This window comes from Mesoplodon mirus (genome assembly GCF_964341445.2).
Source record: "Mesoplodon mirus genome assembly, chromosome: 9".
NCBI lineage: Eukaryota > Metazoa > Chordata > Mammalia > Artiodactyla > Ziphiidae > Mesoplodon > Mesoplodon mirus.
In genome coordinates this window covers 39,064,164-39,352,521 of record NC_138985.1, presented here as the reverse complement: position 1 = coordinate 39,352,521, position 288,358 = coordinate 39,064,164, and the positions used below count along the sequence as shown (strand labels likewise).

At 40.1% G+C, this 288,358-nt stretch overlaps 3 protein-coding genes across 9 annotated transcripts; 2 read left to right on the top strand and 1 right to left on the bottom strand.

Moving 5' to 3' along the window:
• The first annotated feature begins 616 nt into the window (after positions 1-616).
• Positions 617-108,774, top strand: ABCB1 (ATP binding cassette subfamily B member 1). Of its 2 annotated transcripts, XM_082632743.1 has the most exons (28): positions 617-781; positions 1,344-1,417; positions 6,636-6,696; positions 18,101-18,272; positions 32,239-32,290; positions 34,928-35,119; positions 35,541-35,712; positions 46,226-46,350; positions 60,852-61,023; positions 62,302-62,415; positions 62,550-62,660; positions 62,841-62,966; positions 63,073-63,276; positions 63,964-64,134; positions 66,636-66,797; positions 67,634-67,810; positions 68,326-68,472; positions 70,987-71,094; positions 74,773-74,850; positions 77,933-78,016; positions 84,437-84,640; positions 90,383-90,483; positions 91,969-92,109; positions 94,802-94,958; positions 95,449-95,646; positions 103,362-103,568; positions 107,224-107,370; positions 108,161-108,774. In XM_082632743.1, the coding sequence occupies exons 2-28, from the start codon at positions 1,350-1,352 to the stop codon at positions 108,362-108,364; spliced, it is 3,855 nt and encodes a 1,284-aa protein (XP_082488869.1). In that variant the 5' UTR covers positions 617-781; positions 1,344-1,349; the 3' UTR covers positions 108,365-108,774. The 2 variants fall into 2 exon arrangements, with proteins under 2 accessions (XP_082488869.1, XP_082488870.1); XM_082632744.1 differs by lacking the exons at positions 617-781; positions 1,344-1,417; positions 6,636-6,696; positions 18,101-18,272 and adding an exon at positions 9,006-9,024.
• Positions 108,775-135,829: 27,055 nt separating this feature from the next.
• On the top strand, positions 135,830-214,300 carry ABCB4 (ATP binding cassette subfamily B member 4). Its single transcript, XM_082632742.1, has 28 exons — positions 135,830-135,896; positions 137,286-137,374; positions 141,602-141,656; positions 145,386-145,536; positions 151,240-151,297; positions 153,049-153,240; positions 154,593-154,764; positions 156,405-156,529; positions 159,083-159,254; positions 161,809-161,922; positions 162,981-163,091; positions 163,314-163,439; positions 165,863-166,066; positions 166,415-166,585; positions 176,166-176,327; positions 179,067-179,228; positions 181,627-181,773; positions 184,144-184,248; positions 186,471-186,548; positions 187,876-187,959; positions 188,979-189,182; positions 193,994-194,094; positions 195,581-195,721; positions 198,313-198,469; positions 200,232-200,429; positions 201,896-202,102; positions 204,878-205,024; positions 213,135-214,300. Exons 1-28 carry the CDS (start codon positions 135,852-135,854, stop codon positions 213,336-213,338), a joined length of 3,882 nt encoding a protein of 1,293 aa, XP_082488868.1. The 5' UTR covers positions 135,830-135,851; the 3' UTR covers positions 213,339-214,300.
• A 1,532-nt stretch (positions 214,301-215,832) lies between these two features.
• On the bottom strand, positions 215,833-286,065 carry CROT (carnitine O-octanoyltransferase). Of its 6 annotated transcripts, none has more exons than XM_082632751.1 (19): positions 285,558-286,030; positions 285,344-285,407; positions 285,003-285,092; positions 282,309-282,444; positions 278,659-278,783; positions 277,028-277,209; positions 276,732-276,856; positions 268,606-268,714; positions 250,128-250,221; positions 249,364-249,489; positions 247,642-247,743; positions 242,167-242,250; positions 241,644-241,751; positions 241,287-241,417; positions 233,842-233,965; positions 232,263-232,341; positions 232,081-232,174; positions 231,840-231,959; positions 215,833-218,507 (listed from the first exon to the last, which is right to left on the bottom strand). In XM_082632751.1, exons 4-19 carry the CDS (start codon positions 282,421-282,423, stop codon positions 218,387-218,389), a joined length of 1,839 nt encoding a protein of 612 aa, XP_082488877.1. In that variant the 5' UTR covers positions 282,424-282,444; positions 285,003-285,092; positions 285,344-285,407; positions 285,558-286,030; the 3' UTR covers positions 215,833-218,386. The 6 variants fall into 6 exon arrangements, 5 of the variants coding, with proteins under 5 accessions (XP_082488877.1, XP_082488876.1, XP_082488875.1 ...); XM_082632750.1 differs by having other exon boundaries at positions 285,362-285,407; XM_082632749.1 differs by having other exon boundaries at positions 285,344-286,030.
• Between the last annotated feature and the right edge of the window lie 2,293 nt (positions 286,066-288,358).

The window sequence follows — 288,358 nt, the reverse complement described above, 5'->3', positions numbered from 1 at the left end:
CCTGGAGGGGTGGGATGGGGAGGGTGGGAGGGAGGGAGATGCATGAGGGAAGGGATGTGGGAACAGATGTATATGTATGACTGATTCACTTTGTTATAAAGCAGAAACTAATAAAAAAAATAAAAAAAATAAAAAATAATCTTCCTACTTCTATTTCTCTTCAAATAAAACATGAACAGATACACCTTAGACACTGTCTAACATACTGAAGAAAGACCTGCAGAAAAATTTCACCCGGCCTTTTTAAAGGTGCTGCTTGGAAGGGAATTTTAACTCGTTCTAACTACAGAATGGGCAGTAGTATCTACTCGAGCCACAAGGAGTGGATCGTATATTCACATTTATATCTATCTATCTCCACATACTTTGGTGGATATGGAGACTTGTTTGGAATTGTACAGACAGGACCCTATAAATGTGCAAGTCCTTGATGAGTCAGCTGATAAGCGTTCCTCTACTCGTCCTTTTGCTGAGGGGCAACAGAAGCGAGCATATTCCTCCAGCAATTCCAACCTGTTTCGTAACTTGTCGAGCAATCTGCGTTCAATCGAGCGGTCCCGAGCGGCCCGGCTGATTGGCTGGGGAGCGGAGCACCAGGGTGTGGTCTGCGCGCTCCCTCCTCGCTCCCTTCGCCACGGGAAGCCCGGGTGCATTCGAGTAGCGGCTCCTCTAGGCTCGGCGGTGGAGGCCGCTGCTCGCATCCGCCGTGACTTTCCGCTGGAGCCTGAATCTCTTCTTCCAAGATTCACGTCTTAGTGGACGTGCCAAAAGAAAGCCCGAGGTAGGGAAGCGCGAGGCTGGGGACTAGAGGGAGACGGTTCGCGGGAAGGCTGCGCTCTCCAATTTCTTGAGCTTGGTCCCTGTGAGAAGAGGGCTTCGGAGGAGAGGGAGGGGGAGATTCTACTTGGCAAGTCCAAGGGGACCAAGTGAGGTGAGACTTACTCTCAGTCGGGGAGCTCCTGGGGCACCCCAGCCCCTAGTTTTCGGTGCTAGCCACGCGTCCTGGAGTGTGCTGCCCTGAGCCCGCAGAGACAGCGCGGTGTCGGAAGCCGGGCTCTGAGCCCGCGGGCTGGTGGACGGCGAGGCGAACCACCGGGAGGCAGAGCCGCAGTGGAGGCGGGCGAAGTCCGGGCCGCGCCGCACCCCTGCAACTCTGCTCGCCTGCGGAGGCTGGATGCTGGGCGCGGAGGCAAGTTTCTGCGGGGACCATCGCACCTGCGAGCGGCTGGAGCATCAGGGCGAGCGCTCCACCCTTCCGCTCCTCGCGCGGGACTCAAGTTCAGCCTCACCTCTGCCTTCTGCGGATCTTGGCGTTTGGCTAATCCGCTGTGGTTTCTCCTCAGGTCGCGATGGATCTTGAAGACGGCCGCAGTGGAAGAGCAGTGGGGGAGAGCTTCTTGAAAAGGGACAAGAAAAGGTAGTCTGTTTCATTTTCAAACTTTACATGGCTTGAGAGATTTGGGAAATTTGTTTCTAGCCTCCAGCTCTGAAATAAATGATCAGCTGCTGCTGCTGCTGATGTTTAACTTAAATGCAAGCAGCTGCAGAAGTTCGCTGGCTGAGTTGAGCACAGCGTTTGCATGGTGAGCTTCTACCTCAGCTTTCTGGTCCCATACAGGCCAGTGCTCATTTTCTTTTCGGTGTTTTGTAACCTGCTTTATAAGTGATGTTGGTCGCCGACGACCCTGAACCATGTGCTGCTTGTGTTCTGCTTTGTGGTCCTTTGTTCCTTCTGGTAAAACAGTCACATAAACATTGCATGTTTGTGGCGTGGCAGATAGGACAGAAGGCCACAACTGCATTTAAGCATTTTTTAAATTTTAAGGCGATGAATAGCTGACCCTTGTAGAAGAAATTGTGAGAGGAGTGTACTACCAAAGAAGTTACTAGAATGGTGTGAAATTACCCTGATTATATATAGACTTGGTACTGTAACCACATAGGGAAAATAACTATCTTAAGTGAATTTTGATCACAGTGCAGTGTCTGTACATGAAATTTAAAATTTTGCTCAATAAGCTTTTTGTTAGTAATAAATTGTAAAATAAAACAATTTAGTAAATATATGAATATTATTAGAAACCAAGCTTTTCAGTGTAAGAGAAAAGAAATACAAATGTGGTCATTAAATAAGCTTTTAAAAAACAATGTTAAATTTGAATTAGAAACGTCAGTGTGATTTCATGATTTTTTTAAATAGTTCAGTTTCTGTCCACTGAAAGGGATAGTGGCAAATTGCACACAGTGTCAGATCTTGGTTTCTCAGTATCGTTCATTACAAAAAGAATCTGCGCCCCATAGAGAAAAGGCTAATACCAATTGAGCCTGAGCCTGGAGTAGCTTTGTGGTACCTGAAAACAGTTAGTAGAGTTCAGGGCAGTTGTCAAAAAGGACACAGGAGCTGGCTTGAAGGGGCTTCCACTGGCCGAATCTGGGACAGTTTGAGCGACAAAAAGAATAATGACTGTACTCGATTGTGAAATACTGAATAAATGAATTTTTAATAAAATTCTGAGAGGAGGAGGAAAACTAAGGGTGAGACAAGTAGAGAGAGAGAGAGAGAAAAAAAAACTTCTTTACAGAAAAATGCCAGCTATCATGTTGAAACCTGCATTGTTATAATTGAATCGGGCAAGGATTGTTAATAGATCCTAAAGCACTCAGAGAAAGGCTGAATCTAAGAATTAGCCACAATTCTTAATTGGAAAAAGGAAAGTGTGGTTTTCCAGTGGAGAGATTTTGCGGTTAGGAACCTTAACCAAGTGATCAGACCTGGCCTGGCTCATGGTGGAATAGACTTCAGTGACACGGCACCACCACGAAGTATGTTTGCAAATCATTCAGTGAATCCAATCAAGCTTCCAGACTAATGCTGTCCAATAGTAATATAATGTGAACCACATTTGTAATTATTAAGTTTCTAATAGCAACATTTAAAAAGTAAAAAGAAACAGGTGAAATTAACTTTGAAAATATATTTTAGGGATCCAAGTATATACAAAATATTATCATTTATACATGTAATCAGAATTATTAACAAGAGAGTTTACATTCTCTTTTTCATACTAAGTCCTCAAATCTGGGTATTTCATACTTACTGCACGTCTCAATTTGGACTAAGTTTGAAACAGACATATCCAAGATGTGGGACATTTTATAAGACATCTGTTTTTGTTCCTATAAAAAGTGAGTGTTTGGCGGGGGTAGGTGGGGAGGAGGACTTCTAGATTTAAAAGAGAGACTAAAGAGACAAAACCACCAAATGTGATGTGTGAGCCTTTATTATATCAGTTCCAAAAAAGGAAAAACCTATAGAAAACATTCTTGGAAATTTTGAACGTGGATTGGGTATTAGATGATATCAAATTGCTGTTAATTTTATTATATGTGATAATGGTAGGAAAACATGTGAAGTGCCATGATGTTTGCAGCTTACTTTCAAATAGTTCAGCAAAATTTTAACAGTTATAATATATATTTTGTTATGCAGATAAAGAAAATATGGTCAAAATGTTCACAGTTGTTGAATCTAGGTGAATTTTTTATGGGTAGTCTTATTACTGTTTTGATTTTTTTTGTTTATTTGAAAATTTGCGTAATAAAAAATTCCCAAATAAACAAAAAGAAAATAGATTACAAAGAGTGGAAGGTAGATATTTCCTGTTTTGTTTTTGACTTTTAAACTTAGTACCTTAAACAACTATGTATTTTTGACACAAACACTTAGGGATATTGGAGTAAGAAGTATTAAGGATATGTGGAAGGAAATGATAAAGACATTGGACAGGTTGGTGGTTTCCAGAGGTGGAGGAAAGGGGGGCAAAATGGGTGAAGGGAGTCAAAAGGTACAAATTTCCAGTTATAAAATAAGTCATGGGGACATAATGTATAGCATGGCAACTATAGTTAATAATACTATATTGCATATTTGAAAGTTGCTAAGAGAGAAAATCTTAAAAGTTCTCATCACAGGGAAAAATATTCTATGACTGTATGATGACAGATGTTAACTAGACTTATTGTGATCATTTCACAATATATGCAAATATCAAATCATTCTGTTGTACGCCTGAAACTAATACAATGTTGTATGTCAGTTATACCTCCATTTTTGAAAAAGATGTTCAATAAATATTTGTGGGACATTTACTTATATTTATTCTTCAAAAAGTAAAACAGAGGGCTTTCCCTGGTGGCTCAGTGGTTGAGAGTTCGCCTGCCGATGCAGGGGACACGGGTTCGTGCCCCGGTCCAGGAAAATCCCACATGCCGCGGAGCGGCTGGGCCCGTGAGCCATGGCCACTGAGCCTGCGGGCCCGGAGCCTGTGCTCCGCAACGGGAGAGGCCACAACAGTGAGAGGCCCGCGTACTGCAAAAAAAATAAAATAAATAAAATAAAAAATAAAATAAAATAGAGTCCATATTTTGAAAAACAGAAAAAAGATTCGTTTGAGCCTGCGCATACCTTCATTTTATTGTTGATTCTTATCATGGTCTATAGACTTTTTTTTTTTTCAAACTAGAAATTGTTTTGTTTTGGTTAAGTAGCTCTTATTAAATTGTGCTCACCATTACTGATTTTAATCTGTTCTTAATAAAACTATATATTTTTATATATATAGTTTATTGAGTTTTGAGCAGTTTTATTGAGATATAATTGACCTACAACACCATGTAAGTTTAATGTGTACAGCATATGGTTTGGCTTATAAATATTGTGAAATATTACCACAACAAAGTTAGCTAACCTCCATCATCTCATATAGATAAAAGAAAAAGAAAAATTTTTTCTTATTGTGATGAGAACGTTTAGGATCTACTCTCTTAACTTTTACATATATGTATATATATATATATATCATAAAGCAGTGTGAACTGTAATCATCTTCTTGTACATTACATCTACAGCACTTTTTTATTTTATAACTGGAAGTTTGTATCTTTGGACCAGCTGCCTCTCATCCCCCCTCCCCCCGCTCTAATAACCACAAATCTTATTTCTTTGAGTTTTTTTAAAACTATATTTGAAATTATAAAGAAGCACGTGGCTTTGCTAATAGGTATAATGCTTGGGTAGTAGTACCATTTGGCATATTTGTATTTGTTAAGATCCTTTATTAAAATGAGGCTTGATAAGCGACTTTTGCCATTTGTCAGCACTGTGTTTGAGCGGATGGGGATAAATGAGTCTTCTAGGAGCGGTGAGAGTCAGTTTATATGTGCATTTCCTTGCAATGCAGCGTCTTAGAATTCTGAGGTTGCACCAGATAGCCTGGTGTTTGGGAGTTAGACTTTGCTGTTTCAATCTTGGCTTTGTTCTAGCTGTGTGACCTTGGACAAATTAGTTAACTCTTCTCACCTGCAGTTCTCTTGTCTTTAAAGGAAGGACAAAAATGTGCCTGCCTCACAGAGATTAAGATTAAATGAGGTCCTGTATGGGAAGTGTTTACTTAGCCAGTGTCTGGAACATTATAAATTCTTCAGAGTAGCTGCAGTTTTAGAGAACGAAAAAATAAATAAAAAGCTTAGAGCTAAAACTCAATTATGTATGGCTATTTTTTTCCCTCTCATCCTGATTCCAGGGATACTGAAACCACGCCTTTACTGGGAATAGGGTGGAACCAAATCTGAAGAGTTATGTTTGTGTATTTTGTGTGTTTTTATGTCTGTCGAACATTACTCCAAAGCCAAATATGGGGTAGACGCTGGATTTTTTTTTTCTTTAGAAGTTGCTTCAACTCTTTGACTTTGCTTAGCGTAAAGAACAAAGACAAAGATGAATTTACTTTTTGAACTTGAAAAGCTGTGTAAAAATAATGTAATTCTTCCCTGAAATAGTCTTTCTTTTATAAATATGAAAATGTAGATGCTGAGGCTAGTTTTGGTTGGTTTGCTTTCAGATGCTAGGTGGCAGTTACATAGAATAGAAAACTAGTTACAGAGTTTTGAATCTGCGCTCAAAATACTTGACCTGCCTATCTCTGCCTGAGGACCGCTTTTTTGCAGTTTACAAACCATCTTTTTTGATGGTAGTTTTTCTAGGTTGCATTTATTGCCTTAATGGTCCATTTAGGGCTCCAGACATCTTTTCAGAATTAGATTTACTCAAGGAAAGTGATTTAATTCCCTTTCTCAGGGTAATTTATGCTCTGCATCTGTTTGCCACTCCTCTCCACTAGGTAAAGGGAATGATTAAGGATAATATTTAGGTAGGTAGACTAGCTATCTGCTGCTAGAATTACGAAGGTGATAATTAAGGGGATTAAGTCTGGAGAGCACGAATGATTTTCTAATTAGAAAAACAGGAAGCTCTCTTTTTTTAGTATTATTTATTCTAATTGCAAAAGTCTTGTGTCTCTGTGTATTCACCATAGAAAATTAGGAAATAGCAAAGGCACAAGGAAGAAAATATTTTGGTAGAAATCTCAACACCCAGTGATAACCACCTGTATAGATTTCCAAGGTATACGTAAACATACTTAAACTTCATAAATGGGATCATATTATAACCTGTTCTTTTAATAACATTGTAGACATGTTTCTTTGTCCTATTTGTTATTAAGTATAAGCTCTATGTTAATTGGGTAATTAAAGATTTATATAGTTTTTAAAGTTTTATGTAATTCTATTGCTAGGTTTTTCAGTAAAAAAGATGAGAAGAAAGAAAAGAAACCAACTGTCAGTACTTTTGCAGTGGTGAGTTTGAATGTATTCACTATTCAAAGTGCTTTGGAAATTTGACTTCTCCTGATCTAGAAAAGAGGTATTTCATCTGGTATAATACTTTCTTGGAGAGAAATTTGTTTGTATTTGTTAATGGAGAGGTAAAATGAATTCGTTTAATTTAGTTTGTTTTCAGGGGAATGCCAGTCATAACTTGCTGTGTACAATAAGCCTCCAGACTCACCCTTCCTAGCCTGGATCTCAGTATTCTCCTAGTTAGTTACGTCGCCAGTGATATGTTACCTGTGCAAGCACTTCTCCCAGTGATGGTCTCAGCCATCTAGATAGAGGACACCAGCCACGTGGAGTGTGGATCAAATTAAAAACGGGGTGCCCTGTCGACAAGGGCTCTAATCCTGGCAGGTTGGAGGTCAAAGTCCCAGACACTCATATAATAGAAGTTAGCAATGGATTATTTATTCCTATGACTTAGTACATGTCATTATTCTTCTGTGCTGAATAACTGAAAATCTGGAATTTGAAAACCTTAATATAATTAATTCTTTATCTTATTTTCTGGTTTCACGGAATATAATTAATTCTTTATCTTATTTTCTGGTTTCACTGGTAGCTGCTTAGAAGCTTTTCTTTAATCAGATTTGGATTAAGACTGGCTGGTTGATGGTCTCTCTCTACCTGGATTCTTTTTTTTTTTTTTTTCCTGACAATACAGATTTAGGTGAACTGTGCAAGTAGAACCTGGAAGACTGCTGAACCAATTAAGTCTTGTAGCGCACACTTTATAATTCAGGCCTAACACACCAGACAGTTCTAAAATGTGTGTGTGTGTGGTGTTGGGGGGGGTAGTCCATCTTATAAAATGAATATTAGTAAATTGAACAAAAAAATGCTTATAGGCAGGAAAAAAGTGTTGCCTTTTACACTGAGCACTCTGGTTATCTTATAAGAACTTCATCTTCCTGCACTGCAATTGCTCTTGCTAAAGTTCCACCTTTGACTCTGTTTCCACTCTCTTTGGAATTTTGGGGAAATGAGGCTATGCACTTGGGTCAGTCTCAGAAAGACTACTTGAATAATCAAGTGACAGTTTTTATTTGTTTTAGATTTCATTCTTATATTCTTGTACTAAAAGAAGCTTTGATGTTAACATAGGGTTTATTGCCAAGACGTAATTTCCGTTCTATCACTTGGAGACCAAAATATTTCTGTCTTTTGTAATTTTGTTTTATAAGTAACTTAAATTTAAAAACTTAGTCTTATGTTTTGGAAAATTTAACAGACCTAATATATAGAAGTAATACTATCAATACAATTGAGCCCACAAAAGAATAAACATGTGGAGTTTGAAGGCTAATAATTATGACATAAATACAGCTCTTTAGGCCATGTGTTGCACTAAGTACTTCCTATATGAACGCATTTAATCTTTACAACTCCCTTGAAGATAGATACTATTATTATTCTAATTTTTACAGATAAAGAAAGTGAGGTGAGACTTACTAACTTGCCCAAGAATCCTAAGCAGGGCCAAGATTCAGACCTAGGAAATTCATGTTGTAAATCACAGCGCTCAGGATGGCATAGAAGGAATATATTCTAAGTCTTTTGCGGAAAAGCTGTACTATTTAAGTGGCTTTTTCTCATGCCTTTTTCTTGAAGAGCTGACATAGTTAACTGTGAACTTGAGTATAAAACCCATATAGACAGGGACGTATTAAGAACATTTAACAGTAAAATGCTGATGCTATTGACATTGCTGATTAATAAAAATTTCCAGCTAAGACAAAAACTGATATGTGTTGGGGGTTTCCAAGAACCCCAGGTTTGATGATTCACTTGGAGGACTCACAGGACTCAGCATGTTGCCATACTCGTGGCTAAGATTTACAGCAAAGTCAGCAATGGGCAAAGGAAAGAGGGACAGGTCCAAGAGAAGCCCCCAGTGTCTTGTCCCAGTGGAGTCAACTTTATTCCCCCAGCAATGAGTTGTGACAACACGTGTGTAATGCCGTCTGTCAGGGAAACTCATTAGAGACTCGGTGCCCAAGGGTTTTTGACTGGGGGCTGATCGTGTAGCGCAGCGTGTACCAAAATTCCAGACTCACAGAAGGAAGGCAGACCTTCAGCATAAAGCACATTGTTTGTACAAATAGTTTGGCCACTTTTATCAGTTAGGGTGATGGTTACTCTCCCCAACATCCAAATTCTAGCTGCCAGCCAAGGGCTAACCTTGAATGCAGTCTCAGGCTTGCAACGTTCACTGTTTTCTGTACACCATCCCTGTTAACTTTTTTCTAGTAGAAGACTTTTTGGCAGTCTTGAGAAAATGATGAAAAAGAGGTAAGGAATACATTCAGATTTTTCTACTGGCCTTTATTTTATTTCTGTCAGGCTTTGTTTCAACATTTACAGAAACACAAAAGTAGGATAAAATCTAAAGCAAGTGAGGAAACGGGACAACTGGAAATTAGGGCGGGAACAATACAAGTTGGGCTACACTTCTTACACAGAGTGCTCCTTAAAGATTAAACACTCTTGCTGCAGATTCAACTCTGATCTTTCTACTTTATGTATCTTATTGAAACATTAATTTTTTTTTCTAAATAGAGAATAAGTGGCAATGTTAAGTGCTTCCTCTGTGCCAGGCATCTGTTAAGCACCCATGTGTATTATTTAACTTCATCCTCACAGTGACCCTGTGATGTAGGAACTTGTGTTATTCTTATGGTCCAGATGATGAAACAGACTTGAGAGGTTTAAGCGATGTATTCAGTCACACAGTCACATAGCTAGTAAGGGGAAAGGCCCAGAATTTTGCCAAGATCTGCTACGCTACGTCCAGAGCTTTTAACAACTTTAATTATTTATGATAGTATATGGTTGGTTAAAATTTTATTTGCCTGGAATTGAAGGGTTCTTTGTTGATGCTGTTATCTTCTGGCCACTTGGTCATTCTTCATTGGAGACTTTACCATCTTGTTCAGTGTCTCCCTCTCCACCCCTGATACTCCTACTATCTTGGGTGACTTCTATGGTGTTATAAGGGTAACCACTCTTTGACCTTCACAACGGCAGTCATTTTTCCCTCCCCTTTATTCTAGCCACCCACTCACATCCTGGATTTTGCTGTTACTTGAAACTGTTCTACCTCCAAAGTACCATTTTGAAGCAGCCAGATTGAATTAGCCAGCCATCTCCTCTCTCTTCAGTCTGCTCACTGTTTTCCTTGGATCTTGAGTCCCCTGACCCATCAGTTTCCCAGTCAGCCCCTTCCTGTTTCCATTCCCTTTCTTATCAGTTTAGAGCAATGGTCATCACTTTAGTGGTACTCTTGCCCGAACTATAAACTTCCTTTCACCTGTCACTTGTCATGCCCAGCCCAGGCAAAATCAGCCATCTGCTTTCTTGGTGCCTGAACCCCGACATCTGATTGGTGCTGGAGAAAAATCTCACAATAGGCTCTATCCCACACAGAAATCCTATTCCTCCTCTTCTCGCTGAGTATATTAAAACTCTACTCAGATTTCCCACTTCTCCCCACCTAACCCCAACTCTTGGTGGATGACCTCTTTTTTTATTTCACAAACCAAATGGAAGCCACCTGACAAGTTCCTCAGCTCTTCTCTCCCAGTCTAACAAACATACCTGTACCTGGATCAGTTGCTTCCTCCTTCCCTCCTATTATAACAGGAAGCATTTAGTTCTTAAATCTAATCACCCACTTGTACACTGTATTTTGACTCCTATATCCTCTGCCTTCTCAAGGACCTTAGGTTATTATTATCCTTTCTCTTCTGTATCCTCAATCCCTCCCTCAACTGGGTCTTTCCAATTGGTATTTTCATGTCACCTGTCTTTAATGTCACTGATGCCCTCCTTAAAGCCATCTCCTCTAGCTTGCTTCACAAATAGGAGCTGCCTTTGCTCTCTGTTTCACCTCCAAATTACTTCTTAACATTATACTTTGGCTTCTATCTCCAACACTCACCAAATTCAGTGGACAGTCTATCCTGACCTTTAAGTAGCACCTGACACTGTGTACCGTATTCATTCCTCTTGCTTGCATCTGTGATGCCACAGTCTGCTCATTTTCCTCCCAGTTCTTTGGGTCTTTTCTTGTGTCATCTTTGCCTGTGAATTTAGAGTTCTCAACCCCTAATCCCAGGGGCCAGTGATAGTGTTGGCAGTTCTCTAGTTTCACATGACCATTTCCAAATTGTTTTCATGCAAAACTCCATCCCTGTTTGAGTTTGGTTCTGGACAATTATAATATCTTCTATCCATTTTCAGTGATACCCTCTACTAATTTCTAGTTCCTTTTGCTCCTCCATTGAGGACCTTGGCGTTTGATTGCTTCTACTTCGTTCACCTATGCTCTCATCATTCTTCTATTTTGGTAACCTTATTAATGTCTCCTAAGCTCCACATTCTTTGACTTCTTCAGTTCCAACAACCTTCATCCCTTCTTTAGTAGATTACACTGTGGACAAAGACCTTTGGTTTATCATCTGGGTGGACTCTCACCTCTAATGCTGTAAACTCAAATGGATGTCTTCCACCCCTGCTTATGATCCTTCTTGCTTGGCTATTGTTCCTTAGTATCCATTTTTTGACATTGTGTATTCATTTTCTACTCCTGTCGGAACAAAATACCACTAACTTAGTGGCTTAAAACAACACAAATGTATTGCCTTATAGTTCTGGGGCCCAGAGTCTCACTGGGCTAAAGTCAAGGTGCCAGCAGGGCTGGATTCTTCTGGAGGCTCTAAGAGAGAATCTGTTTCCTTCCGTGCTCAGCTTCTACAGGCTTCCTGCCTTCTTGGACTCATGGCCCCTTCCTTACTTCACTCCACCCTCTTGCTTAGCATTTCTCCTACTACTGACTGATCCCCCTGGCTCCCTCTGATAAGGACCCTTATGATGACATTGGGCCCACTTGGGTAATCCAGGATGCTTTGCTCATCTCAATATCCTTCATGTCTGCAGAGTCATTTTTGCCATGTGAGGACACATATTCACAGGTCGTTGGGATTAGGACGTGCACATGCTTGGAAGCCGGAGCATTTTTCTGCCCTCCTACACCTGGTCAAGACTTCACTCTCCCAACCACTCTCTTCCCTCCTAGTCCCCCCTCGTCCATGTTTGCGCTTCTAAAACTTATTCTACCCACAATAGCCACGTCAGATCACCTCCGTTCCATCCTTCAAACCCTTGAATGCCTTTCCTTTACACTTAGATGGGAAGTTGACAGTAAAACCAAAATTCCTCCTCTGGCTGTAAAATACCCTCCATAATCTGACCTCTGTGTCATCTCTGATTTCACGGCAGGCAGATCTCCTTCACCCTCTTCTTGCCACTGTGGTAATTATGTTTGATCCTTGAAACACACTGAGCTTGTATTCACCCCAGGACCTTTGCATTTGTTCTTTCTGCCTGGAACCTCTGTCCCCAGATTATCACATGACTTTTTCCTTCCTGTCACTGAGGACTCAGCTCAGATGTTGCCTTTTCATAGAGACTTTCCCCGCCCAGCCAGTCTGAGCCCGCTGGCGCTTCCTGTCACTGTGGCGCATCGCCCTGTGTGATATGTCTTCTGAGTACTTAACCACTGTCTGATTTCTTGTTTATGTTTGTCTTCTTTGTGAATCGAAGCTCCATGAGGGCAGGTGGTTTTGTGTGATTCCTTCCTTGCTGTGCTCCAAGTGCCTAGAACAGTGCCTGGAACTTTAATAGGTACTTAGATATTGAATGAATGTTGAATGCGTCTACTCCCTCTTGTACTATTTGCATACTAGTAAAATGTAATGTAAGTTTTATGAGGACAGGTAACTTGTCTTACTCAAGCTACCTGTCCTCATAAAGCTTGTCTTACTTGTTGCCAGTACCTAGAACCAAGCTTGATCCCTATTTGGTGCTTAATAAACATCTTTTTTTTTTTTTTGCGGTACGCGGGCCTCTCACCGTTGTGGCCTCTCCTGTTGTGGAGCACAGGCTCTGGATGCACAGGCTCAGCGGCCATGGCTCACGGGCCCAGCCGCTCCGCAGCATATGGGATCCTCCTGGACCGGGGCACGAACCCGTGTCCCCTGCATCGGCAGGCGGACTCTGAACCACTGCGCCACCAGGGAAGCCCAATAAATACCTTTTGAATGTTGAATGAATGAATGAATGAATGAATGAATGAATGAATTCGCTGACTTCTGCCTCCACCCAGGCACCATAGTGAGATCATGTATGCCCTCTTGCCTGCTGAAGATTACCTAAACCACTCCCCTGCCGGCACCTTCTACTTCTTTGCCTTGGGAAGTTCAACCCTTGGCTTTCAGTGTTGAGGATCCTTCCTCCTGTGTGGTTCTGATTCACCCCCTCTCTTCCCTGTCAACATCTGACCAAACATTTTCCATTTCCTTGTACTTAAAGGGCTGTGATTATAATGAAACTCCTGTTCTACATTTCACCTGATGTGTTACAACATTTTTTTTTGTCTACCTGCTCCCTCACTGTAAGCTCCTGAAAAGTTTTATTAACTTTTATGTTTCTAAAACCGATAATAGTACCTGCTTGTGTTGTATGTTATTATATCCAATGCCTAATAAGGTTTCTTTTATTAAGTATCGTTTTTAGCCTCATTACAGCTATGTGAAGCTTTCTGTGTATATGAGTATTTTCCTCATTTTATAAACATAGAAACTGAAGCTCAAGGTTATTAAGAGATTTTTTTCCCCCAAAGTCTCCTTCCTAGTATATAACAGAGGTGGGACATTGCAATGAGGCTTTTGTCCTTCTCAGCATTATGTTACCACTTTCCTCAAAGCTTCTTGCCACTTTCCCTCCAGAAATCAATCTTGCCTCACCTCACAAATAAATATGAGCTTTGAACTGTCTCAACTTCGTCCTCATTCTCAGACACTTGTTTGTATCTGTGCTCACTTTTAGCTCATTTCTTCTAGCCTGAGATGAAGAGACATACCTTTGCCTGTTGGAGAACCATCCTGCCCTTACAAACTTGTATTTTGATTTTTCAAACGTATAGAAAGGTGCAGTAGTAAAATCCATACTCATATAACCATTATCTATAACTAATAATGGTTAACATTTTGCCACACATTTCACCTGGAATTAGAGATTTCATGATGTTTTGTACGTAACGACCTCTGTTTATATCTCTTAAAAATTTTCCTACCAAACAGTTTCCTCTAAAACATAATACAATGATCATATTTAACAAAATGAACAGTAATTCCATAATACTATCTAATAGTCAGTTATATTCACATTTTTCCAGTTAGCTCCCCCAAATGTCTCTTACAGCTGATTTGTTCAAAACAGGATCCAGTCAGGGATGATATTTGAATACTGTGTCTCCTGAGTCTAGGTAGAACACTTTTCTCCTTTTAGGTGGGGGGGGGGGCTGCACTGCACTGCTTGTGGAATTTTAGTTCCCTGACCAGGGATCTAATCTGGGCCCTTGGCATTGAGAGCATGGAGTCCTAACCACTGGACTGCCAGGGAATTCCAAAGTTTTCTTCTCTTTTTAAATGACATTGACCTGTGAAACGATGGTACCGATAGTCCTATAGAATGCTTCACTTTCTGGACGGTTTTTATTACTTCCTTACGGTGTCATTTAACTTGTTATTCCATGCCTTGCATTTCTTATATGCTAAAAGTTAAGTCTAAAGGTTTTAATACACTCATGTTAAATATTTTTGGTAAGAAATTGTATAGGGGATGCTGTGTACTTCATGTCTCATCACACCTGGAAACATCAAGTGTCAGGGTATTCTACTTTTCTACGATACCAAGTTTGATCACTTGGTGAAGGTGATGACAGCTTGGATCCCTCGACTGTAGAAGGATCTCTACCCCTTTGCAGCTATGTGGGGTCTTGGGGCCTCAGGGGATATCTTGTTTCTGCTAATAATTATCGTGCCCATTGATGGTCCCTCACCCCAGGTGCTCGAAATAACTATTTCTCTTATTTTCTAGGACGTTAGTCCATCTCAGTTTCCTTCCTGTGTTTTCACCAATGGTCTCTTTGACTGATTTGCCTATAAATGTGTATATGATTTCATGAAATAGTTCTCCCTTGACATTATATCCCCCTCTAGTAACCATTCTCTCTCTTGCTTTTGTCCCAAGATCATGAAAAGGACAGTCACCATGCTATCTACTTTACTTCGTCTCCAAATTGTTCTTAGTCCCACTCATTAGTTCTTGCTAAATGATCTTGTCCACGCCCATGACTTCTGCTACATACGCTAGTGTCACAAAAGTACTCCTCAAACTGAATTTTCTCCACGTATTCCCTGGATGGGCATGAAACGGGACCAAATGAGATTTCTCTGCCCCTTCTCTGTCCCCTTCCCCCCATATCTTTGCCTATTCTGGTTGGCCCTGTCTCAGTGAAGGGTACTTCTTGGTCAGTTAGCTTTTTTTTTTTTTTTTTTTTTTGCGGTACACGGGCCTCTCACTGTTGTGGCCTCTCCCGTTGCGGAGCACAGGCTCCGGACGCGCAGGCTCAGTGGCCATGGCTCACGGGCCCAGCCGCTCCGCGGCATGTGGGATCTTCCCGGACCGGGGCACGAACCCGTGTCCCCTGCATCGGCAGGCGGACCCCCAACCACTGCGCCACCAGGGAAGCCCCTCAGTTAGCTTTTTCCTGCTGCTTCTACACCTCAAACCTGAAGCTTGGGAGACCCCAGTCTTCTCTGGGCGCACTGTGATCGTTCTTGCCTCAACTTACTGTCCTTTCTGGTTGGAATGCCTTCCTCCTTGCTTTTAAGCCCTTGCTGAACTGTTAAAGCTGGGAGGAAGCATCACCTCTGAAGCTTTTCCACAAAGGAGGCAATGACCCATTCGCTCCATCTTGTATCTGCTCTACTCTGTATAGCATGCTGTCAAGTCATGCAGAATATATATTGAATATACTTTTTTTTGCTTTGCCTTCATCCTTTAAACACCCTGGAAGCAGGAGTTGTAACTTTGGTATTTATTTCTGGCTCTTTTCAGTCATTGAGTAGGCATTTAGTAAATATTTATATTCATGGCCTGCTTGCTTTTATTATAATAGCCAGTGTTAGTTTTCGAGGTAAAATGTCCTGTGGGGTTGGTGATGAGGGAAATCCTTGTGTATCAACCATCTTCTCAGGCTTCCCTGGTGGCGCAGTGGTTGAGAGTCCACCTGCCGATGCAGGGGACACGGGTTCGTGCCCCGGTCCGGGAAGATCCCACATGCCACGGAGCAGCTGGGCCCGTGAGCCATGGCCGCTGAGCCTGCACATCCGGAGCCTGTGCTCCGCAACGGGAGAGGCCACAACAGTGAGAGGCCTGCGTACCAGGAAAAAAAAAAAAAAAAAAAAAAAAATCACCCATCTTCTCTTCCTCTACTGAGAAATTAGATACTTTGTCCATTTTATAGTCTCTGATAGAAGATACTAGATACTAAATGGTTTCTGCTCATCTCTAACTCCTTTTTTTTTTTCCTTAGGTGGATGAATGCTTAGTTAAGACAAAGTAAATAGTGGCAAAATTTAGCCTGTGTTTCAATGAAATACGAAAAAAAGGCAAAACGTATTCTCCCTTAAAGGTTTTAATTTGTAAATAGGATGTTTTTAGATTATGGAAAATAACGTCATTAATTTAAGCTCATTTGATTACAAATCCTTCTTTCCTTCCTTCCTTCCTCCTCCACCCCTTCCTCCCTTCCTTCCCTCCCTTCTTTCTTTCAATTTGCCTGCAATTAAAGAGATTATGCACATCTGTACTGGTCTCTGGGAAGCATGCATCTAACTCATTCCTTTCCTTTTCCTTCTTACTATGGAGACCTAATTACATTAACATCATTTCACATTTTGTGCTAATGCTGTTAGGCAGCAGATCTTTGACCCAAGCCACTTTTTAAAAGCCACAACACATGTTTCCTCAATGGTGATTTTTCTGGGTTGAAAAATCTTGAGCTGAAAAGTTGCTTCCATTTTTGGAAATCAGAGTCACAAATACTGTCTTTCTGTTATTGTGCCATTATAGATTTTTGTAATTTCCCAGAATGTCCTATGCTTCTCATCAAACCTGCATATGTAAGAGAAGAAGGCAGATGAAATCTGGCATGTTCAAGGTGGTATGGCTGTAAATTGGTGCAGCCACTATGGAAAACAGTATGGAGGTTCCTCAAAAAACTAAAAATAGAACTACTATATGATTCAGTAATTCCACTATTGGGTATAGATCCAAAGAAATGAAAAACACTAATTTGAAAAGATATATACATCCCAGTATTCTTAATAACATTATTTACAATTGCCAAGATATTGAAGCAAACTAAGTGTCCGTCAACAGATGGCTGGATAAAGATGTGGTACACACACACACACACACACACACACACACACACAGTGGAATACTACTCAGTCATAAAAAAGAACGAAGTTCTGCCATTTGCAACAACATGGATGGATCTAGAGTGTATTATGCTTAGTGAAATAAGTCAGACCTGAGAAAGACAGATACTGGATGTTATCACTTAAATGTGGACTCTAAAAAATACAACAAATAAATATAACAAACCAGAAACAGACTCACAGATATAGAGATCAAACTGGTGTTATCAGTGGGGAGGGGGAAGGTAGGAGGGATGAGATAGGGGTAGGGATTAAAGAGGTACAAAGTACTGTGTATAAAATAAATAAGCCACAAGGATATATTGTACAACACAGGGAATATAGCCAATATTTTATAATAAGTTTAAATAGAGTATAATCCATAAAATTGTCGAATCACTGTTGTACACCTGAAACTAATATATCGTAAATCAACTAAACTTCAATTTGAAAAAAGAAGACAGAGTGAGTCCAATAAAAAGAAGCAGGTCAGAACTCAAAAAAAGAAAATAATGCCTATTTCTTTTCTTTTCTTTTCTTTAATTACCTCAATACATTTATTTTTTTTATTTGTTTATCTATTTATTTATTTATTTTTGGCTGCATTGGGTTTTCATTGCTGTGCGTGGGGTTTTCTCTAGTTGCGGCGAGCGGGGGCCACTCTTTGTTGCGGTGCACAGGCTTCTCATTGCAGTGGCTTCTCTTGTTGCAGAGCATGGGCTCTAGGCGTGTGGGCTTCAGTAGTTGTGGCACTCAGGCTCAGTAGTTGGTGGCTCACAGGCTTAGTCGCTCCGTGGCATGTGGGATCTTCCCGGACCAGGGCTTGAACCCGTGTCCCCTGCATTGGCAGGCGGATTCTTAACCACTGGCCCACCAGGGAAGTCCCAAATGCCTATTTCTAATTAGGTTATCAGACCAAGGTGGTCACAGTAGTAGTCTGAGAACTGTTTAGATTTCAGATATATTTGGAAAATAGAGCTAACCATCCGTGAAATTGTGCTAATTGTTCCTCTTCTCTGTATTTTCTCATTTTTTAGTTTCGCTATTCGAATTGGCTTGATAAGTTGTATATGGTGTTGGGGATTATGGCCGCCATCATCCACGGAGCCGGACTCCCCCTCATGATGCTGGTTTTTGGAGACATGACGGATAGCTTTGCAAATGCAGGAAATATAGGAAACCTAACTACTTCAGAAATAACTAATGGAAGTAAGTATTGTTTGCTGTACTGATTTTGTTGGAATCTTTGCAGAAAAATCATTCGCTCAGAATGAAGTTTGTGGAGCCCTTACTAAATATGCACTAGTGTGTTTAGTGCTGTGGAGGGGTCTGAGCTATAGTTCATATTTTTAATGAATCCCAGAAGATAATATTCACAAGCATTAGAGTATACAGTGGAAGTGCTGGTAGAGATATATAGAAAAATAGAGAGCTCTGTGAAGTCAGAAATATCCCAGGCAGTTTCAGGAAGAGGTATAGGAGCCTAATCTGGACTTTGAATGATAACTAGGAATCAGTTGTGAGATTCTCTGACATATTAGATGTGGGTATAAAAGACAGGAGTTTAAGATGATTCAATAGTTTTTAGCTGGAGAAACTGGATAAACTGGATGCAGTTACCATCAGTTGAGATGAGAAAGATGGAGGGAAGAGTATTTTGGCAGTAAACACCAGAAATTTAATTTTGGACATTGCCACAGGTTAGGCTCTTTGTTTTTTTAAAAACCATTTATTTATTTATTTGGTTGCACCAGGTCTTAGTTGTAGCTTGCGGACTCCTTAGTTGTGGCTTACCAGCTCCTTAGTTGTGGCATGTGAACTCTTAGTTGCGGCACGCATGTGGGATCTAGTTCCCTGACCAGGGATCGAACCCAGGCCCCCTGCCTTGGGAGCTCAGAGTCTTATCCACTGCGCCACTGGGGAAGTTCCATGTTAGACTCCTTGGAAACATGTGAAAACAGAGAAATGGGGACAAGAGAAGTTGTGTGTGTGTGTGTGTGTGTGTGTGTGTGTGTGTGTGTGTGTTTTAGGATGAGAGAAATAACAGCTTGTTTATATGCTAATGGAAATGATCCAAAAGAGAGGAGAAAGTGATGCTCTGCAAGAAAGGAAAGAAATTTGTTTGAGTGATATCCTTGAGAAAGGATGGACTCTTATACTCAAGATGGAATACTTGCTTGAGGTAGGAGCACAAATAGTTCACCCACAATAACGGGTGGGGAGAGAGAGTATTTGAGTGTCAGTGCCCAGAGGTGGGTAGACGAGGACTTGAGAATTTGTGGAACTTTTCTTCCGGTAACTTCAATTTTTTCAGTCAAATAAAAAGTAAGACATTTGGCTGAAAAATAAAGGAGATCGAAAACAAGTTTATGGGAATTGCCTGGCCGTCCAGTGGTTAGGACTCTGGGTTCTCACTGCTGAGGGCCTGGGTTTGATTCCTGGCTGGGGAACTAAAATTCCATAAGCCTTGTGGCGTGGCCAAAAGAAAAAATTGAAACAAGTTTCTTAGGAGAGTGAGAAAGTGAATGGACTAGGGTGTCACGCACACACACTTTCATCACACTCTGGAACTTGACTGAGGAGGGACTGGTTGATAGCTGTGAGCTCCCAAGTCACCTTTGGTTAAGCATACCCGAAGACTTACAGCCTGCTGTGCAGTCAAGGAGTAGAAACATTGATAAGGCCTGTTTGAGAACACACCGGAGAATAAAGTGATGTAGCTTTTGCAGGATCTTTAAGTCTCTGATGAATACTATGAATTCTTTCCCCCAGAATATATGCATGCCAATACATATGCATGCCAATTGGGGGTATTTATGGATCCTCTGATACCTGTCTGTGGATCCGGGGAACTCTTTTTTGTGATTCTGAAGAGCGCATTGTTTACCCTGAGGAGGGACTGCTTCAGTTCTGTGAAGACAGGTCATGAATTGGGCCAGAAAATTTTATAGTATGTTTGAGCTCTGTAAAATTCTTATGCATTTATTATGCCCCTTCGTGGCATTCAAAGGGACCTGGCAAAAGATGTTGTACCACGTTTGGACTGGCATCTTTCTTTCATACCATTCATCAAAAGGAAGCACTTGGTGCTCTCTGAGTTCATTGGTTCCCGGGCTTGCTATAATTTAGCACTACTCTTTGGAGTTGGTTCTCTCACTACTTTTCAGGGCTCTGTGGCTGCTCAGCTGACTTTATATGTACATCTTTGCCCATTCTGATCCCACTTTTTATGAAATCCAGACACACATTGATCTAACTGTGGGAGGTGTTCTACTTATCATGCTGTGCACCTGCATGCATTCCATGGAGGGCCAGCTGCTGAACTCAGCTGTGTTTATCAGGAAATATTGGGCTGTTAACACAACTGTTGAAAATTGGCCCAGTCTGGGAAGAGTAGACTATTACATGGCTGCCTGAAGCTAGCAGAGCAGAACTTGGATGGGCCACACTAAACTCACTTGTGCTATGGGGATTGGTCTTCTTCAAATTTTATTTTTATTTTCTAATTTTTAATTAAAAAAAATTTTTTTTTTTTTTTGCGGTACACGGGCCTCTCACTGTTGTGGCCTGTCCCATTGCGGAGCACAGGCTCCGGATGCGCAGGCTCAGCGGCCGTGGCTCACGGGCCCAGCTGCTCCACGGCATGTGGGATCTTCCCGGACCGGGGCACGAACCCGTGTCCCCTGCATCGGCAGGCAGACTCTCAACCACTGCGCCACCAGGGAAGCCCCTAAAATTTTTTTTATACAATGTTTCATGGTTACTTTCCATTTCCAGTTATTACAAAATACTGGCTGTATTCTCCATGTTGTACAATACATCCCTGACCCTGTCTTACACCCAGTAGTTTGTATCTCCCACTCCTCCACCCCTATATTGCTCCCACACACACTGGTAATTGCTAGTTAGTTCTCTGTATCTGTGAGTCTGCTTCTCTTTTATTATATTTACTAGTTTGTTGTGTTTTTTATTTATTTATTTATTTTATTTATTTTTGGCTGTGTTGGGTCTTCGTTGCTGCACGCAGGCTTTCTCTAGTTGTGGTGAGCGGGGGCTACTCTTCGTTGCGGTGTGCAGGCTTCTCGTTGTGGTGGCTTTTCTTGTTGTGGAGCACGGGCTCTAGGCGCTCGGACTTCACTAGTTGCAGCATGTGGGCTCAGTAGTTGCGGCTCGCGGGCTCTAGCGTGCAGGCTCAGTAGTCGTGGCGCACGGGCTTAGTCGCTCCGTGGCATGTGGGATCTTCCCGGACTAGGGCTCGAGCCTGTGTCTCCTGCATTGGCAGGCGGATTCTTAACCACTGCGCCACCAGGGAAGCCCTATTGTGTTTTTTAGGTTCCACACATAAGTGATAATATCATACAACATTTGTCTTTCTTTGTCTGACATTTCACTTAGCGTTATGCCCTCAAAGTCCATGCATGTTGCTGCCAGTGCCAAAGTTTTGTTCTTTTCTGTGGCTGAGTAGTATTCTATTGTATATATGTACCACATCTTCTTTATTTATCTGTCCGTGGGCACTTAGGTTGCTTCCATATCTTGGCAATTGCAAATAATGCTGCTGTGAACATTGGGGTGCATGTTTGACTAGTCATTTTTTTTATAAAAACCAAGTGCATTAACATATACACACATTATATCTCCATCACCCAGATGTTAATTGGTCTTTACTCTCATAAGAAAATAATTGATCTCTTTAAGTAGAAGTACCGACGATTACTATGTCTTGGTGTTTGTTACCTGGTCCACCTTTAGACATGTGAGATGGGCAGTAACCTGTCTTAGTTACCCAACAGCATACGTAAGTTCTCAGAATGGTCCAGCTGTGGAGACTAGCTCCTCCTAGGCCTCTGCGTTAGCTCGTAAGCTGGTGGTTTGGACTGCATCTTCATAGATGTCCGGATCATAGGGTTTCCAACCGGGGGAGTAGTTGACGTTGCATTCCTTGCCAAGCCTTCCCATTCAGCTTCCTCTTCCAATCTTGGGAAAATTTAGAGAACTATTTGGAAATTTTGTCTCTGTCTGTGTCACCTTCTTGAGAGGTACTGTATTCAGTGGTTAAAGTGCAGGCTCTGGAGTTGGACTGCCTGGGACTGAAACCCCACCTTTGCCCCACTTTTTTTTTTTTTTTTTTTTTTTTTTTAGTGGTACGCGGGCCTCTCACTGTTGTGGCCTCTCCCATTGCGGAGCACAGGCTCCGGATGCGCAGGCTCAGCAGCCATGGCTCACGGGCCTAGCCGCTCCGCGGCATGTGGGATCCTCCCGGACCGGGGCACGAACCCGTGTCCCCGGCATCAGCAGGCGGACTCTCAACCACCGCACGACCAGGGAAGCCCGCCCCACTTTTTAGTTAGGTTTGGGGAATTTTTTCATACTTTAATTTCTCAACTTCAAAAAAAGGTTGCATAACAATAGAACCTACTTCGTAGAATGGTTGTGAAAATTCAATGGATTCCTCATTTAAGTCTCATGGAAGAGGATTTAGTCGTAAACGAGTACTCAATAAATGTTAATTATTGTTATTATTATCAACAGGAAACTCATACTTCCATGTTCCTCACAAAAGAGCCCTCATAACCTGCAGTGATGATATGGTTCCTTATCTCATTTCCTCTTTATAGAGCTCTGTGATACGACCTCAGTTTTCATATTTGTTGAAAGGCATACTGCAAATCACTCAGTACCTGTTACAGATGTGAATAATGATCCCTTTCAGCAGCATTTCCTTAGTAACTGGACTGCTAGGCAGGCCTATCAGGGAAGGCAAGGTCCTCAAACTATGGCCCGTGGGCCATATCTGGCCTCTTGCCTCTTTTTATGCCACTTGTGGGCTTAGAATGATTTTTACGTTTTTAAATCACTGGGAAAAATTAAAAGAAGTATATTTTTGTGACACATAAAAATGATATGAAGTTGAAATTTCAGTATCTGTACATAAAGTTTTAATGGAACACAGCCATGCCCATTCATTTGAGTATTATCTGTGGCTACTTTCACAACACAGTGGTCCAGTAGAGTTGTTGTGACAGAGACCATATAGTCCACAAAGCCTAAAATATTATGTGATCCTTTACAGGAAAGGGTTGCCAATCTCTGAGGCAGGGTGTTGAGTAGGGGGTTATTATCTTCGATCAGTCCACCAGTGAATATGTATTAAAGCATTCTGTGAGCCAGCCATAGTATGTGTCCTAAGTATTCATTCCCAACCCCCAAGAAACTTAGCATAATGGGCGGAATGGACAAGGGAGCCAACAAATGCAGTTGGATATGATTAGTGCTATGATACAGAGATACACAAACTACTTGGGAAGGAGAGGATGGGTGTCTGGCTCCATCTAGGAATCATGGCAGGCTTCCAAGAGGAGGTGATAACCAAGTTTGGTCAGATGGTACCTCTCTCATGCACAAAATAGACGGTTCTATGTGACAAGTGAAACCATTTAAAAACAAATATTAATTTAAAAAATACAGTTAATCCCCTTCTCTCACCACCATTCCTGATTGCCACTCCTCTGTATATCCTTCTGTGTCTTTTCAAGGCTCCATGCTCTCTTTGTTGTAATTTTTACTCTAGAACACTCAGTATCTTGTCATAAATGTGTTTCTTTGTAGATTCAGACTTCCAAACGTCCTGAAAGCTGCCTAGATGAGGGGAGTGGATAGCAAAGGTTTTGATGCTGGTCCTGGAGCTGAGGGCCAATGAGCTCTCTGTTGCTTCTGGTGGGAGGGCCAGCCTACTGGGGCCTCAGATACTCTCAGACCTTTCTTCTTGCCCTTCCCTGGGTAGAACCTCATGACCTCTCTGTTGGGGGTAGGCTAGGTACCAGAGCCTCCTTGTTGGACAGGAGGTATTCCTTGCTTCAGGAGACTTAGATTTGCTAAGGCTCCTGAAAGCCTCAGAGTTTTACACTAAACATAGGATTTAACTAGACAGTTTGAAAAACTTTTTGAGCAAGCAGATCCTTTTTTTTTTTTTTTTTTTTTTTTTTTGCGGTACACAGGCCTCTCACTGTTGTGGCCTCTCCCGCTGTGGAGCACAGGCTCTGGACACGCAGACCCAGAGGCCATGGCTCACGGGCCTAGCCGCTCTGCGGCATGTGGGATCCTCCTGGACCAGGGCACGAACCCGTGTGCCCTGCATTGGCAGGCGGACTCTCAACCACTGCGCCACCAGGGAAGCCCCAAGCAGATCCTTTTATGCTGCTGTAATAGCCCCCTCAAAGGCTTTCTCTTCTCCCAGTGCCTTTCTCTGATTATCAGACAGCGGCCTTCATTCTGTTCTTTTTGTTGTGGATCTGATTTCCTGACATCCTACTCCCTTATATCTCTATCTTGTTAGGTTTTGCCTTTGCCTTAAAATCTCTGATGACTTGGGCCTCACAAAGTCATCTGTGTGAATAGAACTTAACCACTGCTGAAATTCTGTAGTGTTCTGTGAATTCTCATCTTCCTCTTGTGACTATTCACTGCCTGCACATGAGCCTGGATAAAGGTGCTTGTGATTTTAGACACGTTGTGTTAAAGGTGACAAGTTGGGTACAAGTGTAAATGATATCCAGGCAGTTTAAGAAATGAGACTGAATCTTGGCATAAAGAATTGGACTAGAGATTTGACAACATTTGAGCTGAAGGAATGATACATCTCCTGGGATAGGATATGGAGAAAAGTAAAAGGAATGGGGAGTTCTAAGCCTTGAGGAAGACTCAATTTTTAGCAGTAACTAAAGCCAACTTTTATTGAGCATTTAATACGTGCTGGCACTGTTCTTAGTGCTTTACATATATTAACTCCTTTATTTCTTTCATGGACATGAGGTTGATACTATTATTATCTATACGTTACAGATGAGGAAACCAGGGCCCAGAGGGTTGAGTATATTTAAGTTGCCTGAGGTCACAGAGTTAGTAATTAGTCAGTATTTGAACCCATGCAGACCAGTCCCAAGTCCATGCACTGAAGGAGACAGAGGGACACCCAGAAAGGAAGACAGTGAGGATTATGTGTTAATCGAGAAATGGAAGTACGTGGGGGAGATCTGCCATGTCTCACTGTGGGTAACACCCACAAATACTCTTCACATAAACTCTTCATTATTTATCGTCTCTAATGGTTCAGTTGATGGTACGTCCACATGAATGGCTTCTCTCTTTCTCCATAACTATATCGTGGTTGGTTCTGTTTAATCTCGTACTAGATTGTGGGCTGAGGAATGGAGCAAATGAGATACTCAAATTCTAGTACAAGTTAATAATTCAGAGAAAAAGGGGAAATGTGGAAATATATTTATATTTATATTATATTTATAACTTATATTTATCATTTACCATTTCTACTCTCACTTCTCTGAAACTCATATGAGGAACATGGAAACTGTTTGTAAAATGTCAGTTCTCAAAAATAATATCTATATTTTGCTGCTTAAACTATGAGCATATAAATCATATGCAGATCTTGAATGTGTGTTTCAAGACTTTGGTGTTGTAAACAGAAAACATTGCCATCTGTGTCCTCAAGGCTAGCATTATGAGTGTTCTCCAGACTAGAATGTTAGTTAATACTTCAGTTCTAAGTACTTCATAAAAATTTCTGTGGTGGATGTTTTCTTTTCATTTGCTCAAGGCTTTCCTCTGCTGCTAACCATTTCATGGGAAAAATTCTGAGAGATAAATTTCTGGAAAATTGAGTACTAAATAATGACAGAATATTTAGAAGTATATTGTTTAGTGTGGCAGTTTATTTATTTATTTCATTATTTTAAAATTTATTTATTTATTTATTTGGCTGCACCAGGTCTTAGTTGTGGCACGTGGGATCTTTGTTGCTGCGTGCAGGATCTTTAGTTGCCACCCATGGGATCTTTAGTTGTGGTGTGCAGGATCTTTTAGTTGTGACATGCAAGCTCTTAGTTGCGGCATGCATGTGGAATCTAGTTCCCTGACCAGGGATTGAACCCAGGCCCCCTGCATTAGTCCTTCCCATCAGGGAAGTCCCAGTGTGGTAGTTTATTTTATTTATTTATTTATTTTTGCTGTACTCGGGCCTCTCACTGCTGGGAGTGGCGTCTCCCATTGCGGAGCACAGGCTCTGGACCCGCAGGCTCAGAGGCCATGGCTCACAGGCCCAGCTGCTCCGCGACATGTGGGATCCTCCCGGACCGGGGCACGAACCTGTGTCCCCTGCATCGGCAGGCGGACTCTCAACCACTGCGCCACCAGGGAAGCCCGGTAGTTTATTTTTAAGTTTGAGTTAAAACTTAAAATATGACTAGTTTTTCTGGAATAGTAGTAGTAGTGTAGTATGGTCCGATTCTTTTGGTTTTTTGGTTACTATTGGGGAAATGTTTCTTCGAGCCAAAAGTAGATAAGTTAGAATGTAATCTCTACAATATATTATAAAAGTCAGCAAAAAAAATGAAGATAGACAACACCTGACCCATTATAGGTGCTTAAGAAGTGAGATGAATAAATGAAAGATGGAATCACAGAATTTTGTAGGTGAAAAAGAGCCTGGAAAATTATCTGGCCCAAACCCATAATTTGACAGATGTGGAAACCAATGCTCAGGAAGTTGAGACAAAGTGACCAGAATGAGATTGCTTGTTAGTGGACAGAGCTGAGTTCCTGGGTCAGGAATCCTGCCTTTTATTCTGGTATTTTTCCCACTCTACTTGTGGTTTCGAATTCTGCCTAAAATTGAAGCAAACGCTAGTACTTTTCACTTGGTCTTTTCTCTCCCTAAGGTGCCATCCTGTAGACTTACGTATTGGTATATCAGGCAGGTCAGCCCCAAGGCACAGCTCTTCAGGCCAGTATGAAAGCAGCACACGTGAGGTGACTCTGGCTCCCAGAGTCACCTCTATCACGTGCAGTCAGCTCAGCCACAGTGAGTGTCAGGCAAGTGCCAGAGGGATTGATCTAGGCAAAAGGTCCAAATTCCTCTTGCTTGTGTTTTTTTTTTTTTTTTAAATTGGGGTCTAATTGCTTTACAATGTTGTGTTCGTTTCTGCTGCACAATGCAGTGAATCAGCTCTACGTATACATATAGCCCCTCCCTCTTGGACCTCCCTCCCCCCCTCCCCACCATCCCACCCACCTAGGTCGTCACGGAACGGAGCTGAGTTTCCTGTGCTTTATATCATGTTCCTGCTAGTTATCTGTTTTACATATGGTAGTGTATATATGTCATTCCTAATCCTCTTGCTTGTGTTTGATGGAGTTTCCTGCACAAGACTGGGAAAACTGGAATCCTAGCATTCTTGAGCTAGAACGGACCTTGCAGACCATTGAAAGCAGTGGTTTACTAACCTCTTTAATGAGGGAGTCCCTGGGTGTAAATTACATCTGTCATGGATGCTTGCCAGGTAAAACAGCAAGTTTGCGGCATGCGGGATCTTTTAGCTGCAGCATGCAGACTTCTTAGTTGCGGCATGTGAACTCTTAGTTGCGGCATGCATGAGGGATCTAGTTCCCCTTCCAGGGATTGAACCTGGGCCCCTTGCATTGGGAGCGTGGAGCCTTACCCACTGGACCACCAGGGAAGCCCCTTACTTGGTTTTAGAAAAGGCTTTCCTTACCCTAGGTAGTAAGGTAGTGGTCTGCTGTATCTCTGTTTAATTCCACAACATGTCAGACGCATATACAAAATAAGACAATGGCTGGTTGGAATATTTTCATAAATGGTTTGCGTGTGTGGTAGCTCTGTGAAACCTTTGTATGTCTTTGGGACAAGCTTGCGTACAGCAGATAGAGCAGGGTGTGCACCGAGGGTACAAAGATAAATGTACCCTCCTGTTCTCTAGGAGCTCACACCAATGGGAATGGAAGGAGGAGATGGATATAAACCATGGTATGTCTATTCTAGTGTTGATTTAGTAAATTGAATCGTGTGTCAGTTACTCTGGAATCCTGTCTGTCACCCTATTTGGGGATAAGCCACTTGGAAGGAGGTCATATTGAGCTCATTCATGGAGGAAAGGTCTTTTCCAGGAGCAAGGTCGTGGTAAAAGCGTAGATAGAGGAGAACGAATAAAGGCTTGGAGGAGGAAAGCTGTCATCACTTCTCTACTGCATCTCGTCTTAGTATGTGGAAAGTAGTTTTTAGTCTCAAAGGGCGGAGCTTAGTCTCATGAAATTTAAGCAAAATATTTTGTCGTGCCCAGTTTCCTCTCTAGTCCCCAAGGGCAAAGGCTTCAGGAACACAACAGTCAAGCAGAGACTTGGGCACTATTTTCTTTTATGCTGCAGCTTCCCCGACCCCGAGATGGTGACTGCGCAGTGCCCTGGCTACTGGGATGAGGAGAAAGGTGTGGGGTTAAAAATCATCTGGAAAGTCATTGTGTGACTTATCGTGGTAAGATTGCAAAGGGACCAATAGGACATGTGATGGATCTTGGACTTTATCCTTCATGCAGTGGACTGTCATTGAAGGTTATTAACTGAAGCAACATAATTATATTCTTGTTCCCAAAGATAAAATCTGATGGCAATGTAAAGATCTGATTGGAGTAGAAAGACCAGTTAGGAGGCTCTTGGTAGAGCAGAGGTAACAGATGACGGAGACCTGAACCAGAGCACTAGCCACGAGGACGCAGAGCATTTTAGTGGCTTTAGGACAGATGCAGGAGTCACTGAAGCTGCAGAATTGGTCGAGGTCATCCTGGGAGTGAGCATAAAATTCTGGGAAACACCAGCGTGGAGAGAGGAGGGAGAGCATGAGGAACCGGTGAATGAGACCAAGAGAGAGGGATCAGAGTGGCGGGAGAACCAGAAGAATGAGGTTCTGGAAGCCAGAAGAGGAGAAAGTGGTCAAGAGTCTAACCAAGTATTTTATTAAAATAAAAGCTACACTGAAATGTTTGCCTTTTCTTGTTGGAGTGGGGATAAATTAGGAGGTTGGGATTAACATACACGCACTACTATATATAAAATAGATAACCAACAAGGACCTACTGTATAGCACAGGGAACTCTACTCAATATTCTGTAATAACCTATATGGGAAAAGAATCTAAAAAAAGTACATACATACACACACACACACACACACATATATATATATATATATGAATCACTGTGCTGTATACCTGAAACTAATACAACATTGTAAATCAACTATACTTCAATTAAAAAAAAAGATTTGGTTTTAGGATAAAAAAAATGTGGCTTTTCTCTACTGATTATTTGGCTGATGTTGTTATACAGCCCAGAAAGTTTCTGGATTTTCTCACTGAAAAATAATAATAATTTTTGGATACTTTTCCAGTATTCTTCTTTATAACGGTTGGTCTGGGCAGTAGCCCTTTGAGATCCATACAGGTAAAAAGTTATTGGACTATATGATCTCTAAAGTCATTTCAGCCTGAAAGTTTTGGTTTTCTGAAAAAAAATGCCTCAGGATAAGAATTTTATGAGAGACTCATAGAGGAAAGAAAAATCTCTGGGCCAGAGAGCTCTTAATTAATAAAAGTTGATAGGAGGAAAAGAAAAGTTGATTGGAGGGAGTCTAAAGAACATATCTTTATTTCATGCTTTGGTGAGTAGAGATCATCTCTGTCAGAGGACTTGAATGCTCCATTTTTTATTTTACTGGTGCTCTTTGACACCACCGAAGCACAAATAAAAGGTACTTTGTGCAAGAGTTAGTTTCTGATGACTGAAATTATATATATATATATACACACACACTGAGAGAGATAATATTGTACACATAAACATAAAGGACTCAGTTTTGACCTTGAACATAATTTTTACTTTCTGAGCTGAATAAATGATGGTAGACCTGGAAGCCACCATTGCCAAAGAATGTTTGTTCAAATTCTCTTGGTCCCTTATCTCTAGAATTGAGAAAACTGGTAGTAGCAATGAGTAGAAAACAGATATTTAGTTAGACTTGAAAATTTGTCTTGATTTGGTTGTGATACACTATTGACATTTCCTGCCTAGATCATCTGCAGTGAGAGATCTTCTGAGACTTATTTGGAGAAAAATCCTCACCCAGCTATCAATATTTAATATCCTGTTTTATCTTTGAAAATATGGAGCAGAAGCAATCTCATAACTGATTAGAAATTTATCTGTACACTTACTCCAGTTGACATAAGGTGGAAGCTGTCGAGTTTCTCTGCTGCATGTTTTGCTACATCTCTCCATCTCTGTATGGCTTCCTACTTTCTCTCTTACTCCTAAATGTAGCCTTCCGTGGGGTGCTGTGCTTCGTTGTCATTTCCTCCCTACCTGCCATCCTGTCCTCACAGGTGAGAAGAGATGGCTTTTTTCTTTCTTGAATTTAGCTCTGACCTCTAATATGTGAGACTCCTACATCTTAAGACGTAACTCTGTCTAGAACTGGAAGGCCACAGTTTGAATACTTACTGGACATCTTCAGTAGAATTGTCCCAGGTACCACAGAATAAAGATCTTCAGAACTGAACTAATCATCTGCTCACATCTGCCCAGATCTCATCTTTTTGCTGACTTCTTATTTCCCACCACGACATCACCCTTGTCCCGATGCTTAAACTTGAGGTCTTGGTCGTTTTTTATTGTTACTCTTGCTACTTCCGTTCCATCGGTTGCTAGAGCCTGTAACTTCTCACTCTCTAAATCTTATGGGCACTTTCCTTCTTTCCTATTCTCATTTCCACCTTCTTTCCTTACATAATTGCAGTAGCTCCATCTGTCAGTCTCCCCCGTTCCAGTTAAACCACACATTTCTGGTAGCTAAGTCATCCTAGACCAAACCTCTACTCTTGTCCTTTTCTGCTCAAAACCAGGGAATGCCTACTAGTTTTTATACACCGTACCTGTGGAGCCTAGATTATCTTTCAACCATATATCCACCTCCTTCCATCCACACAACACACCCACACCCCCGCCAAAGCAGCTTATTCATTCTTTGAACATGCACTGAACTTTTGTCTGTGTTGTTCCCTTTGCTGGAAAAACTTTTCTTCCTCTTTCCCGCACCTGTCAAAATCACACTCATCTGACCCAGGCTCTCTCACGTTATACTGTAGCTTTTGAAATAACTACAAGATTTACAGTGCGCCTCCCTATTGATCCAGCCATCTTGATTATGACAACTTATCCTGCAAAAATATTCACTGTATTTAATATATATATACAGGTTTAATGCAGCATTGCTTGTAAAAGTAAGATATTGGAAGCAGCTGAAATAGATGCAACTTAGAAAAAATAAAGATACACATATATACACACATACTGACATGGAAAATCGGCCAGAATAATGAAGAGTGGCTAGTGTGTGTGTGTGTGTGTGTGTGTATTTAGGCGGGGGTGTTAAAGTTTTAATGTACCTTGTCCCAAAATGTTAACATTTGCTAATACTGCATGACGAGCTGACTGGTATTTATGACGTTTTTCTTTGTATTTTATATATATATATATATATATATATATATATATATATATATACACACATATTTTAGCAATTCTTTTATTTATATTTATTTAGTTGCGGGTCCCTGGCTCCTTAGTTGTGGCTCACCGGCTCCTTAGTTGTGGCAGGTGGGCTCCTTAGTTGAGGCTCGTGGGCTCCTTAGTTGTGGTTCACCAACTCCTTAGTTGTGGCCAGTGGGCTCCTTAGTTGCGGCTCACTGGCTCCTTAGTTGTGGCATGTGAACTCTTAGTTGTGGCATGAATGTGGGATCTAGTTCCCTGACCAGGGATTGAACCTGGGCCCCCTGCGTTGGGAGCTCAGAGTCTTAACTGCTGCACCACCGGAGAAGTCCCTGTATTTTATATTTTTAAAATAAAAATAAAAACTGGAGAAATTCAGTGTTCTATTTGAAATACTAAGTGCTTTAGTGTCAAGTCTGCACTGATATTTATCAGGACAAAGCGCCTAGAAAAGATTTTTCTCTATGTCATCTTGCAGTGATATTTCATAAAATATTTTAATCCAGGGACACTAGTATTTCTGCTGACAGACTCCTTAATCAGTGTGGCTTTCTTCTTGCAAATAGCTTCATTGAATTGTGTGTGTGTGTGGTTGCACACAGCTGGTAGTAAAAGATTTGAATGGATGCCGTGGTGCTTACACATAATTGAAATTAAATCAGCTTGACCTATTTTTGTGTAAACTGTTAAGTGACACAAGTTTGATTCATTTTTAATGGAAAACAAAGAGACATAACGGTATATGCTTTGTGGTGATCTAGGTTTTATGGACAGTACGTATTTCGGCAAAAAGCTGGAGGAGGAAATGACCACGTAAGTAGATGTTTTCCTTACTATTGCTAAGCATTTCAGTCTCAATCCAGTTGTAGCAATGTTTAAAATTTTGCATTATTATAATAAAGATTCAAAGTTTTGAGGAGAGCAACATCATTGTTTCTAGGAGGATACAATGTAAGATTTTTTTTTAAAGAAAATAATTTGCTGCATAAGATGTGCTAAAGTTAAGGTTAAGCCTGGATTAGACTGATGTAAGCATTGGTACATATAGAATATCATCTATAGGGAAATTAGAGGAGTTCAAAGTGGCCTTATTTAAAATGCAGTTAAATTAGGAATTATTATTTGCAATGGCTTTGTAATTATTAGTTTGATTCCTGGATATTTTTAGTCATGATATCATGAGATCAGTCGACAGGATTTTTTTTTTTTAACACAGCGTCTAATTCTAAACTATGAAACAAGACGTCCCAGAATAAATATAGTCCTTTTAACCTTAACTCACCTTGGGGAAGCTTTCATTAATGATTTACTTATCTTGAAGTTTGCTCTCAGAACAGCTTATAAAACATGTCCAAAGGTATTAGTTAGTGATTCAGAAGATAATGATTCCACATTATCTTATAAATCGTTCCATAGATTTGAGGGAAATGGAGATATTTGACCATATTTTGAAAGATGAGGATTACCTCCAAATATTCCTATAGAGAGGCATTTTTAAAATATTGATGAAAAACAGAATGTCTTGTAATCGTCTTATAAATGCTTAAACACAGGTGTGTTTTGAGTAAACATAGACTGACGTACAGTGCATTAATTCATTCTCAAAGCATGCATTCTACTTCTTAAATGAGGTTTCTTTTTAACTATCTCTTGCTATATCATTAACACTTGGATCATAATTAAATATTGTTATCTATTAACTAAAATTTAGTATTCTAAGTACATCTTCCCTGATAAATACATTGTAAATTACCAGGTATAGCTTGGGGAAGATATGTTTACACCAAGTTGCAAACATTGACATCAGCAACTATATGGTTATCACACTGCCATTTTTTAAAATTTTTATTTTATTTATTTATTGTTTTTACGTCTTTATTGGAGTATAATTGCTTTACAATGGTGTGTTAGTTTCTGCTTTATAACAAAGTGAATCAGTTATACATATACATCTGTTCCCATATCTCTTCCCTCTTGCCTCTCCCTCCCTCCCACCCTCCCTATCCCACGCCTCTAGGTGGTCACAAAGCACCGAGCTGATCTCCCTGTGCTATGCGGCTGCTTCCCACTAGTTATCTATTTTATGTTTGGTAGTGTATATATGTCCATGCCACTCTCTCACTTTGTCACAGCTTAGCCTTCCCCCTCCCCATATCCTCAAGTCCATTCTCTAGTAGGTCTGTGTCTTTATTCCCGTCTTACCCCTAGGTTCTCCATGACCTTTTTTTTTTTCCTTAGATTCCATATATATGTGTTAGCATAAGGTATTTGTTTTTCTCTTTCTGACTTACTTCACTCTGTATGACAGACTCTAGGTCTATCCACCTCACTACAAATAACTCAATTTCGTTTCTTTTTCACAATGCCATTTTTATAGCTTCTGCATGGTTTATAGAAGCATTTTTCTTTGAGGGTGGCAAGTAGTGAACTTTTAAAAATAGGAATTTTGGAATCCTGTATTTCATTTTAGCATGTTTGTCTTTACCTAAAATGTAAGTGCTTAGTGAAGCACATGAGTTGCTTGCTTTTTTCAGCATGAAGACTCAGATGAGGAGACACAAATTTAGCATTTCTAGTTGGTCAAGGGTCTGGGTTTAGAAGATGCTCATGTTCTTTATTTTTAGAATTTAAACTGGAAGGACTGCTACTTGATTCATTAAGCATTTCAGGATAATTTATGATGGCCAGTTGGGCAGATGATATAAAAATACTTTTCATTTTCAATTGTCCCGTGGCATCTAAGCTCTGCCAGATGAATAACCCAAAAGATCACAGGACCATTTCCATCTCTTGGTTCCACTTTCTGGCAAAATCTGTCACTTGTTTCCATTCTCCAATGTGCAGAAACCACCCCAAGTGCTCATCAGCTGATACGGAAGTAATCCAAGTACGCAGGATGGCAGTGGTAGATTACCTGATGCTGTGATGCTTGAAGGCACCACACAAGTCTTTTACAATAGCCGGCATTCTCTGGTTGCTAACTGTGTGCTGGGCATGGGCCCAAGTGTATTCATACGTTACTGTGTAACAGTTTTTTTTTTTTTTAATGGCCGTGCCTTGCGGCATGCGAGATCTTAGTTCCCCAACCAGGGATCGAACCTGCGCCCCCTGCAGTGGAAGCGTGGAGTCTTAACCGCTGGACCGCCAGGGAAGTCCCACTGGGTTAAAGTTCTTCTCTCCATTTTACCAATCAGAAAACTGAGGCTTAGAAAGGTTAACCAAGGCTACACAGCAGTTAAGTGAAGAGTGGGGCTTTGAGCCAAAACAGAAACCACACCCTTAAGCACGACACTGTAACAGGGCAGCCATAGTTGGATGCCGACCATCAGTTCTGCTCGTGAAGGAGGTCAAGATAGCCAGATAACCAAAAAAGGCAGGATGAGTGGTCTGTTGTGGAAAGGTGCATTGATGAGAAAGCAGAGCATGTGCAGTTTTCTTGTCGTTTTTCAGGTACGCCTATTATTACAGTGGAATCGGGGCTGGCGTGCTTGTCGCCGCTTACATCCAGGTTTCATTCTGGTGCCTGGCAGCTGGAAGACAAGTATACAAAATTAGAAAACAGTTTTTTCATGCTATCATGCGGCAGGAGGTGGGCTGGTTTGACGTGCATGACGTTGGAGAACTTAACACCCGGCTCTCAGAGTAAGTACCTGGGTTTATGTCGAACTCCGATGTGTTTCTGACTCTTAAAAAATGAAAGAGAAGTCATCAGATCTGTTAGGAGACGTTAGTGCATCACTCAGAAGTAATTATGAAACGAAATTCCTTCTGAGCCGCAATCGTGTCTCACGCATCTTTTCATTCCCAGAACCCTGGCAGGGTATGAGGAGACCTGCATGACTAGCAATGAATGAGGTGTTGGACTTGCCAGACTCAAGAAACTCCTCTGGGAGTGTGCATTAGAGCAGCAACGTGATGCTTGCTGGGGACGTTACTGTGCAAGATCCTAGATGTAAACTAATTTACCCCACACTGAGACAAACAAAAAACCCAGCTAGATGCAGGAGAAAAGTTCTGTGTTCACAGTTCTGATGTTTATTTCTAACACCGTCTCTTCTTTTAGTGACGTCTCCAAAATTAATGACGGAATTGGTGACAAAATTGGAATATTCTTTCAGTCAGTGGCAACATTCTTCACCGGTTTTATAGTAGGATTTACACAAGGTTGGAAGTTAACCCTTGTGATTTTAGCCCTCAGTCCTGTTCTTGGTCTGTCAGCTGCTATCTGGGCAAAGGTAGGTGAAGCCTGTGAATCCAGATTTTAAACTGTCTCCACTCCTGAAACACCCCCATAACTCCACACAGCGGAAGGCTGTTTTTCTCACTTGATGACCCTGACTCTATATTTGATACTTGGTTTCGAACCTTCTCTTCACGATCAATGGGAATAAGCAGGTGCAATCTCACTGAGTCTTATACCTAGCAGGACTCTGTGCTGTCCTTGCCCAGCAGTTATTTGGGGAAGGGATGAGAAAGAAAGAAGTAGCTGTCCCATCTCATCCTCTGCCTTCATGTAAAAGACATGCTCAGCTTTTGGCAAGCTGTGTTCCCTGGTAGGCAGTTCCATATTCATAAGTAGAGATTCAGGAAGAGCTTCAAGTTCAGTGAACAGCACATAGGTCCCATTCAATAACCATTATTGATTTGAATGTTTTTGTAGATTTAATTTAACTTGGAAATTGATTGAACAGTTTTGTCAGCATTATAAATGACTGTGTTTATACATACTTAAATCCCTTGGTGTGAAAACAATTTTTTAAAAAGAGGTATCTTCTAGTCCCATATGCGTGTAAATCCAAAGTCTACAGTTCTTTCTCCCAGTCACAAAGGCAAAGCAGTACAAACGGCCCTCCCCACCTCCACACACAGGCCTTTCTCTTTCAAGACTGTGTGTGGTGTTCATTTTAAACTGATTTCACGTAAGAGTGGGTGGCAGTGGAGAGATTGGACCAGTACATAATTTCTTAGAGAAAAAGAAAAATTAGAGAAAGCATTACACATTCATGTGGCAAAAGGTCATAAAATAACGGAGGGCCAACCAAAGCCAAGCCTAACACAAAATAAATCAGGCTGTAAGTATTAAGAAATTAAAAAAACTTAACCCTGTAGGGTGGATATTGTTTTGTTATTATAAACAATAACTGCCATTTTTTTAGTATCTACTGTGTCAGGCAAATACATATTTTTCTTTTTTAAAAAACGTATTGAAGTACAGTTAATTTCTGCTGTACAGAAAAGTGATTCACTTATACATATATATACATTCTTTTTCATATTTTCCATTATGGTTTATCACAAGATATTGAATATAATTTCCTGTGTTATACAATAGGACCTTATTATCCAGATCCCACTTTTTAGGTTAAAAAATCCCAGGGAATTTCAGAGAATAAAATAACAACATATTTTAATCTCCCCCAGAATTAGCAGATATTATGCCTTTTGCAGTATTTAACTGTAATATTTTCTATATATGAAGAAGGAGGTTGTAGAATATTACAGAATATTTTTCCCCTCTATCATATTATCTTCTTCCTCAAAGCCATGAAATACATATTTTTCTGAAGTATAGATATTATCTCATTTAATGGAGGAAGAAATTGAAGTTCTTAGAACTCTGTTATTTGTTACTGAGACTAACACAGTGTTTAAGTGGTGTTCTTGGTGGCTAAATTGTATCTCTGCATTAGTCTGTTGAAATATTTGGCAAAAGCTTTTGTGTTAATTGATTTTCCTGTTTACTAGGATATTAAACAAGTCAGGTGGCAGATGCTTCATATCAGTATTTGTTGAAAAACTGTTTTAAAATATATTCATGTTTGTTCTAGTTAAGTTATGGGAAAAAGCAGTAAGTTAATCTCTTAATAAGTAATTGTGCATTGCTTCAGATACTATTTATTTAATAAATGGAGCCCTAGGCTTATTGCTGGAGACCTAAGTTCACTCTGCCGTAAGCTTTTGGTATGGTTTCAAACACATTTCTTAAATTATCTGGTTGTCAATCATATTAAAAAAGAAATGTGGCCCAGTTTAGGAAGCTCCTGTGAACCTGAGGCTCTCTTCTCTAACCCAGAGGCACCAGTGCAAGAATGTAGAACAGGAAGGGACTTAGTCCCAGCAAGCTTCCTACTCCAGGAAGCCTCTTTTGATCTCTGCATGCAACTCTCTAACCCCACCCAGAGACACTGGGTCAGCTAGAGGGCACAGGGAGGGGAAGCTACCATATCCTGCCCCAACAAGAGATACCTGGTGGTCTGACCTTAAGAAATCACTTCCACTCCCTCAGGTAGCAGAAGCAGGGGCCCCAGCAACTCTATATAAACCATGCTGGCAAAAAATAATACCAGAAAGACTCTGAATGTAAAACTGCTCCTGGAACCACAGCTCACAAAAGTAGGTCAAGAATTGCATGCTAAACCCAAACACGGTAACTGCTTGCTAAAATAAAAGATTTATATAGGACTCAGAGTCTCCTAACATAATAGACAAAATGTCCAGGATATAATAAAAAATCACTTTTGTCATACCAAGAAAGAAAATCACAGCTTGAATGAGAAAAAAACAGTTAACTGACCACTCTTGAGATAATTCATGTGTTAGAATTGTTTGGCATGGATTTTGGAGCAGTCATCATAAAAATGCTTCACTAATCAATTACAAATTCTCCTGAAACAAAAGAAAATAGAAAACACCAGCAACAAAAAAGAAGTTATGAAAAAAGGACAGAATGAAATTAGAGAATGGAAAGATATAGCAGCAGAAATAAAAGTCATGATGGATGGGCTTAATCTTGTTGAGTGGAGATGACAAGAGAGAATCAGTATACCTGGAGGTAGAACAATAGAATTCATACACACCCCCACCCCAAACAGAGAAAATGAAAAGAGACTCAGGCACCTGTTGGACAATAACAAAAGATAGAATATTTGTTACCTTCAGAGTCCCAAAAGAAAGAAAAGTAAGGCTGATGGAGTATTGGAAGAAATAATTGCTGAAAAATTCCAAGATTTGTAAAAGACAAACCTTCAGGTCCGGGACTTCCCTGGTAGTGCAGTGGTTAAGAATCTTCCTGCCAATGCAGGGGACGTGGGTTCGATCCCTGGTCGGGGAAGATCCCATGTGCTGCGGAGCAACTAAGCTCACGTGCCAAAACTACTGAGCCTGCGCTCTAGAGCCCGCGAGCCACAACTACTGAAGCCCGCACACCTAGAGCCCGTGCTCCACAGCAAGAGAAGCCACTGCAATGAGAAGCCTGCGCACTGAAACGAAGAGTAGCCCCTGCTCAACACAACTAGAGAAAACCTGCATGCAGCAACAAAGACCCAATGCAGCCAAAAAAAAAAAAAAAAAAATCTTGAGATCCAAGAAGCTAAACTAACCTCAAACAGGATAAACTCAAAGAAATCCATGATTAAACAAATCATAATTAAATTACTGAAAACTAAAGACAAAGAAAAAAATTAAAAGCAGCTAAAGAGCAACAACACATTACCTACTAGGGAACACCAATTTGAATGACATTATATTTCTCATCTGAAACTACAAAAGACCAGAAGGATGTGGCAAAATATTTTTCAAGTGCTTAAAGAAAAGAACTGTCAACTGAATACTTGGTAAAAGTATTTTTCAGGAATGGTGGGGAAATAAAAACATTCTCAGATCATGGAAAACTATAGAAGAACCTTCCATTAGCATACCTACTATTAAAGACTGGCTAAGTGAAGTTCTTCAAACAGAAGGGAAGTGATATAAGAAATATTGGAGCATCAGGAAGGGAAAAGGAAGAACAGAAAGAGCAGAAATTTGGGCTTTTCTTTCTCCAGAAGATTTCTAAATCATATTTGATGATTGAACCAAAAATTATAAGTGGTAAAATGTTGATTTTTCTAAGTCACATGAATATTATAACATCCAGAACAACTATTACAAAACCTAAGCAAAAAGATATATTCAAAACCACTATAAATAAGTCAAGATGGAATCCTAAAACTTGATCAAGTAACTCTCAGGAAGGCAAGAAAAGAGAAGCAGAGGAATGAGAAACAGAGGAAATATATAGAAAACAGATACTAAAATGGTAGACTTAACTGCTCACATATTAATTACCTTAAATGTAAATAGTTAAAATATACAAATCAAAAAAGAAATTGGCAGAGTTGATTTAAAAAACATGACCTACCAAGTATCTGCTGCTTACAAGAAACTTCAAATTCAACAACATAGGTAGAGGGAAGTAACAGGATGGAAAAAGATAGACATGCAAACATTACTTTTTTAAGGGAATGGCTGTATTAGTATCTGATAATATAAACTTCAGAACAAAGAAAATTACTACAAAGAAGAGGAGCATTACATAATGATAATAGGGATCATTCCACCAGGAAGACATAATTATCCAAAATATGTATGCACCAAATAACAAAGCCTCAAATTAAATGAAGTAAAAACTGAGAACATTGAAGGGAGAAATAGAAAAATCACAATTATTTTATTATCCTTGCTCAGCATTGATGGAATTACTAGACAAAAAATCAGACTATAGAATATCTGACCAACACAGTCATCCAATAGGATCTAATTGGTGTTCATAAAACATTGTACCCAACAACAGTAGGATACACATTAAACATTCACCAATATATATCATATCCTGGCCCATAAAACAAACCTCAACAAATTTAAAAGAATTGAAACCATCAAAGTGTTTTCTATGACTACAGTGGTATCCCACTAGAAACAAATAACAACACTGAGAAAGTCTCTAAATATTTGGTAATTAAACAATACATGTTAAAATAATCCTTGGGTTGTAAAAGAAGTTTCAAAGAAAAAAATAAATATAACTGAATGAAAACAAAACCATAAAATACCAAAATATTTGGGTGCAGCTAAAGAAGTGTTGAGAGAAATTTATAGCGTTAAATATCTACATTAGGGCCTCCCTGGTGGCGCAGTGGTTGAGAGTCCGCCTGCCGATGCAGGGGATACGGGTTCGTGCCCCGGTCTGGGAGGATCCCATATGCCGCGGAGCGGCTGGGCCCGTGAGCCATGGCCGCTGGGCCTGCGCATCCGGAGCCTGTGCTCCGCAACGGGGGAGGCCACAACAGTGAGAGGCCCGCATACCGCAAAAAAAAAAAAAAAAAGAAAAAAGAAAAAAATATCTACATTAGAAATGAGCAAAGATCTAAAATCAATAATGTAAGTTCCTACCTCAAGAAACTAGAAAAAAGAAGAGCAAAATAAAACCAAAGCAAGCAGAATAAGGAAACAATAAAGGTAAGAGCAGAAATCAGTGAACTTGAAAATAGGAAAGTAATAGAGAAAATCAAGGAAACAGTTCGTTCTTCAAAAAAAAGTCAATAAAATTAGCAAGACTGACAGAAAGAAGACACAAATCACAATATCAAGATTGAAATACAGAATATTACTACAAATCCCACAGACATTAAAAAGATAAATGAAATATTACAAAAAACTTTATACTCATAAATTTGAAAACTTAGAGATGAACTCCTTGATAACCACAAACTACCAAAATTCAACTAAGATGAAATAGACAATCTGCATAGCCCTATAATCATTAAAGAAATTTATTTTGTAACTTCAGAGCTCCTGAGAAAGAATTCTCCAGGCACGGATGATTTTACTGGAAAAATTTACCAGACATTTGAAGAAGAACTGATACCAATTTTATACAGTCTCCCCCAGAAGAAAGAAGACTTTTTCTTCTTTCCCCCCAAAGCAGGAATGCTTCCCAGCTCATTTTATGAAACCAGTATTAACCTGATACCAAAACCAGACAAAGTCAATACAAAAAAAAAAAAAAAAAAAAAAAGGTAGATCAGTATCTTTCATGGACTAAGAATAAAAATTCTTCAGTAACATATTAGCAAACTAGATTTGGCAATGTATAGAAAGAATAATGTACTATGACCAGGTGGAATTTGTTTCAGCTATGCAAGGCTGCTTCAACATTTGAAAATCAATCCATGTTATCTACCATATCAATAAGCTAAAGAAGAAAACCTGTGTGATCATATCAGTTGACAGAGAAAAAACATTTGACAATATCTAACACACATTGATTATGAAAAAAAACCTCTCAGGAAGTGAAGAATAGAAAGATATTACCTCAACTTGATGAAGATCATCTGTAAAAACTCTACAGCTAATAATCATGCTTAAAGTGAAAGATTGATGTTTTCCCCTTAAGACTAGAAATAAGGAAGACCATGCTCACCACTGTTTCAACAAAGTACTAGAACTTCTAGCCACTGCAACAAGGCAAGAAAAAGAAATAAAAGACATATAGATGAGAAAGGAAGAAATAAAACTATAGATAATGTAAGCTTCTAAGTTGAAAATCTCAAGGAATCTACAAACAATTTCCTAGGACTAACAACTGAGTTTGGAAAGGTCAGAGGATACCAGATCAATTGCATTTCTACATACTAACAATGAACATGCATAAACCAATATTTAAGTGTTAAATTAAAATTAATACCATTTAGAGTAACTCCAAGTAAAATGAAATGCTTAAGTGTACATTTCACAAAACATATATAGGATCTGTATGCTGAAGATTATTAAACGTGATGAAAGAAATCAAGGCTAAATAAATGGAGAGACATAGTGTGTTCATGGATTAGACGACTGAACACAGTAAAATGTTGATTTCTTTTTTCAAACTGATCTGTAGGTTTAAGGCATTTCCTATTAAAAATTCCAGAAAGGTTTTTTTGTGGACATAGATAAGCAAGTTTATTTTAAAATTTATATGGAAAGATATAGGCTCTAGAATAGCTAAAACAATTTTGACAAAGAAGAATAAAGTGAGAGGAATTTGTCTACCTGATACTAAAACTTACTATATAGCTATAATATATTGGTGGAGGGATAGACACATAGATCAATGAAACAATAGAGAACCCAGAAATACACTTACACAAATATGCCCAGCTGATGTTTGATGAAGGTACGAAAGCAATTCAATGGCAGAAGAATGGTCTTTTCAGCAAATAGTGCTGGAACAATTGGACATCCAGAGGTTAAAGAGAAAAGACCAAAACTTCATCCAAAACTTCACACTCTACACAAAAATTAACTAAAAATGGATTGTGGATTTATACGTAAAATGTAAAGTTATAAAACTTTTAGAAAGAAAATAGGAGAAAATCTTTGGGATCTAGGCCTAGGCAAAGAGTTCTTAGATTTGATACTAAAAGCTTGATCCTTAAAAAGAAATTATAAATTAGACTTTATCAAAATTTATAACTTTTGCTCTCTGAAAGCCATGTAAAGGGGATGAAAAGACAAGCTACACACTGGGAAAAAAATAATATGAAAATCATATATCTGACAAAGGACTAGTATCGACTATAATGTAAATATAAAGAATGCTCAAAATTCGATAGTTAAAAAAAAAAACAAAACCCAAATAAACCAATTAGAGAATGGGCAAAGGACATGAACAGACATTTCATCAGAGAGGATATACACATGGCAGTTAAGCACATGGAAGATTGTTTAGCATCATTAGCCACCAGTGAAAAGCAAATTAAACTGCAATGAGGTATCATTATACATCTACCAAAATGGCTAAACTAAAAAATAGTGAAACACCAAATGCTGCTGAGATGCGGTGAAACAGGATCACTCATAGATTGTTGGTGGGAATGAAAAATGGTACAGCAACCTGAAAAATAGTTTGCAGTTTCTTATAAAACTGAACATGCAATTACCATACAATCCAGCAAATTGTAATGGGCATTTATCTAAGAGTGAAGAAAATCATGTTCATGTAAAAATCTATAGTCAAATGTTCATAGCAGCTTTATTAGTAATAGCCCCAAACTGAAACAACCCCAGATATTCTTCAACAGGTTAATGGTTAAACAACTGTTGTGCATCCATACTATGGGTACTATCCAGTGATAAAAAGGAAAGAAGTATTGACATACACACACCAACCTGGATGAGTCTCCAGAGATTTATACTTGGTGAAAAAAGCCAATCCCAAAAGGTCAAATACCTTATGACTCCATTTATATAATATTCTTGAAATGATGAAATTGTAGATAGAGCAAATTAGCGGTTTTCAGGGCTTAGGGATGGTGGGGAGGGGAGAAGTGAGGAGTAGGGAAGGAAGTGGCTGTGACTACAAAAAGTAGCACTGAGGGATCCTTGTGATGGAATTGTTCTGTATCATGACTGTAGTCATACGAATCTACATAGGTGATAACATTGCTTGGAACTAAACACACACACACACACACGAGTGCATGTAAAACTAGTAAATCTGAATAACATTGATGGATTAATGTTAAATGTTAAATTTCTGGCTGTGATATTGTTCTGAAGTTTTGAAGGTGTTATTATTTGGGGAACACTAGATGAAGGGGATATGTGCTCTGACTATATTGTTTCTTATGACTGCTTTTATGTCTACAATTATCTCAAAATAACAAGTTTAAAAAAATAAAGCATGTATAAATTATCTCAAACAAAATAAAACAAAAACCTACATTGAGAATTGGAAAAAAGGGACAAAGGTGAAGGTCAAAACATCTGTGGTGGTCAAAACTATTGCTTCTGGGCTTCCCTGGTGGCTCAGTTGTTGAGAGTCCGCCTGCCAATGCAGGGGACACGGGTTCGTGCCCCGGTCTGGGAAGATCCCACATGCCGTGGAGCGGCTTGGCCCGTGAGCCATGGCCGCTGAGCCTGTGCGTCCGGAGCCTGTGCTGCACAACAGAAGAGGCCACAATTGTGAGAGGCCCGTGTACCGGAAAAAAAAAAAAAAATTGCTTCTGACTATATTAGTTTGAACAATATAAAGTGGCCTATATTAGATTTTAACTTACAGGAATAACAATTTCATGCATCTCGCACTAATACAATTAGGCCTTGTTAAGAAATTTACAGCCTTTGGAATAAGGGATGAGTTAGTGATATTTTATATAGTTTATGTGGGTAATTGTGAAGTATCACCATTCTATTATTTTATATTAGAGGAACAGCAAGTTGGCTTTCCATATCCCTCAGAATATTTTGGAGGTTATTTTCTTTCAACAGGCATGATATCTTAAAAAACAAAGAACAAAACAAAGCGCTTAATGAAGATTCTACCATAGTCTTGCCTAATCATATGCTTATAGTTATGGAAGGTTGTAGAGAAGCCAGGTATATTGAATCAATTGGAATGGTACTTGATAATTTAACAATAAATTAAAATAGCATGTTTTGAAGCTCCTAATTCAAAAATGTTTCTAGTAATCTTCCTGTTTTCAGCTGCTTCTGGTGTGGTTGATAGTTGTGGGGTGAGGTTTCAAAAGGAGCAGAGAAAAGTAGCCAAAGCATATTGTGTGCACCTCTTGCATTAGGCAGACCTATTTGTTCAGGAATGACAATGACCTCCCTGACTCAGCCCCAGCGCTGTGAGTGATTCTGGCAAGTGTGCTGGGGAGCCCTAGGCAGGTCACTTTGAGAGGTCAGGAAGGTCTAGTGCATCAGTGGGTTGTTGTTTTGGGTACCAAAGAAGAAGGTACATACAGCACAACATCCGCACATAGAATCTAGTTAATAAATGTTCATTTCCCTTCACCCACCCAGTCCTGCATCTATCATAGCTCCTTTTACTTTCACACACAGCAAAGGAAGAGATACACTATTAAAATCAAAATAACTTTGAGCTTTTTATGACATGAAGGAATAGACTGTTATTACGTACCCATACGAGTCCACAAATGCTGTAAATTACTTATGGAAAGAGTGTAATACTGTTTACTCAGAATTTTATTTGAATTGCTTGTGTGTAATATCTAGTTAGATGGTTGATTAGTCAGGTATTCCAGGTTAAAATATTAACCTTAGTCCTTTGCCCATGCCAGTTAATCCAGTTTTTATCACAGGGCCCTCTGGGATCCCAGAGGGGTTCACATGTCAATGGCTGATTTTAGAGAGATTCACTCCAGTGGCTGTTAATTCATGCTTTGAAGCCTTGAATACTGGATATTTCGCATACTAGGAAATTACTTGACCTCTTCATCCCTCCATTTCCTCATGTATAGAGTGGGGAAAATAATACCTACTTCACTGCACAAATGAGAAGAATCAGTGAGATCCTGTGTATATAAAGGACCCAGTACTGTTCCTTCTACAGAACAGATGCTCAGGGACCAAACAGAAGGATCGAAGCATATCCATAAAACAGAGACCTCCCTGGTGGCTTAATGCATTGCTCAGAAACATCAGCAAAGAGAACTCTGCTTCCCCGGCATGTCACTACTCAGTACTTGGTCCCCTGCGTTCTTCTGGCCTCCTATCTTGATATTTCTGAGCTAGAGTACAATTAGCAATTGCTGTGTTGAGTACACACCCTATTTCCTTGATGTACTGCCCCTTTTGCTATATTGGTTTATGTTAATAGTATATGTTATGTTTATGTTAATAGTATACACCTCCTTCTGAGATTTAAAGTCCCAGATTTATTTATTTATATGAGGATCCATGGGGTATACTGAGAAAATAAGAATTTTAACTTAATTTGTTTTATACCATCTCAGTCCAGAAAGAATTTGAAGTGGCTTCTAATATGTATACTAAAAAGTAGGACATGATGACCAAAGATGAGTAAAAGGTTTATATACAGTAACATACAAGGAGCATTTGTGTATATATTTATTTTTTCTTTACAAAAGATACAACTAACTTGTTAAATTTTAAATTATCTGCAATTGTGTTTTTAAACAGATACTATCTTCATTTACTGATAAAGAACTCTTGGCGTATGCAAAAGCTGGAGCGGTAGCTGAAGAGGTGTTAGCTGCAATTAGAACTGTGATTGCATTTGGAGGACAAAAGAAAGAACTTGAAAGGTGTGAGTCTCTTTTTTTAAGTTGGTAGAGATGTTAAATTCTGTCATCTTATATGCCCTTCCGGTTGACGGTGATGACTATAAGAGTACTCTCTGATATATATGTTTCCTTAAGTAGCTTCATGGATATGTTACAGCATAGTTAATATTCTGGAAAAGTTGTAATTCTAATTGTACTCTTCTTATATCTGCTTATTCAAAGCATTTTCTAGAGTCATCTAGGTCATTAGTGACATAAAATAATTCCTTGAGGCTGAAACATAGTAATTCTTGATTCTCTAAGAATGAATGAGTTTTTGTGTTAGATCTATGGGGTCATTGAGTCAGAATAATGGTTACCTCTGGGGGAGATGAGGAGTTGGTGATAAGAAAGGGACACAGGGCTGGGGGCATCTGTGGGTCTGATGGTTTGCTCAGTTGTGCACAATGACCTCAATTGTGCTTATGTGGGTGTTCACTGTATATTCTTTAAACTGTACATATGTGTTTGGAGTACACTTTGTTCATATGATATATTTCATACCCCAAAAGATATCCTCTGAGAATAATTTGTGATGGCTATGTACCTACCATAGTTCAAAGGAAAGTAATATCTGTGCTCTATCTCAATTTTTGCTAAGGTTTTTGCTTTTGCCTTAAAATATGTCTGACTAATAAAATGTGAAGTCTTGCTTAATTACCTAGCAAACATCCAATCAAATGAAGCCCCTCTTCTCTTGGTGGTGGAGGCGACAGGTACAAACAACCACAAATGAACAAAATATCTGACATACCAGTTGGGGTAGATAACTATTTGGGGAAATAAAATACTCTATGAGAGTCATAGGGGGTCTTTACTATTTAGAGAGATTATTCAGCAAAGTCCTTTCTGAATAGTTAATGTTTGAATAGACACGGAATGAAGGTTTTTTTGTTTTTTTTAATAAATTTATTTATTTGATTTTTATTTAGTTTTGGCTGCTTTGGGTGTTTGTTGCTTCGCGCAGGCTTTCTCTAGTTGCAGCGAGCAGGGGCTACTCTTCCTTGCAGTCCGCGGGCTTTTCACTGCGGTGGCTTCTCTTGTCGCAGAGCATGGGCTGTAGGCGCGCAGGCTTCAGTAGTTGTGGCTCGCGGGCTCTAGAGCGCAGGCTCAGTAGTTGTGTCGTACAGGCTTAGTTGTTCCACAGCATGTGGGATCTTCCTGGACCAGGTCTCAAACCCATGTGCCCTGCATTGGCAGGTGGATTCTTTTTTTTTTTTTTTCCGGTACGCGGGCCTCTCACTGTTGTGGCCTCTCCCATTGCGGAGCACAGGCTCCGGACGCGCAGGCTCAGCGGCCATGGCTCACGGGCCCAGCCGCTCCGTGGCATGTGGGATCCTCCCAGACCGGGGCACGAACCCGTGTCCCCTGCATCGGCAGGCAGACTCTCAACCACTGCGCCACCAGGGAAGCCCGGCAGGTGGATTCTTAACCACTGCACCACAAGGGAAGCCCCAAAATGAGGTTTTAAACTTGGGATTTGTTTCCAGTTTTCCTCGGTGGAAAGGTGGACCAGAAAAAGAATGCATCCACCAGCACAGGGAGACAAACAAAGCCTATCTGCTTCTGCTTAGTTTTTGAGCTGGAGGAAAGCATGTCTCTATAGAAATCAAAGTCTCAGGCCTCACCTTCAGGTGCTGCTGGAGTCTGAATTTATAATACTCTGTGGACTAGGGAGCTATCTCTTCCTAAAACTGAGGATTTCGCATTAAAAATGAACCCAAGTCCAGTGCTACCACTAGGGTGTTTGGTAGAAGAAATTTTTAAATTGCTGAAAATTAATGAACCAAACAGCCAAATTAAGGACTTAGAAAAAGAACAACAGAGAAAAGGAAGTACAAGAAGGAAATAATGAAGATAAGAGCATATAAATAATTTAATAGAAAAAAGGATAAAAAAACAGAGTTGACAAAAATCCATAAACTAATTCTTTGAAAACACAGTTAAACAATGAAGTAGGTACTTTGCAAGTTTTTTTAAATTAATTAATTAATTTTATTTATTTATTTTTGGCTGTGTTGGGTCTTCGTTGCTGCGTGTGGGCTTTCTCTAGTTGCAGTGAATGGAGGCTACTCTTCATTGCGGTGCAAGGGTTTCTCATTGCGATGGCTTCTCTTGTTGTGGAACACAGGCTCTAAGCACGTGGGCTTCAGTAGTTGTGGCACGCAGGCTCAGTAGTTGTGGCTCGTGGGCTTTAGAATGCTGGCTCAGTAGTTGTGGCACATGGACTTAGTTGCTCTGCAGCATTTGGGATCTTCCCAGACCAGGGCTTGAACCCGTGTCCCCTGCATTGGCAGGCAGATTCTTAACCACTGTGCCACCAGGGAAGCCCTTTGCAAGTTTAATGAGGAACAAAATAAGAATGAATAAGGAAAGAATTGCTACAGATTTTTAAAAATCTATTTTAAAAATTACTTTTATACCAATAAGTTGTAAAATCCTGATGAAATAGACAATATCCCAGAAAAATATAGGTTAAAATTCTCTTAAGAAGAAAACTTGAGTAGAACTATAATCAATAAAGGAATTGAATCCAGTTTAAAATCTCCATCCCTTGCCTTTACATATACATACACACCAAGTAGAAACCACCAGGTCCAGATAATTTTACAGACAAGATTTTAACAAAACTTCAAGCAAGAGATAACCCCATCTTACACAGATTGTTTGTGAGAATGGAAAATATATATAGAAAGTTGTGGGTTCATTTTAGGAGGCTAGTATAACTTTGACACCATACCAGACAGCAGGTATATGAGAAAGGAAAATTGTAAGATAGTTTCACCTAAAACATAGATGCAGAAAATCTAGATAAATTATTAGCTAAATGAATCAATGTGATCAAATATCATCAGATTTTTTTAAAATCCTGAACCTGGTGGCTTGATCCCATAAATGCAAAGATGATTTAACCTTAGGAAATCTATTAATATAATTAACCATACTAGCAGATTGAAAGAAACATTTTGTTTTGATGGATGAGGAAAAAGCATTAATTGCATATGATTCTTGACAAAAATTTTCTTAATCTGATAAACCAGATACCCACAGGAAACTTTGTATTAAATGGTAAAATGTTAAAAGCATTCCTTTAAAATAATGAATGAAACAAGTATGTCCGCTAGCATCATTTCTATTCAGGGTTGTACTGGTATTACATAATAAAATGAAGGAAAAAATAAGAGTAAGAATAATAAATAAAAATAAAATGAAAAGATCTAAGGGTTGGAAAACAAAAAGCAAAACTGTCATTATGTACAGGTGATATGATTGTCTACATAGGAATTCCAGTAACAGTATAGTAAGGTCTGCAGACCAATAATGTATGGTAAGGTCTCCGGGTACCTGATGACAATTCAGAAAAAAAAATGGCATTCCTGTGAACAGTTAGAGAATATGTAGTATTTCATCAATTCTAAGACGCACATTTTTCTCTCACAATTCATCATCTCTGAAATTCAGATAAATCACACAGTCAGAGCCATCTTACAGTTGCTATGGGACTGGCTTGAGAACTCAAGTTCCGCGGGTAGGATTTGTGTTTGCTTCTGCCATTCACTGGGGGCACTATTAACCTGAAACCACTTTGGGGTCCCAGCTGTATATGGAGTACCCTATTAAACCCCCTTTTTTTTTTTATTTACTTCTCAATGTGTGAGATTTCCTTTTTTTTTTAAACATCTTTATAGGAGTATAATTGCTTTACAATGCTGTGTTAGTTTCTGCTGTATAACAAAGTGAATCTGCTATATGCATATGTATATCCCCATACCACCTCCCTCTTGCATCTCCCTCCCACCCTCCTTATCCCACCCCTCCAGGTAGTCACAAAGCACTGAGCTGATCTCCCTGTGTCGTGTAGCTGCTTCCCACTAGCTATCTGTTTTACATCTGGTAGTGTATATCTGTCAGTGCTACTCTCTCACGTCGTTCCAGCTTACTCTTCCCCCTTCCCGTGTCCTCAAGTCCATTCTCTACGTCTGTGTCTTTATTCCGGTCCTGCCCCTAGATTCATCAGAACCAATTTTTTTCCTTTAGATTCCATATATATGTGTTAGCCTACAGTATTTGTTTTTCTCTTTCTGACTTACTTCACTCTGTATGACAGACTCTAGGTCCATCCACCTCACTACAAATGACTCAATTTCGATTCTTATTATTGCTAAGTAATATTCCATTGTATATATGTGCCACATCTTCTTTATCCATTCATCTGTCAGTGGACACTTAGGCTGCTTCCCTGTCCTGGCTATTGTAAATAGAGCTGCAGTGAACATTGTGGTGCATGACTCTTTTTGAATTATGGTTTTCTCAGGGTACATGCCCAGTAGTGGGATTGCTGGGTCCTATGGTAGTTCTCTTTTTAGTTTTTAAAGGAACCTCCATACTGTTCTCCATAGTAGCTGTATCAATTTACATGCCCACCAACAGTGCAAGAGTGTTCCCTTTTCTCCACACCCTCTCCAGCATTTATTGTTTCTAGGTTTTTTTGACAATGGCCATTCTGACCGGTGTGAGGTGATACCTCATTTTAGTTTTGATTTGCTTTTCTCTAATGATTAGTGATGTTGAGCATCCTTTCATGTGTTTGTTTGCTATCTGTATATCTTCTGTGGAGAAATGTCTATTTAGGTCTTCTGCCCATTTTTGGATTGGGTTTGTTTTTTTGATATTGAGCTGCATGAGCTGCTTGTATATTTTGGAGATTAATCCTTTGTCCATTGCTTCGTTTGCAAATATTTTTTCCCATTCTGAGGGTTGTCTTTTGGTCTTGTTTATGGTTTCCTTTGCTGTGCAAAAGCTTTGAAGTTTCATTAGGTCCCATTTGTTTATTTTTGTTTTTATTTCCATTACTCCAGGAGGTGGATCAAGAAAGATCTTGCTGTGATTTATGTCATAGAGTGTTCTGCCTATGTTTTCCTCTAAGAGTTTTATAGTGTCTGGCCTTGCATTTAGTTCTTTAATCCATTTTGAGTTTATTTTTGTGTATGGTGTTAGGGAGTGTTCTAATTTCATTCTTTTACATGTAGCTGTCCAGTTTTCCCAGCACCACTCATTGAAGAAGATGTCTTTTCTCCATTGTATATTCTTGCCTCCTTTATCAAAGATAAGGTGACTATATGTGCATGGGTTTATGTCTGGGCTTTCTATTCTGTTCAGTTGATCTATATTTCTGTTTTTGTGCCGGTACCATACTGTCTTGATTACTGTAGCTTTGTAGTATAGTCTGAAGTCAGGGAGCCTGATTCCTCCAGCTCCGTTTTTCTTTCTCAAATTGTTTTGGCTATTCCGTCTTTTGTGTTTCCATACAAGTTGTGCAATTTTTTGTTCTAGTTCTGTGAAAAATGCCATTGGTAGTTTGATAGGGATTGCATTGAATCTGTAGATTGCTTTGGGTAGTAGAGTCATTTTCACAATGTTGATTCTTCCAAGCCAAGAACATAGTATATCTCTCCATCTATTTGTATCATCTTTAATTTCTTTCATCAGTGTCTTACAGTTTTCTACATACAGGTCTTTTGTCTCCTTAGGTAGGTTTATTCCTAGGTATTTTTTTCTTTTTGTTGCAATGGTAAATGCGAGTGTTTTCTTAATTTCTCTTTCAGATTTTTCATCATTAGTGTATAGGAATGCAGGACATTTCTGTGCATTAATTTTGTATCCTGCTACTCTACCAAATTCATTGATTAGCTCTTGTAGTTTTCTGGTAACATCTTTAGGATTCTCTATGTATAGTATCATGTCTTCTGCAAACAGTGACAGTTTTACTTCTCTTCCAATTTGTATTCCTTTTATTTCTTTTTCTTCTCTGATTGCCATGGCTAGGACTTCCAAAACAATGTTGAGTAATAGTGGTGAGAGTGGGCAGCCTTGTCTTGTTCCTGATCTTAGAGGAAATGGTTTCAGTTTTTCACCATTGAGAATGATGTTGGCTGTGCATTTTTCATATATGGCCTTTATTATGTTGAGGTAAGTTCCCTCTATGCCTACTTTCTGGAGGGTTTGTATCATAAATGGGTGTTGAATTTTGTCAGATCTTTTTCTGCATCTATTGAGATGATCATGTGGTTTTTATCCTTCAATTTGTTAATATGGTGTATCACATTGATTGATTTGCATATATTGAAGAATCCTTGCATTCTTGGGATAAACCCCACTTCATCATGGTGTATGATCCTTTTAATGTGCTGTTGGATTCTGTTTGCTAGTATTTTGTTGAGGATTTTTGCATCTGTGTTCAGCAGTGATATTGGCCTGTAGTTTTCTTTTTTGTGACATCTTTGTCTGGTTTTGGTATCAGGGTGATGGTGGTCTCGTAGAATGAGTTTGGGAGTGTTTCTCCGTCTGCTATATTTTGGAAGAGTTTGAGAAAGATAGGTGTTAGCTCTTCTCTAAATGTTTGATAGAATTCACCTGTGAAGCCATTTGGTCTTGGGCTTTTGTTTGTTGCAAGATTTTTAATCACTGTTTCAATTTCAGTGCTAGTGATTGTTCTGTTTATATTTTCTATTTCTTCCTGGTTCAGTCTCAGAAGGTTGTGCTTTGCTAAGAATTTGTTCATTTCTTCCAGGTTGTCCATTTTATTGGCATGTAATTGCTTGTAGTAATCTTCCAGTATCCTTTGATTTCTGCAGTGTCAGTTGTTACTTTTCCTTTTTCATTTCTAATTCTATAGACTTGAGTCTTCTCCTTTTTTTCTTTATGAGTCTGGCTAATGGTTTGTCAATTTTGTTTATCTTCTCCAAGAACCAGTTTTTAGTTTTATTGATCTTTGCTATTGTTTCATTCATTTTTATTACATTTATTTCTGCTCTGATCTTTATGATTTCTTTCCTTCTGCTAACTTTGGGGTTTTTTGTTCTTCTTTCTCTAATTGATTTAGGTGTAAGGTTAGGTTGTTTATTTGAGATTTTTCTTGTTTCTTGAGGTAGGATTGTATTGCTATAAACTTCCCTCTTAGAACTGCTTTTGCTGCCATCTCATAGATTTTGGGTCATCGTGTTTTCATTGTCATTTGTGTCTAGGTATTTTTTAATTTCCTCTTTCATTTCTTCAGTGATCTCTTGGTTATTTAGTAGCGTATTGTTTAGCCTCATGTGTTTGTATTTTTTACAGTTTTTTCCCGTAATTGATACCTAGTCTCATAGAGTTGTGGTCGGAAAAGATACTTGGTATGATTTCAATTTTCTTAATTTACCAAGGCTTGATTTGTGACCCAAGATATGGTCTAACCTGGAGAATGTTCCATGAGCACTGGAAGAAAGTGTATTCTGTTGTTTTTGGTTGGAATGTCCTGTATATATCAATTAAGTCCATCTTGTTTAATGTATCAGTTAAAGTTTGTGTTTCCTTATATATTTTCATTTTGGTTGATCTGTCCATTGGTGAAAGTGGGGTGTTAAAGTCCCCTACTATGATTGTGTTACTGTCGATTTCCCCTTTTATGGCTGTTAGCATTTGCCTATGTATTGAGGTGCTCCTATGTTGGGTGCATAAATATTTACAATTGTTATATCATCTTCTTGGATCGATCCCTTGATCATTATGTAGTGTCCTTCTTTGTCTCTTGTGGTAGTCTTTATTTTAAAGTCTATTTTGTCTGATACAAGAATTGCTACTCCAGCTTTCTTTTGATTTCCATTCGCATGGAATATTTTTTTCCATCCCCTCACTTTCAGTCTGTATGTGTCCCTAGGTCTGAAGTGGGTCTCTTGTAGACAGGTTATATATGGGTCTTGTTTTTGTATCCATTCAGCCAGTTTATGTGTTTTTTGGTTGGAGCATTAATCCATTTACATTTAAGGTAGTTATCGATATGTATATTTCTATCACCATTTTCTTAATTGTTTTGGGTGTGTTATTGTAGGTCTTTTCCTTCTCTTGTGTTTCCTGCCTAGAGAAGTTCCTTTAGCATTTGTTGTAATGCTGGCTTGGTGGTGCTGAATTCTCTTAGCTTTTGCTTGACTGTAAAGCTTTTCATTTCTCTGTCAATCTGAATGATATCCTTGCTGGTATAGTAATCTTGGTTGTAGCTTTTTCCCTTTCATCACTTTAAATATGTCCTGCCACTCCCTTCTGGCTTGCAGAATTTCTGCTGAAAGATCAGCTCTTAACCTTATGGGGATTCCCTTGTATGTTATTTGTTGCTTTTCTCTTGCTGCTTTTAATATTTTTTCTTTGTAGTTAATTTTTGATGGTTTGATTAATTTGGGTCTCGGCATGTATCGATTTGGGTTTATCCTGTATGGGACTCTGCACTTCCTGGACTTGATTGACTGTTTCCTTTCCCATGTTAGGGAAGTTTTTGACTATAATTTCTTCAAATAGTTTCTCAGACCCTTTCTTTTTCTCTTCTTCTTCTGGGACCCTGATAACTCAAATGTTGGTACATTTAATGTGGTCCCAGAGGTCTCTGAGGCTGTCCTCATCTTTTCATTCTTTTTTTCTTTATTCTGCTCCCTGGCAGTTATTTCCACCATTTTATCTTCCAGGTCATTTATCCATTCTTCTGCCTCAGTTATTCTGTTATTGATTACTTGTAGAGTATTTTTCATTTCAGTAATTGTGTTGTTCATCACTGTTTGTTTGCTCTTTAGTTCTTCTAGATCCTTGTTCAGTGTTTCTTGTATTTTCTCCATTCTGTTTTCAAGATTTTGGATCAGCTTTACTATCATAACTCTGAATTCTTTTTCAGGTAGGTTGCCTATTTTGTCTTCATTTATTTGGTCTTGTAGATTTTTACCTTGCTCCTTCGTCTGTAACATATTTTTTTGTCGTTTAATTTTTTTTTTTTTTTTGATGGGTGGTGCTGTATTTCCTGTCTTACTGGGTGTTTGGCCTGTGTCGTCCAGCACTGGAGTTTGCAGGCAGTTGGATAGAGCTGGGTCTTGGTGCTGAGATGAGGACCTCCGGGAGGCCTCACTCTGATATTCCCTGGGTTCTGAGGTTCTCTGTTAGTCCAGCGCTTTGGAGTTGGAGCTCCCATCGCAGGAGCTTGGGCCCAATCTCCTGCCCGGGAACCAAGATTCTGCAAGCTCATGGCACAGTAAGAAAAAAAAAAAAAAGCCTTGGCTATGGGAGCGGAGTTTAGGTGGGGTAGAACTTAGGCAGGGGTGGGGTTTAGGGTGGGGCGGGACCTAAGCGGGTGGGGTGTGACATTTGAGCATTTGATAGGCCCTAGGTGGGGCTGTGTTCAAGCTTGGGGCGGGGCCTCTGCTTAGGACCTGGTGGAATGGGAGAGGCATCACCCAAGGAGGGCTTCTGGAGTGTTGAGTTCTGGAGTTTGGAGGTAAGGCCCTGGTGAGGGTGTGTGGGTGGGGTTTAGGCTGAGGTCATCCAAGTGTAGAGGTATGGCCCTGGGTGGGGGTGTAGGGGCGGGGCTTGGGCTCTGTGTGGCAGGAGGGAGGCTCCGAGGGCAGAGTATTAGGCCCAGGAGCTCAACAGGCTTCCCGTTGCCTAAGTGGACAGAGAAAGCGCTGGCCCCGTTACCTGACGTTACTTCGTGGCCCTCCCCCACTGTCTTGCCCTGTATCTCCCCCATTGCTGCTGGACCCCTAATGGTGGGTGGGTCCCGCTGGGTGTAGGAACTCCTCCCTTCCCCCAGCCGCCCCTCAGGGGTGCTGGTCCCAGGGGTCCAGCCTTTATTTTTGCTCCCCCTTTCCTCCTTCCCACTCCCTCAGGACCTGCGCAGCTGGAGGGGGCCTAGGTGTGCAGAGGATCAGGCTCGGGACCTCAGCAGGTTCCTGGGGGTTCAAGTGGCAGGGGAAACCTGGCTGCTCTCCGTTTTGATTCTCTGCCCTCCCAGTGGTCCCCCAATTTCCCCCTTCGGGCGTTGGATCCCTTCTGCTCCCCCAGCTGCCCCTCAGGGGTGCTGGTCCTGTCCTGCCTCCACTTCTCCTCCCCCCTCACTCTCCCCACGCCCCACATCTTACCTGGTCACCGGGGGTTCCTCCCATCCCCTTAGGTGTCCACGGTCCCCCGGGGTGCCTGGTAGGTGCCCTAGTTGTGAGGAGACGCGAATTCTGCGTCCTTTTAGTACGCTATCTTGACTCCACCTCCTATACTCCTTTCTTAATGCTACATAAAATAACAAAATTATAATACTTTTTATTTTTTATTTTTATTTTTTTGTCTGCATTGGGTCTTCATTGCTTTGCACCGGCTTTCTCTAGTTGTGGCGAGCGGGGGTTACTCTTTGTTGCAGTGTGCGGGCTTCTCATTATGATAGCTTCTCATTGTGGAGCACGGGCTCTAGGCATGCAGGCTTCAGTAGTTGCAGAACATGGACTCAATAGTTGTAGCATGTGGGCTCTAGGGTGCGCAGGCTTCAGTAGTTGTGGCTTTCAGGATTCAGTAGTTGTGGCTCTTCAGTCTAGTTGCTCCACAGCATGTGGGATCTTCCAGGACCAGGGATCGAACCCACGTCCCCTGCATTGGCAGGTGGATTCTTAACTACTGCGCCAGCAGGGAAGTCCCTATAATACTTTTTAAATTAATGGCATCCAAAATTTGAAGAACATAAGTTGAGAAGATATTATTACTAGCGATGAAAAACGATAATGATGTATGTGATGTAACCTGGGTAAGGAGGGAAAGGACATAATAGGAGTCAAGTCCAATATTCAGAACTTAGATAAATCTGATCACTTTAGTTCACTGAAATTTTAAAGGAATTGAGGTTTTTTAAATGGAGTGCTTTAAGTAATTAGGTACAAATTTTTTTTGTTGTTTTAGAGAATATTTTGATCAACTTTTTATTATAAGAATAAGCAAAGGGGCTTACACAGGTATATTCAAGGATTCATTTTAGGTGTAGAATCATTTCTTCAGAAGATATTAGTTACTGGAACGTATCTTTGGAAGGTCATTCTCCTCTAGAGAACTGGAAGTTAGTTTTGCCTGAAGATCAGGAGTAGACTCAAGACTACAACCTGATGGCCTAAGGTTCTTTCCAGCTTGGCCATTTCTTGAAAGTTCAATTCATTCAGCAAATTTATCCAGCATCTAACACACCCCATGCACTGTGCTAGGCTCTGGGGATATTTGCCTTCGTGTGATCCCCAGTCAGAACAGTAAGGTGAAGAAAAGGGAAGGAAGGGAGGCAGGAAAGTAGTAAGGAAGATAAGAAAGAAATCATCAAAGACATGAATTAAATCATGAATTTTTTTAAATGTGCTATGAAACAATCCAAGAGTGTGCCCATGAGGGTAAGGAGGGCAAAGGTACTTGAACGGTGGTGGTCAAGGAAGGCATGATGGATGTTTGAGGTGGTTTCATGGAGGCTGGGACTTGAGGGATGAGGAAAATCCTGCTCTAGTAGGGGTAGGGATAGAGAAGTCTTCAAGATTTCCTGAGGTGGCAAAGATTTTGGTATATTCTAGAAAATATCCTAAGGCTTGTGTGACTGGAGTTCAGTTGAGTGAGAGGAGATTGAGATGAAGAAAGGCTGTTGAGGGTGGGTGGGGGCCGGAACAAGGGGACTTGCAGACCCTGGTGAGGAGTTAGGATGTAACTCTAAGGGCACAGGGAAGCCGTTGAGGGTTTTAAACAAGGGAGTGACCATCTACATTACGTTTTAAAACCATGTCTCTGCCTGTAATTGGTCTGGTGAATGTATGAGAGCCATCAAAGATTAGCTCGGAAGACTGTTGAAGTAGTCCAGTAGAAGGGTGATAAGTACCTAGATTGAGGATTTAATTTGGAAGTAGAATTGTTAAAATTATCCTTAGACCAAATAGAATTCTTCAGTTTTCTTCCTAGTTCTTGCTCTTCCCTTCTCTGCTTCTACATAGATAAGTAATTAAGGTCTTAGTCTGATTTTCTCTTGAAATTAGCAGGTATAGTAGGATCTCTCAAAGTCTCTCACAATTTAGAGTGAATTTAATTCAGTAGTATACAATAGTTTTATTCTCCTTCATTTAAATATATTTTTCTCTCATGTGTGTCTTGCATATGTTGACCTGTTAGTATTGATTTCTCTTTGCTTAGCAAAAATTGTTCCTTGCTCTCATAAGGGGCTATTTGCATCACTGATATATATTTTCATATTATTTAAAAATATTTTTTTCTAAATGTCATTGTTTTTTTTTTTTTTTTTTTTTTTTTGCTGTACGCGGGCCTCTCACTGCTGTGGCCTCTCCCGTTGCGGAGCACAGGCTCCGGACACACAGGCTCCGCGGCCATGGCTCGCGGGCCCAGCCGCTCCGCGGCATGTGGGATCTTCCGGGATCGGGGCACGAACCCGTGTCCCCTGCATCGGCAGGCGGACTCTCAACCACTGCGCCACCAGGGAAGCCCAATGTCATTGTTTTATTATGTAACTTTGCCCCTTTTAGGAAATCCTGCATTATCATTTTCATACTAAAGCTTATAATGAATTAATGATTTTAATATCTGGTGTTATATGTGTATCAAAGCCTATGTAAAAGTAGTATTGTTTGTTTTTCCTTCTTCCTTACCCTCTCCTTTTCTTCCTTTATCTTTTCTGGCATCTAAATGATTTTCTTCCTTGTTCCTTCTGCCTGTGCAAAAGTTTCCTCTGGCTGCTTGGGACACAACATATCAGTGAAATGATTTCTACATTAATCTTGGTAAGCAAGAACTGAAATGAAGGAAATAACGGTGTGACTCATAGCATTAAAGTTACTTAAATGTCATCATGTATAATTTATGCCTAGTAATACTTTCACATCAAATCACCTCATAAAGTGGGAGGGATATATATCAACCATCGAAATACATTTCTCAAAAATAATTTTTTGGTCAGAGATTATAACTGGCAAGTTTGGGATTTACATTTTTGGAGGGAGAAACTCTAAATATATTACCATTTTATCACCATGAAGTTCTGTTTCAATTTGCTCTTTAGGCAGTAGTTCTGTAATTTTCATTTGGCCATGCTTTGGTAACTGGTTATTGGTGAAGTAGTTTTTAAAAGGCATGAAGGCAAGAAAGAATGCATGCTCATATCTGAGCAAGGCTTGACCTCTGCTTCTACATTCTAACGAATGGGACAAATGCTCCAAAAAATAAATATAATACTGCATAATATTTACATAGTCATGTGTTTATGGATCAAAGACCTCAAAATATACCTTCTGTATGGAAATAAATTCTTTCATGTCAACAATTGTGAGCTCCTCTTCCTGCAAGGAGTTGTGATTAAGAGGATAAGGACAGATTTAAGGCTCAATTATAATCTATCCTATTTCTCTAATAATTTTACCATGATTCTATATTTGCAAAGATCCTTCTTTTTCTTTAAATTAGGGCCCCATTCACTTATCTCCACATCTCTCTTCTTAAGGAAAACAGTCTGCCGTGTTCCTTTCAAATGAAGGTAAAGTTACAGAGGCCATCTCCTTTACTTACCTTGAATATCAGAAATTAACCAGTTTCCCAGGGCTTAAAAAGTACTTGAATTGCCATTTGGGAGTGTTAGTGATTAGAAAGAGAGAGAAATAACTGTCAATGGTCTCTAACATTGCTTTGGTTTTTGTTTGCTTCCTTGCTTTTGCCCTCTTTTGTGTATTTCCCTGTATATGCTGTAAGAATTATTAACAGGTGTTCTCCAAGTTTGGCTAATGTAGTGCAGAGTTTTGTGCTGTGAACAGATTACAGGGTTATAGTACTGAGATCTTGATTTGCTCCGTCCTTGAGGCAGCCAGAAGGCCTTGGGTGGCCCAAGCCACCAGGGAGAGCCCCTCCCTCCAGCAGTGAGTAGCCATGACAGGACCAACGTCGGAAGCATTGACAGAGGGGGTGGGTAGTAGGCAACGTAGAGAAAGGCTGAGGAGGGGGACACTGATACATAGTGATGGATTATTATATACTTTAAGCCAAATAATTTTTTCAGGTCAGTGATTTTTAAAATAAACATCTGTGGAAGTGAGATAAACTAGACAGTTTATTTACATGTAAAAAGTCTTAGATGGCAATTCAGAGCTCTTAAAATGCTCTCACACATGTATTTTCTCATTTGGTTCTTCCAACAGGCCCAGGGAGAAGCAGGGTGGGGAGCAGACTTGATATTCAGAGGTTTAAAGGACTCACCTATATTGAGCACTTTCTAGCATTATATCTTCATTTCATTAGTACATTTAAAACACATGCAGATTTTAAAGGGAAAACACAAGTGTTTTCATAGCTTCTGTTTTGTCTTATGTATGGAACGATGCAAGTTCTGGAAGTTCGTTAAGTATTACTTCATTTATTTCACTATTGCTAAAGTCAGAGAAGGTGCTTTTTAGAGCATCCCTCGACAAATTACTTAATTTCCATAAGGCCTCACTTTCGTCTTCTGCAAGAAGGGATTAACATAATACTAACATCATAGGATCAGTGTGTGGACAAAAGGAGAAAATACACGTGAAACACCTCCCCCAGGCCGTGGCACATCCTGTGTACGCAATAACCATCATGCTGTATTGACCCGTTTCATAAGATTTACAGGTATGTGTGCTAATTTTTCTTACTTCTCCCAGGTACAACAAAAATTTGGAAGAAGCTAAAAGAATTGGAATAAAGAAAGCTATTACAGCCAACATTTCTATGGGTGCTGCTTTCCTGTTGATCTATGCATCATATGCTCTAGCATTCTGGTATGGGACCTCCTTAGTCCTCTCAGGAGAATATTCTATTGGACAAGTGCTCACTGTAAGTGATGTTATATTAAGAGATGACTCACTATTAAAATGCCAGTGAAATTTAGTAGTGTTGGTTTGAATGTTGGAGAATATATTTTCGAAGAATTGTTAAATGCAAAGAATAGCGAGCAAGAGCCTGGGATTTGATATCAGGCCATCTTGGTTCAAATTCCGGCTCTGGGGCTTCCCTGGTGGCGCAGTGGTTGAGAGTCCGCCTGCCGACACAGGGGACGCGGGTTTGTGCCCCGGTCCAGGAGGATCCCACATGCCGCGGAGCGGCTAGGCCCATGAGCTGTGGCCGCTGAGCCTGCGTGTCCGGAGTCTGTGCTCTGCAACAGGAGAGGCCACAGCAGTGAGAGGCCCGCGTACCGCAAAAAAAAAAAAAAAAAAAAAAAATCCGTCTCTGCCACTTATTAGCTGTATGATTCGGTTCAGCCACCTAGACTTTTCAAGACTCTATTACCTCTTCTGCAAAATGGAAATGACAGGAATAAGGTGCCATAATTTTTAGTGTTGTTGTAATGGACTAACCGAGAACATGAGTATAGAATCACTTAGCAAAATTCCTTCTATGTAAGTTGTTGGGTAATATAACTACTGTGTGATTTAGAAAGAAATGAATAGTGACATTAGTTCCCTTTAATCCCTGAAGAAAAACAGTATCAAGTCTACCAATAAGAAACTGATTTGGGCAAAATGAAAAAAAAAAAACAAAAACAGAAAATAAACGGTTCATCAGACCTCAAAGAGAATACAGTCTGGTAGAGGGCAGAAAGGCTCCATCTGATAAGGAATGTGTGCTTTATACTTCACAAAATATTTTCATATGTACTGTTTCACTTGATGCAAGAACACTAAGGTTGCCTGGTAGGGAAAATAGATAGAATCTTGCCTGTTTTTGCAAATAAAGAAATTGAAGCCCAGAGATCTAGGAGAATCACCTGAAGACATAAAGCCAGTCAGTGCTCAATCCAGGATTCAGACTTTGGGCTTCTGACTCCCATAATAGGGTTTGTTTCCACTGTACCCTACTGATGACCTAAACTAAAATTCTTGGCCATTGAAGACATAAAATATTCTAGTCATATAGAATTTATTGTTTCACTGAGCCGGTAAGACTAATTCAGCATTCTAAACTGTAAAGTACTTCAACTTTAAAAATCCTTTTAACAGCCAGTATTGATATGTTGCCTTTGCCACTTAAAAATTTAATTAGCGATGTTAGAAGAAGTATGAAAAAATGTACTAAACACTAAGTAACTTGATGTTTTTCCTTCACATTCCTCAGGTCTTCTTTTCTGTATTAATTGGGGCTTTTAGTATTGGACAGGCATCTCCAAGCATTGAGGCATTTGCAAATGCAAGAGGAGCAGCTTATGAAATCTTTAAGATCATTGATAACGTAAGTCTGGGCTGGCCATTTATCTGTCTGTCTAAAAAAGTCGATTTTCTTTATCACTTTATTCAACTCTCCACAGATGTCACTAAAAGTAGTTATTGTAACCTACTCATCTTCTGAAATTTTATTCTGTTTAGAAACCAAGCATCGACAGCTATTCGAAGAACGGGCACAAACCTGATAATATTAAGGGAAATCTGGAATTCAGAAATGTTCACTTCAATTACCCATCTCGAAACGAAGTTAAGGTACAGTGATAAATGATTAATCAGTGATTCAACAGTGTATTGGATGAAGAGTTTCTGATACTTCCCTTTAGAGATTGTTTAAAAAATGTATATTTAAACCTAGTTTTGAATTGAACTATCAGTTCATAGTCTCAAAATCTGTGTATTGCCTTTAAGTTTATTTCTCATTCATCATGATAGATCTTGAAGGGCCTCAACTTGAAGGTAGAGAGCGGGCAGACGGTGGCACTGGTTGGAAACAGCGGCTGTGGGAAAAGCACGACGGTCCAGCTGATACAGAGGCTCTATGACCCCACGGAGGGCGTGGTGAGATGACTCTTGCTGAACTAGATGCTGCGGCACTGAGTTACCTTTGCAGATTATACGTCACAAGTCTGCAGTGTGTGAATATCACACCTACTTTTTATTTCAGATCAGTATTGACGGACAGGACATCAGGACCATCAATGTAAGGTATCTGCGGGAAATTATCGGTGTGGTGAGTCAGGAACCTGTGTTGTTTGCTACCACGATAGCTGAGAACATTCGCTACGGCCGTGAAAATGTAACCATGGATGAAATTGAGAAAGCTGTGAAGGAAGCCAGCGCCTATGACTTCATCATGAAACTGCCTAATGTAAGTCCTTCTCGATCTTTGTCATGCTAGAGGGTTATAAAATGCTGGCCTGATGCATAGGAAGTTAGGAAATGACTATAAACTGGAGGAACGTCCTAAGAAGGGAAATCAAGATGACTTCAGATTTTAAAGCTCTAGCAGCATCAACTAGTAGTAGACATACATATCTTTTTAAATTAGGATTGGTTATTACTAAGTTTAAGGAACTGGACCATACTGCCTGTGAGGCTTGGGTTGTTTATGGGATTGCTTGGCATCTTTTTTTTTTTTAATTTATTTATTTATTTATTTATTTTTTGGCTGCGTTGGGTCTTTGTTGCTGTGCGCGGGCTTTCTCTAGTTGCGGCGAGTGGGGGCTACTCTTTGTTGCAGTGTGCGGGCTTCTCATCACGGTGGTTTCTCTTTGTTGTGGAGCACAGGCTCTTGGCACGTGGGCTGCAGTAGTTGTGGTATGTGGGCTCAGTAGTTGTGGCTCTAGAGTGCAAGCTCAGTAGTTGTGGCGCACAGACTTAGTTGCTCCGTGGCATGTGGCATCTTCCCGGACCAGGGCTCGACCCCGGGTCTCCTGCATTGGCAGGTGGATTCTTAACCATTGCGCCACCCGGGAAGTCCCAGCTTGCCATCTTATCATCTGAGCTGAGATAGCTTATTCTGTTGCTTAATCCTCCTGTGGTTTCTGTGTTGTAGAAATTTGACACCCTGGTTGGAGAGAGGGGGGCCCAGCTGAGTGGTGGACAGAAGCAGAGAATCGCCATCGCTCGGGCTCTGGTTCGCAACCCCAAGATCCTGCTGCTGGATGAGGCCACCTCAGCGCTGGACACTGAGAGCGAAGCGGTGGTTCAGGTGGCCCTGGATAAGGTGGGTGAACCTCATTTCAAACCTAGCTGATTTATAAGCACAATAACATTCCATTGTTAATTCTTCTTAATATTTTTTTAAAAATCTCTTCTAAAGTGATTCTTTAAGCTATTAAAACCATCAGGCCTGAGGGCTTCCCTGGTGGCGCAGTGGTTGAGAGCCCGCCTGCCGATGCAGTGGACATGGGCTCATGCCCTGGTCCGGGAGGATCCCACATGCCGCGGAGTGGCTGGGCCTGTGAGCCATGGCCGCTGAGCCTGTGCATCCGGAGCCTGTGCTCCGTGGCGGGAGAGGCCACAACAGTGAGAAGCCCATGTACCGCAAAAAAACAAAAACAAAAACAAAAAAACCATCAGGCCTCTTTGGGTCTGTTTGTTTAACTTCTCTTTATTTCTTTGGTATTTTTTTAGGTAGAGGTGAATAAGCTTTCATTGAAAGATACTTGCAATTTTTTTTTCTTTATTTTTGGCTGCATTGGGTCTTCATTGCTGTGCATGGGCTTTCTCTATTTGCAGCGAGCGGGGGCTACTCTTTGTTGTGGTGCGTAGGCTTCTCATTGCGGTAGCTTCTCCTGATGTAGAGCACGGGCTCTAGGAACGCGGGTTTCAGTAGTTGTGGCATGCGGGCTCCGTAGTTGTGGCACACAGGCTTAGTTACTCTGCGGCATGTGGGATCTTCCCGGACCAGGGCTCGAACCCGTGTCCCCTGTGTCGGCAGGTGGATTCTTATTGTGATCTTGAAAACTTATTAGCCTTAGCGATGACCCTGTTACTTAGGTTTTGTGAGTTTTTGCTGTTGTCAACAAGAGGAAAGTTTACAGTTTCCAAGATGTTAGATGCCTATTGAAGACTCTGTGGGAAATGAGAAACTTCTTATCTTCAGAAAAGTGCCAGAGAGCTGCCGATGTTGGAAACTTACCAGAGCCATGAAATGTCCTTGACCATCAACAGAGTTTGACCTTCCAGCAGTTCTAGAGTCTGTGTGACTCATTCACCAGTTTGGACTTGAGTGCTCGTGCTGTGCCAGGCACTGTGTGCTTGGTCTCTGGTGTGTGATGGTAACCAGGCCAACTCTGTGAGGACAAGGAATGGGGAAACCTTTTAACCCATAAGTGCTCCGAGTTGAAGTGTCCCAGTAGAATTCAAAGATGAACTCATATTTGCTCCAGTTCCTCTTCTCTGTAATAACAAAACAACGCCATTTCTCTAAACATCCTGTTAGAGTGCGTAATAGATTGTTGAGAGAAGAAAATGCAGGTCACTAAAACTTCTGTGAACCAAAATAGAAAGAGGTGGGATTGTGGCTGCATTTTCCCCCTTCACTTTTCTTATCTATAACTTCACATCTGTATTTTCTTCTAATTCTACCATGGTACTATATATAAAATTATAAATAAAATGAATTTAGAAAGGTTGCATTTAAAAATACCTTCTCTTTAGCACGCACATTTTGGGGGGGAACACCACATCCCCAGCTTTTGAAAACATCCATGGAGCTGATCCGTTGTCTTCTCTACTTTCTAGTTGCTTCCACCTAGAGAGTATTTTTCTGACATGTATTTTTTTTTCTTCTCAGAGTTTTTCACTTCTCTTTTTCATTCTGATCCTGATACCTTTTTTTGTTAGTTTGTTTTGAGAATTTTATTGCTAGTTCCTGGAGAGAAATATAGAGTAACAAACATTATAAGCACTGGGAGAGTTACAAAGGTTAAAGAAATCTCAGACGAGTTCTAGTTCTCTGGCTGTGTTCCATATGAAAATAAAAATGAGATTGGGCATTTAAAACATTTACATAGCTCTTCAATTTTTCCATAATGCTTCTCCCTAGGAATAAGCATCATTTATTAAGCATTACTGTGTACATCACAGTGCTTCCTGTGCATTATTGTATTTAGTTATCACAACTACTCTAAAAATTAGCACTATATTATTATCCCCATTTTATATATGAATAAGTTGAGCCTCACACAGGTTAAAAGATTTGTATAAAATACTGGAATTCATAAATGGCAGAACTAAGATTTGAGTTCAGGTCAATGTAATGCTGAAGTCTGCACTTTGTTGCTTCACATTTATTATTGTCTTGATCATACAAATGTCCTGTGAGATAGGACATGGTGATTCCCAGGACTGATGCTAGCTTGTATGCACCAGTGTAGCAACTGGCCTGTACCTGCTCTGATGGACCAATTCTTGGGCTGTAGGGTGTTTTACTTTGTATAAGCCCCTGATTATTACTATAAACAGGCTACGAGAGGTTGAGTAAAATACTTAGAGGCTTACATAATATTAATATGAGACTATCATATTTGTGTTTACAGTTATAATAGAACATCATTTTAAATCACTAACTGTACATTTATTGAAGGCAGAGACTATCTTATACAGCTTACACAGTTTTGCAATGTCCAAGGCATTGGTGGTCGGTAAATATAACTTGAATTAATGAATTTTTCCATATAGTTGTTCATGTATTCCAAAACCAAATTTTTCTCTCTTTAGGCCAGAGAAGGCCGGACCACCATTGTGGTCGCGCATCGTTTGTCCACAGTTCGTAATGCTGATGTCATTGCTGGTCTTGATAATGGAGTCACTGTGGAGAAAGGCAATCATGATGAACTCATGAAGGAGAAAGGCATTTACTTCAAACTTGTCACAATGCAGGTACAGTCTAACTCTAGCATTTTCCTAAAGCATAATATGTTAGGCATAAGCTGATTTTGCTGTGTTCAGTGCTATAAATAAATGTTACCGTTGATTATCTTGAGAAGAGGGAAAAAATACTTGGGTGGGAAGCGGGGGGATTCAGGATCCGACCAGTGATTTTTAGAGGTTTTTTCTTTCTCTTGAAAGGAGGGAAAATAAAGAAGGATAATTAGAGAAAAGTAAAGTTAAAAAAGGCTTAAAAGTGAGCTATCCACTCAAGTAGCCACTAGCCACATGTGGTTATTGAGCACTTCAGCGGTGGTTAATCTGAATTGAAGTGTTTGTAAGCTGAAAATGCATACCAGAGTCCAAAGACTTAGACTTAGTCCACCAAAAAAAAAAAAAAGGATATCTCAAAAAGTCTTTACACTGATTACATGTTGATCTAATACCTTGGATACATTAGGTTAGATAAAATATATAATTAAAATTGATTTTACCTCTCTTACTTTTTTTTAGCATGGCTACTGAAAAAAATTGTGGCTCATAATATGGTTTGCACCATATTTCTGTTGCACTGGTCCAAAGCGAACATGATTGAGCCAAAACCACCCACAAAAAGTATATTACTAGATACATAGAATGGATGCCATGTTGTTTCAGCATATTTTATGGGAATACTCATTTAGTGGTTTTAATTTTCAAATATAATCACACCAGAAAATAGCAGTTTAACTTTATCCTTTTCCTATAAAGACTTAAATTGCCATTTCCTTGACATTTGCTGTTAAGTGATTAGGTTTTGTTGTTTAACTGAGCCTAACCATCTTATGCATATTTCTTGTTTATTTTAGACAAAAGGAAATGAAATTGAATTAGAAAATGAAGCTGGTGGATCCGAAAGTGAAATTGATACCTTGGACATGTCCCCCAAAGATTTAGGATCCAGTCTAATAAGAAGAAAATCAACTCGCAAGAGTATCCATGGACCACAAAGCCAAAACAGAAAGCTTAGTACAGAAGAGACTTTGGTACGGAGGAGGCTGCGGATTTATGTCTTCACCAGTGGGCTAAGGCTGGGATACGAGTGGGAACAAGAAATGATTATCCAGAATCCTCCTGTCCTATCCCCTAGCCTGTTCCACAAATCCAAATCTCAACATTTTAGATTCAAGTTGGAATTTATAGGACAAGAATTTTAGAATTAGAATTTATAATGTAAAGATAGATTATAGTGGGTCTTCAAATACAAACATTTCTGTTCTTTCATCCTTACTTATAAATATACTTGTCACGTTCCAACTGTCAGGTCAGACTTAAATGTTTATGGAATCATCATTTATTTCTTAAGAAATAAAGGAACAATATAACAAAATCTGTCAGCACTTTTTTTTTAAGGTAAATAGCCATCAGTTGATAAGGAAGTAGGAATAAGATATATTCATTTAAAAATTTTTGTGCATATAGACGAACTGTACATCAGTTAAATCAGTTAAGTATCAGTTCTTTTCCTGACGAGTTTGTTGTATTATTTTGTGTTCTCCAGGATGAAAGTGTACCTCCAGTTTCTTTTTGGAGGATTCTGAAGCTGAATATAACTGAATGGCCTTATTTTGTGGTTGGTATATTTTGTGCCATTATAAATGGAGGTCTGCAACCAGCATTTTCAGTAATATTTTCAAGGATTATAGGGGTAAGTGTTTATGTCCATTTTGGAGATTTACTTGTGAGTCCTGACTAAAGAATGAACTGTTTGTGTTTGTAACTTTATATAGAAACCACAAAAGCATGCAGCTCACCTTCAAATGATACTAAGCAGCTTGTAGATGTAGGAATAGAAGTCTTGTCTGTGGTGGGAAAACTAATTTTTCAAAGCTTCCTTTGTTGTGGCATTTGGTTTCTATCCTGGGGCCCTGGGAATGAGATCCCTGAAAAATAGTCCATGAAACTGACTAGGTGACCGTCCCCTACCTGCCGTCATTGGACTCTGAGTCAACCTCAGGAACTGTCCTTTCACCAGGGTGCGAAGAGAGTCCCTTGTATGTTCATCACACTGGCTCAAGAGAGAGCTGCTCTCTGACTCATGTGCTTGTCAGGACGTGAGCAGGCTGAGCGCTTGGCCTCTGTGAGATGTCCATCCCACGTGTTAAGATGAAAACAAATGGGATGGCTTCCAAAAGATTGAGGCTGACAGATGCTGGTTGCACCTGCTTTTCATTTTGGCATTTTCAACAAAGAAGTCATAATCCAGGCAGGAGTGCCCTCTGTTAATGGCAGATGTTCAGACATTAAGCTGAGGACATCTTTGCCATAACTGCTAAAAACATTGTAGAGAAAGAGATGGATCACTACACAAAATACAGACCAGACGCTAACTTTTGATTATACTAAAAGATACATAAATATGCCGGTCCACCTATGCCTGGCTAACTTATTTCAGGTTGGCGTTCACATGTTTGATGTAGTCCTTCAAGGAATATCTTCAGTGTCTGCCTTGTGCCACATGTACTGTTCTAGGTGCTGAAAAAGTACCAGGAAAGAGAGGAAGTGTCTGATTCCATGGAGCATATGTTCTAGGCCAGGGGTTAGCAAACTTTGTCTATAAACGCTAAGAGAGTAGATATTTTAGGCTGTGCAGCCTGATGGTCTGTGTTGCAAATGCTCAACCTTGCCATTGTAGTGCACAGTAACCATTCAGAAGCAAAGGAACATGGTTGTGTTCCATTGCCACCATAGGTTGGTTGGGGCCAGTCCCTGTTCTAACATTTGTCTTGCAGGCACAGAGGTAGACAGTGACATCATCAGGGGAAAAAAAGGAATTGGATTAGTTAGGAATAGGTTTGGCTGTGTATAACAAAAACTTACAAATTTTATGTTTTCCTCATTCCTCGTGTAACAATAGACCTGGAAACAGGTGGTCCAAGGCAGACACATTAGCTCCAAGATATTGGGTAAGGAACAAGCTCTCTGCCTCATTGAAGGTTTGTAACACAGAATTTAGGATTGTGGGCTCTGAGTTAGGTTGCTTGGCCGTATAGCTTTGGGTCATCACTTGGTGGCTGTGTTACCTTGAACAAGTTAATTAACTTCTCTGTGCTTCAGTTTCCCTCTGTAAAATGGTGATGATAACAAACCTCAGGGGGTGGTTGTGAGGGTAAAGGATAGTATACATGAGTTTGTTTAGAATAACATCTGGCACAGAGTAAGAGCTCACTGATTGTTAGGTCTTTTTTTTTTTTTTTTTTTTTTTGCGGTATGCGGGCCTCTCACTGTTGTGGCCTCTTCCGTTGCGGAGCACAGGCTCCGGACACGCAGGCTCAGCGGCCATGGCTCATAGGCCTAGCCGCTCCGTGGCATGTGGGATCTTCCCGGACCGGGGCACGAACCCACGTCCCCTGCATCAGCAGGCAGACTCTCAACCACTGTGCCACCAGGGAAGCCCAGGTCTTATTTTTGTTGGAATGACTAATCAAGAAAAATTAATTTAACTTCTTCCAAAAAGCTTTTTTTTTTTTTCCTTTATAAGGGATAAAGTTGTCTGGGTTGGCTTAGGAATATGGCTCTCACAAGACTGATTTTGGCCCACTGTGAAGGGAGGTGACTTTCTTTCCCTGTGGTGTGGTTATTCTCTGTTCTTGAAGCCCAGGGCATCCTGTAAGCTCTTCTAACCCAGGTCTCCACTTGTGGTTCTAGGTCAGCTGGCTGCAGTTCCCCACTGGCTATCTAACTGGCTGTCCTACAGAGGCTGGCTCAAGGAACCTCCTTTCTTTGGAGAGGCCTGGGCTGAATGAATGAGCACCTTTCCTGGGTTCAGCGAAACCACATCAGCAGATGTGTCTCCAGACACCTTGGGACAGTTGGAAATGTCCAACTTGTAAAACAACAGATCGCCATGCAGTGTAGTTTCCCATCAAAGGAAGAAGAGAGTATTTGTTCCCAATTCTGCTGTGGTGGGTGTGGCGCTCCCTTGTGGCACTCTTACTCCAAGAAGGAGTATGAGCAGAAAAAGAGCTGGATAGATTGATGAATGACAGGCCCCCTCTTGGTCCCCAGGGAAGGCAGAATATGTCCCCCTTTAGGGAAGCCAGCCTGACCTCCACATACTAAGGCTCCTTTGACCCCGAATACTCTGCTAGATGCAAAATGGGTCAGACTTTGAATGATTTCTTCAGTGGTACTGAAAACCCTTTAAATATTTTCTTGACAGGTTTTTACCAGAGATGATGATCCTGAAACCAAACGACAGAATAGTAACTTGTTTTCACTCTTGTTTCTAATCCTTGGAATTATTTCTTTTATTACGTTTTTCCTTCAGGTAAGTGTCTACATTTTCACTTTGAGAAATGTACCATTGTTCAACTGGGGGAATTTATTAAACATCTGTGTAATAACTTGCTTTTTAGTAGAATTGCTCCTCTAGTTGCTGGGCTGTTAGCAGCCAGTTGCTTTGACATTTTTAAAACAAAGATGTTTTGCTTCCTCTGGCTCCCTTGCTTCCTTCCTTCCCACCTTCTCCTCCCCCAACTGGAAATGTTAATGAAGTCAGAGAGAGCAGAGAGTATTTGATCTAATCTGGTGATTAGAAATGAAAGCTGGTGTTGACTTTAAAAAATGCACAATGTGAGAGTTGCGAGTTAAGTTTTTCTGGCTACGTTGGGTCTTTGTTGCTGTGCATGGGCTTTCTCTAGTTGCGTGGGGGGGCTACTCTTCGCTGCGGTGCGCGGGCTTCTCATTGTGGTGGCTTCTCTTGTTGTGGAGCACGGGCTCCAGGCGCACAGGCTTCAGTAGTTGTGGCTCGTGGGCTCTAGAGTGCAGGCTCAGTAGTTGTGGTGCACAGGCTTAGTTGCTCTGTGGCATGTGGGATCTTCCCGGACCAGGGCTCGAACCCGTGTCCCCTGCATTGGCAGGCAGATTCTTAACCATTGCACCACCACAGAAGTCCCATGTGTTAAGTTTTATTCGGGGCAAAATGAGGACTGCAGCCCGGGAGACAGCATCTCAGAGAGCTCGGAGAAACTGCTCCTAAGAGGGAGGGGGAAGGTCAGTATATGTATGATTTTGGTGAAGGGGGAATACATTGCAATCAAGCACATATTTTTTGCAGGTTTCTGCTAGTCATGAGGAGCAGTTATCACCATGAAGGATTTTAGTGCTTTTCTAGATATGAGGAGATACAGGAATTGGGCTCATAAAATTGGCTCCTGAAAATATCTATCTGAAGACCTGTTCTGCCAGTTTTTCCCAGAGCACAGGGTGCCTCCTTTCTGCTCTCCACCCTGAGCTCCTTTCAGGGGGTGTTGAAAGTCAGGAGCTGCGGCAGCACATGATTTAATCCTTGTAGAGGTAGATGGCAAGTACCAATTTGTTGCTGACACTAGGCTCTAAAAAATGGGATTTAGGGGAGCCTTGGACATATGTTTGGATATAAGTACTGCCAGTCAGTTTAAATACTTAAAGAAATGTCTTCCAGTGTTCTAAAAGCAACAACAAAACCCAGAACCCCATAAGCCAACAAAACCCAGAACCCCATAAGCCAGTTACACTGATTTAAAAAATGTTTGAAGAGTTTATCATTTATCTTTTGCTAAAGGAGAAGGAACGCTTTTAATGATGGAAAAATGTCAGTCTTCAAACAAAAACTGTAGGAAACATTTGTAAAGAGTCAGATTTTACAAGTTGCAAATCATTTGGCTGAGATGAAATTGCAAGGGATTACGTGCTCTAAAAAGCTCAGCATAGTAAGACAGTGTGGGCTTTGGTGTTAGGCTTAGGGCCAAGTATGAGTTACTCCAGTTGCTAATTTTGTGTCCTTGGGCAAGTAAGTAACTTAAACTGTGTAAGCCTCAGTTTCCTCATCTGTAAAATGGGGATAATGGTAGCTGATGCTTGATAATTAAAAGAGATTATAAGACTAAGTTCCTAGGTCTGTGTGAGGCAGTTGTAAACACAATCACTTATTAAATGAATGAATGATTAGTCACATGTAATTTTTTAAGATAGAACTCTCAGTAGGTCTCTTTAGTTTACATGGTGTAAGCATGTATTCATATTTTGAACAGACAGAACCCTTTTCTGCACATGATAGGAGGTCCAAAGCTCTGGACTCTTTTGTTACTGAGTACTTCAAGTCTCTTTGGGGAATTTGATCATACTAGATTAAATGTGACACTCTAATTGTATGTGAGATTGCCTTACCAACTATTAATGCCATAGGAGTTGGGAGAAGGTAGAGATTGCTGAGGGTGCAGTTGGTTAAGAAATTTGGAGGGAGGTAGGCTTTGAGCTGGAGATTTGAATTGGTGAAGCAGAGGCAGTTAACGTGGTACCTTTGTAACATAATGATGCTCAGAGAAACTGGAGCCTGGTTTGCTTGGCAAACCAAGGTGAAAATAAAGGCTCTGAATCCCAGGACCTCAGAAGTGCAGAGGTGGCACAGTGCCTAATGGTGATGTTAGAATGCCAACTCCTCATTTAGAAATGCAAGGAAGGAGCTGACTGTGGGGTTAAACCCCAGGCTCTGGGTTCTCATTCTGGTTAAGATTTTTTTAGACGAAGATTCAGATTCCAAGTCTGCCACCTTAGAACTGTAGCCTCTGGCAAGTTACCAGCCTCTCCAAACCCCCATTTCTTCTGGAAAGTGGTGATTGTAGGTTTGTCCTGAGGACTTACAATGTTTGTGAAGTACTTAACAGTGAAAGTTCTCAACAAAATAACAACAGTAATATTCCTGTAGTGGGCGAGATAGTTCAGATTTCATTCAGTCTAATAGCAGAAACCTTCAGCTGGTCATTTCCAAGTAAAGTTAGTCATTTTGGTAACTTCAGGCGTCAACTCAGTTAATCCAGGGTTTCTCCCTCTCCCCCTCTCCCTGGATTGGTGTCTGTTTTCGCAGAAGGGTTAGGCAGCATTACAGCCCTGGGTAGAGGGTGGTGGTCTGTGCACCTCCCCTGCCTCCCTGCCTCATGTTGGTGACCCGAGGGGCTGGCGGCCTTCCGTTACATGGTCCAACCTGTCTTCCTTGGTCAGGACCACGGGGAAGAGTGCTCTTTGCATGTGTTTCTTCCCTCGCTCTCCATAATGTCCAACACACTAGGCTGTTATTAGGGCTTCTCCTCTTCTGATACACCATCCAGCCATTTCCACTCTGCTTTCTGCAGGCCATCGTGTGGCAAGCCTCATCCGTAAACTGCCACTCCCCAGCGCTCCAGATAGAAAGGGGAGCAGTGCTTCCTTCTGGTCCTGTATCCCCAAACTCACTGGGATGAGGGTCTGTCCTGGTTCCTCCGCAGACAGGGCCCAGCATGGTCGTACAATCACATCTTACTTTCTTCTTTCCCAAAACTCTCTTCTTTCCTCCCAGACACAGATTATATCCTTGGGGAAAGGGGAAGGCAGTGCAGAAAATTCTCTCTCAGTAAGCCTTCCTTTCCAGCTATTTCGCTCCTAGACTTTGGCTTTTTTTTTTTTTTTTTAACTTGGAAACTAAGAATTTGATATCTCTGTTGTCTGTGTCTTTTTTGGCTGAGGTGGCTGTCTATTCTTGTTTTCCCAGGTTGCACCTCGGGTCCTGGTGTAATTATGATACAGCCCCCCCTCTCACGCTCAAAAATGTTCTGGTTTGGATGATACGTAATATAAACCCCTGGTTTAGAGTGCCTTCTGCCTTGGGAACAACTCCCCAGCTTCCTGAGTGACAGACCCTGTTTCACGGGGAGAAATAAGCGGGAGGGGGAACGGGGGACAGAGAAACCAAGTCCTAATAAATCCGCGACGGGCCCACCTGAGTGTCGATTTCAACTCTCCCGGCTCTGCCAGCAGTGCGGCTACCCGCCATAGTACACTGTCCCCGAAAGAGAGCCAAGCCTTGAAATCGGGCTTTCTGACTTTGTCTGGTGTCCTGCTTTAGCAGTGACACCAAGTCCCCCTCCTGTTGTGTCATCAGCGGCTGTGTCTCTGACAAGTCTTTTCCCTTGGGGCATGTTACTCTTCACAGGGCTTCACGTTTGGCAAGGCCGGAGAGATCCTCACCAAGCGGCTCCGATACATGGTTTTCAGATCCATGCTGAGACAGGTATGTCTGTTGAGGGCTGTGCCTGGGATCTGCAAAACTCCCCGCTGTGCCCTGTGGGGGGGAAGCAGTGGGGCGCTGTCAGGTTACTCAGAGCTCCTGTATTGATCTTCCCTCTATCGCATATCAGAGATGCTGCTGAACCGCCCGCCAGGTCAGGCTCAGAGCCCTGCCCTGGGAGGTCCCCTCTGGGTGGGTGCAAGGATGGGGGTCCCTGCGAGACAAGTGGGAGTCTCCAGGGCAGATTCACCTCCATCCTCTGTCTCAGCAGCTGTAGGCAGAGTAGGTGGAAGCAATCTTCCATGCTTCTCATCCCTTTCCTCTCTTTCTTTCCTTCTTTCCCCTGGGAAACCCAGGATACTTGTGTTTCTTCCCACCAGGAAATGCCTTCTGTACCCTTTCTTTCCACAGATCAAAAGTCATCCCCATGGCCCATTCCCTGCTGCTCAGTTTCTTCTCTGGGGCTAGACTGATAGGTTAATTCCAGCTGCAGTGTTGCTAGCGGAGAATGATTTAATGGAATGTCTCTCACACTTAACACCTTCGGAACCCTAACAACAGACAGACGTGAATGTTTTTCTGCGGAAAGGGGGAAGGGGATTCTGGACATGCAGCCCAGAGCAGCCCAGTTCAAAGGGGAAAGTTTTTTTAACAATCATGCAAATTTTGTCTGTGACTTTATAACTTTCCTTTTTACCGCGGGCCTCTCACTGTTGTGGCCTCTCCCGTTACGGAGAACAGGCTCCGGACGCGCAGGCTCAGCGACCATGACTCACAGGCCCAGCCGCTCCGCGGCATGTGGGATCTTCCCGGACTGGGGCACGAGCCCGTGTCCCCTGCATTGGCAAGCGGACTCTCAACCACTGCGCCACCAGGGAAGCCCCATAACTTTCCATTTTAAACTCACTAATACTATGATGCTCCATCTGGGTGCCCCGGATATGCTGGGCGTCAAACCATATTTTTAAGTGACATTCGATTTAGACTCAAGGCTTTGGTCCAGGGCTAAATGCCCCATTGCCCCTCCAGCCCCCAGGCCAACTCCTAGGTGCATTATTCTTTGGAAGCTGAGCTGATGATTTGTGTAATGCCTTCTCCATAAATTATTAAGTCCAGCCATCATGCATTAAGTGCCTTCTGCTTACAAGGCATAATACTAGGTATTGTAAGGCCTTCACATCAGAATGGTCCCTAGTACACGGAAGTTACATTTCAGTGGGAGAGGCACTTAAGCACTGAACAATTTTTAAAAGCAAATGGATACATACTATAAGAAATTACAATGCTGTGGTTTTTTCCTTCAATAATTTTTGGGGAAAATGATAGATACTGCTTTAATTGCAAATCAACTGTCGAGGTAACTTCTTAGGACCATAGTTATTTTTGTAACAGACATAAACTGGTACTTCAAACTCACAGTCTTTCTAGTATTTTTGTATTGAAAAGTGTAAGTGGTTTTCCAAAGAAAATCTTATTTTATGTTGAATGCTAAATTTTAATCTAGATTTCTTTTGTTGATTTTTTTTAAACCCAATTGGTTTATTCTGCCCTGAACTACAGTTGTCTGTTTATTCGACTTCTCTGTGTGAATGTCTATTAAGCATTTCATACCTAATATTTCCAAAATTGAACTCTGACTCTCCCCTCCCCGCAGGGCTTGCTCCTTTCCTGGTCCTCCCCCATATCAGTAAATGGCACCTCCGTTCTACCGGTTGTACAGGCTAATGACCTTGGAGTCCTCCTCGACTCCTCTAGTTTGTTTAATATTACAACAGCCTCCTAACTGGTCCCGCTGCCTCCATCCTTATCCCAGTCCAGTGGGTTCATCGCCCAAGAGCCAGAATCATTCTTCTACGATAAAAAGGCAAATCACATTCCTCTGCCCCAGACCTGCTGAAAGCTACCCATATTGGTCAGGATTGGTCTGGACTTTTTTTTTTTTTTAATGTTTATTTATTTATTTGCTGTATCAGGTCTTAGTTGCAGTGTGCGGGCTCTAGAGTACCCAGGCCCATTAGTTGCGGCATGGGCTTAATTGTCCTGCAGCATGTGGGATCTCAGTTCCCTGACCAGGGATCGAACCGGCATCCCCTGCATTGCAAGACCGACTCTTAACCACTGGACCACCAGGGAAGTCCCTGGACTCTTTATTTTCTTTTTTTCTGTCCGCGCCACGCAGCTTATGGGATCTTAGTTCCCTGACCAGGGATTGAATCCGGGCCCTTAGCAGTGAATGTGCGGAGTCCTAACCACTGGACCGCCAGGGAAGTATCCAAATCTGGAATCTTTACAGTTACCTATAAGGTCACACACGATGTGGTCCCCACTGCCTCTCAGACCTCATCTCCTGTAGCTTCGCCCCCTCTCCCATACACAGTCTACTCTATACCCATTGGTTCATTGCATGCGGGTATGAGACGAGGAGTGGGAGAGCCCAGTGAGGATAGAAGTCTGTCCAGGGGAAGAGGCGGCTTTACACATTCCCACAGAGGTGCTTTTAAGACTGGTGGCAGCCCTTAAGCTTTCTTGCTTGTATGTGAACAGATCAAATATGCCTTTTCCTTGGAGCCTTTACACATGCTCTTTCTTCCTTGTCTCAGATATTCTCATTCTTCTCTTCATTCAATTCTCTGCTCAAACGTCACCTGAGAGAGGACTTCTCTCTCCCCTTCCCAATCTATAAAATAGTGCGTTCCCTCACTTTTTTTTCCTTCTTACCCCAGTCTATTTTTCTTCCTACCATTTATTATCACCTGGCATGGTATATATTTATCTGTGGTTTCCATCACTAGAATCTGGGCTTCATGAAATCAGCGACTTTGTCTTTTTTGTTCACTGTTGAATAGATCCAACACTTAGAAATTATGTTTGGAACAAAGTAGGCACTCAAAAGGTTTCTTTGACAAATTAAATGGTTTATTTATGACTTTGCACTTAAGTCCCTTTCTTGTCTATTCAGTATCAAATCCTGAATGCTTAATGTAGGAGGATAAGTGATAAATAAACCTGACCCTGTCACTGCTCTCCGAGCTGAGGGTTGCAAGCATCGGGCTTTAAGATAATGAAATCATTTTCTGTGTCACAGGATGTGAGCTGGTTTGACGACCCTAAAAACACCACGGGAGCCTTGACGACCAGGCTTGCCACTGACGCTGCTCAAGTTCAAGGGGTACTGACTGCCTCCTTTCTGCTGTGATTGTTCTAATGGGCCATTTTGAATTTCAGCGTGAAACTAATTTTCTCCCTACAGTTAATTCTCATCATCATTAAGAAAATGTTCAAACTTTAACCTATTCAATATATCATGCGCCTTATGGCAAAAAATGTTAACTATTTAAATATCATTTACTGTATAGTGTATAGATAACTTATAAGCTTTGTTTTGTTATTTGCCATCTTATTCGTGCTATTAACAAAATACATGTGGAAGGATAATTATTTAGAAAAGGAAGTATTTATCATTATATCATGAAGGTTCAGTCTGTGTTAATGCTTTGCTAATCCCCAGAAAATTATAATAGCTACTGAAAAAAAGATTGTGTGTAGTTGCTGTAAGAAAGTTAAGGGGCACTAAAGTTCAGAGGGGAGCAAAGAAAATCTTAAAAAGGTTGAAAGAGCAGATGAATGGATAAAGAAGATGTGGTGCATATATACAATGGAATATTACTCAGCCATAAAAAGGAACAAAATTAAGTTATTTGTAGTGAGGTAGCTGGACCTAGAATCTGCCATACAGATTGAAATAAGTGAGAAAGAGAAAAACAAATACCATATGCTAATGCATATATATGAAATGTTAATAAGCGGTACTGATGAACCTAGTGACAGGGCAGGCATAAAGATGCAGACGTAGAGAATGGACGTGAGGGCACGGGGAGGGGGAAGGGTAAGCTGGGACAAAGTGAGAGAGTAGCACTGATATATACACTACCAGATGTAAAATAGCTAGTGGGAAGCTGCTGCATAGCACAGGGAGATCAGCTCGGTGCTTTGTGACCACCTAGAATGATGGGATAGGGTGGGTGGGAGGGAGATGCAAGAGGGAGGAGATACGGGGATATATGTATATGTATAGCTGATTCACTTTGTTGTACAGCAGGAACTAACACAACATTGTAAAGCATTTATGCTCCAATAAAGATGTGGAAAAGAAAAGATTGAAAGAAATGAAAAGAGCATGAAAAAATGGAAACAAGGGTAGAAGGAACAACTCGCTCAGACTATAAAACTTAAATTCTGCTACTATGTGAATCTCTTTAAGAGATATAACTAGAAACTATTGAACCAGCAGATTTTGATTTGTGGATAAAGTGACAACTTCTCCTTTAACTACAACTGTTTATGACAAAAATCTACAGGATGATGTGGAATTGGAGAAAAAAAGCATGTGATCTCTGCCATGTCTTTCCCTCCCTTGAACCTTAGCAATCTTTAACTTTTGATCTTTCTGTAAGAGTACTATGATTACATTTCTTTTAACTAATATATGGGGCTTCTGTAAAAATAAATTAGGTTATGAATGTGGAAGCAGATACAGTTAAAAAATCTCAATGTAAACCTTGAGCATTGTTGTTTTAATGCTTAAAGCAAACAAATCAACAGAAATTGAGGTTTAGCTCAAGCTGTGCAGAATCTAACAGAACAGAACGTACACTGCCTGAAATAACTTGGAACTTCCTAAAAGAGACAACAGCCATGCCCTTCCTGAGCCCTTATGAGATGTCAGATTGTCATAAGAGCTGTGGAAGAAAATGGCAGCAGGATATGCTGGTAGGGGCTTGCTGGTTGTCAGGGAAGGAAGGCCACAGTCTTGATGTGGCAACGTATTCAAGAGGCATGAAGGAGGGAAAGATGCCGCCCTATAGATGTCTAGGGTGGCACATTCTGAACAGAAGGATCAGCAAGTGCAAAGGCCCTGAGGTTGGAGCATTTATTTCTACAACTGTTCCCAAAACAGCAAGGAGGATAATGTGGCTGGAATAAAATGAGTGAAAGGGAAAGTTATATAAGAGTTGAGATCAGCATCATATCTGAACTTATATGAGAAACCATTGTAGGGTTTTAAATATGGGAGGGACATGATCTGAAATTTTTAAAGGCTGCTGTGTGAACAGGCTGAAGGGGTCAGGGAGAGGCAGGGAGTCTATTGCAGTCATCCAGGGGGAGGGAAGATAGTGTTTTAGACTAGGAGAGTCATAGTGAAAGTGATAACAAGTAATCAGATTCTGGGTATAGTTTGAAGGTACAGCCAACGGAATTTGTTGGCCGGCTGAATGTGGTATGAGATATTAGAGAGAAGGGATTTAAGGATGACTCCAAAAATTTTGGACCTGCACAACTGAAGAAATGGAGTTGCTTTTTAATGAAACCGGGAAGCCTGTTGAAAGAGTTGTGTCTGGGACATGTTGAGTTTGAGATGCCCACAGTAGACATCCAAGTGAAGATGTCCAGACAGCAGATGGATTTGCAAGTCTGGAGGTTAGCAGAGAAGGCTGGTCTGGAAAAACACATTTGGAGATTTTTCAGGACATGGGTGGCTTTTAAAGCCATGAGGCAGGAGGAGATAGCCAAGGAAGCATGGGAGCATAGAGAAGATGGCAGGGTCTGGGCCCTGAGCTCGGGGCTATGAGATGACCCAGTGAAGAAGAGCAAGAATAAGTGGCCAGTGAGGGAGAAGAGCAGTGTCCAAGAACAACATGAAGAAAGCATTTTAAGGAGGGAGCAGTCTAGGATCTCAGATACTGCTGATAAGCCTGTAAGACGAGCAAACATTGTACAATGCTGTAGCCACCCAAAGGTGCTTATGGTTCGAACAAGAACTGTTTCAGGGGTGTGATGGGAGCAAAAGCCTGATGGGAATGGGTTTACGAGAAAGATGGAAAGAGGATTAGGACACAATTGGACAAATCATTACAGGATTTTCTGGTAAATGGGGCAGACAAATGGGTTGGTAGGTGGAGGAGGACGTAAAGTATTACTCTATTTTATTTTTTATTTAAATTAGCATGAGAATCAACAAGCTTGGGGTTAATCCATTCGGCTAGCTCCCTGGAAGAGCCTTTCCTGGGGATAGTGAGCACTGGGGACAAATTGTGTCCTGAAATTTCCTCAATCCTGAGTTCCCTAGCTAAACTTTGCTGCCATAACTTTAGTATCCCTTTCACATAGACCTTGTCGTGTGCGCTCATGTCCCACATCCCATTTAGCACAGGGGGACACGTCCTGGAGGAAACACACTAATTCAGCCCCTCGCAGCCAAACCCTGAGCAGATGCTGTCTGGACACTGCACTGGCAGTCAGGCCTTCATAATTCCTCTCAGTCATGTCTTTACTGTGTTTGTAGAATTAGTGCTCAGTCCTTCCCCTCTGCAGTGTTGTTTGTGACACCCTTGACCACATCCAGGAACTCCATTCTGCCTAATTGCCTATCAGGGTCAGGTGTCTGCTTCTTGCTTGTTTCCTCCAACTCCCACTTTCATGGCCCCAGTAGCACGGACGACACCTGCACACCTTGTATGAACCACTCTGAGTCAGAACTGTTCTCCAGAACGTAAAAGTGGCTAAAAAAGAGAGACCAGGGAAGAGGAGGCAGTCAGATTGGGGAGCATCATTGGAACCAGGAAAGCCCAATATAGCTGTTATCACAAATTGGCTGAGAGAGGACAGTTGAATCCCCTATATGGCACCAGCTGACCTGTTTATGATAGTGGATACATGTGTGTATGTATATACATTTATACATATATATCCACACATATATATACATACACACGTGTGTGTGTATCTATTTCATAGTAGGAAGTAGTGTAATTTTTATATATATAAATACCTAAGCCAAGCAGTCCTGTCAAAGATCATTGCCACGTAAAACAGGGTGAACTCAAGTCTGTGTGTATATAGTTAGTGATGATGTTTATCTAAGTTAAATTTTTTTCATATTTCACCATCAGTGAAACATTTTCTCCGATGTATTTTTGAGCAAGTAGTTTAATTCTGCTAACCATAAATCAGAAGAAAATATATTTCAATATTTTGCTTATGAAATTGTGGGCTTTTAAATTATTTAATTTTCATGTAAGGATTAGAATTCTGAGAAAAAAGCAAATGAGAGCCATATAGAAGTCAAAAGCAACTATGTATTAAAAAAAAATTTTTTTCCCCCTGGGAGAAAGTATTTGAGGGAAAGATGAAGTTAAATGTTCTTAATTTCAAAAGGAGTTTCAGGAAATAGGCTTTTTTTTTTTCCCAGTAAGCACACATACTTTAAAATTGGACTTCAAGCCATACGATGGTGCTTTGAGGAGGAAATGAATAGCCAGAGAGGGGGAAACAGGGAGAGAGGGGGAGAAAAATGAGTGGGAGAGGAAGTGTTACAAATATGTGATAGCACAGTGGGATAAAGACCCTGTGAGGAGAGTCTTAGTGGGTTTCAGGTATTGAAGCATTTTGTCTTACCTTGCTTCACTCTTGGACTCTGGTTTTGGAGTATTACTTACTCTCATTCTCACTTTCAAAATGATAATGACTTGGCTACTACTAATAATCCATGCTCTCCCGTGGAGCGTTCTAGAGACACCTTCTCTGTGTGAGGAATAGATGATGGGACAGTGAGTGTCAGTCTTTAAAGACTGGTAACCAGTGCAGTGTCCCTGGAAGCATTAAATCACATTAAGCCAAGGGGCTTACTTTCTCTCCAGCTTAAGGTTCTAGGTCTTTTAGATCATCTTTCATGTACACTAAAGAAGAATTTGTCATCTACGATACATTTTACTTATGTCTGTAGCCTTGGCTATCATCCACAGCTGAACATTTATATCTGTGAAACCTTAGGTATCGGGGTAATTCGTCTGCCGTGAACTTGGGGGATGTTCTGAATGCTTCTCTCAGTCAGGTGCTATGGGAAATGGATTCTGAGTAGGACTTGTACATACTGAGCACAGGAACAGTCTCGATATCCCTGTGCCACAGACTTAACTCCAGGTTGTAATCTTTGACTCTGAGATTGAAAATGTGCAAATAAAGAGAGCTGGCTTTGAAGGCCACTCTACTCTTTGACTTACACCAAGTTTGGCTAAGCATCCCTTTATCATAAGCTCAGTGACTGCATCAAACAAAAATAAATGCTCTCTTACTAATGCTGTTTCTTTCAGCCCTGGTGCAGTTCCCTGGTATGGAATTTAATGTGTAGAGTTACTGGTAGCTTATTTTAACAGCATTTACCCCTAATTACTGGTTTGGGGTTTATATCAACATAGGTGTTGAATGATTTCAGAGGGTCGATATTGAGACACGGGTCTTGTAAAGAATTCTGTCCCCAAAATTCAGAGCTGACAGAAGCTTTAGGTATTAATCAATGTACCTGCTCATTTTGGGGTTGGAAAGAATTTGTCCAAAGTCACAGAGGTGGCAGTGACCATTCTAGACTGTACTCCATCGTAATCTTTCCCTGAGACTGGCCCCCCTCAGGCAGAGGACATCTGGGGAGTGGAAGAAACATGGGCCATTTCCAAAAAAGCAGATCCGAGGGCCAGGGCGGGAATTTGGAAAGGCTTGAGGACATGGGGTGTTTCCAGGGTAAAGGAGAGAAGTATAGAGTAGTGGAGTGAATTGACTTTATGTTTTGACTTCTGGCTTTTGAGTTGGAAATAACTGCATGCTCCTGAAAATCATGCTTCAGGCTCCCTCTGGCATATAAGCTGAAGGTTCTGATGCCTGCTTAATATTCTAAATTTAAATTCCATAACTTTCAGCTCTGTGTATTTTTTCTAAACACTATAAGCATCTGAAATAGGCCAAGAGATGTTGGGTTGGCCAAAAAGTTCATTCAGTTAGTGAATACATTGTTCAGTAAAGTTCTTCGTGAAAATGAAAAATGTTTTTTATTTTTACTTAAAGCTGAACGAACTTTTTAGTCAACCCAGTGTTTGTATACCCTCAATGACAAATACTAGGCTTAAGTTATGGGTAGTTATGTATCTATCTAACACTGGGAATTTCCAACAGTCCCAGTTGAATATAATTGTCAGACTGTTTTATCCTGCTAATTTGCAGAGCTTGCATTAGGGATCACAGTGTCATTGTTTAATGAAAATTTTATTGGTATTAAAAAATCAGATGAGAGGGCTTCCCTGGTGGCGCAGTGGTTGAGAGTCCGCCTGCCGATGCAGAGAACGCGGGTTCGTGCCCCGGTCCGGGAGGATCCCACGTGCCGTGGAGCGGCTGGGCCCGGGAGCCATGGCCGCTGGGCCTGCGCATCCGGAGCCTGTGCTCCGCAACGGGAGAGGCCACAGCAGTGAGAGGCCCGCGTACCGAAAAAAAAAAAAAAAAAAAAAAATCAGATGAGGGAGATATATGTAATTGAACTCTGAATTATTGATCTACTTTAAGTATTTATTCTGAAGTTGTGGAGATCCTCATTTTAGAAACCAAATAGACTTACAAGTAAACCTTTACTTTTTATTTCATAACCGAGGAGATGAGATTTTCACGAAGCTGAATTATCATAATCCTTAAAAAAATATATAAGCATGGGTTTTAAAGATAATATGAAAGTGTCTCTCTGACAGTGTTTCGTTTGTTTGCTTCACAGGCTATAGGTTCCAGGCTTGCTGTAATTACCCAGAATATAGCAAATCTTGGGACAGGCATTATTATATCTTTAATCTATGGCTGGCAGTTAACACTTTTACTGTTAGCAATTGTACCCATTATTGCAGTAGCAGGAGTTATTGAAATGAAAATGCTGTCTGGACAAGCACTGAAAGATAAGAAAGAACTAGAAGATGCCGGGAAGGTGAGTCAGATGGAGTATAATCACTGACCTAAGTGGAGTAAACTATTCTAATTAGTGTCGTTCTGTTACAAGTACTTCCTGAGCTCTGAGAATGTTTTTATAACCATTCCTCAAAGCGGTCTTATTTGCCGCTTGTTCATCGGGTTGAAAACTGAAGAAAAGTAGCAAAACAAATGCTTAGACTCACAGACTGACAACTGACTTTGTCAGGCTTTTCTAGTTTCAGGCGCTTATCTTCACACTCCTCCCTCCCTCTTTCTATGGAGCAAGCAGAAATCCATTGCTTTATTGAGGAAAGGAGGCCCATTTAATTACATATGAGGGGGGAGATTAAAAAATGGAAAAGTCTTAAAGGTATTTATTCTACCTGGCTGAAAATATTATCATTCTTTCCCTTTCATACACCTCCTCCCTTCATGTTATTTCTGTTTACCCTTACCCTAATACTTTTTTTTTTGAGGGGCGGTGTTGCATACTTTTCTGTTGTTGTTGTTGATGTGCATTTTGCATCTCCCTTTATTTTTTAAAGAATTTTTACTTTACATTGGAGTATAGTTGATTAACAATGTTGTGTCAGTTTCAGGTGTACCACAAAGCGATTCAGTTATACATATATCTTTTCTTTCTCAGGTTCTTTTCCCGTTTAGGTTATTACAGAGTATTGAGCAGAGTTGTTGTTTTGAACAAATGCTTATATGGCAATTGCTTTACTTCTCAGGGTGACCCTGCGAGATAGGTTCTATTATAGCTCCTTTTTCAGGTGAGGCTGAGGCACAGGCAGGTAATGCCACCAATGCCTTAGAGCTCGTGAGTTTAAGTTTCAGAGCCAGGATTCAAATCCAGACCGTCGTGCTCCCAAGTTGTGCCTCTGTTACGAAATGAAGAGTTCTGCAGATGGCGGAACATAATCTGATATCATGTGATCTGTATCCTTGTAGAAATGAGTGGTCAGAGCACCCCCAAACCTGGGGCTACCATCTAGGATAGGGATACATCTATCAGTGGACCCTTCAAGGTTCCCAAGAGTCAGGGCAGGGACCCAGGCAGATCCAGTGGCCCAGATGTCTGAGGTACTTTGCCTCTGGACCAGGCAGCTCACGAATAGGAGGATGGAGGGGGTCCTGGAGGTTGGTTATTACCACTCACACTTTGTCCTCCACCTCCCTGCCATCTCCTCAGACTTTTTACCCTGTGTCTTTGGGATTCCTTCAGGAAACTCCTCTGGATCAGCTTTAGTGCTTCTCAGTGATTGCCAGTGAGGGAAAGACCTCACATGAAGTTTCCCTTCAGGCCATCAGAGTCCTGGTCCTTAGGTTCAGCAGGATGGTGCCGGCCCCCAGGTGTCTGGAGTCCATCCTGTGACTAGTCACTTCATTTAATCCTGTACTTTGTTCGTTTCTCCCCTATGGTGTTGACTCTTCATCTGATGAGAAGATGGAAAAAATGTCTATATAAAGAAAGTGCATTACTCTTTTATAGTGTCATTGTTTACTGAGATGTTCAAAATGTCCCAGAAAGGAGTCTTAGGTTGTTCGTAGGAAGAAGATGACCGATCGGAGTTAATTCACTGCAAACCACAGGTTGGCACCTTCGAAATGGTGCATCAGGTTGAAGACTCTGGGAGTTCTGTCAAGGGGACAGAGGGGACAGGGGAAGGAGTGCAGACGGAAATAGGTACATGTGAGTATGGCAGGTTTTCTGGGTAAAGGTTGGGGGTGAGGTACATGTTCTGCTCCATTGGTGGTTCATGAGAGAAGAAACAGCAGGTAGGGAAAGTGGTGGTTGCTGTACCAGCCGGTCCATGAAATAGTAAAAATCAACTCCCACCTGATCACCATTCTCAGGTTACCATTTATTGCCTGTTTATTGTATACCAGGCATCATGCTAAGAGCTCTACATGCATTACCTCATTTGACACTCTCAATAACCCTTTTGAATTATCCCTGTTAGGTAATAAAACCCAAGGTTCAGAGAAGTCACACAGCAGCAGCCTAATTGATCTGTCTGCTTTCTATATTCCTCTTACCAACGGCACACTCATCTCTTACAAACACAAACAAAATCATGCTAACTTTTAACTCCTCCAATGGCTTCTTTTTTTTCACACACAAACGCGCACACACACACACACACACACACACTGTATTTTATTTTTACAAGAGATAAATCAACTGGCACCAAGCATTGTAAATGGATGACCACAGCAAAAGCAACAACGATTGCAATTACCAAACACAAAACACACTCATACTATGTCATAATATTGACATTCAGTCCAGGAATCCTCCACGGTAACAGCTCCTTTACTGTGCAGTGAAAATAGATCTGTATATTTTTTGCCTCTGAGTCCTTGTGGGATTTTTTTTTTAAATTCAAACAGAAAGTCACAAAAATTATAATCATCCTCATCAGTTCACTCAGTCCCATGTAATTAATTTTTTTATCTTGATCTTTTGTTAGCACTTTTATGAATTCATCAGTTTTCCATTAGAGTTCTGAAAATGCTTATTCAGTTCAGCAGTATAGTCAGTTACCAGAAACCTGTGCTTGTCAGAGTCTTTTCCATGAATTCCTTGAAGATGAAACCCTTTTATAGGAACATTTTTGCAAAAGCATCAGAGTACACCCAGAACTGTCTGTAAATGACAAGACTTAAAAATGACCACGGTTAAAGATTTGATGAAAGTTCATAATAATGCAATTGAGAAGGAAATTTAGTTCTTTCTGAGATACACCTTTTAAAGTAATAACTAGATTATGACTTATAACATTATACCAGAACATATAAGATTTTTAGAAATTTCATGTAATGTCTGGAACATTTATAGTAACATATTTCCATACAAATAACCCAAAGAAAGTTTAGTATTAGTTTTTTTTTGTTGTTCTGTTTTGTTTGTTTTTTTATACTGCAGGTTCTTATTAGTCATCAGTTTTATCCTCCGGTGGCTTCTGATCACACTTGCAATAAAATCAGCCCTTTATCCTGGGCTATAAAACTCTGCATGAATCAGCCCCTGATGACTTCTCTGACCCTGTCTTGCACTAATGTTTCCCTCACCCAACCAGCTCTGGCCTCATGGGCCTTCTTTCAGTTCCTAGAACACTCCAAGCTGGTTCCCTCTGGTCTTCATATCTCAGAATTATTACTTTTCAGAGAGGTCTTTCTGGCACTTGAATTAATTCCTGATACTTCTCAGCGCTTTATTTCTTTCCTATTTCTTTATTGATTAATGGTCTGTCTTCCCTACTAAAATGGGGGCCAGGACCGTATCTGTTGGTTTGCCCTTAGGGACAGAGCAGGCCCAGAATTCCAGAGCCGGATTGTGTGATGTCAGAGCCAGCTGATAACCTCTACCTTGCCTGTGATCTGTGTTCCATCGATTTGTCACATTATTATTGACGAATGAACATTTTTATAGAATAGATGCTTTTTCTTTTTAGAAATAAAAGCTGTAATCAGTTTATTTGAGCGTAGGAAGAGAAGTGTGAGTTTTTTCTAGAAATATATATGTATTTTTTCCTTTCTTAAAAATTGTTTATTGCGTGATGGTTTCTGAGGAAAACTCAGTGCTATTTCCTGTTCTTGAATTACAAGTTCTCTCTCTTGATAGTGGTTACTGAATCTCTATTTAAAAGTCTTGGAGCAAATGAAGCTGCGAGAATGCAGAGTACTAATTAATCCTTTTCCTAATTGCTTCATCGTGCGGCAAGATAAGACAGTTGTTTACTGATTATATTGTTTTACTCACTTTTCAAGGTCTGTAACTCATAAACTCTCGCTTTTATTGGGCTGTTCACTCTAAAAAGCAATGACATTTACAAACCAATCACAAAACAGACCTGCCTTAGAATAATGTGCACAGAAAATATTTCTTAAAATCATTACATTGAAATTTATAGTAAAGTCTGTTTTTCAGCAGACATTGTTATAGTTTGTTGAATTTTCTTACTGATGCAAAAAACCTCTTTGTTTGAAGCCTTATAATTGAAAATATCTCTACCATGGGTCTGAACAAGGATTGTCTTTGGAGGTTTGACTGGAGGTGAATTTTTTCCTCTAACTTTTTGCTTTCTGCACTTTTAGCATTTTCCTAAAAAAGCATATACTATTTTTATAATATGTAAAGAATTTAATAAAATATTTTGACATAAATTGAATCTGGACATTTTCCTGTATTGTTAGTAGCTTATGGTAAACATAGTACAATCTTCTTGGCCTGCTGGGTCAGAGTATAATATTTTTTTTTTAAATATCTTTTTGTTTTGAAGATTATGGTATTAATTTTTTCTTCTAATATTTTTTGCATTAGTCTTTAAAACCAACAATGTCATATCAAATATCCACTATTATCTTTGAAGTTAGGTATTTGTGTAGGATTCAGTAAAGAATAAGTAAGATTTTGGGTTTGTGATTTTTTTATGCTGTAAATCACTCTCATGTAATTGAATGTGTCTGTATTAGAATCAGTTCCGACCAGTGTAGAGGCCAGAGAAAGGAAGAACATCTTAAACAATAAGGATAATTTCTCTTACTGATTTATAATTTAGACTTACAATTCCAAAAATTATTTCTCTTGGAATTAGAGTTAAAAGGGACTTCAGAGACCCTCTTGTCCATCCTCCTCATTTTACAGATGAGGAGAACGAGATAGAAGGGCATTTCAAGGTCTCATGGTGATGCAGGCTGAAGTCTCATTTTGTACACTGATGTTTTTCGTATTTTCCATAGCCCTTTTACCCAGACTCCAAAAGGTGGTAAAGGATGTATTTGTGCTAGTCAAATAGCCTTGTTGGAAGTTAAATTCAATTAAAATATAGATAGAAACTTTCTGGAAAACCAATTGATAATATGTGCTGTGCTTCTTAAAAAGTAATTTATTCCCTTTGACCTAGTAATTTAACTTTTAAGAACTTCTCCTAAGAAAATAATTCAATATGGACAAACGTTTATGTATGAGGATGTTTATAACAGCATTATTTTTAATAAGAATTGAAAGCTTTGTTTAGCAATAAAGGACTGCTTAGCTGCCTGGGATAGTAAGTGGCCCTTTAAACATCCAGTTGTTAATGTATATTTAATGACCTTTGAAAAGTCTCTTTATTTGTTAAGGTAAAAAATAAGGCTATGAAGCCAAACATAGAACTTGAGCCCAATGTTGTTAAACAGGTATAGTTTAGAAAATAACAACATGTAAGCTATTATGTAAAATGCACCAGTATGTAACTTTTCATTACCTTCTCTGTCTTTTCAATATTTTCCAAATATTCTTTAGTTGTCTCAAATAACAGTTATACAGAGAAAAATATAAACATCACATTTTATAGGTATTTTAATAATATTATAATTTAATGGCATTATAATAACTTTTATATATATAATAATTATAAACTTAAAATGTGACCATCCTAGAAGAAAGGGCACTGCAATGGAGATAAAATACTGAGTTCTTAGGTTAATTTTGCTACTTTAAAGCCATGTGGCTTTAGGTAAGGGCCTTCATCTGTTGAAGCTTGAATTAGCCCATCTTCCTTCCAGACCTAAATCTCGATTTGATAAGTCACTTGGTATCCTTTTCTATAGCAAGGACGCTCAGGAGTCATAATAAATATTATTTAATATGTAATATGTAAATAATACTTATTAATAAAATTAATTTTATGAATCTCTTATATGGAATTCAAACCAATTGCCACTGTTGGCCTTGGTGCCTTTAGTAACGGGGCATTCTCTGTTACAGATTGCCACGGAAGCAATAGAAAACTTCCGAACTGTTGTTTCTTTGACTCGGGAGGAGAAGTTTGAATATATGTATGCCCTGAGTTTGCAGGTACCATACAGGTAATAACCACTGAAGAGTGGGAGGGGAGTATGGGGAGTTTTTCAATCACCAGATTTGTTTTCAGGAAGATTGCTTTGGCCAGAAGGTAGGGAACAAGTGGAGAGACTTGTAGAAGTGAACCAATTGGGAAGCAATTATAATTAATCCAAGAGAGGAATCACAAGACCTGACCTAAGGCAGGGACATCTCTGAGGCAGAGCCTGTAAGAGCAGATAACTGAGGGGAGGGGAGGGAGAGAGGATGTTGAGAATGACTCCGATGCTACATTTGCATGATGACGCTATTACATGTTCCCACTGGGAATGAGTTTTTTGTGGAACATGAAATTTGAGGTATCCGTGGAACCTGAGGGGGTGGTCTTCCTGGGTACACCCTTCCTTCTTCTCTTTACCCTTCTCTCATGCAGACCTTCTGTTCTTCCTTTAATGAACTCACAGTGAGGGCTCTAAAAAGTGATGTGAACATAAGCAAGCCCATCCTCTCTGAGTCTCCTTTCTTCTTTTTTGTTTTTTGTGGTACGCGGGCCTCTCACTGTTGTGGCCTCTCCCGTTGCGGAGCACAGGCTCCGGACGCGCAGGCTCAGCAGCCATGGCTCATGGGCCCAGCCGCTCCGCGGCATGTGGGATCCTCCCGGACTGGGGCACAAACCCGTGTCCCCTGAATCTGCAGGCAGACTCTCAACCACTGCACCACCAGGGAAGCCCTCCTCTCTTCTTTTATCAGTGGGTTTTCAAAGTTTTTAAAATGAGAGTAGAGTCTTTTTTTATGAAAAAAAAAATCACTTGAAATCCCAGTATATGAAACAGATAAAAGCAGAAGTTGATCTGATTGAAGCAGGAGTAGGCGACCCAGTCACTGGCCAACTCACCAGCCTCTCGCACCTCTACATCGCCCAGTTCCACGTGGATCAAAAAATCCACGTGTTAACTCCTTTGCAGAGCCTTCTCTAACTCCCTTAGAGGGTTAGTGCTTCTCCTTTCTTCCTTTAACACATGATTCATAAGGTACTTCCATTGCATAAATAACAATCCAACTTGACTCCTGGGTCCCCAAGGGCAAGAACATTCCTGGTTCCTTTGTGTTGGCCCTTCATGGTCCCTTCAGCTTGTGGTGTTGGGTCAACGTGTGTTGAACAAATGTTTACTATAGAGTACGTACGTATTATATGTCCAAGGGTGGGGGAAAGGGAAGGAATTTATTAATCCCTAACAAACTCTTCTTGTTGTCTTTGGCTTATTTTAACTTGACCTCAGTGCTTTGAGGTGTGGTTAATTCTCCATTAAAGACGAAGACACTGAGGTTCAGAGACTAGGCATTTTCCTAAATTCTCACAAGTGGTGATGTGAGGACCAAACTTAGTGTTTTGGAGACGACACCCATTTTTGTCTGCTACACCTCCATACCCCACTGCTAACCCATGAAAGGTTATGTTTTAAGGACTGAGAATTGAAAGTCAAGTAAGTTTCAGAATATCTTCTTTTCAGAAACTCTTTGAGGAAAGCACACATCTTTGGAATCACATTTTCCATCACCCAGGCAATGATGTATTTTTCTTATGCTGGCTGTTTCCGTTTTGGCGCCTACTTGGTGGGACATGGCATCATAGACTTTCAGGATATTCTCTTGTAAGTATGGGGGTCGTCTTTACAGTTAACTCTAGAAATCAAACCAAGGTGCACGTTTCATGCCTGGATAGAAAACCTTACTGTGAAGCTTCATGAAGAGATTTTGGTCATTCAGAAGATGGCATTTTGCCTCTGAGTCTCCGTGTATTATCCTGGAAGCATCTCATTTCATTTGGGGAAGCTGTGTCTACCCTCCTCCCCGATGCTGACTCACACATTTGAACTTCTTGAATCCATGGCTAGCTGGAGTGGCGATTCACTGAGGGGTTTCCAGAAGGCCTGGGTGTTTGGGAAGAAGCCTAACCCAGGGCCAAGTACCTGGTTCCTTTTAAAGGATTCTGAACAGGGCGGCCAAAGAATGGGTGTGGAGCACTGAGTTCTGAGAGCCCCGGAAGATTGCAGGATAAATTTGCTTTCTTTCATAAGAGAAAAGCAGTTAGAAGGTAAGAGGTGGAGAAATGCAGAAGTGACAAAGGAAAGCTCGATTGGAGTATCTGCTCCATCACTGTGAATGCAGAAAACTGTACCTCAGTTAGGAGAAGACAGACCTGGACTTAACTTATATTTCTAAAATACTAAAATATGCAGTTTGGTAGTGAAAAATACATGTAATTTTTCTGAGTGTCTAGTTTTGGTGATGGCTGAACTGCCCTTTGATACCATACCATGATTAGTGGTGATACAGTTTTACATTTAAAGCAGCATCATCGAAGCCTGGGAATATGTGTTAGTATAATATTTCCATCCTATTTAGACATTGACTTGTGCATGCATTACAGTTTTCTCAGAATGACTCCAACAGAAGATTTAAAGTTTCCACTCAACATCTTTCTGATCATTGATATGCAGGTGCTATTTATAACTATAACCAAAAGATCAAAGCCAGGCATCATTGGCATTGGTGCTTTGATTAGATAATTATCTGATATATTGCTTTACTCTGAGGTTAAGGTATTCAATTGATGGAAATTGCTGACTCTTGGACTTTCAGATTCGGAAAATCCATCTTCCAAGTAAGGGATAGGGGAGACCTGGCTGAGGAGCAGTCCTTTTTAAACAGATTCCACAGGTCTAAATGATAACAAGCCCAAGATGAACCATCTGTGTGATTTATTTAGAGCTATTAAAAGGAAAAAAGAAAAAAACACTGTGTGCTACGTTAACTCAGGAATAGAGTCCAAAGGAATGGACCTGATGGACTCATGGCATTATTCTGGGAGATTCCTAATATTATGTCAGTTCCTGGTACACTGTTTAAAAAGGCTTCCCCCCCCCCCCCCGATACGCGGGCCTCTCACTGTTGTGGCCGCTCCCGTTGCGGAGCACAGGCTCCGGACGTGCAGGCTCAGCGGCCATGGCTCACGGGCCTAGCCGCTCCGCGGCATGTGGGGTCTTCCCGGACTGGGGCACGAACCTGTGTCCCCTGCATCGGCAGGCGGACTCTCAACCACTGTGCCACCAGGGAAGCCCTAAAAAGGCATTTTGATAAACGTGTCCAGAGAAAGGCAGCTGAAATGTTGAAAGTGACGGGAGTTACCAAAGGTGCAAAGGGTTTTGAAAATAATATTCCAGTACTTTGAAGGGAAGTATTATGCAAAAGTATGTACATTTTTCTTGGTTTGAAAAGGAAATTTTTAACAATAGACTTCCTCAATCAAACTTCCTCTGTCCTAAAACCAAGGATGGAAGCTAGCTTAGGGGATGTGCCCTGGCACAAGCGTTGAGAGCTGGACTTGACATTCTGTGAAGTCCTTCCCAACTTTAAGCTGCTATGACTCCCATGTCGTAGATTAAGAATGCCGATGCAGGGAATCCCCTGGCGGCCCAGTGGTTAGGACCTGGCGCTTTCAGGGTGGTGGCCTGGGTTCGATCCCTGGTGGGGGAACTAAGATCCTGCAAGCCGTGTGGCATGGCCAAAAAAAAAAAAAAAAAAAAAAGAATGTCGATGCATCTTGAGAGCAGCATGATATCTGGCTCCTTAAGGAACTCTCTGTGGTACAGTTCACAGGTTTTCTAAGAATCTGATGTAATCCAGCAAAACGCCTATATCCGTTATTGATTGCCACAAATAACGCTGCATGACAACCACCCACTACCCCCCCCCCAGTGACACACGATAATAAACATTTATTTTTGCCCTTAAGTTTGGGGGTTAGCTGGGCAGTTCTGCTGATCTGGGCATAGTGGATCTCAGCTGGGCTCGCTCTTGTGTGCAATGAGTAACAGGCTGGTTGGCTGGGGCCCACGGCACTCTTCTGTCTGTGCCTTGTCCTCCAGCAGCTGGGTGGGCTTGTGGTAGTGGCGGGGAGAGAGAGAAGCATGCAAGGCCCCCTGAGTCATAGGCTTGGACCTGGCAACAGTCACTTCCGCCACATCCTGTTGGCTAAAGCAAATTCCAAGGCCAGCCCAGATTCAAAGCTTAGGAAAACAAATTCTACTTCTTCAATGGAGGAGCTGCAAAGTCACTTACAAGAAGGTGAGGACACAGAGAGAGATGAAACATGGGGTCATTTTACAATCAGTCAGTTACACGGATATAAACTTATAAGGAAACGTGTTTGTTTTTTTTTTTTTGAAACTTTTTGACTAACGTGTTGTGACTGTTTGAGACAGTGCTCTCTGGGTGTAGGAGTGTCACCTTTCTAGCAATGCAGTCCTAACTCTTTGCACGTTTTGTCTTTGTCGTTGGCAGAGTGTTCTCAGCCATTGTCTTCGGCGCGATGGCTGTGGGACAGGTCAGTTCATTTGCTCCTGACTATGCCAAGGCCAAAATGTCAGCAGCCCACGTCATCATGATCATTGAAAAAACCCCTGTGATCGACAGCTACAGCACGGAAGGCCTAAAGCCGGTCAGTTTGATGTTTCAATTATATGATCTGCTCCTAACTGATGAATTTTAGTATTCTAAGTGGAAGTTTAATAAAATCTGTGTTTTTTTTAATTTGGTGGTAATAAAATGAAAGTTTCTCTGTCATTTTAGTTCATTTTAGTAAATGCTGATAATACACGTTAACGCCTAGTACTTCTGTAGAACAAAGCCACACATGTAGAAATACTGCCCATTTTATACACAAATCCTGCTAATCAGGTTTTATTATATGTAGGTTACCCTATTCTTGGGGAACAGATTTGAGTTTTCACATTTGTATTGTGTTAACGAGACATGCTATGAAAACACTGGCCCTTTTCGATCTTATGTATTACATTTTAGCAGTGACAAATGAAGCCTGCCTGTAGTACAAGTTCACTACCTTCTGATACCTGGCGGTAGAGAGGGTTGGCTATTGTGAATTTTCAGGATTGCAGCCATCAAATTTACTGTTACTGTTCTGATTTTAGAATACAGTGGAAGGAAATGTGACATTTAATGAAGTCGTGTTCAACTATCCCACTCGACCAGACATCCCAGTGCTTCAGGGGCTGAGCCTCGAGGTGAAGAAGGGCCAGACGCTGGCCCTGGTGGGCAGCAGCGGCTGTGGGAAAAGCACGGTGGTCCAGCTCCTGGAGCGGTTCTACGACCCCTTGGCTGGAACAGTGGTGAGCACACTTTTTTTCTTCTTTTTAAAAACATGTTATTGGAGTAGAGTTGATGTACAGTGTTGTAAATCATTCCGCAAAGTGATTGAGTTATACACATACATATATTCATTCATTTACAGATGCTTTACCTGTATAGGTTATTACAGAATACTGAGTAGAGTTCCCTATACTATAGGGAACATATAGGTCCTCGTTGGTGATCTATTTTATATATAGTAGTGTGTGTATGTTAATCCCAAGCTCATAATTTATTCCTCCCTGCCATGTTTCCCTTTTCGTAACCCTAAGTTTGCTTTCTATGTCTGTGAGTCTATTTCTGTTTTGTAAATAAGTTCATTTGTATTATTTTTTGAGATTGCACGTATAAGTGATATTATATGATATTTGTCTTTCTCTGTCTGACTTACTTCACTTAGTGTCATAATCTCTAGGTCCTTCTGAGCACACTTTCTTATTCAGCTCATTTCAGTTTTTCATCTTCTAAATGCCTAGATGTATTTTTTTTCAGATTTTTTTTTTTTTTTGATGTGGACTGTTTTCAAAGTCTTTATTGAATTTGTTACAATATTACCTCTGTTCCATGCTTTGGCCTTTCGGCCGTGAGGCATGTGGGATCCCAGCTCCCCGACCAGGGATCGAAGCCACACTGGAAGGCAAGGTGTCAACCACTGGACTGCCAGGGAAACCCCTGCCTAGATGTATTTAATTCTCAACTATAAGCCATGGCTTTACAAACTTTTAAACAATGGTCCCACTTAAAGTCTGACATCCTAGATATAGTCTCCAAGCTGTGTCCACTGCCCCAGCCAACTTCTCCAGCCTTTCCCTCAACCCTGCCACTCTATCTTCCTCTGCAAGCAGCCTTTTTACCAGCCATCCCCCTTCCCCTGGCTAGGTCTCAGTTTACATGAGCAGATGCAGGAAAAAAAGCCAGAAAGACAGAGGAGGGGTGCTGAGAGAGACTAGTAAGATGGAAGCCAGGGATGGGAAGGGTTTTCAACAAGGAGAAGGTAGTCGGCGCTGACAAATGCCATGGAGAGATCGGGTAAGACGGAGACTGAAAACACATGGGAGGATTTGGCAATTAATGGGCTGCTTCTGACATTTCACAGTCTTCTCAATGAAGTGATGGTGGTAGGAAACTGTTGAGCATGGCTGAGGTGTGGTTAGGGGGGAAATGGAGACTGGGCCAACGGTAGACTAGCTAGATCAAAGGAGAAGGAAAGGAAAATAAAAATGGGGAGGCAGAGCCCAGGGAAGATGTCTAGCCTGGGGAATCTTGAACATTTTTATGGCTGAGGATGAGGTAAAACCATTGATGGAGAGAGGGAATTCAAACACCTTCTAAGGAAAAAAAAAAAAGTGAGATCAACAAATTTGGGAAACAGATAAAGAACATAGAGAGATTCTCTTCTGTTTCCTGAACTAAAAGAGTAAGTGAAGGGTCAAATTTATTCATGCAACTTTCAATAAACTGTCAGTGAGTTCCTGTCAGGGACTGTCTTAGGTACTGGGAATGAGATAGGAGTCTTGAAGGGAGTAGTGACATTTTATTACTATTATTACTTTTTGGCCGTGCTGCACAGCTTGTGGGATCTTAGTTCCCCAACCAGGGATTGAACCCGGGCCATGGCAGTGAAAGCGCGAAGTCCTAACCACTGGACCTCCAGGGAACTCTCGGGAGTAGTGGATTTTTAAATGACTATAATGGGGACTAGGAAAAGAATCAAACTAGGAAGGAATGAAATTTAGAGGAAAACATTTTCATTATGTAGGCACTGAGTTACTGGTCAAACTCAGAGGTGCTATTCAAAATATTCAACAATTGGAATGGGCCTGGGCACTGCCCATCCACGATGGACACCTACTTTGTATAGTCAGACCGATGCCTGCCAGCTCTATGTGGGCCCTACTTGCGTTAATGATTGATGTGAAAATAGAGTTTTCATCCTGTAGGCCAGGGCCCTTTTCACTTCCCCACGGTAATCACAGTTACCATAAATATTTCTTATTGTATTCACAGACAGTGATGCCTTTACTCAGTCGATTCTTTGACAGTTGTGGAAACTTTGTTCTTCCTTAAGCTTTTTTCCTTATTTGTACTACCTTGTTTTATATCTTCTGTGAATTCTGACTTTATGCTTCAATTTTGTGGTTAAAGTTTGGACAGAGAACTCTCAGTGAAAACCTTGCTGACACATGAAGCAATCAGAGGAGGAAATTTTAGCTCTCAGACACTGATCATGGTCCTTAAGAGACATTTCTTAAACAGTGTGTTAAATGTTGAGCTCTAATGAGTTATAGGGGATGGTGTCTGTCCTCAAGGATTTCAACTGAAAAGATGGGACGTATCCTTCCATGAGTTCTATTAAAGAAGAAGATAGGCCTAGAGCTAGTTCTTAAGGGATAACTAGAGCTGGTAGCATAAAGCTGTAAGGGTGAGCAGTCAAGACATCTTTCGATGAAAGAGAGAACGTGAGCTGTGGCTGATGATTGATTTGTTCCCAATGCAGCATACAGGCCAGTTTGGCTGAAATAGCAGATTTAATTAGAGTAATGGTTCTCAAACTTTTTTGATTATAACCCACTTAGGAAAGACCAAAAGAATTCTCCCCCCTCACCCTTACTACATTCACAGTCACTGTAGTGGGAAAAAACACTTGGTGTTAATACTGTTGGAGTTGAAAACAACAATGGTAAACATACGTGCAGTAATTAGACAAGAAGGAAGTAAAGAAATTAATGATTATTCTCCATGTTCATAAGTACAAGGGGAGCAAAATTTAAAACATGGACCGTATCAGTTATGGTTCAGTGTAGGAAACAGAAACTGCTCTAGGTATTTCAAGCAGATACATATTCAATAAGGGGAATTTGGTGCTTACAGAATCACTGGAAGGGCTGGAAGATGGAAGTAAAAGTAACAGTCAGCACTCCCAACATTCAAATCACAGCATCTCAGCTGGGGTCCTGTGGCCAGGAGGTTGTAGGAAATTATGCCGGTGTCACAGCTGCTCCAAACCTGAAGACACAAGACCAGAGTCTGGGTGTTGTAAAAACGTCTGCCGAAACACAGGTGTTGGTTTACCATGGCCTCTGTCTCCCAGATTTTGCACACTGCATCTCACTGGTAGAACCTCAGTTACTTCTAGAACAAGAAGCGAGCCTGGGAAACAGTTTTTAGTCCTCCACTCCCTTGATAAGTGGAAGGACAGACGCGGGAGAATATGGAAATGAATGCTGAGTGTATAGGACAGTAACCATCTCAAGACAACACTGATCATGCCCTGAAAACAAAGTGTCCTCCTCCACTGCAGGGAATACGAAGATCTGCTCCTGTGCATTTACACCAGAGCTTCGAAATACCGCCAAGTGCTCCACAGCAGCCAGACTTCTTAGTGGAAGTGCCCTCAATAAACATTAGTAAATGTGCCAAGTTTTGTTTATGAATATCAATTAGTGACCCTGAATAACTCAGTTAATAGGTTATTAGTGATTAGTTCTTTCATTTTTTTTTTTTTTTTCGCCACACCTCATGGCATGCAGGATCTTAGTTCCCCCACCAGGGATTGAACCCACACCCCTTGCAGTGGAAGCTTGGAGTCTTTTTTTTAAATATTTATTTATTTGGTTGGTTGCACCAGGTCTTAGTTGTGGCAGGTGGGCTCCTTAATTGCAGCTTGCCAGCTCCTTAGTTGCAGCGTGCAGTCTTCTTAGTTGTGACATGTGGGCTCCTGAGTTGCGGCAGGCCGACTCCTTAGTTGTGGCATGCATGTGGGATTTAGTTCCCTGACCAGGGATCGAACCCAGGCCCCCTGAATTGGGAGCTTGGAGTCTTATCCACTGTGCCACCAGGGAAGTCCCTAAGTGCATGGAGTCTTAACTGCTGGACCGCCAGGGAAGTCCTGTGATTAGTTCTTGTTGCCATAAAAAATGAGTCTATGCATTTGAGCATCATTTGATCATAATGATCATTTGAAGCAAGGACTTGACCCTGAGGAGGTCGGGAAATCCTTATGCCCATCAACGAGCCTTGAATCACACTCTGAGAAACATTGACCTGAGCAGAGGTTCTCAAGCTGGCGTGGATCATAATGGCCTAGAGAGCTAATAGAGAACACAGCCATCCCGGCTCATTTACGAAGGTCAGGGCCTAGCCTTTTCATTTTTATGATTTTTCCCAGGTGATTCTGATGCCAACCAGAGAGGAGAACCTCTGAACTGATAACTTTAAAAGGTTTAGATCAAATTGTGGCGAGTCTTGCAAAACCAAGCTATGGAATTGTTCAGAGAGTGGAGTTTCCAAGTTTGGTGGGGCCTGAAAGTTGTACAATTTCAGGGACTCTACTTGAAAGAATACAAAGTTATGAACACACAATTAGATACGAAAGTGAATATTTCCTTCAAATGAGAAAAATTCACAACAAAATATTGAAACCTTAAAGATTCTGGTCCCTCTCCTTTTTAGGCAGGTTATCCTAAATGCTTACCCAGAAGACCTGGGCTCTCTCCCATCCAGAACACCATTCAGCTCCCAGCATTTGCCTGCAAATGGGCGTCCTTGAATCTTAAGTTCATTAGCTTCACTGAGACTCACTCTGGTTTGAGTCTTCGCCTGACCTTTCCTTTCTTCCCTTGCCAGCCCATGCTATGCGCTGCCACCAGAGTCCTCTCTCCCCCTTAGGACACAGTTATCAGCCTGTTGTCTGGGTATTACCCAGTGGGTGCCTGGGCTAAGATGGAGACATTGCACTTTTGAGGGAAGACAAAGTATTTTTCAATTCTGAGACACTGTGTTGCTAAAATCCAACCTGTAATGTGTAGGTCCGATCCGAGCTCCCTCAATCACTGAGTGTGACCTTGCACAAGTGACTTAACTCTGCTCATGTCCTCATCGGTAAAATGGGGATTAAAACCACATTAACCTCGCGAGCGTTGTCGTGAATATTAATCGAGAGAGGGCATGAGGTGTACTTACAACAGGACCTATAATATAGTCAATGCTCAATATTTTATCTATGATTACCATTTCAGAGTAAATACATACAGCAGGATAATACATATTTAACATTTGATTGTGCTACTGAAATCAGGTAGTAGATTTAAGTTTAGAATAGAGATAGCTCGTCATTTTAATTTAGACTTTCATTGTTTTTGTTTATTTGTTTGTTTTTTGGCCTTTCATTGTTATTGTCAATGTGTTACTTTAAGTATTTAGGCCAGTATCCTTTTTTTTCTTTTTTTTTTTTTTTTCCGCGTGCCACACAGCATGTGGGATCTTAGTTCCCGAACCAGGGATCAAACCTACAGCCCCTGCATTGTAAGTACAGAGTCTTAACCACTGGACCGCCAGGGGAGTCCCAGGACCAGTATCTTTTGAGCAGTGTTCACTGACTCCCTGGACTTCCTTGGTCTTCCCTCAGCCGGCCACCCATGCCTCAGCCAAAGAAGCTCTGCATTGATCTTTTTACATTTGGTCTTCTAAACGTGTTTCTCCTAAGGAAAGGGTTCTTCAGCAAACATAGGTTTTAAGTAGTTTGTAGTTGATGTGTATAGCGTGGGGATGAGGAGGCCCAAGCGTCATCTATTTTTTCTTTTTTAAGCAGAGGTCTTCTTAGAAGCCCATATGATTTATATTTATTTATTTATTTATTTATGGCTGTGTTGGGTCTTCATTTCTATGCAAGGGCTTTCTCTAGTTGTGGCAAGCAGGGGCCTCTCGCTATCGCGGCTTCTCTTGTAGCGGAGCACAGGCTCCAGACGCGCAGGCTCAGTAGTTGTGGCTCACGGGCCCAGTCGCTCCGCGGCACATGGGATCTTCCCAGACCAGGGCCCAAACCCACGTCCCCTGCATTGGCAGGCAGACTCTCAACCACTGCGCCACCAGGGAAGGCCCAAGCGTCTTCTTGTATGCAGTGTGATGGAGAAACTCATTAAAACTTGCTGGGATCAGTCATATTTGTCTGACTGTATTCGTTTGACAGTGTCTATTTTTTCTCCCAGGGCTATAAGCCTGGAAAAAAGTTTTTTTTAAAAACTACTCTTTCTTTCCTCAGATTTCCGTTTTTCACACTGTTCCATCTAACAAGATCTGCTGTTTCTCCACATCCTTGTATGGTTTTTCCTGCCTCTCTTCACTCTCTACTTCCCACGTTCACTTAACACTGTGAGGAAGCCTGGAGCATAGATGCTTGGAATAGTCTCCATGGCAACCGGACTTGGTACTAATAAGGTCATGGGTGTGTTTTCCACCCATCCTTGCTCCTGCCAGCTTCACAAACAGAAGCTGTCTTCCTGCAGCAAAGACTGTACCCTACCCCTGGCCAGCTGTCTCCGAGAGGCACCCAGCCAGGTACACGGGATTCAAAGTGTATATATAGCTCAGAACATACTCATCACCACTATTATAAAAGCTCGAAGCTGAGTCACTGATATCTTCTTCAGCGAGGATGAACAGCTCTCACTTGAATGCCAGCGTTCTCTTGCAAGGTAGGTCTTTGGGGCAGACACATCTGCATCAGAGAGTAAGGATTTTTATCGGCCAGGCTGCATGGGTACGCCCCAGGCTTCTGCAGGATAATCCAAGGGGAGACAGGTCACTAGAGAAAGGGCAGCCTCTCCCTCCAGCTCCTTTGGGTCAGATCCAAATCGCAGACAGTCCTTCACATACCCTGTGCCCAGCACTGTGCTCAGTAGGGTTCATACATGACTTCATTTAATCCTCAATTCTGTGACTTTAGGAATTATCATTCTCATTTTACACACAAAGAAACTAAGAGACATTAATTCACATTCCTAAGATCAACAACGATTTAGAGATATAACAGCCACCTTTCGACGCTCACTTCTGTTTCATTTAAGTCCTCAAAAACTTGATCCTAACTAACAGGTCAGATCAGAAACGTGACGTACAAACCTATTATATGGTATAGCAGTTAGTTATTTCCAATCTAATGGTGGCTACTTTTCCTGTGAAAAATCAATACATAAGAATAAGGATGCCAGAATACATCGCAGCATTAGAATGCATTTTATTAGCTTCCTGTGGCAGCTATAACAAATTACAGCAAATTTAGTGGGATAAAACAACACAAATTTATCTTACAAATTCTGGAGGGCAGATGTCCGAAGTGGATCTCACTGGGCTAAAGTCAAGGTGTCAGCAGGGCTCTGTGCCTTCTGGAGGCTCTAGGGGAGAATCTGCTTTCTTACCTTTTCTAGCCCGTGGCCCCTTCCTGCATCTTCAAAGCCGGCAATGACCTGTTGAGTCTTTCTCATGTTGCTCCACTGTGATACACACTCTCCTGCCCACCTCTTGCACAGTTAAGGACCCTTATGATTACGTTGGGTCCACCTGGATAATCTAAGGTTACCTCGTCATTTTGAGATCAGCTGATGAGCAACCTTACATCGTAATTCCATCGACACTTGTGAATAACATTCGCAGGTTTCATGAAAGAGAACATGGATGTCTTGGATGGAGGAGAGGTGCATTATTCTGCCTACTGCATGCATAGGGTTAAAACAGAAGAAATATGATGGTTCCTCAAAGCATACAATTATGACCTTATTCAATTAACCTTGACAATCTAAACTGAAAACAACAACAAAAGTCTCATAATAAGTTGGCAATCTTAATGTATGAAATAATGATATTAATTTTGCTATATTCAAAAAATGTGCTGGTTCTGAAGATGATCTCTTGTTTTCAGCTAATTGACGGCAAGGAAATAAAGCACCTGAATGTCCAGTGGCTCCGAGCACACATGGGCATCGTGTCCCAGGAGCCCATCCTGTTTGACTGTAGCATCGGCGAGAACATCGCCTACGGGGACAACAGCCGGGTCGTGTCACAGGAGGAGATCGTGCAGGCAGCCAAGGAGGCCAACATACACCCCTTCGTCGAGACGCTGCCTGATGTAAGTCTCTCTCCAAATAAGGTGGCTCGGAGCCTGTGGCAGCCCCCCTGACCTATGCTTGTGATTTCTAAAGGGCTGGATCCCAAAGGTGAAATGAGCAACTAAAACACACGTCCACCTGTATACAAGCATCTGCCCGCACTTCCCATCCCCAGTGGACGTGAGGTTTACCTGATCACCCGACTCACTCCCTGTGAGCAGCCTGACTGGAAAATACATATGCCTGGGAGGCCTTTCCCTCCAAGTCTGGGTGCAGGGCCCACAGAAGCAAGAGTGACCCTCCCCCACCATTTCTCTCCCAACCTTCCTTCCTTCCACCTCCTTGCTGCTCTCCCCCAAGCCTCAAACCTCCCTCTGTGGAGTCAGGCCAGGCCAGGGAACTGGCCCCATGCCAGAAAGAAGGCTCTGAGTAAGGCTGAGCCATTGGAGTGTCATCTCTCACCACTGCACATTCCATGTGCCCCAACCTCTGCTTGTAGGGCTGATTATTGAAACCTTCCCTGGGCTGTTGTCCCACGGATGCCTTCTGAATTCCTCCTAGGAAGTTAGATAAATGGAACCTCTTGCCCTCTCTTAAGCCTCTTAGGTCCTGTATTTTGCATTGCAATCTAGACCTATCTTCTCTAACCCACCTGCCCCCCATTATCATAAGTTATGTTCTTTATTTTAAGGAAGTGCCCCCCTAAAAAATAAAGCTCAGTAGCCTGAAACTGGCGGAGAGGGTCCTCTCCTCATGGGGAAAGATGGCAATGCCTTATGGCCCCAACCCTCTCCCAAGATTTCCTTTTCTGGAGGCTCTTCTTTGGATAACTGCTGTCACCACACATCATAGGCCCCAGGGAAGGGCGTTGTCCCCTCCCCTCCTTTAGCCTTCTAGACCATCTGTGGATAATTGGCCCTTCCCAAGGCTAGAACATTTAAAGCATGTAACTTTAATTCCCTTTACTCATGGCGAGGTCAGTGTTCTCAAAGTCTGGGCGTGGGCCAGAACATCAGCGTCCCCTGGGACCTTATAAGAAATGCAGATTTTCAGGCCTGACCCCAGACCTACTGAATCAGAAACTTGGAGGTAGGGTCTAGCAATCTGTGTTTTAATATCCCAGGTGATGCTGATGCAGGTAAAGTTTGAGAACCACTGGGCTAGGGGTTAACAAAGGCAAATAGAGTAATTATTATCTAGCTTATGAAATATCCCTTGTCCCTCTCACATTTGTCTACCACCGGGACCTACCTTTCTGGGCTCTGGGCTCTGTCTACAGAGCACACCTGTAGACATCATAAGTCTTTTCCTCAATGTCTAGACCTGGAAAGGGAAGGCAAAACCACTTAAGTCCTATTTTCTGTCCAAGGACCTAATTCTTCACCTGAGTGGTTCGCACTAGGATTTACCTCACCCTGCAGGGGGCTGGTCTAGTTTCCTCCTCTGAGGGGTACAGCCCTGCCTTTATCTGCTGCAACAGGGTCGATACTGTGGCAGTGCAGCCTAGCAACCTCTACACCCTCATGAGACTCACTCCAGTGCTCTGGCCTCCCGGATGGCTGCAGCTCTGGGTTGGGCCAGTTCCTAGCATCTGCCGGAACCTCCCCTGGGCTCGCTTACTCCACCTGCAGGTGGAGAGCTCTATGTTGAGTGCCATAGAACTAAGGCTGCCAGAAATAGCAAGTAAAAACAGGCAACCCTATACATAGAATGAATTTTTTTTTAATTGAAGGATAGTTGATTTACAATGTTGTGTTAATTTGTGCTGTACAGCAAAGTGATTCAGCCATATATATATATATATATATATATATATACACATACACACACATTTTTTTTTTTTTTTTTTTTTTTTGCGTTACGCGGGCCTCTCACCGCTGTGGCCTCTCCCGTTGCGGAGCACAGGCTCCGGACACACAGGCTCCGCGGCCATGGCTCGCGGGCCCAGCCGCTCCGCGGCATGTGGGATCCTCCGGGATCGGGGCACGAACCCGTGTCCCCTGCATCGGCAGGCGGACTCCCAACCACTGCGCCACCAGGGAAGCCCCACACATTTTTTTAATATTCTTTTTCATTATGCTTTATCATAGGATACTGAATATAGTTCTCTGTGCCATACAGTAGGACCTTGTTGTGTATCCATTCCATATATAATAGCTTACATCTGCTAACCCCAGCCTCCCACTCCATCCCTCCCCTCCCCCCTTCCCCCTTGGCAACCACAAGTCTGTTCTCTATGTCTATGAGTCTGTTTCTGTTTCGTAGACAGGTTCATTTGTGTCATATTTTAGATTCCGGAAATGTATAAGTGATATCATAATGGTATTTGTCTTTCTCTTTCTGACTTAACTTCACTTAGTGTGATCATCTCTAGTTGCATCCATGTTGCTGCAAATGGCATTATTTTGTTCTCTTTTATGGCTGAGTAATATTCCATTGTATATATGTACCACATATTCTTTATCCATTCATCTGTCAATGGACATTTAGGTTGCTTCCATGTCTTGCTATTGTGAATAGTGCTGCTGTGAACATAGGGGTGCATGTATCTTTTTGAGTTATAGTTTTGTCTGGATATATGCCCAGGAGTGGGATTGCTGGATCATACGGTAATTCTATTTTTAGTTTTCTGAAGAACCTCCATACTGTTTTGCATAGTGGCTGCACCAGCTTAACATTCCCACCAACAGTGTAGGAAGTAGAACGTGAATTTTAAAGTCAAACTCTGGATGTCAGAATCAGAGCCCACAGTTTGACTAACATTTCAGCCTGGCAAGGACCTGAAAATAAAAAAATAATATTTTTTTTTAGGTTACATATTACATTTCTGCTCTCCCCTACATACCCTATTAATTCCTGTACTTATTGTCATATTGGATACTTAGTGAGCATTACCTACTCTGGGAAACAATATGTGAAAAATTTCAGGAGAACTCTGAAAACAAAAGTAAATCAGGAGATTTCAGCTTTTCAAGTTAGATATCGAATAGAGTTTCTTAGCATCCATTAAAATTGTTGAAGCTTTGGAGATAGTCTTATAAAAACAGAGAACAAAAGGCTAGCATCCCAAGAATTTCTTCCCTTCCTCACTTTATTTTTTTTAAAAGGATATCATAATCAACATTTTATTTTTTTAACATCTTTATTGGCATATAATTACTTTACAATGGTGTGTTGCTTTCTGCTGTATAACAAAGTGAATCAGCTATACGTATACATACGTCCCATATCCCCTCCCTCTTGCGTCCTTCCTCACTTTAAAATAATGCAGGGAGCATTACCTGCTGGTTATAAATAAAATGAGTTTCAATTATTTTATTATGCATAGCCTGTTAAATCAAATTTCCTTCCTCCTACCAATCTTTGTCCCAAATGCAATGAAACCAGAAGGCTGGAAGAGCCTCACATGGCAACAGTCATCTTCCTCATAAATATGTTGGCTTGTCTACACTAAAGCATAACTTTTAAGACCCAAATGTCTGTTTTCAAGAAGAGAGGTTAATCCTGCCATTTAGAGCTATGTTTTTGTTGTTTAACTCTCCTTCAACCCATTCTTAGCTTCTGAACCTAAACTTTTTTGTGTATATGGAAGTGGTTATCCTATTTTCTGCAAGCAAACTCTATTTTAGAAATTTATCAGTTCTACTTTTCATAATAACAAAACCCTATTTACAGAAATATAACACCAGAGTAGGAGACAAAGGAACTCAGCTCTCTGGTGGCCAGAAACAGCGCATTGCAATAGCTCGTGCCCTTGTTAGACAGCCTCATATTTTGCTTCTGGATGAAGCTACATCAGCTCTGGATACAGAAAGTGAAAAGGTAAGAATTTAATGTGGACTCATTCACACTTGAAGCAGTTGTCCCTTAAAAGGTTTAAATTTATGCTTCTATCTTCTACAGTAGAGAACAAAATTCAGTCAGATACTGAGTTTTGTTACTTTCAGTGGAATTTAAACACTTTCAGTAGCTGTCATTCAAGAGAACTAAGATGAAACAAGGCAGATTAGTCTTATAACGCTTGTGCTCCACAAATCAGCCCCGGATCACTTTGTATTGATCTAAGAAGCTGCATTCAGGAGGCATAGTCCCATTTCTACTGGCAGCATCTCCTCAACAACTATATAAAAAAGTGGAAGCACAGAACAATGTTAAATGCTGACTGTACTTGAAGGTAAATACTAGCAATTGTTTGCAGTTTGAGAAAAAGTTGAGTGTTCCGGTATCTGAAAGATAAACTCATTCTGAGTTTTTTTAATCTTAAAAATACCAAAATTCAAGGAGGCTGTGTTTGGCCTGTGCTCAGGCTTCCTGTATTTACTGCAGTGCTAGACCAGAAGGATGCCACAAGGCTGGGCACACTACTAAGTGCTTCTAAATGATTGCATAGGCTGTATTTACAGTCATAACTTTGAGATAAACCAAATTAGGATTTAGTATTCTTCTGATATGACAGATCCCTTGCTTTGTAAAATCTATGTTATATTCCATTGACACCACTGTTAAAGAAGCAGGTATCGTTGGAGAAATTAATTGTGAGGCTTGTTATGGAGGGGAAATTCAAGGGAGTGGATTATTATGATCAGAGTTAATTTGTGTGATTATTGAACAGATTGTCCAAGAAGCCCTGGACAAAGCCCAAGAAGGGCGCACCTGCATCGTGATTGCTCACCGCCTCTCCACCATCCAGAACGCAGACTTGATAGTGGTGTTTCAGAACGGCAAAGTCAAGGAACATGGCACACACCAGCAGCTGCTGGCACAGAAAGGCATCTATTTCTCCATGGTCAGTGTCCAGGCTGGAGCAAAGCGCTAGTGAACTGTGACCATATGAGCTATTAAATGTTGCCTACTATTTGTGTTAAAATATGGCATTTAATCAAAATTTAAAAAGTGAACACTTCCTGGGAAAACTATGTAGAGTTACTTATTTAACATTTCCATCTGCAGTGGAAGATCATTCCACCCAGTTCAGAGTCTTCAGGGACTATAATTGAAGGAACAGAAAGAAACAGCATCAACTGGAGAAAAGTAATGGCTTTAATTGCATTATAAAATTTATAGAATCATTCAAAGTAGATTTTGTTAATAAAGTGTATAATTTTTTTTATATTTTCTTATTCAGACTGTAACTGACTACCTTGCTAAAAGATTATAGAAGTAGCAAAAAGTACTGAATGTTTGCATAAAGTGCCTATAATAAAACTAAACTTTTATATGACTGGAGTCATCTTGTCTAAAGTGCCTATAAATTTATCATCTCCTAGTTGGACTACTGAAGATCATTTCTGCACTTTAAAAAAAGGACTTCTTTGAAAACTCTCATTAATTTTTGTAAGAATGGTTAAACAGTGTAATAATTCCTATTGTACACGTAGAACCCAGCGTGAAAAGACAAAGCCATCTGGCTTCATTCTTCTTGGACTTGATCCTGCTGATTCTTGCATTTCCACTTTATGCTGGCTGCCAAACCGACCACATAGATCAATACAGGATTTTCCGGGCTGAGATGGGGCAGAGGATGGACAGTTGTGAAGTGTATACTCTGATGTACATTGAATATCTTGCATTGCTCTTATAAAGGGCTCTTACAGGATTTTAATACTTTGCATTTTTAAAAATACAGTTCTTTTTCTGTTTTGATAACGCATCCCTTTTCCCAGTAATTGGTCTCTTCCAAAGTTGATCCTTCTGGCGGCAGGTGGTTAAAATGTGCCATAAGTTTACACCATCATGAAAACATGATGAAAAAGGAAAATATCACCAGAAAATGATACTCTGACTATAAAAAGACAAGCCAAAAAGCACTATAAACATGATTGAAAGTCACAAGCTGGGAGCAATATTTGCCATATTTATTATAAATAATTGGTATTGTTAATATATAAAGAATTTTAAATGGAAGAAAATGCCATCACTTCCAAGGAAAAATTGGCAGAGGACATGGTCCAGTAAATCCCAAAGAAGAAATTCAGGAGAAAGAAAGTGCACGGTCTCAAAGAAATGTAGATGAAAACAACAAACCCTTGAGGGGTAACATCAGTCCCATGGCGGAATAAGACATCTTTGTTTCTCCCTCAGTGACATAATTTGGCATCCAAGCACAGACAAAAGCACCTTTTTGGGAGCTATGGGATCCAGCATCATATGCCAAGGAACCTAAGAGGAGTCTTGCTTCCCCGTGAGTCAATTAATAGGGATAAAGACCTGGGTCCTGGCTGTGGACCCTGCAGTAGCCTGTGAACTGGCTCCAGCCCACCTTGGCCTTGGTCCAGGAGCCCCTGGAAAACACTGTCTAAGACAATCACCCACAGACCATAGAGCCTTTGTACAAGTCCTGGTTTCCAGATGAGAAGTTCCAGCACACCTTTGGAGCAAAAAAACTCTGAGTTTGGAAGCATTGAGAGGATGAGAGGAACAGCTTGACCTGACTTGCACCACCCCTCCCCACAAGGGGACACAGCTTAGGGCCAAGAGAGATCTCAGCCTGTGATTTCTCTCAGGGAAAGTGAGAGCTTGTGAGTGACACGTGGCTCACGGGAGGCTGCCAAAGGAGCTCCTTTCTCTCTCCCCACATCCAGAGTACTGAAACATGAACTGCATGACTGAGAGGCAGGAAGAGATGGAGAATGGCACATAGCTCCCTCAGAGGGTGTTAAAGGGACACAGAGCCTGCTAACCACATTCAAGAAGCCTGCCCTAAAGCCGCTGGGAATGCCTCACCTGCAGATCCTCCAACGGGTGCACGGGTGTCCCCAGTGCTCAGTATGCCTCACCCACACAAACCCCCTGACCCTGTGGCTGGCTCCCTGTGTGTGCTCCCAGCAGCAGTGGTGAGAGCAAGATCTGGCAGATGGTGAGTGATATTCAAGCACACAAAGAATGCAGGCTTGAATCTGCAGGCCAGGGAGAGACCACAAGTGAGCTTTAGGGCCACCTTTGACAAACAAAAGGGAGGCAGCCAATACATGGTTTGATGCATTGCAGATCAAGGGGAGGCATATAAGCTTAAGGATTCTGCCACAAGAGGGAGCAAGAAGTGTGGATCAGGTGTAACCAGAGGTCTGAGAAAGCCTCAGAATCACTAGCAGGGCTGATGGAAGATACTTATCTCCTGAAGCCAGTTAATAAAGACAGGAGGAGGTGACTTTAACTTCAAATGGGAAGACAGCAATGCAGAACTTCAAGGAATATGAAAAATAAAGGAAACATGACACCACCAAAGGGTCACAATAATCTTCCAGTAACCAACCCAAGACATGGAGATCTGTGATTTATCTGATAGTGAATTCAAACATGCTGTTCTAAGGAAACTCTGTGAGTTCAAAGAAAACACAAAGACAAGTCAACAAAATTAGAAAAACAGTACACAAACAAAATGAGAAATTTAACAAAGAGAAAATATTAAAAGGAACCAAACAAATTCTGAAGCTGAAGAATACAGTGAATGAAATGAAAAATATAATAAAGAGCATCAGTAGCAGAATAGGTCAGTCAGAAGACAGAAGAGAAGAACTTTAAAGTTACCTAGTCAGAGGAGAGAACAAAGAACAAAGAATGGAAGGGAATGAGAAAGCCTACATGATATATAGAGTACTATCCAAAGAACCAATTTGTGAATTATTGGTGTTCTGGAAGGAGAAGAGAAGACAGAAAGCTTATTTAAAGAAATAGTGGCTAATAATTTTCCAGACCTGGGCAGAGATTTAGATCTCCAAATTCACGAAGCTTGTAGGCCACCCAACAAAATCAACCTAGAGAGATTCTCTCCAATACACATTATAATAAAACTTAAAAATCTAAAACAAGGAATCTTAAAAGCATCAAGAGAGGAAAAAAAGCTTATAACTTTCAAGAGAACCTGCATAAGGCTATCAGTGAATTTCTCAGCAGAAACCTTACAGGCCAGGAGAGAGTGGGATGATACATTCAAAGTGCTGAAAGGAAAAAAAAGCCCTGCCAATCAAGAATACTCTGTCCAGCAAAGTTGTCCTTCATAAATGAAGGAGAGAGAAAGACTTGCTCAGACAAACAAAAGCTGACAGAATTCACCACCACAAGACCTGCCTTACAAGAAATACTGAAAGGAGTTCTTCAAGCTGTAATGAAAGGATGCTAATTAGTAACATGTAGTCAACTTCAGAATACTCTGATACTGTAATATGGTGCTGTATTAAAAGTTATAGGACAGTATAAAGGTTAAAGGACAAGAGAATTAATAGCTATAGCTACAATTTATTAATAAATACACAATATAAAGAGGCAAATTGTGGGCTTCCCTGGTGGCGCAGTGGTTAAGAATCTGCCTGCCTGCCAATGCAGGGGACATGGGTTCAAGCCGTGGTCTGGGAAGATCCCACATGCCGCGGAGCAACTAAGCTCGTGTGCCACAACTACTGAGCCCATGCACCACAACTACTGAAGCCTGCACGCCACAGCTACTGAAGCCTGCATGCCTAGAGCCCGTGGTCCGCAACAAGAGAAGACACCACAATGAGAAGCCTGCGCACCACAACTAAGAGTAGCCCCCGCTCACCGCAACTAGAGGAAGCCCGCGTACAGCAATGAAGACCCAATGCAGCCAAAAATATATAAATTTTTTTAAAAAGAGGTAAATTGTGACATCAAAAACATAAAAGGGGGGAGTAAAAGGTTAGAGTTTTTGTATGCAAAGTTGCTATCAGTGTAAAATAAACTATTATATCTGTAAGATGTTTTATGTAAACTTCATGGTAACCACAAAGCAAAACCCTACAGCAGATTCACAAAAGAGAAGAGAATCAGAGCATACCATTATGGAAAATCATCAATTCACAAGGGAAGGCAACAAGAGAAGAAGAAAGGAACAAGGGAACTACAAAATAGCCAGAAAGCAATTAACAAGATAGCACAAAGAAGTCATTACCTATCAATAGTTACTGTAAACGTATGTTGATTAAATTCTCCAATTAAAAGGCATAGAGTGGCTGGATAAGACCCAATTGTATGCTGAGTACAAGAGACTTACTTCAATTTTAAGGACACACATAGGCTCAAAGTGAAGGCATGGAAAAAGATACTCCATGCAAGTAGAAACCAAAAGAGAACAGAGCTAGCTATACTTATATCAGAGAAAATAGACTTAAAGCCAAAAACAATAACAAGAGACAAAGAAGGTCATTATATAATGATAAAGGAGTCAATTCATCAAGAAGATATCACAGTTGTGAATATATATGTGCCCAACATTGGAGCACCTAAATATATTCAGCAAATACTAAGAGGTCTGAAGTGAGAAATAGACAACAATACTATAATAGTAGGGGACTTCAATATCCTACTTTCAACAATAAAGAGATCATCAACAAAGAAATGTTTGATCTGAACTACACTTTAGACCAAATGGATTAGCAGACATGTAGGGAACATTCCATCCAACAGCAGCAGAATACACATGCTTCTCAAGTACACATGTAAAATTCTCCAGGAGAGATCATATGATAACTCACAAAGCAAGTGTTAGTAAATTTAAGAAGATTAAAATGATACCAAGTATCTTTTTTAACCACAGTGATAGAAACTTAAAATCAATGACAGGAGGAAAGTTGGAAAATTAATAATAATATGGAAATTAAACAGTGCTGAACAACCAATGGGTTAAGGAAGAAAACAAAGGGGAAATTTAAAAAAATATCTTGAAGCAAATGAAGATGGAAACACAGCATACCAAAACCTATGAGATGCAGCAAAAGATGTTTTAAGAGGGAAGTTTATGGAGATAAATGCCTACATTAAGAAATGAGAAAGATCTCAGAAAAGCTACATTTATACCTCAAGAAACTAGGAAAAGAAAAATAAACTAAGACCAAAGTTATCAGCAGGAAGGAAATAAGATCAGAACAGAAATAAAGACTAGAAAAACAAAAGAAATGAACAATGAAAATAATAACTTTTTTTGAAAAGATAAGCAATATTGACAAAACTAGCTAGAAAGAAAAACAGAAATCAAATAAAACTGGAAATGAAAGAGGAGAAGTTACAACCGATGGCACAGAAATAGGTTCACAAGAAACTTCTATAAACAGTTATACACCAACAAATAGGATAAAAACAAACTGACAAATTCTTAGAAACATACACCATACCAAGATTGAATCATAAAGAAGTCAAAAATCTGAATAGACCAATAATGAGTAAGGAGATTAAGTCAGTAAACCAAAACCTCCCAACAAAGAAAAACCCAGGGCCAGATGGTTTCGCTGGTGAATTCTACCAAACATTTAAAGAAGAATAACACCAATCTTTCTCAGACTCTTCCAAAAAAGTGAATAAGAGGGAGCACTTCCAAAGTCATTTTACAAGGCCAGCATTGTCCTGATTAAAAAGCCAAGTAAGAACATTACACAGAAATGACAGACAAATATCTGTGATGAATATAGATGCAAAAACTCTTGATAATATACTAGCAGGGGCTTCCCTGGTGGTGCAGTGGTTGAAAGTATGCCTGCTGATGCAGGGGACACGGGTTCGTGCCCCGATCCGAGAAGATCCCACATGCCGTGGAGCGGCTGGGCCCGTGAGCCATGGCCGCTGGGCCTGCGCGTCCGGAGCCTGTGCTCCACAGCGAGAGAGGCCACAACAGTGAGAGGCCCGCATACTGCAAAAAAAAACCAAAAAAACTAACAAACGGAATTTAACTGCACATTAGAAGGATCATATAGCATGATCAAGGGGGCTTTATCCCTGGGATGCAAGGGTGGTTCAACATATGCAAATCAATAATTTATTAAGAAATTTTATTAAATAAAATTAATAAAATGAAAAATAAAAATGAGATCATCTCAACAGATGCAGAAAAGAATTTGACAAAATACAACATCCTTTCATGATAAAAACTTTCAACAAATTGGTTATGTAGGGAATATACCTTAACACAATAAAGGCCATATATTGTAAGCCTATAGCTAACAGCATACTCACTTGTGAAAGGTTGAAAGCTTTTCCTCTCAGGTCAGGAATGAGATAAGAGTCCCCACTCCCGACTCCTAGTCAACATAGTACTGGGCATTCTAGCCAGAGTAATCAGGCAAGAAAAAAAAATGGCATTCAAATCAGAAAGGAAGAAGTAAAATTGTCTTTGCAGATGATATGATCATTTACACATACAGAATGTCCTAAAGTTTCTACCAAAAAATGTGTCTTTCTTTGCCTGGCTTATTTCACTTAGCATAATGCCCTCCAGGTTCATTCATGTTGCCACAAATGCAGGATTTCCTTCTTTTTATGGCTGAACAGTATTCCATTTTATGTATATACCATATTTTTTTTTATCCAGTCATACTTTGATGGATACTTAGATTGTTTCCAAATTTTGGCTACTGTGAATAATGTGGCAATGAACATGCAGTGCTGATTTCATTTCCTTCAGATATATACCCAGAAGTGGAATCGCTGGATCATGTGGTAGTTCTGTTTTTAATTTTTTGGGTAACCTCCATACTGTTTTCCATGTTAAGCCACCAAATTTGTGGTAATTGGTTACAGTAGCCTTGGGAAACTGATACAGGCTTCAAATCAGGGAAGCTAAATATAATGGTTTCTTTTCAAAACGTATAAGTCTTTCACCTTATAATGCTTTTATTTATTTTATTTTTTTTAAACAAGGAGTGTAATGAGGCTCTGAGTTGGGCTAGCGAAAAGAGAGAAGAATGCGTGGCTGTGAGAAATATCCATAGTCTAGATGTCAAAGGTGGAGGAAGGAAAAATATTGGCTAGGAAAATGCTGTGACATTGATGGAAGTGAGGAACTCTTAGGCGGAAGATGTTGTGTTCATATGGCTTGAAGGTGACATCATAGTAGAAGGTTTTGAAAAGTGTGGCCCTTGGGTACTAACTAAACACAGATGGGTCCCCTGTGTGCTGTTTGCTTGAATTCAACTCTTATTTTCTTAGTTCCATCCTACGATTCTCCAGCTCTGTCCAACTCTAAACAGTGATGGTGATTTTGTTCACCAGAACGAACATCTGAATTCAGGCCAAAGTGTGTTTCTGTTTCCTGACACAAAAAGCAGCCACTTGTTTCCAGGTCTCAATAATAAGAAGTCTTTTTGACTCATTTTTCTTACTCACATCTTCATTTCAGATGCCTGCTTCTAATTTGTGAAGCTTTTGAGGAAAGGATTATGTCTTTGCATCACTTTGCTCTTGTCTGGCAACATCCTTAGTATATACTCAAGGTTCAGTGTCTGCTCTTTTTGCCAATTTTTTTATCTAGTATGTACTTTCCTGTGGGTCAGTTTTGCTTTATCAAAAATTAACATCTGAAAAGTCATTTGTTAATATAAGATATATTAACAGTATTCTTATCTAAGGCCATATAGTTTTACATAAAAAATAGGGAGGGGAGCTCATCATTACCATAAGACCTGTGACCTACCTTTACCTACTCTACCAAATAAAAGGGAAAACTGTATGGGAATTGTGTCCATAATTTTGTAAAAGAAAAAAATGTTTTTAAGAAGTTAGAGTAGTCTGATAACAGTATTATACCAATGCCAATGTCCTGGGTTTGATTTTGTATTATAGTTACTACCTGCTGTCATTCAGGGAAGCTGGATGAAGGGTACACAGGACTCTACAATTTTTGCAACTTCCTATGAGTCTATGATTATTTTTTTATATAAATTTATTTATTTTATTTATTTATTATTTTTGGCTGTGTTGGGTCTTAGTTGCTGCCTACGGGCTTTCTCTAGTTGCGACGAGCCGGGGCTACTCTTCGTTGTGGTGCGTGAGCTTCTTATTGCGGTGGCTTCTCTTGCTGCAGAGCACGGGCTCTAGGCGCACGGGCTTCAGTAGTTGGGGCTTGCGGGCTTCAATAGTTGTGGCTCGTGGGCTTCAGTAGTTGTGGCTCGTGGGCTCTAGAGTGCAGACTCAGTAGATGTGGTGCACTGGCTTAGTTGCTCCGTGGCATGTGGGATCTTCCCGGACCAGGGCTCGAACCCGTGTTCCCTGCATTGGCAGGCGGATTCTTAACCACTGTGCCACCAGGGAAGCCCGAGTCTATGATTATTTAACAAGAAAAAGTTAAAAGAGAAATAAGAGAATCATATGGTGAAACTTTACTTAGAGACTTGCTGCTCTTGGAATTATCTGGCAGTCCAGTGGTTAGGACTCTGCACTTCCACTGCAGGGGGCATGGGTTCGATCCCTGATCAGGGAACTAACATCCTGCAAGCCACGTGGCGTGGCCAAGAAAAAAAATTTGCTGCTCTTGAAGTGGTAATAATTTGGGCTAAAATCTGAAAAATGAGAAGGAGTTACCCAGGAAATGGTGTGAGTGTGAAGACAGGACATAGGGATGAAGGGACAGCATTTCAGGTGGAGGAAACAGCCTGTTCCAAAAGGATTTGAAGTACAGAAGGAAGGGTGTTGTGGTCGGAGCTGGCTGATCAAGGCGGAGAGTGGCATGAGACACTCTGGCGTGCTACCTCTGGGAGCCCTGCCTGACAAAGTGGAGTTTGGGAGTGTTTTACCCCTCCCTCTCAGAACCCAGCCACTGTGCCGTAAGAAGCAGCCCGAGTTACATGGGAAGGCCACATGACTTGACTCAGCAGAGCCCCCAGCCCACAGCCAGTATCAAGTGCCAGGCACATGAGTGGGTATCTCAGACATCCAGCCCAGTCAAGCCTTCAGATGACTGCAGCCCCAGCCAGCATCTGACTGTACCCTCATGAGATGAGAACCACCCAGCTGAGCACAGTCAATCTGCAGAACCATAAGGGATCAAAACATTATTTTAAACCAATTGATAACTAGAATGAGTAATAACCCTTCTAGTTGCAGAGCCTATATATAAAGGATTTTCGCTTGCCTTAACTGTTGATCTTCAGAAGTATGCTGTAGGCTGTAATATCTTGGTGGGCATCTGGTTCATCACTGTAATCCAACACCTCCATCGATGTAGAAAGTCCTCAGTAAAAATCTTTGTTAAATGAAAACGAAAAAAGATTTGTCAGTCTTAAAAAAAGATTAGACAAAAGATTTTCTGGAGCACCATCTGTAACTGTAGTCCTTTGTCCCACTTGGAACTTCTAACACAAAGGTGAAAGACCTCTGCCCTTGGCGTCAGGAGAAATCAGAATAGCAAAGAGAAGAGCAGCCGTGCTTACAGATATGTGCAAGAGGCAAAGATAGATGATGAAATATTTTTACCAGGACTCTTTCAAAAGAGCCAGTTTGGGTCATAAGGAAAAGTGACCTTTGAATTGGAAACTGAACATTTTTGCTTTCGGCACTAGGCAGCAAAATTTAAATGTTTTCCCTCTTATTGATTGTTGCTTGTTATGTGGAGAAGCGCCAAGGCACTCCAGCAAGAAAACCTGGGTTTCTCTTCTGGCTGCCTGTTTGTTACACATGTGATTCTTTGGGCAAGTTACTTATTTTCTCTAAACCTTTATTTCCTCATTGGGACTTAAGGAATTTCAATAGCTACCTCACTGGATGACTTGAGCACTAAATATTATAATAAGGTATTTAGGACAATGCTCAACAGATAGAATATAGTAAAAGAAAAATGTTGGTTGTCTTCATTTCATGTGTTTCTTGCTCTTCAAGGCCACCAATTCTCATGAAAAGGAAGTTCCTCATGAAAAGGAAGTTCTATTTTATATTTATTCACCTAAGAATTATCTTAAGTGCCTATGGGCTAGATATTAAGAGCACAATGACAAGAAAAGGAGCCATGGTTTAAGGAGACAGGAAAGAAGTTTAGTAATGTGTGTAGTTGTCATAACACAAGACTTCTTGGGAAACTAAGAAGAGAGCCATCACTTCTCCTGGGAGTGCTTTGAGGGTTTAAAAAAAACTTCCTAGAGAACTGAGAATCTACTTGTCAGATGGACAGTAGAGAAAATCTTTGCATGTGGAGAGCAGTGTAAACAGCCTGGAAGGCTGGATCAGAAGTGACTTATGGTGCTCAGTTTCAGGTGTTGCATGTTGGGAGGGGTGGGTGGTGGCCACCACAGGGATGAGTCTGGGAAGTCAGGTAGGAACCAAGCCTGAAGGGTCTGGTGTGCCAGAATAAGTGTATTTTTTATTCTTGCTGTGGTTTATTTGAAATAGAGAGTTGAGATACGCCCTACTTTTTTTTTTTTTTTTTTTTTTTTGCGGTACGTGGGCCTCTCACTGTTGCGGAGCACAGGCTCCGGACGTGCAGGCTCAGCAGCCATGGCTCACGGGCCCAGCTGCTCCGCGGCATGTGGGATCCTCCCGGACCGGGGCACGAACCTGCGTCCCCTGCATCGGCAGGAGGACTCAACCACCGCGCCACCAGGGAAGCCCTGCCCTACTTTTGAGTGTCCACATTCCTACAAAGGTACCTGTGCAGTAAGATTTTATAAAATCAATCACATTTAACTTCTTTGATTTCTGTTATGCAGATGGACATACCACCCTTTTACAAACTCCTTAAGTAAAGGAAGAAAAGAACCCACTTTAGAAACCTACCGTGTAACCCTTGCACACGTGGGAAACCTGCAAGAGAGCTTCTGCGACTGGAGTATTTCAACCACAAGCATCAGGGGCCCCAACATCCTAGCATCTCAGGCCAGAAATCACACTGTTCTTTTTGGGAAGGAGGGGAAAAGGCAAGGTGAGGGAAAGAGGGTTTTTTTTTTTTTTTCTTTTTAGTGAAGAGATAGAAAGAGAAAGCTAAACGATGTTATCAGGTCATACTTCTAATATTTATTTCTGTCATTAAACAGTCGGCATTTGAGGCTTTCCTGTTCTATCAGAATTTGCGTATGACAGTTTTTGCATTTCCCAAAGAGTTCATTGTCCCTGTTCAATTCCCTCTTAGGCAAAACATGTCTGTCAGTATGGGTAGTGACCCCACTACTCCCACTCTTTAGAGTTTAAATAGATGACTCAGGCAGTGAGTCATATTTCCATGGATTGTCTATGTTGCTTGGAAAAGTGGCAGTTCCAGCCAAGCTATGGCTGAGACTACCTGAATTATTTGGAAAACACTATGGCCACAGTAATCTGCCTCCTTAGACTAAAAAAACATGGTATAAAATTCTTTGGGATCAGGGAGCCCCGGTCTGGAACATGTACATATAGATAAAACCTGGAGAGCAATATGCTAAAGGGAAATGGTTGGGTTAAAGTGAAAAAAACAGTTTTATGGATTCCCTCTGTGAGAACAAATACTTAAAAGAGTGTCAGAGGCTAAATACAAAATACTGGATGTTTCATAGAAGTTTGCATTCATGAATAAGTCTTTTGCATATATTTCAATTCTGAAAGCGATTTTTTTGAGAAGCTAAATTTTTTATTGGCTATTAACAGATGAAATTAAATTTCAAGTACATTTTCTTTAAAATTTTTTTTAAATTTTATTTATTTTATTTATTTATTTTTGGCTGCGTTGGGTCTTCATTGCTGCACACGGGCTTTGTCTAGTTGCGACGAGCAGGGGCTACTCTTCATTGTGGTTCACAGGCTTCTCATTGCAGTGGCCTCTCGTTGCTGAGCACGGGCTCTAGGCACGTGGGCTTCAGTAGTTGTGGCTTGTTACTATAGAGCTCTCAAAGAGTTTGATGTGCCTCATGACCTTTGAGAGAGCAGCATGGTAACCAGCATTTCTCAAACTTATTTGAACCATGGAACCCTTGTTATAGGAACCCTTGTTACCTACGAACCTGCTGGTACTCCTCAGGTCACAGTTTGGAAAATCTTGCTCTTTAAAATCCATCCTTCTCTTCCTCCATAAATATTTCTTGAACAAATATTGGCAAAACTGGTCAGAACTCTAAGAGATGGGGCGTGGAAGACAGTTTCCACAACCCTTTCTTTTTAATCCTTCGGTGACTGTTGTGTCAGAATCTTCAAAGATGTGTGTGGTGGGGTGGGAGGTAGCTAGCACTTCCTGAGAGATCTAGTTTGAGGTACTGATTGATGGTACTTGGATATTCAATTAGAGGTCTTCTCCAAGCCTAGATTAATTGTGGATGCAGTTTCTCCTTTGGGCTTTCTGCCTTGATTCCTGAACTAGCTGGGGGTGGAAAAGAGGTGGGAAAGAAGGTAGAGCATAGTGTTTATCAGGTGCTTGCAATGTGCCAGGTAGTAAATTTAGTTCATCCCCTTTCTTAAAGGAGCTCACAGTCTAGTAGGAAGAAAAAGATGTAAGAATAATTAATGCAGTGTAATATATAATATAACATAACATAAGGCTATAATGAATAAAGAGCTTATAACCTGGTTTCTTTAGTGGTACCTCGTTATTCTGTGGCAAGGTCTATAGTTACGGCATTTGACTTTATGCTTTGTTGCAGAGTAAGTTTAAGGTCAGACTGAGACAGTGTCCACCTACCTGCATGTCTTACATAGAAAAACACAGATTTTTTTTAAAGACACCAATTGTACTTGAACATTTGTTACTTTTTTTAAATTTTATTTATTTATTTATTTATTTATTTATTTTTGGCTGTGTTGGGTCTTCATTTCTGTGCGAGGGTTTTCTCTAGTTGTGGCGAGCGGGGGCCACTCTTCATCACGGTGCGCGGGCCTCTCCCTATCGCAGCCTCTCTTGTTGCAGAGCACAAGCTCCAGCGCGCAGGCTCAGTAGTTGTGGCTCACGGGCCTAGTTGCTCCACGGTATGTGGGATCTTCCCAGACCAGGGCTCGAACCCGTGTCCCCTGCATTAGCAGGCAGATTCTCAACCACTGTGCCACCAGGGAAGCCCAACCCAGATTTTTATAAGTAGCCATGATCTACTGGAGGTTACTAAGAAGGTGAGAGAGTGTGGAGGAGGGGAATGAGTAGATAAGTTAGAGAAATCTTTTTATCTAATACTTCACATCCATTTTTCTATTGATGAACAAATACAAAGATTGGCTAATTTGATTTTAGAATCTTCTTCCTTTGCCTCGGCACCCTATTAGAGAAAATGGATTTTTAAAATCTGGTAGCAACTTCCAAGAAGATGAAGTAAACATATTTTTCCCTATTCCTCCTGCTAAGTACAACCAGAAATACAGAATGTTATTTATAAAACCATCATAGGGCTTCCCTGGTGGTGCAGTGGTTGAGAGTCCGCCTGCCGATGCAGGACACACGGGTTCGTGCCCCGGTCCGGGAGGATCTCACATGCCTCGGAGCGGCTGGGCCCGTGAGCCATGGCCGCTGGGCCTGCGCGTCCGGAGCCTGTGCTCCGCAACGGGAGAGGCCACAACAGTGAGAGGCCCACATACAGCCAAAAAAAAAAAAAAACCATCATAAGAGAACTCTGAAAAGTGAAGAGAAGACAAACCAGCTAAGGACCTTGGAATCCAAAGAATGACATGGTGGTGAGTTCTTCATTTTTGTTTTTGGCCTGTGGTCTTTTTTTTTTCCTTTAATTGAAATATAGTTGATTTATAATATTGTGTTAGTTTCAGATGTATACAGCAAAGTGATTTGGTCATACATATATATGTATATATCTATATTCTTTTTTCCATTATAGTTTATTACAAGATATTGAGTATAATTCCCTGTGCTATACAGTGAATCCTTGTTTTTTATCTATTTTATATAAAGTCGTGTGCATCTGTTAATCCCATATTCCAAATTTATCCCTCTACCCTTTCCCCTTTGGTAACCATAGGTTTGTTTTCTATGTCTGTGAGCTGGTTTCTGTTTTATAAATAAGTTCATTTGTACTGATTTTTAGATTCCACCTATAAGTGATATCATATAGTATCTGTCTTTCTCTGTCAAACTTACTTCACTTAGTATGATAATCTCTAGATCCATCCATGTTGCTGCAAATGATGTTATTTCCTTCTTTTTTATGGTTAAGTAATATTCCATTATATATGTATACCACTTATTCTTTATACATTCATCTGTAAATGAACACTTGGGTTGCTTCCCTGTCTTAGCTATTGTAAATAGTGCTGCAATGAACATTGGGGTGCATGTATACTTTTCTTAAAATTTATTTATTTATTTATGTATTTATTTTTGGCTGCGTTGGGTCTTCATTGCTGCACGCGGGCTTTCTCCAGCTGTGGCAAGCGGGGGCCACTCCTTGTCACAGTGCGCGGGCTTCTCGTTGCAGTGACTTCTCTTGCTGTGGAGCACGAGCTCCAGGTGTGCAGGCTTCAGCAGTTGTGGCATGCAGGCTCAGTAGTTGTGGCTCGCAGGCTCTAGAGTGCAGGTTCAGTAGTTGTGGTGCACAGGCTTAGTTGCTCTGCAACACGTGGGATCTTCCTGGACCGGGGCTGGAACCCATGTCCCCTGCATTGGCAGGCGGATTCCTAACCACTGCGCCACCAGGGAAGTCCCTGCGTGTATACTTTTGAACCATGATTTTCTCCAGATATATGCCCAGGAGTGGGATTTCTGGATCATATGGTAACTCTATTTTTAGTTTTATTAAGGAACCTTCATACTGTTTTCCATAGTGGCTGCACCAATTTACATTCCCACCAGCAGTGTAGGAGGGTTCCCTTTTCTCATTACCCTCTCCAGCATTTATTGTTTGTGGACTTTCTAAAAAATTTTCTATTGGAGTATAATTGATTTACAATGTTGTGTTATTTGCGGACTTTTTGATGATGGCCATTCTGACCAGTGTGAGGTGATACTTCATTGTAGTTTTGATTTGCATTTCTCTAATAATTAGTGATGTTGAGCATCTTTTCAAGTGCCTATTGGCCATCGATATATCTTCTTTGGAGAAATGTCTATTTAGGTCTTCTGCCCATTTTTTGATTGGATTGTTTGTTTTTTTGTTATTGATTTGTATGAGCTGTTTGTATATTTTGGAAATTGAACCCTTGTTGGTTGCATGGTTTGCAAAGATTTTCTCCCAGTCTGTAGGTTGTCTTTTTGTTTTGTTTATAGTTTCCTTTGCTGTACAAAAGCTTATAAGCTTGATGAGGTCCCATTTGTTTATTTTTGCTTTTATTACTATTGCCTTGGGAGACTGACCTAAGAAAACATTGCTACGATTTATGTCAGAGAATGTTTTGCCTATGTTCTCTTCTAGGAGTTTTATGGTGTCATGTCTTAAATATAAAGTCTTTAAACCATTTTGAGTTTATTTTTGTGTATGCTATGAGGGTGTGTTCTAACTTCATTGAATTAATTGTGGCAGTCCAGCTTTCCCATCACCACCTGCTGAAAAGACTGTCTTTTCTCCATTGTATATTTTTGTCTCCTTTGTTGAAGATTAATTGACCATAGGTGTGTGGGTTTACTTCTGGGCTCTCTATTCTGTTCCACTGATCTATATGTCTCTTTTTGTGCCAGTACCATGCTGTTTTGATTACTGTAGCTTTGTAGTATTGTCTGAAGTCTGGGAGGGTTATGCCTCCAGCTTTGTTATTTTTCCTCAGGATTGCTTTGGCAATTCTGGGTCTTCTGTGATGCCATATAAATTTTAGAATTATTAAATTGTTTTAGTTCTGTGAAAAATATCATGGGTAATTTGATAGGGATCACATTAAATCTGTAGACTGCTTTGGGTAGTATGACCATTTTAACTATGTTAATTCTTCCAATCCAAGAACATGGGATATCTTTCCATTTTCTTGAATCATACTCAACTTCCTTTATCAGTGTTCTGTAGTTCTCAGTGTATAATTCTTTCACCTCCTTGGTTAGGTTTATTCCTAGGTATTTTTTAATGTGATTTTAAATGGGTTTTTTTTTTTGATTTCTGATATTTCATTATTAGTGTAAAGAAATGCAACCGATTTCTATATATTAATCTTGTATTCTGCTACCTCACTGAATTCATTTATCAGTTCAAATAGTTTTTGTGTGGAGTCTTTAGGGTTTTCTCTATAGAGTATCATATCATCTGCATATAATGACAGTTTTACCTCTTCCTTCCAATACCTTTTATTTCTTTTTCTTGTCTGATGTTTTGTCTTGTTTTACTTTATTCTTGCCTTGTATATCCCATACTTGGAGCTGAAGAAGGTGAAAACCCAGAAATGCCAATGTTCACAGACAAAAAGGAGCCCCAACAAAAGCCTGCTCTCTCTAACCAAAGGACCAGGAGAGGGGCAGCCCAGCAAGATCGAAAATGTTTAGACATTTTCTAGCCTCTGTACTCTAGCCAAAACATCATAGGAAAAAAACTATAGCACCATCCAGGCCCACGCCTGAAAAGGCTGAGTGGCAAGCCTTGACTTCTACCCTTGCGAGGCTGTAACAAGGCACCCTAACCTCACCATCTGAGCCCACCACGGTGGCGTCAGAGAAAGCCAAGCAGGGAGCTGACTATTCATCCCCACCACAGGAATGAGGTACCACCTCCCCTCTCCTCTGGGATGGTATTAGAGGGGGCATAGTAGAGGCTCAGGACTTTCCCTATTCAGCAGTAACAAGGCCACCTCCGCACCCCTGTGGTGTCAGTGAGACCATGTGGAGAGCTGTAACAATGCACTCCCACTCTGCCCAGCTAGGAGGGTATCAATGGAGTCTATTAGGGAGTCAGAACCCCCACCTCTGTTTGGCAGTAACAAGGAGCCCCTCCCTCCTCAGGGGTCAGTGGAGACCAAGTGAGGAATCTGGACTTCTACCCTCACTTACAGTAATGACACCCCTTTCCCTGGTGGAGCAGTGTCCCCCAAATCAAGGAAAATAAAAGGTTTAACTAAGATCTAGGATCTCACAACATAATACCTTAAATGTCCAGGTTTCAAGGTAATACTACTCAACAGACCAATACCCCTTATCAATTTGGACACAAAAAACCAATATATTACCATTGGGGAAACTAAGAAAAGTGTACATCTGATCTCCCTGTATTATTCTTACAACTGTATGTGAATCTATAAACATCTCAAAATTAAAAATTTAATTAAAAAGAAGATGGCAAGGGAGCAGGATAAAGAGAATTATAGATTCTACCCAATATTAGTAGGGTTCCATAAATAATGCACAGGTGATTGCAAACCCAAGTTAATTTTGCTTCAGTAGATTTCTGAACATTTCACAACACTCTTTAAAGTGATTGAAGAGCTCTTAAGATGCCGCAATTTTAGGGCTAGGAAATAGTGCTGTGAGTAACTGAGAACTAACATCAAATGCCAACATAACATTCCTGTTCTTCTTTGTTATATTATCTGTAGATATTTTAGTATGATATGAGCAAATATTTTAATCTGTAGCAAAGTACGTACAATATTTTGAAAAGGTACGGTTTTAGAATAACCCTAAGAGTCAACATTAATGACCTAAAGCACAGTGACCCTAGCTGGTGCTTATTCATTTAATCTCTGACCTTGGCACCCTGCAGCCCTCCCTGTCCACCCAACAGTTACCATAACTTTCACAGAGCACAAGAATTCCATTAGGCAATGTGACCTTGGAACTCTCAATGTGCCGTTACTTTATCCTGGTAGAAATGATGTGACACTGTGATTGATAACAGACTCTTCCCAGCTGCTTTGAATTTTGTCGTGGTACCTTTGCAAACCTACCCTGGTTTAAGAGGGTATAAGGAAGAGTTCATTGGAACTATCGGTAAAAACCAGTTTCATTGGAAATCAGCATTACCCTCATCTTCAACATCTTATGAATGCCTTCCAATGTGCTGGGGCCAAATTAGATGAGTTTTATAATGAGGAAAAGAAAAGTGAGACCAAAAGGAAGTGATTTTTTAGGAGATAAGAGGTCAGAGGTGGAGAGGGATTTTTGTTTTGTTTTTCACTCAGGTTAAGAAGGGTTTTGAAAAGAATTTGGGGAAAAAATTACAAGATGTAACATGGTTTGAAGGCAGTGAAGACAGGAGAAATCAAGATCTATCAACTCTGAGAGGAAGATGGAAGATTTAAGCAGAGGTATTGGTGGCAGAAAATTTGGAAACAGAATGTAGTAAAGTGTGACAACATGCAAATATAATAGTCAAAGATAGCATCTAACCGTCTCTCTTCAGAGATGAAAGGTCAGGGAATTGTTAGCCACAAATAAAATATAGTGGGAGAAAGACCAGAGAGCATATTACCATCAAGCTAAAGGTCAACTGGACAGAGAACTGAGTCCATCATTCTCTCTTCAGAGAAAACTGTTGCAAAGTAATTTATATTTAAATATAATATAAAATATATATAGTATATTCAATTATTGTAATACTATTACACTATAGAAACTATTAAATATTTTAAGATACTTTGGTAGGTGGAGTTTGTTCTTCCCTTTGGCCCTTACTTAGAGTACACTCTTTTTTACATATAAATCTTTTATGCTATAGCTTAAAACTGTTGATCTATTCAGTACACATTTGATAAGCCTCTAGTGCTGTGGGTACTAGATCCAGAGATAGGCATGGCCTCTGCCTGGCAGCATTCCCTAGGGTGTCCTAATTCCATTCACTTACTTTTTAGGAATTCCAGTTTCCACATCTTTAAACCGAGAATGATACCGCCTCACTTGTTTTCCTTAAACATGCTTTGAATGAGGTGATATATATGTGTGACGGGCTCTATAACTTTATAAAACACTATACAGACCTGATTTTTGTACTGGCTTATTCTCAGTTCATTTTGAGGCAGGAGCTAAGCCCCGTTTTTCTTTATATCCTCAAACCCTTGCACAGGGTCTGGTACATAGTAAGTGTGAGCAGCAAATGTTGCATATTTCATTGAACAAAACAGAGGAAAATATCTTTATCCTTGTGGGTCTTACATTACTACTGAGGTGACAATAAACAGCAAGCATAATCATTTCATAAATTGTATAGTATACTAGAAGGTGTAAAATGGTATGGGAAGAAAAATTGGATTAGAGTAAGGGGAACTGGGAGTCCTGGGGATAAGTTTTTTTTTTTTTTTTTTTTTTTTTACATCTTTATTGGAGTGTAATTGCTTCACAATGGTGTGTTAGTTTCTGCTTTATAACAAAGTGAATCAGTTATACATATACATATATCCCCATATCTCTTCCCTCTTGCGTCTCCCTCCCTCCCACCCTCCCTATCCCACCCCTCTAGGTGGTCACAAAGCACCGAGCTGATCTCCCTGTGCTATGCGGCTGCTTCCCACTAGTTATCTATTTTATGTTTGGTAGTGTATATATGTCCATGCCACTCTCTCACTTTGTCACAGCTTACCCCTTCCCCTCCCCATATCCTCAAGTCCATTTTCTAGTAGGTCTGTGTCTTTATTCCTGTCTTACCCGTAGGTTCTTCATGACATTTATTTTTTCTTAAATTCCATATATATGTGTTAGCATATGGTATTTGTCTTTCTCTTTCTGACTTACTTCACTCTGTATGACAGACTCTAGGTCCATCCACCTCATTAGAAATAGCTCGATTTCGTTTCTTTTTATGGCTGAGTAATATTCCGTTGTATACATGTGCCACATCTTCTTTATCCATTCATCCGATGATGGACACTTAGGTTGTTTCCCTCTCCGGGCTATTGTAAATAGAGCTGCAATGAACATTTTGGTACATGACTCTTTTTGAATTATGGTTTTCTCATGGTATAAGCCCAGTAGTGGGATTGCTGGGTCATATGGTAGTTCTATTTGTAGTTTTTTAAGGAACCTCCATACTGTTCTCCGTAGTGGCTATACCAATTCATATTCCCACCAGCATTGCAAGAGTGTTCCCTTTTCTCCACACCCTCTGCAGCATTTATCGTTTCTAGATTTTTTGATGATGGCCATTCTGACTGGTGTGAGATGATATCTCATTGTAGTTTTGATTTGCATTTCTCTAATGATTAATGATGTTGAGCATTCTTTCATGTGTCAAGACGGTATGGTACTGGCACAAAAACAGAAAGATAGATTAATGGAACAGGATAGAAAGCCCAGAGATAAACCCACGCACATAAGGTCACCTTATCTTTGATAAAGGAGGCAGGAATGTACAGTGGAGAAAGGACAGCCTCTTCAATAAGTGGTGCTGGGAAAACTGGACAGCCACATGTAAAAGTATGAGATTAGATCACTCCCTAACACCATACACAAAAATAAGCTCAAAAGGGATAAGGGTTTTTAAAGAGGTCAGGATTGGTCTCATTGGCAAGATGGTAATTAAGAAGAGACTTGTAGGAGGTGAAGTTTTCAGCCGTGTGAATATTTGGAGGAAGAGAATTTGGGGCCGAGGGAAAACCAGCACAAACACCCTGAGGTGGTACCCCGCCTCTCTTGTTTGTGGAACATCAAGAAGCCAGTGTGGCTGGCAGGGAAAGAGGCAGGGAGAGAAGTAGAAAACGAGGTCAGAGAAGTTACGGAGAGGGTGAGCCATTGCAGGCCATGGCTCCAAATGAACTCGGGGCCACTGGGGAATTGTGAGCAGAGGCGTCACGTGATCTGACTCACTTTTCAAAAGAATCACTCTGGCTGCTGCTTTGAGAATGGACAGAGGCCGGAGAGGAGGTAAAGACAGGAGCAGAGAGACCGTTACGAAGCTCTTGTAGTCAGGTGAGAGATGAGAACGGCTTGCACCATGCTGGTAGAACTGGAAAGAAACAAGTGGTCAGATTCTGGATATATATATATTTTTTAACTTTTTTTTTTTATGTGGACCATCTTTTTTAAAGTCTTTATTGAAGTTGTTATGATATCGCTTCTGTTTTATGGTTTTTTTTTTTCGGCCGCAAGGCATGTGGGATCTTAGCCCCCGACCAGGGATCGAACCTGCACCCCCTGAGTTGGAAGACAAAGTCCTAACCACTGGTCCGCTAGGGAAGTCCCTGATTCTGGATCTATTTTGAAGGTAGAACCAATAAGATTTCCTGACAGTATGGGCTGTAGAAGAAAGAGAAGAATGCAGGATGACTCTAATATTTTTGCTGATCAGCTGGACGACTGGAGGTGCCAACTGAGAAGGAGAAAAACCTGCTGGAGGGGCCAGCTTGGGGGAAAGGTCAGGAGTCAAGGTTGGGCACATGAAACATCCAAGTAGAGACGTCAAAGATGCAGTTATATTGATATATATGAGCCAGGAAGTCAGGAAGGAAGTCTAGACTGTAAATAAAACATTAGAAATTGTTGGATACCAATGGTATTTAAAGCCCTGAGACTGGCTGAGATTACAGAGGGAGTGAGAATAGACAGAGAAGTCTGAGCATTGAGCCTTAGCACTGTTGGTTGAGAAGCTGAAAGAAGAGGAACAACATCAAAGGAGACTGAGAAAGAGTGACCAGTAAAGCAGAAGAAAATCCAAGAAATATGTGATGTTCTGGAATTCAATGAGGAAAATGTATCAAGGGAGAGAGATAAATTTGTCAACTGCTTCAATTCGTCAAGTCAGATAAGGACAAAAAATTGACCTTTGGATTTAGCAACATAGAGGTTATCAGTGACTTACAAGGCAGCTCTGGTAGTGTGAACGGGTCAAACTCCTGATTAGAGTGTGTTTCAGGGAGCACAGGAGGACAGGAAATGGAGAAAGTGATAGAGATCACTCTTTTAAGAAGTGTAGCTGTAAAGAGAAGGAGGGAAATGTGATAGTAGTTGGTAAGAAAAGTGAGGTCAAGAAGATTTTTTGTTTTTAAGGTGGAAGAAATAACAGCATGTGTACCAGCAGGGCTGGGACAGAAAAGTTGATGACGCAGGAGAGACGGGGAGTAATGGCTCCTAATGAAGTCATTTTTGAGGAGGTGAGATCCATCGCTGAAAAGTACACACACAAGGACTGCCTGCATATAGACACATGGATAGTTCATTTAGAGAAGCAGGGGGAAAGGTAGAGTGTTGGGTGCAGCTGCTGGTAAGCGGGCACATGTCCTGGCGGGAGACAATGGCAGTTCCCTTCTGAGCACCGCGATTTCCATCGATGAAATAAGAAGCATGTGACGATATGGAATGTGAAGCAGAAGGTGAAGATATGGAATGGATGATAGAGTTGGAGGAAAGAGGAACTATGAAATAACGATCCAGGAAAGTGGAAGAGTAAATGCACTAAGGAAACATTTGCTGTTGGGCAGCAAAGGTTGGGATATACTAGTGTATAAGACAGAAAAAAAACCCTTTGTTCATAGGAATCTTGCATCCCGCAGAGTGGACAATAAATAATATGCATAATAAATACATTAAGTATATAGTAAAGGGCCATTTAGTTTCGTGGTGGGACCATTCAGATGGTTTTGTGTGTTTCTTTAGCCATGTTCTGTTGCATGGTGGAAGCTTGTAGTAGTTGGATAATTTAAATAAGCAGGGTTGTAGTTTTTATTTATTTATTTATTTATTTTATTTTGGCTGCATTGGGTCTTTGTTGCTGCGCGCGGGCTTTCTCTGGTTGTGGCGAGCGGGGGCTACTCTTTGTTGCGGTGCGTGGGCTTCTCGTTGTGGTGGCTTCTCTTGTTGCAGAGCACGGGCTCTAGGCGCACGGGCTTCAGTAGTTGCAGCACGTGGGCTCAGTAGTTGTGGCTCGCGGGCTCTAGAGTGCGGGCTCAGTAGTTGTGGCGCACGGGCTTAGTTGCTCCGCAGCATATGGGTTCTTCCCGGACCAGGGCTCAAACCCGTGTCCCCTGCATTGGCAGGCAGATTCTTAACCACTGCGCCACCAGGGAAGCCCCAGGGTTGTAGTTTTACCAAGCAAGCCTGGTAAAGAGAGAAGGCAAGGGAGTTGCAGATGTTTGCAAGGTTGGTGGAACACAGTACACCAAAGGAGTGAGGAAGAGTTAAAAGGTGGTAAGATCAATGGATTGGAGGAAGAAGATGTTTAACCATCCTATACATTTGATCCATCTGCTCTATCCCCACTTCCCTGCCCTAGTTTAATGTGGTGGCTAAGAACAGTGCCAGGATTAGAATTCTAGCTCTGTCAATTATAAAATCTCTATTCTGTTTCATTTTAGTTTTGTTTATCCCTGTCCAAAACACATTGCCTTAATTACTATAGTTTTATAATAAAAGTCTTGATATCCAGTAAGGCAAATCTTTAAATAATTTTTCAAATTGAAGGTGAGATACATTTTCTCAGCATTTTTCTTCCCTGAAAATTTATCACCGACTTAAAGGAAACACAAAAATGTTCTTTAGGTAAAAGGAAAATGATCCAAGATACTGGCTCTGAGATGTAGGAAGAAATAAAGAGAAAGAAAATGATAATAAATATTTAGATAAATCTAAATAATATTGACTATAAAGTAATCTCATAAGGGTCATAAAAGAAAAACTTAAAGTACATGACAATAGTAGTGTGTAAGTCAGAGATGGATAAATGAGGTTTGAGAATTCTAAAGTTCTTGCATTGTCCTGAAAGAGGAAAAAGTACCACTGATTAGTCAAAGATATGTCATAATCTCTAGGAAGGAGTTACCTGTTAAATAGAAAAATAGAAGAATATATACTTAATAAGTCAAGAGAAAAGAAACAGGATAAAAATATTTAATTGCTCCAAGAGAGAGCAAAAATTAAGATTAGAAAAGAAAGGACTAGTGGAACATGTAGAAAAAGTAAGACAGAGTGGGGGAAGGACATTAACCCGACATCAACAAGAGCAAAGCAGAAGTATCTCAATATCCTACCAACAAAAGGAAGTTAAGACTTCTTACAGCCTGAGTATCACTGAGAAATCTCCAGTGTATCATAGTGGCTTAAATATTGTTTTTGAATGAACAACCAGATGGATGCAGCAGGCAATGTTGTTTTATTGTTATCAGATAAATATAAAAGTGACCCTTGGAATGGGCTGTAACACAGGCAAAAACATAAACAGAGTCATGTGAACATGGCTCCTCTCTCCCCACAGACATGCCTCAGATGCAAAATACACGTGATGAACACTTCTTATAGGGACAACTTTGTGAACAGACTCTGAGAGACAGACAGGCACACACATCTTATTCCTGGGTCCTTTTGTTTGTTTTTTTGTTTTCGTCTTTAGTTCAGAAGCTTCCTACTTTCTCACGTATCCGCCTTTTCTCTCCCTCAAGTTGTCTTTTATAGAAACGGAACAGGCTACCATCTCCTTATAGGCTATGGAGTTTTATAATGTCCTTCAGTCACCACCAAGCTTTCTTTCAAGCTAAACAATTCCAATTGCTTTAATCTCAGAGTATTTTAACCTAGTGATCTGACCACCTGTTAGACTTGTGAGGAAGAGGAATTCTGGTTGATCAAAGAAGAGAATCCTCATGATTGTGGTAGACAGGATAAGAAGAAAAAATATTTTGAGGAAAATCCATAAATAAATTCATTTCTAATAATTCCAGAGCATGCCATAGTTTTTTAATTTGTTTGTTTATTAATTTATTATTTATTTTTGGTTGCATTGGGTCTTTGTTGCTGCACGCGGGCTTTCTCTAGTTGCGGCGAGTGGGGGCTACTCTTCGTTGCGGTGCGCGGGCTTCTCATTACGGTGGCTTCTCTTGTTGCGCAGCACGGGCTCTAGGCACACGGGCTTCAGTAGTTGTGGCTCACGGGCTCAGTAGTTGTGTCTCGCAGGCTCTAGAGCGCAGGCTCAGTAGTTGTGGCACACGGGCTTAGTTGCTCCACAGCATGTGGGATCTTCCCAGACCAGGGCTCGAACCTGTGTCCCCTGCATTGGCAGGCAGATTCTTAACCACTGCGCCACCAGGGAAGTCCAATGCCATAGTTTTATCAACTCCCAGCATCTCTTCAAGTCAACTTCTGCCAAGCTCAAGGTAACAGGCAGAGCAGGATGGAGATGAGTGGCGTATTTAAGAGTGAGTGCTAGAGCTGCTGGCTCCTACCCCAGTCTCTCGTCATATGCCTCTTCTGATCTTTTTTTTTTTTTTTTTTTTTTTTTTTTTGCTTTATAACAAATTTAATCAGTTATACATATACATATGTTTCCATATCCCCTCCCTTTTGCGTCTCCCTCCCACCCTCCCTATCCCACCCCTCCAGGCAGTCACAAAGTATCGAGCTGATCTCCCTGTGCTATGCGGCTGCTTCCCACTAGCTATCTACCTCACGTTTGGTAGTGTATATATGTCCATGCCGCTCTTTCACTTTGTCACAGCTTACCCTTCCCCCTCCCCATATCCTCAAGTCCATTCTCTAGTAGGTCTGTGTCTTTATTCCTGTCTTACCCCTATGTTCTTCATGACATTTTTTTTTCTTAAATTCCATATATATGTGTTAGCATACAGTATTTGTCTTTCTCTTTCTGACTTACTTCACTCTGTATGACAGACTCTAGGTCTATCCACCTCATTACAAATAGCTCAATTTCATTTCTTTTTATGGCTGAGTAATATTCCATTGTATATATGTGCCACATCTTCTTTATCCATTCATCCGATGATGGACACTTAGGTTGTTTCCATCTCCGGGCTATTGTAAATAGGGCTGCTATGAACATTTTGGTACATGTCTCTTTTTGAATTATGGTTTTCTCAGGGTATATGCCCAGTAGTGGGATTGCTGGGTCATATGGTAGTTCTATTTGTAGTTTTTTAAGGAACCTCCATACCGTTCTCCATAGCGGCTGTACCAATTCACATTCCCACCAGCAGTGCAAGAGTGTTCCCTTTTTTCCACACCCTCTCCAGCATTTATTGTTTCTAGATTTTTTGATGATGGCCATTCTGACTGGTGTGAGATGATATCTCATTGTAGTTTTGATTTGCATTTCTCTAATGAGTAAAGATGTTGAGCATCCTTTCATGTGTTTGTTGGCAGTCTGTATATCTTCTGTGGAGAAATGTCTATTTAGGTCTTCTGCCCATTTTTGGATTGGGTTGTTTGTTTTTTTGTTATTGAGCTGCATGAGCTGCTTATAAATTTTGGAGATTAATCCTTTGTCAGTTGCTTCATTTGCAAATATTTTCTCCCATTCTGAGGGTTGTCTTTTGGTCTTGTTTATGGTTTCCTTTGCTGTGCAAAAGCTTTTAAGTTTCATTAGGTCCCATGTGTTTATTTTTGTCTTTATTTCCATTTCTCTAGGAGGTGGGTCAAAAAGGATCTTGCTGTGATTTATGTCATAGAGTGTTCTGCCTATGTTTTCCTCTAAGAGTTTTATAGTGTCTGGCCTTACATTTAGGTCTTTAATCCATTTTGAGCTTATTTTTGTGTATGGTGTTAGGGAGTGATCTAATCTCATACTTTTACATGTCCCTATCCAGTTTTCCCAGCACCACTTATTGAAGAGACTGTCCTTTCTCCACTGTACATTCCTGCCTCCTTTATCAAAGATAAGGTGACCATATGTCCGTGGGTTTATCTCTGGGCTTTCTATCCTGTTCCATTGATCTATCTTTCTGTTTTTGTGCCAGTACCATACTGTCTTGATTACTGTAGCTTTGTAGTATAGTCTGAAGTCGGGGAGCCTGATTCCTCCAGCTCCATTTTTCGTTCTCAAGATTGCTTTGGCTATTCGGGGTCTTTTGTGTTTCCATACAAATTGTGAAAGTTTTTGTTCTAGTTCTGTGAAAAATGCCAGTGGTAGTTTGATAGGGATTGCATTGAACCTGTAGATTGCTTTGGGTAGTAGAGTCATTTTCACAATGTTGATTCTTCCAATCCAAGAACATGGTACATCTCTCCATCTATTTGTATCATCTTTAATTTCTTTCATCAGTGTCTTATAATTTTCTGCATACAGGTCTTTTGTCTCCTTAGGTAGGTTTATTCCTAGATATTTTATTCTTTTTGTTGCAATGGTAAATGGGAGTGTTTCCTTGATTTCACTTTCAGATTTTTCATCATCAGTATATAGGAATGCCAGAGATTTCTGTGCATTAATTTTGTATCCTGCAACTTTACCAAATTCATTGATTAACTCTAGTAGTTTTCTGGTAGCATCTTTAGGATTCTCTATGTATAGTATCATGTCATCTGCAAATAGTGACAGCTTTACTTCTTCTTTTCCAATTTGGATTCCTTTTATTTCCTTTTCTTCTCTGATTGCTGTGGCTAAAACTTCCAAAACTAGGTTGAATAAGAGTGGTGAAAGTGGGCAACCTTGTCTTGTTCCTGATCTTAGTGGAAATGGTTTCAGTTTTTCACCATTGAGGACGATGCTGGCTGTGGGTTTGTCATATATGGCCTTTATTATGTTGAGGAAAGTTCCTTCTATGCCTACTTTCTGCAGGGTTTTTATCATAAATGGGTGTTGAATTTTGTCGAAAGTCTTCTGATCTTTTAACTATTAATGCTAGTTATCATTTATAAGGTACCTCCTATATGCCAGGCACTTTGCATACATTATGTCTAATCCTAACAACACCCCTGTTTTATGGTTTCAGAGACTGAATCAAGAATTAAATAAACTGCCGAAGCCCAGACAGCTAGTAAGTGGTAGAGGTGAGATTCATTCCAGGGTCTGCCGACAACACCACCTCTTATAGGATGCTCTGCTTTAAGGTTCTCTGGGAACCCAAGAAAGCCATGGATGACTTTTGTGTTACTAAGACAGAGTAGCAGCAAGGACCAGCAGGTAATCCTGCTACCTGTTTGGGAGGAAGGAAAGCCATATTTATGGAGTGTGTTCTGTTTTAGGCTCAGTACTAGCTCCTTCTACATTGAGTTCATTTATTCCTCACAGTGACCTGGTAAAGGAGATGTTTTATCTTTATGTTACATATGAGGAAACTGAGGTTTAGACAAGTGAGAATGCGTCCAAGGTCACATAGCTAATAAGATTTGAAGCTCTGAGTTCGAATCCCACTGGCTTCAAAGCCATGATAACATATTGCTCCCTGTTTTAGATTCTTCCTTTGCAAAGGAGTGCGGAGAGGTCAGTGAAAAGCGACAAGAAAACCACACGGGGGGACTCAAGTGGGCGCTAGGTGTAGAGATAACTTAGCACAGGGAGAAGTCCAAGATCAGAGCAGTATGCCACAGGAGGACACTGGAGACTGGACCCTGGTCTGGAGGACGCAGCCTCAGGCGGGACTTAACCTCTCTGGGCATCAGTTTCTTATTGTTTAAGTTAAAAAAAAAAAAAAGCGGGTTTTGAATTAGACGATCTCTAAAGTCCCTTCCAGCCCTAAAGTTCTGTGTCTCTAAGAATTACGAGGGCACCGACAGAGAGAAGCTTAATGGGATGATTCCAGATGGCCCTGCCCAGCTCTCGTCCTCCCTGGAGATGGTTGGGTTTGGTGCCCCGGGGACCAGACCTGGGGATGCAGAAGCGGGAGGCGAGCCTAGGGGTCTTTCTTGGTCCTCGAGTGTCCCATGATTAGTGAGCGTCTAGAAACTGTTCCCCGCATGGGTTTAAAAAGAACACTGAGCGCCGAGGGAGTGTGACAGTCACTTTGGAGGGCTCGGGTGGCCAGCCGGGCGAGGCTTTCGGAACACCCGGCGGCCCGGGGCTGGTCGAGGGCTTATCAGCAGCAGCTGGTGCAGCTGGCCCGGGGCTGGCTGCTCGCCCGGGTGGGCGGCGGCCGGCGGGGCACCTCCGGCGGCGAGGGCGGCGTGCCGGGCCCTTCTCCGCGCTTGGCCCGCAGCCGTGTGAGCCGGGCGGGCGGCGGGAGCGGCTCCTGCGGCCCGGGGGCCCTCGCCCGGCCCAACGCGTGGGGGTGGGCGGGGGCGAGGCCGCGGCGAACAAAGTCCAGGCCCCGCGGCCGCAGCCCTGGTGCGCCCAGCAGGTCGGCCAGAGACGCGCGAGGTCCCAGGTGAGGGGAGCTTGGGCGCGCCGGCTCCGACCGGGGGACTCCGGGGACAGTGGGCTCCGGGCGGCGGCAGCGCGACGTCCACGCGGCGTCCCCGGGCCCCGCGAGCTGTCAGCCGGTCCCGATCCCTCGGGCAGGGTCTGCGAGGAGGCTGGTCGACCTCCCCGCAGTGGGTGGGTGTTCTTGGACCTGAGACTGTGGTTTCTCCCTAGGCTGAGATGGATCTAGAGGCGGGAAGGCTCGCAACAGTCCGGATCCCCCAGAAAACGGAGGACGAATTTGAACGTGGCAGCAGCAACAGGTACATAACCCGCAGCCGCCGCTTCCCTGCGACACGTGGATCAGCAGGGCCAAATCTGGCTGAGGGGAGAAGTTGAGAAAATCTGATGATGCCTTTGGCCTTTGTTCTGGAGCTTCCGTAGAGTCTTGTCTGAGGTTCTGACCTTACCCAAGGAATGTCACTGAGGCTTCTTTTGCAACAGGCTCAGGAAGAAGAGGATGTGTTTCAAAGTGCCCGCTTCTCTTTGTGCAGGGTGATTCGATGAATATGTGTGGCATAACATTCCTTGCGTTACGTAACTCAAAACTTTTCCGAAGAGTCTTTCATAAACATAATTTGATCTTTTATGCTTGCAGAGCAACAGCCATCTGTCGTTGATGGCTGTGCTTTTGAAACAAGCGTAGGGAAGCAGAAACCTCCTTCCTCGCCCTCGTTATTCCTCTTCCTCCTCATTTTACCCATCCCACCCACCTCCTCCCAGCGCCGGGCTGTTCCCTCTTTCTCCCCTGTGGGTGGTGAAGGGGGGAGGGGGCCCTGGAGCAGCCTCATTCTTCCTAACCTGTGCTTCCAAAGAAATGTTTGTTCCGATGCAAGGGGGAAACCTCTTTCTTGAACGTCTTCCTTCCTGTGATGGCTCTTGGGTTCCCAAAGGCCCTTGCTGCCCACACTTCACGGACCTTAGTAGGGGCAGGAGCAAACCAGCCAATGCCATGGTGTCATTGTCCCGCTTTCACCGTGGGAATAGTGAATCACTTTCGCCTTCAGCCTCAGTTTATGAGGCGGCTGTGGTCTCTATGAGTTCATGCCAAGCCACCCAGAACTAATTGACCTGTGTCATCCAGTGATCACCCCGAGGGACAAATTTTATCATGTTCTGTAGTGTGTCCTCAAGCTGCAGGGGACCTGATTAGTCAACGGAAAACATGCCTATCTGGTGGCTCAACGGAGGCATTATGTTTGTCTGTTAACGTTTTCATACAGTGATCTTGCCTTATTCCTTCTACGTACCATGGTATTCATTCATAGACAATTTGGCGTGCCACATAAAATTGGTGTTATTTCTGCTAGAAAATAATTGATATTATTTCTACTAGAAAAATGTGGGTTTCGTCAGCTGACAGTTTAGACTGGGATTGACTGTGAATCTATAAATAGATGGCATTTTCTGGAAGAGGGCTATTTAGGTATTGCACTGGCTGAACATCTGATGAGTGTGCAGAGGGGGTTTTCCTGCAAAAGATGCAGAACCCGAGGAAGGTCTCAGAAGTGGAGCTCACGGCCTCGTGTTGGAAAGAAGACAGTTCAAAAGAGAAATACAAAAAGCTAAGAATAAGTTGAAACTGTAAGATTATGAAATTAAGTGTAAGGAGACAAATTTTTTTTTTTTTTTTTTTTTTTTTTTTGCGGTACGCAGGCCTCTCACTGCTGTGGCCTCTCCTGTTGCGGAGCACAAGCTCCGGACGCGCAGGCCCAGCGGCCATGGCTCACGGGCCCAGCCGCTCCATGGCATGCGGGATCCTCCCGGACTGGGGCACGAACTCGTGTCCCCTGCATTGGCAGGCAGACCCTCAACCACTGCACCACCAGGGAAGCCCAAGACAAATTTTTATAAAAAGCAGACTAAAGCTTATACATTAAAGGAAGTTCAGCTCACTTCAGTTATCTAGGGCAAATTGAGAGTTAGTTACATGCTTGTTCCAATCATGCTGTTATTGCCTATGGCACATTCTTTTGAACGTATTTCATTGCAGATGTCTGTCCTTTGATTTTAGTGAATGTTCTAGATAATTTGGGATCGAGTCCTATGAGTAAAACTTTGTCACCTACCTGGACATTTAAGCTAAATAAATGCATCTTAGGTTTAAAAAAAAAGTCAGCTCTCCTAGAGTTTGCATTTATTGTATGGAAGATAGATATAAATAATACATATGCTGAATGTGTAAACTACAGCAAATGTTAGAAGGTAATGAATGCTATGGAAAAGCATTAATCAAGGCTAAAGAAATCAGGAGTGCAAAAAGGAAGTCGCTTGCAGTTTTAAGTAGGGTGGTTAAGGGCGGTCTTATTGAGAAGGCAGTGTCTGAGCAAGAACTTGAAAGAAATGAGAGAGGCGTGTAGCATGTGAGGGAGACCATTCCTGGCAGAGGTAGTAAAGGCCCTGCGATGGGAGCATGTCTGGAATGTTCACAGAGCAGCGACAACAGAGACACCAGGGTGGCTGGAGCGGAGCAAGCAGCAGTGGGAGTGGGCCCTGTGGTCAGAGAGGTGACAAGGAAACATCATGTGGGGCCCTAGAGGCGAGTGTAAGGATTTGGCTTTTACTCTGAGAAAAGTGGAAGCCATTGTAAGTCTTTGAGCAGACAAGTAGCATGATACGAATTGAGAGTTTTTTAAAAATCTGCGTTATGGAAGTCTAGTTGATTTACAATGTTGTGTTAATTTCTGCTGTACAGCAAAGTGATTCAGTTATGCATATATATGCATTCTTTTTTTATTCTTTTCCATTATGGTTTATCACAGGATATTGAATACAGTTCCCTGTGCCCTACAGTAGGACCTTGTGGTTTATCCATCCTATATGTAATAGTTGGCGTCTGCTAACCGCAAACTCCCAATCCATCCCTCTCCCCACAACCCTTGGCAACCACGTGACTTGAGTTTTTAAATGATGACTGACTGCTGTGTTGAGGAAAGACTAAAGTGGGCATAAGTGGAAGTGGAGAAACAAGGCGGGAGTTCTCCTGGCTATTGGGATAGCCATAAAATTGGTGAGCAGTGGTTGAATTCTAGATGTATTTTGAATGCAGGGTTGACAGGATTTCCTGACACCACTCCCTGTAATCATTCGGAAGGGTGGCCTTTACTAATTTTTTTATTATGTATTTATTTAATATAAATTTTTAAATTTAATTTTATTTATTTTTGGCTGCGTTGGGTCTTCGTTGCTGCGCGCGGGCTTTCTTTAGTTGCGGCGAGCAGAGGCTATTCTTCGTTGCGGTGTGCAGGCTTCTCATCGCGGTGGCTTCTCTTGTTGCGGAGCATGGGCTCTAGGTGCGTGGGCTTCAATAGTTGTGGCACACGGGCTTCAGTAGTTGTGGCTCGCGGGCTCTAGAGCTCAGGCTCAGTAGTTGTGGTGCACGGGCTTAGTTGCTCCGCGTCATGTGGGATCTTTCGTGACCAGGGCTCAAACCCGTGTCCCCTGCGTTGGCAGGCAGATTCTTAACCACTGCGCCACCAGGGAAGTCCTGGCCTTTACTAATTTTAGATCAATATGTATGATTTTAGCAAGTGAAGGATTAATTGGTCTGGAGGACATTGTTAACATAGTCATTTTCCCTCTGGGCGTGAGCTCTGCAAGACAGGTGACCATCTCCTGGTTATCCAGAGATTCCTATAGTAACTTGGATGGTTGCCTTTGCACTTGGTGATTGCCTTGCAGTTGAAACTGGATAATTTCGACAATTTGTGGACATCACTATTTTATATTTGAAAGTATAATGTTGATACCCTGAGAAAACCATAATTCAAAGAGAGACATGTACCACAATGTTCACTGCCGCACTATTTACAATAGCCAGGACATGGAAGCAACCTAAGTGTCCATTGACAGATGAATGGATAAAGAAGATGTGGCACATATATACAATGGAATATTACTCGGCCATAAAAAGAAACAAAATTGAGTTATTTGTAGTGAGGTGGGTGGACCTAGAGTCTGTCCTATAGAGTGAAGTAAGTCAGAAAGAGAAAAACAAATACTATATGCTAACGCATATATATGGAATCTTAAAAAAAAATGGTTCTGATGAACGTAGGGGCAGGACAGGAGTAAAGGTGCAGATGTAGAGAATGGACTTGAAGACATGGGGGCAGGGGGGGAGAGGAGGCTGGGACAAAGTAATAGAGTAGCACTGACATATATACACTACCAGATGTAAAACAGATAGCTAGCGGGAAGCAGCAGCATAGCACAGGGAGATCAGCTCGGTGCTTTGTGACCACCTAGAGGGGTGGGATAGGGAGGGTGGGAGGGAGATGCAAGAGGGAGGAGATATGGGGATATATGTATACATACAGCTGATTCACTTTGTTATACAGCAGAAAGTAACACAACATTGTAAAGCAATTATACTCCAATAAAGATGTTAAATATATATATAATATTGAATATGATAACTACTCAAATTTATATTCAGTTGAAATATTTTGTAACAGTTCTTAAATTCAGTCAATTATATTTTTTTACAGCAAACAAGATAAGGAGAAAACGAAGAAAGTAAATTTGATTGGACCGTTAACATTGGTAAGCTGTGAAATATTAAATATGAATAATTCCTGCCTTCATTTAAATTTGATGTCTTGGATCCATAGTTATAGCAGTGGTTTAAGACTGTCTACCGGCAGCAATAGGTTTTCCCTGCTGCACCTGTGCTGTCCTGGATTGGCTCATCGTAGTTAATGGCCCACATTCTCAATATGGATGATAAAAGAGGTAGGGATAGCCTGGCCGTGAGAGCCGCGCTAACTGGTGTACTGGGAAATCGAAAATAGGACTTGTGTTCGTAGCAGCATACAAACCAACCAATTTCAGGAAAATGCATCTCAGCACTTGTTTCACAATAAAACCCAAATTTAGTTTAAAATAAGCTTGCATATAAAGAGATTGTTAACTACAGAAAATTGTAAATGATTAAGAAATTTATTATGTTCACGTTGGCTTCCAGGAAAATTGATTAAATATGGAGCTACTATTACGGACTCAGATATGTTTACAACAAGTCTCAGTGGTTTTCTGCTGGTCCAAGGCAAGCCAGCATACTTTTGGAAGAAGTCGAATCTGTTTTTCATTTGTAATATGTCTTAGAGAGGGGACCCATGAAAGTGTTTGCCCACTGTTGGTGAATATGATGTGTTTCAAACTATGACGGCCATTTTTTGACAGCAGAGATGTTGGTATTAAGCGGCATGTCAGCTGAAACCTCCAACTTATTAAGGAAAGGATGAGAGGACACCAAAACGTCCACACTCTGGAGCATTGCTGCATTCATCTCATGTCGCCATAAAGCCCCTGTTCATTCTCTTCTCCCTTACGCTTGTGATGTTTTTGTTTAAAAGTCTCAGTAAGGGTAACATTTTTTCAATTTAGTACTTTAGAGAATAAATTGTCTGTGAAACTAAATCTGGTTTTAATGCATAGGTTTTATTTTTATTTATTTATTCATTTATTTTTATTTATTTTTGGCTGCGTTGGATCTTCGTTGCTGCGCATGGGCTTTCTCTAGTTGCTGCGAGTGGGGGCTACTTACTCTTCATTGGGGTGGCTTCTCTTGTTGTGGAGCACAGGCTCTAGGCGCGTGAGCTTCAGTACTTGTGACTCGCGGGCTCTAGAGCGCAGGCTCAGTAGTTGTGGTGCACAGGCTTAGTTGCCCTGCGGCATGTGGGATCTTCCTGTGTCCCCTGCATTGGCAGGCAGATTCTTAACCACTGTGCCACCAGGGAAATCCAGTGCACAAGTTTTAAATCTGCCTCCTAGAGAAAACAAAATGTCACTAACCTTAAAGTAGAAACAATCATTTGAATCTAAAAGTTTAACCTTAAGTTAAATTTAAGTGTAATCTTTTTCACCTTCTGCATAGATTTTTTTGCTGTTGTTCTGCTAGAGGTTCAGGACGAAACTGTTTTTAAATAGGAGTTAGAATGCGTTCTTTTGTTGAAAAATCACTGAAAACAGGTCTAGGTTTACTTAGGGTGTATTGCTGTGAAATTCATGGAGTTTTAAATTGAAGCTTGGGGACAAAGTTTTATTTAATTAATATGAAAAACTTTTAAAATTGAGGTACAATTAACATATTACATGATATGAGTTTCAGATGTACCATGAAAAGCACTTAAAACATTCCTCAGTTTCACATAAATGTTCACTAAAGGAACGTTATATGACAACCTGCTCCTGTGCTTGAACTGTGGCCCATAGACCCGGGTGCTCTATCTCCCTTCCCCAGGAGCCATAAAATGGACCTTGGGGACACTGGTCCCTTTTGTAGCAGTTTTAGGGGCCCTTCCCCACTTGTCCTTGACTTTACCTGCTCCCCTTGTTCCATTCCAGGCCCCACCTGGCTTCTGACCCTTTGTCTCTTTCAGCACTCTTGCTTGCCCTACATGCTTGATGATGGAATGTGGTCTCCCAGACTGAACCCTTGGAACTCTTTGAGAACAGTTTGCACACACACCCCTCACTCCCCACCTTGTGCTTTTGACCTCAGGGTGCCCCTGCATAGTGACCCCGTCTGACTCAGCCTGCACTCTCAGGGATCCCACTCCACCAAGCCTGCCTCATCATCCATTCTCCTGATTACTGATCCTTGTCCCCCAAAGGGGGTGGGGTGAGGGAAATGGGCAGAAGGAAAGGTTAAATAGACAAGAAAGATGCAAGGGAGAGAGAGGAAGGTATAGAAATGGAAAACTTATAGACGGAAGATGTAGTCCAGAAGGCAGAGGAGGAAAGAAGAACAAAGAGAGAGCCATAGTTCAGTCAATCGGAAATGGTGAGAAAAAGTGAGAAATTGGAGAGGACTAACAAAGATGGCGGGGGACAAAGTGTTTTGGAGTATTATGACACTGATTGGCTGGTTAGTTCTTGGGTGTTGTGCACTTCACTGTAACAACTGGTATCACCCCTCTCCTCTATAGGTGGTACTAAGTCCAAGATTGTTGGTATGGCCCACCAGGCCTTTTAGACCTTTCTCTAGTATCGTCTTCCTCGCTTTGTACTGTGCACTCAGGAATTCCACTGTGTGGAGTCACCTGAGCGCTCGTGTGGTTTCTAGTTCCCCTGCTGTTCTAAGCCTCAACATCCTCCACTTCCTCTGCACTCCCCATTTCTTCTTCAGCTAATTCCCCCTTACCTTTCAAGATTCTACAATGAGCGTCATCTCCATGAGCAAGACTTCCCTAAAGCACACACTCAGGCATTCCTTAATGTTTGTTGCACTTCACTGTGGAGCTGCCTTCTAAAATCTAACTTAAACCTCTTAAACGGATCTTATCGTCAAAACCCAGAGGATCTGTTCCCCCCAACCCCTTTATAATTCTCCCTTTGAACTATTCTGCATGTCTTTCTTTTTAAATTTTTTTAATTTATTTTTGGCTGCGTTGGGTCTTCGTTGCTGCGCACGGGCTTTCTCTAGGTGCGGTGAGCAGGGGCTACTCTTTGTTGCAGTGCGCGGGCTTCTCAGTGTGGTGGCTTCCCTTGTTGCAGAGCACGGGCTTCAGTAGTTGTGGCACGTGGGCTCAGTAGTTGTGGCGCATGGGCTTAGTTGCTCCGTGGCATGTGGGATCTTCCCAGACCAGGGCTTGAACCCATGTCCCCGACATTGGCAGGCAGATTCTTAACCACTATGCCACCGGGGAAGCCCTGAATGTCTTTTTAAAGGACATGTTATGTGTGTGTATGTAAATGATGTCTACCCCTAGCTGCTCTTAATTCACTACCTCAGGAGCTCTGGAAAATCAAACAATATTTCTTTTTTTTTTTTTTTTCTCGATACACGGGCCTCTCACTGTTGTGGCCTCTCCCGTTGCGGAGCACAGGCTCCGGACGCGCAGGCTCAGGGGCCATGGCTCACGGGCCCAGCCGCTCCGTGGCATGTGGGATCTTCCCGGACTGGGGCACAAACCCGTGTCCCCTGCATCGGCAGGCAGACTCTCAACCACTGCGCCACCAGGGAAGCCCCCAAACAATATTTCTTAATGGAACCAAACCTTCGTCCCTTCTGATTATATTGCACTTATCCAAATAAGGTAGTGATTAAATGGAGTTAGATTTATTTCCTCACAGAATCCAAAATAAATAGAATCATGAAATTAATCTGTCAGTGATTGGATTGAAATTCTTTCTTCCCTAATACCTTTATTTGCAACCGTTACAAAAGTAATGACATTAAATAAAAATCTGAAGAACATATCATTGTGAAAAAAGAGAAATCCTGTTACACAAGCTACGTATTCTTATCTTTTCTTTTTTCTTTTTTAGTTTCGATATTCTGATTGGCAGGATAAATTATTTATGTCCTTTGGCACTATCATGGCCATAACTCATGGGTCAGGTCTCCCCCTCATGATGATAGTATTTGGAGAAATGACTGACAGATTTGTTAATATTGGAGGAAACTTCTCCTTTCCAGGTAAGCATTTCTCTATTTAAAAAATATATATGTATTATATATATATATGTTTAACTGAGTGGAAGAATAGAAATTGATTTTTCTGTTCATCATCTGCTTGCTTCATGGTTCGGACATCTGAGTGACTCCAGATATCACAGAAGGGGTTGTAACATTCTCAGAAAACTTCCTCAAATACTCATTTAAATTTCAACCAATAGGTGTATGCTATTTGATTTTAAATATAGAATAAGGAAATACCCATCTCCAGAAAGTTTTGCATTTAAATAAAGGAAGGAAGTCAGTCTACGTGAGGATGGTGGAACGAACTATAACAGAGTATGTCTGTGCAGTGTCCATCCCATTAGTGATTACTGATGAGCTTCAGAATACATCAGTTTGCGTGGTGGTACTTCTTAGCTATGCTCAGCTTGTAGGTCTGTTTCTGGTTTTGTTTTTTTATCTCCCCCCATCCTTTTTGCTAAAATTAAGCCCACTTTCTGTCTCTAAGTTTTGGATCAACGAGGTTGACTGTTACTTGATAGAATGCTAAAGACTGAATGGACTCAATGTGAGAATCATGTGCTTTGAAACTCACTCAAAGGACTATAATTACTGAAGAGCCAAAGGAGTCCCATACGTTAATGTCATCTGTGTGAGAGGCAGTGTCAACAGCATTGGAGTGTGGTTTCAATGGACAAAGTTATTTTCATATTAGCCAGATTTAACATAAAAAGGAAGATGTTCATGCTTTCTATGAAGCATGATAGCTCAGTTCCTCCCAAGAGACCTGTGAGCACTAGGCTGGAGAAGACCGAGTGAAGCTTTACTGGCACACAGATGGTGGAATAGAAGGAAAACAACTGATAAAGGAAAGGCAGCTTTCATAGTAAAGATATCTGAGAAAAAGTGGACTCTGTAATTTAGATGACACTCAGTAAGAGTTTTCAGTGTTCACGGATTGAGAACTACATATTTGGTTAGCATTGTAGGGCTGAATTGTAATTACCTAAGAGAACATGATTGCTTAATTTATACAACAGGAAAAAAAGCTGTACTTTACATAAATATTGATGAATATTACTGCCTTTTAGAAGTCTAGTGAAAGCATCCTTCAAAAGTTAAATCAATCTCCTACAACAATAGTTTATTTCCTCTCCAGTACTACTGTCTCTGAGAAGAACCTCTTTATAATAAAAATAACACAAATAATGGTAACCTTTTGTTGTGTGTACCATGTGCTATAGGTCTTATTTCACTTAAGCCTCACAAGAACCGTCCCACAGAGTAGGTAATATTTTCTGTGACACATGAAGACACCGAGGCTTGTCCAAATTATACAGTATTAGGGCAGAATTCAAACCCAGGTCTTTCTGCTATCCCAGCCGTGCTCATGACCATATACGTTATACTGCCAATGTAAATAACTTTCTCCTTTAAAAAAATATGTTTGGGAATGTTTTAAATGGATGACTTGTTCTTGACCAGTGGCCAAAACTTCAACACAAACACCATAAAGGTAAAATTGGAGTACGATAGGATAGTTTAAAAAGCCTTCAAGGAAATGAGGAATTTTCTATTTGTTTTCCTTTTACTTCTTATAAGATCTATAGATCTATAAGACACACACACACACATACAGTAGGATGATGCCTATATTCGAACGCATCAATAAAAAATTGGTTTCAACTCAGGATTTTAAAAAATCAGATTAACGAATGAGTGGATAAACAAAATGTGTTATATACATACAAGGGAATATTATTCAGCCTTAATAAGGAAGTTCGGACACCTGCTACCACATGGTTGAACCTTGAGGACATTATGCTAAGTGAAAAAAGCCTGTCACAAAAAGACAATTATTGTATTATTCCACTTATATGAGGTGTCTATAGTAGCCAAATTCACAGAAACAGAAAGTAAGATAGTGGTAGCAGGCTTGGGGGAGGAGAAAATGGGGAGTTGTTTTAATGGGCATAGTTTCAGTTGGGGGAAGATGAAAAATTTCTGGAGATTGATTGTACAACAGCATGAATATATTTAATACTACTTAACTATACACTTAAAATGGTTAAGATGGTTTTGTGTATATTATCACAATTAAATTTTTTTAAAAATCTGATGCAGTGCTCTTATCACAGGAGAGTTGGCATTTGGTTCGGTTTTATTCGTCCTATTTTTGGTTTTGCTAACACCAGAGTAATTCCACAACTTTCTTATTTGGAACAGTTTGCTTATCTTTTCTGTGTTTCTAATTATGCAACCGTATCGCTTTGAAGCTGGAATGGCAGACAGGTGCCATGTACTGTGCCCAGGGCTAAATTCAAGGTCTCTCTGGGGACTGGCACGAGCAAGTCACTTACAGACCTGTAATAGCTGGAGTGATAAACTCACCCGAGTTGCCAACTTAGTTTCAGTGGCCTCCAAATTAAATGACACTTGGTCCTCTACAGCCACATTTGTCATTAGGCATATTAGCTGTCTTGGAGGGTTTGGAATGGGAAGTCCCTCAAATGTTATTAATTCCAATGTCCACTCTTTAGTAGTGTGTACAAATAATATTCCCGTGCCTCTTTGGAGAAGATGAAGTTGTTATATTTCATACTCAGAGAGCTCATTGGTATGTTTACATTTGTAGAGTTTAGCAAAAATCCTGGGGATTGAGAGTAGATAGAGTATTCAGCTGTACTTGGCTGAGTTCGCTAGCTCATCTCATAGAGATGATGTTTATTTAGAGTCTATTCTTTAGAATCGCTGGATTCTTGGCCAGCTAGACTAAATGGGAGCCAAATGAGAAGGGAATGTTAGAAGAAAAAAAGGTTTAATTACAAGAGGGCCTGACGGTGACTTACTGTGAACAGAGCCCATCCTTGTCAACAGAATAAAGGTTCCGTGACAAGGTTGTTCCCTCACAATGACTCAATTGCACAGAAACTATGCATAAAACATTCCTCATCCAAACCTTAAGAATGAAGTCATAGGAAACAGTTTTTCTGCAGAGTATTAGGAACCTGATATTTTATGCCAGGTCTACGTGACTGTAATAATGTAGGAGATTCTGTGGAGAAATCAATATACCCTGCGTGCCCTTGCATTGCCACATAGATGAGAGGAAAAGGCAGTTTTGAGCCCCAGTTACCTTAGTTAATTACCCACACTGCCAAAGCTGCCTGAACATGCACCAACTCTGTCCTGTGCTGAGTGTTTCTATATAATAAAAGAAGTCCTGGGCAGAATCAAGGAAGGCAGACATTGATTTACTTTGAGACTCAAAGTGACCTTATGTAATGTCTCCCCATGTAATCCTTAAGGTATCCATTTATTATTTAGGCCCCTACCAGCTTATGACTTTGGGCAAATTACTTAACCTCTATAACCCCTACTGTTCTCACCTTTGAAAGGTAGACTTACTGATAGAATTCAATGAGACAATTTATGTCAAGTGTCTGGAGCATAAATATTGGGGGAAAACTAGCTGTAAGAACTTGGAAATGAAACAACCACTCTAAGATTCTGTTTCTCCATCTATAAAATGGATGAATTATATGGGAGCTCTCTAAAATGAATAGGCGGCTTCTAGAATTCCCCATTTCCTCATTATGGGAGGCCTTCAGGCGGACTAGAGTAGGAGTTCTCCATCCTGGAGCATTAGAATCAGTTGGGGACACTTTTTAGAATTATGATCTAGACTCAGCCAGAGGTTCTGATTCAGCTGGTCTTGGATGGAGCCTGGGCATCTACATTTTTTCACACTCCCCACGGGATTCTAACAGGCAGACAGCATTGCGAAGCATTCAGCCACATAACTACTTAAAGACTGTTTAGGAGACTGAAGCCTAATAGGTTGCATCAGAGAAGACCAGGTCGAGGCCTTTTCCAGAACTAATTCCATGAGATTTCCAGGTCTAGAATTCCAGATTTCGTTCCATGACTCTTCCAGGAATGAGACGTCAACACATGTTTGCCTCACCTTTGTCGTCAGGCAGCAGAAACTCTTGGTTTCCTGAGGGCTTTTGGGGCTCCTACAGTTACTAACCCAGAATTAGATTGCCATTCTTGGCCTGGGACTCTGAGAAAGGAGCAGGTCAAACTTGGAATGTTTGTAGATTCTTATATCCTAGGAGGGAGGGTCAATCTGAGTTGTAATATTGGTGTTGGAGGAGAGTAAAACTCATTTTAGGATTTCACCTGATTTCTACATTCAGGGGGAAAAAATAGCCAGGTACACATATATCTGCAGGTTTCCTGTGGTTTTGAACAATGGTTTCTATAAATACCACAGCTTTAGGATAGCTTGTCTGCCTCTAATTCGAAACACGGTTCCAATGTGGCATATCAAAGGTGTCAGATTTATGAACTCAGGAAGGAAATGAGCATGCAAAACTGAACGGCTAAGAACAGAAGTAAAACACGGTCTGATTCCTCAAGGATCTAGTAACTGATAAAGAGCTAGCAGAAACACTTCACTATGAACATCCGTAGAAAGAACAATCCTGAGGGAAAAATTATGCCACCGTCAGGGCCACATGCCTGAAATAAATTTCTACCTTATTTTCCTTTGGAGGAAGATAAGAATGATAACACAGCACCCAGAAAACATGATCTAAGTCTAGAACAAAGACTAGTTTCTCTCCTAGCATCATGGTAAATGGGAAATGCCTACCCTGGTGTGTTTTCTCATCAATGCTGTGGTGACATTTTATCCTATTATTTTGTGAATGCAATAGATGTGGGCTGCTTTCTTTTTATTTTTTTCACTTTGTGTTTTTGAAAAAGTGAAAATAAGTCATTACCACATGAATCAATCACTGTAGTATAGTGTCAGGAGCTGTATGGTATAGTGTTAGGACTCTCAGCCTACTTGCTAGCTGTGTGACTTTGGGTAAGTTACTTTATCTCCTTGTGCTTCAGTTTCTTCATCTGTAAAATGGGAATTTATGAAATAGTCCTACCTCACAGAGTTGCTGTGAAACTTAAACGAAGTAATGCATGTAAAGTGTTCAGAACAATGCCTGGCATATAATAAATGCTCAATAAATCCTAGCTATTACGAAAACATGTAAACCAGAAAAGGCACATGGACATTTTTATCAAATTAGTTCAAATTAAAAGACAATTTCCTTCCAGTTAATACTGCTTTAAAAATACCAAAATACAGGACTGCTGATAACCAGGACAGGGAATGCAGGATGGTGACTGATTGCCAGTGACCCACTGACTTGTCTTTGAGCAACTCAGCTATCTTTCTTTTCTTTAACTTTTCTTCCTTTGCAATGAATGTAATTCAGCCTTTCTATTACTTACGTCGTGAGGAAGCATGTAAGGGAAACACACACACATATAGTAAAGTAAAATCAAAAGAAGCAAGTATCTGGAAAGTGCTTTGCGCCTCTAAGAAAAAAAGTGCCCCTTAAATCTTGTGTTTTCTATGTGGACCATTTCTTTTTTCCTCCTCTGCCTTCTGTATGCCCTTCATCAGCTCCTCTCTGCTGCCTTAGGAAGCTGCTTTGCTTAAAGGCCCAAGACCTCTAGGAAGGGGACTGAACATGGGAGGGCTTAACTTCCCCCAACTGGACCCTAAATGCACCTAAACCCTTGGGCCCTTTACATGAGTCAAATGAAAAGAGTGACTTGAGAGTGAAAAGGAAAGAGAAAAAAGATTTTTAAAGCCTGGCAGTGCCTTTCAAAAATGTCTTATTTTTGTTTTGTTTTGTTTTTATTTAGTGAATTTTTCCTTGTTAATGCTAAATCCAGCCAGAATTCTGGAAGAAGAAATGACTAGGTAATTGGCTAATATATGTATATATACATATGTACTTCTTTATGGTGTACTTTTAAAAACATTTTATTTGAAAATAATTTCAAACTTACGAATAGTTTTAAGAATGTACGAAGAGTCCCTATATACGCTTTACCTTTTGTTAGACTCTTTAACCTATTGTTTTCATTTATTCCCCCTCCCCTGCCATTTAAATAAGCTGCGCAGAGTATGACCCTTTACTCATAAATTCTTCAGCATGGTTCCTAAGAATAGGACATTCTCTTTACAACCATAGTACAGTTATCAACCTCAGTACATTTAATATTGATACAATACTTTAATCCAGTCTACCATCTGTATTCCAATTTGGTCCGTTGATCCAGTAATGTCATTTATGGCGTTTTTCCCCTCATTCAGCCTTCTTCGTAGAAATCCCAAAAGCTTGTCACATAACGTTTGTATGTTTCCTTATCAATTAATGCTGCTGACGTAAATGAGTACTGTCTGTTTGCCATAGCAGGCCTGAAAGGCTTCTATCTGGAAACAGTTTGTAAAATGATGTAGAAAATATATTTGAGAGTATTGAAATTGAATTTATTACTTTTAAAGCTAGTAACTTTGGGGACTTCCCTCATGGTCCTGTGGTTAAGACTCTGCACTTCCAATGCAGGGGGCACAATTTCCATCCCTGGTAGAGGAACTAAGATGCCACATGCTGCAGGGCGTGCCCAAAAAAATAAAAATAAATTAATTAAATTTAAAAAAATAAAAATACTAACTTTCCTCTAATTTAGTTAAGACTTAACTCCAAATTGGTTTGAATTCATGACAATTTAGCTTTCTATCTTTTTTTTTTTTTTTTTTTTTTGTGGTACATGGGCCTCTCACCGTTGCGGCCTCTCCGGTTGCGGAGCACAGGCTCCGGACGCGCAGGCTCAGCGGCCATGGCTCACGGGCCCAGCCGCTCCATGGCATGTGGGATCTTCCCGGACCGGGGCATGAACCTGTGTCCCCTACATCAGCAGGCGGACTCTCAACCACTGTGCCACCAGGGCACCTCGCGTTCTATCTTTAAAACACCTTTCAACTTCTGCCAATTAGGAAGAGGGTTTTTTGTCCTTTGTGTAAACAATATGGGAAAACTTATACTAAGAACCATTTTGCATGCTCAGTCTGTTTAGTCCTGTATTTGCAACGTGGTGCACTTTTTAAGTACAGTAAGATATGCAAGTCTAGAATATGAATTGTGAAAGAGTCAAATTGTGTTTAAAAATGTCAATATCAGTTTAAAAATGGTTCATGAACACCATTATATTTTTGCAGTTAACCACAAAAATTTATTTTACCTTTGCCTGATAATTCAAGTGGATAGATTTGCCATTATCCTCTTATAATTTTTTTTTTTTTTTTTTTTTGCGGTACCCGGGCCTCTCACTGCTGTGGCCTCTCCCGTTGCGGAGCACAGGCTCCGGACGCGCAGGCTCAGTGGCCATGGCTCACGGGCCCAGCCGCTCCGCGGCATGTGGGATCTTCCCGGACCGGGGCACGAACCCGCGTCCCCTGAATCGGCAGGCGGACTCTCAACCACTGCGCCACCAGGGAAGCCTTATCCTCTTATAATTTAAGAAAAGAGAAAAAAATTAATGTGTTTGTTACAATGTCCTACACGGTCTTTGCGATCTGTCTGTAAATTTACTAATTCCCAGTTCTGAATATTTCTCCCCAAAGAGATAAAGACTATATTTAAAAGAAACTTTTGAATTATTTTCCAGGTATGCATACTATTATTCCGGATTAGGTGCTGGAGTTCTTGTTGCTGCCTATATTCAAGTTTCATTTTGGACTTTGGCAGCTGGCCGACAGATTAAGAAAATTAGGCAAGAGTTTTTTCATGCTATTCTACGACAGGAAATAGGCTGGTTTGACATCAATGACACCACTGAACTCAATACTCGGCTAACAGAGTAAGTATATTGTTAACACCACACTTTCATATAGAAATTAACTGCTAAGTATGTGAAAATTTGTCAAAGGAAGATTTTAAATGAAAATATTTTTTTTTCCTAGATTAAGCATTTGGTGCATATTGGGAATAGATCATCTGATAGCCGTCTTTAGCAATTACAGCCTATGCTGCAGTGTATTTTCCTTATCTGTTAGCTTTTTTTGCCTTAGTTATGTAGTAGGCGTATTTGAGGAATGAGCTTACATCCTTTACTTGTTTATCTCTCATGTAGTTAAACAGATATTTATCACAGGCCTGACAGATATTAAGATGACCCTCAAGATGGATGAATGAGTGAATCAATGATTGAATGAATTCACAAAGAGATTTGTCTTAGTACTTGTTGACTCTTCACTTATTCAACAAATATTTGAGGGCCTATTATGTGCCAAACAGTGTTCTAGATGTTTGTGATATACCAATGAATGAGACAAAGATCTGCATCCTATGGCTTCCCTGGTGGCGCAGTGGTTGAGAGTCCGCCTGCCAATGTAGGGGACACGGGTTCGTGTCCCGGTCCGGGAAGATCCCACATGCCGCAGAGCGGCTGGGCCCGTGAGCCATGGCTGCTGAGCCTGCGCTTCCGGAGCCTGTGCTCCGCAATGGGAGAGGCCACAACAGTGAGAGGCCCTCGTAATGCAAAAAACAAACAAATAAACAAACAAACAAACAAAAAAGGTCTCCATCCTCTTGTTGCTTACATTCCAGCAGGGGGACATAGATGATAAGCTTTTTCTGACTGGAGGTCCTGGCAAGAGGGTAGTGAGCATATGAGGTCCAAGAGGAGGGAAGATCAGAGCATGTAGGGCCTGGCTGGCCTCAGCTTTGCCACTGGGCGTTTTTTTTAAGCCCGCCACTGGGCATTTTTGATCTGAGGAGTAGCATGTTCAGATTTCCATTTTCAAAGGATCACACTGGCTGCTGTATTGAGAATAGAGTGGGTTGAAAATATCATCAAGGGTAGAAGCAAGGAGCCCTTCCCTATTCCTGTTGCAATGCCCTTCCTATCTCCTGCTTTGAAACAGATTGACTCATACGTTCAAAATGCTAATGTTTCTCTAACAGGATTAACTAATTGAATAGCATCAACTTTTAATGATATTAACTTCTTAGGAGCATGAACTAATCCTGAATTTCTTCCTTTGTACGGTATTTAGGTGGGGAAAAATGTCACTCAAGAGGCTAAGACTGTGAAAGAGGCTTGCAGGAGTCTGAACGAGTGTTGCCTGTCTCTGTGTTTGTTAGATGTCTGCTTCACCTTTCTGACTGAAGACCTCCTGCCTGTAACCACTTAGGTGTGATCTTTTTTAGTGACATCTCCAAAATCAGTGAAGGAATTGGTGACAAGGTTGGAATGTTCTTTCAAGCAATAGCCACGTTTTTTGCAGGATTCATAGTGGGGTTTCTCAGAGGATGGAAGCTCACCCTTGTGATAATGGCCATCAGCCCTATCCTGGGACTCTCTACAGCTGTTTGGGCAAAGGTATGTGAGATGTGGGCATTTCCATGTGTGTTAACCCCCGCAGACAGAGTTATTTTCAATATGCAGGATTCTGGTACTTGTGCAGATCCATGTTAAATGTCATTTGAAACCATATCCATGGTTTCAGTTTAAAATTTAGGAGCATATTGTTAATCTGGTGCTCTAATAAGGAAGATTGTTTTTAATGTGATGTAAAATGCCACAGTTATTACCTCAGTTACATTTTGTTTTTGGAACTGTTACTACTTTAGGTAAATCTTCTGGCATACTAATTTAAATTACATAAATGGTCATGTCCTTATTTCAGGAAACATAATTTAAAAATATGACATTCCTTCAAACTATTGCATGAATATAAAACATTTAAATAAGTTTAGATTTGTCCTATGTATTTTTAATTGTTACCTGTGACAGTTAAATGGCACTCTGACAATTTTGCCTTGCAGTAAAATCCACAAAACCTGTTCTATTTCAACCAACACTCCAGAGTTGAGAAACTTCACTGGCAATTTTTGCTCATTCTGGGGTTGATGATTTACTTAGTAGACTCTGGCATCTCTTTTGTTTCTATTCTTCCTTTACTGTTCTCCTGCAGCATCTTGTTTAGCCATCTTATTCAGTAGAATACCCGTGAGTAGGTCTGGAAGTATGGTTTTCAAAGTGATTAAAAATAGTGACATAAAAAAAAAAAAAAGGATGGTGAATCCTTTCCAAGCAGTAAGGTTTTATTTTAGTTTATTTTGCAATTAACAGAGAACAAACAGTAGTAGATACAGAACTGGACACTATTCCCAAAAACACTATCTAGAGAATTATGTGTGGATTCCCTTTTGCTGACTCTGTTACCGAATCAAGTCTGGCTGCTGCTCGCCGCTTAAAAAAAATCAACACTTGCAAAGGTTGGTAGAAAGGAAAGTTACTTTTAATCAGAATGCTGGCAGTCTGGGGAGATGGTGGACTCGGTATCCCCCAAAAACCATCTCTGAAGATTCTGTTCAGTCATGAAAGCTTTTCAATGGAAAAGGGGAAGTAACCTCAGTTAATTGTTGAGATAGGGGGTCAGAATCATCGCCCTCCTCCACAGCGTGCAGGCTTGTGTGCAGGCTTGTTGACCTCTTGTGATCTTTCTTTAGATGTTGTCTTGTTCACACAGTTTGTTCACGAGATTATTGAAGGGGAAGCTAGGGAAAAGATCTGGTCATCTGCTAATTACTTATTCTGCATTTCTACATCTTTGATCTATGGAAAGACCAACAAGTTAGGCAAAGTATTGTGTGAACAAAAGATCTGAAAGGTGTGCTAGGGCCGGAGATGAGTAGAGCATGGGGGCGCCTGGTTTAAGGTTAGTGACAAGACCAAGGGGCCTCCTGCAGAGAGCTCTTTCCTGCAAAGGGTGCTTTCCTGCCAAAAGCTGCTTAGGACTCCCCTTGAGGAGCATATCACCAGGGCGGATCAAATCCGCCCCTTGTAGGGAGTGGAAGCAGCCAGTTGGGTCGGGTACAGTGAGTGTGGTTTGCTTCATATCTACAATGTTTGATAAAGGACAGCATTTGGGGAGAAAAAGTAATTGAAAGAGTTGGTCAGACTGTCTTTTCACATTTTCCCCATACAGAAGGCATGAATGTTTCTCTTTTTTCCAGATACTCTCAGCATTTAGTGACAAAGAACTAGCTGCATATGCAAAAGCAGGTGCTGTGGCAGAAGAGGCTCTGGGGGCCATCAGGACTGTGATAGCTTTTGGGGGCCAGAACAGAGAGCTGAAAAGGTCAGAAAGGTTCTTTGTCCACTAGTTCAAAGAACCGACTTTTACATTTTGTTACTTATTCTTTTGCGATATGTGTCTACTGCTTTCCTTTACCTGATATTAACCCCTCACCCACAAAATATAGGCACCCTTTACTGATGGCTAGAGTTTAACATCAGACCTTACAGCAGAGTTCTGACCTTTTTATGTTCCATGGACTTCTTTGGCAGTCTGTTGTAAGCCCCACCCACAACTCTTTGAAAGAGAAATTCTCTGGAAATTCTCCAGCCTTAAAAGCAAAGGTTCCAGGGCTTCCCTGGTGGCGCAGTGGTTGAGAATCCGCCTACCGATGCAGGGGACACGGGTTCGTGCCCTGGTCCGGGAAGATCCCACATGCTGCGGAGTGGCTGGGCCTGTGAGCCATGGCCACTGAGCCTGTGCGTCCGGAGCCTGTGCTCTGCAACGGGAGAGGCCACATCAGTGAGAGGCCTGTGTATAGCAAAGAAAAAAAAAAAAAAAAAAAAAAAGCAAAGGTTCTTTACTCCCCTCTTTTTCATTTTCTATTTTTCTGTTCCTTAAGCCCTCTTCAAAGCCAGCCTATGCCTGGTTCTCTAACTCTTCCTTTTTCTCTCTCACTGCTGCTTCCTGTACACGGTAGCCCACACACCTCAGGATGAGTGTAATCAGTGCCTCTCCATTAGCAGCAGTAAGCGAGCTGCCTCAGCGAAGGTAATTACAGCATGTCCACCACTGCCCCTGGAGCCCCGTGTCACGTTGGGGCTGACGTGCCCGCACCTTGCGGCCGGGCCACCTGGGACTAAGCACAGTGCTGGGCATGGCAAGCTGGCTGTCTCCTCAGGGACGCAGCTCAGCTAAATGTATGCATCGTCCAACACTGAGGAAACAGCACTGGAGAGTAAGGTGCTTTAAGTAATTGAAAGACATAATTTTTGGTGGCAACGTACATTTTTAAAAAATGAACAAATTCTCAACATCTTATTTGGTTAAACGGAAAAAGATATGTTGTTTGTCTTTTGTTAGAAATAGAAACGCTCTGATGTATGTGGTATTTTCTCTAAAGTCTCATTGTATCTCAGTGGATTTTTTTTTCTGATTTTAGGGAGCCAAAATCAAAATTTATAGACTCTTTGCATCTAGCATGGAAGGCTTAACTGAAATTGATGGAAAAAAATGTTGTTATTTGACAGAACCATTCTAGACATTTATACCTTTATGTCAAATCCTAGAAGGCAGTAATATGAATTTTAATTAATATTCAAAAATATGACAATAATAGAATGAGCGATATTTAGGAAGACATTAAATTCTAAAACAATAATAATAGGAATAGGAATTATCAGGTTTTGCCAACTTTATGCCAGCACTGTACTAACAACTTTCTATCGTTATCTGTCAACCTTATAATTGTCTTGCAAGGTAGGCATTAGTAACTCCATTTTATAATGCCATTTACAGCAACATGGATGGACCTAGAGCTTATCATCCTAAGTGAAGTAAGCCAGACAGTGAAAGACAAACATCATATGATATCGATTATGTGTGGATTTAAAAAAAAATGATACATGTGAACTTATTTACAAAAGAGAAAGAGACTCACAGACATAGAAAACAAACTTATGGTTACCAAAGGCAAAAGGGAGGGGAGGGATAAATTAGGAGTTTAGGAATAACATATACATACTACTATATATAAAATAGATAACCAACAAGGACCTACTGTATAGCACAGGGAACTATACTCAATATCTTGTAATAATCTATAAGGTAAAAGAATCTAAAATATATATATATATATATGTATGTATAACTGAATCACTTTGCTGTACACCTGAAACTGACACAACATTGTAAATCAACTATACTTCAATTAAAAAAAGAGTAACTCCATTTTACAAGTGATGAAACTAAAATCTAGAAAAGTTGAGTAAGAGCCTGTATCCCATAAGTAGTGACCAGTTTATAACCTTGAACCCAGGCTTGACAGTTGAAGGTCAGCCTGATCAAAACCAAACCAAAACCAAAACCAAAACAAAGCAAAACAAAAAAGCAAAAGCCCAAGTATAAGTACACAAACATGTAAAATTCCTGTCCCTCACCCAATGGGGCTGTGGAAGGAGGGTTTTCTCTGGAGAAGACAAATTGGCCTGTGTTAAGAATCTGTTTTAAGAATCCCAAATAGTATTTACATTTTGGCGTCATCCCTGGTTGGCTTGGTTTCTCTTCTTCCACCTTTACCTTGACTTGTGATGCTGGCCGTGAAGGGATGGTGAGGTTCTCCCAGGGATGGGAGTTCAATCCTGGAACAGCTATGGGAACATTGGTGGGACTTGTAGGGATCAAGGGAGATGGGTCCAGGCCAGTAAAGGAAAGGCTCAGATGGGTTCTAGTCCTGGCCAATCCTGAATTGGTTGAGTTCCCAGGAAGCTGGGTCTCACCAGGGGTTTCTTACTTTTATGGCTTTGTGCCTTAAACCTCCAACTATCAAGGAGGTGAATATGGCTCAGATTATGGATTGTTTTCTTATTATCATGTTTTCCCCTCATTTTCCGGTAGGTATCAGAAACATCTAGAAAATGCCAAAAAGATTGGAATTAAAAAAGCTATTTCGGCGAACATTTCTATGGGCATTGCCTTCCTGTTAATATATGCATCATATGCGTTGGCCTTCTGGTATGCATCCGCTCTAGTTATAGCAAAAGAATACACTGTTGGAAATGCAATGACAGTAAGTTGTTTTCCTGATATTTATGGAGAATCTGAAAATGTTGTTTATCCATCTACCTTTTCTTTCATTCTCCTCCTTTTTGAAGAATAAGCCATGGTTATAGGCTTTTTTCATTCTGTAAATCTTTGCTCTGTCCTGTGGGCAGAGCTGACCTTAGAATACACAGGGCATAACATGTAGATAGACCAATTGAGAAACATATGGAGCATATAAATTTAAAAAAATGGAATGAATTTACGAATAAACAAATATGTATTGGTGCCATCCTCATTCTGCCTTTGAGTTTCATTATATAAGAAAGTAAACATTATTATACATAGGTCATACTATGAGAGAATGTTAAATTTACATGATATAAAACATCAGCTAGGGGCTTCCCTGGTGGCGCAGTGGTTGAGAGTCTGCCTGCCGATGCAGGGGACACGGGTTCGTGCCCCGGTCCGGGAGGATCCCACGTGCTGCGGAGTGGCTGGGCCCGTGAGCCATGGCTGCTGAGCCTGCGCGTCCGGAGCCTGTGCTCCGCAACGGGAAGGGCCACGGCAGTGAGAGGCCCGCGTACCGCAGAGAAGAAGAAAAAAAATAAAAGCTATCCAAATACAAGATGAAAACTTATTTTAGTTTCTTTTTCTTTTACAAAATGAAAATAGCTTTATTTTTTAATTATAAATATATATACTAGTTATACAAAGGATTAGAATAATTTTAAAAATTAGAAATTACTTATAATTAGAATTACTTATGATCTAATAATCCATATATACTTACTGATAACTTTTGGTGTATATCTTCCGGATTATTTTCTGTATGTGGATTTTTTTTCCTTTCAAAACTGGGATTGTATTATGCATACCTTTCTGTAAACGTTTTATAAACTAGCAATGTATTGTGACCTTCTTTCCATGTCAGTGACGGTCAGGGCAACAGGTAACCATTCAACTAGCCATGTTTTATTTTATTTTGTTTTATTTTATTTTATTATTATTATTTTTTTGCAGTACACGGGCCTCTCACTGTTGTGGCCCCTCCTGTTGTGGAGCACAGGCTCCGGACGCGCAGCCTCAGCGGCCATGGCTCACGGGCCCAGCCGCTCTGCGGCATGTGGGATCCTCCCGAATCAGGGCACGAACCCACATCCCCTGCATTGGCAGGCGGACTCTCAACCACTGCGCCACCAGGGAAGCCCTCAACTAGCCATGTTTTAAAACCTGCACTTCCCTATCTTTCTAAACAGAGGACACGGAGCACTATTTGACCCCTTGATGATGGCTTAGGGACATTATGAAAATTTATCATTTCAAAATGTTCTCTAGGGTGGTACCTTCAGACTACATTGACGTTTTGAGGGCTGTTTGGCTGGATGAGCTTTCGTCATTGCTGAGTCTGTTTTTTCTCCTTTTGGTCTCCTCTCTGGTTGTCAGCTCGGAAGCTCTCCACCTCTCTTTACTTCCTCATTTGCCAAATTTTATGAAGAAAGGAGATTGAATCCTGAGTGCCATTCACCCTTTGTGATGAGTGTGCTCTCTCTCACCTGGTCTCCCCACTTGTAGTATGTAGACAGTGACTTCTCCCGAGTAGGGCTACAGAGTGATACCCGTGATGCAGGGAGCCCAGCGATGCCCTCTGCATAAAGACGGAGAGAACTCTAGTGCATTGACTTCATAGCATTGCTTTTGGTAGAGACCGTTTTGCTCTCTTACTGGTCTTTCTCTGTATTGTAGATAGTGGATAGATATTTGAGAGATATTTGAGTTCTGGGTATGTGAAGTGTTACTGTTACTGTCTTCTGAGAAAAGACAAACTATAAGTAGATGTTTCAGCATGCCCAGAGATAAAGGAGTAATTTCTCTTCATTTATGTTTTCTTCAGTTAACGTTTGTTGATAATCTGGATTCCTGAAGCTATAGTGTTGACTTTTCTATATCAATTTATTTTCCTAGTGAAAAAAATATAAAGGGAAATGTGTTAAGTTTGTGTGCTATAGTACAGAATAATTGTATATTAATCATTGCACACAGGTGTGATTTAGTGTTTTATAATGTGTGAACTATTACTTTTTATATTAAAAGTCTTACCAAAATATGTATTAATACATAACATAGTACTTTTTAAGGAAAATTTCATGGGCCAAAATCTGTTGTATCCTGAACATTCTGTGTAATTCCATGCATAGTTAGAGAAAATCATATAGGACTGAAAAATAATACTGATGGAAAATGTTTTCCTCTGGTGGCAATAGCTTCAGAATCAAGGAAATAGGTTTGAAAAATCTTTCTGACTTTGTCTAATTCCCGGAGAAGAGCAACAGATAGTTTGGCAAGCTAGACAAAAAAAATATTTTTTTTTCAAAAAAAATATTTTTGAGATTGAAGAAACCTGTTCATGCAATAAAATGCTATAGTAACCTTGTAAATTTTGCCTTTTGCCAGAAAAATTTTAAAGGGATAAACCTAATTGTGATCCTTTGGGTAGTGTATGTTCCAAACAAATCATATTTGAGATGATGATGGACTCCAGAATAAGACTTATAACTTTTCCTTGTGTTCTTTTTGCTCAGGTCTTTTTCTCAATCATGATCGGAGCCTTCAGCATTGGACAGGCTGCGCCCTGTATTGATGCTTTTGCCAATGCAAGAGGAGCAGCATATGCGATCTTTGCTATTATTGATCATGTGAGTCATTTATTACTTTAATGCTGAAAAATTCTTTGAGGTCTGGCTAATTAAATCTGGCTTTTGGTTAAATGTTGTATGAAAATTTTGCCAAGTGAACAACCTCTCCTTAGTAATGAATGAAATCAAATGCCTCTTATTAATATTTCTGAAAGTTTATCTTTAAATAATCAAATAGCACTGATCTCATTTTGGGGAAGTACATCTGCACTAGTGTGTTATTATTAGAGTTCAAAGCAAAGATGTTTGTCTTCCTAGTTTTCCTCCTTTTCTCTTTCATTTTGTAGCCAGACTAAGAATATTATGATTTGTATACAGGATGAGTGGATGGAAAAATTACTGGTGGGACCAAAATTGATAGTATGCTTTGCTGTGGGTTGCCCCCTGTCAAAAAAAAAAAAAAAAAGATCACTGCACATATGATATAATTTTGAATCAACTATATATATGCATAAGTTGTACTGACTGCAGTGAAATAAAGAAAATCATTTTGACATAAGTATGTCACTGCATTTACACAGAGAAAATGCAAACTAGGTAACTGAAATGTGATTGTTTAATCCAAGCAATTCCTATTTCATTAATCTAAGTCATGAGAAAATTGTTCAGCTTCGGCATATATACAAAATTTACATCATTCCTAAATAACTTGGCTCTAACCAATTGTTCAGTCTTCTCAACCCAGTCCATTATATTTGTTGTTTATGAATAAGCTAATTTTCACTAAATGCTGAAATACCTGGATATATCCATGATAGTATGTTTTTGTTATTGCAGCTGTAGGAATGTGCATGTTTGACCATTTAGAAAATTTATGAGGATATGCCAGAAACTTAAAGTGAAATATCGTATGAAATGAAATGAATATATCCCTTATGTACTTTTCAAGAAAAGCCTATTTTCTGAGAAGGCATATTTCCTTAAACACACAAACACACACTGTCTTCAACTTGAGATGCCATTCTGGGTCCTATTTTTGGAATTTGCTGAAGCATATTCCTTAAAAATGCAATTGTTTGTCCTATGATGGAATAGTCATTGAATTTTGTTTTATTTAGAATCCTAAAATTGACAGTTTTTCAGAGAGAGGACACAAACCAGATAACATCAAAGGGAATTTGGAGTTCAAAGATGTTCATTTCTGTTATCCAGCTCGACCTGATGTCAAGGTATTGTAAGTAATATTTATAGGAATTCCTAATTCAGACTGATTGTTTAATCATCTTAAAGAATCCATAGTCTCTATTATTTTGATATGTATGTGCTTTTTTCCTTTTGAGATTATATTTCCTTATTTGGTACTTTTTTTCCAAATTTAAAATTGAATCAGATTACTCCCCTTTTAGGCTTTTGTTGTGAAGTGTGTTCTTTTTCTCTCTTTTCCCTCATAGATCTTAAAGGCCCTCAACTTGAAGGTAGAGAGCGGTCAGATGGTGGCCCTGGTTGGGAACAGCGGCTGTGGGAAAAGCACGGTGGTCCAGCTGATACAGAGGCTCTATGACCCCACAGAGGGCATGGTAAGTGGGAAGAGCCATGTTCTCCAAAGTGGGAAGCTGGATACCAATTAGCCCTTTGAAATTGTTTTGTTTTGTTGTTAACAAATTTGCATGTGAATCCAATTTTGGTAAAAAGACTATAGAATTGCAATGCATCTGGATAATGCATTCAAAACCTTGGGCTGCTTTAACAAAAGTATTCAAGATGATAAAAGCCAAAGAAGCTAGACAACACTCTCCTCTGTTCCAACTAAGCTTTTCATAACCCACTAAGTCACTGGAAAATAGTCATCCAAACCACTGGGAGGACTTACTAAGTTTGGTCAAAAATATTACATATAGCAATTATTAATAACCTTGTGTTCAGGATCACAAGAAATCTTAGGACAGTAATTAAATTCATCAAAGGCAGTTGAGTTTTCTTAAATGTTGGAATATCTGAAGGGGAAAGTGGGTTAGTCTCTAAGAAGCTTCTGGGGACATGGGGAACAGTAATGGCCTAGGGAATATTTTTTTGGCCTTTAAAAATTTTGTTATAAATTCTAACTTTTTTATATTTATTGGAGTATAGTTGATTTACAATGTTGTGTTAGTTTCAGGTGTACTGCAAAGCAGAATATATTTTCTGAGAAGTAGACATTCTCTTACATAATCACAAAACAATCATCAAAATCAGTAAATTTAATATTAATACAATACGAGCCCACAGTATATATTCAAATTTCCTCAATTGCACCAACTTTTGGACGTTGAGTTTACCTGACATTGAAATGTATTATAATTCAACAATAATGAAAACAGAAGTTTACAAGTTACAAAGAAAAACAAAAAAAACCTAAAAAGGCATTGAGATAGAACAGAGATTGCAGGAATGAATAAAAAGTTTTCTAGGATATGCAAATTATTTATTTATTTACTTTAATAAAATTAACAAACCTTCTTTGAAAAATCTGATACACCAAGGAGGAACATAGGGCCATCCTCATTTCCTAAAGCAAACTCTAGGTTGGTTCAAGTGTAAACAGTTTTATTCATTTTTTAAAAAGAACATAGTAAATACTAACCATTGAGGATAAGCATTTGAAAACATCTTATTTTTTTTTTTTTTTTTTTTTTTTTGCGGTACGCGGGCCTCTCACTGTTGTGGCCTCTCCCGTTGCGGAGCACAGGCTCCGGACGCGCAGGCTCAGTGGCCATGGCTCACGGGCCCAGCCGCTCCGCGGCATGTGGAATCTTCCCAGACCGGGGCACGAACCCATGTCCCCTGCATCAGCAGGCGGACTCTCAACCACTGCGCCACCAGGGAAGCCCACATCTTATTTTTTAAATTATTATTGGAGTAATACATTTTTTAAAGAAAATACATGTCAGCAGGGAAAAAAGTCTTCAGAAATTCTATAACTCAGAGATATTCACTGTTCACATTGTGATTTAGCAATTTTATTACTGCTGAAATAATAGAAAAAATGCCCAGTGGTACAGTTGACTGATTCAGTTTTTCCTTAACTCTCTCCACGTAAAAATCAGTAAAACTATAATAAAAGAAAGCAATAGATTGGAACAAATAATTTATGATATATGTAGGAAAACTATTATAATCACTATTTTAGAAATTAATATGAATCTATCATAGGATATGAACATGCAAATCTTTCGAGAATAAATGTAGATTTGTAAAAAGTTTAAAGAAATGTTCAACCTCACTTATAATTGTATATGAATTAAAATAAATATAAGCTACCACCACATACTTATTAATTAGAAAAGGCATTAAAATGATAAAAGCTAATAAATTACAATGAAGCAGATATATATTTATATATTCCTGCTGACATTGTAAATTGTTAAAAATCTTTTTAGAGGGTTGTTTATTCAACCTTTATTCAGCAAATAATAAATGCCCAACATACGCCAGTCATTGTATAAGTTAAGCAATTGTTATCGGAGAAGAAAAAATAAATCATACACTTCGGCCTGGTATTTCTGTGCTTTTACAATGATTGTCCTTCAGTGTTCCTTGAAGGAAGCCAGATATTCAGCAGGTGGGAAATGCTGAAGTAAATTATAGTATATTACATACAGTAAAACATCATAATGCCATCAAAATGATATGTAGACTAGGTAGGTAAAGGGACATTTTTATTCAGATTTAGTAATGGTAAGCAAAAATAATAGTTATGCCAAAAATGTATAACTGAATATATAATCACTTATGGAGAATAATCCATCCATAAAAAAACTGTATATGTAAGATAATAAATATCAAAAGAAAGAATACACTTTTTATTTTTAGTCTTCCACATTGCTTTATTTCCAATTCTCATTTCTAACCACTGAAATAAGTTAAATATTAGCTAAGGCTTTTTTGGTAACAAATTAGAGTCTTGATGCTTTATACATCAGAAGGTTTAAAATATTCAGTGGAAGTATTTTGTTTTTTTCAGATTACCATCGATGGGCAGGATATTAGGATGTTTAACGTAAGGTATCTGAGGGAAATAATTGGAGTGGTGAGTCAGGAGCCGGTGCTATTTTCTACCACCATTGCTGAAAATATTCGTTATGGCCGTGGAAATGTAACAATGGATGAAATAAAGAAAGCTGTCAAGGAAGCCAACGCCTATGAGTTTATCATGAAACTACCACAGGTAAAGCCTCTGTTAATGTAGTTGCCCTCGAAATGAGAATTTCAACTCATGTGAGTTCTTTCTTCAAAGGTTAAGCTAATAATGTTTGAGGTACAAGGTTGTCCAACTTTGCTGGGTAAGTCCCTTGAATTATCCAGTTGGAGCATATAGCTTGGTACATGAAGCATACAAAATTTTATACAGAGTATGTTAGTAGTTTGTCAGAATTTGGTATTATTTATTTTATTATAATTTGTGACTCATTACGATGGTCAAAATGAAGCTCCCTGATGTCTTCATGAATTTCTAGACTCCATAGCTTTTTCTAGTTGAAATACTTCAAAAGCTCCACCATGCTTTCTCTTGTAGAAATTTGACACCCTGGTTGGAGAGAGAGGGGCCCAGCTGAGTGGTGGACAGAAGCAGAGAATCGCCATCGCTCGGGCTTTGGTTCGCAACCCCAAGATCCTCCTGCTGGATGAGGCCACCTCAGCGCTGGACACTGAGAGTGAAGCTGAGGTACAGGCCGCTTTGGATAAGGTCAGTGGACCCTAAACACCTGAAGGCCAGCCAGTTGAAACTTTATTGAAATTCTTGCCAATGCTTTGCGAGTCTAGGTTGAAAAACATAAACATAAGAGCAAATGAAGCTCTCCCGTGGGGCTTTCTTGGTTTCTCCTTTCTGTCAAGGCACATTGTAGAGAGAGGTGGACAGCCCATTAACTGCCTTGCTTTGAGCCCTAATCCAAACCTGTGCAGTGAGCCGCTTAGCTTTGTTTTTTTCTTGCACATAGGCTAGGGCTTTGATCAAAAGTAGTTGTGGTAAAATGTACAAAGAAAAATCTGGTTACTTACGCAGTGGTCCAGCTGAAAAGCAGTTCAAATATTTATTTGCCTTATTTAGTAGGCAGTACATCGTCTTTATCTATTCATGAAAATGAATGGATGTTTTTCTGGAAATAAAGTTCAACTTGCATGTTTTTCTAAGTATATAAATAAGCAACACTTTTTAAAAATATTTATTTATTTATTTATTTATTTTTGGCTGTGTTGGGTCTTTGTTTCTGTGCAAGGGCTTTCTGTAGTTGCGGCGAGCGGGGGCCACTCTTCATCGCGGTGCGTGGGCCTCTCACTATCGCGGCCTCTCTTGTTGCAGAGCACAGGCTCCAGACGCACAGGATCAGTAGTCGTGTTCACAGGCCCAGTTGCTTCGCGGCATGTGGGATCTTCCCAGACCAGGGCTTGAACCCATGTCCCCTGCATTGGCAGGCAGATTCTCAACCACAATAAGCAACACTTTTTTTTTTTTTTTTTTTTTTTTGCAGTATGCGGGCCTCTCACTGTTGTGGCCTCTCCCATTGTGGAGCACAGGCTCCGGACACGCAGGCCCAGCGGCCATTGCTCACGGGCCCAGCCGCTCCGCGGCATGTGGGATCTTCCCAGACTGGGGCACAAACCCGTGTCCCCTGCATCGGCAGGGGGACTCTCAACCACTGCGCCACCAGGGAAGCCCTAAGCAACACTTTTTAAGGCTGCTGAGCTCATGGGCCCGGCTCAGAGTTTCTAAATCTCTCACTGTTATCTTTACTGAACTAAAGCTTCAAAGGAAGAACCTTATCTTGGGACACTTTCAAGGTCAGTGCTGAAGTCATCTGTAATAACAACACAGTATTAAAACCAGAGTCAGATGACATCATGTAAATGGGTTTCAAACACATAAATATCATAAATATATTTGATTTGAGAAAGTTTAGTAATAAAATGTGCAAGTTACTTAGTCTATCCAACCTGCCTCTTGAAATTCTATTTTTTTGAATTGACCTATTTTATTTTGTTTTATTTTTTTATTTTTGTTGAAATATAGTTGATTTACAATGTTGAACACAACATTGTAAGGTATACAGGTATACAGGTATAAGGTATACAGGTATACAGCAAAGTGACTCAGTTATCTATCGTCTTGATATTTTAGACATGAACTGTACGAACCTTATTTTCTCAGGAAAATTTATACCTGAATCCTAAGTAAACACAGTTGCCTTGTGTGCTATAAACTGTAGTTAATTCATGCTTCCTGGTTTATCAGATTAATATTTTGGCTTATCTTATGTAATGTAATTTAATAATTAATGAAAGATTATGATAATTATTCCTCACAAATTTTTATACTCAATTACATCGTTTTCATGTATATTAAGTCTCAATATTAAGGAACCAAAATATAACACATAGGAGAATTGTATTTTCTTAGTTAATTAGAAGTGACTTAAATGAAGAAATCATAAAAATAAATATATGCATAAATTAAACAATTAATTTTAACTCAAAACACATAAATGTCATTCATGTGTCAACATAGACTTTTTAGCATAAAGTTAGGTAGGATAAGAGAGATATTTATATGAAAAAAAAGTCCTATTCAGCCCTAGGACCCATGTCCCAATACTTTGTAGGATACAAACATTCAGTATGTTAGCCCTTGCTGTGCTAAATGAACAGAATTACTGGAGATGTTGTTTTTCATGATATGAATTCTGTCAGCAAAAATTATAGCCTTGCAAGTGTTAATTCATATTTGAACAGGTTACTTCATTCAGTTTTAGCAATTTGTGTTCTGTAGGATTATGGCCCACTCCTCAGTTGATAACCTTTTATATATTGACTTTAAAAATAGCTGATGAATCACTCACAGTTTTTTAAAATCTCCAAGAAAAGCCATTAGCAGCTTGGGGTGGTGCTTAAGGGCACAGGTTGTGGTGCCAGGCAGGCTGAGGTGGGAGTCCTCTAAGCCTGAGATATTGCAGAAGTAATTGGGGTGGGGGGCAGGGGGAGAAATAATGTCATAGGATGGTTGAATAGATTAAATGAGATACTGCATGTAAAGTTCTTAGCACATACCTTGCCCATGAGAAACAATGCAATTATTATGGTGATTACCATTACCATGATTATTATTCCTTTTATTTATTTTTTTTGTTTTTGTTTTTGTTTTTGTTTTTTTGCGGTACGCGGGCCTCTCACTGTTGTGGCCTCTCCTGTTGCGGAGCACAGGCTTCGGACACGCAGGCTCAGCAGCCATGGCTCACAGGCCCAGCCGCTCCGTGGCATGTGGGATCTTCCTGGACCGGGGCACGAACCCGTGTCCCCTGCATCGGCAGGCGGACTCTCAACCACTGCGCCACCAGGGAAGCCCCTATTATTCCTTTTATTGAGTGCTGAATCAGTTACCTATTGCTTTGTAACAAACCCAAATTCAGGCTTAAAGCAATACTTCTGTAGATTGGCTGGGTGGATCTTCTGCTCTTTTTACCTGAGCATATGGCTGTATTTACCTGGAGTGTTGACTTAGCTAAAATGGCCCAAGATGGCCTCACTCATGTGCTGGCTGTTGGTTGGGCATCTCATACTCATGCTTGTACTCACTCATACAATAGGCTAACCCAGCTTCTTTACACAGAAGTCTCAGGCCAGCGTATCTAGAGGCAGAAGCTATAAGACATCTAGAGGCTTAGACTCCAGAACTCACACAATGTCACTTTCACCACATTCTGTTGGTCACAGAAAGTCACAAGGCTAGCCCAGATTGAAGGAGTGAGGAAATAGATTCTGTTTCTTGATGGGTGAGCTGTAAAGGATCTATGACCATATTTAATCTTCCACAGCACATTCTCTGCCACAATTATTTACATTTCTCCCAAGTGCAAAATAAATCCACCTCTTCCCAAGACCATCAAAATTTTCATACAGTTATGAGATCAGGCTCAAAGTCAGTACCTGAAGATGTGTATGTGGTCCAAATATGGATGAGATTCTTCATGTTAAGCTCATCTTGATCCAGACAACTATGAACTAAAGAGACGTTATCTTCCACACATATACCCACCATGTAATGGCGAGGTAGGGACAGGCTAATTATAACAGACACTCCTATTCAAAAAGGAAGACAGGAAGCACATAGCAGTTACTGCTCCACAGCAATTTTGAAATGCAGTCAGATGCATGTTGCCAATTACCCCACTGCTCCAAGGAAAGGAAACATTCCTTGATTAAGGCTCAATTCTACCCTTAGTAGAATGGGTTCCCTAGTGCACTTTTTCTGCTTGGTTTGGGGCTCCAACCTCTGGGCTCTCAGATTCTCCCTCTGAGAGCTCTTTCCTTTCCCATAAGAAAGGGCCCATGTCTGCAGCTGAGTAACTTTCTCAGCATGCTTTCTGCTCATAGAAATTTGAGACCCAGAGGCCTCTTTACATTTTTTTTTTTTTTTTTTTCGGTACGCGGGCCTCTCACTGTTGTGGCCTCTCCCATTGCGGAGCACAGGCTCCGGACGCCCAGGCACAGCGGCCACGGCCCACGGGCCCAGCCGCTCCGCGGCATGTGGGATCCTCCCGAACCGGGGCACGAACCCGCATCCCCTGCGTCGGCAGGCGGACTCTCAACCACTGCGCCACCAGGGAAGCCCTCTCTTTACATTTTTAATTTTCTCAGTCTCCTTTAGTCCAAGCTGATGGACTCTCTTAAAGACTTTGTGAGTTTGCTTAGAATTTGACTATAGTTTGCTTAAGCCCCAGAAGTTACATCTTTAATTTTTTTTCAGGGCAAGCCTCTCTCTACTTTGGGCTGTATACGAAGCTGCCATTAGAAAACCCTTTAGAGCCTTAGAAGCCCTTTTATGTAGCAGAGAGTGTCTACTAGAATTTGCCTTAAATTTTTCAGAGATTTTAACAAAAAAACCTTACACCTACACCCTGATTTGATCTTTGGTCTCATTTGATTGGATGATTAACAATTCATTTTCCAACCAGCAAGTACTGCGTCTTCTTTGTAGCTTCTAAATTCACCTTGCAAACCAAATGGCTTCTTCTTTAGCTCATCATTCTCTTCTCATACCTTATCATATACAGCCTGGCACTTTCAACATTCTGTTTAGAGATCTCTGGAATCTCCTTAGCCAGATGTACAAGTTCATTAGATAAAATATCTTTCTTCCAAGTTACTACAGGGAACAATTTTTCCAGTTATTCTAAGGTTACACAGCACAGGTCACTGTCTTTCCAGCCTCCAACAGCAATTTCCTTACTTTTCTTCCAGTCTCCACTAACAGTATCATCACCTCCCTTCTAGCCACTGCCTGCCACTCAGATCCCAGTCCCAAAGCCAATGTCACATGTTTTAGGGTTTTGTTACAGTAGCATACCAGTCTAATTACCAATTTCCATATCAATTGCTTTAATCCAGCACTTAGTGGATTGGCTGGTGTGATTCCTCTATTGGTTTTGCCTCATCTCCCCAGGCAGCTACTCTCAGCTCAGGGTCATCTGGGCTGGAATGTTCAAGATGGCCTCCCTCTTGTGCCTGGAAACTGGTGATGGCTGTTGCCTGAGGCAGCTTGATTCTCCTCCAGTAGGCATCTCATCCTCAAGTAGACCAGACAAGTTTCCTTTCCAGGTAGCTTTCAAAGATGGCAAACACACAAGCTATAAGGCCTCTTGAAGTCTATGCTTCAGAAATTGCACAAGCATTAATTCCTTCACATTGTTTGGTCAAAGCAAGTCACAAGGCCTGCCCAGATTTGATGAGGTGGAAAAATAGACTCCACCTCTGAAAGGGACTAGCTACAAAGTGTTTGTGACCATGTTTTATCTACCGTAGTTGCTGCAAATAGTTTATAATCTACCCAATTGACTCCATACATTTCAAGATAACTAAACTGATATATTTTGCATACTATAAACTGTGTCTTTAAAAGGGAAATCCTTGGGCTTCCCTGGTGGCGCAGTGGTTGGGGGTCCGCCTGCCGATGCAGGGGACGTGGGTTCGTGCCCTGGTGCGGGAGGGTCCCGCGTGCCACAGAGCAGCTGGTCCCGTGGGCCATGGCCGCTGGGCCTGCGCATCCGGAGCCTGTGCTCCGCGGCGGGAGAGGCCACAGCAGTGAGAGGCCCGCGTACCAAAAAAAAAAGGGAAATCCTTCATTACTGTACTCCCCCCAATGACACTAGTCAGTCAATTGGCTGGTCCATCTATTTATATACCACCTCTCTTTTAACAATGAAAAGTTGAATTTTGTAATTAATTATTTTTCCTCTGAGGAGCATAAGGATATACTACTATTATAGTTATTGTTTTTCCTCCCTTACTACCTAGCCTGGAAGAATAATATTTTCCTTTTGTGGATCCTTTATACATTTATCAATACCTCTTGTGGCACCAAGTTATTGTAGTTAGCTATTTATTTATATGCCTCCTCTCTCTTAGAAAGAATTACCCCCCCCAAAAGGCAGAATTAATAAATGGTTCATGTTTGTGTCTCTATAACACCTACTCTAGTGCCTTGCCCATAGTAAAGCCTAAATAAATTTTTACTGAATTGATTACCATGGCCAAGCTCATTGAGATAATACATGTCTACACTAAAATAATTATTAATGACAATTTCTGCTTTTGGCTCAATAGATAGCAGCTATTCATCAAAATAAATAATAGGTTTTTCCAATATAAGGTCTTAAAGAAGAATAGAAAAGCAGACTTGATATTTTGATTTTTTAAAGAAAGTCAATAATCACAAAGTTTCATACCTACACACACTCTCCTACTCATAGTGTTTCCATACTGGAGGGGCAAGAAAAGAACCAGAGTAGTGATTTAATGAAATGATCACCAGAAGTTTCATTTTATGCTTTTTTTTCAGAAGTTCCAGAAAAGCTCATGGAATAGTACTTCTTTGTTTGGGCCTGCCTCTCATTCCTACACATCCAAGATTAGTAGAAGTTCCAAATTTCTTAATAGTTGGTGTCCTTGAATCTACGGTATTTATTTGCCAATGTTTTGTCATCACTGGGGTGTTTGAAAATAGCCCTTTGTGTCTGATCTCCTCTACTCTGGCCAAAGAATCCCAGTCAAGGGTGACAGTTGCTAATTTTGAAATTAGCAACTTTGCATACCTTGTTTCTCCTGCACACCAGTCATTTACTCACAAGTCTGACTCCAATTCCTCTGTTTTTTTTAAGTTGATATAGCATCAACCTATTATTATCATAATGATAACCCAGTCACTGTCGGCAGTTTACTCATCACTGTTAGTATCATGAATATAATTAGGTTGATCAAAGTATTTCCTCTATGCCTTATCGTACATGGACAAAGCCATGCAGCTTCCATATCGTTAAATCAGTAAATATTTGTGAATGTTTCTTTGGGGCTCATATGCTAAAAATCAAAGAACAGTCTTAAATGTTGTCCAATAGTTATGCTCTAGTCTCTCTTTTTATGATGTAACTCTTTTATATTTATTTAAACACAATTGATTCATCTGGTTATTTTAGAGTAAGGACTGAAGAAGAAAGACCACATTATTTTTTTCCACGTGGCTACAAAATTGGCTCCATAGTCCACCTTCGGTCTACAGAGAGACAAAGCATATTTATTCATACTATCATACTAATTCTTAAATGTTGCATGTCTATTTCTGGACTCTCTATATGGTTCTGTTGATCAAACTGTCTTTTCACGAGATAGCTTCCCCTGGAATTTACTCTTTTAATTGCTGTAGCTTTTTTTTGTTTTAATTAATTAATTTATTTATTTATTTTTGGCTGCATTGGGTTTTTGTTGCTGCCTGCGGGCTTTTTCCAGTTGCAGTGAGCGGGGGCTACTCTTCATTGCGGTGCGTGGGCTTCTCATTGCGGTGGCTTCTCTTGTTGTGGAGCATGAGCTCTAGGCACGTGGGCTCAGTAGTTGTGGCTCATGGGCTCTAGAGCTCAGGCTCAGTAGTTGTGGTGCACGGGCTTAGTTGCTCCATGGCATGTGGGATCTCCCCGGACCAGGGCTTGAACCCATGTCCCCTGCGTTGGCAGGCAGATTCTTAACCACTGTGCCACCAGGGAAGCCCTAATTGCTGTGGCTTTTTATGTTTTAGTATCTGGTGGAGATATTACTCAGATACTCATTAACTTTTTCAGAATTTTCATGGATGCTCTTTTAAAAAAAATTGAGATATAATTCAGATACCATAAAGTTCACCCTTTTAAAATGCACAATTCATTGGTTTTTTCAGTATATTCACAAGATTTTGCAACCATCAGCACAGACTCACTGCAGAATATTTTCATCATCCTGAAAGGAAACCTTGTACCGATTACCAGTCACTCTCCGTTCCACCCTCACCCTTGCTCTTGGCAACCAATAATCTGCTTTCTCTCTCTATGGATTTGCCCATTCTGGACATTTCATATAAATAGAATCATACAAGGCGTGGTCTTTTGTGACTGGCTTCTTTCACTTAGCATCATGTTTTCAAGGTTCATCCATATTGAAACATGCATCAGAATCTCATTCCTTTTTCTGGCCCAGTATTATTCCATTGTATGGATATACCACCTTGCGTTTATCTTTTGATCAACTGATAAACATTTGGATTGTTCTCACTTTTTGGCTATTATGAATCTAGCCTTTTTTTTAACATCTTTATTGGAGAATAATTGCTTTACAGTGTTGTGTTAGTTTCTGCTGTATAACAAAGTGAATCAGCTATATGCACATGTATATCCCCATATCCCCTCCCTCTTGCATCTCCCTCCCACCCTCCTTATCCCACCCCTCTAGGTGGTCGCAAAGCACCGAGCTGATCTCCCTGTGCCATGCAGCTGCTTCCCACTAGCTATCTATTTTACATCTGGTAGTGTATATATGTCAGTGCTACTCTCTTACTTCGTCCCAGCTTACCCTTCCCCCTCCCTGTGGCCTCAAGTCCATTCTCTACGCCTGTGTCTTTATTCCTATCCTGCCCTTAGGTTCATCAGAACCTTTTTTTTTTCTTTTTTTTAGGTTCCATATATATGTGTTAGCATATGGTATTTATTTTTCTCTTTCTGACTTCACTCTGTATGACAGACTCTAAGTCCATCCACCTCCCTACAAATAACTCAATTTTGTTTCTTTTTATGGCTGAGTAATATTCCATTGAATATATGTGCCACATCTTCTTTATCCATTCATCTGTCGATGGACACTTAGGTTGGTTCCATGTCCTGGCTATTGTAAATAGAGCTGCAATGAACATTGTGGTACATGACTCTTTTTGAATTATGGTTTTTTTTCAGGGTATATGCCCAGTAGGGGGATTGCTGGGTCATATGGTAATTCTATTTTTAGTTTTTTAAGGAACCTCCATACTGTTCTCCATAGTGACTGTATCAATTTACATTCCTATCAACAGTGCAAGAGGGTTCTCTTTTCTCCACACCCTCTCCAGCATTTACTGTTTGTAGATTTTTTGATGATTAGCCTCTCATTTCTATCTTTTTAACTACTTAGGTGAATCGGGCTATACTCTAATAACCATCCTAAGGATGTGGTTTTATTGCCTCAGAGTAGGAGTGGTCTTAAGAAGTTGTTAGTCTTGATAGGGCTAATGAGTATTAAAAAAAAATAGCCATTGTTAATGACATAACATGAATAGTTTGATGGGCGTTTTCCAGGTTGTAAAGGCCCATTCATAAACCCACCAAGCCAACGACATGTGAGTTCAGGGAACTACTTGGGGGGGGGTGATTTGTAGATTTCAGCATCCATAAAAATCACCTGAAGCACTTGTTAAAAATCGTAGTTAATGGCCCCACACCAAAGTTTGTAATTCAGATGGTCTTTGAACCATGATGTGAACCATCCAGATCCCAGGGTATGTTTTCACCTAAGCTGCCTGCACGTAGTCCATTAGAATTACAGTCAAAATCAGGCACTTCAAAAGAAATCCTACAGAAGTGCTCTGGAGAAGACTGTATGTGGCAACAACTTCTGAACATGCTTCTGCTAAAGTCTCTAGCATATCGTATAACTCAGAACGAGGGCTCCTCACAGAGGTATGAAAACATTTGAGAAGGGTTGTAGACCTCCAAAGTTATCAGTCCTCATCCTGGAGGAACTGGCTTCCTGTCTGGTCCAGAACTTAAGTCTCCTTTTAGCCATTCACAGGTGAGTGAGGTCTTTGTGCCCTAATGTCTCAGGGATGGTGAGCTACTCTTGCATCATCCGCAAACACCTCCATCTAAGTGCTTAATTGTGTGTTAATTGACAGTGCTGGACATTGTAACCCTCCCGCCCTCCACGTTTGTCCTTTTCCCCTTTAGGCCAGGGAAGGCCGGACCACCATAGTGATAGCACACCGGTTGTCTACAGTCCGAAATGCAGATGTCATTGCTGGGTTTGAGGATGGAGTCATTGTGGAGCAAGGAAGCCACAAAGAACTAATGAAGAAGGAAGGGGTGTACTTCAGGCTTGTTAACATGCAGGTATCTGCTTCCTGGGAAGTTTTTCTGCTGTTTTCTCCTCAATATATTATTCTTTATTTTATTTATTAAAATATCACGTAGCTAATGCCATGTTGAGAAATAAGAAGTTTTCAGGAAGATGCCTAAAATATACATCTGAGACTTTAATTCAGAATCGTTGAAAGAATCTCTAAAGAGAAAGGTGAGGGGGGAGGAAAATAAAGGAAAATGCCCAGAACATTTTGAACTTACTCTTTAGGACAGAGATTCTTAATTGCCTGGGGAATGAACTTCTTGAGCAACTTTGCAAAATAAATAACCTAAAAATATGTTATTCTGTAAACATGATTCTTACATTTGTAAAAGTATATACATTTGCTTTGATATTACTGTAACTAGTATGTACATAATTTTGTTCTTTTTTCTTCACATTTCAGATACACATCATCCAGATCCTATCATTTTAATGGGTCCTCAGCATCTTTTCACATGTTCCTTGGCTGTTTGTATATTTTCCTCTGTGAAAGTGTCTGTTCCTGTATTAGGCTGTTTTCTGTTGAGTTGTTCATGATATTCTTATTGATTTATAAGAACACCTTGCATAAAAAGGAAATACACATTTCTCTTGCATGTATTGGAGGTATTTTTCCTGCTTTGTTCTCTCAACTTCACTTTGTTGTTTGGCTGCCATAAAAAAAGCTTTAAAATTGTATGTAATTAGATTATCATTTTTCCTCTCCATGTCTTCAGGATTTGGGGTTGTTCTTAGGATATTCACCCATATTTCCTTTCAACATTTATTGTTTTATTTTTTACGATTGAATATTTGAGGCAGCTGAAGTATATCCAGGTGTAGGAAATAAGGGCTATTGGTTTCAAATATATACTTTTTATCAACTGGTGAAAAGTGGCCATCTTGGCTTTGGAGCTCAATGACCTCAGCTCCCAGTAAATGAGGGCTTTAGGTAAGGCACAGAAAAGTATATTATGAGATAGAGAGAGGGATTATGCATTTGGTCATAGAAGAAGTCTAAAATCAGAATGGGCTTACTGGAAGAACTGTCTATTGAGATAGCATGGACAAGATGACAAAAGGAGAAAAGGGGGCTTCCCTGGTGGCGCAGTGGTTGAGAGTCCGCCTGCCGATGCAGGGGATGCAGGTTCCTGCCCCGGTCTGGGAAGATCCCACATGCCGCGGAGTGGCTGGGCCCGTGAGCCATGGCCGCTGAGCCTGCGCGTCCGGAGCCTGTGCTCCGCAACGGGAGAGGCCACAACGGTGAGAGGCCCACGTACCGAAAAAAAAAAAAAAAAGATAAGAAAAGGATTGATGAGAAGTGGTTCAGTTTGACTTGCCATATGCTAGAATTTGGGGGAGCCAGGCTTGAGCATGTGGTGGGGAGCCGTGGAAGATTGTTGAGCTGGGGTGTGATTTGAGCAGGACTGCCCTTCAGGAAGGTGTCTCTGATAGCAGTGTGGGAGTGGATGGAAGTGAGGATGTGGGGACCAGTTACAAGATGAAGTCTCTAAGCTAGGTTGTTTTTTTTTGTTTTTAATAAATCTATTTACTTATTTATTTTTGGCTATGTTGGGTCTTTGTTGCAGTGCACAGGCTTCTCATTGCGGTGGCTTCTCTTGTTGCAGGGCATGAGCTCTAGGCACGCGGGCCTCTGTACTTGTGGTTCATGGGCTCTAGCGCAAGCTCAGTAGTTGTGGCGCACAGGCTTAGCTGCTCCGTGGCATGTGGGATCTTCCCGGACCAGGAATCGAACCCATGTCCCCTGCATTGGCAGGTGGATTCTTAACCACTGCACCACCAGGGAAGTCCCACTAGGTTGGCTTTTTTTGGGAGGTGGTATGAAACCGTTCCGCAGAGCGTACCTGCAGTGGGGTTCAAGGCACAAGGGCAATATTCTGTCGGGTGCTGAAAGCACAACTGGAAAGTAGGACCAGATTAGATCCAGAGCTCAAGACAGACAGCCTCTGTAGGTACAGTAAGGCACTAGCCAGATAATTGGGTTTGGGGACAGGACCTGAAGGGAAAAAGACAATACCACAAGAAGTGAGGTCCTTGACAAACCATTAAGATGTGGACTCAGACATGGCGGAAGCAAACAGAGAACAAAGTTAGACTCCAGGAAGGTTGGGTTGATATTCCCTCATCTAGCATTGAGCTAAAGGTCCTTAAATTATCCCTCTCCCTGACCCTTTAAGGAGAGAGTTGATCCCAAAGTGGGCAATGAGGCTGAACCTGCAGGACTGTTCCCCTGGGGTAAGGTGTGGACGAATCTTTGCAGGACTCTGAGGAAGAAAGATGATGGTACTCAGCCAGATTAACAGCCTCCCTCGGGCAGTGACCAGCTTTTCCTTGTTTGTAAAAATGAGCCCTGGGTAATGTTTCTGTTTATTCTTCTGCCCTGTGGCGGTCTCTAACTTGTTCTCTGGATCCTGGCGTATTGAAGAAATTCCCAGTTACCTGCTGGATAATGAAAACTTTGCCTTTTAATTTTTAGAGAATATTTTTATATTCCAGGTTTCATATTGTTCACATTGAATTTAACCTTTCTCTCCTTTGTAACCTCTTTTACTTCCATGTGTTGATATACTTCTTGACACTTTGGAGCTAACTTTGACTGAGAAGCTGTGACGGAATCTGAAAGTCTTGACACGTGATATTCAAATGGCTGTATGGTTCTAAACTTGGAGGTTACATCCATCTGGACACAGGCACACACACAGTTCAATGTTTTGTTCTTCTTTTAGACATTAGGAAGCCAGATCCAGTCAGAAGAATTTAAAGTTGCACTAACTGATGAAAAGCCTGCCATGGGTTTGGCTTGCCCCATAGTTAGGAGTTCTTTTCATAAAAGCCTGAGGAATTCACGAAAGTATCAGAATGCCTTTGATGTGGAAACCATTGAACTTGTAAGTTGTTTTTCACTTAAATCTTTAGTTGTTTAGTTTTGCTGTTGAAGTTCCAAGTCTTGCAAGTATATTGCAGGCACAGAGGATTCCTGCCATGAGCCACACTCTTCTTAAAAAAAGGAAATATCAAATTTTAAATGTATTTGTCAAAAATTGAAATCAATTCCAATTAAAATTGGATTTCCAATGAAAAAAGATCCAAAAACATGGTCTTTGTGCTTAGATGCTTAAAATTAAAACTAGATATTCCACTTATTTTTGAAGTCCAGTGATAAATAAGGCTGGTCTAAAGTAATAGGCCCTGATATTTGCATGCTGTATTAGGTAGGATTACTTTTGATTTCTATGCTAGGAAACTCAGATTAATATCAGTTTAAGAAAAATAAGAGGTTTTATTTCTCTTTCACATAAAAAAATCTTAAAGGTGAGATACCCAGGGCTAGAATGGTGACTCTGCCATGGTTACCATGGATTCAGGTTCCTTTCATATTTATCCTCACTATCCTGGCATGTAGCTTCCATTCTCAATGATCGAAAATGGCTCCCGAAGCTCCAGCCATCACATCTGTGTTCTAAGCAGCAAGAAGAAACAAAGATTTTCCATAAGTCCGATACGGTGCTTTTATTTATATGTCACTGGCCATAACTTAATCACATGGTGCTACTTAGCTACAAGGAAGGGTAGATAACTGAATCTTTTTGCTATATGCATTGCTACTCTGAATAAGATTGGAATTCTCTTACTAAGAAAAAGGAGAATAACCAGAAATAGCCAAAGTGTACATTCTTTAATGTTTCTCACCTGAAGTCTTGGGATGTTATTAATTCAAGTTAACAGAAGCCTTTATAATATTGATAGAAAGGGAATCCATTGCAAGAAAAGATATTTTATGATTTTAAGAAATGGTTTGAGAATACCTTTTGATGTTATTTATTGATAAAAGCTGAGTTTATTTTTACTTTTGTGTTGGCCTGAAGACACTAATCCTACCGACAATTCACTGCATCTGTTTTTCTCTGCCCACAATGTTATTTACTGCAGAGATTAAGAGGGCTCTCTCAGAGGTCTCAATCTTGGTGTATTTATGGAAAGAGAATAACAATTGAATTATTGTGGAGCTGCATTATCATACTTAAGATAAACAATTTCCCCCTTTTTGGCTGTGGAAGTATTTACTTCTCATTTCCTCATTTATCTGGACAGTTATGCTGCTAAATCTTGAGAGTCTGGTATTTTAGAGGAGCACTTCTCTTGGAGAAATGCACAGAGAAGAGTGGGAGTCAGAAAATGCCACATCGACAAGGCTGTCCTAAGTGCCATCATAGAGGGATAAACAATGTGCCCAAGGAGCAGGGGAAATAAGTCTGATTAGAAGGGCCTGGAAGACCTGCTGGCGTGTGAAGAGCGGCCTCAGCTCGTTTAACAGGCTGGAGACCAGGGCTAAAAGATGTTAACTAGGGAGGAAAACAACACCCTAAAACGCAGAGAAAATGGGTGGCTTGAAAGAAGAGGGCTGAATAGAAACTATTCCCATGTTCTCTTTTTCACAGAGATGCAAACATGACCTATTTAAACAACTGTAAGGCTATGGGATTCCATAGGCACCTTTTGTATCTAGTTTACTGTTAAACCACCTCTGTAGTCAGAATACTCTCCTTTATGTGACCTAAATCCTTCCTGCTTGACCAGACACTGAGTTCAGCATTTGCTGAGAACCTGATGTGTGCCAGGCATCGGGCTATTTCTAGGGATATAAAGACATAGTCTTCACCTTAAAAAAAAGCAAACAAATAAGCAGAGTCATGTAAACAAACGGGGTGGGGGGATCACAAAACAAGCTAAGCTATGAAATAGAAGAAGTCCGCAGAGGGAACAGTGGTGAAAGAAAAGGGGAGTAGTTACTTTAGTTTTGTGAGTTGGGAACACGTCACAGAAAAGGCAGCGCTGGGCAGCGTTCCGGGGTTAGACCAGGCCCAGGTCCTCAGGTTAATCATGGCGCCTTGTGTTGGTGAGGACACTTACCCATCTCTTCATGGGTCTTGTCTCATGTGACCCCAACATCATGCTGGAGTTGAACTGGACTTGAATTCTAGGGCATTTTGTGCCCAGATCCTGCTTTTGCCCACTCTGTTGAGGCTGGAATAGAGATAGGCTGGTCACACCATGAAGATCGCTTCTTGGGTGAAGGACTCATACTCAGCATATGCTGTGTAGTCAATGGACATAGTTAACATTTGATAACATCCTGTCCAACCCTCTAGTAGTTTGCTGTAGCCTGGTCATTCTCTGCACCTAGTTTGCAAGTTCCTTAAGGGTGATGCCAGGCCTTCTCTATGTCCATAAACTCCAGTGACTGTAGTGTTGTCACCTTTTTGTCCTGACATGTATGTGTTCTAGGATGAAACTGTGCCGCCGGTGTCTTTTATGAAGATCCTGAAACTGAATAAAACAGAATGGCCCTACCTTGTGGTGGGAACTCTGTGTGCTGTTGCCAACGGGGCGCTTCAGCCAGCCTTCGCGGTCATCTTCTCAGAGATTATAGAGGTGAGGCTGAAGACACCACTGGACAGCTTGATGAAATCACTTCACCATTACATCAGGTCTCATGCCAACCTGGTCCATTTTGCAGTAAAGCAGCCTCAAATTAAACTAAGCCCAAGGTTTTAATTCCCTTTTGAGGAAAGCTGTGAGGCAAAAGAAAAATTAGGCAAGTTATGCTATCAATGAAATTAGAAACTGTAAAATCCCTGAAGCAGGCATTCTGATTCACTCTCTTCATTTGGATGAACTGGTCTCAGGCAATGATCCCCATCCCATTTGTGGAGAGGAGATGCATGTCTCACTGGATGGCTGGGTGGTGGGGCAGGGGAAGAGTTCAAGTCTCAAGTGTGCAAGAGGCTAGGCTCTGGGGACAGACTGGCCTCACCACTAATCGCTGTGCAAATTGGGCAAATGCTTTCTCTTGATGTACCTCAGTTTCTTCATCTGCAAAATAAACCTACCTCCTAGGATGGCTGAGGATTAAGAGATGATTTAGGTAACTATTTAAGAGTGTCTGCCTCGAAGTAAGTATTCAAAAAGTTGCTACATCATTGTTTAGCAATTGTAGCAATGTTTAGCATTGTTTAGCAATTGCTACATCATTGTTTAGCAATCCTTACAAGGCTTGGGGAGGCTAAGAAGGAAAACCTACACTATCCAGTTGTTAAATTCATTGGGGGATATTTATCAGAAGTGATCAGAAATATCTAAGGCTCCATAAAATCCAACATTTATATTTTATAACCTTAGTCAATCTCTAATGTTATTGGAGAGACTTTTTTCTTAAAGATGAATTATTCTCCATCACATTACGACTTTATTATGCCGCTGTTTTTCAGCTTTTTTTCTATCTTTATTTTTTGAGCTTCATATAATGTATTATCCTTCAAAGTTTTATTTTATTTCTTAATTAATTTTTATTGGAGTGTGGTTGCTAAGAGTTTATTATGCTTGTGACTTTGAACATTGGTTTAAGACCACAAGCTAAAAAATAAATTAGGAAGAACCCTCCAAGTGTTCTTACATTACAAAATAAGGCAATCCCTAGCTCTCCTGCAATTCAAGAGCTGTGTGGATTGTATTTTATTTATATTTGGGGGCATCTCCTTTGTGTCAAATGCTGATCTTGGAGATCAAGCAGGAAACAAAATAAACTAAGTCCTGCCCTCAAACAGTTTACCTTCTATTGGGACAGACACAGAACACAACCCAAAAGCAAATATGTAATGTGTCACAGCATAGCAAGCATTTTAAAAGCAGGGTCTGGCAGTACAGGGGCTGGAGCTGGAGGTGCTGTTTCATGCGGGCAGGTCAGGAGAGGCCTGTCGGGGCAGAGGCCCCGTGGAGTGGAGGGTGGTGAGCAGGTAGGGGTCAGGGAGGAGTTCAGGCAGAGGGAACAGCAAATGCAGAGGAAGAGGCACAAACATGAAAATGTGCAGCCACACACAGTCCGTAGGCAGTGTTTCAACCCATGTTAATAACTGCAAACAGTAAGTCTGCTACATGCGAACTTTCCAGTTGTGAACGCGCGTGCCAGCCCCTGTATGCCAGCTGTTGTACCGTACTACTGTACTTTTCAAGGTACTGTACTGTAAGATTGAGACTATTTTTTTTCCTTTTTTTTTTTTTTTTTTTTTTTTATGTTTCACGGGCCTCTCACTGCTGCGGCCTCTCCCGTTGCGGAGCACAGGCTCCGGACGCGCAGGCTCAGCGGCCATGGCTCACGGGCCCAGCCGCTCTGCGGCATGTGGGATCTTCCTGGACCGGGGCACGAACCCGTGTCCCCTGCATCGGCAGGCGGACTCTCAACCACTGCGCCACCAAGGAAGCCCTGTTTTCTTTATTTTTCGTGTCTGTTTTTTATGTACGTATTATTTGTGTGAAAAGTATTATAAACCTACTACAGTACGGCACTACTGATATATACCCGACTGTGTTAGTGGGGTGCCTAGGTTAACTTTGTTGGACTTACGAACAAATTGGACTTACAAACGCGCTCTCAGAACGGAACTCGTATTGTATTCCTCCGATTCATAGGGACAGGAAGTAGAATGGTGGCTCCCAAATGGCTGGGGGGAGGGTCATGGGAGTTACTGTTTAATGAGTACAGGATTTCAGTTGTGGATGATGAAAGAATTCTGGAGATGGATGGCAGTGAAGGTGGCACAACACTGTCAGTACACTTAATGCCACTGACTAGTATACTTAAAATCTACCGTTTAAACATTTTTATGTTACGTATATTTTACCACAGTTAAAAAAAACATGTATTCAAAACCTAGTTTTTAAAATGTGATACTCTAGCCACTGTTTATGGGAGGAATAAACAAAGATCATGTAATCCAAGTGGGTGTTTTAAATGTTCTTTTGTAGATTTTTGGACCAGGGGACGATGAAGTGAAGCAGCAGAAATGCAACATGTTCTCATTGCTCTTTTTAGGTCTGGGAATTATTTCTTTTTTTACTTTCTTCCTTCAGGTAGGTACCTATGATTTGATCTTCTCATAGAGTCTATATTCAGTTAGAGAATATAGATTAATTACCTATTAATTAGATTTTTGTTAATTATCTGTTAATATAGATTAATACTTGATTAATCAAAATCCAATAAAAGAAACAGGTGATCAAAACCTTAGCTTTGATTTGGAACTTCCAAATCTTAGACTGAAATGAATTGCAGACACAGTTGGCACAAGGCTCTTTGAGAGGGTAGTGTCCTAAGCAGGGGGAGTTGTGACTTCCTGTATGCTAAATTACGTCATGTTACAGGTTGGCCCTCAGCAAACATTCATTACCAAGGACAAAAGAGACTTGAATTCAGAGGACAACATAAGTCCCAGTTAAACTCAACTAGTCATAAACTGGAAAAAAATCAGTACAATAGCATTCTCTCTCTCTCTTTTTTTAAAAATAAATTTATTTATTTTATTTTTGGCTGCGTTGGGTCTTCGTTGCTGTGCACGGGCTTTCTCTAGTTGCAGCGAGTGGGGGCTACTCTTCGTGTGGTGCACGGGCTTCTCATTGCAGTGGCTTCTCTTGTTGTGGAGCATGGGACCTAGGCACGCAGGCTTCAGTAGTTGTGGCTCGCGGGCTTCAGTAGTTGTGGCACATGGGCTTAGCTGCTCTGCGGCATGTGAGATCTTCCCGGACCAGGGATCGAACCCGTGTCCCCTGTGTTGGCAGGCGGATTCTTAACCACTGCGCCACCAGGGAAGCCCAGCATTCTCTTTTGGTTACTCTTCATATAATATCAAGTAACTTCTCTGATATTTTCTTCCTTAATTGATGAACTGTTTGAAAGAATGCACATTATATTGCATTTAGATATTGTAGACCCAGACAAAATTAACTAGTAAACTTTGCTCTGGTTGTACTTGTCTACCTAGACTTTTACCAAATTTCTTTTGTCTCTTTAACTCAGTGCCTTTCCAGTACACACAGGCCTTTCTAGTACGATCCATTAAGGCCACAGGATATTTCCTAGTCATGCCCGGTGTGCTCCTCTTTGATTATTGTTGAGCCAGTGGTAAAAGTAAGCCTAGCTTTTCATTTAGAAATCAGAGCCTTGCTCGTAGCGACTCAATGTCCAATGCAGCCGCAAGCCCTGGTGTGTTAGGGAGTAGAGTGTACATATGCTGCACCAACAATGGGCTGATGGACGGAACTGTGGAGCGCTCACGGGCCTTGAGCAATCTGCTAGCGAAGGCGGGAGGAGACCAGGGCAGTCTAGGCCTGGACCCTTGGGGCAGACTCACCCTGAGCACTGACCACCGATCCTCTTGGTTTAGTGAAGACCTAGGATGCATCCTCCCCAGAGAGCACCCCACGTGCCCACCCCAGCACTCAGCATGGCTGGAGGCTCACACCCATGCCAGTGCCTGGGAAGCAAACCCAGCTCCGGACATCTGGGCTGGTCTCCAGTTTGAACAGGATATAATTAGAAAGAGGGAACGTGTCTGGCAAGGATGCTGGAGGAGAAGGAGTAGCCTAATTGCTAATCTGAGAGCAGGTGGAGATGTGACAGGGAAGCAGCAAACTCTTCTGGAGCTTGATACTCCAGACATCCTCCCTCCCTCTACACTACAGGAGCCAAAACGCATCCCTGCATAGAATTTTGTTACTTCTATTGGAGACTGATTTGCTTAAAGCATTAGGAACACACTGAACATTGTAATTAAGTACAGTATTCTCCTCACTGAGATGTTGTCCTTGAGAGTTTTGAAAAGGAAGTCTAGTTAGAATGCTTTAGAAGCCAGAACTGGATACTTCTAAGGATTTTTGGTCTTAGGATTCTATTGTATACCAATGAATTAGAAGTATATGAATTAAAAAAAAATTTTATGGAAGTATAGTTGATTTACAATGTGTTAATTTCTGCTGTACAGCAAAGTGATTCAGTTAAACATATATAAACATTCTTTTTTAATATTCCTTTCCATTATGGTTTATCATAGGATACTGAATATAGTTTTCTGTGCTGTACAGTAGGTCCTTGCTGTTTATCCATTCCATATATAATAGCTTACATCTAGCAGTACATGAACTTTAAGTTAGGACTTTGAATTAGTATCTGGTCATAGACTTTGTTATTTGAATAGTTGATTCATAAATAAATATTATAGAAATCCATGCGAATACACCCACTTGTGTCAGAACGCTTGTGATCATCAAAAGGGACAAAAGCCTTTCTTCTCGCCCAGGGCTTCACATTTGGGAAGGCTGGCGAGATCCTCACCACAAGGCTTCGGTCCATGGCTTTTAAAGCAATGCTGAGACAGGTAGGTGTGTGCTCGGGAGCAATTCTTTCCTTTCAAGCCTCTTCCTGTTCTGGCTGGTGTGCGGCCCTGCATGTTGTGTGTCCCAGATGTTCATGCAAGGACTGGTCAGGGCCCTGCTAACTGTCCTGGCCCTTCAGTATCCAAAGACCTCTCAGGGTTTTTGTGGGAGTAGGCTTAATTTAGGTCACTTTTGGGGCTTATTTTGCAACTATCTCTATCCATGTGGATACTATCATTTCAAGGACCTGTATCTGTTTTCTGGATTCTACACAGGCCCTGGTGAGTCATTTGAGACTCCAGGATGCCTTTCCACAAAGGAAAGGGTGGTTGGCAGTGTTCCTGTCCCACGATTGACCATACTAACTATAGGTTTTACCAAATGTTGGTCATTTAGTTTGTTAGAACTCTGCTTTCACATTAATTCACTTGTTAATTCACTCAGTCATTACCCACTAGGTACCAGCCAGTGTGCTAGTAGCTGGGCCTATAAAATGCCTTATCTGCCCTCTTGGGAAGGTCACAGCCCAGTGCAGGACATGTGGGAAAATGTGCAAACATGAATTCTCTATTTTTATAGAGAAGGCTTAAGAGAGGGCCAGAATATTGTCCAACCAATTGATAGGAATTGATTACATTCCTGTTCACAAAAGGGCACAGAGCAGGTATCATATTTTGTGCAGGTCTGAATTTGCAGACCTCTTTCAGTGTCTTTTAAACTGTTGCTATGGAGGAAAAATTACTTTATATGTAGCTTAAAGATGCTGTGGATGAGTGGCTTATAATTAAAATCATATCTAAGACAGACTCTTTTAATCCTTGCTTCAAACAAAACAAAACAAAAATGTGAGAAACCAGGGCTGATGATCTCATGCCTAGAATTTTCAAGAAAGAGCCGTGTCCAGCACAACTCCACCGTGTCCAGCACGACTCCTTTGTGAGAGACACCACCCCATCAGGATACTACGGAAGTATCTGTAGTACAAGTTGTGAGGACTGGGTGATGGACCCACCCATGGGCTCGGGCTGGGGGGAAGCTGGCAGCGAGCACAGCTGCAATCTGGATAAGCCCCGCCCCCCCATCAGTGTGTTTTCCCGGTACAGCAGAGCTGGATTCAGGTGGGGATGGAGCTTGCATCCTGGTGGGGCTCCGAGGTGTATGCTCAAGGCAGGGACTAGAGCTCCCCACTGCATGGGAGGTCTCCCATCAACTCCAACACCCAAGTTAAGTGTGGATATTTCCTCAGCATTGAATGTTTGGGATGTTTCATCTGATTTTCTCTGCTTGTTTTAATTTGGAATGAATTTAAAGGTGTATTTTGTGCCATAGGACATGAGCTGGTTTGATGATCATAAAAACAGTACCGGTGCACTTTCTACGAGACTTGCGATGGATGCCTCCCAAGTCCAAGGGGTATGTAGACTGCACTCTACTACTGTTTTTCTTTAGCGTGGTTTGGAATAAACATATGGCATAGCTGCAGTCTTTAAGCTGCCTTCAGCTGCAAATAACAGAAAAGTCAAACTGACCTAAATAATAAAGAGGAAAGTTGGACTTCAGGGCTCACAAGTGGCCCGAAGGACTCAGGCACCTTCTGTCTGTTGGCTCTGAATGGCTTTCAGTCCTCAGGGTTGGCTTCACCCTGAAGCTCGTTCCCTCGTGGCCACAGGGTGGCTGCCAGGAGCAACCATAGCTACAAGCTTCCTTGTTTCCCATCCAGTGAAAGAGAGCGCACACCTAGGCCTCGACTGCCAAACCAACACCCTTCCCTTACATCTAATTAAGACTAATTTGGGTCACATGCCCAACCCTAACCAATAACTGGCACCGCCGTCTTCCCGGCTTCCCTCCCCAGCTCTGGAGCTGAGGTCTGTTACCTCTGGAACTCACTGCTTCTCCATAGCGCAGGAGAGCAGCAAGTCCCCTGCAGTGTCCCTGTGAGAGCCCTCGTTTTCTCACTGGTGCAAGCAGGACTTCATCTTTATGCATGCTTTACGGGGGGATGGTCTCTTAGGATCTGTACCCTGGGTCACAGATGGTCTCTTGGGGCTCGTGAATCTCCCTCTTACACATTTGAAGCAAACAGGCTTTAAAATGACCAGAGTGCCCACGGTGTGTTTCCTCTTTGAATGTTGCCTTCATGAAAAAGTGTGCACCCCACAGCCTCTCCCCAAAGCAGAGCAGCTGATGACTTGCTTCTGCAGTGCTGAATCCGTATGGGCAGGAGAGGAAGGAGAGCTGAAAGGCATGAAGAAACACCTGCAGAGCCTCCCAAGTTACCCACAGGTGTCTTGGGTTTATTGTAACAAAAGGGAGCAAACGTTAGTACAGGCGCAGATCCCTCTCTTGTGGTTCTGACTGGGAAGCTGAAGGCTGCAGCTCATGGATTTGCAACTTAAAATACAGCTGCCTCTCTTCTTTTGCTCTTCCAGGCCACTGGAACCAGGTTGGCTTTAATTGCACAGAACACAGCTAACCTTGGAACTGGTATTATCATAGCATTTGTCTACGGTTGGCAATTAACCCTTTTGATGTTATCGGTTGTTCCAATTATTGCTGTATCAGGAATTGTTGAAATGAAACTGCTGGCTGGAAATGCCAAAAGAGATAAAAAAGAACTGGAAACTGTTGGAAAGGTGGGTCAAATATGGCTTCAGTTGGTGTAAGTATGGTTTTTAGACATGGGTTTTATTTGATTGATTTATTACAACATGCATGTTTTAATGATGTTAGTGCTTCCTACAGCTAATCATGGTCAGCGCTGTGTATGAAATATTTTACTGTGTCAATGCCTAGAACTTGAAAATGGGATAATTAATGTAAAGCTTTTATCCTATAGAAGGTGTTATATTCAGAAAATTTCTGAATTTTCAAAGTTCATTTTACCTTTTACTTTGTATACCGATGCCATTATTAGGACAAAAGTTACCCCTGTCTTACAGATGAAGAGTCCTTAAGGCAGAGAATTATAAGTGTATTGTTCAAAGTAGGACATTTGCCAGTACTTAAAAGACAGTCCTGTTCTTCTTGGCTGTGATTTCTATAGTTAATTAAGCTAGGCAGCCACCAGAGGACAGTAATGCTCTGATTTCTGGTTCTAATTATAATGGCAATTGGGCACACACTTAACTTTGTGCCAGTTATTGTTCTAAGTATTTATATGTACCAACTCATCCTCACAATAATCCTATGAGGCAAATACTCATGTTACACCAATTTTACAAATGTGGAACCTGAGAATGAAACAAGTTAAAGGCATGGCTGGGATTCAAGTCCTGGTCTAATTTCAAAGTTCTTTACTATATTACCTCTTCATATGGCTTTAAATGTGTCTAAATCTCCATATAAACATTTTATTTACGCGTACATGTATTTAAATGTTTAAATGTAGATAACAGCTGGGAATTTTGTTTACCCTTATTTATGTAAACATTATACTATATAGAAACATTAGGAGGTGAAGCAGACAGTGTATATAAATTGTGATAGAGTTTCTATAGCACAACACTTGCAAAACCCTTTCACAGACAATACTGCATAGGCCTTAATACAATTATGGTTATGCAAGGTGGGACAGATAGTATGTCTCGCTCATGGGTTAGAAAGCAGTTAGCATGGTTCCCATACCTAAGCTCTGGGGTACCCAGAGTCCCTGAAGATCCTCTTGGCTGCTGGCTGTGGGTACTTCAGGGCAGTGGTCCCCAACCTTTTTGGCACCAGGGACTGGTTTCGTGGAAGACACTTTTTCCACAGAGAGGGATTGGGGGCGTGGGTAGTTCAGGCGGTAATGTGAGCGATGGGGAGAGGCAGGTGAAGCTTCGGTCTGCTTTCCTGCCCCTCATCTCCTGCTGTGCGGCCCGGTTCCTAACAGGCCATGGACCCGTACCGGTCTGCGGCTCGGGGGTTGGGGACCCCTGCTTTAGGGCATCATTTCCTTGATTTCTGTTTGTCACAACTAACTACTGAAAAAACACCCTGTAGTGTTTGTTTCCTTTCTCCTCCAGAACCCTACTGCTTTTCACATTTCAGAAGGGAAACTGTCAGCAGGTAGAATGAAGATCAATTTTTCTTAGACTAGTCACATGAAAGAAAACATCTTGAGTCTAGTTAAGATAATAGAATCTTAATTCTATGAAAAATGGCTAATGACACTGAAAGTTGCCAGAGTTTTGGCAGGAGTAGGGCAGTTAGAATGGAGCAGCTTGGCAAACAAAACACCACCTTGGACCATCCATCCTGGCCTTGCGGCCGCTCAGTATATCATACTGGAGAAGACCCCCCACTTCTCTGGTCTTCACTTTCCACTTCTGTAACGTGAGAAATTGTACCAGATGATGTCCCAGGTTCCTTTCAGCTAATACATTGTCGTTCCAGGGATCAGAGAATGAATAACTCAGGCTGATCACTCTGAAATATTTTTAGTGACTACTTTAACCTGATAAGGGTTTGTGTTTTTTTTAATGAGAGATTGGAAAGTTTAAATGTTAATTATCAGCAATTCAATCACAGTTCAATTTTGTTTACTCAGTCAACTCCTGATTAACCCAAAATGAGGGTTAGAAAGGTCTTGGATACCACTCTCCCCCACCAACATCACTGTTTTTTCAAAAAAAAGAAAAAAAAGTTCTCATTGACCTGGGTGCAGATTAATCACGGTTCAAGAACATGGGGATTTGGGATAACTTCCCATTTTCATTTTCCGGAAAAGGCTTAGTAATGAGGGTGTGATTGCTGGGCTGGAAGCAGGGGTGGGAGGCTGCATAATCACCCTCTTGACTCAGGCCCTGCCTGATGCCTGAGATTAGGGGCCTGCTGAACCAGAATTAACCCTCAAAGCACTTAACCCGTGATCAAAAAATCAAGAGTTGGGCCTCCCTGGTGGCGCAGTGGTTGAGAGTCCGCCTGCCGATGCAGGGGATACGGGTTCGTGCCCCGGTCTGGGAGGATCCCATATGCCACGGAGCGGCTGGGCCCGTGAGCCATGGCCGCTGAGCCTGTGCGTCCGGAGCCTGTGCTCCGCAACGGGAGAGGCCACAACAGTGAGAGGCCCGCGTACAGCAAAAAAAAAAAAAAAAAAAAAAAAAAAATCAAGAGTTGAGTGTCAAGTCCTAACAACTAGTTTCTCCGTGTGTAAATTACAAAGCAGAGGAAGCAGAAGAGCATAATGGGTTAAGAACATGGACTTGGCATCAGAGAGCCTTACAGGGGTCCCATCCTGCCTACTTATTAACTCTAGAGTCTTAGGCAAGTCACTTCATTTCTCTGTGCCTCGGGTCCTCACCTGTGCAAACAGGAATAAGAACATGAACCTCACAGTGTTGTCAAATGAGGTAATACCTGGCCCAGAGTAAAAGCCAATAAGTACTCTCTAGTCTGGCTATAATTAGTTAGATGTTTCATTTATAATAAAGATAGGGGTCTTTCCTGGTGGCGCAGTGGTTAAGAATCCACCTGCCAATGCAGGGGACATGGGTTCGAGCCCTGGTCCCAGAAGATCCCACATGCCACAGAGCAACTAAGGCCATGTGCCACAACTACTGAGCCTGCGCTCTAGAGCCGTGAGCCACAAATAGTGAGCCCGCGTGCCACAACTACTGAAGCCCGCGCACCTAGAGCCCGTGCTCTGCAACAAGAGAAGCCACCGCAATGAGAGGCCAGCACACCACAACAAAGAGTAGCCACTGCTCGCTGCAACTAGAGAAAACCTGTGCACAGCAACGAAGACCTAATGCAGCCAAAAATAAATAAAGTAAAATAAGTTTTAAAAATAATGATAAAAAATAAAGATAGGGACTTCCCTGGTGGTCCAGTGCGTAAGACTCCACCCTCCTAATGCAGGGGGCCCAGGTTCGATCCCTGATCAGGGAACTAGATCCCGCATGCATGCTGCAACTAAGAGTCTGCATGCTGCAACTAAAGATCCCGCATGCCCCAACAAAGATCCCGTGCACCACAACTAAAACCTGGCGCAGCCAAAAATCAATAAATAAATATTTAAAAATATATACAGTAAAGATATGTCTCTTTAGCTTAAGGTATTAAATATCTTGCTTTCATCTGGTTACAAAAGCTGAGAACTGAGATAAGAGTCTCCAAGCTGATAAGATTTCATTTTGGGTTTTTGTCTTGTGCCAATGGTTTAGATGAATCAACTGCCAAACTGTGATTTAGACTAAATAGCCACATCACAGACAGTTAACATTAGTCAGGGGTGATTTGGCTGTCAGAAAACTGCTCTGGCTGGTTTGGGTAAAAGGGGTTTGACGTCAGGACACATGGAAGTGTGGGGAATACAGATGGCTTGTGGCAACTGCAGTGTCCCCAGCACCTCCTCTCTTAGCGCCATAAGCTCACTGTCTCAGAGTCTGTCTACACATTTGTTCTGTTCCTCAGTCACTGAGTATTCAGACCAGCTTCCTACACATACCCTGGTGACCTTAACCTCTGAATCTGCAGGCCCCTCCCAGGACACACAGTTGCCTCCAAGTCCAGGAAACTGAATCCGAGAGGCCTAAATGTGTCAGGTGTCTGTCTCCGGTTTCATCAGGAATTTAAGGCAGGGTCCTGATGTTTACAACTGGGATGTTCTCAAATGTGGGTAAACATTTTTTTCTAAGAAGCGGTATGCTTTAGGGAAGAAATGGTTGGCACCTTCAGTAGGCCCGTAGAAATCAGCCTGATTCTCTCTTCTAAGCTACTACCGTATGAAGAAAGCAAAGTCACAGAGGGGTTTGACTAAAGCCAGTCAAGTAACTTCCTGGTGGCAGGGCTAGGAATAGAATCAGGCTTCTGGCGCCTGGGCCACCATTCTTGCCCTAAGCTGGTCTGTCTCCCAGCATAGGGCATAGGAAGACTTGCCACCATATTTAGCCCAACAAGAGGTGCTTTTAAGATTGCCAGTTTTGGGCTCCCCTGGTGGCACAGTGGTTAAGAATCCGCCTGCCAATTCAGGGGACATGGGTTCGAGCCCTGGTCCGGGAAGATCCCACATGCCGCGGAGCAACTAAGCCCGTGCACCACAACTACTGAGCCTGCGCTCTAGAGCCCGCGAGCCACAACTACTGAGCTGACGTGCCACAACTACTGAAGCCCGCGTACCTAGAGCCCGTGCTCCTCAACAAGAGAAGCCACTGCAATGAAGAGCCCGCGCACCACAAGGAAGAGTAGCCCCGCTCGCCGCAACTAGAGAAAAGCCTGCGTGTAGCAACGAAGACCGAACGCAGCCATAAATTAAAAAAAAAAAAAAAAAAAAAAGATTACCAGTTTTTTCATGGAGCTTGTCCTGAAGAACACATTATGCCTTTGCTTTCCAAATTTTAAAGGAATTGAAAACCTGTCAACATAACCTTCGGGCTTCTTTTGACAGAACCCTAAGGCTCATATACATATTTTTATTATTTCAGAAGTAAAAGCCCCACTTCTAATCATGATCTGTTCTACATTACAGATTGCAACAGAGGCAATAGAAAATATTAGGACAGTTGTGTCCTTGACCCAGGAAAGAAAATTTGAATCAATGTATGTTGAAAAATTGTATGGAGCTTACAGGTAAGGAGCATATGATTGTTATTAAGAACATAGTGTTTTCCTAGGCTGAATTATTGATTCCAATTTTTGTTCCTGCTGCAAACGATATTATTATAAGGATGACATTTTTTTCAATAATTATCTCAGTGAAAATAAGTAACTTTGATGCAACTGGACCACAGGATTCGATTTTTACATCTCTTATAAATAAGATTGGGTCTCTAAGAGCTAAAGGGTACAGAGGGCTGCACAAGTATTTGTTCACCACTGCAGACAACATAAATAACCCATCTGGTGATTCAGGATGAACGTTCTTTTAGGGAATTGCTCAAACCTTTATTTTCTTTGCATTGTGTAGACTGAACCAAAGATGAGATTTGTTGTTGGGTTAAAGTGTTTCCTTTGTTCTCTGGGTGAGGACCAGATCTGTCCTACTCTGAAAACAAAGACACAGAGCCTATTTCATTGGTTTATACTTGAGCAATTCGACAAACCTCCAGCACCTGTTTGCCACTTGTTTCCAACCAGGCCCTGTTCTTATAAATGAATATGTTTTAACACTAACAAAATTGAACACGATTTGAATCACAACTTTGTAGACTAAAACAATGGTTTTGAACACTTACATATTTGAACAGGGATAACTGAATTTCTCAGTGTATCCACCTTCCTAGTTATGTATACTTCATGCAGCTATTACATTTTTCTGGTCATTTGATATCTGACATATATCTGTCAGTGGCAGTGTAAATTGTTCAGTAACATTAAGTATTGTGACACCATGCTCACAGCACAGGAGTTAAACTATCCAGATCGGTAATACTTTAAATTTTTCCTCTTGCCAAGTGCCTGCCTTCTAATCTGAAAATAAATAAATTAATGTTCTTCTGGAGGATTTAGAATAATAAAGTAAAATAAAGTAGCTAAACTAATAGAGGATAGCAAGAGGTCTCATTAGAAATGGTTCAAAACAAATTGTGTTGGGGATGGTGGGAATCTAGCTCCGGGAAGAACTTCTGATGTGTGTCTAGATAAACCTCGGTGACCCTACTTTTCTGAATCTGAAATGTGAACTTTGATATGCGAGACTGTAACTCATCACAGAAGACAAGATAATAATATTAGACAACTGAATTTAGACAATTCAAACTTTAGTCCTAACTTTGACATCCTTTATTTTTGATAACAACAATCATGTTTGAGTTCCCAGATATTCCTGTGTAATAAAAACAGCAACTATCATTTGAGCAACCACTATGAGCTAGGTACTGTGCTAGACATTTGTATTGTCTATTTAGATCTCAAAACAATTTTGTATCATACTGGTTATCCCCCTCTTACAAGTCAGAAAACTGATGCGTAGAGAGGTTAAGTCACTTGAATTAATTATAACTGGGGGCAAAATTTAAACACAGGTTGACTAGACTTAGAAGCTGTGCTCTTTGTACAAGCCAGTGCTAAGAGAGGTTGAAGATAATGGTTACAGATATACTGATTTGCTTTTCAGGAATTTTGTGCGGAAAGCACACATCTATGGAATTACTTTTAGTATTTCACAAGCATTTATGTATTTTTCCCATGCCGGTTGTTTTCGGTTTGGTGCCTATCTCATTGTGAATGGACATATGCACTTCAGAGATGTTATTCTGTAAGTAACTTTTAATTTATTGAGATTATTCCATAATAAAGTTTCAATAGGTCTATGCAAAGGTTTGGAGTAGACCGAAAAACTAACTTGTTTTATGATGAAGTCAGAAAGTTGAATCTACCCCAGAAATCGAATGTTGTCAGTACTCCAAGGACAGTTTCATTATCCGAGTGGACTAAAATCAACCAAGCTCATGAAAATGATCATAAACCAGAATTTCAGTAATACATAGAAGGACAGGAGGACAGCACATGTTCTAAATGCAGAGATAAATCATAATTAGAAAACTGCTGGCGACCATGGACCCAAAACAGAGGTTATAATAGCTTACTATTTACGGGCAACCAAAGATGGCCTTGACAGTGGGATGGGAACGCTTGACTGAAGTCTGGTAAACACTCTGTTCCCTAACCAGCCCTGGGATGACCCTGCCAACTTTTGCCTCTTAGCCTTTCCTATTTTCTTGGTTTCCAAGGCTAACCAATGGTCTTTCAAAATATGCTAAATACATTCAATTAGGTTGCAGTCTAGTCTTGCCAAAGGGCAGCCATTCTTTTAAGATCACTTTGGCGTATTTCTGCTCTGATGGGATGATTTTTAAAAAGTAGCAAACAACTTAAAAAAAAAAAACCCAGGGTCAAGACGGACAGAGTGAAAGTGTTTAAAAGCTGTACTTTTGTTTTCATCCAAAGTTAAAATAACCATGAAAAAAGAATATATATCTTTGCATCAAACAGGATCCCAGCAGGGAACAAATGGCCCTGCAGATGGGGTAATGGAGGACAGCTTGCTAAAGGGTCTGTTTATAAAGGTGTGAGAAGTATTAAGGTCAGCAGTGCCCAGCTAGGCACCACTAAGACCTTACTTAAGCCTGAAGGGCAAGAGGAGGGAAAGATTTTCAGAAGCCAGCGCAGGGGCCTTCTGTGGTCTTTGGTGGAAGGACCCCAACACCACAACTCTCCAATGGGAAAGAGACCAACACAGCAAACGGCCTGGTCCCACTCCTCCAGCCTCCTTCCCTGCTATGCTATTCCTTGCCAAACCCCATCAGGAGCCAGAGGACCAGAAAACCTTTCGATGCAGACCCTGAAGGTCAGCCTGTCAGGCATAGAGGAGGATGGTATAAGATAGAGATGGGAGAGTAGAAAGTGGTTTTGAAGAGACAGATGGAAATGGCCAGCTGGGAATTACCACTTGGAGACATTCATTGTCTAGACAAATACCAATGAAAAAATTGGCCCTGCTTTTAAAAACTGTTTTGTTTTTATCATTAAAATGTTAAATTCTGGATAATTGGAAGATAGCTTTTAAAATCTTTCATACTAAAGCTGCATTACAGGCTGTACAGGAAAGCTAGGCAGCTAGCTACATGTGAGTTGTTCATCACTCTTCTAAAATGTGAGTTTTGATAATTAACCTCATCAAATATTTAAGGGAGAGCCTTACTCTACCCACCATTCCCCCCACCCCCCATGTACTTAAAATACATTTTAATACCTTAGATTTACACTTTGCTGCACAGCAGTAATTAATACAGCATTGTAAATCAACCATACTTCAATTTAAAAAAAAGAATTTAAAAAATAATGTATTAAATTACAAACCAAAACAGGGAGCCAAATGCCCTGACACCCAATCCAGAGTTATTTATCTGGTCTGTATCAGGGATACAGAAGCAAAGCAGAAAATATTCAGTGCATGGAATTTATTTAATTTTTTCAAACTTGTGGAACTTTGGTCTCTCTTATTTGAGTACAGCTCAAAGAGATCAAAAAAAAAAAAATACAGTTTCCCCCCAAAATCTTAGATTTAGAAGTTTGGGGGAAATTTTTTTAAGTTCTCTATTAGAGATTTTCCTACCCTCCCCTCTCTCTAGGGAGCTGTGGTGCCAGAAGTAAATAGCTTTGTGGAGGCGCGAATCTCAGAACCTTTAGTTCCTCCTAGAAGTTATAATCCATATCCATTCTTTTAATTGGAGAATAGACCGTTAGCTTAATTGTTTTTTCAGGGTCATAGCCATAGTTATTTTACTTGTAAGAGAAAAGCTATTTGTAGTAAAGGATTATTTTGCCCAGTAAGAATTCTTTAACCACAGTGACGATGATTATTGTTTGTGCGGGGCTGCAGAAGAAACCACACTCTGGAGATCAGGGCTGTAGAGTCAGGAGGAAACCTCACTTCTTGTCTGGTACTGATCAAGTCCCTTCAGCCCCCAGAGCTTCAGTTCCCTCAAGTCTAAACGGGGTATGTGGCTTGTTACTAGAATTACCTGAGATCACAACTCAAGATTCTGTTAGCAGATGCCTCCTGAGACAGGAGAGCTTTACAAAGTTACATGAAATCTAGGAAATGAGAAGCTCCTAAAGGAAGCCAGAAGGCAGTAGAAAAAAGGAGACCCTCAGGCAGCGGGTGCTGCCTCCCCTCCCGGTCTCCTTTGGTCTTGGAATTTTCTAGCGATGTGTGGGGGAGGGAGGAAGGGGATGAGTAAGGGAGTGAAAACATCAGTACTGGCCAGCAGTAAGTCTTTGGGCTTTGAGACATCTCGGGGCTGAATTATATAAATTAATGTTTAAAATTCTTCTCCCATCTAGGGTGTTTTCAGCGATCGTATTGGGCGCCGTGGCTCTAGGACACGCGAGTTCCTTTGCTCCAGACTATGCTAAAGCCAAGCTGTCTGCAGCGCACTTATTCAGCCTGTTTGAAAGACAACCTTTGATTGACAGCCACAGTGAGGAAGGCCTGCGGCCTGTGAGTTCTCTGCTGTCTGATCAGCACTTAGTTAATTTTTTCCTAAAGGTTTGCTGTCTGCTAGATCATGTCGACCGAAAAAAAAAAAGGCACAACGTGAGAGTTGTGAGTTAAGTTTTATTCGGGGCAAAATGAGGACTGCAGCCCGGGAGACAGCATCTCAGAGAGCTCGGAGAAACTGCTCCTAAGAGGGAGGGGGAAGGTCAGAGTTCCATAGGATTTTAGTGAAAGGGGCGCGTGCAGTTAAGCACGCATTTTGGCAGAGCCTCGCTACTGGTCACAGGAGCAGATGCCCCCATTAACGATTGTAGTGCTTTTCTAGGTACGAGAAGATGCAAGAAATTGGGTTCATAAAATTTTCTGCTGAAAATACCTAACTATCTGAAGGCCTGTTCTGCCAGTTTCTCCCAGAGCACAGAAAGCCTCGTTCCTGATCTCCACCCTGAACTCCTTTCAGGGAGTGTTGAAGGCTGGTGGCTGCCACAGTTTGTGACTTTGTCCTTGTAGAGGCAGATGGCAAGTGGCAATTTTTAGTTGGCAGTCGCAACCACAGGATAAATTTGTAGTGATTACACTGACATTCACTTCACTGGCTTTGTGATAGTTACAAGGCTAGTAATATTTGGCCAACTTTGGCATTTTCAAATTTCATAGGGGGTTGCAAGGATGAACACATCAAAAGTAAAGAACCCCCAAATCCAGATGTACTAGAACTGAATAATTTCCATGAAAATTGTGAGTCATTTCTGCCTGGAAGGTATGTGCCTGTAGCTCTGTGTGGAATTGCACTAGCAATTTGGCTTTCATCACATATTGTCGTCACAGCGTTACGACTGGTGAGAAGGCCACTTTATTCAGAGTAGGAGGAATAACCCTTTACTATCCCCAAACTTAGATCTCAGTGTTGTGTTCCTTGCATAACACAAGCCGCTGCACGTTTAGATGCAGGCGAAGCAGCGTGGATAAAGTGATGGGGACTTAACACAACCGTTTTGGAACTTCACCAGGTATTTCCTGTTCTGAGAAAATAGCTATGCCCAGTGAGGGAGATAAAGAGGCCACCAGGGCTGCAGGCAAGGGCTGTTCACTGAGACGGCAGGTAGAAACTGCTCTAAATCCCCAGGCCTCTAAGCCTTGGGCCATTGACTTGGCTCCGGCCGCAAAATCATCAGTTGGGAAGACTAAATATTTGTCTTCAGTGAACCAGAAATTTTGAGTTAACAACTCTGTAATATGACTCTCTTTAACCTGTACCCCTGGCTCCCATCTTCATTTTATGTAACAACTTGCTACCAATACTAACTGGTGCCAGTACCCGTACTGAATATGAATTGTATGTTTCTCTGCTATAGTGTTTGGTAAAGCTTCCTTGAAATTATGCTTCTTTTTTTTAAATTTATTTTTGGCTGAATTGGGTCCTCATTGCTGCACGCGGGCTTTCTCTGGTTGCGGCGAGCGGGAGCTACTCTTTGTTGCGGTGCGCGGGCTTCTCATTGCGGTGGCTTCTCGTGTTGTGGAACACGGGTTCTAGGCGCATGGGCTTCATTAGTTGTGGCTCACGGGCTCAGTAGTTGTGGTGCACGGGCGCAGTAGCTCCGTGGCATGTGGGATCTTCCCGGACCAGGGCTCGAGCCCGTGTCCCCTGCATTGGCAGGCAGATTCTTAAGCACTGCGCCACCAGGGAAGGCCTTGAAATTATATTTTTTATTCCAGTCATTATCAGACCAATTACAATAGCAACATAAAGATACCTATTTTTTAGGATAAGTTTGAAGGAAATGTGACACTTAATGAAGTCGTGTTCAACTATCCCACACGGCCAAACGTGCCCGTGCTTCAGGGGCTGAGCCTCGAGGTGAAGAAGGGCCAGACGCTGGCCCTGGTGGGCAGCAGCGGCTGTGGGAAAAGCACGGTCGTCCAGCTCCTGGAGCGGTTCTACGACCCCTTGGCTGGAACAGTGGTGAGCACACTTTCTTAAATTAGTAACTTGATTAAAGGCAGTATTTCAAGTGGCTAAACCAATATTCCCATAATGGAAAAAACTGGACAAGACCTATAACCCTAGCTGATGCGATGACCACATGCTGTAAACCCCAAGGTGGCACCCATAGTCAGACAAATATATGGGGACGACAGGGTAGAACATCAGGAGTTGAGTGAAGTTCAGAAAGTACTGAGTATGAAGTGGATCTGTGCCCTGCCCTGGGCCTTCTGAGCCAGCGGGAGCCTCCTGCGTGAACACTCACTTGCTTCCTGGGTTATAAAGGTAAGCCGCACAGTCCTGCCAGAGTTCTGAGTAGACTCCCAGGACTCCCTCCCCTCCTCCTGCATTGCCATCTCTCTCTAACCCATACTCCAGCCCTCTCATATTTGGCTTTCAGCATTGATGTTGTGGTGTCTAGCCCCTGGCCCTCTTCCATGAGGGGAGACTTGGCTCTTACCAATAATGCCTGCATTTCCCATTACCTTGGGATGGTACCCACTGACCTAGCCCAGGAAGCCCACCCCCATTTAGAGTCACCAGAATGTTAAACCTTGTTGTTTCTCTGGGGAAAATCTTATGCTTCCACTATTACAATTACTCTGAAGGTATGAATATGGGCAAACCAGCTCAACAATACTCTGTAGGTATGCTGTGCTAATACTACAGTGGGAATTTCTTTCTATAGAGGGCAGGACTAGTTGGACTTGTATTTCTTCACCGTGCCCTTTGCATTGCTGGAAGCTGTATTCTCAGCACATCACAAGGCTCCTCTAGAAGCATCATGCCTCCTGCTTACAGCAAACAAAAAAATAATCAAAACCACCATCAACAAAGCCAGTTTTCCAAAGATAAAGATACTGCCCTTTGAGCTTGTCCACTTTCCATTGAACTCTTGTCCTTAGTTTTATCAAAAAAAGAAATGGGGGAAGTTGAAGGCTGGTAGTTCTCAAGTGAAAGAGAGGTAGAGGTAGGAAAGGAGATAACCAGCTTTCAAAATCTGGGGCCATGCTACTGATCTGCTTTTTTTCCTGGTGTGCCTGGAGGAGGGGGATACAGTCAAGGTGAAAGGTTGCAGTTGTTCAGGTGACAGCAGGTACGAGCAGGACACCTAACTGCATACTTCTTAAAGGCAGAGGACGGTACACTTGCCTGGATGAGGGCAGGTAGGAACAAAGAAAGTAATGTGGAAAGACGGGGCCAAACGTGCCACCATTTTTCCAGGTAGAACAAGAAAGGGATGGCCTAGTCAACATAAAAAAAAAAAAAAAAAAATCGTTTTGTTGGCTGTGTTGGCCTCCAGCAGTGTAAGAGCTTACAGGCTGTGAGGGTTGGTATTTCACAAACTGCTGATACCCATGTGCAACAGTCCTCCTAGTAACTTACTGTTTAGTTGGGTTTTTTTTTTTAAGCCCTTCTTATAGTTTGTGGACTTTGGTTTTCAGCTCCTAGATGGTCAAGAAGCAAAGAAGCTCAACATCCAGTGGCTCAGAGCCCAACTCGGAATTGTGTCCCAGGAGCCCATCCTGTTTGACTGCAGCATTGCCGACAACATTGCCTATGGAGACAACAGCCGGTCTGTAAAGATGTCTGAAATTGTGAGTGCCGCCAAAGCAGCCAACATTCATCCTTTCATCGAGACCTTACCCAAAGTAAGTGAACTGGTAGCTTCCTAGGCTGATACCAGAATCAACTGCAAACTGTTTTCCTCCTCCAACAGTTCCCAAAGTTATACTTCAAAGTCTTGTAACAGAACTTGCCTCTGTACTAGCACTGTGACCTTGGAGAAGACACTGAAGTCCATGATACCAAGTTTCCTTACTGGTAAATGGGAAAATTAGGCGTGGTGTCTACCTCGTACAAATGTTGTGAGAAGCAAACGAGGTGATGTTAAGTCACCTCAAACTGGTGGTTGAGGGCTGTGTTCGTACTGTAGCCATGTTTGCTTTATTCCTTACGGTACTTTCTTTTTTAAACATTTTATTTTGAGATAATTATAGATTAATGTGCAGCTGTAAGGAATACAGAGATCTTGTGTACCCTTGACCCAGTTTCCTCCAACGACATCTTGCAAAACTAATAGGGTATTGCAACCACGATACTAATTTTGATACAATCCACTGATCTTGCTCAGACTTCCCCAGCTTTATTATACTTGTCTGCATTTGGATACGTTTGTAGTTCTATGAAATTTTATTGCGTGTGTGGACTCATGTATCCACTACCCCTGTCAAGATATGGAATGTTTTCATCACCACAGATTCCTCATGTTGCCCTTTCATAGCCACACACCCCTCTTCCCTGCCCTTACTCCCCATGACCCCTGGCAACCACTAACTGTTCTCCATTTCTGTAATCTTATACTTTAAGAATGTTATGTAAACATATGTACAGTATATAACCTTGTGAGATTAGCTTTTTCCCTCAGCATAATTCCCTGAAGCTGTTGTGTATAACTGTAGTTCATGCCTTTTTATTGCTGAGTCGGATGGCTCCATGGTCTGGATGGCCCGCAGCTTTTTAAATTTTTATTGGGGTAGAGTTGATTTACAATGCTGTGTTAGTTTCTGGTGTACAGCAAGTGAATCACTTATACATTTATCCACTCTTTTAGATTCTTTTCCCATATAGGCCATTACAGAGTACTGAGTAGAGTTCCCGGTGCTATACAGTAGGTCCTAATTAGTTATCGATTTTATATATAGTAGTGTGTATGTGTCAATCCCAATCTCCCAATTTATCCCCCTCCCCTTACCCACTGGTAACCATAAGTTTATTTTCTACATCTGTAACTCTATTTCTTTTTTGTAGAGAAAAGGGAACCCTCTTGCACTGTTGGTGGGAATGTAAATTGATACAGCCACTATGGAGAACAGTATGGAGGTTCCTTACAAAAAGTAAAAATAGAGCTACCATATGGTCCTCAGCTTTTTTAACTAGTCACCTGTTGAAGCACATCTAGGTTGTTTCCGTTTGGGCTATTAAGAGTAAAGCTGCTATAAATACTTGTGTACAGGTTTTAGTGTGACCCTACATTTTTATTTCTCTGCGATGAATGCCCAGGAGCACAACTGCTAGACCATATGCTAATTGCTTGTTTAACTTTTTAAGAAACTGCTAAACTGTTTTCCAAGGTGGCTCTGCCATTTCATTTTCCCACCAGCAAGTATGAGGGATACAGTTGCTCTGAATATTTGCCAGCATTTGCTGTTGCCACTATTTTTTCTACCATCCTGATAGGTGTATAGTGATATCTTACTGTGGTTTTAATTTGCGTTTCCTAATGGCAGAGGACGTTGAACATTTTTTTATATAGTTATTTGCCATCTATATTTCCTCTTTGGTGAAATGTCTTTTCATATCTTTTGCCCATTTTCTAATTGGATTATTTTTTACTGTTGAGTTTTGACAGATTTTTATATATTCATGTTACTAGTCCTGTGTTGGAAATGTAGTTTGCAAATATTTTCTCCCAGTTTGTAGCTTATTTTTTCATCCTTTTAACAGGGTCTTTTTCAGAGCTTCGGTTTTTAATTTGATGAGGTCCAATTCATTTTTTCCTTTTGCAGACTATGCTTTTGATGTCAAGTCCGAGAACTCTTTGCCTAGCCCTTGGTCCTGAAGATTTTTCTCCACTGTTTATTTTCTAAATTTATGCTTTTACATTTTACTTTTAATTTCACACTTCATTTGAGTTAATTTTGGTATAAGGTTGTTTTTCTTTAGTGTTTTATTTCTTTGGAGGACTGTACTCTCCAATTTCCACGGTCCCCAACACTCCCTATTTATTACCTCATTATAGCAGCTATGACTATAGCCAAATTGCAGTGAAATCAATATAGATTTGAAAAATAAGAGTTCAGTGAAACAATTTTCACAGTGACTAGTAACTTCATCTTATATTGAGTGCTGTGTATGTATTTTTTTTCTCTTGATTATATATTCTTTAAGTGTAAGAACACAGACAAATTCATTTTTATACTTCCCACAGTTCTGGCATAATAGGTAGCTGGTAAATATTTAAGTGAATGAATGAGTTTAAAAAAGAATAAACTAGGCTCCATGTGAGTCACGTGAATATTTCAAATAAAAAATGTTATACCTTAAACACTAACATGTAACCATGTTAGGACTCCAATGATAGCAGATCAACTGACATTTTGATAATGGTAGGAATTGGAGAATCTGTTGCAGCATACCATTGAAAACTAAGGTCATTAATTTTCTAGTTTGATTTTGAAAATGAAAGTCCTGTTAAAAAATTAAATGGACAACTTGGTAGTTGTTACAGAAACTTTTTAGTGATTCTAAGTAATTTTTTCTTATAATTAGAACTGTCAAGTGTTAAGAAGTAAAAGTTTATTCAATATGTCATTAGAATTTTTCTGAGCTAGAACTTTATTAACTTACTAATGGCTAACTTGCAGAAATATGAAACAAGAGTGGGAGATAAGGGGACTCAGCTTTCAGGAGGTCAAAAACAGAGGATTGCTATTGCCCGAGCACTCATCCGACACCCCCGAATTCTACTGTTGGATGAAGCTACATCAGCTCTGGATACTGAAAGTGAAAAGGTATGGCCTCCTACCTCATGTCCCATTTAATTTATAAAATAGACTTCTTTGTGCAGTCAACCATGAAAAAAATAGATAAACACACTAACAGCTCATACAGCTCAATATCCAGGGGGAAAAAGAAACCCAATCAAGAAATGGGCAGAACACCTAAATAGTTATTTCTCCAAAGAAGACATACAGATGGCCAACAAGCGCATAAAAAGATGCTCCACATTACTAATTAATGGAGAAATGCAAATCAAAACTACAGTGAGGTACCACCTCACACTGGTCAGAATGGCTATCATCAAAAAGTCAACAGGGACTTCCCTGGTGGCCCAGTGGTTAAGAATCCACCTACCAATTCAGGGAACATGGGTTGGATCACTGGTCCTGGAAGATCCCACATGCTGCAGAGCAACTGTGCCACAACTACTGAAGCCTGCGCACCTAGAGCCCATGCTCTGCAACAATAGAAGCCGCCACAATGAGAAGCCCACGCACCGCAAGGAAGAGTAGCCCCTGCTTGCCACAACTAGAGAAAGCCTGCATGCAGCAACAAAGACCCAACACAGCCATCCATCCATAAATAAATAAATAAATAAAATAAAATTTTATTTACTTATTTATTTTTTAAAAAGTCTACAAATAACAAATGCTGGAGAGGGTGTGGAGAAAAGGGAACTCTCCTACACTGTTGGTGGGACTGTAAATTGGTACAACCATTATGGAGGTTCTTTAAAAAACTAAAAATAGAGTTGCCATACGATCCAGCAATCCCACTCCTGGGCATATATCTGAAGAAAAACATGTTCTGAAAGTATACATGCACCCCAATGTTCATTGCAGCACTGTTTACAATAGCCAGGATATGGAAGCAACCTAAATGTCCATTGACAGACGAATGGATAAAGAAGATGTGGTACATATATACAATGGAATGCTACTCAGCCATAAAAAAGAACAAAATAATGCCATTTGCAGCAACATGGATGGGCCTAGAGATTATTATACTAAGTGAGGTAAGTCAGAGAAAGACAAATACCATTATGATATCACTCAAATGTGGAATCTAATTTAAAACTGATACAAAGGAACTTATTCACAAAACAGAAATAGACTCACAGACATAGAAAACAAACTTATGGTTGCCAAAGGGGAAAGGAGGGGAGGGATAAATTAGTCTGGTTTTAAAATGTACATACTACTATATATAAAATAGATAACCAACAAGGACCTACTGTATAGCACAGGGAACTATACTCAGTATTCTGGAATAACCTATATGAGAAAAGAATTTGAAAAAGAATACATACCTGTATGAATACATACCTGTATATGTATAACTGAATTACTCTGCTGTACACCTGAAATTAACACACCATTGTAAATCAACTCTATTTCAATAAAATTTTTAAAAATACGCAAGCACAGAAAAAAACAAATGTAGATAGCGGTTATTTTGAGGTAGAATATTTTTATTGAATCCCTTCCAGCATTTTCCAAATTTTCAAAAATGACCACATATTACTTGCATAAAATGTTATTTTTTGCACTTTTCATTTCCTTTAGCACATTAATAATGGAAAACCTGGGAAATAAAATACTCAAAAGTGAAGTAGTTAAGTTTAAATCATTTTGTGACTAGTGTGAGAATCCATTTTTATTATAAAGAACATAACTATATGCAAGATGGATTATGTAGCTACCCACCACCAGTCCCTCCCATCAGGAAATTTGCCCAAGCCTCTCAGATAGCCTCATCCACCAGAGGGCAGACAGCAGAAGCAAGAAGAACTACAATCCTGCAGCCTGTGGAACAAAAACCACATTCACAGAAAGATAGACAAGATGAAAAGGCAGAGGGCTATATACCAGATGAAGGAACAAGATAAAACCCCAGAAAAACAACTAAATGAAGTGGAGATAGGCAACCTTCCAGAAAAAGAATTCAGAATAATGACAGTGAAGATGATCCAGGACCTCGGAAAAAGAATGGAGGCAAAGATTGAGAAGATGCAAGAAATGCTTAACAAAGACCTGGAAGAATTAAAGAACAAACAAACAGAGATGAACAATATAATAACTGAAACGAAAAAATATACTAGAAGGAATCAACAGCAGAATAACTGAGGCAGAAGAACGGATAAGTGACCTGGAAGACAGAATGATGGAATTCACTGCTGCAGAACAGAATAAAGAAAAAAGAATGAAAAGAAATGAAGACAGCCTAAGAGACCTTTGGGACAACATTAAATGCAACAACATTCGTATTATAGGGGTCCCAGAAGGAGAAGAGAGAGAGGAAGGACCTGAGAAAATATTAGAAGAGATTATAGTCAAAAACTTCCCTAACATGGGAAAGAAAATAGCCACCCAAGTCCAGGAAGCGCAGCAAGTCCCATACAGGATAAACCCAAGGAGAAACACGCCAGGACACATAGTAATCAAATGGGCAAAAATTAAAGACAAAGAAAAATTACTGAAAGCAGCAAGGGAAAAACGTCAAATAACATAAAAGGGAACTCCCATAAGCTTAACAGCTGATTTCTCAGCAGAAACTCTATAAGCCAGAAGGGAGTGGCATGATATACTTAAAGTGATGAAAGGGAAGAACCTACAACCAAGATTACTCTACCCAGCAAGGATCTCTTTCAGATTCAATGGAGAAATCAAGAGCTTTACAGACAAGCAAAAGCTAAGAGAATTCAGCACCACCAAACCAGCTCCACAACAAATGCTAAAGGAACTTCTCTAAGTGGGAAACACAAGAGAAGAAAAGGACCTATAAAAACAAACCCAAAACAATTCAGAAAATGGTCATAGGAACATACATATCGATAATTACCTTAAACATGAATGGATTAAATGCTCCAACCAAAAGACACAGACTTCCTGAATGGATACAAAAACAAGACCCATACATATGCTGTCTACAAGAGACCCACTTCAGACCTAGGCACACATACAGATTGAAAGTGAGGGGATGGAAAAAGGTATTCCATGCAAATGGAAATCAAAAGAAAGCTGGAGTAGCTATACTCATATCAAATAAAATAGACTTTAAAATAAAGATGTTACAAGAGACAAGGAAGGACACTACATAATGATCAAGGGATCAATCCAAGAAGAAGATATAACAATTATATATGCACCCAACATAGGAGCACCTCAATACATAAGGCAACTGCTATAAAAGAGGAAATCTACAGTAACACAATAATACTAGAGCACTTTAACACCTCACTTACACCAATGGACAGATCATCCAAAATGCAAATAAATAAGGAAACAGAAATTTTAAATGACACAATAGACCAGCTAGATTTAATTGATATTTATAGGACATTCCATCCAAAAACAGCAGATTACACTTTCTTCTCAAGTGTGCACGGAACATTCTCCAGGATAGATCACATCTTGGGTCACAAATCAAGCCTCAGTAAATTTAAGAAAACTGAAATCATATCAAGCATCTTTTCTGACCACAATGCTATGAGATTAGAAATGAATTACAGGGAATAAAACGTAAAAAACACAAACACATGGAGGCTAAACAATACGTTACTAAATAACGAAGACTGAAGAAATCCAAGAGGAGATAAAAAAAATACCTAGAGACAAATGACAATAAAAACACGACAATCCAAAAGCTATGGGATGCAGCAAAAGCAGTTCTAAGAGTGAAGTTTATAGCTATACAAGCTTACCTCCAGAAACTAGAAAAATCTCAAGTAAACAATCTAAACTTACACCTAAAGGAACTAGAGAAAGAAGAACAAACAAAACCCAAAGTTAGCAGAAGGAAAGAAATCATAAAGATCACAGCAGAAATAAATGAAATAGAAAAAAGAAAACAATAGCAAAGATCAATAAAACTAAAAGCTGGTTCTTGGAGAAGATAAACAAAATTGATAAACCATTGGCCAGACTCACCAAGAAAAAGAGGGAGAGGACTCAAATCAATATAGTTAGAAATGATAAAGGAGAAGTTACAGTAGACACCACAGAAATACAAAGCATCCTAAGAGACTACTACAAGCAACTCTATGCCAATAAAATGGACAACCTGAAAGAAATGGACAAATTCATAGAAAGGTATAACCTTCCAAGACTGAACCAGGAAGAAACAGAAAATATGAACAATCACAAGTAATGAAATTGAAACTGTGATTAAGAATCTTCCAACAAACAAAAGTCCAGGACCAGATGGCTTCACAAGTGAATTCTACCAAATATTTAAAGAGATAACACCTATCCTTCTCAAACTCTTCCAAAAAATTGCAGAGGAAGGAACACTCCCAAACTCATTCTATGAGGCCACCAACACCCTGATACCAAAACTAGACAAAGATACTACAAAAAAAAAGAAAATTACAGACCAGTATCACTGGTGAATATAGATGCAAAAATCCTCAACAAAATACTAGCAAACAGAATCCAACAACACATTAAAAGGACAATACACCATGATCAAGTGGGATTTATCCCAGGGATGCAAGGATTCTTCAATATATGCAAATCAAACAATGTGATACACCATATTAACAAATTGAAGAATAAAAACCATATGATCATCTCAATAGATGCAGAAACAGCTTTTGAACAAAATTCAACACTCATTTATGATAAAAACTCTCCAGAAAGTGGGCACAGAGGGAACCTACCTCAACATAATAAAGGCCATATACAACAAACCCACAGCAAACATCATTCTCAATGGTGAAAAACTGAAAGCATTTCCTCTAAGGTCTGGAAGAAGACAAAGATGTCCACTCTCACCACTATTATTCAACATAGTTTTAGAAGTCCTAGCCACGGCAATCAGAGAAGAAAAAGAAATAAAAGGAATACAAATTGGAAAAGAAGTAGTAAAACTGTCACTGTTTGAAGATGACATGATACTATACATAGAGAATCCTAAAAATGCCACCAGAAAACTACTAGAGCTAATCAATGAATTCGGTAAAGTTTCAGGATACAAAATTAATGCACAGAAATCTCTTGCATTCCTATACACTAATGATGAAAAATCTGAAAGAGAAATTATGGAAACACTCCCATTTACCAATGCAACAAAAAGAATAAAATACCTAGGAATAAACCTACCTAAGGAGACAAAAGACCTGTATGCAGAAAACTATAAGACACTGATGAAAGAAATTAAAGATGATACCAACAGATGGAGAGATATACCATGTTCTTGGATTGTAAGAATCAATATTGTGAAAATGGCTATACTACCCAAAGCAATCTACAGATTCAATGCAATCCCTATCAAATTACCACTGGCATTTTTTATGGAACTAGAACAAATCATCTTAAAATTTGTATGGAGACACAAATGACCCCGAATAGCCAAAGCAGTCTTGAGGGAAAAAAACGGAGCTGGAGGAATCAGACTCCCTGACTTCAGACTATACTACAAAGCTACAGTAATCAAAACAATATGGTACTGGCACAAAAACAGAAACATAGAGCAATGGAACAAGATGGGAAGCCCAGAGATAAACCCACACACCTATGGTCAACTAATGTATGACAAAGGAGGCAAAGATATACAATGGAGCAAGACAGTCTCTTCAATAAGTGGTGCTGGGAAAACTGGACAGCTACATATTAAAACAATGAAATTAGAACACTCCCTAACACCATACACGAAAATAAACTCAAAATGGATTCGAGACCTAAATGTAAGACCAGAGACTATAAAACTCTTAGAGTAAAACATAGGAAGAACACTCTTTGACATAAATCACAGCAAGATTTTTTTTGATCCACCTCCTAAAGTAATGGAAATAAAAACAAAAATAAACAAATGGGACCTAATTAAACTTCAAAGCTTTTTCACAGCAAAGGAAACCATAAACAAGATGAAAAGACAACCCTCAGGGGCTTCCCTGGTGGCACAGTGGTTGAGAAGCTGCCTGCCAATGTAGGGGACATGGGTTCGAGCCCTGGTCTGGGAATATCCCACATGCCACAGAGCAACTGTGCCCATGAGCCACAACTACTCAGCCTGCGCGTCTGGAGCCTGTGCTCCACAACAAGAGAGGCTGCGATAATGAGGGGCCTGCACGCCGCGATGGAGAGTGGCCCCCGCTTGCCACAACTAGAGAAAGCCCTCCCACAGAAATGAAGACCCAACACAGCCAAAAATAAATATACATTAAGACAACCCTCAGAATGGGAGAAAATATTTGCAAACGAATCCACGGACAAAGGATTAATCTCCAAAATATATAAACAGCTCATGCAGCTCAATATTAAAGAAAGAAACAACCCAATCCAAAAATGGGCAGGAGACCTAAATAGACATTCCTCCAAAGAAGACATACAGATGGCCAAGAAGCATATGAAAAGCTGCTCAACATCTAATTATTAGAGAAATGAAAATCAAAACTACAATGAGGTATCACCTCACACCAGTTAGAATGGGCATCATCAGAAAATCTACAAACAACAAATGCTGGAGAGGGTGTGGACCAAAGGGAACCCTCTTGCACTGTTGGTGGGAATGTAAACTGATACAGCCACTATGGAGAACAGTATGGAGGTTCCTTAAAAAACTAAAAACAGAACTACCATATGATCCAGCAATCCCACTACTGGGCATAAACCCGAGAAAACCATAATTCAAAAAGACACATGCACCCCAATGTTCATTGCAGCACTATTTACAATAGCTAGGTCATGGAAGCAACCTAAATGCCCACTGACAGATGAATGGATAAAGAAGTTGTGGTATATATATACAATGGAATATTACTCAGCCATAAAAAGGAACAAAGTTGAGTCATTTGTTGAGACGTGGTTGGATCTAGAGACTGTCATACAGAGTGAAGTAAGTCAGAAAGAGAAAAACAAATATCGTATATTAACGCATGTATGAGGAATCTAGACTAATGGTACGGATGAGCCGGTTTGCAGGGCAGAAGTTGAGGCACAGATGTAGAGAACAAACATATGGACACCAAGGGGGGAAAGCGGCGTGGGGGGGGGATTGGGGTGGGGGTGTGATGAATTGGGCGATTGGGATTGACATATGGACACTGATGTGCAGAAAATTGATGACTAATAAGAACCTGCAGTATAAAAAAACAAACAAAACAACTAATACTAAACTTTCTTTGGGTTATTATTATGGAAATATGTTAATATAAACGTTTCAGACATTATATGAAATTTCTAAAAATCTTATATGTTCTGGTATAATGTTATAAGTAATAATTCTAGTTATTAGTATGGAAATATGTTAATATAAATGTTTCAGACATTACATGAAATTTCTAAAAATCTTGTATGTTCTGGTATAATGTTATAACTCATAATTCTAGTTATTACTTTAAAATGTATATCCCAGAAATAACTAAATTTCCTTGTGAATTGCATTATTATGAACTTTCATCAAATCTTTAACCGTGCTCATTTTTAAGTCTTTTGTCATTTACAGACAGTTCTGGGTGTACTCTGATGCTTTTGCAAATTTGTTCCTATAAAAGGGTTTCATCTTCAAGGAATTCATGGAAAAGACTGTGACAAGTACAGGTTTCTGGTAACTGACTATACTGCTTAAGTGAATGAGTAAGCATTTTCAGAACTCTAATGGAAAACTGATGAACTCATAAAAGTGCTAACAAAAGATCAAGATAAAAAAATTAATTACATGGGACTGAGTGAACTGATGAGGATTATAATTTTTGTGACTTTCTGTTTGAATAAAAAAAAATCCCACAAGGACTCAGAGGCAAAAAATTTACAAATCAATTTTCACTGCAAAGTAAAGGAGCTGTTACCGTGGAGGATTACTGGACTGAATGTCAATATTATGACATAGTATGAATGTGTTTCATGTTTGGTAATTGCAATCATTGTTGCTTTTGTTGTGGTCATCCATTTATAATGCTTGGTGTCAGTCTATTTATCTCTTGTAAAAATAAAATACAGTGTGTGTGTGTGGGAAAAAAAAGATGGATTATGTAAAAACATGCATAAAGCTAAAGATTCAAAATGAGACAAGAAAGGTAATTTTCTTTTGTACATATGGTAAAATATTTAGATTTCCTTTACAGTTAAAACTTATTTCTACAATTTTTAAGATAAGGCTTCTGTTTTGATTTATCAATAGATTGTCCAAGAAGCTCTGGACAAAGCCCGAGAAGGCCGTACCTGCATCGTGATCGCTCACCGCCTGTCCACCATTCAGAATGCAGACTTGATAGTGGTGATTGAGAACGGCAAAGTCAGGGAGCACGGCACACACCAGCAGCTGCTAGCACAGAGAGGCATCTATTTCTCTATGGTCAATGTCCAGGCTGGGACACAGAAGTGATGAACTCTTGTTATAGTGTATCTTAAAAATAAATTCAAATCATTCTACAACTTTTTCTGATTTAGAGACTTCTTTTCTAAGTCATCATAAAATATAGGTATATCTTATTCCATATCAATTTAGAACATCCAATTTGGGGTTGGATATTACAGCATTTGAAATGTAGGAGTTAAAAGTAACATCTGGCTTGATGAAGTATGAAAACAGCCTAGCTATGAGTTACCAAAAACATATGGAGAGAATATCACTCAACCATAAAAAAGAATGAAGTAACGCCATTTGCAGCAACATGGGTGGACCTAGAGATTATCATACTAAATGAAATAAATCAGAGAAAAATACCACATGCTATCACTTATATGTGGAATCTAAAAAAAATATATGATACAAATGAACTTATTTACAATACAGAAAAAGACTCAGAAAACAAACTTATGGCCAGCAGAAGGGAAAGGGGGGAGGGATAAATTTGGAATTTAAGATCAACAGGTATGCACTACTACATATAAAAATAAACAGCAAGGATCTACTGTATAGCACAGGGAACAATATTCAATATCTTGAAATAACCTATAATGGAAAAGAACCTGAAAAAAAAATATATATATAAAACAGAATCACTTTGCTGTACACCTGAAACACTATAAATCAACCATACTTGAATAAAAAAATTTAAAAATCATATGGAGAAAGTAAAGAGCAAAGTTTAGGTATATAAAACTGTAGAATTAAGATTCAATGCAATCCCTAGCAAATTACCCAGGACATTTTTCACAGAACTAAAATAATCCTAAAATTCATATGAAACCATAAAAGACACAGAATTGCCAAAGCAATCCTGAAGAAAAAGAACAACCCAGGAGGCATAACCCTCTCAGACTTCAGAGAGTACTACACAGGTACAGTAATCAAAACAGCATGGAGGAACTTCCCTGGTGAGGCAGTGGTTAAGAAGCCACCTGCCAATGCAGGGGACACGGGTTCAAGCCCTGGCCCTGGAAGATCCCACATGCCACAGAGCAACTAAGCCTGTGCGCCACAACTACTGAGCCTGCGCTATAGAGCCCACGAGCCACAGCTACTGAGCCCGTGCGCTTGGAGCCCGTGCTCCGCAACAAGAGAAGCCACCACAATGAGAAGCCCACGCACCGCAACTGAGAGTAGCCCCCACCTGCCGCACCTAGAGAAAGCCTGCCTGCAGCAATGAAGACCCAACACAGCCAAAAATAAAAATAAATTAATTAATTTTTTAAAAAGTACTTAAATGTAAAGGTTTAAAAAAAACAGCATGGTATTGGCACAAAAACAGACATATGGATCAATGAAACAGGACAGAGAGCCCAGAAATAAACCCACACACCTATGGTCAATTAACCTTTGACAAAGGAGGCAAGAATATACAATGGGAAAAAGACAGTCTCTTCAGCAAGTGATGCTGGGAAAGCTGAACAGCCACATGTAAATCAATGAAGCTAGAACACACCTTCACACCATACACAAAAATAAACTCAAAATGGCCTAAAGGCTTAAACATAAGACATGACACTATAAACCTCCGAGAAGAGATAATAGGCAAAACATTCTCTGACATAACTTGTACCAATGTTTTCTTAGGTCAGTCTCCCAAGGCAATAGAAATAAAAACAAAAATAAATGAATGGGACCCATTCAAACTTACAGGGTTTTGCACAGCAAAGGAAACTATAAACAAAATGAAAAGACAAGCTGCAGAATGGGAGAAAATATTTGCAAACAATGTGACCGACAACGGATTGATTTCCAAAATACACAAACAGCTCATACAACTTAACAACAAAAAAAAACCTAATCAAAAAATGGGCAGAAGACCTAAACAGACATTTCTCCAAACAAGACATACAGATGGCCAACAGGTAAATGAAAAGATGCTCAATTTCACTAATTATCAGAGAAATGCAATTCAAAAGGACAATGAGGTATTACCTCACGCTGGTCAGAACAGCCATCATTAAAAAGTCTACAAATAACAAATGCTGGAGAGGGTGTGGAGAAAAGAGAACCCTCTTACATTGTTGGTGGGAATGTAAATTGGTACAGCCACTATGGAGAACAGTATGAAGGTTCCTCAGAAAACTAAAAATAGAGTTACCATATGATCCAGCAATCCTGCTCCTGGGCATATATCCAGACAAAACTCTAATCCAAAGAGATACATGCACCTCTACGTTCATAGCAGCACTATTCAAATAACCAAGACATGCAAGCAACCTAAATGTCCATTGACAAATGAATGGATAAAGAAGATGTGTAAGAGATATACAATGGAATACTACTCAACCATAAAAAAGAACAAAATAATGCCACTTGCAGCAACATGGACGCAACTAGATTATCATACTGAGTGAAGTAAGTCAGAAAGAGAAAGACATACCATTATGTTATCATTTATATGTGGAATCTAAAATATGACAAAAATGAACCTATCTATGAAAAAGAAACATAATCATGCACATAGAGAACAGACTGGTGGTTGCCAAGGCGGAGGGGGTTGGGGGAGGGTTGGAGTGGGAGGTTGGGGGTAGCAGATGTGAGCTTTTATATACACAATGGATAAACAACAAGGTTCTACTATACAGCACAGAGAACTATATTCAATGTCATGTGATAAACCATAATGGAAAAAAATATAACTGAATCACTTTGCTGTAGAGCAGAAATTAACATAGTAAATCAACCATACTTCAATTAAAAATTAATTAAATAAAACTAGAATTCGAAGAAGCCACAGGCATAGGGAAAATTCTTATGGTCCTGATTCACTGGGTAGATGATAGGGTAGTTTGGGAACAATTTTCCTTGTTACAAAGTTCAAATATATTGTTCAATAGCATACTCTCTTCACTGGTAAATTTTCAAGTTATTCTATTAGAGAATTGAGGTTTTAAAAAAAGGAATGTATTCCCAGCTTTATCATCAAATCCCAAGAGAAAATGGAATTGTCCTTAGACAAGCTAACTGTAGGCACACATTAGTTCCATATAAAGCAAGAAAGAGGCATACTTTTTAAATGTTTAAAACACATTAATAAAAACTGTACATATTATCTCAGTGCAATTAGAAACATTTGAAAGAAACATCAATAAAATGCTGTTTCTATAGAACTGCATTACTTTTACAAATAGTTTTATTTTCCCAGAAGATTAATCCACTTCAACAAGAAGGAATATGTTTAGATGGAGACCAAAAAGAAATATTCTAGGGCTTCCCTGGTGGCGCAGTGGTTGAGAGTCCGCCTGCCGATGCAGGGGACACGGGTTCGTGCCCCGGTCCGGGAAGATCCCACATGCCGTGAAGCGGCTGGGCCCGTGAGCCATGGCCGCTGAGCCTGCGCGTCCGGAGCCTGTGCTCCGCAACGGGAGAGGCCGCAACAGTGAGAGGCCCGCGTACCACAAAAAAACCAACCAACCAAACAAACAAACAAAAAAGAAATATTCTAGGCAACCTTTGGAAGCTAACCACTCTGAAATGTTTTTTCCTTAATTTACTGCAGCAATAACCATTCTCACTGCTGTGACAGGTTGTTTAGGTCAGTAATCTATCCAAATCAGGTCTTCTATATGTAATAAATCATATACACCAAGGAATTTTTCAAATGTAACCATGTGTAGCAGTAGACTGAATTTCAGTTAACCAAGAGAGGAGTGGGGCAAAGGGTACGTTACCACAGTGACTCAAGGTGAGAATTCAACCTACTCTTATGTAATTATTCTCAAACTTGCCTGATAAGGATCATGGGGCATTTGCTCCTAGAAATTCTGACTCAGTAGGTGTGGGTAAGGCCCAGGAATCTCTTTGTAAAAAGCATTCCAGACGAGGCAGGTTAAATGTTAAAGCATGAGTGAAAAGAGGTTTCTCTGCAGGAGGTGATCAGCTTCTAAAATACCCAATTCTTTAGATATTATTTAAAAACAACCAAAGAGGCCTTACAACTTCTACCTTTCACTCTTGGAACATTCCCACTGCCCAGTATGAAGTCCAGGCTAGAATCCTGAATGATCAAACACCATGCAGAGAGAGTCCCAGCCAGTAACTTACCAGGTGGTGGTGAGCCTGTCTCAGACTTCCCAGCCTCACCCAGCAGCCTGGTGATGGCAGCGGCGTAACTCACTCAGGCAAGACAGAAGCAGAGCCATCCAAATGGGCACAGTCAACTGACACAGTCATGAGAAATGATCATAGACAGTAGGTTTTGCATGGTTTACTACACAATACATAACTGATCAGAAAGTACAAGGTCAAACAGGAATGAAGCAATTACTAAAACACTGAATAAGAAGCTATATGATTTTGAGAATTTTATTTTCTGAGAATAGAAACTACAAAACAGAACAAAGGAAAAATAAATCCTGAGAATCTGATTTAGTATTTAGTCCTTTTAAAGTCACTGATTTTAAATATAAATGCTTTAATTTCATATTCACAAAACTAATTATAATAATATACTATAATAAATTTTTTTAGGGTTTTTCATGTATGTCAGAGGGTGTAAACCTCCTTACTACAACCGAATTCTTTTATCTGTTCAACATAAACTTTTTTTTAGACTAAATTGTAGTGGTCTTTCCCAAACATAGTAGACTTATATCCCTATGGTGAATGTGGAATCATTGATTTCAGGGGAATTAGCATCCAATCATGTATTTCATATCCTTTGGCAACTAGAAAATGTTAAAGTGCTTGAAAGATAGAGTCTATGATGATGTTCAGAGAGAAGATTTATTACCTATACAGGTACCAACAAGGTATTTAAAAGTTAGATTTGCATTGTTGAGGCTAACTTTCAAGTTTGCATAGTTCTATAGTCATAATTTGCATTGTTGCTGCATCACAGGAAGCTTAAAAATATTTCTACTTTCTATGTCAGAATAAATTTAGAGAGCATAATTCTACTAATTTCTACATTCAACAAGTTTCCTTCAGTCAACATCCCTTCCTATCTCATCACCAACCCACTCCCGGCATCCAGTTTTATGATATGTTTTGTTAAGTGCTTACTAAATGATTAGTCTCTAAAGACGAGCAATGTCCATCAGTTGCATCATATCACTGAAAGCACGAAAAGTCTGCTGAACTAGCTTTTCTGCATCAGTCTCTGGACATGATTTCCAGGCTGTACAGGCCACAATAAACCTGTGAAGCACAAATAATAAATGATGAGGTACAACACAAAAATCAACACAAAAAGGCTCTAAATAGTGATGGTGAATAGAGCCATTACCTTTATTCCATCTGGCTGTTCACATATGAAATATGATTTATTGCTCACATTAGGTAAATGTAACCTGACACAATAGAAAGTATAGCCATATTTATATATAATGCTATGAACACTTAATTTACTGCGTGACTAGAGCCTAAGGACAAAAAGGAAACAAAAAACTAGCCAGAGCTCAAGAGTGCTCTGGGGTCAGGTCTTATTGTGTTTAACAAACTTACCTCTTCCCGTAAAAGACCTTTCCAACATGCCCCAAATGGAATGAGTTAGAATATGAATTCATGCCACTGTCTGCAATAAAACTTGACCTATTTTTTTTTTTTTTTTTTTTTTTTTTTTTGCGGTACGCGGGCCTCTCACTGTTGTGGCCTCTCCCGTTGCGGAGCACAGGCTCCGGACGCGCAGGCTCAGCGGCCATGGCTCACGGGCCCAGCCGCTCCGCGGCACATGGGATCCTCCCGGACCGGGGCACGAACCCGCGTCCCCTACATCGGCAGGCGGACTCTGAACCACTGCGCCACCAGGGAAGCCCAACTTGACCTATTTTTAAAGAAGAAGAATATAGTGCTTGAAGAGAGTAAAAAAATAATAGGGCTTCCCTGGTGACACAGTGGTTGAGAGTCCGCCTGCCGATGTAGGGGACACGGGTTCGTGCCCCGGTCTGGGAGGATCCCATGTGCCGCGGAGTGGCTGGGCCCGTGAGCCATGGCCGCTGAGCCTGCGCGTCCGGAGCCTGTGCTCCGCAACGGGAGAGGCCACAACAGTGAGAGGCCCGCGTACCGCAAAAATAATAATAATAATAATAATAAAATAGAGAAAGAAGGATAAGAGGAGAGAAAGGCTCTTTCTACAAAAACCAGAGAGAAACTTTCCTGAAACCAAAATATGCCTTCCACCACCATATCCTTCTAGATCCTCCTGAAGAAGAAATCCCCTATCTGGCAGGTGATAAAAGTGGTCCCAAGAAGCTGAAACACACAGGAAAGAAGTGTGGCTTCTGGTGGGCTCAGAGCTGAAACCTCACTACTAACACTCTCAGAACGAGCCTTCCCCTTTCCAGACACACAAATTTTCTACAGCAAAACACGCATTATGCTCAAGTTAAAATCAAAATGTTGTGTAATGTAAAGCTTGTGGATGGCCATGCAATTTTCACATCACTAAAAATTAAGACTGGAAAGTATGTATCTTTGACATGTACTTTAAGCAGAACAAAATACAAACATGTTCTGGTCCAGTATATAATGATGAAACCAATGTTTGAGTGGATTATATTTGCTGAAAGATAGACAGCAACCTACAGAAAGTCCTGCCTTGTTTTCACATAGTGATTCATGATCAGTAGTCATTTTCTAGCTATGTTGTGCATACACTTCTCAAATATTTAGCAAGATCTAAGTATTTCTTTGCAAAGAGTAACGATTTCTATTTATGTGTTAAATTTTTTTTAAATTCAGTTATATTTTTAAATTATAGAAAGAACAATCATTCCTACATGAACAATTCACAAAAGAATATACACAGATGCCAATAAACAAAGAGAAAATATTTTGCTTCATAAGAATTCAGGTCAGGTTATTTTTCCCTATAAAATTTGTACAGACTGCTTTATAATGTCTAAAGCTGGCAATTATGTGATGAAATAAGGAAAGACATAATACTATCATTATTTGTAATGAGAAAAACTGGAAATAGTATGGAAGTGGTAAAATTATGAAATCCATAAGACTAGACATTCCTCAACCATTAAAATACCTCAAAGGATATTTAATGGCATTGGGAAATGCTTGAAGTAATATTCAGTGAGAGTGCAATTCACAAAAAGGACACTAAAATATTTACAATATGATCTAAATTTGTAATAATTACACACACACAATCTATGTATATTATAGATTAGAAAGATAACAGTCTTATGTCTTATAATGGAAATGTTAACTTTGTTCCTATATTTTTCCATATTTTACAAATTTTTTTACATTGAGCATGCAGTACATTTAAAATAAAATGTTGCTCTCCCTCTTGCAAGAGCACTGGAATCACAACTAACTGCTGAACAATCATCAACAGGAGGACACTGAAACTCACCAAAAAATATACCCCACATCCAAAGACAGAGGAGAAGCCGCAGTGAGAAGGTAGCAGAGGCGCAATCACAATAAAATCAAATCCCAGAACCGCAAGGTGAGTGACTCACAAACTGGAGAACAATAATACCAAAGAAGTCCACCCACTGGAGTGAAGGTTCTGAGCCCCATGTCAGGCTTCCCAAGCTGGGGGTCCGGCAACGGGAGGAGGAATTCCCAGAGAATCAGACTTGAAGCCTAGTGGGATTTGATTGCAGGACTTTGACAGGACTGGGGGAAACAGAGGCTCCACTCTTGGAGGGCACACACAAAGTAGTGTGCGCATCAGGACCCAGGGGAAGGAGCAGTGACCCCATAGAAGACTGAACTAGACCTACCTGCTAGTGTTGGAGGGTCTCCTGAAGAGACGGGGGTGGCTGTGGCTCACCGTGAGGACAAGGACACTGGCAGCAGAAGTTCTGGGAAGCAGTCCTTGGTGTGAGCCCTTCCAGAGTCCGCCATTAGCCCCACCAAACAGCTGGGTAGCTCTAGGGCTGGGTTGCCTCAGGCCAAACAACAAACAGGGAGAGAACCCAGCCCCACCCAACAGCAGACAAGCAGATTAAAGTTTTACTGACCTCTGCCCACCAGAGCAACACCCAGCTCTACACACCACCAGTCCCTCCCATCAGGAAGCTTGCACAAGCCTCTTAGATAGCTTCATCCACCAGAGGGCAGACAGCAGAAGCAAGAAGAACTACAATTCTGCAGCCTGTGGAACAAAAACCACATTCACAGAAAGACAGACAAAATGAAACGGCAGAGGACTATGTACCAGATGAAGGAATAAGATAAACCCCAAGAAAAACAGCTAAATGAAGTGGAGATAGGCAACCTTCCAGAAAAGAATTCAGAATAATGACAGTGAAGTTGATCCAGGACCTCAGAAAAAGAATGGAGGCAAAGATCGAGAAGATGCAAGAAATGTTTAACAAAGACCTAGAAGAATTAAAGAACAAACAAACAGAGATGAACAATACAATAACTGAAATGAAAAATAAAAAATACACTAGAAGGAATCAACAGCAGAATAACTGAGGCAGAATGGATAATGACCTGGAAGACAGAATGGTGGAATTCACTGCCACAGGACAGAATAAAGAAAAAAGAATGAAAAGAAATGAAGACAGCCTAAGAGAACTCTGGGACAACATTAAACAGAACAATTCACATTATAGAGGTCCCAGAAGGAGAAGAGAGAAAGGAGCTGAGAAAATATGTCAAGAGATTATAATGCAAAACTTTCCCAACATGGGAAAGGAAATAGCCACCCAAGTTCAGGGCACAGAGAGTCCCAGGCACGATAAACCCAAGGAGAAACATGGCAAGACACAGTAATCAAATTGGCAAAAATTAAAGACAAAAAAAAATTATTAAAAGCAACAAGGATAAAATGACAAATAACATACAAGGGAACTTCCATAAGGTTAACAGTTGATTTCTCAGCAGAAGCTCTACAAGCCAGAAGGAAGTGGCATGATATATTTAAAGTGATGAAAGGGAAGAACCTACAACCAAGATTACTCTACCCAGCAAGGATCTCTTTCAGATTCGATGGAGAAATCAAAAGCTTTACAGACAAGCAAAAGCTAAGAGAATTCAGCACCACTAAACCAGCTCTACAACAAATGTTAAAGGGACTTCTCAAAGTGGGAAACACAAGAGAAGAAAAGGACCTACAAAAACAAGCCAAAAACAATTAAGAAAACAGTAATAGGAACACACATATCAATAATTATCTTAAATGTGAATGCATTAAATGCTCCAACCAAAAGACACAGGCTCACTGAATGGATGCAAAAACAAGACCCATATATATGCTGTCTACAAGAGAGACGCACTTCAGACCTAGGGACACATACAGACTGAAAGTGAGGGGATGGATAAAGATATTCCATGCAAATGGAAATCAAAAGAAAGCTGGAGTAGCAATACTCATATCAGATAAAATAGACTTTAAAATAAAGAAGGCTGCAAGGGACAAGGAAGGACACTACAGAATGATCAAGGGATCAATCCAAGAGGAAAATATAACAATTATAAATATATATGCACCTAACATAGGAGCACCTCAGTACATAAGGCAAATGCTAACAGCTATAAAAGAGTAAATTAACAGTAACAAAATACTAGTGGAGGACTTCAACACCTCACTTACACCAATGGATACATCATCCAGACAGAAAATTAAAAAGGAAACACAAGCTTTAAATGACACAACAGACCAGTTACATTTAATTGATATTTATAGGACATTCCATCCAAAAACAGCAGATTACACTTTCTTCTTGAATGCACACAGAACATTCTCCAGGATAGATCACATCTTGCATCACAAATCAAGCCTCGGTAAATTTAAGAAAACTGAAATCATATCAAGCATCTTTTCTGACCACAACGCAATGAGATTAGAAATCAATTACAGGGAAAAAAACGTAAAAAACACAAACATGTGGAGGCTAAACAATACATTAATAAATAACCAAGAGATCACTGAAGACATCAAAGAGAAAATCACAAAATACCTCGAGATAAATGACAACGAAAACACGATGCTCCAAAACCTATGGGATGCAGCAAAGGCAGATCTAAGGGGGAAGTTTATAGCAATACAATCCTACCTCAAGAAACAAGAAAGTTCTCAAATAAACAATCTAACCTTACTCCTAAAGGAACTAGAGAAAGAAGAACAAACGAAACCCAAAGTTGGTAGAAGGAAAGAAATCATAAAGATCAGAGCAGAAATAAATGAAATAGAAACAAAGAAAACAATAGCAAATATCAATAAAACTAAAAGCTGGTTCTTTGAGAAGGTAAACAAAATTGACAAACCTTTAGCCAGACTCATCAAGGAAAAGAGGGAGAGGACTCAAATCAATAAAATTAGAAATGAAAAAAGGAGAAGTTACAACAGACACCGTAGAAATACAAAGCATCCTAAGAGACTACTACAAGCAACTCTATGCCAATAAAATGGACAACCTGGAAGAAATGGGCAAACTTTTAGAAAAGTATAACCTTACAAGACTGACCAGGAAGAAACAGAAATTATGAACAGACCTATCACAAGTAATGAAATTGAAACTGTGATTAAGAATCATCCAATGAACAAAAGTCAAGGACCAGATGACTGCACAGGTGAAATCTACCAAGCATTTAGAGAAGAGCTAACACCCATCCTTCTCAAACTCTTCCAAAAATTGCAGAGGAAGGAACACTCCTAAACTCATTCTACGAGCCACCATCACCCTGATACCAAAACTAGACAAAGATACTACAAAAAAAGAAAACTACCGACCAATATGACTGATGAATACAGATGCAAAAATCCTCAACAAAATACTAGCAAACACACTCCAACAACACATTAAAAGGATCATACATCATGATCAAGTGGGATTTATCCCAGGGATGCAAGGATTCTTCAACATACACAAATCAATCAATGTGATACACCATATTAACAAATTGAAGAATAATAACCATATGATCATCTTAATAGATGCAGGAAAAGCTTTTGACAAAATTCAACACCTATTTATGATAAAAACTCTCTACAAAGTGGGCAGAGAGGGAACCTACCTAAACATAATAAAGGCCATGTATGACAAACCCGCAGCAAACATCATTATGGTGAAAAACTGAAAGCATTTCCTCTAAGGTCAGGAACAAGACAAGGATGTCCACTCTTGCCACTATTATTCAACAGAGTTTTGGAAGTCCTAGCCATGGCAATCAGAGAAGAAAAAGAAATAAAAGGAATACAAATTGGAAAAGAAGAAGTAAAACTGTCACTGTTTGCAGATGATATGATACTGTACATAGATAATCCTAAAGATGCCACCAGAAAACTACTAGAGCTAATCAATGCATTTGGTAAAGTTGCAGGATACACAATTAATGCACAGAAATCTCTTGCATTCCTATACACTAACAATGAAAGATCAGAAAGAGAAATTAAGTAAAGAATCCCATTCACCATTGCAACAAAAGAATAAAATACCAAGGAATAAACCTACCTAAGGAGGTAAAAGACCTGTATGCAGTAAACTATAAGACAGTGATGAAAAAAGTCAAAGACGACAAACAGATGGAGAGACAGATACCATGTTTTTGGACTGGAAGAGTCAATATTGTGAAAATGACTATACTATCCAAAGCAATCTACAGATTCAATGCAATCCCTATCAAATTATCAGTGTCATTTTGTACAGAACTAGAACAAAAAATCTTAAAATTTGTATGAAGACACAAAAGAGCCTGAATAGCCAAAGCAATTTTGAGGGAAAAAAACGGAGCCAGAGGAATCAGACCTCCTGACTGCAGACTATACTACAAAGCTACAGTAATCAAGACAATATGGTGCTGGCACAAAAACAGAAATACAGATCAATGGAACAGGATAGAAAGCCCAGAGATAAACCCACGCACCTATGGTCAACTAAGGTATGACAAAGGAGGCAAGGATATACAATGAAGAAAAGACAGCCTCGTCAATAAGTGGTGCTGGGAAAACTGGACAGCTACATCTAAAAGAATGAAACTAGAACACTCCCTAACACCATATACAAAAATAGACTCAAAATGGATTAAAGACCTAAATATAAGACTGGACACTATAAAACTCTCAGAGGAAAACATAGGAAGAATACTCTTTGACATAAATCACAGCAAGTCTTTTTTGACCCACCTCCCAGGGTAATGGAAATAAAAACAAAAATAAACAAGTGGGACCTAATGAAACTTAAAAGGTTTTGCAGAGCAAAGGAAACTAGAAACAAGATGAAAAGACAACCCTCAGAATGGGAGAAAATATTTGCAAATGAATCAACGGATAAAGGATTTTCTTCAAAATATATAAACAGCTCATGCAGCTCAATATTTAAAAAAAAACCAATCCAAAAATGGGCAGCAGACCTTAGTAGACATTTCTCCAAAGAAGACATACAGATGGCCAAGAGGCACATGAAAAGCTGCTAAACATCACTAATTATTAGAGAAATGCAAATCAAAACTATAGTGAGGTATCACCTCACATCAGTCAGAATGGGCATCATCAGAAAATCCATGAACAACAAATGGTGGTGAGGGTGTGGAGAATGCAACAGTGCATTCCCACCAAATGCACTGTTGGTGGGAATGTAAATTGATACAGCAGCCACTATGGAGAACAGTATGGAGGTTCCTTAAAAAACTAAAAATAGAATTACCATATGATCCAGCAATCCCACTACTGGGCATACACCCAGAACAAAACCGTAATTCAAAAAAGACACATGCACCCCAATGTTCACTGCAGCACTATTTACAATAGCCAAGTCATGGAAGCAACCTAAATGCCCATCGACAGATGAATGGATAAAGATGTGGTACATATATACAATGGACTATTACTCAGCCATAGAAAGGAATGAAATTGTGTCATTTGTAGAGACGTGGATGGACCTAGAGACTGTCATACAGAGTAAGTCAGAAAGAGAAAAACAAATATCGTATATTAACGCATACATGTGGAATCTAGAAAAATGGTACAGATGAACTGGTTTGCAAGGCCGAAATAGACACACAGATGTAGAGAACAAACATATGGACACCAAGGGGGGGAAGAGGGGGGGCGAGGGATGGGGGGATGAATTGGGAGATAGGGATTGACATATATACACTAATATGCATAAAATAGATAACTAATAAAAACCTACTGTATAAAAAAAGAAATAAAATAAAATTCAAAAAAAAATTATTGGCCGAATATCCACATGCTGGGTGTTCATTAATTCCTCTAACAAATAATTTCACTTCACAATAAACATGGCATTGTGGTTCTAAAAATAAAATAAAATGCAATTTCAAAAATAAACCAATATTCTTTTCAAGCTTAACAGTGAATGAAAAAATTCCTTTCAGAGAATTTCCATGTATTGTTATTTCATTTGAAAACTATTTTGGGTGTATACATAGTAATGACTCATAAATGTACACTTCGAGATCTGACCTCTTTTCTGAGCTCCAAACATATATCCAACTGGCTATTGGCATATTCTCTTGTATATAAATTATAATAAATTTCTGCATTAGCAGAAATCTTGAAGTCACCATGTAGAAAACAAAATTGTTGATTCTACCCTAACATGGCTACTTCTCCCCTAATTTTCTCCATCCCAGTAAGTGCCACCATTGGAATCGGCAATCCATCAGTAAATCTTACTGGTTCTACCTCCAAAATACCTCTCAAATACCTCCACTGCTCTCCACCCTCAGTATCAACTGCCTCGTTCAATGTATCATCCATGCTTCCTGATTTCCTTCATCTCATTCTTGCTCATAGTACTGTCCACCTAATTTATATTGCATGTAACAGCCAACGATCCTTTTCACATGTAAATAAAATGTACCTTTCACGCTTAAAATTGGTAAAATGCTTTCCATTATTTTTAGGAGAAAATCCAGACTCCTTAGCATGTTACAAGGCCCTACATCAACTGACCACCGCAACCAAATCAGTATCTCCAGGAGTGCTGTTTTTAAAGTTCTCCAGGTGATTCTTGTGCACTCAGGGCTGAGAAAACACTGCCCTCCCTACCAGATTTAGCTCTTGTCTACCGCTCTTCAATCTCTTCTTCTACCACCCTCCCACTCAATTGTTAATGTATAGCTATAGTGCCTCTGTCCCTTAAAATTCCAACCTCTTCCCTACCCTCAGACCTGTATGCTTATGTTAAACAACAAAGTCATTGTGAAACGTTTACTGAGTGCAACATATTTATGAGGTATTGTTACAGAGCTGGGGATACAAAAACAAAGACCATGTTTGTGGGATTGTATTCTAGGAAGGAAAGATAGGTAACATGCAAATAAGTACATACATACACATACACACACACACACGGTGGTTAAAATGCAGCAGGTGTGTGTGGGGAAGGGGGAAAAATGCTATTTTAGATGGTTAGGGAAGGCCTCTCAGATGAGAGCAAATATTTATCTGAGATAAGGGAGTCATCCTTGCACGTATTTCAGGGAAGAAACTACTAAGCCGAGGAAATCATGACCGTGAAGGCCTTGACGAGGGCGCTTGTCTGGCACGTTCAAGGTACAAGGGAATCAGTGACAGCCTTCTAGGAGACAGGGTGAGAGGTAGATGAGACCTAGATCATGTAGGGTCTCTCAGGAGGACTTTGGATCTTACATGAGTGAAAGCAAAAGCCCTCGGAAGGTTCTGAGTAGGAGAACAATTCGAGTTGAGTTCCATTTGGCCATCAGGGCTACTGTGTAGAGAATGGTCTGTAGGGAAGGACAGGTGGAGGCAAGAAGACTGCAGAGAACTTGCTGCAGTGACCTAAGTGGGAGAAGACGGTGGCTCAGCCAGGGCGGGAGAGTTGGAGAGAGCAAGCAGGGATCAGATTCTGGAGAGCTGTTTTCCTGGCTATTCGTATGACAAATTCCTTCCCATCCTTAACATCTCAGTTTCATTACCCCTCCCTCAGACACCTTCCCTGACCACATACTATATAAAGCAGTGCTCCGTCTCTACCAGTTTTTCTCTATTACCACAACAATTTGATTATTTGCTCTACAACATTCATCACTATTTGCAGTTATCCTGCTTACTTGTTTGCTCTTGTTCCTGTTTCCCAAGTAGGAAATACTATCTTTAAGAGAGGGGTTTTGTCTGTCTTGTATCCTTAGCACCTAAAACAATCCTTGGCACATTTTAAGTTCTCATTAAATATTTCCTGAATAAGTGAATGGAAACTGTCCCAGGATCATTAAAAATACATTTTTCAAAAAGTCAAAGAGCTGAGGCATATCTGGCTTAAACTCTTATCACTGCATGCAATGTAACATCCACGACTTGTCAGAGAATATGTTAGAATCCTTAGTTATTCTCTGTATATGATGATGATTTTGGACCTGGTAAAGGATAAACATGGCTAATAAGATCCATGTTTAACTTTTATCATTCAACCTTTAATTTGTAGATTAACGTATAGAAACTGAATGCTATGGGAATACATCATCTAAGACTTAGATGCCAACAAATACAAGCACCCCTGGTATGCAAAAATCACGCTTGACATGGAGACAGATGATAAAATTTTGAAAAAATAACACTGACTGTAAACTCTTTTAAAAAAGGAAAAATAGAAAAACAGTACCTTAGAAACTGAACTATGTGACACTTTTTTTAAAGAAGACAGAATTTATGAGAGGGAAGGGTCACTGCCAGAACAGTGGGCTGACTTCCTATTCCGAACATGTGCTATTAGTCAGTTTTTATAGCCAGAGAACAAAGGAATGGTCCAAGGTGAAAATTTCATTTACTGATTGGTCAAGGCATATATACCTTCCTTCTATAGAGTGGGACGGGGCAGATGCCTTTCCTTATTTGGGACAGGTCCCATCACCCAGGTGGGCTCAGGAATTTCATAACCATCGCAACACGGTGGGGAGGGTGATTAAGAGTCCAGTAGGCGGTGTGACGCTAAAACGTTTGCAGGCAGGGTCGTCCTTTGTCCTTGAAGCACCCTTGTCCTTGGAGCACCACAGCACGGAGTCTTGCTCACTGGACCACGAGGGAAGTCTCAGGAGGCTGATATTTAGAGAGGAAATTCCGGGGGAACATAGATGTTTAAAGGGAATTGCTGTGATGTTTGCCACGTGGTATGCAATGTCACTCTTCTTCCACACCTTCTCCAAAAAATCTTCAGTAAAACTTTATTGCTCCATCATGTACAGTAGGCTGGAACTGGTGTCCTAGCATTGCATTTACACACTGAATGCAGCCTCAGAGTGGACCAAGTGTGAGAGCTCTGGTTACCGTTGGGGGGCCTTGCCACATCTGGCCACATCCGATTTAAAAAAAATTTTTAAACATCTTTATTGGAGTATAATTGCTTTACAATGGTGTGTTAGTTTCTGCTTTATAACAAAGTGAATCAGTTATACACATACATACGTCCCCATATCTCTTCCCTCTTGCATCTCCCTCCTTCCCACCCTCCCTATCTCACCCCTCTAGGTGGTCACAAAGCACTGAGCTGATCTCCCTGTGCTATGTGGCTGCTTCCCACTAGCTATCTATTTTACGTTTGGTAGTGTATCTATGTCCATGCCACTCTCTCACTTTGTCCCAGCTTAACCTTCCCCCACCCTGTATCCGCAAGTCCATTCTCTAGTAGGTCTGTGTCTTTATTCCCATCTTGCCCCTAGGTTCTTCATGACCATTTTTTTTTATTCCATATATATGTGTTAGCATACGGTATTTGTTTTTCTCTTTCTGACTTACTTCACTCTGTATGACAGACTCTAGATCCATCCACCTCACTACAAATAACTCAGTTTCGTTTCTTTTTATGGCTGAATAATATTCCATTGTATATATGTGCCACATCTTCTTTATCCATCCGTCGATGGACACTTAGGTTGCTTCCATGACCTGGCTATTGTAAATAGAGCTGCAATGAACATTTTGGTACATGACTTTTTGAATTATGGTTTTCTCAGGGTATATACCCCAGTAGTGGGATTGCTGGGTCGTATGGTAGTTCTGTTTTTAGTTTTTTAAGGAACCTCCATACTGTTCTCCAAGTGGCTGTACCAATTTACATTCCCACCAACAGTGCAAGAGGGTTCCCTTTTCTCCACACCCTGTCCAGCATTTATTGTTTCTAGATTTTTGGACAATGGCCATCCTGACCGGTGTGAGATGATATTGCACTGTAGTTTTGATTTGCATTTCTCTAATGATTAATGATGTCGAGCATTCTTTCATGTGTTTGTTGGCAATCTGTATATCTTCTTTGGAGAAATGTCTATTTAGGTCTTCTGCCCATTTTTGGATTGGGTTGTTTGTTTTTTTGATATTGAGCTGCATGAGCTCCTTGTAAATTTTGGAGATTAATCCTTTGTCAGTTGTTTCATTGGCAAATATTTTCTCCCATTCTGAGGGTTGTCTTTTCATCTCGTTTATGGTTTCCTTTGCTGTGCAAAAGCTTTTAAGTTTCATTAGGTCCCATTTGTTTATTTTGTTTTTATTTCTATTTCTCTAGGAGGTGGGTCAAAAAGGATCTTGCTATGATTTATGTCATAGAGTGTTCTGCCTGTGTTTTCTTCTAAGAGTTTGATAGTGTCTGGCCTTACATTTAGATCTTTAATCCATTTTGAGTTTATTTTTGTGTATGGTGTTAGGGAGTGTTTTAAGTTCATTCTTTTACATGTAGCTGTCCAGTTTTCCCAGCACCACTTATTGAAGAGGCTGTCTTTTCTCCATTGTATATTCTTGCCTCCTTTATCAAAGATAAGGTATCACACATATTATTATTCCCATTTTTCACATTCCACCTGAAATGCCTCTAAGCCTGCTCTCTTCTTATTCATATGGTGCTATATGTGGCCCCATTATCTTAATTCCCAAGCTCTGACAGACCCCTGTGAAGAGACGGCCAGACTCTGTGAAAGGGGACTTTCCAAGCCTTTCTGTCAATTCGCTATTACCTTGTTCTCCACCTCTCTTTCCCCTACCAGGTTTTAGTATTTTCTTTCTCATTCTTCCCACAAATTTAAGTCAAACCCCATACAACCAAAATGAAATGCATCTGAATTGGTAAAACATTCTTTTCTGAACACAAATTAATTTACCTTGTCTCTTGTCTTGGTCTCATTAGTATTGTCTATGACTGCACTAACCACCACATATTTACAGACCATCAAATTTTATCTGAACTTGTCATCAAATACCTTGGGTAGAACAAATATGGTAATATGTGTACTGATTTTGGAGGATGATGATGACATGATCACTGAGTCAACCTGAAACAGTGCTCTGCACAAAACACCTAAAGGACTGATTTGACAAATGTCTCAAAAGCAGGAAAGAGAAACAAATACGCATTAAACGCCTAAGTGGTAAAAAAAATAATTGCCCATGCAGCAAGTGACAGATGACAACACCATCAGAATCATAGTGTAGGGAAGACAAACAACAAAAGTGAGCACAGTTAAGAATAATAAAGATGTTAAAAAAATAAAATAAAATACTATTCTAAAAATAAAATTTATAGATGCAAATAAAATATACTAAACTAAAAATTTTTTTAAATTAAAAAATAAAAAGAGCAGCCTCACCTGTCATCTCTGATATGATAGAAAAATCCATATCCATTGTGTACCATGGGAACCACCACTCCCTGGACTCTTAAATAACCAATCAGACTTGTTGAGAGAACGAAGTTTCCACCTCCACCACTGTATGGCACAAAGAAAGGATATTTTACTAGGCTTACAGAAGCTTACATTGTTTCTGAAAAGCTTTTAACATTCAGGAAGAAAGAAACTGATGAGGTTACAAAACACTACATTATATTACCTTCTGGAGAAAAGTGGGTCTGTAAAGAGTTCTGGAACAGGGAGACATTCCTCTTTTGCTATGAGTGAGAGACCTAACAAATGACGGTCAAATCCTGCAATAAAACCCCAAACCTGAAGTTAGAAAAATGTTTTCAGCACAAGAGAATTTTTTTTAAGTCAGAAAAAAAACAGTATAAGTACCTTTTCCAGTTGAACAATCTTTCATCATTTTATTATGTTTTGCAAAAGCTTCTAACATCCTGTGCTGCTGCTCAAAAAGCTGTGTTAAAAATCAAGAGATACTTCAATAACAAACTGTACAGAAACCAAACAAAAAACCTGAGCTCAAAGTAATCAGAATTTGGCAGGACTTCCCTTGGGGCACAGTGGTTAAGAATCCACCCGTCAGTGCAAGGGATACGGGTTCAAGCCCTGGTCCAGGAAGATCCCACATGCCGTGGAGCAACTAAGCCTGTGCGCCACAACTACTGAGCCTGCGCTCTAGGGCCCGCGAGCCACAACTACTGAGCCTGCGTGCTACAACTACTGAAGCCCGCATGCCTAGAGCCCGTGCTCCGCAACAAGAGAAGCCACCGCAATGAGAAGCCCACACACTGCAACAAAGAGTAGCCCCCGCTCGTTGCAACTAGAGAAAGCCCGCACGCAGCAACAAAGACCCAACGCAGCCAAAAAATTCATTCATTAATTAATTTTTAAAAAAAGTAATTAGAATTTGGGTAATTTTGGAGAGACATAAGACTCTGAGAAAGACCTTGAGATGTATAACTTTTCTGTCTTTTTCCTCACTTCTTCCACTGCCTTTATTTTTTTAATTTTTATTTTATATTGGAGTATAGTTGATGAAGATGTTGTGTTAGTTTCAGGTGTACAGCAAAGCGATATAGTTATACATATACATTTATCCATTCTTTTTCAGATTTTTTTTCCCATTTAGGTTATTATAGAATATTGAGCAGAGTTCCCTGTGCTACACAGTAGGTCCCTGTTGGTCATCTATTTTAAATATAGCAGTGTGTACACATCAATCCCAAACTTCCAATCTATCTACCCCCTTACCCTTACCCGCTTCCTCTCTGCCTTTTCTTTCCTATATGCCCTGCAACTTGATTATTTCTTTCCCAGAACAAGAAAACAGAAACTTGTGGGCAGCACTGAAGTGATATCAACAAGTGTAAAGACAGAAGCAATTACGATTTCAAAACTAAAGCATAGGTGTACAAAAATGATAATGAAGCAGCTCTATGAAATTAAAATAAGTTAACATATACATAACTATGTCAATCAAAACTAAAGAAATAAATGCAATACCAAAATAGCAGTGGGAAGGAACTACCCTTTTGTGTAAATGCTTAAAGTATAAAACAAAACATATAAAGCTGTACTGGTTCTAATATACAAAAAAAAATCTGATTTCAAAAATGTTCCACCACATCAAGAAAAGCTTCCTTTAAAGGCACTTTGGGAGAGTCTACATTTTATGCGTGTTATCTAAAGGAAGATCAACAGTAGTGAAATACTCAAGGTGTTGAAGTTACTTTGCCTAGAAAATGACACAAATGGGCTTCTTATCAGGTCTTCCCTGTTTCTTATTCTTTCCAAGTATATACTTCACTGGCAAATGAAGAAATGTTTGAAAGTTTCCAGAAAAAAAGGTCTGAAAATATTTTACTGATCCAGGGATTTGAAGAAGTTAGTTATTTAAGAGCCAAGTTTCCTTTAGAACAGACAAATTGTTAATTTTTTCTTTTCAAATACTCACACTGGTAGAAGGATCCTGCATGGATTGGCACCATCTGACTGCTTCTACTGTACATGATCGCACAGTCTCTGTACGGCCATGATAAAAGTATCTTGTCATAGCTGTTTCATAGCAGCAACCAGGGCTACAAGAAAAAATGAAAATAAGAAAATGTATCATGAGAAAGAAAATGCTCTAATGTTATTACAAAGAGTTTACCTAATAAAGCTGGCTTTGGTCAGAGACTAAGTTCTACAATACAGACTACGACTGAGATTTTCAATAACAAAGAGGCTGTTTTCAACATCAAAGAGCAAAATGTACTGTGGCCTGGTACAACAGGAAATGTTTCAAAGGCTTGGCTGCTGTCAGGTTGTGTACATTGGCATCTGTGGCAGGTGGCGTGAGATGCCCCCAGTGATCCCCGCCTCCTGCAGATGCACTGGTATAACCCCTCACACTGCATGTGGGATGCATTTAGTGTCTTCCTTCTAATGAAAGAAATATGACAGAAGTAATGAGATGTCACTTCTGAAATCAGGTTACAAAGAGAGCTCTCTCATCTCCTTATTCTGAGGAAAGCCTGCTGCCATGCTGGGAGTTGCCCTGTAGAGAGGCCCAGGTGGCAAGAAACAGAGAGGCCTCTGGACAACAGCTTGGGAGGAAATGAACCTTACTAATAACCATGTGAGTGAGACTGTACGCGGATCCTCTTTAAGGGGTGCCTTCAGATGAAGACACGGTCCTGGCTGACACCCTGACTACAACCTGACAAGAGACCTGAAGCCAGAGGCACCCAGCTAAGCTGTGCCTGGACTCCTGACAGACAGAAAATGTGAGATGATAAATGTTTGTTGTTTTACGCTACTAAGATACGGGATAATAGAGTTCTTGGCCTTTAGTTTCCTCCTACAGAACATGAATGACTCTAGAATTAAGTAAAAGCATTATTTAAGAAGTTCCCTAGAATGATGACTGTTTTCCTGGGGTGGAGAATGATATAACAATTTTTGGTACAAAGCTCTCTTACTTTCCTGGTGACAGGAATTTAGAGTTAAAGCAGTCAAACGGAAGAGTAAAAGGTCTGAACGTGGGCACTAAGAGGGCTCAAACAGTTGTTTTTTTTTTTTGGCCATGACATGCGGCTTGTGGGATTCTTAGTTCCCTGACCAGGGATTGAACCCAGGTCCATGGCAGTGAAAGCACCATGTCTTAACCACTGGATCACCAGGGAATTCCCGCAGTTATTGAGCCTCCTCTGTTCAGTGTTTCTATAAGACTCTCCCTGAGCTGAAACAGTATCCTTTCAAAATGTGAAGGAGAAAGTGTAAATAAAAATTTAAACCACCAGGCTTCCTTGGTGGCGCAGTGGTTGAGAGTCCGCCTGCCGATGCAGGGGACACGGGTTCGTGCCCCGGTCCGGGAAGAACCCACATGCCACAGAGTGGCTGGGCCCATGAGCCATGGCTGCTGAGCCTGCACGTCCGGAGCCTGTGCTCCGCAATGGGAGAGGCCACAACAGTGAGAGGCCCACATACAGAAAAAAAATAAAAAATAAAAAATTTAAACCACCACTAAAATAGCATTCTTTAAAAAACGAAGATAAAAGCAGTAAGAATGAATGACAAAATATCACTACTCTGCAACCTGTAATGAAATAATAGATCTTGGTAATGATCATCAATGGCCACTAAAACCATTAGGTAAAAGAATCAGGGAGGAAACTTTATAACGGATGTTGGCTAACAACTGAACACACCCTCAATCTGAATAGGATGTGATAGGAAACAAATAATATTAACTATTTGATTTACTGTTATAAAAAATAATAAGAATAATCGATTACTAGTCTCAAGTTGCCAAATCTATCTACCAGTTTATAGGAAACATGGGAGATTGAACAACAATGTTTAACAGTCTTTTTACTTAAAGGGCAAATACATAGAACAGTAATATAAATTTATGTTAATGGACACACAATGTAAAAAGATGTAATCTGTGATAAAATAAAGAGGGCGGTACAGAGATGGATAAAAGCACAGTGTTTGTATACTATTAAAAGTAAGCTGGTATTATTCAAACTAGGTTGTTATAAATTTAAGACGTTAAATGTAATTTCCAAGGTAGCCATAAAGAAAATGGCTTAAAAAATACAAAGAAAGAATAGGGAAATCAAAATGGTACACTCCAAAAAAAAATCAAAATCACTACTACCAAAAAAGAAAGTAATGGAGGAATTGAAGAACAAAAACACGTAAGACCTACAGAATACACAGCTAAATGGCAGAATTCTCCCTCCTTATCAGTAACTCTCCAATCAAAGGCAGAGATTGGCAAGATGAACAAAAAACATCATCTATATACTGTCCACAGGAGATTCTGTTTAGAAACAAAGACAGTAAGAGGTTAAAAGTAAAATGATGAAAAAAGATAGTAACCAAAAGAGAGTTTGAGTGGCTATACAATTTTTTTTTCCATTAGGAGTGGCTGTATATATATCAGACAAAATATATTTTAAGTAAAAAGGATGAATGAGACAAACAGGACATTATTTACTGATAAAAGATTTAATTCATCAAGATATAACAATTATAAAAATATATGCACCAAACAACAGAACTATAAGATATATGAAACAAACACTGACAGAATTGAAGAGAGAACTAGACAGCTCTAAAATACTTGCAGACTTCAATACCCAACTTTCAATAATGGATAAAACACATAGAAAGAAGATCTAATAAGGAAAGAGAAGACTTGAACAACACTATAAATAACTACACCTAAAAGACATATATAGAATATGCTACTAAGAACAGCAGAATACAAATTCTTATCAAGTGCACATAGAACATTCTCCAGGACAGACCATATATTAGGCCACAGAATAAGTCTCAATAAATTTAAAAAGACTGGAATCATACAAAGTATCTTCTTCAATGGCAATGGGATGGAGCTAAAAAGCAGTAACAAGAAACACTGAAAAATTCACAAATATGTAGAAATAAAACAACAAACTCTTAACCAATTGTTCAGGGAGAAATCACAAGGTAAATTAGAAAACACCCTGTGATGAATGAAAAGTAGAACATACCACAATTTATGGAATGAAGCAAAAGCACTGTTCAGAGGCAAATTTATGGCTCTAAATACTTACATTAAAGAAGATCTCAAATCAGTAAACTAACTGCACACTTTAAAGAATTAAAAAAAAGAAGAGCAAACTAGCCCCAAAGCCAGCAAAAAAAGAAATTAAGATTACAGTAGAGATAAACAAAATACAGAAATGAAAAATAAAGTTAACTAAACCAAAGTTGGTTCTTTGCAAAGATCAACAAAATTGACAAGCTTTTAGCTACACTAAGGAAAAAAAGGGAGAAGACTCCAATTACTACAATCAACTATGAGAAAGAGGGCATTACTATTGACTTTACAGAAATAAAAAGGATTGTAAGAGAATATTATGAACTGTATACAATAAATTGGATAGCCTAGATGAAATGGACATATTCTGAGAAACACACAAACTACCAAATCTAACTCAAGAAAAAACAGAAATCTGACTAGATGTATAACAAGTAACAAGATCAATGAGCAATCAAAAACCTCTGAACAAAGGTAAGTTCTGGACCAGATGGCTTCACTGATGAATTCTAATACTTAAAGAATTAATACCAATCCTTCTCAAACTCTTCCAAAAACACTGGTGAGGAAGGACCATTTCCTTACTCATAATATGAGGCCAGCATTACCCTGATACCAAAACCAGGCAAAGACACTGCAAGAAAAGACACTGCAAGAAAAGACACTATAGACCAATACCCATTATGAATATAGATGCAAAAATCCTCAACAAATTACTAGCAAACTGAATTCAGCAGCAGATTAAAAGGATGATACACCATGACCAAGTGGGATTCATCCCAGGAATCCAAGGATGGTTCAACATATGAAAATCAATGTAATATACTACATTAATAGAATGAAGAAAAAGACCTATATGATCATCGCAATTGATATAGAAAAGCCTTTGACAAAATCCAACCTATCTCTAGTCACAGATATGTGGTCTTATACATAAAATGCTAGAGTCCACAAAAAACTATTAGAGCTAATAAAGGAACTCAAGCAGTTTCAGAATATAAAGTCAAAATGCAAAAATCAGTTGCATTTCCATACACTAGCAATAAATAATCTGAAAAGAAAATCAAGAAAACAATTTACAACAGCATCAAAAAGAATCAAATACTTAGGATTAAGTTTAACCAAGGAGGCAAAAAGACCTGTACACCAAAAACTACAAAACATTGAAAGAAATTTAAAAAGACATAAATAAATGCAAAGGGACCCCATGTTCATGGATTAGAAGACTTAATATTGTTAAGATGAAAATACTACTAAAAGGGATCTACAGATGCAACGCAATCTCTATCAAAATCCCAACGACATTTTTACAAAAATGGGAAAACCCATCCTAAAATTCATATGGAATTTCAAGGAACCCAGAGTCGCCAGAACAATCTTCTTTTCAAGAACTAAGGTGAAGGGGACTTCCCTGGTGGTCCAGTGGTAGAGAATCCGCCTTCCAATGCAGGGGACGCAAGTTCAATCCCTGGTCAGGGAACTAAGATCCCACATGCCTTGGGGCAACTAAGCCCGTGTGCCACAACTACTGAGTTCGTGCGCCTCAACTAGAGAGACTGCATGCTACAAACTACAGAGCCCGTGCGCCCTGGAGCCTGTGCACCACAACTAGAAAAGAGAAAACCCACACGCCACAACTAGAGAGAAGCCCGTGCGCCACAACGAAGAGCCCACGCACCTCAAAGCAAAGATCCCGCATGCGTCAACGAAGGTCCTGCATGCCGCAGCTAAGATGCAACACAGCCAAAAATAATAAATAAAATAAATAAATAAATAATAAATAAATCTTAAAAAAAAAAAAGAACAAAGATGAAGTACTCATTAGTTCCAGATTTCAAAACTTACTGCAAAGCTACAATAATCAAAACAGTGTCGTATGAACACAAGAAGAGACACACTGAACAACACACTGACCCAGAAACAAACCCTCATCTATGGTCAATTGATTTTGGACAAGAGTGTCAAGACCACTCAATAGGGAAAGGACAGTCTCTTCACAAATAATGCTAAGAAAACTGGATATCCATATGCAAAAGAGTGAATTTTGATCCTTACCATACCCCCTACACAAAAATTAACTCAAAATGGATCAAAGACCTAGAGTAAGAGCTAAAACTATAAAATTCTTAGAAGAAAACATATGGGGAAAGTTTTGTAATACTGGATTTGGCAATGATTTCTTGGATATGACACCAAAAGCACAGGCAACAAATGAAATAAACAGATAAATTGGACTTCAAAATTTAAAACTTTGTGCATCAAAGCATACTCTCAAGAGAATGAAAAGACAACCCACAGAATGAGAGAAAATATTTGCAAAACACCTATCTGATAAGGGTTTCATATCTACAATACATAAAGAACCCTTAAAATTCAACAACAAAATGACAACTGAATTACCAAATGCACAAAGGATTTAAATAGACATTTTGCCAAGAAGATATACAAATGGCCAATAAACACACGAAGATATTCAACCTCATTAGTCACTAAGGAAATGCAAATAAAAACCACAGTAAGATACCACTTCACAAGTACTCTGGATGGCTTTTTTTTTTTTTTTTTTAAACAGAAAAGTAAGTGTTGGCAAGGATGTGGAACAATTATACATTACTTTGTATATTGCTGGTGGGAACGTAAAAATGGTATCCACTGTGGAAAACAGTTGGGCAGTTCCTCAAAAAGTTAAACATAGAATTACCACACAGCCCAGCAATTCCACTCCTAGTTATTGACTCAAAAGAACTGAAAACAGGGATTCAAACCAATACATGTATGTGAATGTTCACAGCAGTGTTATTCACAATAGCCAAAAGGCAGAAACAACCCAAGCATTTGTCAACAGATGAATGGATAAACAAAATGTGGTATATTCATACAATTGAATATTATTCAGCCATAAAAGAACAAACACTGAAAATACTATCCTAAGTGAAATAAGCCAGATACAGAAGGACAAATAATGTATAATTCCACTTAGAGGAAATATCCAGAACAGGCGAGTTCATATAGACAGAAAGTGGATTAGAGATTACCAGGGGTTGGGAAAGAAGAGAGAATAGGAAATTATTGCTTAATGAGTACAGAGTTTCTGCTTGGGGTGGTTAAAAAAAAGTTTGGAAATAGACAGTGGTGATGGTTGCACAACACAGTCGATGTAATTAATGCCACTGGATTATATACTTAAAAATAGTTAAAATGGCAAGTTTTATTTTATTTATATTTTACCACAATAAAAGAAGGTAACTGACTGTTGAAGGCAAAAACAGTAGTGCATCATGAGGTTGTTAACATATGTACAAGTATAATGTATGACAACAACAGCACAAAGAACGAGGTAAGCATAACAGAAGCATTGTTTTAAGGTTCTTTCATTATACTTTAAATGGAAAATATCTGAAGGTAGACTGCAAGTTCAAAGATGTATTTTGTAAAACCCTACCAATAGGAAAAAAACCAGTGTAGCTGATAATGGAGATAAAAGGAACAATAAAAAAAACTAGGAATTCGAAAGAAGATAAAAAAAACAAAGAAACAAAAAATAGATGGGATAAAGAGAAACAGCACTACTGTGGACTTAAACCCAACCTTACTGATAATTATATTAAACGTAAATGATCTAAACACCCCATTTAAAGATACATATTCTCAGGTAAAATTTTATTTTATTTTATTTTATTTTATTTTATTTTATTTTTTAGCTAATTGGGCCTCTTACTGTCGTGGCCTCTCCCATTGTAGAGCACAGGCTCCGGACGCGCAGGCTCAGCGGCCATGGCTCACGGGCCCAGCCGCTCCGCGGCATGTGGGATCTTTCCGGACCGGGGCACGAACCCGTGTCCCCTGCACCGGCAGGCGGACTCTCAACCACTGCGCCACCAGGGAAGCCCCTCAGGTAAAATTTTAAAAAGGAAGATCAAGGAGCTTCCACTTCTGCTTAGGATGTAGAAATTCATAACATACCATCTCTCCTATCCTAAAAATGAGTAAAGACTGTCTAATCTATAAAACCATACCTTTTCATGAACCCACCTGAAAACAAGCTGCGAGAAAACCAAGCAATCTGAATTCCAAAGAATGACAAATCTCTCTCAGAAGAGAGCAGGCACCTCAAAAATATCAAGGTAATGAAAAACAAGGAAAGACTGTTAAAGTGTCACAGATGGAAACTCTAATAACACTGTTGATGAAAGTACAAATTAGGGCACAGTGCCAACTGGGAAAAACGTAAGAAAAAACACTGGGGAGTTATGACAGAATAGCTACAGTAAAGATAGCCTTGGACTTCAAGACTCTGAAAGTGGAAAATGAATGGTCCTCACCGTCCATGAAGTCTATAATAGGCCAGCTGAAGTGCCAGCTGAACGAAGGTATCAGGGTGAAGCTTCTTCTTCTTGGTTAGCTTTTTGCCAAAAGACGTAAAGGCATAGACCAAAAGCTGCAGATCCGATGCCTAACAAAAAGAATGAAAGACGAACAGTGAAAAAACACCTAAGGAGAATACCCCAAAGATAACCAAAATATCATTTGCATTAAAATAATCATCAGACATAAATAAAGGTATCAAAGTTGTAATTTTTAAATGTTTTATGCCGTCATACTTGCATGATAGCCAAATATTCATATATAGTAGTTATAAGATAAAGTATCACTATCAAAGAGAAAAGTGAAAAATCTACCTGCTTGAAATACTGGGCTTTAGCTTGACTGATATCATTTAATACTTTTTCATCCACAGTGAAGACAAGCTCCTCTGGAAGTGGTATATTCCGCACTTTATCTGAACCCTGAAAACAGGGAAAACTTAAAAATATTATATCTATAAAAATATGAGGAGAGCTTACCTGGTGGCGCAGTGGTTAAGTATCTGCCTGCCAATGTAGGGGACACGGGTTTGAGCCCTGGTCTGGGAAGATCCCACATGCCGCAGAGCAACTAAGCCCATGCACCACAACTACTCAGCCTGTGCTCTAGAACCTGCGAGCCACAACTACTGAAGCCTGTGCGCCTAGAGCCTGTACTCTGCAACAAGAGAAGCCACCGCAATGAGAAGCCCACGCACCGCAACGAAGAGGAGCCCCCACTCACCGCAACTAGAGAAAGCCTGCGCACGGCAACGAAGACCCAACGCAGCCAAAAATAAAATAAATTTATTTTAAAAAGTTATGAGGAGAAAGGGATGAAATATTTGTTCTAACATACCGTCCATCTTCCTTCACTCTCAAAAATTTTCTGATCAACATAATAGCTGATGCTTACGATAACCATTGCATCATAAGGAGCATGCTAAAATGAAAATACACAAGATTGTGAATAAGTTTTGTAAGTTAAAACTTGACCCATCCTTAAAAAACTAAAAATAGAACTACCATACGACCAGCAATCCCACTACTGGGCATATACCCTGAGAAAACAATAATTCAAGAAGAGTCATGTACCACAATGTTCACGGCAACTCTACTTACAATAGCCAGAACATGGAAGCAACCTAAGTGTCCATCAACAGATGGATGGATAAAGAAGATGTGGCACATACATACAATGGAATATTACTCAGCCATAAAAAGAAACGAAACTGAGTTATTTGTAGTGAGGTGGATGGACCTAGAGTCTGTCATACAGAGTGAAGTAAGTCAGAAAGAGAAAAACAAATACCGCATGCTGACATATATATATGGAATCTAAAAAAAAAAAAAAAAAAAAAAATTGGTTCTGAAGAACCTAGGGGCAGGGCAGGACTAAAGACACAGTTGTAGAGAATGGACCTGAGGGCACGGGGAGGGGGAATGGTAAGCTAGGATGAAGTGAGAGAGTGGCATGGACATATATACACTACCAGATGTAAAACAGATAGCTAGTGGGAAGCAGCCGCATAGCACAGGGAGATCAGCTCAGTGCTTTGTGACCACCTAGAGGGGTGGGATAGGGAGGGTGGGAGGGAGATGCAAGAGGGAGGAGATATGGGGATATATGTATATGTATAGCTGATTCACTCTGTTATAAAGCAGAAACTAACACACCATTGTAAAGCAATTGTACTCCAATAAAGATGTTTTAAAAATTTAAAAATTTTTTAAAAATGGAAAAATAAATAAATAAAAATTAGAGAAAATAAGAAATAAATATTAAATGTTTAAAAAAAAATAAAGTATCTCTTTCAAATTTTACTTTATAAAAGTGGAAGACATTGAAGGGTTATGAACAGAGCACTGACATGATTTGTCTTACAATTTAAAAGGATCACTCTGATGGTTGTGTTGAGTTAAAAAGATAGTGTAATGGGAAATGAATGGCATTATGCATTTGGCAAAACCATAAAGTTGTACAACATAAATAGTGAAACAATGTAAACTATGTAATTCAGTTAATAATAATGTATCAATATTGGTTCATCAAATGTAACAACATATACCAATGTAAGATATCAATGAAAGGAAAAACGGGGTGCAGGAAAGAGAGCAAGTGAGCACTTTGTACTTTCTCCTTAATTTTCCTGTAAATCTGGAACTTGCTCTAAAAAGTAAAGTCTACTAATTAAAAAAAAAAAAACAAAACTTGACCCAATATTTTATTTTCACCTTCCCTCCACTCTTAACACATAATAAAATGCAGAATTCTCAAATACCTCACTTTGTAATGATAAAGAGATAGATATTCCACAGTATAGTAAGTAACTGATATATTTTATTTTCTGAGAAAGAACAAATATTTAAAGTCACAAGCACCTAATTAGGGCTCTTGAGGTAATGGGAAGGGATGTAAACATGAATAATCTAGAGAAAATAATTGCTATTTGTATTGGAAGTCAAAGGAGGTATATGTATGTACATATACAACGCTAAAATGTTCTGGAATTGTAAAAGCACTATGGAAAAGCAGACGGGGGTGGCAGACTAAATCTGAAGGCTAAATGGAGGATGGGTATGAACTTCTTTTGGTAAACACACAGTCCACTAGATAAGTATTTAAAAGCATAATGATTCTGTGTACATATCTATAAGAGTGTTCAATGTGGCAGAAATAATTCTCAATGTTTAAGGAATGTGGGAAAGATGTGCTGAGTTACAGGGGTGTCATAGTTTTCACAGCTGTATTTAGAGAAAGGAACTGTGGCTAGTGAATTTTCCCATCATTTATTCTGGAGGATGAACTTTTTGCCTTATCTTCTCCATGTTCCTTTGATGACAATTACATCACATGGGGTTTTTTCCCCTCTGGGTTAAGGATACCACTTTACATTACACACAGTTACCATTCATGAACTGAAAATGACACCGCTAGCCTTGGAGAGAAAGAAGGGAGGTTTAAGATATGAATCCAGCACACTTGGGCCCAGTTTCAGAGGGGGTAATTAGGTGTCTTAAATATCGCCTTAACACTTCACAGCTTTGCTGCCCTGTATTACGGCCCCATGGAGCCTAGAAACACGGTATATCATTACCAGGTAAGCAGCCACCAAAGCACCAGGAAAGGCTTACTAGGGAGGTCAGTATAAGATGCAAGAGCAGTTCATCCTGCCTGCCAGCAACAGCACGTATAACAAGACACAGAGGTCATGGACAAAACCCTTTTCTAACAGCATCTCACAACTGTGTAGTACTTTGTAGCTTTACAAAGAACTTTCACAGATATTGCATATATTATTTCATTGAAGACAACAGTATTATACTGGAACCAGTAAGAAAGAGCATGACTGAAAGATATAAATCTTTGACTTATAATTTTACCCATTCATCTCCTGGCGGAAAGTTAATCATCAATTAAAAAAAAGTTAGGAAATAGAAAAATAGAAAAAAAAAGAAAATAGAAATAGAAAATAGAATAGAAAAATAGAAAAAGTTCAAATGCTTTCCTGATGCTTTATTTGTTCATGTAAGTTTTATCTTTTTTTTTCATTTATATGGAGGCAATATGTGTAATATACTGTTTAATAATGTGGACTTTGGTTCTGAGTCCAAACCTTACTACTTACTAGCTACATAAGTAAGTTAAGTTCTCAAGTAAGTTACTTGAGAAAGTTAGTTAATTCTTTAAGTAAACTGCCTCATCTGTTAGTAGGGAAAACAATACCTAGTTGCATACAGCAGCTGTGAAAAATGATTTTAATAATGCTTATAAAGTACTTACTACAGATCCTGGCCCACAGCAATAATTAGTAACTACTGTTATTAACAACTAATGTTTATCACATGCTCCCTATGTACTTCTACAAAAGCCTACAACAAAGCCTATATAAGGAAGACAAAATGGTTGACCCCAGGATTTTAAATCCCAACAGGGAAATGCTATTATGTAGTATAATCACAAAAGTATATATTCAAGCATCAATGGAAGAGAGCAGCAATATGAATTTGGATTAAGAACAACTTAACTTTACAGTACACATACTTTACTAATAATGTTTTACATTGGTTAACTAGCATTTTCAGTAATCATCGTAGGTTGCAAGGGGAACCTACATGGAATTTTAAAAGCATACTGTCAAGTGGAGATCATCAGATCAATCTGATAAGTATATGGGTGACAATGCATACACATGAAACATGTCCATACACTTTACTACAGGAAAGCATTTCAGTTATGCAAAGATATATGCTCATTATGGGACCAGTATTTTTATTCAAAGATAGAAACATCATTAAAGTTATTTTCTCCTGAATTTGAGCAAATAGCAGGATGTTGATGCCATCAGTAAAAATCCAAGTAGTGCAAGGTGGTTTTTTTAGGGGGTTGGGAGTGAAGGAGGAAAGCAAGATGATGAGTTCTTGATGATGAAAGTAACTAACCCTTACAAAACAATGTAACATCCAGTTTGGACAATGTAACATATGGTGAAACAAAACTCTCAAGATGAGAATAATAGGTAAAAACTGGAAAAATATAACTGCAAGCTACCTATGTAGAAATGGTCAGTGAAACTACTGAACCAGAGAAAAGAGCAGACACAGGGGAAAACAGTTATGAATTAAGCTCAGTTTTAGAATCCAGAGACCCAAAAAGACTGTTAGGAGGTTGATGGCAGTGTCAGATGCATATGAAGAAGAGGGTAATCAACTGCAGCTGACAAGTCAACGAGAAATGGAGGGAAGAAGCCAGAAGGTAGTTAGCTACTTTACAAAGGACAGATTCCAAGGAATAGTGAGGCTATGAACCAAACTGAGGAGGTCAAGACGAATCAAACAAGGAGCTGAAGACAAAAAAGCTGAGGCAACTAACACAAAATCTTTTGTCAACACTGGACTCGTAAGGAAGAGGACAGACAACAAATCTTCAAAATGACTCATGGCAACCTTTCACCCTAATGATTTACTGTAGAAGATATTCTATTACCTGCACATCAACCACACCACCTTCCTCGGCAATAACAGCTACTTTATTTTTCTTTAGGCCATCAGCACACATCTCTGTGGTGGTTTGAATGAGTGATTCTACCAGCTAGGTCCCAAGGTTTGGTATGTGACCCAGGCCAGGCGAATGAGAGCAGCTAACTCCCTGGAATGTGCACGATTCACACAGGCCAATACAACAAATGAGCATTATTCCCAGGTCTTTTGCTGGAACAACTGGGTTTAAAAAAAAAAAAAAAAAAGCTGGCTATTACCACAGAGAACACTAATCTACGAGGAGAGCTGTGAAAACATGAGACTGTAGGTACAACCATCACATGGTGTAGTCTACATAAAAATAAAGCCTAACATAGGAAAGTAATGCCAAAAAATGGAGAGAGAAATTTCTAATGAAAGCAGCTGGACACTGGAAGTCAGCATTACCCAAATTTAGCTGTACCCCATGCCATAAATACCTTTGTAAGCTAATGCCAATTTGACTTAGGTTTCAATCACCTAAAACTGAATAAATACTGATTAATACAACTATTGAACCCAGATCAACGTAACAGGATTTTTTTTAGTATCTTACAGTCACTAAATATCAATACTTTGGAGGAAAGCCCCCAAATACAAACAAAAAATCTACCTCATACTACTTTATACCAAATCATATACTTTATGAAAAGTATTATAATGAGGTTATAAGTATATATTGCAATTGTGACTTAGGTTGATTTTTTAATTTTCTTGGTTCATAGACCTCCTGAATGTCCATCAGAAAATGGCAAAGTAGAGCTAATAAAGACAACCATGGGAGAACAGAAAAGAAACAAGTTGTGTGTGTGTGTGTGTGCATGTGTTTGTTTTATGAAGAAGGTAAAAAATGGTATTCAGTAACAGACATTTTAATATCCAGAAGTAAATAATGTTCCAAAGATCATGTGTCATTTTTTTTACAAGGTTACAAAATTACTAGGTAAATGTAGAAATATATCCACATACATTTCTCTGTGCATAGAACATATACTAATGCTGTATCTTTTAAAATAGGTTGTAATTTTCAACAACAGGTAACAGTGGATTTTAAAAGAGCTTATACTACATAAAAATGCATGCAAATTCCACTTTGCAGATACACACCACACCGTTATCCTGACTACAGATGAAAATAATTTGTCCTATACTCTATTTTCACTGAGAATTCATAACTAAACCTTTTACTCTAATGCCATAAAGCTAAATAAGTGTTTACTTATTCTACCACAGGACAGTGTAAGTATTGTAGATTACTGCCATTAAATTAACCTAAAAGAATAAAAGGAAAAAATAATTTCAGTAGTTTACTTACATCACAATTACAGCCAAATACTCCATTAGAAAAGGAAATCAAGTTATAAGATTTGTCACCCCAGCGTACCGTTGGATCTCCAGTAAGAACCTTGGTAGCAACCTAAAATAAATGTAATATTTCCAAATTTAAAGGATTTTAATATTGGCTTTTAAGTATTTATATCTTAAATACACACAAACACACACACACACATGATCTCACTTTTCCTCTTCAGGTAAACCAAATTTAATAAAATATTAGTTATACTCAAGAGATAATTCCGGCCTTGACTTTAAATAGTACTCAAAATCCAAGAAATTCTGCCAGAAAAGAGAATGATGGTACAACATTCATGAATGTTTAGAGAATATACAATTGAAAGGACAAGGCTTTTGCAACTTGAATAGGATAAGAGGCATGATAAGTTTAGTCATTAAAGTCTAGTTACAAGAAAAATATTTCAAGAATTCATATCCTACTAAGCCAGTTTCTCAAATGGTAAGTTTGGGCCATAAGTGAGTCATGAAACCACAGTAAACATTCTTTACAAGAAATAATAAAATAGAACATAAATATCAGAGTACATCGCAGATAGTCAAAGTAATTATTACTGTTTTGTGAAACTTATGTATGTATGTGTAAGTATGCACACGCTTGTGTGCACGTGTGTGTGTAATGGGCTGCAATCTAAATATGCCTAACTGTAGACTGCAGCAAAAAAGTTTGAGCAACACTTCATTAAAAGACATTCTTCCTCAAGAAGCTTGTTGATTCTCCTTAAAAACAAATGCAGCTAAGGAAGAGGAAAAATTGTTTTCTAGCTACAAGGTTTTTCAATCCTATATTATTTTATTTCTATCATTTAATATTGATGAATGTATTATGAAGTAACTTCAGTGTTTTCAAAAGACTCTGAGATTCCTACAAATATGACTACTACCTTTTATTTTTTTCCCAGGAAATGATATTGCCCCAGAAAAAAAAAAGTAGGCCACAATTACCCTTAAATTCACTAAAGTCAGTGTGTTCTATAAAACCAAATGATAAAATAAATCACAAGAATGATATAATTCTTAGGACAGACCTCACCAACTAAGATATCAAGGCCCACTGGTGTGGGTTATAGGTAGGTTCTCATGTCACCTTTGGTATGAAATCTCTTTAGCCCAGCGACTTATGCAAATTTCCTGTATATATAAATCAACATAAAGGTTGGGAACCACTGACATCTGATATGCAAATAATAGACATACTTCTTTAAACAACATATAAGATATGTCTAAATGGAGCTAAACAATGTGGCAAGAATTTACAGAGCATTATTTATGTACGATCTTCATTTGATACGTGTGTGTGTGTGTGTGTATGTGTGTGTATATATATATATATATAGCTAAGAAAATGTTTTAAGAGCCTGCATTAAATATTTATATTTTATGACGTAGTATTTGCACTTTCTTTTCTTAGCTGATCCATTCTAAGATAAAAGATATTTCCAAGATACAGGAAACAACTGTCTTCACAATTATGTTTCACAGTGGTTTTATGGGTGTATATTTCAAACTCAGTAAGTTGTATACATTAAATATGTACAGCTTTTTGTATGTCAATTATACCTTAATAAAGTGGTTTAAAAAAAAAAAAGCCTGCATGTAACAAAATTCTTCTCATGTTCAATTTACACAAGAGTCCTCCAGAAAAATCTGTGGGAAGAAATAACAAAATAAGATAGTTGAATACCTGAGAATAATCTTCCGGTGTTACGTGTGGACTGCCATCATCTAAACAAAATACCAGTAAACTGCTCTGAATTTTTTCTAACATAGTCAAGTTCTCTGGATTAAGACCAATCAAATATTCTCGTGCCTAAAGGGCAAGGAGATAATAATAAAATGTTACAAATTAAATACAAAATATCCAGAAAATCTCAATAGGTTCTCAAAAAGTTACGGAAAAGGTTCATCAAGAAAAGTGTGAATTCAAGGACGTCTCTGTTGACTCCTGAACAGGTTTTTCCTCCAACTGCATGGCTGGTCCCTATACTTGTGCTACTAAATGTATAAAGGTATAAAGTTATGCCAACCCCTAGATTTTCTCTAATAGTTTAATATTGTACAATGTATTTAATGCTGCTTAAAACTTAAAGCTGTCTGTCCATTTATCTTTATTTCAAAAATCTGAACAAAAGGCCAGCATATACTTGAGCTCAGTGTTTGAAATTTAACTGTAAATAAAATAAAAATAGCATACCCTCACCCCAAAAGTGTAAATTATAGTTAATAATATTGTATTGCATATTTGAAAGCTTCTAGAGAGTATATCTTCAAAGTTCTCATTACAAAAAAAGTATTTTTTCGTTTTCTGTATGGTGATGGATGCTAACTAGACTTACTGTGGTGATTATTTCTCAATATATACAAATATTGAATCCTTATGTTGTATAGTTGAATATAAATGTTGTAAGTCAATTATACCTCAAAAGAAAAAAAAATGTAAATTATAACCTTAGCCCATCGAGTTCGCTCCTCACTAGTTAACGCTGCTACTCCAGGTCCATCAGGTTCACTATGGCACTTCTTTTGGATGTATGTCAATTGCCTTTGGAAGATTAAATAAAGAGGATTCAAAAAGAGCACAGGCAGGATCACTAGCTACCTTGGCCTTTAATAGGTTATAAAGTTTGCAAGTATTTAAATGTTTTGATATATTATCCAAAGAAAGAGATTATGGTCTCAACAGCAATGGAGTTATTTACTACACATCTTTTTTTTTTAAAGTGATTATGTGGCCTATTAATACCATAAGTATACTTGACACATCTCACAAATATTATGTACATTTTATCTAACTAAAAACTACGTGTATTTATTAACAGAGGACTTATTCTGTACCCAATTCATACTTGGGCTTAACCCGCAAAATAGAAAATACCATGTAGTTAGTTCTAAATGTTTTCACCTATGTCATTCTTACTTAAAATCATTACAAAGACTATTAGCGAAGGATAAATTATTTCCCCCCATAGCATTCTATAATCCTAGTCTGATAAGTTTCATGTATCTTTAAACATATAGCAGGTAAATAACAGGGTTCTTCCACAAAGAAATTTTCATCAAAAATGTACAGCTTATTTTCATCCCTACTTCCTCATAACACATGCTAAGAAATTACCTCAATTTAAACGCTTCCACGGGTTTCTTAGAAAGTGAGCTAATGTAGCTTAATAAATGGTCAAAAGGCACCACTAGTAGCCATCCCTTATTTGTGACTTTATCATTCAAGGAATGACTTCCTTGCTGCAAAACTCCTCCCTCTTTATTTGAAACTGATGGTGTCCTGTGGAGCAGATGAAGCCTTCTATAACAAACAATCTGCATCTATGGTGGGAGCAACTTGCCTTATCTCTTCCTGCTCACTTGTCTTTACTAACTCTGATTTTGCTTCAATTACAAATAAAGCTTACAGAGTTGGTGGTTAAATGGCGGCCACAGTAACTAGGATAAATCCTGAAGGCTTAAGGAATAAAATCTACCTCACTGTTTTTCTCCATATGGTATGAGTTGCTGCCCTTCCCTTACCACCTGAGAGCACCAGTTTTGACTATGAAACTTTTCCCCACTCCCTGATATAGCCATTTTAATATTCAGTAGGAAAGGACCACGTCATAAAAAAGCAGTCATTATCAGAGAGAAATCACCAGGAAAAATGTATTAAACCTGAAATGACATTTTAAGTTTGATAATAAAAGGTCAGATAGTAACTGTCAAATCTTCACCATTAAGAAGTCCATCTTACCTAAAGTGATCTACAGATTCAAGGCAACCCCTATTAAAATCCGATGGCATTTTTCACAGAAACAGGGAAAAAAATCCTAAAATTCATATGGTACCACAAAAAACTCCAAACAGACAAAGCAGTTTTTTTGTGTGTTTTTTTTTTGGGGGGGGGGACAAAGCAGTTTTAAGCAAGAAGAACAATGCTGGAGGCATCACACTTCCTGGTTTCAAAATATATTACAGAGCTTCAGTAATCAAAATAGTATGGCACAAATAACAGACATACAGGTCAATGGAACACAACAGAAAGCCTAGAAATAAATCCACTTACATACAGTCAACTGAGGTGCCAAGGAAGCCAAGAATATACAATGGGAAAAGGATAGCCCCTTAAATAAACAGTGCTGGGAAAATTACCATATACAAAAGAATGAAACTGGACCTCTATCTTATACCATACAGAAAAATCCATTCAAAATGGATTAAAGGCTTAAATGTAAGACCTGAAACAATAAAACTCCTGGAAGAAAACATGGGAAAAAATGCTTCTAGACATTGGCCTCAGCAAGCATTTCTTAGACATGATACCAAAAGCACAGGCAACAAAAGTAAAAACAGACAAGTAGGATTACATCAAACTAAAAGCTTCAGCACAGTTAACAACTAAGTGAAAAGGCAACCTACAGAATATGAGAAAATACTTTCAAACCATACATCTGATAAGAGGTTAATATTCAAGGAACTCCTACAATTTAATAGCAAAACAACAAACAACCTGATTAAAAAATGGGCAAAGGGACTGAACAGACATTTCTCCAAAGATATAAAAATGGCCAACAGTTTTATGAAAAGGTGCTCAACATCACTAATCATCAGGGAAATGTAAGTAAAAACCACAATGAGATATTACCTCATTCCTGTCAGAATGGCTATTAACAAAAAGATAAGTGATAACAAGTGTTGACGATGATGTGGAGAAAAGGGAACCCTTCTGCACTGTTGGCGGGACTCTCAATTGGTGCAGCCACTATAAAAAACTATGGAGGTTCCTCAAGAAATTAAAAATAGAAATACTATATGATCCAGCAATCCCAGTTCTGTGTATATATCCAAAGGAACGGAAATCAGGATCTTAAAGACACATCTGCATTCCCATGTTCCTTGCAGCATTTTTCACAATAGCCAAGAGGCAAAAGCAACTTAAATATTCAACAACGGATGAATGGATAAACGAGATGTGATATATACATACAAATGGAATTTTATTCTGCCTTAAAAAAGAAAGAAATCCCACCACTTGCAACAATGTGAATGAACCTGGAGGACACTATCCTAAGTGAAATATGCTAAACATAGAGGACAAATACTGCATGGTATCACTTATACATGGAATCTAAAATAGTCAGACTCTTAGAAGCAGAATAGAATGGTGGGTGCCAGGGGCTGATCTAAGGAGGAAATGAGGAGGCATTAGTCAAAGGATACAAAGTTTCAGTTATATAAGATGAGTAAGTCCTAGAGAACTACTGTACAGCATAGTTCCTGTAGTTAATGGTACTGTACTGTACACTTAAAAATTTGTTAAAAGGGGGGATCTTAACGTAAGTGTTCTTACCACAAAAAAATTATTAAAAATAAATTAAGAGGGTGGGACACCTTTGGAGGTAATGAATATGTTTAGGATATAGATTGTGGTGATAGTTTCATCAGTGTATACTTATCTCCAAACTCATCCAGTTGTACACAATAAATATGTACAGCTTTCTGTATGTCAATCATACCTCAAAAGTGGTTTAAAAATAATTTCTCTATTCATATAAGAAAAAGAGGTACAGATTTGGTAACAAAAATAACCCTTCTTTTCCTTTAATTTGGCTATCTATGCACCTGTTTTCAGCTACACATGCAATTTTTGATATTTAAAAGCACAAAGATTTATATTAACAATGTTTATATTTCAGAATCACACACTTCTAAAATATTCTACCCTTGAAGTGTCCTTACAATCTTGTTTCTGCCTTCATTACTTCCCACTCATTCTTTAATTTACTGTAATCAGGTTTTGTCCTCCAGTGATTATCTTGAAAGTCCGTTTCTGAATGTTACCAATGGCATCCCATAAAACCTAGCAGCTTTATCTGTCTTATTTTCCTCATTGCAGAGTGTTTAACACCCAGGAGTCAATATTAAAATTCTCTCTGCCTTGGCTTTTGTAGCATTGTTCCACTGTGGTCTCCCTAACTCACTGACTACTTGGTCTTTTTCACTAACCATTTGTTCTCACTCCACTGTCCAATGTGTGTTTCACCAAATTTCTCTCAGTGGCCTCCCCCAACCTCTTCTAAAGGTTCTCCTTTGATAATTTCATCCACTACTTTTTTTTTTTTTTTTTTGTGGTACACGGGCCTCTCACTGTTGTGGCCTCTCCTGTTGCGGAGCACAGGCTCCGGACGCGCAGGCTCAGCAGCCAGGGCTCACGGGCCCAGCCACTCCACAGCATGTGGGATCTTACCGGACCTGGGCACGAACCTGTGTCCCGTGCATCGGCAGGCGGACTTGCAACCATTGCGCCACCAGGGAAGCCCTCATCCACTACTTTAATAGCTTCAACCATCACCATTATATAAGAGGCAACCAAATCTCTAACTTCAACCCATTTTCTCTCTAAATTTCTGATACCAAATTTCCAAATGCTTATTGCATCCACCTCAATTTCTGTCAACATTCCCAATTAAATTCGGAATTTAAAAATTATCTCCCTGACCCCTCTTTATTAATACAAATTTTTAATAAATTGATCTTAGAGGAAAACATAGATATAAATCTTCAGGACCTTGGATCAGGCAATGGTTTCTAAGATATGACACTAAAAGCACAAGTAACAAAAGAACAGATAAATTAGACTTGGTCAAAATTAAAACATTTGTCCTTCAAAAGAGGCCATGAAGAAAGTGAAGAAACAACTCCAGAATGAGAGAAAATATTTGTAGTTTATATATCTGATAAGGGACTTATATCTAGAATATATAAAGAAGTTTTACAACTCAATAATAAAAAAGACAAATAACCCAATTAAAAATTGGCAAAGGATTTGAATAGACATTTCTCCAAGTAAGATATACAAATGGGCGTAGGCACATGAAAATATGTTCAACATTGTCATTATGGAGATGCAGCTGTAAACCACAATGAGATCCCACTTCATACCCTCTAGGATGGCTACAATCAAAAAGGCAGACAATAACAAGTGCTGGTGAGAATGAAAATAAAACCTCAAATACTGCTGATGTGAATGTAAAATGGTACTGTCATACTGGAAAACAGTTTGGCAGTTCCTCAAATGGTTAAACACAGAGTTATGATCCAGCAATTCCACTCCTAGGTATATATACCCAAGAGAAATAAAAACACATGTCCACAAAAAAACCTATACACAGATGTCCAGGACAGCATTACTCACAGCAGCCAAAAAGTGGAAACAACCCAAATGTCCATCTGATGAATGATTAAATAAAATGTGGTATAGCCTCAGAATGAAATATTTCTCAGCCAAAAAAAGGAAGAAAGTACTAACACATGCCACAACATGGATGGATGTTGAAAACATCATAGATGCTAAATGAAAAAATGCAGACACAAAAGGCCATATATTTTAAGATTCCATTTATATGAAATGTCCAGAATAGGCAAACCCAGAGAGGTAGAAAGTTAAGTGAAAGATAGAAAGGTTGCTTAGGGCTGGTGGGGTGGAAGTGTTTGGGAAATATGAGAAATGTCTGCTAATGGATGAGGTAAGAGTTGGGGAACAAATGAGTTACTGCTTATGGGCTCAGGGTTACTTTTGGGGGTGACAAAAATGTTCTAAAATTGATTGTGGAGATGACAGCACAATTCTGAATATTCTAAAAAATGCTGAATTGTACACTCTGAATGAGTGAACTGTGTGGTGTGTGAATTGTCTCAAAGCTGTTACTAAAAACGAGAAAAAAACTGAAAAGGTACCTCCTTGTCTATTGCGTCCTCCTGTTACAATACTATCTGCTTACTCATTCACATTTAACAGCTTCCTTTATTTCTAAATCCAGTTACGAATTCATATTAATTTTATCTCCAAAACATTTTCTGCATTTATCCCATCTTTAAAAAAATTTTTTTTAAATTGAAGTATAGTTGATTTACAATGTTGTGTTACTTTCTGAGGTATAGCAAACTGATTCAGTTATACATGTATATATTCTTTTTCAGATTCTTTTCCATTATAGTTTATTATAAGATACTGAATATAGTTCCCTGTGCAATACAGTAGGACCTTATTGTTTATTTTATGTAGAGTGTCCCACATTTTAAAGTCCCAACCTCTTACTTCTTTACTGGATTACTGAAAATTTTAACACATCTCTTTTCAGGCCCCAACTCACTAAGATTCAGAATCTGACCAATCTATGTTCTACTTCTAATATGTATCTTATGTTTCTAAATAAAATTTCCTAATGCATAGGACTGGCCTAATCACTCAATTCACTCACAAATGCACACCCACACACTTCTGCTTTGTATTAAGCAGAGGGAATTTTTAAAAAAAGACCTGATAAGTAGTCTCTTAGAGCTCCATCTGCATGTGAAAACACAGAAATAAATGACTTCAATACAATTTAATAATCAATATAATAAAGATAAATATGAAGCATACAGAGAGTCTAAAGGAGTCTAAGTCCTTGGGCCATGAAGAGAAGAAAGGGAATGGGAAATCATGAAATAGGACATAAAATAGGAAGTAGTGACCTTGTGGTGACCTATGAACAGAAACATAAAGCATGAGGAGGAATTCTTACTTAAAACTGGACACGGCAGGAGAAGGCAATCCAAACAGAAAGCATGAGCACATGCAAAGATCACAGATAACTTAACATGTTAGAACTGCAAGCAAAAATGAAGTACGAGTGTAGGACGCACAGGGAGGAAGAGCAGGACAAGGCTCAAGGTACAGGCGAAGGTCAAATCCAGACCGCCACTAAAAAACTAGGACTGTATTCTAGACCCAAAGAAACCATTCAAGAATTAAGCAAAAGTGAGATACAAAAAAAAATACCTAGGGCCTCCCTGGTGGCGCAGTGGTTGAGAGTCCGCCTGCCGATGCAGGGGATACGGGTTCGTGCCCCGGTCTGGGAGGATCCCATATGCCGCGGAGCGGCTGGGCCCGTGAGCCATGGCCGCTGGGCCTGCGCGTCCGGAGCCTGTGCTCCGCAACGGGGGAGGCCACAACAGTGAGAGGCCCGCATACCGCAAAAAAAAAAAAAAAAAAAAAATACCTAGAGACAAATGACAATGAGGACACAACGACCCAAAACCTATGGGATGCAGCAAAAGCAGTTCTAAGAGGGAAGTTTACAGCAATACAATCCTACCTTAAGAAACAGGAAACATCTCAAATAAACAACTTAACCTTGCACCTAAAGCAATTAGAGAAAGAAGAACAAAAACCCCCCAAATTTAGCAGAAGGAAAGAAATCATAAAGATCAGACCAGAAATAAATGAAAAAGAAATGAAGGAAATGATAGCAAAGATCAATAAAACTAAAAGCTGGTTCTTTGAGAAGATAAACAAAATTGATAAACCATTAGCCAGACTCATCAAGAAAAAAAGGGAGAAGACTCGAATCAACAGAATTAGAAATGAAAAAGGAGAAGTAACAACTGACACTGCAGAAATACAAGGATCATGAGAGATTACTACAAGCAACTTTATGCCAATAAAATGTACAACCTGGAAGAAATGGACAAATTCTTAGGAATGCACAACCTGCCGAGACTGAAACAGGAAGAAATAGAAAATATGAACAGACCAATCACAAGCACTGAAATTGAAACTGTGATAAAAAATCTTCCAACAAACAAAAGCCCGGGACCAGATGGCTTCACAGGCGAATACTATCAAACATTTAGAGAAGAGCTAACAACTATCCTTCTCAAACTCTTCCAAAATATAGCAGAGGGAGGAATACTCCCAAACTCATTCTATGAGGCCACCATCACCCTGATACCAAAACCAGACAAAGATGTCACAAAGAAAGAAAACTACAGGCCAATATTACTGATGAACATAGATGCAAAAATCCTCAACAAAATACTAGCAAACAGAATCCAACAGCACATTAAAAGGATCATACACCATGACCAAGTGGGGTTTACTCCAGGAATGCAAGGATTCTTCAATATACGCAAATCAATCAACATGATCCACCATATTAACAAATTGAAGGAGAAAAACCATATGATCATCTCAACAGATGCAGAGAAAGCTTTTGACAAAATTCAACACCTATTTATGATAAAAACCCTGCAGAAGGTAGGCACAGAGGGAACTTTCCTCAACATAATAAAGGCCATATATGACAAAACCGCAGCCAACATCGTCCTCAATGGTGAAAAACTGAAACCATTTCCACTAAGATCAGGAACAACACAAGGTTGCCCACTCTCACCACTCTTATCCAACACAGTGTTGAAAGTTCTAGCCACAGCACGCAGAGAAGAAAAAGAAATAAAAGGAATCCAAATCGGAAAAGAAGAAGTAAAGCAGTCACTGTTTGCAGATGACATGATACTATACATAGAGAATCCTAAAGATGCTACCAGAAAACTACTAGAGCTAATCAATGAATCTGGTAAAGTAGCAGGATACAAAATTAATGCACAGAAATCTCTGGGATTCTTATACACTAATGAAGAAAAATCTGAAAGTGAAATTAAGAAAACACTCCCATTTACCACTGCAGCAAAAAGAATAAAATATCTAGGAATAAACCTAAGGAGACAAAAGACCTGTATGCAGAAAATTATAAGACACTGATGAAAGAAATTAAAGATGATACAAATAGATGGAGAGATATACAATGTTTTTGGATTGGAAGAATCAACACTGTGAAAATAACTCTACTACCCAAAGCAATCTACAGATTCAATGCAATCCCTATCAAACTACCACTGGCATTTTTCACAGAACTAGAACAAAAAATTTCACAATTTGTATGAAAACACAAAAGACCCCATATAGCCAAAGCAACCTTGAGAACGAAAAATGGAGCTGGAGGAATCAGTCTCCCTGACTTCAGACTATACTACAAAGCTACAGTAATCAAGACAGGATGGTACTGGCACAAAAACAGAAATATAGATCAATGGAACAGGATAGAAAGCCCAGAGATAAACCCACGCACATATGGTCACCTTATCTTTGATAAAGGGGGAAAGAATATACAGTGGAGAAAAGACAGCCTCTTCAATAAGTGGTGCTGGAAAAATTGGACAGCTACATGTAAAAGTATGAAATTAGAACACTCCCTAACACCATACACAAAAATAAACTCAAAATGGATTAAAGACCTAAATGTAAGGCCAGACACTATCAAACTCTTAGAGGAAAACATAGGCAGAACACTCTATGACATAAATCACAGCAAGATCCTTTTTGACCCACCTCCTAGAGGAATGGAAATAAAAACAAAAAGAAACAAATGGGACCTAATGAAACTTCAAAGCTTTTGCACAGCAAAGGAAACCATAAACAAGACCAAAAGACAACCCTCAGAATGGGAGAAAACATTTGCAAAGGAAGCAACTAACAAAGGATTAATCTCCAAAATTTACAAGCAGCTCATGCAGCTCAATAACAAAAAAACAAACAACCCAATCCAAAAATGGGCAAAAGACCTAAATAGACATTTCTCCACAGAAGATATACAGATTGCCAACAAACACATGAAAGAATGCTCAACATAATCATTAGAGAAATGCAAATCAAAACTACAATGAGATATCATCTCACACCAGTCAGAATGGTCATCATCAAGAAATCTAGAAACAATAAATGCTGGAGAGGGTGTGGAGAAAAGGGAACACTCTTGCACTGCTGGTGGGAATGTGAATTGGTACAGCCACTATGGAGAACGGTATGGAGGTTCCTTAAAAAACTAAAAATAGAATTACCATATGATCCAGCAATTCCACTACTAGGCATATACCCAGAGAAAACCATAATTCAAAAAGAGACATGTACCAAAATGTTCACTGCAGCTCTACTGACAATAGCCAGGACATGGAAGCAACCTAAGTGTCCATCAACAGATGAATGGATAAAGAAGATGTGGCACATATATACAATGGAATATTACTCAGCCATAAAAAGAAACGAAACTGAGCTATTTGTAATGAGGTGGATAGACCTAGAGTCTGTCATACAGAGTGAAGTAAGTCAGAAAGAGAAAGACAAATACCGTATGCTAACACATATATATGGAATTAAAAAAAAAAATGTCATGAAGAACCTAGGGGTAAAACAGGAATAAAGACACAGACCTACCTGAGAATGGACTTGAGGATATGGGGAGGGGGAAGGGTAAGCTGTGACAAAGCGAAAGAGAGGCATGGACATGTATACACTACCAAACGTGAGGTAGATAGATAGTGGGAAGCAGCCGCAGAGCACGGGGAGATCAGCTCGGTGCTTTGTGACAGCCTGGAGGGGTGGGATGGGGAGGGTGGGAGGGAGGGAGATGCATGAGGGAAGGGTTGTGGGAACGGATGTATATGTATGACTGATTCACTTTGTTATAAAGCAGAAACTAATAAAAAAAATTATAAAAAAAAAGAAGATGTGGCACATATATACAATGGAATATTACTCAGCCATAAAAAGAAATGAAATTGAGTTATTTGTAGTGAGGTGGATAGACCTAGAGTCTGTCATACAGAGTGAAGTAAGTCAGAAGGATAAAAACAAATACCGTATGCTAACACATATATATGGAATATAAGGAAAAAAATGTCATGAAGAACCTAGGGGTAAGACGGGAATAAAGACACAGACCTACTAGAGCATGGACTTGAGGATATGGGGTGGGGGAAGGGTAAGCTGTGACAAAGTGAGAGAGTGGCATGGACATATATACACTACCAAACGTAAACTACATAGCTAGTGGGTAGCAGCCCCATAGCACAGGGAGATCAGCTGGGTGGTTTGTGACCACCTAGAGGGGTGGGATAGGGAGGGTGGGTGGGAGGGAGGAGGACGCAAGAGGGAAGAGATATGGGAACATATGTATATGTATAACTGATTCACTTTCTTATAAAGCAGAAACTAACACACCATTGTAAAGCAATTATACTCCAATAAAGATGTTAAAAACAAAAATTAAAAAAAAAGAAACTAGAAATCCAAATTTTTGTGTGAATTCAACCAGAAATCCATGTTTCTGTGAATTCTCCTGATTTTAAAATAGTAATGTAATTTCTCTGTTATCCAAGCAAAACAGGCCACAGGCTGAATTCAGCCCACGGATCACATGTCTCTGGGAGAGTGGCTTTCAGTAATACAATTAACAAGCCTGATCTAATAATTTTATGTCAAATTTGGAAATTTTAAAATACAGCTGGAACATACAGAAAGGTTATCCAAAACACAAAAGCCAAACACCTAAAAGATGGATAATTTTGCCTACATCAAAATTAACAATGTCTGTTCAATTACCAAAATAAATTTGTTAACTGGAAGAAAATGCTTGCAATCTGTATAACTGATAAAGGATCAGTGTCCAGAAATATAAATACTACAAATCAATAAGAATAAAAAAATAGCCAACAGAAAAATAGGCAAGCCTACCTCAAGAAACAAGAAAAGTCTCAAGTAAACAATCTAAACTTACACCTAAAGGAACTAAAGAAAGAACAAACAAAACCCAAAATGAGCAGAAGGAAAGAAACCATAAAGATCAGAGCAGAAATAAATGAAATAGAAACAAAGAAAACAATAGCAAAAATCAATATAACTAAAAGCTAGTTCTTTCAGAAGATAAACAAAATTGATAAACCTTTAGCCAGACTCATCAAGAAAGAGAGGGAGAGGACTCAAATCAATAAAATGAGAAATGAAAAAGAAGAAGTTAAAACAGACACCGCAGAAATACAAAGCATCCTAAGAGACTACTACAAGCAACTCTATGCCAATAAAATGGACAACCTGGAAGAAATGGACAAATTCATAGAAAGGTATAATCTTCCAGGACTGAACCAGGAAGAAACAGAAAATATGAACAGACCTATCACAAGTAATGAATTTCAAACTCTGATTAAAAATCTTCCAACAAACAAAAGTCCAGGACCAGATGACTTCACAGGTGAATTCTATCAAACATTTAGAGAAGAGCTAACACCCATCCTTCTCAAACTCTTCCAAAAAATTGCAGAGGAAGAAACACTCCTAAACTCATTGTATGAGGCCACCATCACCCTGATACCAAAACCAGACAAAGACGCTACAAAAAAAATTACAGACCAATATCACTGATGAATATAGATGTAAAATTCCTCAACAAAATACTAGCAAATAGAATCAACAACACATTAAAAGGATCATACACCATATCAAGTGGGATTTATCCCAGGGATGCAAGGATTCTTCAATATAAGCAAATCAATCAATGTGATACACCATATTAACAAACTGAAGAATAAAAACCTCAACAGATGCAGAAAAAGCTTTTGACAAAATTCAACACCAATTTATGATAAAAACTCTCCAGAAAGTGGGCATAGAGGGAACCTACCTCAACATAATAAAGGCCATATATGACAAACCCACAGCAAACATGATTCTCAATGGTGAAAAACTGAAAGCATTTCCTCTAAGATCAGGAACGAGACAAGGATGTCCACTCTCACCACTATTATTCAACATAGTTTTGGAAGTCCTAGCCATGGCAATCAGAAAAGAAAAAGAAATAAAAGGAATACAAATAGGAAAAGAAGAAGTAAAACTTTCACTGTTTGCAGATGACATGAGAGAATACATAGAGAATCCTAAAAATGCCACCAGAAAACTACTAGAGCTAATCAATGAATTTGGTAAAGTTGCAGGATACACAATTAATGCACAGAAATCTCTTGCATTCCTATACATTAATGATGAAAAATCTGAAAGAGCAATTATGGAAACACTCCCATTTACCACTGCAACAAAAAGAATAAAATACCTAGGAATAATCCTACCTAGGGAGACAAAAGACCTGTATGCAGAAAACTATAAGACACTGATGAAAGAAATTAAACATGATACCAACAGATGGAGAGATATACCATGTTCTTGGATTGGAAGAATCAATATTGTGAAAATGACTATACTACCCAAAGCAATCTACAGATTCAATGCAATCCCTATCAAATTACCAATGGCATTTTTTATGGAACTAGAACAAAAAATCTTAAAATTTGTATGGAGACATGAAAGACCCCGAATAGCCAAAGTGGTCTTGAGGGGAAAAAAAAGAAGCTGGAGGAATCAGACTCCCTGACTTCAGACTATACTAACTAAGCTACAGTAATCAAGACAATACGGTACTGGCACAAAAACAGAAACATGGATCAATGGAACAAGATAGAAAGCCCAGAGATAAACCCATGCACCTATGGTCAACTAATCTATGACAAAGGAGGCAAGGATATACAATGGAGAAAAGACAGTCTCTTCAATAAGTGGTGCTGGGAAAACTGGACAAGCTACATGTAAAAGAATGAAATAAGAACACTCCCTAACTCCATACACAAAAATAAACTCAAAATGGATTAAAGGCATAAATGTAAGACCAGACACTATAAAACTCTTAGAGGAAAACATAGGCAGAACACACTATGACATAAATCACAGCAAGAACCTTTTTAACCTACCTCCTAGAGAAATGGAAATAAAAACAAAAATAAACAAATGGGACCTAAAGAAACTTCAAAGCTTTTGCACAGCAAAGGAAACCATAAATAAGACGAAAAGACAACCCTCAGAATGGGAGAAAATATTTGCAAACGAATCCACGGACAAAGGATTAATCTCCAAGATATATAAACAGCTCATGCAGCTCAATATTAAAAAAACAAACAACCCAATCCAAAAATGGGCAGAAGACCTAAATAGACATTTCTCCAAAGAAGACATACAGACGGTCAAGAAGTACATGAAAAGCTGCTCAAAATCACTAATTATTAGAGAAATGCAAATCAAAACTACAATGAGGTATCACCTCACACCAGTCAGAATGGGCATCATCAGAAAATCTACAAACAACAAATGCTGGAGAGGGTTTGGACCAAAGGGAACCCTCTTGCACTGTTAGTGGGAATGTAAATTGGTACAGCCACTATGGAGAACAGTATGGAGGTTCCTTAAAAAACTAAGAGTAGAATTACCATATGATCCAGCAATCCCACTACTGGGCATATACCCAGAGAAAACCATAATTCAAAAAGACACATGCACCCCAATGTTCATTGCACCACTATTTACAATAGCCAGGTCATGGAAACAACCTAAATGCCCATCGACAGACGAATGGATAAAGAAGATGTGGCACATATATACAATGGAATATTACTCAGCCATAAAAAGGAACGAAATTGAGTCATTTGTTGAGATGTGGATGGATCTAGAGACTGTCATACAGGGTAAAGTAAGTCAGAAAGAGAAAAACAAATATCGTATATTAACGCATGTATGTGGAACGTAGAAAAATTGTACAGATAAACCAGTTTGTGGGGCAGAAGTTGAGACACAGATGTAGAGAACAAATGTATGGACACCACGGGGGGAAAACTGCGGTGGGGTGGGGATGGTGGTGGTGGTGTGATTTATTAGGTGATTGGGATTGACATGTATATACTGATATGTATAAAACTCATGACTAATAAGAACCTGCAGTATAAAAAAACAAACAAAAATAAAAATACTAAACTTTCGTTGGGTTATTTGTATAGAAATATGTTAATATAAATGTTTCAGACATTACATGAAATTTCTAAATATCTTATATGTTCGGGTATAATGTTATAAGTCATAAGTCTAGTTACTACTTGAAAATGTATATCTCAGAAATAACTAAATTTCCTTGTGAATTGCATTATTATGAACTTTCATCAAATCTTTAACCGTGGTCATTTTTATGTCTTTTGTCATTTACAGACAGTTCTGAGAGTACTCTGATGCTTTTGCAAAAATGTTCCTATAAAAGGGTTTCATCTTCAAGGAATTCATGGAAAAGACTCTGACAAGTTCAGGTTTCTGGTAAGTGACTATACTGCTTAACTGAATGAATAGGCATTTTCAGAACTCTAATGGAAAACTGATGAATTATAAAAGTGTTAACAAAAGATCAAGATGAAAAAAATTAATTACATGGGACTGAGTGAACTGATGAGGATGATTATAATTTTTGTGACTTTCTGTTTGAATTAAAAAAAAAAAAATCCGGGCTTCCCTGGTGGCGCAGTGGTTGAGAGTCTGCCTGCCAATGCAGGGACACAGGTTCATGCCCCAGTCTGGGAAGATCCCACATGCCGCGGAGCGGCTGGGCCTGTGAGCCATGGCCACTGAGCTTGCGCTCCACAACGGGAGAGGCCACAACAGTGAGAGGCCCGTGTACTGCAAAAAAAAATCCCACAAGGACTCAGAGGCAAAAAATATACAAATCAATTTTCACTGCAAAGTAAAGGAGCTGTTACCGTGGAGGATTCCTGGACTGAATGTCAATATTATGGCATAGTGTGAATGTGTTTCGTGTTTGGTAGTTGCAATCATTGTTGCTTTTGCTGTGGTCATCCATTTACAATGCTTGGTGACAGTTTACCTCTTGTAAAAATAAAATACAGTGTGTGTGTGTGTGTGTGTGTGTGTGTGAAAATAAAAAAAGAGGTTTCGTAAATTCTCTCTTAAATTTTCTTTTACTAATTGCTAGTATATAGAAATATTAATTTTTATATGAAGACCTCATATCCAGCTTGCTAAAGTCACTTATTAATTCTAATTCTATACATCATTTTAGATTCTTTAATTATATGGAAATAAAGTGTTATTTCTTTTTTTCTATCTTTAAAAAAAAAGAAAAATAGGCAAGGGACTCCCCTGGTGGCACAGTGGCTAAGAATCTACCTGCCAGTGCAGGGGACACAGATTCAATCCCTGCTCCAGGAAGATCCCACATGCCATGGAGCAACTAAGCCCATGCGCCACAACTACTGAGCCCACATGCCACAACTACAGAGCCCACACACCACAACTACTGAAGCCTGCTTTCCTAGAGCCTATGATCTGCAACAAGAGAAGCCACCGCAATGAGAAGCCCATGCACCGCAATGAAGAGTAGCCCCCTCTCGCTGCTACTAGAGAAAGCCTGCATGCAGCAACAAAGACCCAATGCAGCCAAAAATAAATAAATTAATTAATTAATTTTTAAAAAGAGAAAATATCTTCCTAACACTGGGTTAGGAAAAAAAAAATTTTAAACAGTACACAAAAAGTACAATCCGTATGGTAAAAGATTGATAAATTAGACTACATTCAAATGTAGAGCTTCTGTTGATCAAAAAGACACTTTGAAACCCATGAAAAGCTCATATCCAGAATGTATAAGGAACTCCTACAAGACTCCCAGTGTTGAACACACTAGTTCAAGTGCTTATTAGCACAACTACTTTGGAAAGCTGGCACAACCACTGAGGCTGAACATACACATACACTATGTCTCCCCAAGTCCTCTCCTGAGTGTAATCAGACAGAAGTGCATGCATGTATACATCAAAGACTTATACAGGAATTTTCACAGCAGCATTTTTCGTACTAATAAAAACTGCAAGCAAGCTAAGTGATTATCCTTGAGAAGGAACAAAAGCCCAGTGACTGGGAAGTGGTACAAGGGGGATTTCTGGAATAATGGAAACGTTCTGTATCTTGACCTGCGTGGTGGCTGGATGAGTAATTAGCTATGTACTTCTGTATGTGCTTGTGTACATGTCTGTAATACTCAATAAAAATAATTTAAAATATATATACTTCATATAATTCAACATTTAGAAGACAATCTAGAAAATTTGAACTGATTGTACTGATATATTAACATATTAATAAATCCTTGATTAACTTTTTAGAATAAGCAAGTCATTAGGTGTGATAATGGTAATGTATATTTATGTTTTTAAGACTCCTTATATCTTAGAGAGTCATACTATTTATAGTGAAAGGATATTATGTCTGAGATTTTCTTTAAAATAATCCATGGGGGAGTGATGGGAGGGGCACAGGAAGTATAGTTGAAACAAGGCTATGAATTTATAATTGTTGAAGCTAGGAGTTAATAACTGTTGAAGCTGGGTGTGAGTACATGGATACCTCTGGAAATTTTCCATAATACTAACTTTAAAAATATAAACATATGCAGCACTATTTACAATAGCCAGGTCATGGAAGCAACCTAAATGTCCATCAGCAGATAAATGGATAAAGAAGATGTGGTACAAATATACAATGGACTATTACTCAGCCATAAAAAGGAACAAAAATGGGTCATTTGTAGAGACGTGGGTGGACCTAGAAAGTGTCATAAAGAGTGAAGTAAGTCAGAAAGAGAAAAACAAATATCGTTTATTAACGCATATATGTGGAATCTAGAAAAATGGTACAGATGAACTGGTTTGCAGGGCAGAAATAGAGACACAGATGTAGAGAAGAAATGTATAGACACCAAGGGGGGAAGGGGCGGATGGGATGAACTGAGAGACTGGGATTGACATATATACACTAATACGCATAAAATAGGTAACTAATGAGAACCTGCTGTATAGCACAGGGAACTTCACTTCGCTGTACAGTAGAAACTAACGCAACATTGTAAAACAACTATACCCAGGACTTCCCTGGTGGTGCAGTGGTTAAGAATCTGCCTGCCAATGCAGGGGACACGGGTTCGAGCCCTGGTCCGGGAAGATCCCACATGCCGCGGAGCAACTAAGCCCGTGAGCCACAACTACTGAGCCTGCGCTCTAGAGCCTGGGAGCCACAACTACTGAGCCCGCGTGCCACAACTACTGAAGCCCACACACCTTGAGCCTGTGCTCCGCAACAAGAGAAGCCACCTCAATGAGAAGCCCATGCACCACAACAAAGAGTAGCCCCTGCTCACCACAACTAGAGAAAAGCCCACGCGCAGCAACGAAGACCCAACGCAGACAAAAATAAATAAATAAATTTATTAAAGAAAAAACAAAAAACATACAAAATAATACTCTCTCTGTATACACTATTATATGTACATACTATTTGTATATATATGTAATATATACTACATATAAAATATACATATATGTTCTTTTTTTAAAATCTGTATGTGCATATAAATTCACTACAACAGATCTGGAAGGGTAGAATATACCAAATTAGCAACAGTGATTAATTTGGGGACCGGGAATGGGATGAGTAATATTTGTAATGTTTATCTTTTCTCCAAGGAGAATATATTCATATACATCCAGTAAAATTTAAAGTTAATTTAAATTAAAAATAAAATAAATAGATTTTTAAAAATTAGCATATATAAAATTATTTCTCACCTTACCGTCACCTTTTAAAAAGGTAATTTTGAACATTTATTTTTTAACTCAAGCAAAATCTTAAGACCTAATGAGACTCAAGAAAGTAGTTTGAGGGACTTCCCTGGTGGTCCAGTGGTAAAGAATTCGCCTTCCAATGCAGGGGACGCAGATTCGATGCCTGGGCGGAACTAAGATCCCCCATGCCACGGGGCAACTACTGAGCCCGTGCACTGCACCTAGAGAGCCTGCATGCCACAAACTACAGAGCCCACATGCTCTGGAGCCCAGGTGCCACAACTAGAGAGAGAAAACCCACACACCACAACTAGAGAGAAGCCCAGGCGCCACAACTAGAGAGAAGCCCCTATGCCACAACTAGAGAGAAGCTCATGCACCGCAACAAAGATCCCACGTGCTGCAACTGAGACCAGACACAGCCAAAAATTAAAAATAAATAAATAAATAAAATAAAAAAAGAATGTAGTCTGAGGGACAAGGGACTGCCCCGGTGGTCCAGTGATTGAGAATCCACCTTCCAACGCAGGGGACGTGGATTCGATCCCTGGTCCTGGAACTAAGATCCCACATGCCACAGGGCAACTAAGCCTGCGCACCGCAACTACTGAGCCCATGTACTCTGGAGCCCACGTGCCACAACTAGACAGAAGCCCGCATACCACAATGAAAGATCCTGCATGCTGCAGTGAAGATCCCGTCTGCTGCAACTAAGACCCGAAGCAGCCAAAAATAAATAAATGAAATAAATTTTAAAATATATAGAGATTAAAAAAAAAAGTGTGAAAACCTGAGAATCTCTGGTGGGGTCATCAAACATCCTTCATGCATTACATCGAACACAAAAACTCGGCCCCGACACACCACTGCAATGTGACTTGGGCAATGCCCTTCACTCTCTGGAAAAAGAAAAAGAAAACAGAAGACTCAAATCTCTCAAAGTTAAGCAAGAGTAAAGCTGCATGTTTATATCCAACAGAAAAAAAAAATTCCTCCAATACTTTATCTATCATATATTCATCAAATATGTCACATGGGGCTTCCCTGGTGGTGCAGTGGTTGAGAGTCCACCTGCCGATGCAGGGGACACGGGTTCGTGCCCCAGTCCAGGAAGATCCCACATGCTGCTGAGCGGCTGGGCCCGTGAGCCATGGCCACTGAGTCTGCGCGTCCGGAGCCTTGCTCCGCAACGGGAGAGGCCACAACAGTGAGAGGCCCGCGTACCGCAGAAAGAAAAAAAAAAAAAAAAAAAAAGTCACATGAATAAAAACACTTTAATAAGGTGATAAAATTTCAGTTATTATGTCATAAATACATGTTCCTGAAACCCATCTATGTAAAACATCTAGAAATCCATGAAAGTTTCAAATATTTGTATACCTTAAGAGTCATATAAATTCCACATTATTGCAGGGCTTTCTAGTTTTATTTATGGACAGGATGGGAAGAGAAAAGGGTCGCAGAGAAATCCTGGAGGAGAGCTATTTGAGTTAAGTTTCTTTTGGGGTTTTTCTTTTTTTCTTTTAACATCTTTATTGGAGTATAATTGCTTTAAAATGGTGTGTTAGTTTCTGCTTTATAACAAAGTGAATCAGCTATACATATACATATATCCCTGTATCTCCTCCCTCTTGCGTCTCCCTCCCACCCTCCCTCCCTATCCCACCCCTCTAGGTGGTCACAAAGCACTGAGCTCATCTCCCTGTGCTACGCGGCTGCTTCCCACTAGCTATCTATTTTACATTTGGTAGTATATGTAAGTCCATGCCATTCTCTCACTTCGTCCCAGCTTACCCTTGCCCCTCCCTGTGTCCTCAAGTCCATTCTCTACGTCTGTGTCTTTATTGCTGTCCTGCTTGGGGATTATTTTAATGTTTATTGATCATCACATAATTTAACTGCAATAGTATCTATCTGTGATTTCTCAATAAAATAGTTTTCAGTAGAATAAGGACACTGTATGCCTGGGTGGCAAGGAGAAAGCATTTTGCCCAATCGGTAGCATTACTTAAGGCTCTGATGACACCTGGTAAGCCACTGATAATTGATTCTATGACTCATTTGGCACCTCTTAATTCCCCAAGAACTATTTATTTTTGAGATTTGTAAATCTCAGACTATTCTGATTTAGTCCCATTTTTCAAGTACTAGTCCCTTTGACAAGGGTCTTCCTATGAGATCTCTGCTCCTTCCCTCTCAAAAAAGAAAGAAGAGGAAGAAAGTTAGGAAAGACATATACTGCCACGGGAAGTAAATTTATTGGTTGACATTACATACAAGGAACTGTGCTAAATGTTTTACACAGATTATCTAATGAAATCTATTCATCAGCTAAGAGGAAGAGCCATTTCCTGATAGCACTATTATTTTTTCTCTTATATCCTATTTCCTCAAGTCCTTGTAGGTGAGGTATGTATTTCCTTTGTCCCTCATGGCTATTTCCAAACCATTTTTTCTTTCTTCCCCTTCAAAAACGTCCATATCCTTTTACATTTACCACCACTACCTTTTATTGCTGTCCTCTATTACCTAAAATTTCAGGCTTCAAAAGAAAAAATAAAATAAACCTGATGCCAAGTTAATCAATAAATATTTGGGAAGAGGACGACAGAAGGGTGCCGCCACAGGATGAGCATAAGAGGGGATATTTGAGCAGAGAACAAAATGAAGCAAAGGTGTGAGTACAGAAATACCTGCAGGAAGAGAGTTCCAGGTAGAGGAAACAGCAAGTACAAGGGCATTAGGACAAAAATGAGCTGGTCTGCTTAAAGGGAAACAAGGTCAGTGCAGCTGCAGCAGAGAGAAATGGGTAGAATGGTAGAAAAAATTGGGGCCAGACCATATTGGCCTTAGAAAGGGCTTGCGATTTGAAGTATGATGGAAAAGAAGCCAATGGAAGGTTTTAAGCAGGACGGTAATAATGTCACCTAATTAATACTTTATAAAGGGCACTCTAGCTGCCATATGGAAAAGAGATTTTAAGAGGGAAGAAAATATACAGCAAGATCAGTTAGGAGGTAACTGAAGTGGTCCCAGTGAGAACCACCTAAGTGAGAGTTGATGGTGGCTTTGACTGGGGTGTGACACTTGAAGGAAGCAAGAGGTCAATTTTTTCTTTTTAAGAAGGGAGATATTACAAATTGGTACAACCCGCTAAAGAGGGAAAACTGTTAATGCAGCACAGAGAGAAAGGATAATGCAGAAGCAAGGTCCTTGATTAAACAAGAGGTGGTAGAGCCCAAGGCACCTTACAGAAGGGTTATCCTTAAGAGTCAGAACAGTTCCACACTCTTAGAAAGAGAAGACAAAGGGTATGAATGTGCAGTAGTGTATTGCAAGGAGGTTACAGAATGGGCCAATATTTGAATGAATGTTTCTATGACTGCTGTAATAAATCACCACTAACTTAGTGGTAAATCAACACTAACAACACACATTTACTGTCTTACAGGTCTGGGGACCGAAGTCTGAAATGTGTCTCACTGGGCTAAAATGAGCGTGTCAACAGGTCTGTGTTCCTTCTGGAGGCTCTAGGGGAGAATCTGTTTCCTTTGCTTTTTCAGCCTCTAGAGGCTGCCCACATTCCGTGGCTCAGGGCCCCATTCCTCCATTTTTTTGGGGGGGGCTGCCCCACACGGATTGCAGGGTTTTAGTTCCCTGATCAGGGATTGAACCTGGACCCTGACAGTGAAAGTGCTGAGTCCTAACCACTGGACCGACAGGGAATTCCCTCCATTCCTCCACCTTCAGAGCTATCAAGAGAGGATCATGATTTTCTCATGCTTCCACCCCTTTGGTTCTCTCCTCTGCCTCTTTCTTCACTTATAAGAATTCTTATGATTGCTCTGGGCCCACCTGAATAATCCAGGATAATCTCCCTATCTCAAGGTCAACTGATGAGCAAACTTAATTTCATCTGCAACCTAATTCCCCTTTACCATTTAAGGTAACACATTCAGTCGGTTCTAAGGATTAGGAAGTGGACGTATTTGGGGGTCATTATTCTGCCTACCAGATAGGTTGGCAACTTTGGTGATAGAAACATTGCTTTACATTTGTTGAGAAATAAAAGAGTTCATTAGCTGGGAATAAAGAAGGAGAAAGGCATGAAACAGTCTTCTCTGGAAGTGAGAGAATAGCTTGACAAAAGAGTACAGCAAGGTAGTGCTTTGCGTCCACTTGAGGTTTGACTGAGAAAGGTTAAGTGATGTTTTGTGGTTCCCTCTGGCCAAGTAAATTGCTAGGGTAGGTGTCTTGACTATGTGGAGGAAAGACAGGAGACTGAAATGTAAAGTGCTGAGGCGGGGGTGGAGTGGGGAGGGAGGGGGCAGCTGAGCAAAGGTTTGAATGTGTACGTAAGGAGGGGTGACAGGAAAGAACCACAGAGATGTGAACACGTGGCCACGGGGAGGGAGAAATGAAACAGCGAAGAACTGCAGAGTAACTGAAGTTTAAGTCAAGATGTGGTCAGAGAAATGGCTGAGGTGGACCAAAAGGAAGTGAGCTGTGAAGAGAAGGTGGAGGTCAGAGTGAGATGCCTAGAACCACACTGTTGGAGCTGAGAGGTGTAGGTGATTACAACAGGGTCTATGGCTGGGCCATGGGAGTGGGTGGCTGCTTGAGAAGGAGAGGAAGGAAGGAGAAGCCACGGGTCATCCACAAATGGAGGCTGAAGCCAGCAAGAATGTGACTGAGGTAGTAATGGAGAGACAGACAGTGAGACTGGTGCTAAAGCAATCAATGAATGAAGGAAAGTGACCACAAGGGAAGTCACTATGACAATGACAAGCAGGGGTGACATAACCTGATAGCATTTTTTTTTCAAGAGCTAAAATTGCAAGGGAAAAGAAAACATGAAAAGGGCAACAGGAAATAAAGAAGACACCAACATCTCCTACTTGCCTTCCAGTACCAAAGTGTAAGAGAAAAACAAAATCCCCATTTGAGATGGTTATAGGAAAAGCGGTGTAAAAAAAATAACCAGGTTTCATGAACAGCACCTTTCAGAAGGAAAGGGGAACTTTCTGAGAAAAGGTGGAGAATATAATGGATTCTGCTGACCATGAGCTCCATCAAGTACAGCAGAAGGGTTTGGGGAAAGAGTGGAGGGTTGGTCCCAGCAGTGGGGAACTTGAGTCCAATTAGGCTATGCACAAATCCATGCATCTAGATGACGAGAGATGACATTCGAAGTCTGAACTTCTTGGGCAAAATGAGGTGCACACTAAAACTGAATTAGTTCACTAAAACTGAATTAGTCTTAATGGTCTCGTAAGGTAAAAAACAAAAAACAAAAAACAAAACTAGGTCTAACTTGCCTCCTTATTGAGACTAGCCTCTTATCTGCAGCAGCCTGCATGCTGCCGTCCCCCTCAACACACATAATTTCTTCAATCTTCTCCTTATCCAGGATAGATTCTATAGCCAACATTATAATTTCTCCCTTGCAAAAACCTTCACTCCCTCTTCCTCTGCACCTGCCCCTGTTGCTGAAGGAAAAAACACAACACACCATATAGTCTAACTTTAAATTCATAAAAACACATCTCAACACTGTTTAGCTACCCTATGTTTCCACAGAATGTTTGCTTTTCCCACTTTCCAAAATGACCATTTCAAACCATCTCCTTTTTTCCTCAAATATTCCACCCCCACCTCAGTTCTAATTTCACCAAGGAAAACACAAGCAGTACACGGAACAGCCTGCTCTTTCTACAGCAAGATCAGCCCATCTGTGTGCATCTGGACGCACACTTTCTGCATTGCCTCTCATCCCTGCTCCTGCCAAAGACCAGTTCTTCCACAATTTCTGCTCTTATATTCCCAATGTCTTTGGTTCTTTATCCTTTCCCCTGCAAGATAATTTTTCCTTCTCTCCTATGTCATTCCTATGATGTATCACCCATCTTTTTAAAAAAAATAACACACACACACACACACACAATCTCCCACTGCACATCCAAACCTTTTCTGCAAGCATTATTTCCAAATGCTGCCACCACTTCTTCAGTTTGCTTTCATCTCCTCCAGCTGAGCTCCGTTCCCCAACTTCCACTAACACTGCTCTTGTCAGGGGCAGCCTCTGTCCACATCACTCTGACAAATTCAATGGTCACTTTCAATTTCTACCTCATTTGACCTCATGGGAGCATTAGGTAAACAGTTCTTTCTCGTGGCTTCTGGGAGACCACTGTTCTTGTTTTCTTCCTGCTTTGGCCTCTTGTGCTGGTTCCTCCTTCTCTGACCACCAAATACTATATTTGACCGTGATTAGGATCAGTACTGGTTCCCCAGCTCATCTTCAGCTATATGTATTCCAAAAGTAATCCTACCTATTTTTATGGGGGTAGAAATGATTTCTATGCCTGCTAATGATGACTCCTAAATCTTTATCTGCAGTCCTGAATTCTCCCCAGTACCCCAAACTCTGTACCCAACTGCTTATTTACATTTCTACTTAGATGTCTAAAAGGCATCTTAAATTCAGTGCAGTCTAGGGAACTCTTTATTTTCTTCCCTAAATATTTCCTCCCAGTTTTCCCCACCTCATGAACCAACACACCTATCTACCCCGTTAACTTCTCAAGCCCAGTAACTTGAGGTCATCTGATTCCTCTTTTTCTCTCACATCTCACAACCAATCTATGAATAATTCTGCTTACTCCATATCCAAAATATCTCCAGAATCTAGTAACTATTCACCACCTCCATGCTACCACCCTAGGACAAGTCATTGTTATGGCTCACTGGGACTACTAAAACAAGCTTCTAATTCATCTCCCTGCTGCTACATGTCTCTCTCTTAATTTATTCTTCAAACAGCAGGCAGAATTATCTTTTTTAAAACATAAACTGTTCACATCACTCTCTTGGTCAAAACCCACTAATAGTATCTAATCACATTTTAAATAAAAGCCAAAAAACCTTAGTTGGCTTACACAGTACTATATGATCCAGACTCTTTTACATCTTTACAATCCGCCCCCTCCTTCTTGCCTACTACTCTGTTCCATCCACATTGCCCTTCGAACATGCCAAGTTTATTCATGCCCAGAAGATTCCCCCCTCAACACACACACACACACACACACACACACCCCACCACCACCTCCACCACCAACAACAAGCTGAACTAAACAAAAACAAAAATGAAAAGCAAAAAACTGTGCCAGATCATCTTATTATTCAGATCCTCAGTGAGGTCTTCCCTGATGACCTAATCTAAAACAGCCACCCAGTTACTCATGTGATTTGAATTCTCTATATAGCATTTGTCACAAACTCTACGATATTTTTTCATGTTTACTGATTCCCTCAGCTTTATCCCTATTTGCACCTCTTCAACTAACTGTAAGTTCAAGAACATACTAACCATGACAGCTTAAACCACTGTATCAAGAAGTACATTATTAAATTAATGAATCCCCACCCTATGCACTGTTACTTAAAGAACTTAACTTATCTAAAGACATAAGTACTAAGTGATAAAAGATTGAATTCAAAGCCAGGTCTACTGATAATAGTTCTTAACTAATATGCATATTATTTCTATTTGCTACTACTCTTCTCCTATCAATTTTCTCCTGTTCAACTTTTCTTTTCTTTTTTTTTTTTTTTGCAGTACACGGGCCTCTCACTGTTGTGGCCTCTCCCGTTGCGGAGCACAGGCTCCGGACGCGCAGGCTCAGTGGCCATGGCTCACGGGCCCAGCCGCTCCGCGGCATGTGGGATCTTCCCAGACCGGGGCATGAACCAGTGTCCCCTGCATCGGCAGTCGGACTCTCAACCACTGCGCCACCAGGGAAGCCCAGGGAAGCCCTCCTGTTCATCTTTTCAATTCACATTTGGACGTTCAACTTTATGCCATAAATAACCAGGTTCCTAATTCTTTCTTTTAATTCTTTCTCTTGCAACATCAAGGTAAATGTGTCTGGTCTTAAGGACATTAAATATCTCAAGCTCCTACAGAGTTTTACACACAAGAAGTTGAGTTCTACATGAAAGTAAACTTATACTTCTCACACTACAAGCAAAATTGGGTATTGAAATTTTACTTTTAAATAAAATTTTATATAAGAAAAATACCCATTCATAATGACATTCTGCAGTAATATAAACTATGTTATCAAATTTATAAGAAAAGTTCCAGAAGTAACTGGAAACCAGCAGTTACTACAACAGAATTTTCCCTTTGAAGATATGCTAGGACACCAAGCAGAAAGCACCATTAAACTAACTGTAAAAACAAAAACTTTGATGGGTCAGTCTGAACTCATGTGCCTTCAAGAAGATTGGTATCAGGCTCTTACCTCATACGAAGAAGAGGGGTGGGTTGAGGGGAGGAAAGCATACTCACAAAGACAAGTGGGACATGATGAGCACATACAAACACTCAAAAAGAGAATTCAGATAAGAAATGAGGGTAGAAAGGATCCAGATCATATGCTCCAGATCTCCTAAAACTGATTCATAATTCTACTCTTTAACTAAAATTTAAACTCTCAAATGATGCAACATAAGCAACAGGTTTGTACAGAACCATGTAAGACAGTTTCAAAAAATCCATTCCCACAAATTACTTCCAGCTAATCACTATGACTGAAAGAAAAGGTTCATAGAAAGCTTCTGATTAGTCAAAATCCAGTAAGAAATATTTTTCAAAACAGTATGTTCCAAATTAAAAAAAAAAAAGTATGTTCCACAGTGTCATGGGAATTCTTTGTGGTCCAGTGGTTAGGACTCGGCACTTTCACTGCTGTGGGCCCAGGTTCTATCCCTGATCAGGGAACTAATATCTCACAAGGCACACGGAGCAGCCAAAAAAAAAAAAAAAGTATGTTCCACAGCATCACAGAAGAAACTGCAGCAAAACTACCCAAATTCCAATGCTTTTACATGTGTTTGTTTTCTACTTACCAGTCCTAAAATAATTAATAACTGAATCTCTAGTAATTCCTGGAACCTTGCAGGTGGAAAACAGCATTCGGAATTGATTCATATCTAGAGGAGTATTTCCAACTTTATGAACAGGCAATTTTTCTCTATTAAAACAAACCAAAAAAGTATATTGACCAAGAAATCATTATAAAATTTATAAACCAAACAGTCACACCTATAGTATTCATCCCCATATGAGTAAGTTAAGCTTCTCAACATTGTGCGACCTGAGACCTTGGGTAAATATGTAAACAAACTGACGTAACTATCCTTACTTTCTTAATAGCTGCCAGTAGTTCAAGATATGCCAAAGACTTATACTTCCTCTTTCCAATTGCGTGCCTTCCTTTGGAGGCCAGTAGTGTTCAATATGGCTTGCAGCACCCCCAAAGTTGACATGCAGTTGTGATGGTATACGAACATCCAGGTAGGCAACATTTAGCCACCAGTCTTCCAGCTAAAAGAAATTAAGAACATCAGCCTAATGTTACTGATAATACTTCAGTGTGTAACTGCTGGGGGGAAAAAACCTCTATTTGTCCTTTTTTCTTTAATTAGTCTTCAACACTTAAAAACATGTTGTGTTTTAAATCATCACAGATATTAAAAAATGGTACTGTGATCATTTCTTTCTTTCAGAATTATGGGATCTGAATTAAGTACTATTCAGTTCAACTACATTATCAAAAACAAACAAGAAAGCACTGAAACAAACACCTTCAGACCGATCATACTGAAATCACCAAGTACTCAGAGTACCAGGAGTACCCGACAAAGTACTCTAGGTGTGTTTTCTCAGAGTACCTGGGGTACAATAGATATTCAACAAATCCTCAATTATAACAATTATTAAGGCACTTATAATTTTCCTATTTCCTTTTTCATAGAAATATGAAAACTTTTCAGTAGGCTTAAAACTAATTTGGATTTTTCACTGACACCACTTTCTATGCATCCCTCTTTCATGACATGCAATTGAATTTCATGTATAAGTAACTGAATGTCACCAAATTACCTGGAGCTCTTTTTGAAGAATTTGATGTTATAAACTATAATCAGTCATTTGGAAAAAGATATAAGTGAAAAGGATACAGGCAGAACAACTTCTTTACCTTTACCCTAATTTAATTAAAGTCACTCAAGGCTCAAGATTGAGAAAAAAGGCATCTTGAGGTATAAAATTTTATTATTCCATCATAGGTATCAAAGGACAATGAGAAGATCAGCTTGCTTTTTATTTCTACAACTAAATGACAGTTACAATCAGTATTTCTAGATTAAGGCAATATCTTAAATTATGAAAACTCATCCTCTGGTTTGTACTACAGAAGCAGAGTAGTTAAGATGAAAAAGTCAAAGAAGATTCCTTGTGGCAAATTACTGACATCCTCAGTAATTATGAAACCACTGTCTCCTCAATCTATCTAACTGAAACATAGAATACTTATAACCATTCTCCACTCCAGTTTTATAATGCCCCTTTTCTCCTACGTACTGTTTAAATATTTGTATGCCACCAATGTGATGTTTATTTTAGTGTTGTGGGACTTTGATTATCTGCGCAAAGTGTTTTTCTCAAGCATGGTCTACAGATGACCTGCATCAGAACCACATGGAGTAGTTGTGAAAATAAGGATCTCTGGGCCCCCATTCCAGAGATACTGAATCAGAATCACTGGTCCCAGGAACTTTGCATGTCAACAGGTTCCCCAATAGGAGAGGAGCCGACACACAACGCTTACTTAAAGCTGCCCAGAGTTAAACAATTCACTCATTCTTTTGGATGATGATAAAGACAACAATAACTAAAAGGATTTTACAGTACAGTAATAATTTAAAAGTGAAAGCCAGATACACTTCTATTTTTCATTAAGTATCAATATTCTAAGTACAATAACATAAATACCCAATTTCTTTTTTCTTTTGCCCTTTCAAGTAATTTCTGCTGCAATTTTTCTCCAATACCATTTTGAAATTTTTGGACAATTGCTTCAGTTTTCTTATATTCTTCTTCATTTGCAAATGGCTTTACTATAAAGAAAAAAATATGCATTAAAGTACTTAGATATCAAGTACCACAAACTCACCTCAATTATTATTGCTTACACAAATCTTGACTCAGTTATATAAAACACTTATGTATTAGAGCAGTCCACTAAATTATAATAGAGTTTACAACATGAAAATGGCTGAAAAGCAATAATGCAAAATACTGGAAAAAATAAAACAGTGGATACTATGTAGTCTGCTAACTACTTCCCCCAAATTATTTAAAAATCATTCTAGATGATGACAGTTAAAATGACATATAGGACTATCATCTAGCTACTAGTCCAATAGGAAAGTAAATCCTGTTTAGCCATAACTGAGAGAAATTAAAGCTTCTTTCCACTAATGTTGAAGCAGATCCTTAAACATTATCAATGTAAGTGCAATATGTATGTAAATTTAAGTGTAAAGCCTTCCCAGAGCAGTGTAGGGTCCCTTCTGGCCAATAACGATTTCCCTCACACACAGACACACACACAAAGTATACAGGGGTCCTAGTCCCTGAAAACCAAGTGTTCTGAAAATTAAGCTATAAATGAAAGTAAATTAGAAATCAAGGGACATTAATATCTTCCTTTTGTTTTATTTTTGTCACTTCAAAGTCTTCTCTTAAAGTTAATTTAAATAGCTGCATTCAGAGAGCACAAGTGAATAATCAGTGAATTTTTTTAAAAAGAAACTAGAATTCCAAGATGAAAGTAGGTGTGAAAAAAGAATTAAAAAGAAAAATCAGAGGGCTTCCAATTAAACAAAGGGAACTAAGGTCATAAATTTATCTTCACTTCTAGAAACTCACTAAAATGAGAGTAATTAAAAAGGCATAAATTCTTAAGGACATAGAAAATGAAAGAAGAGAGGACAGCAGACAAGTTAACATTTTACAAATTAGAAAACATGTGGGAAAATGGTGACTGACCGCAGAATGGAGAAAGCACCGACAGCCTGGAAAGTGGAATGTAGTGGGAGACAGGGGAGGGTTAGGTGCAAACCAACAAGCAAGCCAACTCCTGCAGCAGAACCCCAGGAAAATTCAAGAATTCAAGACACATGGACTTCTAAAGGAAAGGGCCAAAGTGAGGCTGAAGAAAGGACGACTGCTTCAACATCGGTAAAAGAGGCAGACAACCAGCCCATCCACATACGTCCCTGTAGATCTTCTCCATCCTAGAAAGCCAGGTAACTCCTTCCCAATGGCACTAGAAATCTGAAGGTTTACTCTTAGGAGAAGTTGTACCAAACAAGCAGAATACGTGGATTCTAGCTCATATTTTAAAAAGAGGGATTACAATGAAAGTGCACACCAGAACAATAAGCCCTCCTGCGCCCCTCTCCACTCAGCTCCCAAAATATTAACAGTCAGGCTTATGCCTTCACAACAAAAGATGAGAGAATTCTTCTTTGGGGAAGCTGATTAATCAATCGGTCCACGAGAAAGGAGTACTGGTATTTGGATATGTCCCAGTGGAGCTGCTAGATCTCTGCCCTATTACCCTTCAAGGCTCATTATAAGGCCCACTTGTCGTCAAGGTCTACCCACGCACACGGAGCTCCCAGTCAGCTTCTTAGGGTCTGACTCAAATATGAATGACTAAGGATTGCCAGATATTTGAGGAAAGCCACTAACATAACAGTCAGAGAGCAGAACAAACCAAAAAAGGACTAATGATATCAAACAGTAAATGGACCAAAAAGGGACAGGCACTAAAAATGAAAGGAAAACAACTTTTTAATTAAAAGCTTCACCCAGAAGGACCCAGATCCAAGTAATAGGAGTTGCTCTCAGAAAAAGAAAAGAAGGGAGGAGAAAACTATCAAGGAAATGAAATTTTTAAAATTTCCTAGAACTGAAGAATATGACTTTTTAAATGGAAGGGACCCACTGAGTGTTCAGAGAAATAAATGACAAAACCTACACACCATGGGACATCACTGAGATATTCAGAATAACAGGGATAAAGAAAAGCTTTCCAAATACATCCAGGGAGTGAAAAACAACAGATCACATATATAGGATCAAATACCAGAATGGCATCAGATTTCTCAAGAGGAGCAAACGAACAGTGACTTCAAAACTTAAGAAAAAGTCATTTCCAACCCAGAATTCTATACTCAGCCAAACAATCAAGTATGAGTAGCATAAATACATGTTTAGGTCATAACATTATTTTCCTCCCAGACACCCTTTCTCAAATAGCTACTGAAGATGTACTTCACCAAAATAAGGGAATAAAAGAGGAAGACAGAACCCAGGAACCATGGAATACAACACAGGAAACAGAGGTGAAGAGAACCGCCAGGATGATGGTTACACGAGAGCCCTGGGGTAAGCGTTGTCCAGCCAGCTTGAAAAAAGTGAACACTGATTGGAACAAGAAGGTAGGGGGCCCCAGGAGGGATGTCTCCAAGAAGAAATAAAACTGAGGGGCTATCCTATGTACTTAAATGGATTCAGGGATTTTAGGTGTAGTGAAGTATTTGGGAGTGAATTAGTTGTGGATACAAAGCATACTAAGCAAATGAAAAATGAGGAAAAACCCAAAAATGCAGCAAAAAGGTAATCAAAGTACTGTACACTGAATGGGTCTCTTGTGAATAATTGCATAACCACAAACCCTCAATGGTCAGGTAAATTAATTTGGGTAAATACTGATTTATATCAGGTGAACACTAATCTAACTGCAAATGGTGATTTCTTACAACTACACTGAGAAAATGAGAGGGAAAATGGGGATATGTTAGATTGCATAAACGTTGGGAAGCGAAGGTGGAGGTTAGAGGGTGTAGGACAGCTAAACCTACATCTTTTTAGGGACTAATATATAACATCTACAACTAAAAAAAAAAAAAATCCAAGAAATAGTAGTATAAGAATGTTAGTTTAGGGCTTCCCTTGTGGTGCAGTGGTTGAGAGTCTGCCTGCCAATGCAGGGGACACGTGTTTGAACCCTGGTCTGGGAAGATCCCACATGCCAAGGAGCAACTAGGCCCGTGAGCCACAACTACTGAGCCTGCGCGTCTGGAGCCTGTTGTCCGCAACAAGAGAGGCCGCGATAGTGAGAGGCCCGCGCACCACAATAAAGAGTGGCCCCCGCTTGCCGCAACCGGAGAAAGCCCTCACACAGAAACGAAGACCCAACACAGCCAAAAATAAATAAATAAATAAATTATTATTAAAAAAAAAAAGGATGTTAGTTTAAATCTGGAGGTAAACACAAGAAGCAGATAAAATATTCCAAAATGCTTGCCTAAGAGCGTGGGATTGGCAGTGGGGGAAATGAGGCAGAGGACTACGACTTACTGTAAGCCTAAAAGTACTACCTGGCTTTTTAAACTATGGAAAAATTAACATGAGAGAGAAAGACAGAAACGTTTTGGACATTTTAAGGATAATTTTAATTATCATAAGCCTAGAGGAAAAAGCAATTAGACCCTCATCAACTTCTAACAATTTCGCAGTTTTCTAAGTTGCCAGCAATATTAATATATGCTAAAAGATTACAAACATACCTGATTCAAGGTATTTCTTTAATGATTCTTCAAGTGAAGGAACAGGCAGTGATGGAAGAGAATCCTGGTACTGAAATGTTCTTTCTTCACTTGATTTAGCCAACTGATTTTCCATGATGCGATCACAACAGGAACACTAAAGAAAAAAAAAAGCCCTCATAATTCAATTTCATAAATATTCTTTTAGATGCTAGTCCCAACTCACTACATCACTATTTAGTGACCACAGTATATTTAGGACTTGGTCTTAGTCCTTAGGAATTCATGAACTTGTCAGAGAGAGAAAACCAATTAAAAAAAAAAAAAAGTGTAGCTCAAAAGTGCTAGAGGTCAAGGAGTGATCAGTAAGACCAGTATAATTATCATTTATTGAGCACCTACTATTTGCCAAGTACTGCAACAAGTATTATAGAAAATGTGTTACCTCTCTCATATTCATACTATCTCTGAAAGGTGGCGTTCACTGCCATTTTACCTAAGAAGTCAAAACTCAGAGAGACTTAGTAAATTGCCTAAGGTCAAACCAACAACTCAAATCCACACCTGTGTGACCACAATCTTCCTCCCATACAAAGGCTACATGATAGTGGGTGAGGTCTAAATGGGTAGGTAGAATTCAGATGTGTAGAAAAGGATAATGGGCTGAGAGAAAGAACTTTGAAGAGGAAAATATGAAAAGCTGTGGAAGAGTCATCCAACTATAGAGTTACAAAATGTTACAGAGTACATAAGTCATATGACAGGCAGCTGTAACCTAACCCTGCAGTGGTGTGAGGCCTAAACAGAATGATCTCAAGTATCCCAAAGCAATCTTGTACATTTTCCACAGATGTATTAATTTTCAGAAAAATCAAAGTAATACAAAATGTGAATAAAGAGACTCCTCAAAGAAGCCTTTATAAATTATATATTAAAATAGCAGTTGAGAAATGAAGAAACATTAATATTGAATAAGAATTTCCTGTCCTTTCAAATACTACCTGTTAAAACTAATAGCAAAGCCAAACAAAATATTCCACTCAGAAAGTTATAGAGTAAAACATTATAAAAAACAATGGTGTGGCAGAGACTGTTTTCAGCCAATATAACTTTCCCCCTTCTTTCTTAACAGAATCCTGAGTTTCAGCTGGGTAGACAGCCATATAGCTGTATCTTTCCTACTCTCCCTTGGAGCTCAGTATGGCTTTGCGATGTGTATGTTGCCTCCAGATCATTCACCTGTAAGGAACTACAGGTGTTCTCCTGTGCTTTCTCTCCTCCTCACTGCCTATCAGGAAAGTCCCAACTAGAACAGCACTTTGTACCCATTTACGGGAGCCAGGTATTGAGGCTGTCAGTATCTTCCTACTAGCCCTGGACTGCTTCTTCTAGATGTATCAAAAAAAAAAAAAAAGATCTTTTATTTATGCCATTGTAGTTTGGCTTTCTTTGTTAGGGGAGAAGAGCTTAGCCTACACCACTAATATAACCCAAAAATGAGGTACAACAAAGATCTCAATTCCTCTGCTTCTTCCTATCTAAATAGGAAGAAGCACTTCACTTTGACGATCCACAAACACGCCTTTAGATCTAATAGAAATGTAGATCTGGGTCCAAATACCAACTCGCCATTTTCTAGCCATATGCCCCTGCACAAATAACTTTACCTGAATTTCTTCATCTGTAGAGAGGATACTCAAATAAGCAGACAGAGTTGTTGTTAGGGTTTTGTTTTTTTTTTTAAATACCTGCAAAACTGCACTGTAAAAATAATCTAGCTTTGAGACAACCATATCAGGCTACGTAGAATTTCTGTAAGCGGCCCCCATGATTCTGCCCCCTCTAATACGCAGAACCTGTGAATATGAGATTAGCACTTCCTTGACTGTGATGGTGTTATTGCACAATTGACCTTATTTGAAGTAGGGAGGTTATCCAGGTGGGCCTAATATAATCACTTGAGCCCTCTGGACCAGAAAGCTTTCTCCAGGAGGTAGCAGAAGACTAGTCAGGGAGATTAAAAACATGAAAAGGATTGGAGGTGCCATCTGGCTTTGAAAATGCAGGTGGTCTTGTGGAACTGAGATAGGCCCCAGCTGACAGCCAGTAAGGAAACTGGAACCTCGGTCCTACAACTGCATGGAAATTAATTCTGCCAACAACTTCAATGAGCCTGGAAATGGATTCTCCCTCAGAAAGCCCAGACCAACAAACTTTTATTTCAGCTTTGTGAGATCCTAAGCAGCGTACCCAGCTAAACCTACAGAGACCTCCCACCTACAGAGCTGCTAGTTAATAAGTTTGTGTTTTTTTAACTGTTAGGTTGGTGATAAATTGTTATGGTAGCAATAGGAAACTAACACACATATACAGAAAAAATAAGCTATTCTCTGTATACATCCCTGCCACTCACTAGACTCTAGGAATCTGAGACCACGACTACCAGTACCATACTCACTAGTCTTAACTCACCAAAAGGTACACAGTAAAAATAGGAATTATCAGATTCTTTCATGGAAGATTGTTTTGAACTCTCAATCACAAAGATTAAATAATACAATTCTAAAATAACCTACAAATGCATTAAGAAAATGATGACGCTGGATTTAATTACAGTGGGCCTCCTGGGAGCAATAAGATGTAAACTCAAAGTAGAAAAACAGAATCAGGTAAACAAGAAACAGAAACAAGTAAAATAAATAGATTTTCACATACCGGTACACCAAGATCAATTGTTTAGGACTGCCAAGAGCGTGTTGCAACAAATCTGTTTTGGAATCACAGAGATTTGAACTGGGCTGGTGACTGTGGGCAGGAAGAAAAACAAGTTTAACAATTGCAGGGGTAAAAAATCAACAGAAACTAGTAAAAGAAGGTGGAAGACAGACAACTTAGGGGTTGGAAGCCCCAAGCCTCAAACTTTTGGCAATCACAGCAAACACACGCAAACAGTCCAGCTGCCAGAAAGCTGGATAAAAATTACTACACTATTAACTGGGTTAACTACTAGGACAACTACACCCCCTTCCATGGGACAGTCCCCAGAAACGATGTACCTCCCGGTGCCCGGGTACCTGGTGCCGGCGCTTTGTCGCAGGGCTGCAAGTTCAAAGCTTGGCTCTAGAAACAGAAGGAGCAGAGGTCGACGAGAGGTCGGAGACTCCTCCCACCAACGCAAAGGCAGCTCCGCATACTCCAGAAGCCACCAGGTGAGAGAAATTCAACCAAGCACCACGACGGCCCAGCCTAGCGGCCCAGCCTCAAGGATACCTCTCAGACCCCGGCAAGCGAGATGCCTGACGCCATCCCCGCCAGTCCTGGCAACTCTGACGCTCTTCTAACGCTTTAACTTTTCCCCACCCGCGAAGGGTTAGCGGGGGAAGGAGGGAGGAAGAAGGGAGGGAGGGAGAAAGACGTGAGGGAGGGAGGGAAAGAGCGCTACTCCAACAGCTGGCTAGCCCCGACCCCCAGCGGCTGATAAACTCCGCCGCACCGCACAGCTGCGCAGGCGTGCTTCCCTGAGGCCGCCCCGGAGCGGCAATTGGACGGAGAGCCGCGAGGGTCCCGCCCCACGGGCACTGGATAACGGTGATTGGCTGGGAAGCCGCGACGGTTCCTTCTCCCACCCCCCCGCGTACTTGAAGGCGGCGGGGGCGGGCCGGGCCTGCTCTCTGGTGCGACCTAGCTCCGCCTCCCGTCCTCCGTCGGGGGCAGGGTTCTAGGCTGCGGGCACCGGAAAGGGTCGGCTGGGCGGACGAGAGGAACAGTCCAAACATAGCCCGACAACAGTCAACTGCTTGCTGCCGGGGGAGGTCAGCGCATTGCCAGGGACACGGAGGGCGCTAAGGGCCGTGCTCCGCTCACGCAGTTACCTAACCGTCTGGAACTGATGTAGGAACAGATGGCCCAGTTTCACCTGTTCCTCTTCTAGCCCCACCTATGGCTTACCAGCCTCTCTTACCCCGTTCCGCGTGTGACGCTTTTTGTAACCCCCAAGTAAGAATGTATACCAGCGCCTTAAAAAGGAATCCTATTCTTCACTCCGTGTCCTAGGAAGAGAACAGTAACCACATAAATCCCTACTTGACCTCTCTTTTCCTTCATCCACTGAGGCTGAAATTTGCCCAGCGTAGAGAGGCTGCAGCCCTCTGCTTTTTCGGGGCTTCCCTACCTTTCCACAGGTCTCCATGCTGCCCAAGGTCCTCCAAGCCCCCAGGACTCACACTGCAAGCTTGAGGTTGACCTGATGTCTCTTACTATCGCACCAAGAAATGAAGTTTTTAACCAGAGGGAACTAGGCAAGTTCTAGAGGAAGATCATAATATAGTTAACTTACTTTCACAGGCAAATCATTTTTACATTTACCTCCTGAAATATACTGTTTCATTTTTCATTCTAAATACACTTTCATTTTTGTGGAAGAAAAGACAAATAGTTTACAGTGGCTCTGAACTGGATATCAAATATAAATAACTGGATTCCAAATTAACGTGTCATTACAGGTCCTTTATCTGTCTTTCCTAAGTCCCTTAATAGTAAAATCTGACCAGAAGGGAACTGAGGCTATGTATAACTGAATATTCATTTGGTGTGAATATTCATAAGTTCTCTACAGAAATATTAATAAGTTTGGTTACAGTGCAACTTCCGCACTTGCTGGAGATGTTACTTAATATGTGGCAGACACACTTCTCCGATAAAAGTTCTGAATTCTGAAATATATCGGGCCAAAAAAGTTTTCAGATAAGGCATTGTAAAGTTGTAGTAGTAATTTCTGAAGGTGCGGTAAAGAACTTTTCTCTCATAGTATTTAAGTTCTGTGTTCTGGATAATGTTCAAATTGGCTTACAAGATATTATTCTTAAACAGAATTTTAAAAATAGTCAAAAAACCTTCACTGTATTTTTTTTTTCCTTCCTAGTGAATTTTGGCACCTCTTAAAGTTTATGCATGTTTAATGACTGTGGGTGCTTTAGGGTCACTTAGCTTCACTGCCTCTCTCCTAGTCTTAATGTTTATTTAAAGGGAAACAAGATATTTCTGTAAAGATTCCTGGATTCTTAGAAAGAGAAAAACCTGTGGTACTGAGTGAAAAGGAGTGGAACAGAGACTTGGGTATGCAGGGAGAGAAAAGGTGATTTTAAAAATATACCGAGGGCCTCCCTGGTGGCGCAGTGGTTGAGAGTCCGCCTGCCGATGCAGGGGATGCGGGTTCGTGCCCCGGTCTGGGAGGATCCCATATGCCGCGGGGCGGCTGGGCCCGTGAGCCATGGCCGCTGGGCCTGCGCGTCCGGAGCCTGTGCTCCGCAACGGGGGAGGCCACGGCAGTGAGAGGCCCGCATACCGCAAAAAAAAAAAAAAAAAAAAAAAAAAAATATACTGATAAGCAGATGTACTAATAATCCCCCAAAGCATATATTTTAAAATGATTTGTTTTTCTTCAAAATACATAATATGTGTTTTATTGGCAGATTCCAAATTATGTTCTGTTCAGGTTAAATTTGAACTAGTTTTCATCTCTTAGAGTGGAGTGGGTGATAGTGGCTAGTGAGGCACATGACATATATTGATAACAAGAAGTTGTCCCAAGATTAAAATTTGATTGTTGAGTCAAAATATTTTTCTAGAGAAAAACTTGTAAGTATTACAAGTGGTGATAATAAGGTTTTTAAGTTGCCATAAAAGATCTTTCATTTTTACTCCCATGAGATCTTTCATTTTTAATCCTATGTAGCTCTTTCTCAGTATACCACAAATAGAAAAAGCTCTTTGTAGACAAGTCTATAGACAAAATCTTATAGACAAGTCTGGATAAGTTCCACCATAAAAAGTTTAAAAAAACCAGAAATTTACATTTTGATCTGCATAGCTAGTTTACTGCTAAGACTTGTGGCTCTAAGAAGCAATGAGTTGTAGTATAAATAGCTCTAATCTATGAGACAGATCTTTAATCTACTTTCATCCCAATGTATAAAATGAACATATTGAAGAAATAATTCTGTGATATTTTCTTATTTTTTTTTTTTTTTTTTTTTTTTTTTTTTTTTTTTTTTTTGCGGTACGTGGGCCTC

Excerpts from the sequence above, each read along its gene's own strand:
- ABCB4 (XM_082632742.1), top strand. The coding sequence starts at position 135,852 with ATGACTTTTGTGTTACTAAGACAGAGTAGCAGCAAGGACCAGCAG. Across the intron at positions 137,375-141,601 it reads GAACGTGGCAGCAGCAACAG|CAAACAAGATAAGGAGAAAA; the intron begins GTACATAACCCG and ends ATTTTTTTACAG. Across the intron at positions 200,430-201,895 it reads ACCCCTTGGCTGGAACAGTG|CTCCTAGATGGTCAAGAAGC; the intron begins GTGAGCACACTT and ends TTTGGTTTTCAG.
- ABCB1 (XM_082632743.1), top strand. The coding sequence starts at position 1,350 with ATGGATCTTGAAGACGGCCGCAGTGGAAGAGCAGTGGGGGAGAGCTTC. Across the intron at positions 63,277-63,963 it reads TCATCATGAAACTGCCTAAT|AAATTTGACACCCTGGTTGG; the intron begins GTAAGTCCTTCT and ends TCTGTGTTGTAG. Across the intron at positions 78,017-84,436 it reads ACGCTGCTCAAGTTCAAGGG|GCTATAGGTTCCAGGCTTGC; the intron begins GTACTGACTGCC and ends TTTGCTTCACAG.
- CROT (XM_082632749.1), bottom strand. The coding sequence starts at position 282,423 with ATGGAAAATCAGTTGGCTAAATCAAGTGAAGAAAGAACATTTCAGTAC. Across the intron at positions 241,752-242,166 it reads AGAGTGAAGGAAGATGGACG|GGTTCAGATAAAGTGCGGAA; the intron begins GTATGTTAGAAC and ends CCCTGTTTTCAG. Across the intron at positions 241,418-241,643 it reads AAGCCCAGTATTTCAAGCAG|GCATCGGATCTGCAGCTTTT; the intron begins GTAGATTTTTCA and ends TCTTTTTGTTAG.